The 254,222-nt window shown below is 43.9% G+C and overlaps 1 protein-coding gene across 1 annotated transcript; it reads right to left on the bottom strand.

Annotated features, from left to right (window-relative positions):
• Positions 1-11,804: 11,804 nt before the first annotated feature.
• Positions 11,805-214,420, bottom strand: HEXB (hexosaminidase subunit beta). The gene is given in 15 exon segments (XM_033929284.1): positions 11,805-12,096; positions 50,062-50,166; positions 50,439-50,529; positions 80,817-80,991; positions 87,764-87,836; positions 95,072-95,158; positions 95,327-95,507; positions 109,440-109,572; positions 139,286-139,387; positions 163,488-163,598; positions 166,778-166,824; positions 178,717-178,782; positions 197,015-197,163; positions 214,049-214,062; positions 214,064-214,420. Coding segments are annotated over 15 exon segments (1,644 nt in total). The 5' UTR covers positions 214,313-214,420; the 3' UTR covers positions 11,805-12,035.
• Positions 214,421-254,222: the final 39,802 nt, after the last annotated feature.

Raw genomic sequence — 254,222 nt, 5'->3', positions numbered from 1 at the left:
TTGGGGCACAAGGATCTCACATATGAAGAAAGATTTAAAAAATTGCGGCTGTACTCACTTGAGGAAAGAAGAGAACGGGGAGATATGATTGAAACATATAAGTACATCACGGGACGCATTGAGTCAGAAGATGATATCTTCTGGCTCATGGGACCCTTGACCACCAGAGGGCATCTGCTGAAAATCAGGGGAGGAAAGTTTCATAGCGACTCCAGGAAGTACTTCTTTACCGAAAGAGTAGTGGATCATTGGAACAGACTCCCACTCCAGGTGATAAAGGCCAGCAGCGTGACGGATTTTAAGAGAAAATGGGATACTCACATGGGATCTTTAAGGGAGTAAATTCAGGGGAGGGGATACTTGGAATGAGCAGACTTGGTGGGCTATAGCCCTTTTCTGCTGTTTTTTACTATGTTTCTATGGATCGAGATCAGCATATTGGACCAAAAGTCTGCAGCATTGTCATGTTCACTTTTGCGAGGACAACATACTTTCGACCTGATTGCATCCACACTCAAAGATCCACTCTAAATTGTTATCACTGATAAGGTTTTCTGCACAGTTACTGACAACAGGTCAAACTTTATTAAGGCATTCAAGGTGTTCTTGGAGACAGAAACAACTGTCGTAGAAACAACACAAGTTGTGCCCTCACAAATCGACAACAGAGAGGTGACCTTCACAAACATTGCTGACATCCTAGACAACCAAACATGCAGAAGCAACAGAGTATGAACTTCCATCTCACCATCATTGTAGTACCCACACAATAAACTTGATTGCTGTGTCTGATTCAGAAGGGGCCAATGAAGATGCAAATTACAAGAAGTTAAACTGTAGAACCTTGGCAAAATGCAGTCCCTCTGGAATAAGTGCATTAAAAGTCCACAGGCAGCTGAAATAGTATACAAAACTTCAGAAACCACACTTGCTGTACCAAATATTACTAAATAGAATTCATTCTATTATGTTGTTGGCAAAGTGCATTCTATTGTAAAGAAGAAGTCTGAAACTGTTTTTAATGACATCTGTGTGAAGCTTTCCTTAACAGCTTTCCACTCAAATGAAATTGCTTTCATGGCAGAGTATGTATATTAAGGTGATGAAACCAATTGCTATGGCACTGGACACACTATAGGCTGAAGACCAGTGTTTCATGAGAGTTCTGCCAATAATTTCTTCCTTGTGTGCACATCTTACCTCCATCAGGCCTTTGCTCAAATTTGACAGTCCATTTGTTGATGCTCTAATTGGAATCACTAAGCGCTTTGGTCCACTTGAAGCTAAGGATGATTTAATAGTAGCAAGTGTTTCACATCCACAATTCAAGCTGTGCTGAATCCAGTTAGATGCTGCTAGAGCTCGTGCCAAATACTTGCTGATGCAAGCAATGCAGGTTCAGGCTGACACTGCAAACACAACTTGTATTTCAGCATCAACTTCCAGTGAAGACACCAGCTTCTTCTGCTTCTATGAATCAAATAAAGGGGACAGCGTTGTGCAGTTGGAACTAGACCTCTTCTTGAATGATGCTGCATGTGATATATCCAGTTTCTAGTGCTATCCAACTGTGAAAGAAGTGTTTATTCTGAAGAATATGAGCCTTCCATCAAGCGCACCAGTGGAGAGACTTTTTAGCATCAGTGGACAGATTCTTACACCACATAGAAATATTTTAACCGACGAGCATTTTGAAATACTTTTAATGCTCAGAGCCAATAAGAAACTCATTTGAAAATAAAGTACATTACATTACATTAGTGATTTCTATTCCACCATTACTTTGTGGTTCAAGGCAGATTACATAAGATTTATCAGAAGGTTACAAGAATTGTAACTTTACATAATAATTATAAAAATTACATAGGAATTATATAAGAATTGTCGGGAACTTGAGGTGATACATGTTGGGTAATTAGAAACATTTTAGATTTGAAAGGGGTAGAGAGTGTGGTGGGTGGAGATTGGGAAGGAACTGGTCATGTTAAATAGGTTTTTTAAGTACCTGTACTTGTAATGTTCATATAGTTATAATTAATAAAGTAACTATTAACTACCTAGTTAATTTTTTAGTAACTAGTAAAGTAGTTATTTACATTTAGTGAAGAGTAACTGAAATCAGTAACTAGTTACTTTTTATCTCATGTAACTAGTAACTAACTTTTTTTTACAGTAACTAGCACAGCACTGATTTAGGCCATCTGCTGCAATGGATCAAGGCTTAACGGGGTGAGGTGAGGCTCGTGGTGCCCAACTGGCCGAGGCAGCTGAGGTAGAAGTATGCCGACCTTGTTCATTTACAGCAGAATCAGGAGCTCAAGCTTCCTTGTCATTGTCTCCTTATGCAGGGCCCAATTGCGCTCCAGGATCTGGACCGCTTTGGTCTTATGGCCTGGCTCTTGAGCATGTAGCCTTAGTCTGCAGAGGCTACTCTTTGGGTGTGATAGCTACTCTCTTGCAAAGGAAAAAAAAAAAAGTCAACTGTGGCAGCTTATGCAAAGTTTTGGAGATGTTATCAATCTTGGTGCATCCAGAAGAATGAGGATCAAACCTTGAAGTTAGTACCACTGATTCTCACCTTCCTTCATGATGGGCTGGAAAAAGGACTGGCCATCAGCTCTCTGAGGGTTCAGATTGCTGGTCTTTCTTGCCTCGGTCCTAAACCTCTGAGAAGCTCTCTGGCCACTCATCCAGACATTGTCAGGTTTCTCAGGGGCACATTGTGTCTTCATCCTCTGCTGCATCAACACTGTCCGACTTGGAATCTCAGTTTGGTTCTCCAGTCCATTGCTCATCCGCCCTATGAGCTTTAGGACCAGGCATCCTTTGTGGATCTCGCCATCAAGATGGTTTTCCTGGTGGCCATTTCATCAGCCCACATAGTATCTGAACTTCAGGCTTCATCCTGCAGAGATCCTTTTTTTTGGATTATGGACTCCAAAGTGATTCTGCACACTGGGGTATAACTTTGGATGTTTTGGTGGCCTGGACGCCCAAGTAAAGATTTTCAAAAAATATCTATTTTTGGACTTTGAGCGGTCCCACTTTTGAAAATGGCCCTCCACATATTTCATAGTGTCCAAGAAGGACTCATATGACTGGAATCCAACTCTGGATCTGAAGTTGGTAAATGTGGCATTGAGAGTACCTTGCTTCTGCATGGAAACTGCGGCATTGGCACTGGGAGAAGTTCTAGCTTCCCTGAATTTGACAGAGGCCTGTCTTCACATCCCTATATTTCCAGAACATAGGAAGTACGAGATTCCATGTTTTAGAGAGGCATTTCCAATTCTCCATCCTGCCCTTTGGGCTGGCAACAGCTCCATGCACCTTCATCAAGGTGATCATTGTGGTAGCAGAGCATCTTTGCAAGGCTCGGATACAGGTGCATCCATATTTGGACAATTTGCTGTTCAGAGCCAATCCAAATTGGAGGGGATCAAGTAGTGACACAGGTGACAGACCTCTTGCAAGACCTGGGTTGGATAGTCAACCTCCAGAAAAATTGTTTGGAACCGGCTCAGTGCCTGGAGCATCTGGGGGTTAGTTTCAACATGGCAAAGAGCCATGTCTTCCATCCCAAGCCATGTAAGCAGATACTTGGGAAACAAATTTCGGACCTCTTGACAATGCCAGCTCCTACAGCTGGGCACTACCTCCAGGTTTTTGGGTCAATGGCAGCAACCAATAGAGGTGGTTCCTTGGGCAATGACACATATGCACCCCTTCCAGGATTCCCTATTTCCACCCTTTGGAAACTCTGTTCTATCAAACACTACTTTGATTTCTCCACCTTCAGTTTGCTGGTCCAATCCCTAATCTTAAGCACCTTGGATTATTACAACATCATCTATTTGGGTTCCTACAAAAAACCATTAAACATCTTAGACTTATTCAGAACACCGCCGTCCGCCTCATCTATGGCCTCAAAAAGTCTGACCATGTTAGCCCCTTCTACAGAAAACTTCATTGGCTTCCAATTGAAGCAAGGGTCATCTTCAAATTCGCTTGCCTCTGCTTTAAAATCTTGACTGGATCATCCCTGATATACCTGTCACGTCACTTTGTGTTCCCAGGCTCTAACCGAACACGCAATGCCCACCTGTTTGCCTTCCCCTCACCAAAGGGATGTATTTACAAAAGATTCCTGGATAAAACCCTCTCTTTTCAAGCTGGCAAATGGAATGATTGCCTTACCACCCTCATCTCTCTTGCCCCATCCTACCTATCCTTCAGAAAATCTCTCAAAGCTTACCTCTTTGATAAATTTCTCTAACCCCATCCTTCCTTCCTTTCCTCTCCTTCCTCACCTATATACCTCTTCTTCCCCGGATCTTACTATCCTCATCCTGCACTCCCTTGTAACTGTATATATTCCTTTCTCTCCTCTCTTCAACCTTCCAAAGTATTTTAGATCAATGTAGTCTTGTTAGAATGTTTATTTCTTATTTTTCTTCTATCTCTATTTTTCACTTCTTTGTTATTCTCCAGGTACTTTAGTTAGATTGTGAGCCTTCGGGACAGTAAGGGAATTTCTAAGTACCTATCTTACTTTTTAATTTTAATTGTTACTGTTACTGGTTACTTTACCCTGGTTAATCTTCGCTGTAAATGTACAGTCTCTTCTCCTGTAAACCGCTCTGAACTGTTTTATGGTATTGCGGTATACAAAAATAAAGTTATTATTATTATTATTAAACTTTTATATAAGGCAAGGAAATACGGTCAAGTTACCCCTTTACTCCACGAAGCCCACTGGCTCCCCATATCGCACCAGCAACTTATAAAATACTTTTACTTGCCTTTAAAATCAAACTTTAGTTAGATTATGAGCCTTCGGGACAGTAAGGGAATTTCTAAGTACCTATCTTACTTTTTAATTTTAATTGTTACATATTACTGGTTACTTTACCCTGGTTAATCTGACTCTGCACTCTTCCGCTGTAAATGTACAGTCTCTTCTCCTTTTAACTGCTCTGAACTGTTTTGTGGTATTGTGGTATACAAAAATAAAGTTATTATTATTATTATCATCCTACTGGTCTCACCAGGCGGACTCACTTCGTGTCCACTTTCCATAGTCGTCACAGAATTGCTTGCATTTGTGGCTCCGCCCAAAACTCTTTGGTCGAAGGTTGCACCTCTGCACATATCCTCCTGGGTGATATTGATGATAAGGTGCCAGCCTTTATGGCTGGGCAAGCCCATTGCCAATGGGCATCTGGTTCAGGGGCTGGTGGACTCTCGCTCAGAGAAATGGTCCATCAATCGTCTGGAGCTGGGGTGTCAAATATTAGTCACTAGCTGATGCCCCGGCGTTGCACGGGTATTTAATTATAGCAATAACACTGTAAATGGATTCAAATAAAGATACTTTATAGTGATGAATGAAATTATTTTTTTACAGCTTTATAAAAAGTACAATATTCAAAATTATAATGTGAAATATTTGACAAAATGAATACAATACAACTAACACAAAACTTGATTATAAACAACATTTTTTAGTTTTCACCTCCAGGAGCAAGAACATATAAATTCTTGGGTTGAAGAGACCCCCAGAACATATCACCCCAGTTAGTGAGGGATCTGCATACCAAGTTTCGTTCAAATCAGTCAAGCCGTTTTTAGATTTACTGTGAGAATGGCAGCTGTTTTACATTTTTTCCATTGACATGAATGGGTGAAATCTGATGTTCTGTTTGTAGCTCCACCCACGTGTGCAGGTGGGCCGCGAGACCCCCAGGACATATCACCCCAGGTAGTTGGAATTACTGTGAGAATGGCAGCTTTTTACATTTTTTCCATTGACATGAATGGGTGAAATCTGATTTTCTGTTTGTAGCTCCGCCCACATGTGCAGGTGGGCCGCGAGACCCCCAGAACATATCACCCCAGGTAGTGAGGGATCTGCATACCAAGTTTCGTTCAAATCGGTCAAGCCGTTTTTGAATTACTGTGAGAATGGCAGCGTTTTACTTTTTTTCCATTGACATGAATGGGTGAAATCTGATGTTCTGTTTGTAGCTCCGCCCATGTGTGCAGGTGGGCCGCGAGACCCCCAGAACATATCACCCCAGGTAGTTGGAATTACTGTGAGAATGGCAGCTTTTTACATTTTTTCCATTGACATGAATGGGTTAAATCTGATTTTCTGTCTGTATCTCCGCCCACATGTGCAGGTGGGCCGCGAGACCCCCAGAACATATCACCCCAGGTAGTGAGGGATCTGCATACCAAGTTTCGGTCAAATCGGTCAAGCAGTTTTTGAATTACTGTGAGAATGGCAGCTCTTTACATTTTTTCCATTGACATGAATGGGTGAAATCTGATTTTCTGTTTGTAGCTCCGCCCACGTGTGCAGGTGGGCCGCGAGACCCCCAGAACATATCACCCCAGGTAGTGAGGGATCTGCATATCAAGTTTCGTTCAAATCGGTCCCACAGCTTTTTACATTTTTCCCATTGACTTGAATGGGTGAAATCAGATTTTCTGTTTGCAGCTCCGCCCATGTGTGCAGGTGGGCCGCGAGACCCCCAGAACATATCACCCCAGGTAGTGAGGGATCTGCATACCAAGTTTCGTTCAAATCGGTCCCACAGCTTTTTACATTTTTCCCATTGACTTGAATGGGTGAAATCAGATTTTCTGTTTGCAGCTCCGCCCATGTGTGCAGGTGGGCCGCGAGACCCCCAGAACATATCACCCCAGGTAGTGAGGGATCTGCATACCAAGTTTCGTTCAAATCGGTCCCACAGCTTTTTACATTTTTTCCATTGACTTGAATGGGTGAAATCTGATTTTCTGTTTGTAGCTCCGCCCACGTGTGCAGGTGGGCCACGAGACCCCCAGAACATATCACCCCAGGTAGTGAGGGATCTGCATACCAAGTTTCGTTCAAATCGGTCCCACAGCTTTTTACATTTTTTCCATTGACTTGAATGGGTGAAATCAGATTTTCTGTTTGTAGCTCCGCCCACGTGTGCAGGTGGGCCGCGAGACCCCCAGAACATATCATCCCAGGTAGTGAGGGATCTGCATACCAAGTTTCGTTCAAATCGGTCAAGCCGTTTTTGCGTGATCGCGGCACATACACACATACACACCTCCGATTTTATATATATATAGATTAAGGGCCGCAATCCAGTCAGGATTTCCCCAATGAATATGCATGAGATCTATTTACATGCACTTCTTTCATTGTATGCTAATAGATCTCATGCATATTCATTGGGGAAATACTGAAAACCCGACTGGCTTGTGGCCCTCAAGGACCAACATTTGACACCCCTGGTCTAGAGTTACGAGCTAGAGAATGACACGGTAAGTGTTTCCTGCGGCTGGTCACGGGTAACCTGCAGAAATGGGGGAGAAATCGATTGGTTGCCGTGGGTAAGGGGACAAGGCCATTCACCACCCCATAGAGCGGTGAATGGCTTTGTCCGTGCAATAAAGGATCTGCCGTGAGTTGCCTCCCTTCCTACACCTCCTGGTCAGCAGCCCCCCTCCCTATAGCGGATCCAACAGCCCTTGCACCCACTCTCCCTGGCTCCCCGAACACTGGCAACAAAAAACCCCCAACACAAACCCATGATTTTTGTGTCAGCCCCTTCCACCTCCCAGGGCGGCATACCAGCCATTTGGAAGCTTCCTGCACACAGCGCTGCTCTGGGAACCTTCTTGCTGCCGAGTCTCTCCTGATGTAACTTCCGGTGAAAGGTGGTCTACCCTTCATATCTTTGCAAAGTTTTACAGAGTGGAGACCACTTTGGGTCCTCGGTTTTAAAGGCAGGCTCATCTATCCCCCCTTACAATACAAGAGACTGCTTTGGTGCTTCACCTATCATCCGGAATCCTTTGCCCTTTGCACTGCAAGGGAAAATTAGGATCTTCAATAGACAACTTCAAAACATTCAGAAAAGAAATCAAAACCCTGCTTTTCAAAAAATTCATCCAAATATCTTAACCCCTCCTTTTTTACCTCCAGAAGATTCACCTACCTTCAGATAACCTTCCCCCAAATTACCCACCTTAACACCTTCCAATTAAACAAATACCATAAATAGATTGTAACCTACCCTCTCTATTTTTCATACAGTTCTTCACTGTCAGTTTAATTTCCATCCTATAAGTTCACATATAATTTTTCTTTTTTCAACCATCTTTATTTTCTCTTCTTTATTAATTTCCAGGTACAGTGGTGCCTCACACAACGAACTTAATTGGTTCCAGGAGCAAGTTTGTTATGCGAAAAGTTCGTTATGTGAAACGCGTTTTCCCATAACAATACATGTTAAAAAAAATAATTCGTTCTGTAGCATAAAATATGCTAAGATGACATAAAAAAAGATAAATTTTTTGTTATTTTTATTTAGATACATCTAAAAACATAATTGTTTTTTAAAACAACACACATTTTTTAAATTTAAAGACAGACTAAGTAGAGTCTAATTTTACAGTGAGAGAGGGCAGAGTCTCAGCGGCAAATAACTGGGACTTAACTGTTCATTTTTTTTTTCTCTAGCATCGGGTGGGAAGCGGCGAGAGTAGTCCGCCCCCACCCCAATGCATCAGCAGTAGGCGCCGGGCCCCTGCGAGCCGACGGTCCGCTCACTGCAACAGGGAGCCAGGCGGAGAGAGGGGCAGTTAAGCGCAGTGCCTGCGCGGAAGGATGCAGCTCGGGCCGCAACTTCGTTGTGTGAAACAACATGAAATTCGTGCGACAGCGTTCGCCTGTGCGAGGCGTTCGTTATGCGACGGCCCCACTGTACTTTAGTTAGATTGTGAGCCTTCGGGACAGTAAGGGAATTTTTTAAGTACCTTCTTATCTTCCTCATTTATAATCTTAATGTATATTTTCTACAAACCGCTTAGAACCTAACGGATGTAGCGGTATATAAGAAATAAATTACATTACATTATCTCGATAATTTTCTAAAACAGGGGTGTGGGAGGGTCCAGCTACATTCACAATTTATTCACAGGGCAGAGAATAGTATTCATGTTAACAGATAAAATCTTAGGGGACATCTATTAAGCTGTCCAAAACTCCCCCAAAACCTATGCCCTTGTCTAGCACCCCCAATAGCCCTTATGTCTGCAGGTGTCACCTATATGGCAGTACTGTAGGTATGGGTGAGTTTTGGCAGCCTCATGCTTTCCACCATAAATGTAGTGGGTAGGGTGGGATATGGGCTTGGATCCCCCACTCTATGGTTTACTACATGCCCACTAGGCTACTCCAGGCACCTGCTTGCTGCTCTGCTTGAATTTCCAATATCTTCAGCTGTCAGAGGCTAGTATGTACTGTTTCTTTCACATCTTTGGAGGGGGTGGGAGGGGAATCAGTGACCACTAGGAAAGGGTATGTGTGTGTGGGGAACTTCATGCATCCAGTGGTCATCTGGTCAGTTTGGGTACCTTTTTTTAGCCCTTATGCTCTTTTAAAACAGGTCTAACATGAAACATCTAAATGATGCCCTGGATGTATTCAGAAAGGTTTCATTTTCCTTGCAAGACATCCAAGATGTAAGGCTTGCCCAATAACATACCCCCTTAAGATTTTAGACATAATGGAGGGAAAAACATCTAAAAAGTCAGTTTAAAAAATCGGCACTTGGATGTTTTGGTGATTAACAGTTTATGCCGTTTCTAGACTTCTTTCTGTTTTGAAAATGAATGCCTGAATAGACTGATAGCCCTACACAGGGAAAGTAGATGACAATTGAGAGACATTCTGAAACTGAAAAGACAGAGGGATCATATAAATATACAATATAACGATGGCAGAAAGTTTTATAGAAGTCCAGCTTTCTCATAAGGATACCTCCTGGATGAAACTAATGTATGTGTGTGGGAAGGGAGAGGGAAAACAAAGGTAATTTTAAAACTGTAGAGTGAAACTGCCTCTAGAAAATAAGTTGAGAGGAAACATTTTCTTGGATTTTGAGTAAAAGGTTAAAAGTGAAACAAAAAAATACTACTATTGAAAGACATTGTAAAGGGGCACGTGTCTTTGGAAACTGATTTTATTCAAATATACAGTAGAGCAGTGGTTCCCAACCCTGTCCTGGAGGAACACCAGGCCAATCGGGTTTTCAGGCTAGCCCTAATGAATATGCATGAGAGAGATTTGCATATGATGGAAGTGATAGGCATGCAAATTTGCTTCATGCATATTCATTAGGGCTAGCCTGAAAACCCAATTGGCCTGGTGTTCCTCCAGGACAGGGTTGGGAATCACTGCAGTAGAGTACCCTACACATAAATAAAGGCATTGTTTACATGTGCAGAAATAATCTTTTCCCAGCAATGAGTAAAGCCACGCAACTTACAAGTTGGAGTGAAATGTATGCGTTTATGTTTCAGCTGGTCCTTTTCAGGAGACCCTGAACAGATCTTATTTTATGCAATGGACCAGCAGTAAACACAAATTAGTGCACAGTATAGCAGAAACTTTTAGTAAATCCAATCCTATGAGGCTGATATTCATTGCTATTTAGCTAGCTGGGAACGGCTCCCGGTTCACTAAATAGCACATAGGTATCCCACAAAGAGAGCCATTTTATTTCCTGGTGCTGCTGAATATGGTTATGGTTATCTTCTACTGAATATCCAGCTTAGAGATTGGTTGGTGAACGGCTATGTCATGTGACATAATCACTGCCAAATTCAGCAGCTTGCTGGCTATGTTTGCCAGCCAACCAGAAGGGTGGTCTATCTTTGGCTATTGAGGCTTAACCAGCTAGCTGCTGAATATTAGCCTAGCCTGTTATGTCTTGGCCAGCTAAAACTAGAACAGAAATTCAATGTCAGTTGCCGGATATAGCATCCTGAGGTTATGGGTTGAAATCCCAGACGGCGCCTTGTGACCCTGGGCAAGTCCCTTAATCCCCCATTGCCCCAGATAGAGTGTGAGCCCACCGGGACAGATAAGGGAAATGCTTGAATTCCTGAATATAAACCACTTAGGCCATAAGTGATATATTATATTTTGGACAGTGGAAGATTTGTTGATGGTATGAATATCAGGGAGTATGTCTTTACTAGACTTGATGGGGTTAACTGCAGGAAACCATCCTAGTGTCATTCTTTAAGGAGCAAGGGAAGAATCAGAGTATGAATGGGCACAGCCACTGACCCCTCAAGCCTTGCATTAAATAATGCTGGTGTAGAGTGACTGAGATTGAGATAGACACGATGGTTTCCCACAGTTATCTTTGAGGACAAATTCTGTCCCCGTGTCATTGTCTATGTAACTAAAGTGATCTAATAGTTTTGTAAGATATACTAAAGATAGCACTGTAGGCATTCACCATTGCCAAGGCCTTGCCACATCTCTCCATGTTCTACTCTCACAATTCTTCACTTGTCTACTGGTTTTTAGGCCAGTGAGCTATTGTCTGAAAACTTCTGGGAACACTGAGCTCTCACCACAGGCTGATGTCATTATGGAACAAAATTCCACCAACTATTAGATCACTGGCAGGTTTATTAAACTTCAGGAAAGTAAAACCCCCACTTTTTTTTTTTTTTTTACCATAGGAGAGTTTGGTACAGTGGATAAAGCTACAGCCTCAGCACCCTGAGGTTGTGGGTTCAAATCCATGCCATTCCTTGTGACCCTGGGCAAGTCACTTAATCTCCCCACTGCCCCAGGTACATTAGATAGACTGATTGTGAGCCCACTAGGACAGACAAGGCAAAATGCTTGAGTACCTGAATAAATTCATGTAAACTACTGAGCTATGGAAATTCATGTAAACTACTGAGCTATAGCAAAGTGAATAAATAAATAAATTCAATACATTAAAATTATATTTATCATTTATTCCAATTACACATATCAAATCTTAAAAAATAAAAGAATATTTTCAAATAATTTCACAACTTTTTATTCCACAATTTCAAAGTACAATATGTATTTTTCTTTGATTCTTTTACTGCAAGTTTTGACTTCTTAGAAGATACTACTACTTTGATCCCCTTCATTTTCTACAAAGGCACTTTGCTTCATTTGTTCAAGTTTTATGTAGTTAGTAGCCACTCTCTTGTTCACAATAGCCAACGTACAAAGGCTCAGCTGGTATTCCTCGCCTGTTGTAAAATAAATTAAGCATTAAGCATCACAGGTCCCACAAAGCCAGATTCTAAACCTGTTAGTAGTACAGTATGCATTGGTGGAAAAAGAGAAAAGTATAAAAAAAAAAAAGGTCAGATTACTTAAAAATTGATTTACTTAACACAGAAAATGCATTGTATCCTCTTGTATCCTAAGGAAAAGGTCATTCTAGAAATGATTGGAGTAAACCAGGGATACACTTCAACTGGTGTAATTCATCATCTGCTCAGTTGGGTCCTTTTACAAAGGACTTGCTTCAATAATGCCACCCTATCCCTCACGTTCTATCCCTTCCCCACCTCCCCCTTCTTTACTAAATTATGTAATTTCTCCCCTCCTTCCCTTACTTTCCTCACCTTCCAGTTTGTCTAGTCTATGTCATTTATGTTCACTTTATTTTATAACATTTTTAGCCTCTACAAAACATTGTTAACCGGCCAGACATTTGCTTGATGGTCGGGATATTAAAAACTAATAAACTTGGAGCGTTAGTGAGCAACACATACTAAATGCTGAGCCCCCCATTCTATGGGCAGCTCTGCATTTAGCATGCACTGCACTCTAGCACACCATTGTGAAAGCCCACCAATATGTGCAACAGCCAATAAAGCAAAGAATGTTAGGAAATAAAGAATGTTATAATGCTTCTATTCCTATTAATTTCTATCACTCCATGAGGAGGCCATACAAGGAGTACTATGTTCAATTCTGTTTGCCACATCTCAAAAAAAGATATAGCAGAATTAGAAAAACTACCATACCATAAATTTTACTTCTATACCGCAAGTTTTGACTAGGATTCAATGTGATTCACAATAAGATACAATGCAATTCGCAATAAGAGTCAATGTGGTTCACAATAGGATTCTTGATCAGAAGACATGAACACTGGCTGAAAATTAAGTGGGTAGAGTGTAGTTAAGATAGTAATATAGTAACATAGTAGATGACGGCAGATAAAGACCTGAATGGTCCATCCAGTCTGCCCAACCTGATTCAATTTAAATTAAAAAAAAAAATTTTTTTAATTTTTTCTTCTTAACTATTTCTGGGCAAGAATCCAAAGCTTTACCCGGTACTGTGCTTGGGTTCCAACTGCCGAAATCTCTGTTAAGACTTACTCCAGCCCATCTACACCCTCCCAGCCATCGAAGCCCTCCCCTGCCCATCTTCCACCAAACGGCCATACACAGACACAGACCGTGCAAGTCTGCCCAGTAACTGGCCTAGTTCAATATTTAATATTATTTTCTGATTCTAAATCTTCTGTGTTCATCCCACGCTTCTTTGAACTCAGTCACAGTTTTACTCTCCACCACCTCTCTCGGGAGCGCATTCCGGGCATCCACTACCCTCTCTGTAAAGTAGAATTTCCTAACATTGCCCCTGAATCTACCACCCCTCAACCTCAAATTATGTCCTCTGGTTTTACCATTTTCCTTTCTCTGGAAAAGATTTTGTTCTACGTTAATACCCTTCAAGTATTTGAACTTCTGAATCATATCTCCCCTGTCTCTCCTTTCCTCTAGGGCAGTGTTTTTCAACCTTTTTTGGGCAAAGGCACACTTGTTTCATGAAAAAAATCACGAGGCACACCACCATTAGAAAATGTTAAAAAATTTAACTCTGTGCCTATATTGACTATATATAAAGTAATTCTCTTGAATAGGAATCAAATAAACAAAAAGAAAGTATTTTATAATTACTTTATTATGAAATATTAAGTAAACAGAATAGTGAAAAATTATAAAATACTTTATTCAGTGCGAAACCTGGGCCTGTTTGGCTGAACACAAAGCTGATATTCTGGCTGGAATCGAAGAAAGACACACACGTAGCTCTTCGTCAACAGCCGTTCCCTTCACCGCCCCGTCACCGTCACCGCCATCCCTTTCATCGCCCCTGCCATCCCCGTCACCGTCCCTGCTGCATCCATATAAGCCTTAGTACTGTAATATTTAGCTTATTCCTTTCTTATAAATCAAAGTTCCTGCTGCTGAACTAGAGAAAGAGATGTTCAGCTGGCAGGGCTTTGTTTATAAATTTTTATCAACACAACTAATATACTATTTTATCCTAAAGCAAAAAATAAATAAATAAATATAATTTTTTTTTCTACCTTTGTTGTCTGGTTTCTGCTTTCCACATCTTCTCATTCAATTCCTTCCATCCACTGTGTGTCTTCTCTCTACGTCTTCCATTTGCTGTTACTGTGCCTCTCCCTTCACCCCCCCCAATTGGTCTAGAACCCATCTTCTTCCCTCCGCTCCCCCATAGTCTGGCATCTGTCTTCTTCCCACTCTGTCTTCCACATTTCCCTTCGGGGTCTGTTCCTCTCCACCCTCCTTCAATGTCTGTTCCTATTCCTTTCCACCACCACCCTTCCCTCCCTCCTTTACCATCTGTTCCTTTCTACTACCCTTCAGCTCCTCTCACGTGGCTTATCTATCTACCTTCCTCCCTCTTATTTTCATGGCACGTTACAATGTAATTTGTGCAAGCCACTGGAGCCTGCGAGCTCGGTCCCTGTCCCATCCCCACAAACCATCTCGCTTCTGTGCTCCTATTTTCTCCATTTCTAATATCTCCCCTATGTATCTGTCATTGCCCCCCCCCCCTGTGTCCATATACCATCCCCATGGCATGTCCCTTTTATGTCTCTGTCCCTATGCCCCATGCACATAATTTCCCCTCTTTCTGTTACCTTCCTGTGTCCAGATTTACCCTATCTTCCTCTTCCATACCAGTGTGTCTCTTCTTTTCAACCCCATCTACCTTTTTTCCCTCTTTCTTCCCCCCCCTGCTTCTAGCATCTGGCTCACCTGCCTGTCCTTCCCTTTCTTTCCTGCTGTGGGTTTTTCTTTCCGTCTTCATCCCCTTGGCCCAGAATCCTTTTCCCTTTCACTCCCTCCTTCCAATTTGAGCCGGGAACACGAGCGATCGCACGGTCCCCGCAGCCACCACTCGCCTGCCCAATCGATCCTACTGTTTAGCCAGCTCTCTCCCTTCGCCTCACCTTAGTTTGTAGGTTTTGTTTTTCAGCGACATGCACGCGCGGCTGCTCAGTGTTCAATCTTCTGCTCTGCTGCAACTTCCTGTTTCCGGTTGCGTCAGAGCAGAAGATCGAAACTGAACAGCAGCTGGGACCGGGGGAGTCTCATGGGAGCGCGTGCGGGACCTGGCCTGAGGCCTAATCAGTGTCTGCACTGTACGGCACACCAGGCAACATCTCGCGGCACACTAGTGTGCTGCGGAACAGCGTTTGAAAAACACTGCTCTAGGGTATACATATTCAGGGCTTCCAGTCTCTCCTCATACGTTTTCTGGCGCAAGCCTCCTATCATTTTTGTCGCCCTCCTCTGGACCGCCTCATACGTCTTTCGCCAGATATGGTCTCCAAAACTGAACACAATACTCTAAGTGGGGCCTCACCAATGACCTGTACAGGGGCATCAACACATAAGAACATAAGAAGTTGCCACCACTGGGTCAGACCATTGGTCCATCGCACCCAGCGGTCCGCTCTCGCGGCGGCCCGTCAGGTCCATGACCTGTAATGTGGTTCCTGTCCGTTTCTGTAACCTACCTCTTCTTTTTTATCTGTAACCCTCAATCCCCTTTTCTTTTAGTAACTTGTCTAAACCTTCCTTGAAACCCTGCAATGTGCTCTGGGCTATCACAACCTCCGGAAGCGCGTTCCATGTGTCCACCACCCTCTGGGTAAAAAAGAACCTCCTAGCATTTGTTCTAAACCTGTCCCCTCTCAATTTTTCCGAGTGACCCCTTGTGTTAGTAGTTCCTCAGTCTGAAAAATCTGTCCCTGTCCACTTTCTCTATGCCCCTCAGGATTTTGAAGGTTTCTATCATGTCTCCTCTAAGTCTCCGCTTTTCTAGGGAGAAGAGCCCCAGCATCTTCAACCTGTCAGCATACGAATAGTTTTCCATACCTTTTATCAATTTAGTTGCTCTCCTCTGGACCCCCTCAAGTACTGCCATGTCCTTCTTGAGGTACGGCGACCAGTATTGGACACAGTACTCCAGATGTGGGCGCACCATTGCACGATACAGCGGCATGATGACTTCCTTCGTCCTGGTCGAGATACCCTTTTTAATGATGCCCAACATTCTGTTCGCTTTCTTTGAGGCCGTTGCGCACTGAGTTGATGCTTTCAATGTTGTGTCCACCATCACCCTCGGGTCTCTTTCAAGGTTCCTTACCCTTAGCAGTGATCCCCCCATTTTGTAGCTGAACATCGGGTTCTTCTTCCCTACATGCATGACCTTACATTTCTCTATATTAAAACTCATTTGCCATTTTTTTGCCCACTCTTCCAGTCTTGTTAGGTCTCTTTGCAGGACCTCACAGTCTTCCGCGTTTCTAACCCTGCTGCAAAGCTTGGTGTCATCAGCAAATTTGATAACCTCACATGTCGTCCCCGTCTCCAGGTCGTTGATGAATATATTGAACAGGATTGGTCCCAGCACCGACCCCTGTGGAACTCCACTCATGACCCATTGCCAGTCTGAGTAATGGCCCTTTACTCCAACCCTCTGCTTCCTGCCTGCCAGACAGTGTTTGATCCATCGGTGGATATCCCCCTGCACCCCGTGGCTCCACAGCTTCTTAAGTAGTCTTTCGTGAGGTACCTTATCGAAGGCTTTTTTGGAAGTCAAGGTAAATGATGTCTATGGATTCCCCTTTATCCACCTGGTTGTTTATTCCCTCAAAGAAATACAGTAAGTTCGTGAGACACGATCTTCCCTTGCAGAAGCCGTGCTGGCTCGCCTTCAGTTGTCCATTGCCTTCTATGTATTCGCAGATTGCGTCCTTGATTAGTGCTTCCATCATCTTTCCCGGAACCGAGGTCAAGCTTCTTCCTTCTACTGACTATGCCTCTCTTTATACAGCCCAGCATCCTTCTGGCAGCAGCCACTGCCTTGTCACACTGTTTTTTCGCCTTTAGATCTTCGGACACTATAACCCCAAGGTCCCTCTCCCCATCCGTGCATATCAGCTTCTCTCCTCCCAGCATATACGGTTCCTTCCTATTATTAATCCCCAAATGCATTACTCTGCATTTCTTTGCATTGAATTTTAGTTGCCAGGCATTAGACCATTCCTCTAACTTTTGCAGATCCTTTTTCATATTTTCCACTCCCTCTTCGGTGTCTACTCTGTTACAAATCTTGGTATCATCTGCAAAAAGGCACACTTTTCCTTCTAACCCTTCAGCGATGTCACTCACAAACATATTGAACAGGATTGGCCCCAGCACCGAACCCTGAGGGACTCCACTAGTCACCTTTCCTTCCTTAGAGCGACTTCCATTAACCTCCATCCTCAGGCGTCTGTCCGACAGCCAGTTTCTGACCCAGTTCACCACTTTGGGTCCTAACTTCAGCCCTTCAAGTTTGTTCAACAGCCTCCTATGAGGAACTGTATCAAAGGCTTTGCTGAAATCCAAGTAAATAAATGTTATTGGTTCGAGAAGAAAAGGTAAGTCTTTAACCTTTTACTGAAGGTATGGTACATGTATGTTTGCCGCAGGTGAAGAAGGAAGTCATTCTATATCTTGGGATTCCATACGTGAATTCATGTATCTTCTAAAGTAACATAGAAACATAGAAAATGACGGCAGAAAAGGGCTATAGCCCATCAAGTCTGCCCACTCCAACAACCCTCCCCTAATCTACACTCTATCACTCGTCCCCAATCTGCCCTCCTCTATGCTACCCTCGTAGGGATCCGACGTGGGCGTCCCATTTATTCTTAAAATCTTGTATGCTGCTGGCCATGATCACCTGCTCCGGGAGCTCGTTCCAATGGTCCACCACTCTTTCAGTGAAGAAGTACTTCCTGGTATCCCCATGAAATTTCCCCCCCCTGATTTTCAACGGATGTCCCCTTGTGGACGAGGGCCCTTTTAGAAGGAAAAATGTTGTCTTCCACCTCTATTCGACCAGTGATGTACTTAAACGTCTCTATCATATCTCCCCTCTCCCTACGTTCCTCGAGAGAGTATAGCCGCAACTTGTGCAGCCTGTCTTCATACGAGACATCCTTGAGCCCCAGGATCATCCTGGTGGCCATTCGCTGAACCGACTCAACTCTCAGCACATCCTTACGGTAGTGCGGTCTCCAGAATTGCACACAGTATTCCAGATGAGGTCTCACCATGCTTCTGTACAGCGGCATAATGACCTCTGGCTTCCGGCTAACAAAGCCTCTACGGATACATCCCAGCATCTGTCTAGCCTTAGATGAAGCCTTCTCTACTTGATTGGCTGATTTCATGTCTCCACTAATGATTACCCCCAAATCCCGCTCTGCTGTAGTCCTGGACAAGGTTTCACCATTCAGTGTGTATGTCTTACACGGATTATTGTTACCAAGGTGCATGACCTTGCATTTTTTCGCATTAAAGCCCAGCTGCCAGGTTGTGGACCAATGTTCCAGTAAAAGCAGGTCCTGCCTCATGCTGTCAGACAAATCATTTTTACTTGCGGTGTCACTCACAGTGTTACATAATTTAGCATCGTCGGCGAATAATGCTATTTTACCTTGAAGCCCCTCAGTCATGTCTCCTATAAATATGTTGAAAAGGATCGGGCCCAAGACTGATCCCTGCGGCACTCCACTGGTCACCCTCGACTCGTGAAGGAAGGAGAAAGTCTAGTTTGAACCACTGGTGTGGTCTGGCGGTGAGAAAGAAGCATGTGACTGTGATGTCTATGCTTAGTCCTGTGGAGTTATAACCATAGATGGCTTTGTGGACCATGCAAGCTATTTAGAGCCAGTATAAATTTTTCAAGAGTGGAGAAGCACTCTCGAATTTGCTTCGTCGGAAAATTAATCTGGCCGTTGTTTTTTGAAGGTGCTGCAATCTTTTCCTGCAATACCACTGTAAAAGGAGTTGAAGTAATCCAGGTAAAAGGGGGGGAGGGGAGGATCACTTATGCGATTTGTTCTGAAGTTCAACTGCCTTAATACAGGTTTGATTGTTCTTGGTTGCCCGAGTCAGAAGAATTTCCTGACTAGTGTGTTAATTTGGTCCATGTAGATGAGATTCGAATTTAGGATTACCCCCAATACTTTTGAGGAACCCTCTAGTTTGAGCTTTTCTCCAGTTGTCCACACCAGGTCTGTGTAAGTACTGCGTTGTAATTTCCGAACCATAAGATTTTAGTTTGTTGAGTTTGAGAAAGTTTGTTGTGGCTCATACACAGAGGTCATTGATCAATCTTCGCAGCTGTTCTGTGGTGTCATCGAAAGTGTCTTTAGCTGGGCTCAGTAGGGAAATGGCTTCTGCTAAAGAGAACACGTAGACATGAATCAGAAGGAAGATGTCATCTGCTAAGGAGAACATGTGGACATGAGGATTCAAGAGTTTCCTACCTAGGGCACTGAGGTATATATTGAACAGGGCAGGGGACAGAGGTGAGCCTTGCAGTACTCCACAGGAGGCCTTCCAGGTCTGAGATATGTCTATACCTTTACTCACTTCATAAATTCTGGTTGAGAGGAATTCTGTGAACCATTTTATTATAGTGCCTCATATGCCTAGTTCGCTGAGTCTGAATATTAGGAGTCCATGGCATCAAATGCTGCCAAGATGTTGAATTGTAGGAGGACTGATTGCGTGCTCTTGCTGAGGTAATTTTTGGCCTTTGAGGTCAGCTCCAGTAGTAGTGACTCAGTGTTATGCATGGATCTGAAGCCATGTTACGGGTTGTATAGCGCTTCTACATTGCGTAGATAATCTGTTAGCTGACGCAAAACTCAGTTTCAAGGGCCACAGAATTCCCACCACTGGCCTAAAGTGTTCTGGTTGTGTTAAATCCTTCCCTGCTGCTTTCAGGATGGGGGTCAGGGTAATAGAAAATAGGGATTTGGGGTATTGACCTTGTTCTAAGCCAATATTGATGAGGCTGGTTAGCCACTTTACAAATGCGTTGGGTGCATGTGCTAGCAGATGAGATTGGCAGACATCCAGGCAGCATTGTTTCTTTGCTAGTCTGCTCATTAAGTCTGAGATAATGTCTGAGTTGGTAGGATGGAATTTGTCCCAGCCTCTGTCTGCTGGAATGTCAGCTTCGCCGCCTTCCACTGGATGATCTAGTTCAATGCTATGCTCCAGAATGTGTTTAAAAGAGTCCCTGACTGTTGGCATTGGGGTCAGTTTTATTTCTTTTGTGGATATGAGTGACGTGAAAGTCTTAAAGAGGTGTTTAGAGGCGTTCTCTGGTTAATTAGTTTTTGGTTAATCATAGCTACTGCTATAGCTGTCTTGTATTGATTTACTTCTCTCCAATGGATGTAGTTTTCCTGGACCTGGGATTTCCTCCAAGTTCTTTCCAGCTGCCTTACTTCTGTTCTCAACATTAAAAGGGATAGCGAGAACCATAGCTTTCTTTTTTGGCTGAATAGGTCTTTCTGGTGCGATGTTGAGAACAGATGATTGCCATGCCACTATGAACTTATCTAAATCTGTATCAATGGTAGCCAGCTGGGCTGAGGTCCATTCCCAGAAGAGGTCCAATGCTATCTTGCCACACATTACTCGTAGGAGTTTGGCTTTATAGCAGGGATCTCAAAATCCCTCCTTGAGGGCCGCAATCCAGTCGGGTTTTCAGGATTTCCCCAATGAATATGCATGAGATCTATGTGCATGCACTGCTTTCAATGCATATTCATTGGGAAAATCCTGAAAACCTGACTGGATTGTGGCCCTCAAGGAGGGACTTTGAGATCCCTGCTTTATAGTGAATTCAGATGGCAGGTGAGCAAGTAGTGGTTTGACCAGATGGCTGGTTCCCATCTACCTAGTTCTTTCTATCAGGCGGTGTGTTGGGTTATCTGAGCTGAATGCAATAAAGTCTAGGCAGTGTCCACTTGTGTGGGCCTTTTCATAAGGGAAGGTCCAGGCCTTGGGGTCTGCATGATCTTCTAATCTAGATGAAGGCTTACATCTCGGAGTAGCACCAGGTTTGGTAATGAGGTCGAGACATGTAAAATCAGATTACATAAGTTTTCTTCCACTGTGGCCCAGTTACCCGGTGGGCTGTAGCTTAATAATGTATCTAGATTTTTTCCTCCCTTGTAATTTGTGATGCTGTAGAGCAGGGATGTCAAAGTCCCTCCTCGAGGGCTGCAATCCAGTCGGGTTTTCAGGATTTCCCCAATGAATATGCATGAGATCTATTAGCATACAATGAAAGCAGTGCATGCAAATAGATCTCATGCATATACACTGGGGACATCCTGAAAACCCGACTGGATTGCGGCCCTCAGACCAAAATCTAGAATATATGCTCTACAGTAGGAGGGGGGGTCTATTTAAAATAAAAAGTCTGCCTCCTTTCTTCTGTAATCTGGGGGCAGTGGATTAGCTTATAGTCTGGTGGGCAGAGATCTGTTAAAATGGGGGAGTTTGTATCCGGGATCCGTGATACATACCCTAGCTGCTGCCTGTTCATTGTCTCTCAGGCCATGTGACTTTTTACATACAGATCAAGCATTTGAAATAGAGGTATGTGATGGGTGTGATGCACTTTTTAACAGTGAGGTGTGTTACTTGGCTAGACTGCTTTATGATTGTTTGTCTGTAAAATAACCAAGAGATGGGAATACAATAACAGAGCTCCCTCGTCCCTTTCCAATGATAAGTACTGGGTGTCTCATATATCATTTTGACATATTCAACCGGTGGTTCTAGAGTGCGAGTGTGGGGGCTTTGGTTCAAGTATAGACTCATGTCTGGAGGGGTCACATGATGTCGAGCTGCTGAGCAGACGTCGGTGGGGTAAGCTCCCGATCCCGTTCCCACCATCAGCTTTTTATTGACCCCGGAGAGCCGCGATTTCGCCCCTGCATTTCGGCGATTACATCGCTGCTGCGTTTCAGCGGTGTCTAGCAGAGTTCGGGGCTTTATGACAAGCAGGCTGCCCCGCCGGGAGAGGGATCGCGGCCGCGTGGGTGAATCCAATATGGCCGACCGCGAGTCTCCACCGCCGCTCCCGGCGCCGACCGCGTGGGTGTCCGAGATTGTGGCAGAGGTGAAGTTGTTGCTGGAGGGATCCCTGACCTCGAAACTACAGCCTATCGTGGATAAATTGGACTCTGTGGACACTCGTCTGGAAACGTTGCAGGGAGAGTTTTCCTCTTACCAGCAGCGTCTCACCACTCTGGAAGATAGAGTGCAGCAACGTGAAGGGGACCACCAGCAAATGAGGGCTCAGCTTATCGCCATGGAAGCTAAACTCGAGGACCTTGAGAACCGGTCTCGCCGGGGGAACCTGCGATTGATTGGCCTGCCTGAATCTGTGAAGGATGGTGAGCTCCATTCCTTTCTGGAAACTTGGCTGCAGCGTTCTTTAACACTATCAACAGCGCATGGTCCCCTGAGAATTGAACGCGCGCATCGCTTGGGCCCGCTGGGTGAGCCTGGCTCGAGAGCTCGCACTGTCATACTCAAGTTATTGAACTCAGCCCATAAACAAGAAATTCTGCGAGCTATTCGTACTTCGGGGCCCCTGATGTATGACAACTCCAGGGTGCTGTGTTTCCAAGATTATTCTCCTGCTTTGCAAGCCAGACGGAAGGAATTCACCCCCATTTGCTCCCAGCTGTATCGGATGAAAGTTCCTTTTGCTCTGCTGTATCCTGCCCGCTTGCGGATCAGACATGCTGGTCAGACCCGCTTCTTTACTGTGGCGGCTGAAGCTCTTCGATTCCTACATTCCATGCAGGCACCAGACCCGGCTCCTTGACTGCTTTGGAGTTCGTTCTTTTGTTGTAGGTTGAAATAGTTTGATGCACAGAGCTCTATGTACTGCCTCAGCTTGATATCTCCTGGGGGCCTTCGTACCTGCTGGCCTGCTCATGCGGGGGCCTGATCGTTGCAGTGCCTGCTTTTTGCTGGCTTGAAGGCCTTGTTATGGAGCCTGGGGCGCTGGAATGCTATGGACTTCTGTGGGACATTTCTTTTCCTTCTTTCGGGGACTGTATGGATGGTGGGGGGGGGAGAGCCTGTTTGTGTTGAAGGGGATGCTATGTTCATTATTGGAGGGGGGGGTACTTCCTTCTTGCAGTTGCTGACCGGTTGAGGGAGTGGTGTGTATGAATAGGATACGGGTGGGAATGTTTGCATGTGGGGTGGGTGGTTTGGGTGGCACATATGGAGGCTCTTTAAGCCACTATATAATGTTTTAGAGCATTACATTGTTATGACTTGTGGTTGTCTATTTTGCTGCTCAACCTGCTATTGGACATCCCACGTGTTATAGGACTTGTTTATGTCTGGGTTGGGTAGGACTCAAGGGTGCTTTCATTTGGGTGTGTGTCGGGGGGATTGCTGTGAGTGGCTGGGGGTGGTTCTTATTGGTATGGTTTGTTGGGAGGGGGAGTTGGGAGCTGCTCCACAGGACCCTTGGACCACTAGTGGGTCGTATGAGGGATGGGGAAGGGGCGGCGGGGGGAGGGGTGGGGGGGGGGTGGATATGCTGGGGGTTTCTTCTGTTCTCTCTCTATCCTTTCCTCTTTCTCTTTCTTTTCTTTTTCTCCTTCCGTATTCCTGGTGCCCTGTGGTTGGCCTTTATCCTTTGGTGGATGCTCGGGTCTAGATTGAGGTTCTGGGAGCTGGTCGCGGGCTGGGACGGCCTTGCTCTCGGTTTTCTTTCTGGATTTTTGCCTGATTTTTGTCTATATCCTTTTTCTTATGAAGCCTCTTAGATGTATTTCCTGGAATATAAATGGTGTCACTTCGCCTATTAAACGACATAAGATTTTGAGAGCCCTGAACCGTCAGAGAGCTGATTTGGTCTTCCTGCAGGAGACGCATCTGTCAGCGGCGGAGCATGCTAAACTTCAGACCTGGTGGGTTGGTCAGCATTTGGGGGCACCTGCGAACAATCGTAAGGCCGGGGTTTTGATTTTGATTCGGAAGGGGCTACCCTTTGTTATTCAACAGCAGTGGACGGATCCTGGAGGTAGGTATATCATTGCCAAGGCACTATTTAACCGTCGGCCCCTGATTCTTTGTAATGTTTATGCTCCTAACAACTATGACTCTCGATTTTTCTCCTCACTTATTCGCCTTCTTGGCCAACAGTCGGATGTGCCCTTGCTCGTGGGGGGAGATTTTAATTGTGTTCATGATCCCTTGCTGGATAAATCAATTCCTGCTCCCCAGGATCGGATGCAGCCTACTAAAGGTATTTCTTTACTCTGTTCATCCTTGGACGTTATTGATGTTTGGCGGACGCTTCACCCAGGAGAGCGTGACTACACTCATATATCTAGAGCCCATGCGTCCTTATCCCGGATTGATTACTGGCTGACCTCTAGCGCTTTGTTTTCTCAGATTGAATCGGCCACGATTGGTTCCTTTGACGTTTCCGATCATGCCATGCTATTGTTAATCTTGCATTTGGATGTCTCTCCACCGGGATCTTTCCGTTGGCGATTTCCGCTCCGTTTGTATCAGGACTCGAAATTTCAGGAATTCCTGCTTCAAAAATGGTCTGACTATCAACTACATAATATTGACCATCGGGCTGATTCTACGCTTTTCTGGGAGGCTGCGAAAGCGGTCCTCCGCGGTGAGATTATGGCCTATTCCAGCCATCAACGTCGTGCTCGGGATAGGGAGCTTTTACAGTTGGAACGTAGGATTGGTAACCTCCGTCGGCTTTATAGTCTATCTCACGCTTCCTCTTTGCGTTCCCAGCTCTTAGCCTCCCAGTGTAAGCTTCAGGAATTGTTGCATGCTAGAACAGTCAAGTCGCTCGCTTATTATAGATATCAATTTTTTCGCCATGGGAATCAACGAGGGGCGCTTCTGGCAAAGGTGGTCCGTCGTTCGGCGGGACGTACACATATCTTGCAACTTCGATCGGCAGGGGGGGTTTGGTCAGGACGGATGCCGAGATTAATGCAGTGTTTTTTGACTATTATAGGAAGCTTTATTCACAGCAATCTGATTTAATGGACGGCACGGCATATTTGGATGGCCTCTCCCTTCCATGCCTGTCTGATAGGGCGGTAGCTAAACTTAACGCCCCTATAACGGCTGAGGAGGTGGCAGGCGTCATACAGAAGGGGTCCTTGTTAAAGGACCCCGGACCAGATGGTTTCCGGATGGAATTCTATAAACTCCTACTTCCTACGGTGGCTCCAGTCTTAGCTGATACCTTCACAGCAGCTATTCAACGGGGGGCCCTTCCGGAGTCTCTCACTTCGGCTCAAATAGTTGTGCTATTGAAACCCCATAAGGATGCAGCCCTCTCTTCTTCTTATCGCCCCATTTCGCTGCTGAATGTGGAGGCCAAGCTGTTCGCCAAGGTTTTGGCTAATCGATTGGCTTGTGTTCTTCCTGAGTTGATTGCTTCCCCTCAGGTGGGATTTGTGCAGGGGCGTACTAGTGTGAAAAACATTAGATCTATATTGGCGTCTTTGGAATTCGTGGAGAGAACTCAACTTTCTTCGCTATTGGTCAGCTTCGATGCTGAAAAGGCCTTCGATCGGGTCTCTTGGAATTTTTTATTTGAGGTTTTAACTCGGTATGGCGTTACGGGCTTTTTCCAGGATGCGATTCGGGTGCTCTATCACTCTCCTACAGCTTTTGTATGGGCCAATGGTCTTTGTTCTCCTTCCTTCCCCATATGTCGTGGCACGCGTCAGGGCTGTCCCCTTTCCCCATTGCTTTTTGCTCTGTCGTTAGACCCTTTGATCCGTGATATTCAGCTTAATGGAGCTATTCCGGGTATTCGAATTGGTTCTTCCGAATTTAAAATCTCGGCATTTGCGGACGATCTCCTGGTCCATATCTCGGAACCCGCAATGTCTCTTTCCAATCTGATGGCCACTTTTCAAGAATATGGAGACTATTCGGGTTTTAAGCTTAACCTTGATAAATCTCTGGCGTTGGCTACATCCTCGGTTTTGCGGGACTCTTGGCCGGGACCCTTTCCCCTTCAGTGGGCTTCTTCTTCGTTTCGTTATTTAGGGATTCTACTGACGCCTCGTACTTCCGAGTTATATCGCGTTAACATTGATTCTTTGTTCAGTTCTTCGGCTGAGTGTTTTGCTCGTTGGTCTCCTCTTCCTCTGTCCTTGTCGGGTAGGATCAATTTGTTTAATATGGTCCTTTTTCCAAAATGGCTTTATACTTTGCAGTTGCTCCCTTTATGGCTCTTGAAACGGGATGTTACTAAGTTACATTCTATGCTTTCTCGATTCTGTTGGGGGGGACGGCGACCACGGGTGGCGCTGCGTTATCTGCTCGGCACGTGGGGAGGAGGGGGACTGGGGTTACCACATTTTCGGTTGTATAATGCTGCCTGTTTGATGCGTTTTTTGGGGGAGTGGCTTTCGGATCGTTAGGATTTTACTCCAAAATGTTATGAGAAAGAATTTTTCGCACCTTGGCATATTTTGTCTTTGGTGCACACGCCCCATTCTGCCTTGCCGGCGGCTCTTCGGGGGAGTTTGTTGTTGCACTCGCTACGCGTCATATGGTCTTATGTGTTGGACTCCTGGAATGGTACTCCCTCGACTACTAGATACTTACCTATTCAGGGGAATCTGCAATTCAGCCCGGGCATGGAGACTGCTAGTTTTCGTAAATTGGCATCCCGGGACTTCACGTTACTTACCCATGTTCTTCAGGCAGATGGTTCTTTACTGTCCTGGGATGCTTTGGTCCGGTCGGGTGTTTTCTCTGTGGGAGACTTTCTTGCGTTTCGGCAACTTCATCATTATGTTCGATCCCTCCCCCGAGCCGCTTTGGCTTTTCCTATTGAGGACAGATTTGCGGCGCTGCTGGATCCCTACTTGGAAGATGGGTTTACAGTTTCGGGTCTTTATAAGGACTTCCATCGATTATTGGGTCCGGCTGACCGAGCTGTCCTACACGCCCGTTGGTGCCAGGATCTGGGGATTGCACGAGATGCTTTAGATCTCCCTTCCTTGATTGCAAGACTCCCGGGAGTTTCCGTTAATGCAGATCTACGGGAGTGTCAGTTTAGGGTTCTTCATCGGGGCTATTTTACGAAAAGTCAGTTATATTATTCGGGTTACACGGACTCTCCTTTATGCCCTAAGTGTCTCCAGCAACCCCATTCGTTTATCCATGCCTTCTGGTCTTGTGTGAAAATCAAACGTTTTTGGCGGCAGGTTGTAACTTATGTGGAGAGCGTCTTCGGCAATGCATTACCTTTTTCCGCCGCTGGTCTCTTGCTGGATAAGTATGAGGCCTTCCGCTTGTCTGATTCGGGTCAGCGGCAGTTTATGAGACGGGTGGGGGTCTTGGGGAAGAAAGTAATTCTATCTGTTTGGATTGGGGAACCTTCTCCATCCTTTTGGGACTGGAGGAATCGTTTGCATGCTCTGCTGCTGCTGGAGTGTAAAGATGCGTCTTATAGCTTACGACGAAGGCGACTCTTTCTTCGAATCTGGGATTCTTACCTTTTTTCATTATCTCCTCGGGCTAGAAGTGACATTCTAAATTCCTTGTGATTTTTTCTGAGACCTGGGCTTGTGTTCCATCCTTGAGGGGCGCCAGGTATACTTCTTTCTCTTTCTTTCTTCTTCTTCTTTACTCTCTTCCTTCTTTCTTTCAGTGTTGGTGTTCCTCATTGTCTTGGGCAGTGGGCTATCTGAGTCCAAGCCTACTGCGCTCACTTTTTCTTGTTTCAGACTAGGGGGTTTGGGGAGGGGGGGTGGGGTGGGTGGGATTGTTGGATCTCCTATTTTGTTTCTGCTGTTTTCTTCTGTTACTGTGGTTCTGACCTATTGGTCTGTTCTGTGTTATTTGATAATAATAAAAATCGATTCAACATAGACTCATGTCTGGTAGTATCTCATGTCATGGCTTAGATATGTGTTAGGCAGTGTTACCTTTTGTTGGATGAACAGTATCTCCTCCTGGTCCTCACAAAGGGCCTTTTGGCAGCACTTGGCAGAAGGAGAGACCTGCCTAGTAGTCAGCCTTTCTACAGGGCTGAAGAGGAGCTGGTGAAAAAGTGGGTAGGGCTCTAGACAGGTCACAACAGTGATTGGGTGGGGGAAATCCATATTACTTATATCACTAAACCTTTCACCTCCATGTGATACATCGACTAAAAGCTATTGGGATTACTGATCTAGTATTTGACTGGTTTTCCTCGTATTTTTCAGAGCACTCCTCAAAAATCACTATTGACATGGTTTGATCAAGCTCATTCACCGAAGATCACAGAATATCTCAAGGGTCAATCCTTTCTCCTCTTTTAGTTAATATTTTTCTAGCCCCACCTTTTGACTTTGGGCCAATCAATTAGATTCACCATGTATGCCTATGCTGATGATATACAACTACTCCATTTTATTGATCCCAAGAATCAAAATGCCAGATATTAATCACAAATTAGAAAAGATCAGCCAGTGGCTAAATAACATATTAGCTCTAAATATGTCCAAAACAAAAACAACGCTGTTTCACTGCAATGAAACCCACTCTGGGTCCTTTGGTTTGATTCAAAGTGGTAACATTAACCACATTCATGATTTTAGTTTAATAAATTTAGCCTGCATCTTTGTACATCTGTCTGCAGTTTTCTTTGTTTTGGTTTGTGTTCTATTCACTGCAGATTGTGTTGGATTTTTTTCCCTTTGTTGTTAAATCTGACATAGAATGTGTTTAATGGTATTCTGTAAGTTAAGTACACCCATTTACTCCTGTCATTGACCTGGTGAGGAAATGGGTGCACCTAACTTGGGCACACCTACCGCACCTTTACACCAGTATTCTATAATGAAATCTGGGTGCCCAGATGCTGTTTCAGAATAGGCACTCCCCAAGCAGCATTAAGACACCTAAAATAGCATAGATTTTGCAAAATTACTACTAAACAAATCAGCCCAAAGAATATTTCATTCAGCACTTAAATTAGGGTCTAGTCAGGTTAAATTACAATAAAAAAATGATTAGGTTCTTAACTTGATAATCTTTCCGCTAACAGGGCATACAAGTCCTGACATGTGGGTTAACTCCCCCAAATTGCAAGCTGCTGTAGATAGAATTAATACTTTTTCTTCAGCTCCATCTCCTTCCTCAGTGGGCATTACTGCATTTCTTCAGTTTGTACCAAAGCAGTCGATAACTACTACAATAGGAGACATAAGGCGGAGGGGTACGGGAAACATCACCAAGAAATTTCTGTTCTGCTCTGCACTTTATTTTGTATATGTTAATCAAAACATATCATATAAAACAGATAGGTTGATTGGTTGTTCCACTTTGAGTGCAAATGGCACTAACATTTATGGAGCTTGTATACTCTTAATTATATTTGTAATGATAATATGGCATTATACTCATAATACTTCACTGGCATGAGAAGATCTCAAAATCTGAGAGAGTACGCAGGTGAATAATTACACTGACAGGGCGAGGCATCAAGATTCTTATGTCCTGTTACTAAGAATGAAGATATCAAGGTAAGAACCTAATCCTCTTCTGGTGCAGAAGGCATACGAGTTCTAACAAGTGGGACGTATCAAAGCAGTAACCTTGAATCTAAGTTGGGACAGATGAGCCTGCCCTTAGCACTGAGGACCCAAAAGTGGTGTCCTTTTACGCTATGTCCACTCTATAAAACTGTAAAGAGCCTATAGTGTAGTCCACATAGCTACTCTCAATGCATTGTGCGTTATCACCTGAGATTTTACAGGACAATGACCACACCCCTGGATCCATTGTCTGCCGGCTGAGAGAGATAGCTTGTACATTCTTCACACCTGCTACATGAACTGTAGAGATCACCTGTGGGTGGGTCTCTGCCCAACAGAATAACTGGGCCTCCCATCTTAATGGAGCACTTCTGGTGCCTCCTGGTTGACATAAGCCACCGCTGTCATGGTTTTTCCAATTGAATGTTATTTGTTGTATTGCTATTCCAGTTAAAATAAATAGAAGTTTGTTATTACTTGATGAAATTTGACTTCTTGCTCTCATAGTTGTTCCAAATAATATAGTATCATATGTCAAGGCTACCGGATTTTCTAACATCCTATTTATTTGAGGCCAAATTGATTTCCAGAATGATAAGATAAATGGACAAAAGAATAAAAGATGGTCTAATGTCCCAACTTCGACATGACAGTGCCAGCATCTATTAGATCTATTGCTATCTATTTTTTGTAATTGGAAAAACCATGACAGGTTAAACTACACTTTCTGGTGGAATTCTGTATGTCATATATACAAAATGGAACTCACCATTGCAACACAAAAAGGCTATTTGAGTAAATTTCAAAAAATCTGGAGACCGTTAACAGATTTCTGTAATGAATGATTAACTTTTCCCATGATAAGATATTTGAATAGAGGGGAATGGGGTGGGATTTTATTTCTGATTATTATATACTATATCAATATTTGAATGAATTCACAATAAAGTTGATTTTATGTATTATTGATTGGGAGGGAGGGAGGGGTAGGGGATTATTATATTCAATAAGAATTATATAAATTTAGATTTCTTGCATAATACTAGAACTTTATATAATATTAATTTTTTTAAAGAAATGTTAAATTTGATGTTAATATATGAGTTAATCAAGTGTATATATTCAAGTTTCTAATGAATTTATTTGGAACACTTGTTGTAACATAAGAAAATGAATAAAGATTTATAAAACATAAGCCACCGCTGTGGCAATATCTGAGAAAACTCCAACCGCTTTGCCTTAAAGGGTTTTCCCCAATGTCTGTAATGCTAGCTGTATGGCTCTCAACTCCAGCCTGTTTATCGACCATTTCCTCTGAAAGGGCATCCATCAACATTGACCTGGATGGCCACTGCAATGACCCCTCCAGCCATAAAGGCTGGCATCTGTCATATCACCCATGAGGTTGTCTGGAGGGGCTATCAATGCAGGCTGTGCTGTGCTTCTTCTATCCAGTCCAGCTGAATCTGATGGGGATCTGTCTGCGGGAACCAGCGAGACAATATAGTGTCCTGGAGTGGGTGCATTTGAGCCTTTGCCCAAGGAACAACCTCTATAGTTGCTGCCATTGACCCCAGCACCTGGACACAGCACCATGCTGTAGGCGCTGGTATTGTTAAGAGGTCTGAAATTTTGTCTCCAAATCTTCTGTGTGCTTGACTTGGGAAGAAAGACATAGAACATAAGAACATAAGAAGTTGCCTCCGCTGAGGCAGACCATAGGTCCATCCTGCCCAGCGGTCCGCTCCCGCGGCAGCCCATCAGGCCCATTGCCTGAGTAGTGGTCTATACCTATCTATACCCTTCAATCCCTTTTTCTTCTAGGAATCTATCCAAACCTTCTTTGAAACCATTTAATGTTTTCTTGTCTACAACAGCCTCTGGAAGCGCGTTCCATGTATCCACCACCCTCTGAGTGAAAAAAAACTTCCTAGCGTTTGTTCTAAACCTGTCCCCTTTCAATTTCTCCGAGTGCCCCCTTGTACTTGTGGTGCCCCACAATTTGAAAAATCTGTCCCTGTCTACTTTTTCTATGCCCTTCAGGATCTTGAAGGTTTCTATCATGTCTATCATTTTTTTCGGTGTGTTCACACATGCTGTCTTTAATCAGTGTCTCCATCATATTTCCCGGGACCGAGGTCGGGCTCACCGGCCTGTAGTTTCCTGGGTCGCCCCTTGAGCCCTTCTTGAAGATGGGCATAACATTTGCTATTTTCCAATCCTCTGGGATCTCTCCGGTTTTTAAGGATAGGTTGTATATCTGTCACACTGAAACAAATTCCCAAATACTTCAGGGATTGGGATGGTACCAAGTAACTTTTCCAGAAGTTGATAATCCAGCCCAGATTCTTCAACAGCTTTCTCCACTACTTTTTTTCCCTCCGACCAAGTATGGATGCACCTGTATTTCCACATTGCAGAGATACACTGCTACCAGAACCATCACTTTGGTGAACGTGCATGGTGAAGAGAACTGGAAATGTCTCCCCAGTACACAAAATCTTATATATCTCCTATGCTCCAGAAATATGGCCTCCGTTAAATCTAGTGAGGCTAAGAATTTCCCTGGCACTACTGCTGCAATGACTGACTGGAGACCATTCCTGAATCTGAAATCCGTCAATGCAGCACTGAAAGTGCTGCTGTTCCGCATTGAGACTAGTCATCTGAGTCTTTCTTGGGTACTATGACAGATATAGATATATATTGTCACCTCTACTATAGCCCAGGACTGGACTCTATAGCAATCCCAGTGGTTAACATAAGCACTGCACCAGCGTGTAACCCGGCATGGAGTCACCCTGCAGGACTGGATTCTCAGCAGTAATCCAAAATTAAAGCTAAGAAAAATAAAGTTCCAACAATGGCAGTAGATTATAGAAATAGTTCTTTTTACTTAATCTTTCATGCAGGTAATTCATTAAACTTTCTCCACATTAGTCAGGATTTCACACAGCAGTAAGGAAATACTGTCAAAAATGGCAAGAAAAATAAAACAGTCCAAAAATAAAGCTCAAAACTTTCTTTCACTCCTAACTAAGGTCCCAATTGCTTCTTGAGACCTCAGCTCTCCACAGAGCTAGTACTGCCTGCTCCAAAGCAGAAAATTCAGGAAATCAAAACTGTAGTTCAGGATAATAGTTTCCCCAATTCTCAGTCCTTAAGGAAAAAATGAGGAAAGCCTCTGGCAACATTTATGACTGCCAGGAAAGGAGAGTGTACAGGTTTTGTTAAAATACAGCCACAAAACTGGCTTTCAAAATCCCACCCAGAGTAGAAACAAAACCTCTCCCCACACACTCCTAGCTTTCCCAAAACCAACATAAAAAAAAACCCACAGCATACAAACAGTTCCCAAAAATTAAAACTCACTGTTTGTAGCTTGAAGCCCAGTCCACCTGCATAGGCTCAGGGTAATTAGCTTCACAACCTGCACCGGCTTCATGACAGTCCATAGGCTCTCCATTCAAAAGTGGCAAGTCCTCATCTTGCCCGGCCTCTGTCAGCTCCATAGGCATAGGGTTATTGCTCCTGTTTGGCCCAGGTGGATCTTTAGGGAGGCAAGGCCTGAACTTCCTCCCTAACCGGCCTGCTGGTTTGAATGCCACTGCTGGCTTACATACCCTAGGGGTGTGGCCTGATCTGAGTGAGTCAGCAGAAGTCCAGGGGCCTCTTGAGCTCCCCCGGTGGTGACTCAAATAAAGCTCACCTACTTCCTCCTCAGACGAATCCAGCTCCCTCTGGTGGTCAATGGCATTATCTCCTGAAACATAATCTTGGGAGATCTTGGAATTTCCCTTCCGGGTTTTTACTTTTACATTTTTCCCTGGCTTAACTGGGACCTTGGCAGGCCCCGGATCTGACTGGTCACAATATCTATAGATATATAGATATATATCTATATCTGTCATAGTACCCAAGAAAGACTCAGATGACTAGAATGATGTCCAGCACCCAGCGGTCCAAGCATATCTGCTCCCAGGCTGCACCAAAAGATGACAACCTCACACTTGTTTGTGGAGGCACGGCTATGGATCTGGCATCATTAGATTTCTTGGAGGCTGCTGTGGTGCAAGAACCAGAGAACTGAAGTTGCCTAGCGCTTCTGTATTTCTATTGAGATCCTTGATACAATCTCTGGGCAGAGGCTCTTCCTGAGTACTGACTAAATAGGTGAAACTTGAAAATTAGAATCCTTAGAATCCTAGAGAGTCCTTGACCTGACTCTCTAGGACAGACATGTCAAACTCTGGCCCGCAGGCCAAATCTGGGCCGTGGTGTAGTAAAATTTGTCCCGCCATACAATTTCAACTTTCCACTTAAGCTGGCCTGCCGGTACAAGTGCTGCATCAGCAGCCTGCAGAGGATCACTGGTCGGTCTTAGCGATCCTTGCAGGCTGCCGTAGCCTCAGAAGCATGATCAATCTGCCGCAGTCCCATATGTCAGAGGATGGGCAGGACCATGGCAGAGGGAACGTGCTATGGAGGCCAACTCTAGAGCCTTTGCTGGGCACTCTCTCCCCCAGCGCTGCGATCATCTCACGTCGGCCCAGCCTGAGCTTAAAGACATGCGCATACAAGAGAGAAGGGGGAGGGGGTTGAAACAAGAGAAACCTCCTGAGCTGTCAATCACAGGGAGGGGCAGGATTTGGCTCGGTGCCAAGGGTTTCATCTTGTCAGTTTCTTAAAGAAGGCTCAATACCGAATCCTGTGTTCCCCCCCCTAGCATTTGTCTTAACGCTGCTGCTTCAGATTGCACCCAGAGCTCTTAATGAAAACAAGCTATCCCGGCATGAATAACTTAAATATGCAAATAAGTCAAGATAGTTTCATCTGTGCTCCTAAATATGCAAATAAGTCAAGATAGTTTTATCTGTGCTCCTAGCTGACACAAACTATTGTGCTTATGGGACCATCTTTGATACCTTCTATTCAAGCCAATAAATAAGATATCCTCTTAAAAAGCAATGGCTTTCCTTTAGCACCAGAAACTCAAACTATAGCCATTTTAATAGCCATTGAGCTGGTGTTAGACAACAAGTGTGAACTAGGACCTAAAAGAGAGAGGAAAAGTCCCTTTTTATTTATTTTGTTTACATCACAGAGCCGGCGTGGGGTTCGAGAGGTGGTAACCTTATACTTCTACTAAGACTAAGGGATCCTTTTATTAAGGTGCGCAATTAGCATGCGCTAAATTGGTTAGCATACCTTAATAAAAGGACCCCTAAGTATCTTAATAAAAAATTTGGCCCGCGACAATCTATGTTTTAGATTTTGGCCCCTTATGTGATTGAGTTTGACACCTCTGCTCTAGGGCTTGTGGTCCGCTATCTAGCAAAGCTTTAGGGTGACAATCTACCACACTGGCCATAAGATCATCCAATCCCTTACCAAACAGCTGTGTCTACAACTAGATTATCAACCTGAACAGTGAGCTGTGTTCAAAAGTAGACTGTTACTGATTACTTTGTCTTTGAAAGGAGATAGATTCCGTACGAACGTAAGGAAGTTCTTTTTCACCCAGAGAGTGGTAGAAAACTAGAATGCTCTTCCAGAGTCTGTCATAAGGGAAAACACCCTCCAGGGATTTAAGACAAAGTTAGGCAAGTTTATGCTGAATCAAAACATACACAGGTAGGGCTAGTCTCAGTTAGGGCGCTGGTCTTTGACCAGAGGGCCACCACGTGAGCGGACTGCTGGGCACGATGGCAATTCTTATGTTTTTATGTTCTCAGCCCCAGAGAGGATAAAACATTACATTACATTACATTAGTGATTTCTATTCCACTTGTACCTTGCGGTTCAAAGCGGATTACATAAGAAGAAGCTGGACATTTCCAGGAGGGTACGTGACATTTAGGGTAAGACATAGTAACAGAATGACTTGGTAACATTGGATGAAAGCAGTTATATTACATTACATATCAAATCTTTTTCCAGGCGTTGGTAGGTAATATGAATCGGTAGGATGAATGAGGTTTTTTTTTTTTTTGGTCGGTTGAGGATATGGTGTCAGGGAGTGAGTAACCTGATCGGTGTATGGAAGAGGAGATTAGGTGTTTTGAATATGCTTTTTGAAAAGTTGCGTTTTGATTTCTTTGCGGAATGCTTTGAAGTCAGATGTTGAGGTTAACAATCTGGTTATGGAGGGTTCGAGTTTTGCTGCATGCGTTGCTATGAGGTTATCGTAAAGCTTTTTACGATGAGTGCCGTTGAGTGGTGGGTATGAGAATGGTGTCAGTGTTCTTCTTATTCTGGGTGGAAGGTTACGGTGTAGGCGATCGATTAGATAGGCAGGTGCTGTACCGTTGAGTACTTTGAAGATTAGACAGTATAGTTTGAATTGGATTCTGGCTCTAATCGGTAGCCAATGTGAGTCTAGGTAGGCATTAGTTATGTGGTCATATTTTCCGAGGGAATAGATTAGTCTGAGAGCCGTGTTCTGAATGGTCTGTAGTTTTTTGATCATTTTTGTAGGACATGGTAGATATAGGATATTGCAGTAGTCCACAAGTCCTAGTACCAGGGATTGAACAATGATCCTGTAGTGTTCTTTGTCGAAGAATTTCCTTATTTTTCGTAAGTTGCGCATTGTGAAGAATGCTTGGGTATTTGGTAGTTTTAATTTCCAGGTCTGTTATGGATGGGATTTTGTCCGTTTCAAGCATTAAGAATTTGGTTTTGTCCGAGTTTAGTTTTAATTTGTGGTTTGTCATCCATTTTTCTACTTCGTCCAGTATTGTTTCCAAGTGTCCAGTTGCGGAGTTGTCTTGGGTTTCGAAGGGGAGGAGGATAGTTATGTCGTCTGCGTAACTGAAGGATGTTACATTTAAGTTGTCTAGAGTGGTACCAAGGGAAGAGATGTAGAGGTTGAATAGAATGGGTGAAAGTGGGGAACCCTGAGGGACTCCACATGGATTAGACCATGTGTTGGATTTCGTATCGTTTATCTTAACTCTGTAAGTTCTTGTTTTAAGGTATCCTTGGAACCAGTTGTACACCACCCCTGAGATCCCTATTGCATCAAGTATCTGGAGTAGTATGGTATGATCAACTAGATCAAAGGCTGCGGAAAGATCTAGTTGGATAATTAGGATCCTGTGACCTTTACTGAGGTGTTGTCGGGCTATGTCCAGTAGTGTTGCTAGTAGAGTTTCCGTGCTGTGGTAAGATCTAAATCCTGATTGGGATGAGTGAAGTATATTGTGGTCAGCTAGGTAGTTAGAGAGGTATTGAGCCACAAGTCCTTCAATCAGCTTGACATAGAGTGGGATCGAAGCGATCGGTCTGTAGTTGGTAGGTGTGTCTACAGGACCTTTTTGGTCTTTCAGTATGGGTGTGATTATGATCTCTCCTAGATCTTGTGGGAATTGGCCTTCTATGAGAGTGCTTTGTATCCACTGCATGAGGCTGGTTTTGAATTTAGGGGAGGCATTTGTGAGTAGATACGATGGGCAGTTGTTCAAGTCGCATGAGGTGTGGCTGTATTTTTTATATAGTCGGTTCAGTTCAGGCCATTGTAGAGTTGGGAAGGTGGTCCGTGTTCTGTCTGCTGTTATGGCTTCTTCTGTTGTGGGGGTAGTTATTAACTCGTTGAGTATGGTAGTTGAGTTGTTGAAGGTAGTTCTGATTTTGAGTTTGAAATGGTCAGCTAGTTGGGAAGCTGTTGGAGTTTTGTTGCCTTGAGTGGTAAGGTATGGGTTTGTGTCTGTAAGTTTTTTTACTAAGTTGAAGAGTGTTTTTGTGTCGGGGTTGTTTGTGCCAATTAGTTTAGTGTAGTATGTTTTGCGCTTTTCCTTAAGTTTGTTGTTATATAGTTTGATTTGGGTTTTCCAAGCGGATTTGGTTTGGTCATTTCTCTTTTTTCTCCAAGATCTTTCAAGTTGTCTGCAATGCCTTTTTAGTAGGTGGAGTTCTGAGTCGAACCACTTGTCTGATGGTCTGCAGGTTCTGTGTTTGGTTTTTTCTGGGGCTAGCTCATTCAAGGTTGTTTCGCTTAGGGAGCGCCAGTGTTTTGTGAAGTCTGAAGGGTCTATGGGGTCAAGTGCTGGGTCCACTTTGTCCCAGAATGTGGCTGGTTCAATTTTCTGTCTAGATTTGAAGGTTGTTTTTGGGGGCATAGATTTTGTGTTATTTTGAGGCCAGTTGATGGTGAAGGTGTATTTATGGTGGTCTGACCAAAGAGAGGGTTGCCATGTACCATTGGTGATGTGAATATTTGGGGAGTGTAGGTTATGAGGTGTGAATGCTGCTATGTCAAGTTGGTGGCCTTTATTGTGCGTGGGTTCCGGATTGAGGACCTGGAAGGATAGGGCGTCGAGGTATGAGAGTATTTCGTTTGCTTGTTTGGATGTGTGGTCTTCGAGGTGGAGATTAATGTCTCCTAGGAGCAAGTTGTATGAGGAGGATAGAGTTCTGGAATAAGAATTCTTCAAGGTCATGTTTTGAGGTGTTCCATTTTCCTGGAGTGATGTAGCATAGTAGACAGTTCAAGGTGCCTGTGAGTGTGTTGTCGGATAGTTGGCATGCAAGAAGGTCTAAGTGAGGGGTTGATTGTTTGTGTAGCACTTTTAGGTTGAGATTGTTTTTTACTAGAATCGCTAGGCCACCCCCTCGTTTGTTTTCTCGACATACCATTTCTACTTTGTAACCTGTGGGGCAGAATTCGGTTATGCATGGGTCCGTGTTGGATGTTAGCCAGGTTTCGGCTAGGAAGAGACAGTTTAGTTGTTCTTTGATTATCCAGTCTTTGATTAGATTTGCTTTTGGGTTTATTGACCTTATATTCATGTAGGCACAGGTTAGCGAGGTGTATTTTGTGTTGGAGTTAAGGTTGCGGTTGAGGCAGTGTCGGGCAATTGAGAATTTTTGGTGTTCGTTGTAAAAAATCAATTTATTTGTATAATTTTATGCTTTGTCTGCTGGTTTTATTTTGGACTGGATCTTACAGATTGCTTGCCTATTTCTTTTTTTGGGACCTTATAAGGAAGCTCTGCTCAATGTTGCTTTAGAAGTTGAATCTTCTACCCCATGGTCGATCCAGAGCATTCTATGAGAAAAAATAGCATAAGTAGAAACTTTGTTCATGACTACGATATGTCATATAGAGCAGTGTTCTTCAACCTTTTTACACCTATGGACCGGCAGAAATGAAAGAATTATTTTGTGGGCCAGCAAACTACTAAGACTGAAATAAAAAATCCTGTCTCTGTGAGCTTGGTCCCCACATAACATCTGATCCCATCCGCACAAGCCTCAAATAGTTATGATTTTATATTGAACGTATTTTATTAAAGTATAAGAAGAAACAATATTCTGTACAATTGTCATTTTATAAATACAAATACAGAGCAAGGATCAACAAAACCCCTGTCTACCTAACCCTTCACATATATCCCCTCTACTATCAAGAAAACTGAATAAACCAAATTATTACAGAATGGTACACAGAAATATTATGCTAACAGAATACCGCAGTCACACATGACAGGAATAGTGTTAGGGGAGTGCAACTAGGGCAACTGCCCCCTGGTCAGAGAGAGCCCTAAGCTAGCTGGAAGCTAAAGAAGCACTTCCTGGGCTTTGCAGTCCCCAGTTATGTCTAATACCAGTTCTAGCATGATACATATTTTAATTCTGATATATTCTAATCACAAAATAGAAATAAAATTATTTTTTTCTACCTTTTGTTATTGCTGGTTTCAGCTTTCATCTTCTTTTCACTCTCCAGCCATGTACGGCATCCAGCACTGGTCGCCGTATATGAAGGAGGACACGGTACTACTTGAAAGGGTCCAGAGAAGAGTGACTAAGATGGTTAAGGGGTTGGAGGAGTTGCCGTACAGTGAGAAATTAGGGAAGCTGGGCCTATTCTCCCTTGAAACGAGGAGACATGATTGAAACATTCAAGATAATGAAGGGAACAGACTTAGTAGATAAAGACAGGTTGTTCACCCTCTCTAAGGTAGAGAGAACGAGAGGGTACTCTCTGAAGTTAAAAGGGGATAGATTTCATACAAATGTAAGGAAGTTCTTCATCATCCAGAGAGTGGTAGAGAACTGGAATGCTCTTCCGGAGTCTGTTATAAGGGAAAACACCCTCCAGGGATTCAAGCCAAGGTTGGACAAGTTCCTGCTGACAGGAATGAACGCAGGTAGGGCTGGTCTCAGTTAGGGCACAGGTCTTTGAACTGGGGGCCTCCGCGTGAGCAGACTGCTGGGCACGATGGACCACTGGTCTGACCCAGCAGTGGCAATTCTTATGTTCTTATTTCCAGCGTCTGCCCTCTCTGTCTTCAATCCAGCATCTGCCCCTTCCATCCACTGTCTGCCCTCTCCCCCTTCCATATAGTATCTACCCTCCTTTCTATGCTCCTCTCCCTTTTCCATCCAGCCTGTGCCCCCTCTCTCCTTTTTACATGATTCATTCCAGCTTCACTGCTCTCTTCATTTTTATCTCTCCTGCACCACATTTAGCATCTTTGTCCCTATCTCCTTATTTCTCTGCTGACCCCCTTTCCAACATCAATCTCTCTCTACTTTCTCATTACTCTGTCCCCTTTCCCTCATCTGATTTCTCCATTCCACCCTGACCCCTTCTCCTCTAATCTCCCTGCCAGCTGTTTCCTTTCTTTTTTCCTCCTCTCCTATCCAGCAGTAACTCTCTTCCCTTCCCTTTCCCTCCTACTCCCCCCCAGCAGCATATCTCCTTCTCCCTCCCTCCAGGTCCAGTAGCAGCTCTCCCTTTATTTTCCCTTGTCCAGCAGCTTCCCAGCCTCCAACAGTGGCTTCCTCCCTTTCCCTCCGCTCCCCTCCCAGCAGTGATTCACTTAGGCAGCCTTGGGTCTTTTGATGGGTCGCGCCAGCCTCTGAGGAAAGAGGAAGTTGCATCATCAGAGGCAGGATGTGACTCAGCAAAAGCCCAAGGCTGCTGAAGCGAATCACTGCGCTGCTGCAGGCAAGAACTGAATTGGGCCCCCTGATCTCGACGGCCCTGCACAGACCGGAAGGAAATTTCTGCGGACCGACATCAGTCCGCGGACCAGCGGTTGAAGAACACTGATATTGAGCATCTGCTACATAGTCATCCCCCACCATTACCAACTGTCAATCACTGTGGGAGTCTGCCACAATTTGGTATGGAAAGCATGTGTCATGAACGAGGCCGTTGCTGCTGCCTTAATTACCAAAGCCAAGGCCTCAAATTGCCTTTTGAGGACAACGAGTACTCCTGTGATAGTGCACATCCTTTAAAATGACACCTCTTTTACTAGGCAAGGAAGTACAATTGTTAACCTATACTACCAACGAATACACTTTAGGCTGGATAAACAGATGCTGAAATTCAGAAGCCATGGAACAGAGCTTTAACATCATCCTAGTAACCTGTAAGGAGCCCTCCTGGATATTCCAATGCTCCATCACTAGCATAGTAATGTCAGGATGCAAGGGGAAAAAGTAGTCAGAGTCTTGGAGCTGCTCATAAGAGCATTGTGTAGCCAAGGTCTGTGGGACTTCTAGATTTAATTCCTACAGTAAATCTGTAATAATCTCCAGCAAGGCTGTCGGCTTGAAATAGCAGCGTATCATTGGGTCCTCTCCTTGGTCAAGGCCACCACCGCCTTTTGACTAACTGCCTTTGCCTGAGACCTGAATCTTCTAAGAGCGAAGATTCACTCTGGAGCAGTAAAGGCATGGGACTCGGACTCCCAGTCTCACCACTCCTTCTCTGATTGATCCTTTGGTTCCTGATCAGAAATCCTCACTGGGGGCAGTGCGCTTTGGAAGGGCAAAACCCCTAGTGCAGCCACAGGTACACCTTCAGAGAGCACAGGAGGATCATGACAATTTGCAATTCCCCAGCTCTAGAGGTACCAATGGAGGCTAAGCTCAAGGCCCTCGCCCCTTCTCATGTGTGCCATGGCACATGGACGCGCCTCAGCTGACAATCCAGCACAAACCTGGCATGATATAGGGGTAGAAGGGTCTGAGGAGTCCACTATAATTGATTTTAAGCCAAATTGAGGGATTTTGAGGCAGATAAATACTTTTTAATCAAAATCGGGAAATCCAAGATTGCTGCTGTAGTAGAGTTCTGGTGCCAAAAAACAGCCCAGAAAAGCTGCACTGAAGTGCAAAAAATTCTGGGAAGGTGTTTTTGGAGGTAGAGGACCCTAAAGCTAGCCCCAGAAACTACTAAAACAGGAATCCTGGTGACCCTTCCCCCCCCCCCCCCACTTCCCGGGATTTTCCCATAGGCTATAATAGCCTGTAATCACTGAGCTATGCTGCACTGGTACTATTACCTGGTTCAGCTCACACTGCAGCCGAAAATGAAGACCACTGCCTCAAACAAGCAGGACACTGTGAACATCGGGCTGCCAGTCAGGCTGAAGCTGGACTGAGACCTCAGACCTCCACAGACCCACATGTGACAACAGGTGAAGGAGAATGAAGCTGGCACCCACTAAAGCCCTCCCAGACTGCTGTTTGACCAAACAGCCTGTGCTCAAACACTTAATAAATCAGGGGCAAGCTTAGCTCCTAGCGGAATGGTCACCGAACTCCTTGATTATTAATGCAGGCCAGCTAGGCAGGATCCTTGAAAGGATAGGCCTGTTAGCTGCAGACTGCTACTGAGAGTCTGCATCGTCTCCCAGGCAGAGATGCCACAGGACTACTGGGGACCTCTTGAGTACCACAAAGCCCCAGAATTCGGATAAACACCCGAAAATAAAACTTCTCAGAGCAGATCAGAAAGACACCTTCTAGCTCGCACGCAGAAGGCAAAACTGAAGAGATGCAGTACAGCCCATTGAGGAAGGAGACGGAGCCGACAAAATTATAGAGGATTCCTTCTGCACAGATCACGGTTAGGATGAGTTAATCCACTTGTCAGGACTAGTATGCGCTGTGCATCAGAAAAAAAAAAGAGATTAGGTTCTTACCTTGATAATATATTTTCCAGTAGATAGGGATGGTATGCCGAACCAAAGGGTACTCTATCCATTCTCACGAGCGTACTGCAGAAAACTGTCACTCACGAGCGTACTGCAGAAAACTGTCAATCACAGCTTTTGAGTGTCTCCATCTCCCTGGTCTCTGCTGCTCCCTTCAGTTCATACCAAAGCATGCAAGAGCTCTCAAGTAAAAGATAGGAGAAGGAGGGACATGGGGAACTCCCCGAAACGAAGGTTCTGATCTGCTCATAATATGGTATAACAGTCAATAATGAAACTAAGTTATAAATGAATGAACATTGAATAGTAAAACACATCAAATAAAAGCAACTGATTCAATATTAGTAGAAGCTGGTGGGCCTGCCCTGGGAGGCAGAAAGGGGACGACGGGGGAGTCGCAGGTTTGCTTGAGTTTTTTTTTTTTTTTTTTTGCTAGTAGCCACAATCACAAGGGAAGGGGGCTGTTGGACCTGCGATAGGGAGGGAGGGTGGCTGCTGCTGCACCCATGAAGGAGGGAGAGGGTTGCTTGGGCTGCTGGACTGGCTGGAGCTGAAGGGAGACAGTTGCTGGATCTGGTCTGGGGATTGGGGGGAGAAGGGAAACAGGTGCTGGGCCCATGTGGTGGGTGGAGTGGAGAGTCTGGGTGCTGAAGGGAGGGGATAGAGGTGTTGGACCCATGGGCTAGAGGGAAGGGAGAGAGGTGCAGGACCTGCAGGGAGGAAGAGAGAGAAGGAAAGGGAAAGAGAAAAGCTGAACCAAGAGGATGAAGGAAGAGTGAGTGAAAATTAAATATAGAAGGGAAGGGAAGGGATCTCGGATTGGCAGACAGCATCAGGGCTCCTTTGAAAAATCTAATAATATCTGGGTGAGCCACTAGTGAGCTTGTCTTCTTCTTGGCCTCTAAAGCAAAGGCCTGCCATCTGCACCTTAAGGGACGCCACTTCCAATCCCTTGTCCAGGCCCTCTGGAAGGAAGGCCAGTACTGATTATACTGGAACTTTGTCAGGCTCCAGATTCTCCTTAATGCACCAGTGCTGAAAAGTATCCCAAGCCTTGGCATATGAGGAAAGAGTATATGGCTTCTTGGATTTCAGTAGGGTGGTAATAACCACTTTCTTCGCTATTGCCATGCCGTAAGACTGAAGCATCTCAGATCTTCTAGTGTAATCAGCCCCTTTGAAATCAAGTCTACATAACACCTGGAGTCTGAGACATTCGTCCTCTTGTAGACATACTAGGTCCGCATACCAGGGATGCCTGGGCCAATCCAGGGCCATGAGAATTACCCTTTCTGGGTGATGTGCTATGAAACAACCCATTCACCTATCAGGGGTCATGAAAGAAACACATAGTAGTCCAGAATTTCGGCCATGGTTGGACCAGGGTGTCCAGTCCTGCACTTCCAATTTCGTACCTTCGGCTGAAGAAACGTGGCACTTTGTTGCATGCTATTGCCGTTCGTTCGAATATCAGACACTCCCCAATGTCCAACAATGTTCTAGAACGCTCTCGGGGACAATAACCACTCTCCTGGGTCCATTGTCTGCTGAGGTAGTATGCTTGCACAGTGTCCACATGTGCTGCAGGTGTTTTTCTGCCCAACTGTACAGGACTTTTGCACTTCTGGTGCCTCCCTGCCAGTTGATATAGGCTATTGCCGTGGCATTATCTGAAAATATTCTTATGGCTCTGCCTTCCAGCAGCAACTGTAGTTTTCATAGTGCCAGTCGTACCGCTCTCAGTTCCAGCCTGTTGATCGATAACTTCCTTTGGGATGTTGTCCATTTCCCTTGCACTGGGCAACTGCTACAGTGAGCCCCCCAGCCAAACAGGCTAGCAATCATCAACATAACCTAGCAATCGATTTGAAGTGGAATTCCCTTCACTAGAGACTGCAGTTGGAGCCACCAGTGAATGCTGCATTGGGCTGCCTATGTCCACAGCAAAGAAGCTTGCAGAGAGTCCATCTGAGGAGATTGAGACAATAGCACATCCTTGAGTGGACGCATATGTGCCCTCGCCCAGGGCACTACTTCTATGGCAGCCACTATTGACCTCAGCTCCTGGAAGTAGTGCCATACTGTAGGTGCTAGCTCTGATAGGAGGTTCGCGATTTTCCCCTGAAGCTTCTGTGTGCCTTTGGAAGAAAAATTCATTCTTCCAGTGTGTTGAATAGAACTTCCACATATTCCAAAAACTGAGTCGGGACTAACAGGCTTTTCTGAAAGTTTACAATCTAGCCCAGACTCTGCAAAGTTTTCACAATTGCCACCACTGCTCTTTCTCCCTCCTCTCAAGAGGGGGCTCTGATGAGCCAGTTGTCTAACTAAGAATGCACCAGCCAGCCTGCTCTGCGAAGATGAGCTGCTACCACTACCATCACCTTGGTGAACGCCCAGGGTGCCGCTGCCAGCCCAAAAGGTAGTGCTGAGAATTGGTAGCGAGTTCCCATTTCCCCACTTCGCTCAGTGTTGTACAAGGATGCTCTTTAGCCACCCATCCTTCACAAACAAGGCATGATATAGAGGTATTAGAGTTGGAGGATTACATCCCTGGCACTTTGGAAGCAAAATGAGGTGTTTTGGAGAACTTTGAGAACATAAAATAAATAAATAAATAAATAGATAAGAGACATGAAATCTCAGGAACTTTGTGTGCCAGGAAAACTGGAATGTGGAGATAAGCTTCCTTCAAATCCAGGGTGATCAGAAGCTCTTCCAGCTAGACCGCTGCAATGGCAGATCACACTGTGTCTATCCGGAATTGCAGAACCCTCAGGGCCACATTGATGTATTTGAGTTCCAGAATGGGCCTCCAGTCATCAGAGCTTTTCTTGGGCACAGAAAATTACATGGAGTATCTGCCCAAGCTCGTGTTCTTCCAAAACCGGTTCTATGGCCTGAATATCCAGCAGCCTGTTTAGCATTGGGTTGCTCAGTCCGGTCGGCCTACCAGAGAATCCACGAACCAGTTGGACAGAGCGTATGCAAACTCTTTATCTTGTAACCCTGTCTGATAATATCCAATACCCAAAAATCTGTTATGTGTTCCCAGGCCTCCAGAAATTCTGAAAGCTAACCTCTGATTTTCTGTGAGGCGGCTAGGGAACTGGTGTCTTTGTGGCTTCTTGGCCCGGGGATCTGTAGTCTGGATTTTCTGGCTTATGGAATCTCTCTGTTTAGAACCTTGGTAGGTTCTCTGTGACAAGCCTCCCGAGGCATACTGGCAAAAACATTGTGAATCCTGAAAGGAGCTCCGAATTTAGCTCCTAGCCGCTCAAGGTTTGCTGTAAGGACTTAGGATGACAAGCTTGCACACTGGCCATAAGATCTTCCAGACCTTTGTCAAAAAGCATTGGGCCCTTAAAAGGGAGCCTGCTAAGCATAGCCTTGGAGGTCAAATTTCCTGCCCATTGCCTGATCCAAAGCATGCATCAGGCGGAGACTCTTGCCATGACTTTGATTATATCAGAGTGCATCTGCCATGTAGTCTACCCTGCCAGCACAAGCTGAGGTAGCGGGTCAGCCAATGTCACATTCAGGGCTTGCAGCCATGAATGGCATGCACGTGCTATGAAGGAAGCTGCTGACACCACCTTATTTCCTAGGGCCAAGGCCTCAAACTGCCTCCCGAGGACCATATCCACTCTGTGGTCCTGTGTATCCTAAAGCACAACTCCTCCCTCACTGAACAGTGAAGTGCATTTAGTCGCCTGGGCTACCCGGGAGTCTACTTTTGGCATAGCAAACATTTGCGGAAACCCTTGATCCATAGGATACAGCCTAGTCACGGCTTTTGCCCCTTTGAGAGAGCCTTCAAGGACCTCCCAAGAGTTTCATGTCTGGGAAAGATGCCATGGAAAAGATGTGGGCCTAGACCAGACCCTGCTCAGCAGAAGACACCAAGATGACTGGGGCTGAAACAAAGAGTCTCAGTAATACTGTCCATTAGTGCCGAAGACTTAACTGCCGCCTTATGAGGGATCTTTTCCCTGGTGTGTGGCCAGGACCTCATCCTGATCCTCTACATAGGAGGCTGAATCTCCCTTCAGGGAGGCCTCAATTTGCAACAGTAATGGGATCAAAACTGAACTGTTGTCCCCTGAATCTCTATCTGATTGGCAATCTGAGTCAGGAAGGAGCTCCACTGTCATGGATCTGAGGATCCCGAGAGGAGTGTGCAGGTCACTCATCAGCGGACCTGCAAGGCATAGTTTGGCCATGTGCATATTACATTACATTACATTACATTACAGATTTCTATTCCGCCATTACCTTTCAGTTCAAAGCGGATTACAAAAAGAGTTATGGAAGAAGGGTTACAACGTTAGATCAGAGAAGGTTTCCAAGAGAGGGAAAAGTCTGCCTGCAAGAGCAGATTAATAAACTCCAGGATAAAAGTCTTAGTGGACAATTCCCCTACCCCTTTAGAAGGGAGGAAATACCTCTTCTTGGACTACAGAACTTCTTTGCCCATTCGACGTGCCGTGCCTCTGTTCCGGAGCTCCTAGGGGAATTTCCTCCAACAAGCTCAATAGCAGTGTGCCATGCCTTGGAGGCTGCTTTGGAGCTATACCCAAATTTCCCACCTCCATGCTTCGCTCGGCACGGCACAAGGATGCTCTTCAGCCATCCATCCTTCATAAACAAGTATGATATACAGGTATTAGAGTCAAGGGATTCCATCCCTATCACTTTAGAAGCAAAACAAGGTACTTTGGAAGCAAAACAAGGTGTTTTGGAGAAGTTTGAGAACTTAGAAAAAAAAAAAAAATTGGGAAAATCCAAGATGACTGCCATGGGTGAATTTTAGTGCTTAAAACCAGCTTAAATTCATTTCAGGGCTGACCAAAAACTTCAAACAATAGAAGTTTAGGCATTTTGAATTAGCAAACCCTGCCAAGCAGACACACCCAAACCTCTTTGCAATTGTTAAAGATAATTGAAAAAAAAAAAAAAAAAAAAGGAATTTTAAGAGAGGAGGGACCAAAACCCTAACTGCAAAAACAGTTAAATACAGGTTTTGAAGACAAACCTTCCCCCCCTGTGTTTTCACAGCCTTACTCAGACACCATTTGCTGAGGAAATGCTGCTGCTGCCTGCTTCAGCTCATCTCAGGTGTAGCTGTTCTAGGAGAAGCCCTCTGCTTCTAGTCACTCAGCCGCTTCGGTGGGAAATTTGGGCTGCCAGTCAGTCCTCCACAGACCAACTCTCAACCCCCCCCTCCTCAAGACCTCACAAAAAGGGAGGAACGACGAAACACAGCTGGCACCATGAGCGCCTCCAGAGGAACACTATTAGCACCTAAACAGCCTGTGATACAGCCCCTAACCAAGTCAAAGGGGCAAGCAAACACCAGGGGAACGGACCAGGAGCTCCACAAATCTTCAGCAGGCTGGCTGAAACAGGTCCTCAAAGGATACACCTGCCAATTGCAGACTTAAAATCTGCTCCTGTCCACACAGGCAGAGTAGACCCTTAACAAAAGGGATCTCAGACTTCACAAAAATCTGCAACTACAGCGAAAAGCCACAAGACTATTGCAAAATAAAAAAAAGAAATAAACCGAGCAGATCATAAGACACCTTTCATGCTCTCCTGCAGAAAGAGAAACTGAAGGGAGCAGTAGAGACTGGGGAGAAGGAGGAGGTGTTCAAAAGCTGTGATTGACATCTTTCTGCAGTATGCTCGTGAGAATAGATCTGAGTACCTTAAGGTTCAGCATACCATCCCTATTGAACTGGAAATTGTGTTAAGCTACAGACCATTCTAAGTGGTTCACAGTCTGTCTCCATCCTGGTTTTATCTACTTAGAGCTTGCAAGCTGGTAATCTGGGTAGCACTGCTTTCTGATTTGTGTGGACGTTTGGGACTTTTTCAATTAAAATCTCCCTTGTTACTGCACATTCTAAATCTCTATTTTCCATTACCTATTTCATTTTACTTGAGTGTTTACTTAATAGATTGAAATGGTGATTACCAACCCTGCGATATTTGGCGATACTGTGTACAACATTGGTCTCCCAACCTAAAGAAGGATATAAAACTGCTGGAGAGGGTGCAGAGACGAGCAACGAAACTAATAAGAGGTATGGAGAAATTGGAATATGAGGAACGACTCAAGAAACTAGGATTGTTCTCCCTTGAGAAGAGGAGGCTGCGAGGGGACATGATAGAGACGTTCAAAATACTGAAAGACATCGATAAAATAGAGCAGAAAAACAAATTATTTACATTGTCCAATGTGACACGGACAAGAGGACATGGTTTGAAGCTAAGGGGTGACAAGTCCAGGACAAATGTCAGGAAGTTCTGCTTTACGCAGCGAGTGGTGGACGCATGGAATGCTCTTCCACAGGAGGTTATTAAGGAATCCACTGTGCTAGGATTCAAAGGCAAATTAGATGCACATCTCCTTATGAGAGGCATAGAAGGATATGGGTGATTAGAACAATCAGGTGTATACCTGACTGGGCCTCCGCGTGTGCGGATCGCCGGACTCGATGGACCATGGGTCTGATCCGGAGATGGCAATTCTTATGTTCTTATGTTCTTATGGTTAAAAGTGACGTTTCCTTATCTTACTAAGTATAAATATTGGGTCCTTGTAACCCACCTAAAAGTATGAAACTAATATTTCAGGTGGTGTGCTGTCTTATTGGGAACTAGACCACACTGGACAAGAAGGTTCTGAAACTATTTTATCTTAAAAAGGTAAAAAGAATCAGCTATTAAATTACACCCTAATAGGAATGTAAGAAACTATGAGCTACATTTATTAGCCTATTAATTTGTGTTCAATGCTTATTGAACACACACAAATTATTAGTAAACAGACCACATTGAAAATTCATGGGCCCTGCATTAAATGCCATGCATTAAAAAACAGTAGTGCATGATGATAAAATCTAGCCCTATATTTTCTGAGGTGGTCCCCCCCTCACTTGGCTGTAAATATATCCATAAGAATGCTACACTAGTTTTGGCTACAAATCTGAAAACATTCAGGTTAAAATACAAACACTCTTTTCTAACAAAGGTACAAAGCAAATTAGTAAGTGCATATCCTTATTTAGCTGCTTAAATCCCAGTGGTGGTACCATAGAACTACCACAAGGGGGATTGCTCCTACTCCTCAAGAGACCGTTAGTAGGACCTGAGGGTGTATTGGACTATTGGTTTGGATACTGAGGATGTCAGCAGGAGGAGGAGGTGATTGACTTGGACTTGAGGGAGGGAAGCCCGGTATTTACTGTTAGGATTGGTGGGGAAAATATAGAAGGGCACAAGCAATATGGAACCTGTTTACTTGTGTCATGCTCCCTCCCCCCACCTAAAAGTTAAGTATCACACAGACTTTCCATACATTAACTTATGCTGTTAACATGCAGTAAGTGAACACACATTAATAAAAAGGGCCCCAAAATCAAGATGTTTCCTTTAAAAAGTGAGTCAAGTAATTAAGAATACTGTTTTTCTGAAACTCTTACCTAAGCATGCGGCAACGATGCTTATCAAGTCTGATATATGCATCACTAATGCTGGTCACTTCTTTACTGCTCCAGAGCCTTTCCGCTACTGCACTTGCACGAGGCCTGTAAGAAAAAAGGGAAAACCCTTATATAAATTATCATTGTAGAACAAGTCAAATCGCCTGGTTTGTAGTATGGAATTGCAGGTCAAGTGTATGGCAAGTTTACAAAGCTCAAAAATAAAAAACAAAAGTAAAACTAACCATGTTGTGCTTTATATTCACAATTTTCTACTATTTCTCAAATTTGCTTTTTATAGAAAAATTCACCACTAAAAATGCTAAAACTGCTCTGAGTCTTGCAAAACTAGAATAGCAAACAAAAGATCGATATACCATAGCCTTGGAGTGAGGTTGGTTGCATCCACAAACTCTCCCCAAAGGCAGGCTTCTCCACCAATCACCAGCTTCTTCTGCTCCTCCGTCCCTACATTTAGGGCAACAGAATAATTTGTAAATTGAAGAAAAGCAGCAATACAGTCAAATTATTTCTATTAGTGATTTTTGATATATGCCAAGCAGCTATCTAGATGCTCTGCCATAACTGAGGCCACATCTCATGTAAATATTACATTTTCTTAAATTCATATGCTGCAACAGAAATTTATACTTATTGAACGCATAATTGTAACATTACCCCCCCACCTTTTACAAAACCACAAAAACATTTTTGTGCCGGATTGTACAAAAATGAAATTTACCCCCCCTCCTTTTATAAAACCACGGAAGCGATTTTTAGTGCAGACTGGTGCACTGAATGCTCTGCGCTGCTCCCAATGTTCATAGGAACTCTATGAGCGTCGGAAGCTGTGCAGAGCATTCAGTACACCAGTCTGCACTAAAAATCGCTTCCGTGGTTTTATAAAAGGAGGGGGGGGGGGGTAAATTTCATTTTTGTACAATCCTCTTTAGTCTGGATTGATGGGTTATTTACCCTGGGAAGCCAGAGGTTGTAGGATCTTCACTTAACAAAGATCTGCCCCTCCCTCTGGATACATCTCCTGGAGCATGCTCCCTAGAATCCAGTTTTGTAATCTACAAGCCAAGCTCATCTCTTCTGCTCATGTTTCTTTTCTTAAATTTAGTGTAGTAAAGTAATTATTTTTTCGTGGGTTTTGCCCTTGTGCTGTGGAAATACACTGTGAGGACATCCTTTCGGCAGGAAATCACAGACTTTGGGAGAAAGTCTGCATCTGGGAGGGGGGGGGGGGGGTTACTTGCCACTGCAGTAAGCCCCCTGGAGCCTGCAAGTCAGATCAGGGCTCCAGGATCGGGAGCTAGCTCACCCCGGATTCGTCCACTAAGGGGTGGAGCTCAGGCTACGTAGTTCCGTGGAGGCGTGACCGGGATCTGGACCGGACTGCGTACCTTCCCTGAGTAATCCGGAGGTCTTGGAAGTCACTGACTGGGGTGATAGGGCAGGTGAGGCAGTTAGAAGAAGTAAAATCCAGTTATTCCAGGACAAGCAGGCAGCATATTCTCTACATGTGGGTGACGTCATCTACGGAGCCCCGTCGCGGACAGCTTTTCAAGCAAACTTGATTGAAGATCTTAAAGTTTGCTAGTGCTGCACCGCGCATGCGCATGTGCCTTCCCGCTCAGCTAAGGGCCGCGTCTCCTCAGCATGGCCTCAGTTCTTAGTTTTCCGGGGAGCCAGTAAGCCCTGTCTTTCTTCTCTGCGTTCGTTTCTAAGTGCCTTCTTGCAATGCGGCTTCTTTTGTTGGTTTTTACTTCGATCGGAGTCGCTGTGCAACGCGTCTATAGTCTGTTAATTTTTACTTTCGGATTCTTTTTGGCTGAGGGACCCCAGTTTTCATCTGGCCGCCTGGCCTCGTGCGGCTACGGTCACTTTTTCTCCCCATGTCCCGGCCTGTTACTGGGTTTAAAAAGTGCATGCAGTGCAATCGGGTGATTTCACTTACTGACCCGCACTGTTGGTGCATCCTCTGCTTGAGTTTTGACCACACTACCAACTCTTGCCCGCGTTGTGCCACTCTCCAGCTTCGGGCTCTTCGACGTCGGTGGGCCACGATTGCTGAACTATTCGGTGTCATGGATCAGCAGGCTGCCAAGGCCTCGACTCCGGTCTCGCCCTCGGCCCCGAGCAAATCCCCGTCGGCCTCGAAGACCTCAGCTGCTCCGGCTGCTAAGGCATCGGCCTTGGGTAAGTCTTCTCTTCCTCCTTCAGGTTCAGCTACGCTACCTAAGAAGCCTTCCACGGAGTGTCTGGCATCCCAGGCAGTGAGTGCAGTCCTGCCAGCCTCTTTGAGACCTCCTCCGAAGCGTGCCTCCAAATTATGGAAATACTCTACCTCGAGGTCGCCCTCCTTGAAGCGCACTGCTGCACCAGTCCGACCAGCTCCATTGGTCTCGGTGCCGATGTTTGAGGACATGCTTAAGGCAATCCTGACCATGCAGCTCTCCTCAGTTCTGACCCAACTTGCCCCGGCCTCGACCCTGCTCCCTGCACACCAGCCTGAGCATCACAGTGAGGTTCCCTGAGGCAAGCACCAACGGTCACGCCAGTTGTCCTCGAGTAATTCTTCACCTCTACACTCGAGACAGGCATCTCCAGCCGCCCGACTTCGCTCGAGGCACCGCTCCAAGCGTGCCTCGCCCTCGAGGCGCCGGTCTGCCAAACGTCCTCGTGACTCCCCTCCTAAGCGGGGTAGGTTTCTGGGGCCTCAGGCCTATCGAAGCATCGGCTCTTGCCATGCCTAAGTCTCGGCCCCCGGCTGTCTTCCATGCCTCCTCGGTCTCCGCGTCGAGGTGGATCGGGTCGAGGACTCTGAAAGTTTCTTCCTCCCTGGGCTCTCCGGGGCTTGTCCCCTGGTCTTCCGTCCCTCGGACCCCAGGGTCCTCACCCTCCGGGCAGATTGCACGTAAGCATTCGTCGACGCCTCCCCGGTCTTTTAGCAGAGCTTCCTCGGTGTCCATGCTTGTTGACACTGATGTGCCTGCGCAGTATTCGAGGGAGGCCTCTTCCCTCTTTTTCAGCTGCCCCGAAGTCCAGATCCTCTTCTCCTCTGGAAGGGCACTCCTCGACAAAACTTCCTCCTTCACCAGGTTCGTGGTGGACATGGGAAAGGCCCTTCAGCTGGACTTCCAATCTGAGACCAGGTATACCCAGGAGTATTTGGAGGAGATGGAACTTCCTCATCCGCCGAGGGAGTCCCTGCGTCTCCCCTTGAATCCCGTCTTGAAGCAGACTTTCTTCCGCAATTTGGAGACACCTTAACACCATTCCTGCCATACCGTCCAAGATGGAATCCCGCTATCGGACGGTCCCATGCAAAGGATTTGAAAGGGCTCAGCTCTCCCACCAATCCTTGGTGGTGGAGTCTTCCTTGAAGAAATCTAATCCTTCTAGGGTCTACGCCGCTGTCCCGCCAGGCAGGGAGGGGCGTACTATGGATAAGTTCGGCCGGCGCCTATACCAGAATTCCATGATGGCGAACCGGGTCCTGAATTACAATTTTAATTTTACATCCTATCTCAAGCACTGCATCAAATCCATGCCTTCTTTCCAGGAGGATTTGGCTGCCCATCGCTGGTCCGACTTTCGCTGGCTTCAGGATATGCTGTCGCAGATTCGCCTCTTTATGCTCCAGGCTACTTATGATGCCTTTGAACTGTCCTCGCGGGTAATGGCTTTTGCAATAGCCAAGTGTCGTTGACTTGGACCCGAATCTGCAGGACCGTTTGGCGAATCTCCCGTGCTTGGGCAACGAGCTCTTCGACGACTCCATCGAGGCGGCTACCAAACGCCTTTCAGAACATGAACGTTCCTTCGCCTCCTTGGTGAGACCGAAGCCAAAGGCTCCTCCTCCTAAATCATACAAATTGCCACCTCGGCATTATCTTCAGAAGTCCACGCCGGCGTTTTCACACTCGCCGCCCCCGCATTAGCAGCAGCAGCAGCAGAGGGCCTCCCAAAAGCCGCAAGCCCCTGTGGTGACTAAGCTTAGTCCGTCTTTTTGACTATCCTGGTTTGAGCATGCCGCCCCCGTTCGTCCACGAGCCTTCTCCTCTTCCCATCGGAGGTCGTCTCAGCCTTTTCTGTCACCAGTGGGAGCTGATTACTTCGGACCATTGGGTTCTCTCCATCATCTGAGACGGTTACTCCCTTCGGTTCCTGAGGGTTCCTCCGGACCTGCCTCCAAGAGAGTGTCTTTCCAACAGGACGCAATTTTCCCTTCTTCTGCAAGAGGCTCAAGCCCTCCTTGGCCTCCGGGCGGTGGAGGAGGTCACTGTGTGTCAACAGGACACCGAGTTCTACCCCCGGTACTTTCTAGTCCCCAAAAAGACCGGGGACCATCACCCTATCTTGGACCTCAGAGTGTTGAACAAATTCCTGGTCAGGGAGAAGTTCCGCATGCTCTCTCTTCCCACTTTGTATCCCCTGATGGATGAGGGGGATTGGCTATGCTCACTGGATCTCAAAGAAGCCTTCACTCACATTCCGATTCATCCGGCCTTTCGCAAATTTCTAAGATTCCGGGTGGGAATCTCCATCTACAGTATTGGGTTTTCCCTTTCGGCCTCGCATCCTCCTCGAGGGTCTTCACGAAATGCCTTGTGGTGGTGGTGGCAGCCCTGCGGATGCAGGGTCTTCAAGTGTTCCTGTACCTCGACGACTGGCTCAAACCGCCAGTCAGGCCAGAGGTAATTGCAGCGACCCAACGGACTATTTTACTCCTCCAGCGTCTGGGTTTCGAGGTAAACTTCCCCAAGTCCCAGTTGTGTCCCTCTCAGTCTCTGCAATTCATTGGAGCGGTGTTGGACACGGATCACCTCCGCTCTTTTCTGCCTTGGCCTCGACAGGATACCCTTGTTCGCCTATGCCAGAGGATCTCCCTTCTGTCGACAGATGATCCTACTGGGGCACATGGCCTCCACCGTTCATGTGACTCCTTTTACCAGGCTTCATCTCTGAGTTCCTCAGTGGACCCTGGCGTCCCAGTGGAGAGAGGACCGGGATCCCGCCTTTCAACACATTGCGGTGACTCCTGGTGGATGTTCTCTTCAAATCTGTCCAGAGGTTTTCTCTTTCACGCGCCTCCCGCGCAGAAAGTCCTTACGACGTACTCTTCCGCATATGCCTGGGGGGCACACCTCGACGGTCTGCGTACTCAAGGTCTTTGGTCCAGCTCCGATCGTCGCTGTCACATCAATCTGCTGGAGCTTCGGGCCATTTTCAACGCGCTGAGGACCTTTCATCATTTGCTTCAGGATCGCGTGATTCTGGTTTGGACAGACAACCAGGTGGCGATGCCAAGAAGCTCTATGACTCTGGGGTTGGGCCATACGACACAACATCTTCCTCTGAGCGGTCTACATCCAGGGCCAACGGAACTGCCTGGCAGACAAATTGAGCCGCCTCCTCCAGCCGCACAAATGGACGCTATACTCCTCCACTCTGCGGCAGGTGTTTGCTCGATGGGAGACTCCACAGATAGATCTGTTTGCCTCCCCCCCTCAACCACAAGTTGCCTCGTTTTTGCTCCAGGATTTTCTCCCCGGACGTCTTGAGGCGGATGCTTTCCTTCTCGATTGGACGGACCTGTTCCTCTATGTATTCCCTCCATTACCTCTGATTGTGAGGACTCTCGTCCAGCTCAAGTCTGTCCACGCTACCATGATTTTGAGAGCGGCTCGGTGGCCCAGGCCAGTCTTGGTTCTCCCTTCTGCTTTGACTCAGTGTCAGGGAGCTACTGCTTCTGCCTGTGTTTCCTTCTCTGCTGTCTCAGGGTCAGGGTTCGTTGCTGCATCCCAATTTGCAGTCTCTGCACTTAACGGCTTGGTTCCTCTCGACATGATTCCTTCCTTCCGTTTCTCTCAGTCTGTTCGAGGCCTCTCAGAAGCGTTACACTCGCCAGTGCTACTCTCAGAAATGTACTAGATTTGCTGCGTGGTGTGCTACGCATCGCATGGAGCCTTTGTCCGCCTCCTTGTCTTCCATGCTGGATTATCTGCTGCACTTATCTCGGTCTGGTCTCAAATCGACATCTATTCAAGTCCACCTCAGTGCTATTGCTGCTTTTCATCAGCTGCTTGATGGGAAACCGCTCTCACTGCATCCGGTGGTTTCCCAGTTTATGAAAGGTCTTTTCAATGTCCATCCTCCCCTCAAGCCTCCTCTGGTGGTTTGGGATCTGAATGTGGTTCTGGCTCAGTTGATGAAACCTCCCTTTGAGCCCATCGATAAGTCTCTTTTGAAGTATCTCACTTGGATAGTGGTGTTCCTGATTGCCCTCACGTCTGCTCGCAGAGTTAGTGACTGCAGGCTCTGGTTGCGGACCCACCTTTTACTGTTTTTCATCATGGCAAGGTGGTCCTTCGTACTCATCCTAAGTTCTTGCCTAAGGTGGTTTCGGATTTCCACCTCAACCAATCCATTGTTCTTCCTGTGTTTTTTCCTAAGCCTCATTCTCATCCTGGAGAAGTGACGCTACACACTCTTGACTGTAAGAGGGCGTTGGCTTTCTACCTGCAACGCACTCAAGCTCATCAGACGGCTCAACTCTTCATATCATTTGATCTGAATCGGTTGGGGCGTCCTGTCTCCAAGCGCACCTTGTCCAACTGGTTAGCTGCTTGTATTTCTTTATGCTACGCTCACTTGGTCTCCCGCTGCAGGGTTGAGTCACGGGGCATAAGGTCAGAGCGATGGCGGCATCTGTCACTTTCCTCAGGTCTATGCCTATTGAGGAGATCTGCAAGGCCACCACTTGGTCCTTGATTCATACCTTCACCTCGCACTACTGTCTGGATACTTTCTCGACGTGATGGCCAGTTCGGCCAGTTAGTTTTGCGTAATCTTGTCTCCTAAATTGCCAACTCTCCCACCGTCCCTTTTTGGTCAGCTTGGAGGTCACCCACATGTAGAGAATATGCTGCCTGCTTGTACTGGGATAAAGCACAGTTACTTACTGTAACAGGTGTTATCCAGGGCTTCTTTGCTAGCTTTCTGAACTGAGGCCACGCTGAGACGCGCCCCCTAGCTGAGTGGGAAGGCACAAATGCATGCGCGGTGCAGCACTAGCAAACTTTAAGATCTTCAATCAAGTTTGCTTGAAAAGCTGTGCACGACGGGGCTCCGTGGATGACGTCACCCACATGTAAAGAATATCTGCCTGCTGTCCCTGGATAATACCTGTTACAGTAAGTAACTGTGCTTTTTCCAGGTCCTGAGGTTAGAGATCTCCATGCTTGCTGTGTTCAGCTTGCCTGCCATTTTTCTCTTACAGCACAGACACAGTGAGTGCCTGCATGCCTGATTTGGCGATTTTAGGGGGTCCTAAGAAGGGGTTTTTGGGTGGTTTCCCTGCATGCCCTACTCCCCCCCTCTAAAAACATAAAATCACTATTTTCCAGGGTTCCCTGTGTTTTTCTGGGGTTTTAAAGGGCAAAATTGGCATCCGTGGCGGCCCTCTTGGATTTTCTTCAAACTTTTTAAAAGTGTATTTTTGGCACTTAGGAGCTTTGTTTTCGCTCCAAACTTCTCATATGGCCTTCTCAGGGCTAGATGGCATGGATTCATGCCTCGTTTGTGGCAGATGGTATGCGCAACGACCCGTGAGGTGGGGAGGGCAGGTGTGTACAGATTCTGTGCTTTCCACCTGCCATGAAATTTGCATCTGGTGACCCTAAAAAGGGTGTGGATGATGCTCCAGAGAAACGTAAGCGCAGTTCTGGGAAAAAGTCTCAAATCTTCTAAGCCCTCTAGATCAGATGCACATAGAGAAGCCCTTGCCACAGAGGATTTTTTCCCCCTGGATTTTGTCGATGTATCAGACATATTTGTTTTTTAAAAAATGCCTGCGACTCAGAAGCCAGCCCAACAGGTGGGCTCTCCTCCTTCACTGGATTCCAGCATGTCGCCGACGGGGACCTCAGAGAATAGGCAAGCGATGCCTGCCATTGCGTCCGCATCTCAGCAACATCAGCTGACGTGGCTAACCTAGCTGACCTTCATGATCAAGATACGTGTGGGACCCGAGACCTAGTGGAGAACCTGTCTGTACGCAGACTGTTCAAGTCAAGCCGTTTTGCGGATATCATTTCAGAATCCATGCAGGAATTGAACCTGCAGTCAGATCAACCTGCCCATGCGGAATGTTCAATAATGAGTAACCAAAGTCCGCTCTCCGCCTCCTTTCCTGATAATCTTGACCTGGTCTGGGTCTTTACAGAGGTCTGGAATAACCCGGAGGGTCCCCTGAAATGTGCTAGAGCCATAGTGAGGTTGTACCCCATAGCACCAGCTTTTTCTACACGTTTCACTTCACCGAAGGTAGATTCGGCCGTGGCTCAGGCTACTATGTGCACTTCTCTACCCTCAGATGGAAGTGTGGTCCTGAAGGATGTTCAGGACAGGTGAGTGGATTTATCCTTACCGTCTTTTTGATTCAGCGGCAGCCAACGTCAGGGCGACAGTAGTCGCGTCCTTCGTTGCCCGAGCTTATCATTCTAAGCTGCGCCATGATCCTGATGATGTAGTCCTCCAGTATCTTGATTTTCAGATTTCCAGAGTGGATTATCTGGCGGACGCCTTATATGACATAATGAAGGTCTTTACAAAGGTGGGAGCTTATTCTGTATCCGTCAGAAGAATACTGTGGATACGTCAGTGGTCAAGAGATTCTTCCTCCAAGGCCACTGTGAATAGACTGCCTTTTATAGGTCTTCTTCTGTTCGGTCAGGGGCTGGATGAACTTATGGCCAGTGTGCAGAACCGTAAGCCTAAAGGTCCTGCCGAGCAACAAGCCTCGCACCACTAGGGGTGCAGGGTGACTTAATTTTCATCGCTTCAGATGCCCTCACCAGTACTCTGGTACCCAGACTTTGGGTCAAAGATTCAATTCTTCATCCAGCCCTTGCTTTGGGGGCTCTGCTCATCAGTAGTCCTCTAACAGATGGCCTCCCGCTCCCACATAAAAACAGCTTCGACGCCAGGCCTTTGGTCCCGCACCCCCATATTGAAGGGCGTTTCTTGGGTTTCCTAGAGGAGTGGGAGATGGTGACCTTGGACCGTTGGGTCCTAGAGGTCCTACGCGACGACCTCAATCTAAAGATTTACCGGCATCCTCCGGACTTCTTTCCAGATTTGCCCGAGGGGCCCCCGAGAAAGCTCTACGGATGCAGTCCATGGTTCGCAGGCTGCTGGATATTGTGGCTATTGAACCCGTGCCAAAGGAAGTCTTCGGCTCAGGGAGATACTTGATAATACTTCATTGTTCCAAAGAGACTCCGAAGCTTGGAGGCCGATCATGGACCTGAAAGCAGGCAATGCAGTCCTGAAAGTTCAGCATTTCAGAATGGAAACTGAGATCAGTTATTGAGGCAGTGGCGCCAGGGGAGTTTTGGCATCCCTGGATCTCACAGAAGCGTATCTTCAGATCCCCATTTTTACGGGACACAGGAAGTTCCTGTGGTTCCATGTTCTGGACCAGCACTTCCAGTTTGCGGCCCTCCCGTTTAACCTGGCATCAGCGCCCAGGACCTTCACCAAGATCATGGTGGTGATTGCTGCTGTCCCTGGATAACACCTGTGTAACTGTGCTTTATCCCACGACAAGCAGGCAGGATATTCTCAACATATGGGTGACCTCCAAGCTAACCAGAATGGGATGGTGGGAGTGCTGGCAATTCAGGAGAATAAATTTTGTAATACTGCCTGGCCAAAGTGGCCATCCCGTCTGAAAAAAAGAATCCAGACAATGAGAGGTAAATGTATGAACCGAGGACCAAGTGGCAGCCTTACAGATTTCCTCAATAGGAGTAGATTTAAGGATAGCTACAGATGCTGCCATGGCTCTAACTTTATGGGCTGTGACTTGACCCTCTAAATGCAGTTCAGCCTGAGCAAGCAGAATGAGATGGAAACAGCCAACCAGTTGGAGATGGTTCTTTGAGACACTGGGTGTCCCAACCTGTTTGGATCGACAGAGACAAAAAGTTGAGGAGAAGATCTATGTGGCTTAGTCCATTGTAAGTAGAATATAAAGAGCTGTTTCTCCCGGGTTAGAAAGAGGGTTTGGAAAAAACACTGGAAGTACAATGGATTGATTTAGATGAAATTTTTAAACAACTTTTGGTAAGAATTTAGGATGAGTACGGAGGATCACCTTGTCATGATGGAATACTGTGAAAGGAGGGTCCGCTACTAAAGCTTGTAGCTCACTGACTGCAAGTAGACTTGAGAGCAATGAGAAAAACTACTTTCCAAGTGAGATATTTCAGATGAGCTGTAGACATTGGTTCAAATGGAGGCTTCATCAATTTGGCAAGAACCACGTTGAGATCCCAAACTACAGGAGGTGGTTTGAGAGGTCGATTAACAGTGAAAAGTCCTTTCATAAATCTGGATACCACAGGATGAGCAGAGAGGGGTTTCCCTTCTAGTGGCTGATGGAATGCAGCAATTGCGCTAAGATGGACTCTAATGGATGTTGATTTGAGGCCTGATTGAGATAAATGAAACAGGTAATCCAGAACTAAAGACGAGGAGGGTAGACTGAGGCTCCTTGTGATGAAGGTTGCAGAACGCAGAAAACTAATCCATTTCTGGTTGTAACATTGCCTGGTGGTAGGTTTTCTGGAAGCTTCTAAAATGTTTGCAACAGATGGAGAAAACTGGAGGTTGGCAGTTATGCTGAAAGGATAACCAAGCTGTCAGGTGCAGAGACTGCAGATTGGGATGAAGTAGAGAGCCCTGACTCTGTGTAAGCAGAGGCTGAAAAACTGGTAGAAATAGTGGCTCTCTACTGCTGAGTTGAAGTAGAAGGGAGAACCAAGGTTGTATGTGCCAACGAGGAGCTATCAAAATCATGGTGGCATGGTCGTGTTTGAGTTTGATGAGTGTTTTGAGAATTAGAGGGAATGGAGGAAACACATACAGAAATTTGTTTCATCTAGTCCAGAAGAAAAGCATCTGCCTCCTGGTGGTGAGGAGAGTATATCCTGGAGCAAAACTGAGGCAACTTGTTGTTGTGGGGAGACGCAAAAAGATCTATTTGAGGGGTTCCCCACCAAGAAAAAATGCGATGGAGAGGCAACGAATTGAGTGTCCTTTCGAGAGGTTGTAGAAGACGACTCAATTTGTCTGCCAGAAAATTTTTCTCTCCTTGAATATAGACCGCTTTAAGGAAGGTTTGTGAAGAATTGCCCAATTCCAAATTTTCTGAGCTTCTTTGCAAAGGGGGAGGGATCCTGTTCCTTCCTGCTTGTTGACATAGTACATGGCTACTTGATTGTCTGTATGAATGAGGACTACTTGATCGAGAAGATGTTGAAAAGCTTTGAGAAAATTGAAAATTGCTCTGAGTTCCAACAGATTTATGTGACTCCAACAATCTGTGCTGAACCAATGCTCTTGAATACGGAGACCATCGAGATGAGTCCCCCACAAGCATAGGGAAGGAATCTTTAATGAGGACCTTCTGATGAGGGGGTGTTTGAAACAGTAAACCTCTGGAGAGATTGGAAGAGAACATCTACCAGTGAAGAGACTGTCTCAACGAAGGAGTCACTGTAATGTGCTGAGAGGAGTGGATTGGAAGCCTGCGCCCACTGAGAAATCAGGGTCCACTGAGGAATTCTGAGGTGAAGTCTGGCAAAAGGAGTCATGTGAACTGTAGAGGCCTAGGAGAACCATCATGTGTCTCACAGAGTGAAGTGAGGGTCAACACTTTGTGACAAAGTAGTATGAGAGTATCCTGACGTTGTTGAGGAAGGAATGCTCCAAGTTGCACAGTGTCCAGTACTGCTCCAATGAACTGTAGAGTCTGAGAGGGCTGTAGCTGGGATTTTGGAAAGTTTATTTCGACCCCCAAACTTTGGAAAAAACAAATAGTCCATTGGGACATTACAATATCCCACTGAGTTGTTAAATCTTTGAGCCAGTCGTTCAGGTACAGGAAAACCTGAAGACCATGGCTACACAGAGCTGCTGCTACTACCACCAGGCACTTGGTGAAACCTCTGGGAAATGATGCCAGGCCGAAAGGTAGCACTCTGTATTGAAAATGATGATATCCCACCCAAAATCTGAGAAACTTGCAATAGGCTGGATGAATGGGATTGTGAGTGTTAGCCTCGTTGAGATCCAGAGCATAACCAATCGTTGTGATCCTGAAGGGGATACAAGGATGCTAAAGACAGCATCGGAAATTTTTCTTTGACAAGAAATTTGCTGAGAGCTCCGAGATCCAATATATGTCTTAGATCTCCTGTCTTCTTCGGGACAAGGAAGTAACGGGAGTAAAACCCCATGCTCTGTTGTTCCAGAGGAACATCCTTGATGACACGGAGATGAAGCAAAGCTTGAGCTTCCTGAAGAAGGGTGGTGTGCGACAAATTGTAAGGACACTCTCTTGGGGGGAGATCTGATGGAACCTGAAGAAATTGAAGAGAGTAACCCTCCCTGATTATTGTGAGGACCTAGAGGTCGGATGTAATTAGTTCCCATCGTTGATAAAAATGATGGAGATGACCTCTGATGGGAAAAGGGGAGGACAGAGGCAGAAAGATTGATGTTATGCTCTGTGTTAGATGGTCAAAAGGCTGAGTGGACGCAGCAGGAGCCTGAGGTTTACATTGCCGTTGTTGCTTAGGAGGCAGCCTTGAATAAGGTGTTGACTTCTGAGGATAATGCCTCTGATAAAATGAAGTAGGCCTATAACTCTTAGCAGTGGAAAGCTTCGGCTTAGGCCTAACTATAGAAGCAAATGGTTTCTCATGATCAGACAAGCGCTTTGTTGCTGCCTCAATGGAGTCATCAAACAGCTCATTTCTTTGACACGGAATGTTGGCCAGCCGATCTTGCAGGTTTGGATCCATGTCCATGGTATATAACCAGGCTAGACGATGCATGGCCACTGAAAACGCAGTGACCCTGGAACCATATGCATGCGAAGTTGACCTAGAGTAGAATGCATATGCTAGAACTCTGGTAGCCAATGTTTTGGGAGATACTTGAAGAAAGTAGGCATAGCGTTGACCCAATGCTTGAGATAGGATGTAAAGACAAAATTATAGTTTAAAATCTGATTCGTCATCATAGAAGTTTGATATAGATGAAGACCAAACTTGTCCATGGTCCTTCCCTCTCGACTAGGAGGGACTGTAGCATAAACTTTAGCAGGATTGGATCGTTTTAAAGAAGACTCCACAAGAAGAAATTGATGGGACAGTTGAGACTTCTCAAATCCTTTACAATGAACCATCTTATAACAAGATTCTAGCTTTGCTGGCACTGCAGGAATTGAGTATGGGGTATCTAGATTTCTCTTGAAAGTTTGACAAAGAATGCCATTCATGGGTAATTTGAGAGAATCCCTAGGAGGATTAGGCATACCCAGCTCTTCCAAATACTATTTAGAGTATTTTGAATCAGACGCCAAGGCAATGTTGAGATCTTTACTCATTTGGCATAGGAACTTAGAAAAGGACACCGGATCAGAAGAGGAATGATCCTGTTGAGGTGAAGATGAACGAGAGCCCCTTGAAGTACCCCTTACAGCAGAGAAACAAGGTGAAGCATCTCTGGAATATTGGTACCGAAGATCTGAATCCATAGGCAAAGATGAAGACGAAAGTCCACTTCTGAAATGAGTAGGAGAAGTAGAATGTTTTCTTTTTGAGGAACAAGCTGGTGAAGAAAACCTTGCAGGAGAAGAACTCGACTGGTGAGAATCCTGTAGCTTCAAAATGTGAGGTTTCACAATAGATTTCCTCGACAAGGGAGTTGGTGGCCTCGACGAGTCTCGATGAATGAGGTCTGCCTCAAGAAGACCTGGGTCTCAACAAATGCCTCAACAAATGGTGTGGAAATGAACTGTGCCTCGAAGAACGGGGCATTGATTGAGTCAAATCCAGCCTCGATGAGGAATGTCGAGGAGTCTGTGCCCTGTGCTTCGAAGAAGGCAATGCCTTATGTTGTGAGGTAGGACTGGAAGTTAGTGATCGAGGTCGAGACACTGGCAAGGACTCGGCTTCTTGTAAAGAGTGTTCAGACTGACCTCCAGGTACTCTCAAGAACTCGACTCCTTGTAATACTGCTGAGTGCTCAGGCTGGACTGCAGAGAGCAGGGTCAAGGCAGGAGTCAATTTGGCAAGCTTGTTACCAAACTCCTGATGCAGAACAGTCTCCAACATATTCTGCAAAGCCAGCATCAAGACCACTGGAGCTGGTACAATTGGTGTGGTTATAGACTCCGAGGAAGATGACCTTAAAGAAGAGTGGTTTTTTCGATTTTGAGACACGCTTCTTTGGAAGTCTCGAAGCAACCGGTCCCACTAAGCTCGTTTTTGGAATGGGTTGTGACTCCTGAAGGTCTGACTTAGATAGCTTACCTAATGGAGACACTGAGGATAACGGCCCCTCCGGAGACGATTTTGCGGATTTCCCTGAAGATGAGAACTTCCCCATCGAGGAAGGCTTTAACGAGGTTGAGGTCGAAGATTTGAGCCCCACAGAAGACTTCGATGAGGTCAAGGTTGCAATCGGGGGTCAAGGGTTTGGCTGAAGAAGATCCATGGCTCCGAAAATTTTTTCAATTTGAACACAACGGCGTTTGAGGGCCCGGTTTTGAAGTGTAGCACAGAAGGCGCACAACTCCGGACGATGATCTGGTCCTAAACACTGAACACATCATTTATGTGGGTCATTGATAGAGATCACGTATTGACACCAGCTATGCTTTTTGAACCCCCGTGACCAGCTGGGACATGGAATGAAAGACGGCTGTGACCAAATCAAAACCTGAAAGCTGAGACCGCGGAGTAGACCCTGCCATAATATGATGAAGAATAAATAAAATCTTTTTTTTTTTTACGCACGTTACACAACAACCTGTAAAAAAAGAAGAGAATGTACAAGCTGTGGTGTAGAGAAGGCACGAGTTAGAACTAACTCTCACACAAAGCCTTGAAATGAGGGCTTCTCAGCTCCTCAGAAAACTTAGAACTGAGGAGACGCGCGTCCTACGTTGGGCGGGAAGGCACTCGCGCATGCGCAGTGCAGCAGTCACAAACTTTCCAAAAGTTCTTCAAGCAAGTCTGCTTGTGAAGCTGTCCGCATTGGGGCTCCATGGTTGGCGTCACCCATATGTTGAGAATATCCTACCTGCTTGTCCTGGGATAAAAAAGGCATCCTAGATATGCCGCTCTTATGTTTAATTACAATATCTAGGGTTAAAGGATATTTCATAGTTCACTGTATGTTATATAAATTAAGCAAAAATATAGCTTTGGACTATCTTTCTTTTTATTTAATGATATTTCTCAACCTTTTTATCTTTTATACATCCAGTTACTAAACCCTCAAATAATAAACTAGGAGGATGGTATATCATTCAATGTAAACAGTTTTCAGTGCATAGGACCTCACATAACATATGTTATCCCAAGTCCCCATTCTGTCTAATTTTAAAATAATCATTTATACCATTACTTCCATCCCTTATTCGATTATTATAATATTTTTGTTAGTGATGTGTGCCTATATTTCATTAGTGTTCAATTTCATCAATCTGATTGCCCCATAAATACTAATTTGTAATTATATAGCTTTAACCTTTTAAATCAGCAACACTTATCTTAGACAGCAAGCTGCTGGTCCAACATTGGATCTTTGGACTTCCAACTACCCAATGCTCCACTTTTACACAAGCGTTTCAGTCAACTGACCTTCATCGGTGGAAGTTGTTGCTAAAATTTAGTCTTTATGTTGCGTCAAACGTGCAAACCTGAGAATTCTTGCAGCAATTTGCGCGGTTTGACGCAACATAAAGACTGTATATTTTAGCAAAAACCTAAAGGAACGGTACAGTTTAGGGGGTGAAGAACTTTTGTGATTGTATATGATGATTTTAAGGTGGCCAAACAGGTTAAAAGGTGACGGCGAAAACTAGAAGGATGCTAGGTTGTATAAGAAGAGGCATGGCCAATAGGATAAAGGAGGTATTGATTCCCTTGTATAAAACTTTGGTGAGACCTCATCTAGAATATTGTGTACAATTCTGGAGGCTGCACCTTCAAAAAGATATAAAAAGGATGGAGTCGGTCCAGAAGAAAGCTACTAAAATGGTATGTGGTCTTCATCATAAGGTGTATTGGGACAGACTTAAAAATCTCAACTTGTATACTTTTGGAGGAAAGGTGGGAGAGGGGAGATATGATAGAGATGTTTAAATACTTACATAATGTAAATGCACACGAGTCGAGTCTCTTTCATTTGAAAGGAAACTCTGCAATGAGAGGGCATAGGATGAAGTTAAGAGGTGATAGGCTCCGGAGTAATCTAAGGAAATACTTTTTTACAGAAAGGGTGGTAGATGCATGGAACACCACCTCCTCCCAGAAGAGGTGGTGGAGACAGAGACTGTCTGAATTCAAAAGGGCCTGGGATAGGCACATGGGATCTCTCAGAGAGAGAAAGATAACGGTTACTGCGGATGGGCAGGCTACATGGGCCATTTGGCCTTTATCAGCCATTATGTTTCTATTTATTCTACCCTGGAAGTGGAAGAGATGAGAGCATCCCAGGGAGAGGAAGAAACAAAGCTTGAAATCCCCAAAATTGCTGGATCCATGACCACTAGGAGGCATAAAGTAGTAGTGGTATAGAAGCGTCCATCTGCCAGCCACTGAGATGCGAGAGTCCATTGAGGTGTCCTGAGATGAAGTCTTGCAAATGGAGTAAAATGCACCATGGAAGCCATTTGACCCAGAAGTACCATCATTTGTCTGGCCAAGATTGATGGACGATAAGTTTGATTGCAAAGCTGAATCAAATTTTCATGTCTTTGCTGAGGGAGAAACGCTCCGAGATGAAGAGCTCTGATAAATCACAGATTCTGAGAGGCTTGAAGTTGGGATTTGGGAAAATTGATTTCGAACCCCAACCTCTGAAGGAAGAGAATTGTGAAGAGAGTCGCTGCCATCACCCTTTGCGAGGTTGATCTTTGATCAGTCAATCGTCCAGATAGGAAAACACCTGGAGACCTTGAGCTCGCAACGCTGCTGCCACTACAACTAGACACTTGGTGAATACTTTGGGAGAGGATGCATGGCCGAAGGATAGGACTCTATATTGATAATGGTGCTGTGCTGCCTGAAATCTGAGGAATTTTCTGGAGATTGGATGCATTAGAATATGAGTATAAGCTTCTTTCAAATCTAGAGAGCATAGCCAGTTGTTGCGATCTAAGAGGGAATATAAAGTTGCCAGGGACAACATACAAAACTTTTCCTTCACTAAAAAGTTGTTCAGGCTCTTGAGGTCTAAAATTGGACATAGACCTACCATCATCTTTGGAATGAGGAAATACGAACAGTAAAACCCCTGTTTCTATTGTTTTGAGGAGAAGAGATTCTATCTCCCGAAGAAGGGACGTCTGCTGAGGGTTGAAAGAAGACTCTTGAGACTTTTAGAACCCAGAGGTCTGTGGTTATCAATTTCCAACAGTGATAATACAATTGGAGAAAACCTCTGATTGGTTGAGGAAGAGGCTGGGGAAGAGAAACAGTGGCTACGCTCTCTAGAAGCTCATCAAAATGACTGAGCAGGCTTTGGAGGAGCTGCTGAATGAGATTTTTGAGGGCACTGTTCCTGTTTTTTTTCTGCTGCTGCCCAGGAGGAGCAGCTGGTTTAGAAGAAAAATGCCTTTGAAATGAAGAAGGTTTAAAACATTTAGAAGTTCAGGGCTTAGACTTGGATTTAACCAAAGCATCCCAATGTTTCTCATGGTCCGTGGGCTTTTGTGTAGCATTTTCAATAGAGTCACCAAAAACCTCCTCTCCCAAGCAGGGAATGTTAGCTAATTTGTCCTGAAGGTTGATATCCATATCCGAGACTCTTAGCCATGCGAGGCGTCTCATGGCCACTGACATAACATCATAAGCAGATCTCCAACTCCTTTCCTGCCTTGTTGTATCTTTGAAATGCTTTCGGATAAATTTTGAGTACTCTTGGCATGCTAATGTAATTTGAAAGTCTTTTTCTGTAACATTGCTGTCTGTATACAGTCTCTTCCTCTCTCAACTGCTTGTGGTATTGCGGTATACAAAAATAAAGTTATTATTATTATCTTGCCATATACCTTCAGACTAAGAAAAGGGTGCAAAATATATGATGAAATTCTTGCAGATGCTGAGATGGAATGTATCTATTAAAAGAAGTCATGAGGAAAAGATGTCAATAATTCAGCCACAGGTATAGTGTTTAAAGTGGAGAATATGAAAAAGGATCTGCAAAAGTTAGAGGAATGGTCTAATGCCTGGCAACTAAAATTCAATGCAAAGAAATGCAGAGTAATGCATTTGGGGATTAATAATAGGAAGGAACCGTATATGCTGGGAGGAGAGAAGCTGATATGCACGGACGGGGAGAGGGACCTTGGGGTGATAGTGTCCGAAGATCTAAAGGCGAAAAAACAGTGTGACAAGGCAGTGGCTGCTGCCAGAAGGATTCTGGGCTGTATAAAGAGAGGCGTAGTCAGTAGAAGGAAGAAGGTGTTGATGCCCCTGTACAGGTCATTGGTGAGGCCCCACTTGGAGTATTGTGTTCAGTTTTGGAGACCGTATCTGGCGAAAGACGTAAGAAGACTTGAGGCGGTCCAGAGGAGGGCGACGAAAATGATAGGAGGCTTGCGCCAGAAGACGTATGAGGAGAGACTGGAAGCCCTGAATATGTATACCCTAGAGCAGTGTTTTTCAACCTTTTTTGGGCAAAGGCACACTTGTTTCATGAAAAAAATCACGAGGCACACCACCATTAGAAAATGTTAAAAAATTTAACTCTCTGCCTATATTGACTATATATAAAGTAATTCTCTTGAATAGGAATCAAATAAACACAAAGAAAGTATTTTATAATTACTTTATTACGAAATAAAAATTATAAAAATTATAAAATACTTTATTCAGTGCGAAACCTGGGCCTGTTTGGCTGAACACAAAGCTGATATTCTGGCTGGAATCGAAGAAAGACACACACGTAGCTCTTCGTCAACAGCTCTCAGTCTCTCTCTGTATTTGGTTTTTATAGCATACAAAAATAGACAAATATACCCTCCATCCTTTTTATTAAACCACAATAGCAGTTTTTAGCGCAGGGAGCTGCGCTGAATGCCCAGCGCTGCTCTTGACGCTCATAGGCTCCCTGCACTAAAAACCACTATTGCGGTTTAGTAAAAGGTGACCATATTGTAAAATATAGACAGCAGATATAAATTCAGAACTGTGCATAGTAAGTGAAGGGAAGTTTTCATCTCTGGGAATTTACCCAGTTAACTATTAAGTTATTTGGGCAAATTCCTTTGAAAACTGTGGTAATACTGCCTCCACTTTGCTAAATTTAAAATAAAATCATTTTTCCTACCTTGTCTGGTGATTTCTGGTTGCACTTTCTTCTTCTGACTGTGCATCCAATCTTTCTTCCCTTCTATCAGCCTGTATGCTTTCTCTCCTCCACACCTCATTCCCTCCCCCAACTTTTTCTTCCTCTCTCCCTGACCTTTCTTTCTTTTTTTCTGTTTCTCTTCTTTCCTTCTGTTTCCCTGCCTGCCCCCTTTCTTTCTTTCTCCCTGCCGTTCCCCAAGCCACTGCCACTGCCGCTGCCATCGGGGAACAGGACCCACCAATGGATAACAGGCCCCAAAGCCGATGCCGACGCATGCTCTCCCTGACGTCAATTCTGCAATCGGAGAGGAAGTTCCACCCAGCCAGGCAGCGATTGGCTGGCCCGAACTTCCTCTCCGACTGCAGAATTGACGTCGGGGAGAAGAAGACTTATCGGCTCGATAGATTAGATCGCCAAGACAAAGTGAGTCCTGGGTGATCGACTCACTTTGCCTTGGCGAGCTACTGGCGCCCCTGCCTCGGGCCCCCTGTCAGCTCCGGGCCCGGCGGCCCTGCGGCACACCAGGCAACATCTCGTGGCACACTAGTGTGCCGCGGAACAGCGGTTGAAAAAACACTGCCCTAGAGGAAAGGAGAGACAGGGGAGATATGATTCAGACGTTCAAATACTTAAAGGGTATTAACGTAGAACAAAATCTTTTCCAGAGAAAGGAAAATGGTAAAACCAGAGGACATAATTTGAGATTGAGGGGTGGTAGATTCAGGGGCAATGTTAGGAAATTCTACTTTACGGAGAGGGTGGTGGATGCCTGGAATGCACTCCCGAGAGAGGTGGTGGAGAGTAAAACTGTGACTGAGTTCAAAGAAGCGTGGGATGAACACAGAAGATTTAGAATCAGAAAATAATATTAAAGATTGAACTAGGCCAGTTACTGGGCAGACTTGTACGGTCTGTGTCTGTGCATGGCCGTTTGGAGGAGGATGGGCAGGGGAGGGCTTCAATGGCTGGGAGGGTGTAGATGGGCTGGAGTAAGTCTTAACAGAGATTTCGGCAGTTGGAACCCAAGCACAGTACCGGGTAAAGCTTTGGATTCTCGCCCAGAAATAGCTAAGAAGAAAAAAAAAAAAAAATTTAAATTGAATCAGTTTGGGCAGACTGGATGGACCATTCAGGTCTTTATCTGCCGTCATCTACTATGTTACTATGTTTACACTATGTTTTTTATGTTTATGTTTTATTAACATTTGATATACCGCTTAAGCATATTACAGATCTAAGTGGTTTACAATAAAATACAGGTACTTAGAACTTTTCAGAATCAATACCTTTGTCAAGAGCATTGCTTTGGACACCTGTTTTGGCTCTGCTCATTTCAAACATTTTCCTGTGCTTAATGCACTATTCATGCGATAGAGAAATCATCCTTCAAGACTCAACAAAGGTATTGATTCTGAAACATTGTCAGTGTCGAGTCTTCGAAGTGCTACTACCAATAAGTGTACTTTGAACTATATATCCGTGGCTGAATTGACATCTTATCCTCATGACTCCTCTGTTGTGCCATGCTTCTGTCGTCGTTGAGGCCTTTATGGGCTCTCTCTTCAGTGTTATCAAAAGAAGGCAATTTCTGAACTAGATGCTTGATATAGAAGGAGATGTAGAAATTGTAATTTAGAACTCTATTCGCCAACAGGGAATTTTGGTACAGGCGAAAGCATATACTTTTGATGGAGTAGATTTTTTCAAAGTTGACTCCACTACTAATGACTGGTGCTGAAGCTGTGGTTTATCAAAACCCGGTGGAGAAATGATTTTATACAGAGAGTCCAATTTTCTGGGAGCTACTGTAATTGTGAAGAGGCGTTTCCCAATTCTTATGAATCATCTCTGAGAATACCACGTAACTGTAGTCTGAGAAGTTCTTAGGAGGCTCATCATAATCTAAAGCCTCCAAATATTTATGAATCAGTTTCTAGCTTAACTGGTAGCTCTTTTCCCAACTGCCTAATAAACTTTCAGTAGGAGATTTAGCCCTTGGTGGAGACTTTTGTGGGTACTTTTCCAAGGGAGTGTCATAAGCCTCCGTTGTAGACTGAATCAGACTGTAGCTGGATCAGACTGTAGGTCAGAGTTATAGTTCTCCACCTAGATATCATTTTAAATAAATAAAGGACTTCGGTGAGGGAGTGCATTGAGAAGATCGATGCTTACATTGAGTCTGGTGCCGATCTGATGACGACAATGACGTATGACGTGAAGCTCTTTTTCTCTTCGAAGAACGTGAGGGACAGCAATATTTTCTTTACAGAGCATGTGAGGAGGAATGATGCTTACTGGACTTCAAGCATCGAGAGGAGGAGGAGGTACAACGATGTCTCGATAGAGAACTAGACCTGTGATAAGATGAACACTGTCTAGGCATGGAGCGTCAATACCAACTCCACTTGAAAAAGCACATTGAGCTTTTTCATGAAAGGAAAACACTGGTATCTTTGGTTTATCTGCTGGTACCATCGGTGCTGTGGCTTGCCTTGGAGAGGGTGACATCGATGAGAATGCACACCTCTTTGATGAGGCAAGCCTTAAAAGTGGTTGTCACTGCTTGGTCAGCATCAAGGGACTCGATGCAAGATTTACCTATGATGCCAGTTGGAAAGCTGGTGGCTTCTTAGCTGACTTACTGGACAAAGCAAGGTCTCCCAATGCCTTAGACGTTGAAGGTTGTGATGTCTTTTCGGTGTCTTTGCTTGTCCCAAACAACTTCTCCTGTTGAATTTTCCAGCTCTCGATGGAACGCTTCTGCAGGGTAGAACACCGAGCGCACTGCAAGCACCAACTGTATGGGTCGGTGATAGAAACTAGCCTTTGGCACCTCCAGCATTTTTTTAAGCCTGTTAATGGCCTGGACATGGACGGAAAGACTGCGTCAGCCAAGTCAAACTCAATGGCTGAGAGAAAAAGCAAAGTCCTCGATGCTCTCTCTTTCTTTTGTTTTTGTAGGGGTTTTTGTTTTCTTAATAAAGAACGAAGAAAATTAAATGAGGAAAAAAAAACCCCACATGAGTGGGAAGGCAAAGGAAAAAAAAACTGAACAGCATTCAGAAACATGACTTCTTAGCTCTGCGGAAAAATAAGAACCGAGGTATCGCAAGCGTATGTCGGGCAGGAAGGCACTCTGTGACCTTACACAAGTTCTTAAAGTGGCGATGCATTTTTTAAAGCTGTCCGTACCGGGGCTCCTTGGATTATGTCACCCACTGAATATGCTGCCTGCTTGTCCTGGAATAAAGAGTGTTTCTAATCCTTGCTGCAAAATCTATTGCTGAACTGCTATAGGAATCAAGTTTCAAGTTCATTAAAAATTTGATGAAACGCTATTCAAATTCTAAGCGTTTTACAACAACAAAAAAATAGGGTGGGGGACACATACTTAAAATGACTGAAAACATGACATACGTGAAACAAGAGGAAAGTGAGAGAAATACAATTTAATACAAAAGAGATAAATAAGGTAAAAAAAAAAAAAAAAAAGAGGGGAGGTGGAGAAGATCATGTTTATAAAAGAAAGGAATCATTTGGTTATCAGCTAAGACAGACCCCGAGATCATTTAGCATTCAAATGAGTCTTTGAATAGGAAACATTTAAGGTTTCCCTTAAATTTATCTAAATTTTTTTCGGCCCTAATATATGGAGATAAAGAGTTCCAGATTGAAGGGGCTGTGATTGCAAATGAAGATGCCCTACGAATACTAATAATTTTTAAAGATGGTATATGAAGAAGATGCTGAGATGTAGATATTAAGATTCTTGAAGGATCTTGGGGGATGAGGAGCTTGTGAATGAAGGCAGGTTTGTTGGTATTTTGGGTTTTGAAGGAAAGTGGAGTTATTTTATATATGTTATTCGATGTGGAATGGGTAACCAATATGCACTCTTTAACAAGAAGGTAAAGTGATCAAATTTTTTCTTATTTGTGATGATTTTTTATGGCTGTGTTTTGTATTAATTATAGACAGATGTCTTTTTGACAGATCCCTTTGTACAATGAATTACAGTAATCAAGGGAGTGAATTAGGATATTGAGAGACTGAGAGTCAAGAATGTTTGCTAATGATCTGATCATTTTGAGCTTGAATCTGGGAATCTAGTGCTGTTCAGATGATTTGTTATAAAGTTTCAAATGACTGCTGTCAAGGCCAAGGTTTCACTGAGAAAATCAAAAGATAAGGGACACAATTTAAGGTTAACTGCAGTAGAACTGTACACAGCATATAAGGTAAGGGGGGCGTGGCTTGGACGCGAATTCTGATGGTTGGGTGAAGGAGAAGCTCCGTACAAACAAGCTCATTTTACAGAAATTACTACAAAATATTAATTTAAAAAAAAGAAAATCAGCAAAACAATAACAGAAGATGACATCTAACAAACAAAACAAGTGCGATTCAGGCGCTAGTGGATCCGGTATTGGCAGCAATAAAAGATCGAAACCAGAGCCAAATACTACGCCTTCAAAAGTTCCGTTGCCATCGGATGAAAGCCCTGACGTCATGGAAGAATTGAGACAAATTAAAGAAATAGTATTAGACAGCAACAAGAAACTACAAAAAACAATTGAAGATGCTGCACTTCTTACCAAAAGAGTGGATGTAGTTGAAAACAGAATAAATGACCTGGAAGACAATTCAGAACAACTGAATATGGACATGAGACAATCCAAAATAATATGGAAAGAAGTTGAAGAAATTAAAAGAGACCTTGAAGACAGCCGAAATCGAGAAAGAAGAAATAATTTAAGGATTATCGGGATCCCGGAAGGGGTAGAAAAAAATGACCCGATAACATTCCTGGAACAGTTTCTACCTAAAGTGTTACCTTTAAAATTCAAAGCTGCATTAGAGATTGAAAGAGCACACAGAATACCAACACAAAATAAAAACCTTCAATCAAGACCAAGAACTTTAATATTTAAACTTTTGAGACACCAACAAGCAGTAGAAATCTGCCAACTTGCAAAAGAAAACAAAAACCTCAAATGTCAGGATGCAAAAATCCACATTGTCCCTGACTTTGCAAAAGAAACTGCATCACGTAGAAAACAATTCCTGGACATGAGACCCCAACTACGAGCTCTAGGGGCTAGATATGGCCTTCTTTATCCAGCAATAATGAAAATTACTATTGCCAACAAAACTCAAAACTTTTCAGATCCTACAAAACTTCAAGATTTCCTCGACCAATATGAACAGCCAATGACCTCTTAAACAAGAATTTATTATCGAATATTATATCTGTGTTTATATTTATATTTATATTTAATTTAATAAAACATAAAGATTGAATATAAAATACAAATATAGAGTTTCGATACAGAAATAGAACTTTCAACTCCAACGGAAAAGAATTGGAAGAACAAGGAATTACGATTTGAACTACAAGAACATTCTAAACAACGAGAAAAGAGAAGAACAAAAATCTTCAGCACATATTTAAAGATATATAAAAAAACTTACATGTAAGACTCTGAGCCAAGAAACGTTCCGATAGTAAGACTGTAAGATTGCGCAGTATTAGGCTTTTATTTACTCACGACCTTACATTAAGAGAGTCGATGATTGGATATGAAAAGCTAGGGGCATCAAATTAAAAAAAAAAAACCACCAATCGCTTTGACAAATGTAAGATCTAGAGTAAAACAAATTTAGATTGGATAAAAAGGGTGATTTCCTTTTAATGAAAATACTTCCGGTTACTTTGCGTTTCAAAGCGCACATGATAGGAATCTATGCTGAATGAACCTATATCAGAAGGTTCCAGCATACTGTCCTGTCATACTGCCAGGTGACGAAATTCAAGCGTACTTGGGACAGACACAGAGGGTTGTGGCAATGACAGAGGAAGGAGATGGCTGCAGATTGAGTACTGTCTGAAGTAACAGTAAGCATGAGCAACCTAGGACACGGGATGGGCCAAGAGGTTTGTGAAAACTGAGAAATGCTTTGTTACTTTGCTACGTTTCTTTTGATTAGGCCCCTCCACATCTTTTGCCAATAAGAAATGCATAGATTTTCAATTAAATACTTTTATTGAATTCACATGAAATTCTACCTACAGCTTCCTTTTAGTAAAGTATAGCACTAATTTATCTCGACTGATACCACCAGATTGTTATTTATTTATTAAACCAACCCCCCTTTTTGCAGGGCCGTGGTGCGTTTTTTGTTGTTTTTTTTGCCGCCGGCCGTGGCGGTAACAGACGCTCATGAACATCAGAGCTGTTATCGCCGCGACTAGCGCTGGAAGCCGTGCTGCGGTTTTGTAGAAGGAGGAGTTACTCTTCTGGATATGACAGTTTCCTGTTCTGTTGATTTGATATTCTTAGTGTGCAGCTATTGACTATTTTGAGAGGAAAAGATTGAAGATAATCTCCTATATGTTAAACTAAGGAGATATCTGCTCATCCCTTTTGACTGCCTTCAGACCTGTACCTGAGCCTTAGAAATTTGAGTTTTAGGATTTTAGATTCAATTATTCATCTTTTGAAATATTCTGTATCCAACTGAACTTATAGTTTACATTGTTGACATATGTGATATTTTCCTTGAAGACCAGGGAAGAAAATGTAATTCATACATAATCTTTAAAAATGAAAACATTTCTTGACATCACTTAGAATTTAATGTTAGAAAACATTTACTTTATTTTACAATACAAACTAAAATATAAAAATAGACTCATAAAAAAAAATTATACATTGGGAATCTATAACCGAATAAAATAAATTAAAATATCTCTAAAGGGGGAAATATAGTTTAAAAGATAAAATAAAAATTAATGGTAGTAAATATAGTTATATATTGAAACAGCTTGTGGGAGTTATGTACACCTAACCTCAATATGCGTATCCAAGTGTTCATATTAAAATGGGGATGGAAGGGAGGGGAGGGGGGGGGGAAATATAATGGAGGGTGGGGTAAAGAAGAAAATGGGGATATTTTAAAATATTTTAAATACTGGGGGAAAAAATTAAGAAAAACTATTTACTATATAATTTTAAGGAAAATATATTATAAATATATAAATGGATCTTAAAATAATATCCTTAAACGTTAATGGTCTAAATCATATGATAAAAAGGAAAAAAGCACTATTATTTTTAAAAAGGCAAAATGCGGATTTATGCTTTATACAAGAAGAGACCCACCTCTCAAATATTGAATCTAGTAAACTACAAGGAGGTTGGGTCAAACATTGTTTTTTCTCACCAGCTACAAGGAAAAAAGCAGGTGTTGCTATTCTGGTAAATAAAAAATGTACTGCTACATTCAAATTAAAGGCAACAGATATTCATGGCAGATGGATAATTGTGGAAATGAATATGGGAAATACTACCATGACGTTGTTTAATATATACGCCCCTAATTCGAACCAAAATGAATTTTTTAAAACTCTTCAACAATTGATTTTGCCACTGGCTATTTCAAATCTAATAGTAGCTGGGGATTTTAATGCTGTTATGGATCCTCTATTGGACAAAAACCCAAGTAGATATATGAAATCAATGGGATTAGATAATTTAATACAAACTTGTGATTTGATAGATATTTGGCGAATACTTCATTTTGATGGACGGGAATTTTCATTCTGTTCTCATGTTCACAATTCTTTTTCAAGAATAGATTATATTTTTATATCAAAACATCTAGCACATCAAGTGACAAAAGCTGCCATTGATCCAATCATTTTATCTGATCATGGTGGGGTATGGATTGAAATTAAGATCACGGATCAAAATACAAATAGACCAATATGGAAGTTTGATAATACATTGCTTGCTGATCCAATATTTTGTGAAAATTTTCAAATAAAAATGAAAGATTTTTTTCAAATAAATGATAAAGATGAGATCTCTAGAGAAATATTATGGGATGCATTTAAAGCATCAATAAGAGGACAAATTATTTCTTATTCGGCTTATCTTAATAAACAAAATAGAAAACAATATTCTAACTTAGAAAAAGAAATTAAAAATTTAGAATTAAAACTTATAGGAAAATGGGAATATTCTATACAACAAGAACTGTTAAAACTTAAAGGTAAATACAATGAAATATCATCAAAGATGATAAGGAAAGATTTATTTTCTCAGCAAGCATTGTATTATGGAAACTCAAATAAGTCGGGAAGAATACTGGCAAATTATCTAAAGGTGAAAAAAAAGAAAACAAAAATAATTGCTATAAAAGATGAAAAAGGTGATACACTAACACAAATTGAACCAATCTTAAAACAATTCCTAAAATTCTATAAATCTCTTTATTCTTCCGAGACTTATTTAAATAAAGAAAAGGAAGGTTTAGAATTCTTGAAACTATTAGAGGGTCCAAAAGTTCCTGAACATATAAAACGAAGTTTGGAAGAGCCAATATCACTAAAAGAATTAGGAACAGCTTTGAAATCCCTTAGAGTTGGATCCGCTCCAGGTGGTGATGGTTATACAGTGGAATTTTATAAAACATTTCAAAACTTTTTATTACCCTATTTGTTAAATCTTTTTCAATATCAACTTAATAAAGGTTGTACAAATGGCACTATGGCAGAATCATTAACAATAGTTTTGCCAAAGCCAAATAAAGATCCCACTTTGGTATCAGACTATAGACCAATTTCTTTAATAAATGTAGATGGAAAATTATTAGCAAAAATACTTGCGTTAAGATTGGCTAAAGCTCTCCCCCATATTATAAGTATGTCTCAAACAGGATTTGTTGCTCAAAGACATTCATCTCATAACACTAGATTAGCATTCCATATGTTATACTTAACAAAGAAAATTAATGAGCCCACTTTTGCTGTTTCTTTAGATGCAGAAAAGGCTTTTGATAGAATAGAATGGACATTTATGTATCAGACAATGGAATGGTTTGGTATAGGTCCTGGATTCACACAAATGATACAAACATTATATAGCTCCCCTTCTGCTAGATTATACATTAATAATACGTTTTCAGAAAAATTTAATCTACAAAGAGGAGTTAGACAAGGTTGTCCTTTGTCTCCTTTACTGTTTGATATAGTTTTAGAACCCTTAATATTAGCAATCCAACAAGTAAAGGAGATACAAGGTATACCTCATTCAGATAAAGAATACAAAATATCAGCTTACGCTGATGATTTATTATTATATTTGAGGAATCCAGAATCTACCATTCCACATTTACTTGAACTGATTGAAAAATTCAGAAAATTTTCAGGATATAAGATAAACTGGAACAAATCAGAAATACTTCCATTAAATATACATTGTTCAAAAGGTTTATTTGATTCATTCTCTTTTGTTTGGAAAGAGGATGCTATTAAATATCTTGGAATTTGGATTACAAAAAATTTGGAAGACACAATGAAAATTAATGAAAAAAGTTTATTACAAAAAGTGACAGAGATGTGTGAGCAATGGAACCCTTTACACTTATCTTGGTGGGGAAGAGTACAAACTGTTAAAATGATGATATTACCTGTAGTCTGTTACCAAATGGGAATGATACCAGTTTTCTTCCAAAATTCTTTTTATAAAAAGTTAAATAAGATATTGACAAAATTTATTTGGCTTGGGAAAAATCCCAGAATTGCTTTAGTGTCATTGCAAAGACCAATTGCGGAGGGAGGGGTAAATTTTCCCAACTTTTATAGGTATCATCAAGCCTATATTTTACGTCAAGGTATGTATTGGATCCTCCCAGAGCTCACTGACAATATTCCAGATTGGTTCTGGCTAGAATGGAGACTTATGTTTCCTTTACGTCTTAGTCATGTAGTTAGTATCAAAATGCCAAGGCTATACAAAGAACATAAAATATTCATGGATACATGGAAAACTTTAAGATACATAAGTAATCTAACTTCTATTCCAATTAGTAAATCAACAACTCAAACGATTTGGTTAAACCCCAAGATCAAAATAGGCGGTTTCAAAATAATCTGGAAAAACTGGATGACAGCAGGTATTCGTATTTTAGATGATATAATAAAAAACGGTAAAATGCTGGAGTTTTCACAATTGCAACATAAATTTGATCTTAATAAAACACAATATTTTAGATGGTTGCAATTGAAGCAATCCATTCAGGTAGGGTTCCCTGAATGGAAAAATCTTACTAATTATCACAGTTTGGAATTCTTGTGTTTCCAGATAAATTCAATAGGACATGAAGCCGCACAGTGGTATAAATTAATATCCGGATATATAAATAAAAAACCAAAAAATGGACTTAGAGACATTTGGAGCATTGAGATAAAACATCATATTAATGCATCTCAATGGCCACGACTTTGGTCTTGGAGGTTAAAATGTACGGTGTCAGCATCTATGAGACAAACTTGGTTTTTTTTTTTACATAGAGCTTTATGGACCCCTACACGTTTACATAGAATTGATAGCTCTAAATCTAATAGATGCTGGCACTGTCATGTTGAAATTGGGACATTAGACCATCTTTTATTCTTTTGTCCATTCATCTTAACATTCTGGAAATCAATCTGGCCCCAAATTAATAGGATGTTAGAAAATCCAGTAGCCTTGACATATGATACTATATTATTTGGAACAACAATGAGAGCAAGAAGTCAAATCTCATCAAGTAATAACAAACTTCTATTTATTTTAACTGGAATAGCAATACAACAAATCACATTTAATTGGAAAAGGCATGACAGTTAAATTACACTTTCTGGTGGAATTCTGTTTGCCATATATACAAAATGGAACTCACCATAGCAACACAAAAAGGATATATTAATAAATTTCAAAAAATATGGAGACCATTAACAGAATTTTGTAAAGAACAATAATTTTCCCATGTTTAGAATTTGATTAGAAGGGAAAGGGGGGAACATATTTTTGAATAATATACAATATATAAAAATTTAAATGTATAATATAACTAATGGAATTTTGATTGAAAGGGAGGGGGAGGGATGGGATATTATTATAATAATTAATAAGAAATATGTAACTTTAAAATTCTGATATATTAATTGCATCTATTTTAAAAAGTTTTAAATAATTTATCAATATGTAAGCTTATCAAGTGTGTATATATAAGTTTATATAAAGAATATGCAATTCACTTGTTGTAACATAAGAAAATGAATAAAAAATTTCAAATGCTTTCACTTTCCTAAAAAAAAAAAAAAAAAAAGCATATAAGGTAAGACAGCCCTTCAACTAACCTATGAATTTTCCATAGCAAACTATCAGCATTATTGTTTCACTATCTATTTGCCCTTCCTCCAGGGCATACTAGAATAATGTACTAATAAAATACTTAAAGCAAATTAATAAACAAACCATTGAAATTCAGCAGCTCAGCTTTGTAGTATTTCTGCCAGTCCTGGGCATAACTAATGAGATCTAGGTACCAAGGTGCAGCCACAATAGTTGTGAACCCAGCTGCTGTTACGTTGTATATCTCTTCATTAAGATTTGCTTCCTTCCATACTTCAACTATGGTGTCTTGTTTAATCTAGAAAGATGATAATATAAAGAATTTCAAATGAAATTACAGCATGTAAGACAAAACTATCAATATCCAAGTGTTTCATTTAGAATAAATCCATCCACCACAATTTATGATCATTAAAATGTGTATTGTGCAAAGGGATGCTTTAGGCATAGCAGTCATGAGAGGTAACTCGGGAACACGTTCCAGAGCTTTAAATCCTCTATGAAAAAATAGTTTTAATACTTTGCAAGCCTCAAAAACCATATAGGACATTTTAGAACCTAAATGAGATATTTTAGAAAAAAATGCTTTTTATTTTCAGTTTATACCTTTTTTCCACAGTGATCAACCCAGGTCACAAGGTACTTGGCAAAAACCCAAATAGTAGCAACATTCCATACAACCGATCCCGGGGTAAGTACTGGCTTTCAACACTCGAAACACCCCTGGCATACATTAACTTATTCCCCACTCCAAAGGAAATTACATTTATATTAGGATTATTTACAGCTCCAGGAATATCAAAAGAAAGGGAGGAAAGAGCCTCAGACTCCTGCCTGCTGTTGCTCATTAGCTTTCAAGCAGGCTATATTCATGAGTCATCAAAAGATACCTTAATCCTAAGCATGCTCAGTGTAGCCCTTTGATGTTATTGGAGGCCATGACAATTCCCACAAGTCACAAAACATGCAGAAGGATAAAAAGCTAGAAAAAACATGGTCCAAAAAGCACAGTTACTTACCGTAACAGGTGTTATCCAGGGACAGCAGGCATATATTCTCACATGTGGGTGACGTCATCTACAGAGCCCCAGCGCGGACAGCTTTTCAAGCAAACTTGATTGAAGTTTCAAGTTTGCTACACTGCACACGCATGTGCATGCCTTCTTGCCCACTAGAGGGCGCATCCCCACCTCGTGGTCCTCAGTTCCATAACCAGCAAAGAAGCCATCCCCGGGGAGGAGGGCGGGTTGTGAGAATATATGCCTGCTGTCCCTGGATAACACCTGTTATGGTTAGTAACTGTGCTTTATCCCAGGACAAGCAGGCATGATATTCTCACATGTGGGTGACCTCCAAGCCAACCAAAAAAGGGCAGGTGGGAGGATGGCAATTTAGGAAAACAGGTTACGTAACACCGACTGGCCAAACCGGCCGTCGCTTCTGGACAAAGTGTCCAGACAGTAGTGGGAGGTGAACGTATGAACCGAAGGCCAAGTGGCAGCTTTACATATGTCCTCCACAGGAGTAGACCGGAGGAAAGCAACAGAAGCTGCCATCGCCCGGACCTTATGCCCCGTGACTCGACCATGGAGCGTGAGACCAGCCTGAGCGTAGCAAAAAGAAATACAAGCAGCTAGCCAATTGGACAAGGTGCGCTTGGAAATAGGATGTCCCAGCCTATTAGGATCAAAGGACAAAAATAATTGAGGAACCTTCCGATAAGACTTGGTACGTTGGAGATAAAAAGCCAACGCCCTCTTACAGTCCAGCGTGTGAAGTGCCGCCTCACCAGGATGGGAGTGGGGCTTCGGGAAGAACACCGGAAGGACAATAGACTGATTGAGGTGGAAATCAGACACAACCTTAGGTAGAAATTTGGGATGGGTGCGAAGAACCACCTTGTCATGATGGAACACAGTAAAGGGCGGGTCCGCAACCAAAGCCTGAAGCTCACTAATTCGACGAGCAGACGTGAGCGCAAGTAAAAAGATCACTTTCCAAGTGAGAAACTTAGGAAGAGACTTGTCAATTGGCTTAAAGGGAGGTTTCATCAGCTGAGCCAAGACCACATTCAGATCCCAAACTACAGGAGGAGGTTTCAGCGGAGGATTAACATTAACCAAACCCCTCATGAAACGAACCACCAGAGGATGAAGAGAGAGAGAACGACCCTCTAGATGCCGATGGAAAGCAGCAATAGCACTGAGATGCACCCGGATGGAAGTTGTCTTCAGCCCAGACTTGGATAAATGTAGCAAATATTCCAGAACCGAGGACACCGGAACCAAACTCGGGTCCAGATGGTGCGAGGCACACCAGGATGAAAATCTGGTCCACTTCTGGGAATAACAAAGCCGAGTCGAGGTCTTGCGCGAAGCTTCCAATACCTCTCTGACCTCCGAAGTCAGGGGGAAAGGAACCAAGCCGTCAGATGTAAAGACTGAAGATTGGGATGCAACAGCGAACCCCGACTCTGAGACAGCAGAGAGGGAAAAACTGGCAGAAGTAGAGGCTCCCTGGCACTGAGTTGAAGGAGCAGGGAAAACCAGTGCTGACGAGGCCAACGCGGCGCTATGACTTGAGATGAACCAACGTCCTCATTATTAGAGGAAAAGGAGGAAACGCATAAAGGAATCTCCCTCCCCAGTCGAGAAGGAAGGCATCTGCCTCGAGACGGTCCTGGGAGAATATCCGGGAACAATAGAGGGGCAGTTTGCGAGTCTCCGGGGAAGCAAAGAGATCCACCTGAGGGGTCCCCCAGCGGTCGAAGACCTCGCGCAGGACTCTGGAGTTTAGCGACCCCTCGTGCGGCTGGAGAAGACGACTGAGTTTGTCTGCGAGACAATTCTTTTCTCCCTGGATGTAAACCGCACGTAGGAAGATGTTCTGGGAGACCGCCCATTGCCAAAGGCGCAGGGCTTCCTGGCACAAGGCCCAAGAACCCGTTCCCCCTTGTTTGTTTACATAATACATCGCCACCTGGTTGTCCGTGCGTACGAGGACCACCTGGTCTTGGAGTAGGTGGCCGAACGCTCGAGCCGCCAGAAAAATGGCACGAAGCTCCAACACATTGATGTGACAAAGACAGTCCTCCGCCGACCATAGACCCTGGGTCCGCAGACCGTCGAGATGAGCCCCCCACGTGTACTCCGAAGAATCCGTGGTCAGGACCTTGCGATGCGGCGGAACGAGAAAGAGCAAACCCCCTGAAAGATTGGAAGAGTTTGTCCACCAACGGAGCGAGCGTCTCAAAGAGGGAGTCACCCTTATCGGGCAAGAGAGTGGATCGCACTCCTGACGCCATTGGGAGGCCAAGGTCCACTGAGGAAGCCTCATGTGCAATCGGGCGAACGGAGTGACATGGACCGTCGACGCCATGTGGCCCAGGAGCACCAACATGTGATGAGCAGAAACTGCGGGCATCAGCGAAACCTGGCGACTCAATCGAAGCAGTGCCTGCATCCGAGGAGGAGGGAGGAAGGAACGGAGGCGAACCGTGTCCAGCACGGCTCCGATAAACTGAATGGATTGAGTCGGGCTCAACAGAGACTTGGGGAAGTTCACCTCGAACCCCAGACGTTGAAGGAAGATGATAGTCTGTCGGGTCGCTGAGATAACCCCCTCCCTGGTGGAGGCCTTGATCAGCCAATCGTCCAGGTAGGGGAAGACCTGCAGCCCCTGCGACCTCAGGGCTGCCGCAACCACCACCATACACTTCGTGAAGACTCGAGGGGACGAAGCCAGGCCAAATGGGAGGACCCGATATTGAAGGTGCAAATCCCCCACCTGGAACCGTAAATACTTGCGGAAAGCGGGATGCACCGGAACATGAGTGTAGGCTTCCTTCAAGTCTAGGGAGCACATCCAATCCCCTTCCTCCAACAGAGGGTATAAAACCGGAAGTGACAACATCCGGAACTTCTCCCGGACCAGGAATTTGTTGAGCTTCCGGAGGTCCAAAATGGGGCGTAAGTCCCCTGTCTTCTTTGGAACCAAAAAGTAACGGGAGTAAAACCCCGTTCCCCGTTGGTCTGGGGGCACTGGTTCCACCGCCCATAAGCTCAACAAGGCCCTGGCCTCCAGAAGGGGAAGGGGAAGTTGGCTGCGGTTGCACGGACACATTCCGGGGGGATGGTCCGGCGGCGTGGCTGAGAAATTTAGCGAGTAGCCCTCGGAGATGATCCGGAGCACCCATGCGTCGGATGTTATCTCTGTCCAAGCCACAGAGAAGGACCTGAGACGGCCTCCGATTGGGAGGGGGTCCCGTGATATTGCGGAGGGGGCCCGCCCCCACCCGCACAGCCCGTCAAAAGGACGGAGCCGGCTTGGACGCTCCCTGCGCCGGAGGTTTCGGCTGTCTCCCTCTACCCTGTTGGGGAGGGCGCCGGGCCGGAGGTCTAGAAAAAGCAGGAGTAGACTTCTGCGGGTATCTCCTCGGGGGCGGCCGGAAAGGTTTTTGCGGCGGGGCACGCGGTTTAGCACGGACCAAGGAGGCTAAGGAGCGCTCCTGTTCCGACAAACGTTTGGTCGCCGCCTCCAAGGATTCATCAAATAATTCTGAGCCCACGCATGGTAAATTTGCCAGGCGTTCCTGTAGGTTAGAATCCATATCGAGGGTACGGAGCCAGGCCAGCCGGCGCATAGCCACCGCAAAGGCCGAGACCCTCGAAGCAAGCTCAAACGCGTCGTACACAGCGTGGAACAGGTACAGCCGCAATTGAGACAAGTTGGACATGAATGTGGCAAACCCCTCTCGATGGGAAGCAGGCATGACCTCCCGATACTGAGGTAGGTCCTTCACCATGCTACGCAAATAGGAAGAAAACGTAAATGCATAGTTGAGGACCCTGATGGCCATAAGGGAATTAGAGTAGAGGCGATGACCAAACTTGTCTAGGGTCCTCCCCTCCCTTCCGGGCGGGACCGCTGCCGAGACTCTGGATGGCTGAGTCTTTTTAAGCGCCGACTCCACAATCAACGACTGGTGTGAGAGTTGAGGCTTATCGAACCCCTTAGATGGAATGGTCCGGTATTTGGACTCCATCTTCGATGGCACCGCAGTGATTGTAAGAGGGGAGTCCAAGTTCTTAAGGAAGGTTTGATGTAGGACTTTATTCAGGGGAAGGCGAGGAGTTTCCCTCGGGGGAGTAGGAAGGTCCTGCTCCTCTAGGAACTCTTTGGTATATTGAGAACCCGCCATTAAGTCAAGCCCCAAGGCTCGTGCCATATCCTGCACGAACCTGGAGAAGGAGGAGGTTCTGGCGGGCGGCGAGGGGGTTCGAGATCTCCCCGCCGAACAGAAGGGGGAAGCCTCGCGGGAATACCGCAGTTCCCTGCCAGACCCCGATCCCCAGGAGGCCACATCGAGCGACCTCGAAGGGGTTGGGGAACGCCTGCGCCCCGAAGAACCCTTGGGGGAAACCCCGGGGGTACGAGGCACCGAGGCGCGCCCCCTCCGTCTCGGGGAAGAGTCTCTCGAACCCCCTCTCGCGGGGGAACGAAACAGGCTTGGGTTGTCGAGGCGGAGCTCCGAGACACGCAAGGTCTCGCCCTCGAGCGGCGAAGAGCGACCACGTCTCCGAGGAGAACCCCGAGAACGTTTGGGTTTCCTCGGATGACGCCTCGCCCGAGGCTGGCCCGAGGGCGAGGAGCCCCGGGAAGATCTCGAGGAAGAGGACGAGGATATCCTCCTGACCCGACGCACCTTGTCCTTAGGCCTAACGGTCCTCTCAGGCTGGGCCTCCGAGGTCGAAGTCAAGGGCAAGGTCGGGGTCGAGGTCGGGGCAGGACCGGCACCCGAAGTCGGGGGCAGGACCGGCACCCGAAGTCGAGGGCACAGAGACCGAGGCCGCCGAGGCCTGGGCCGTCGAGACCGGCGCAGTCGAGGCCGAAGCCTGCTGCAGCTGCTCGATGGCTCCTGACAGCTCCGAGGTAATCAACACTTGGAGCAAGTCTTGAAAGGCCGGGATCCCCATCATGGCCGGTAGGTCCGAGGCCGGAGGGTGCTCCCTGGAGGGCGACCTCGGTCTCGAGTATTCCCTCGGGGCACTAGATTTGCCAACCCTGGGCTGGGCCGAAGCTGACCCACCCGCTGACGAGGAGCCCGAGGATGGCTTCCTCGCCGAGCCTGGAGTTGAGGAGGGAAGCGGGGACTTACCCGAGGTAGGCTTTGTCGGAGCAGCAGGCTTCGATGAAGTCGAGGGACGTGGCTGGGGCGAGGATCCCGAGGTCGAGGCCGGGGCCGAAGCCGAGGCCGACGTCGAGGCCTTCCCCGCCGCGGGGTCCACAGAGAAGAGCTCCACCATCCGGGCAAGATGTCGGCGGAGCGCTCTGGACTTAAAAGTGGAGCACCTCTCACAGGAGTCAGTGGGGTGCTCCGGACCCAAGCAAATCAAGCACCACCGGTGCGGATCGGTAATTGACAGCAACCGATCACACCGGTTGCATTTCTTAAAGCCCGTCAAGGGACGGGACATGAAAAAGAAAAGGGACCGGGAACGAACGACATCCCGCGGCCGCGGCTCTCGGGAGCCCCCGGAGCCGAACGGAAGAAATAAACTTTTTTTTTTTTTTTAACGATAAACGACGGTACTAGTAGAAAAAAACAACAAATAAAGCACAGCGACCGAGCTAACTAACCCAGACGCGGTGTCAGAAGGCAGAAAAACAGGAGCTCAATTTCCACAGGGCTTCTGGCTCCGCGGAAAAAACTGAACTGAGGACCACGAGGTGGTGATGCGCCCTCTAGTGGGCAAGAAGGCATGCACATGCGTGGTGCAGTGTAGCAAACTTGAAACTTCAATCAAGTTTGCTTGAAAAGCTGTCCGTGCTGGGGCTCCGTAGATGACGTCACCCACATGTGAGAATATCATGCCTGCTTGTCCTGGGATAATGTTAGTTCTGCAGTAAAAAGATTTTGGTGAACATATCCCTATTTAAAATGTATTAAAATAACCTGACAAATGAAACATGATATTTAAGTGTATTAAGAAGCATTTATACTTGCTATCACAGCGATATGTTAATAGCTTCTCAGAATAGACATATTTAATTCATGCAGATCATTCTACCTTGACTCCATTGTCAAAGACTTCTTGCCAGACAATATATCCTTTGTTGAAAGATGAAACAATATCCAAGATGCTACAAAGGAACAAAAGGGTGAGGTTCATTACTATCATTAATATATCTGAAAAAAAATCTGTTTCCCTTTTTTACATTTCTGCCCATTTGACTTAGCAGAGGACAGTTGTTGTTGATATATTAGCAAGAAGCAGTATAGGGAGAAGAGGATCTAGGTAGGTATAAAATCAGTGTAAGAGCAGAAATAAGATCTATGCAGGTATATACCATATTTTCCGCACTATAAGACACACATAAGACACACCTAGGTTTAGAGGAGGAAAACAAGAAAAAAAATACTCTGAACCATATGGTGTACTAATATATTTAGTAAAATATAGCATAATAATATTTCAACCATGTAAAGTCAACAGCAGAATTAAGAACCATCATCACTGTCATTAACAAATGAGGAGAAACTTTAAGATTCAAGTACTCTTCTAGTTTTCTAGGTTCTGCACTCAGCCCCCCCTCCCTGCCAATCTCTGCACTCAGCCCCCTCACTCCCTGCCAGGCTCTGCACCTAACCTCACACTCATTGCCAGGCTCTGTACCCTGTCTCCCCCTCTGGTGGTTTAGTGGTAAGCCGGGACAGGAGGGATCTGTCCCACCCAACTAACAATTTTTTAACCCTCCCCTCCCCCCCCGGTACTTTTTTCATTCTGGTGGTCCAGCGGTGTATCAGTAGGAGTGAACTTTCCGTGCTCCTGCCCCATGCTGAGCTCCTCCCTCTCTGGACGGCTGCCTCAAATCTCGCAGCCAGCAGCGCACAAGGCAGGAGTGAGCTTTTTGCACTCCAGCCTGGGCCCACGCCACTCCCTGAATAGCTGCCATCAGTTCTCGCGGGACTCGATATCTGCGGCAGCCATCCAGCGAGGGAGGGGCACAGCTTGGGGCAGGAGTGCAGAAAGCTCGCTCCTGCCAATATACCGCTGAACCACCAGGATTTAAAAAGGTAAAAAAAGGTACCATATACTGTAAGTTTTCCTGGCAGACAGCCAGGCGCTCACCTAAATAAGCTGGGCAGAGCGCCCGACTAAAAGACGCTAGGGAGAACACTGCACATCATGGTCTGTGACACAATATTTGCTCCATAAGACACAGACATTTCCACCCATTTTTGAGGAAAAAAATACAGTAATCAGTATAAAAGCAGAAATTTGAAATTCTGAATAACTTAGATTATAGACGTTTACAAGGCAGTCTTTCTCCCACAGCACTATCCCAGGAAATGTATGTAGTTGTTTTGGGTTTTATCCTTCCTGTGGGGTAAAGTATGTATTCTTTTGTTTAAAGTTGTATTTCTTTCTTTTGGGAGTCTCTTTATTGTAGAAATGTACTTTTAAAAAGAAAGTTTCCTGAAGAATTCTTCAAGATCTGAGTATAGTTGGATTTTATCTATTTTGCTGGTAGGTCAGAAAGAGTCCTTTCAAAAGTACAGAAATCTCCTGCTGTGATTTATGATTCTACACATTTGTAAATCTATTTTTGTTATTTAATTCATTTTCTTTCCCATCCTCCCCAAAGAGCTCAGGACGGGTTAGACTTGACGTCAGAATGACAGCTAAAGTATCTGGAAAGTTTTCACATTTAGCCCTCTATAGCTCTCCAATCCTCCCCCTTCCAGTGCAGAGACTGTGGTAAGATCCAGCCAATGGGGAGAGAGCCGTGGAAAGGTAAAGAGGATGGACTTGATACCCACTTTGTGATTACAATCAAAGCAGTTTACATATTTTAGACAGGTACTTATTTTGTACCTGGGGCAATGAAGTGTTAGGTGACTTGCCCAGAGTCACAAAGAGCTGCAGTGGGACTCAAACTCACAATCTCAGGGTGTTGAGGCACCTGCTCTAACCACTAGGCCACAGCTCCACTCCAGTGAGTATGCTGGGGGAATGAGATTGTTAAGGTTGTGCACTAGATGCAATTTACTTAGATTTCAGCAAAGCCTTTGACACGGTTCTGCATAGGAGGCCCTTGAATAAACTTGATAGGCAGAATTTAGGACCCAAAGTGGTGAACTGGATTAGAAACTAGTTGACAGAAGCCAGAGGGTGGTGGTTAATGGAATTTGCTCGGAGGAAGGAAAGGTGAGTAGTGCTGTGCCACAAGGATCAGTGTTTGGACTGATTTTGTTCAATATATTTGTAAGCGACATTGCTGAAGGGTTAGAAGGTAAGGGTTGCATTTTTGCAGATGATAGCAAAATGTGAAGAAGTGCAGAGTGATGCACTTGGGGAGTAGAAATTTGAGAGAACCGGATGTGGTGAGAGGCAGATATGCACAGACAGGGAGAGGGACCTTGGGATTATGGTTTCTGAGGATCTGAAAGCAACAAATCTGTGTGACAAGGCAGTGGCTGCAGCTAGAAATCTGTATAGAAAAACGCATAACTAGCAGAAGAAAGGTATTGTTCATGCCCCTGTACAGGTCATTGGTGAGGCCCCACCTAGAATACTGTGTTCAGTTTTGGAGGCCGTATCTGGTTAAAGACTTGAAACGGTCCAGAGAAAAGCGACCAAAATGGTATGGGGCTTGCACCAAAAGATGTACAAGAAGAGATTGGAAGACCTGAATGTATACTCTAGAGCAGTGGTCCCCAACCACTGAGTCATGGCCGGTGCCAAATAGGGCTGCACAGTTGACGTCAGCTTTTCCAGTGCCGACAAAAAACAGCCGATTCATTGCAATGAAAAAAGCGCTTTCCCCTGTGGCTCAGCGCCTGCAAAAAACATCTGATTTGGCTTTTCCAGTGCCAGCAAAAACAGCTGATTCATCACAGCGAAAGAGGGCTTTCCCCTGTGGCCTCATGTCTGAACTCCAGAAACGAAAGAGAAGTGCATCAGTGGCGTACCTAGCATATGTGACACCCGGGGCCCATCATTTTGGACACCCCCCATCTGTATGAAAAACATGATTTTTAGTAACAATCCACACGTCACACAAAAGTGTACCTAGGAAAAGGCAGCATCTTACATACTGCAATGAGCAGTACAACATCAATACACCCAATGTAAAACTAAACAAGCCAGACTAGTACAGATCAATCCTACAGTCAATCCTAACAGAAAACCATGTCTTTTCAAACACACAGAAAAACACCTTCGCCTAGTATGTAATCACAAACTAACCGCTCCCCCTTTTACAAAACTGTAGTGTGGTTTTTAGTCATGGTGATAACAGCTCAGATGCCAACGCTAAAAAATGCTCTACAGTTTTGTAAATGGGGAGATAGAATAAAAATACATAGACAAAAGTTAAACTGAAGTACCAAGAAGCTGGACTCTGCATACAATGCAACACCACAGAAACAACGATGCATCTCCCCTAAAGCAAAAAAAAAAAAAAAAATATATATATATATATATATATATAATTTTTATAATTTTTTTCTACCTTGTCTTCTCTGGTTTCTGCTTTCCTCATCTTCTTGTCACTCTCTTCCTTTCATCCACTGTCTACCCTCCCTCTGCCCCTTCTATATGGCATCTTCTCTCCTTCTATTCCCCTTCCAGAAACTTTATGCCTCCCCCTTCCATCTCTCCCTTCACCCCCATTGGTCTGGCATCCATCTTCTTCCCTTCCCTCCTCCAATGGTCTGGCATCTCTCTCCTCTCCTTCCCTCTTCCACACCCCCATGGTCTGGCGTTTCACTCTCTCCTCTCCCTTCCCCCCACTTCCATCAGCATCAGCCCCCTTTCTTTCTCTCCAACCCAATTCTATCCAGTATCCTTCCCCCTTTCCCTGCAATTCCATCAGCATCTGCCCCTTCCTCTCCCTCCACCACCCTTCCATACCACCCTGACCCCTTTCTCACCCTTCACCATGCTTCCATACCACCCTAACCCCCTTTTTCTCCTTCCATCACCCTGATATGCTCCTTTCCATCCAAATCAGCAAGGTCCCACGATGACTACTTCTGCTGCCTCTGCTCCGGAAGAGGTAAGTGACGTCAGAGGGGGGCTGGGCTGGCAGACACAGGGATTTGTGGCAAGGTCATGCGATGACTGCAGCTGCTGTCCCCCCCCCCCCCCCCCAACGTCACTTACCCCTTCTGGAGCAGAGGCAGCAGAAGTAGTCATCGCAGGACCTTGCTACACTTCAGTGCGGCTGCCATACATATTTCAGAGCAGAGTCGGCAGCCGCGCTGAGGTGCCGTTTTCAGCAGCGCAGGAGCTTCCAGACCTGGCCAGCTGTGCATCCCCTTGAAGCATGCACCCGGGGCAGACCGCCCCCCCCCCCCACCACCCCTTGGTATGCCACTGAAGTGCATGCTGGGGTCAGGTCTGAAGCCACGCAGTATGGAGGCACAGAGTAATGGAGGAGGAGAAAAAAGGCCTTTTGCTGGTGTGAAGGTGCAGTGGAGAAAAAGAAAGGCCTGATCATGTTCTGCAAATTCAACTTAAGAACACAGTTTTAAAAACAGAACCCGAGGACTTCCTGTACATTAGATGGCAAGGTGACCACTTCCGTCCGTGCCTCTTTCCTGAGATCGCCACAAAAGCGCTGAAAACCCTGCTTCCATCCTATCTTTGTGAAGCAGGGTTTTCTGCAGTGATAGCAACCAAAACAAGATTACAGAGTAGACTAGACATAAGGAACACAGTTCAAGTGTCACCGTCTCTCATCACTCCCAGATAGGATAGGCTAGTTGCAGGGAAACAAGCTCAGGTGATCCCAATGATTCTGCATTATGGTTGAGCTGTATTTTATTTTATATATTACAATGTAATAATAATAGAAATAAAGTGCATAATATAATGCCTTTGAATCTCCCCACACCCCCACCAGTCCCTGAAAAAATTTGTCTTGCATGAAACCGGTCCTTGGTGCATAAAAGGTTGGGGACCACTGCTCTAGAGGAGAAGAGGGACAAGGGAGATATGACACAAATGTTTAAATACTTGAAAGGTATTAATATAGAAACAAATCTTTTCCAGAGAAAGGAAAATGGTAAAACTAGAGGGCATGAATTGAGGTTAGGGTGGCAGACTTTGGAGTAATGTTAGGAAAATCTTATTCACAGAGAGGGTGGTGGATGCCTGGAATGCCCTTCCGAGGGCGTGGGATGAACACAGAGGATCTTTAATTAAAAAATGAAAGGTATAAAACAAACTCAGGCCAGTACTGGGCAATCCTGCATGGTCTGTGTCCTGTATATAGCGATTTGGTTTAGGATGAGCCAGGGAGGGATTTGATAGAAGCTCCATTGACAGGATGATTAGGATAGGCTGGAGTGAGCTTCAATAGCAACTTCATCAGTGGGAATCTAAAGACAATACCGGACGGACTTCTATGGTCTATTGCCCAGAAATAATAAAGAACATAAAAATAGCCTTATTGGGTCAGACCAATGGTCCATCAAGCCCAGTAGCCCGTTCTCATGGTGGCCATTCCAGGTCAAAACCCAAGGAGTAGCAACATTCCATGCTACCAATACAGGGCAAGCAGTGGCTTCCCCCATGTCTTCTCAATAACAGACTATGAATTTTTCCTCCAGGAACTTGTCCAAACCTTTCTTTAAATCAGCCACACTATCCGCGTTCCAGAGCTTAACTATTCTAGGTGAAAAAATGTTTCCGCCTGTTGGTTTTAAAAGTATTTCCCTGTAACTTCATTGAGTGTCCCTAGTCTTTGTAATTTTTAATGGAGTGAAAAATCGATCCACTTGTACCCGTTCTACTCTACTCAGGATTTTGTAGACTTAAATCATATCTCCCCTCAGCAGTCTCTTTTCCAAGCTGAAGAGTCCTAACCGTTTGAGTCTTTCCTCATAAGAGAGGAGTTCCATCCCCTTTACCATCTTGGTTGCTCTTCTTTGAACTTTTTCTAGTGCCACTATATTTTTCTTGAGACAAGGAGACCAGAATTGAGCGCAATACTCCAGATGAGGTCGCACCATGGAGCAATAAAGGGGCATTATAATATTCTTAGTCTTGTTAACCATCCCTTTTTTAAATAATTCCTAGCATCCCGTTTGCTTTTTTTAGCCGCTGCCGCACATTGTGCAGAAGGTTTCATCGTATTATCTGCAATGATACCAAGATCCTTTTCTTGGGCGCTAATCCCCAAGGTGGACCCTAATATCCGGTAACTGTGATTCAGGTATTTCTTCCCAATGTGCATTACTTTGCATTTGTCCACATTAAATTTAACCATGAATGTATAATGAGTGTGACTAATGGGCACACTGAATGGACAGTTCACATCTTTATCTACTGTCATTTACTATGTTGCTAGGAGAAGGAGTAGGGATTTAAGAAGAATGGGAGAAAATGTGAAGGGTCTGCTGCAAGCCGAGTTAAAGAACTGGCAGCAATGATGGTTTAGAGGTGGGAACACTGCCTGAAAGAGTGCATACACTTGTGTATGTTTCTCTGTCATAAATAGAGCTTCCCTTTGAAAGTTCACTGCTACAAATGTACCTGTGTACATACTAAAGGAAAGGAAATGTTCAGCCTGGAGAATTTACCCAGCTAGTTATTAAGTTTTCTGGACAATTTCCTTTGAACACTGTCCTAATACTGCCTTCTCTCTGAGTATATCCTATTAGAAACACCAAAGAAAGTGACAATTTTTATTTTGCTGTTTCCATTTATGATGCTTTTCTCACATGTAACACTTTGTAAATATATACTTAATTACACTGTCCTTTGGCACCTCTAGTTTGTACCAGAGGCAATGAAAGGTGAAAATGGCTTGCAGAACTTCTCTGGTTCTTGGCCCACTGCTGCAGAAATGCCAAGTTACTCATCTCTATGGGGGGAGACTTTTTGGACAATTTATTGGTTGAACTTGCCTCCCAATTCAGTGTGCATAGTCCGATACTACGAAGTGAAATCAGCACTTCATGTCCCATAATGTACCAGGATAAGGTTGCAGAGATTCAGGACTAGTTCAGACTCTCCGTTCTGGAACTGGGTAATTTGGTAGTTCTTCAGCTCTAACCATTAAGCCTTTCCATTTGAGGCATGTGCTTACCCACCGAGTATTACTACCACCATGCCCATAGATAAGCTCTACACTTTCCCTGCTACTTCTGGAGAAATGAAATGTTGAGGGGAGGGAGCAAGGTTGAGAAAACACATAAATCAGTGAGAGGGGGAAGGGGAAATCCTGATAAGGGAGCCAACAAATGTATGTTTGCCTAGGGCCCAATATAGTGTTAATACAGCCCTGGACATAGATCCTACATTTACTGTATCATCAGACAATAGTGGAAACTGAATAGAATAAAACATTACAACCGCACTTACTTTTGAATGTAATAAGATTCTAATTTTCTGAAATCGTCACCAAAGTGATGTTCCAACATGAACTTCTTCACATCAGGATTTGATTTCCTATCAAGGAAAGAAGGGGGGAAAAAAACCCACCAAACAATAACTAAACTTTTATAGACATTTAGCAATATAAAATTCATAAAGTCAAGCAAAAAACAAAATTTCTATTCAAACTTGTAGTCCGAGATATAAAATCATTTTTATAGCTTTGCAAACCCCATTACATACCAACATGAAAAGTCTACTTCATCTCCTCCTAGGTGGATGTAGCCATCAGGAAACACATTACCAATTTCTTTAAAAAAATTAATCATGAAGTCATATGTTGTATTTAAGACAGGATTGATTGGTCCATAAGCACCATTTTGGTGCCCTCCACTGTAACATGGAGTAAGGAGATTTTCTTGACCTAGAATGAAAAAATAATCTTAAAAATATGTATTTTATTATAGTCAATCATTCAGCTCACCTTCCTTTACTCGGTCCCAGCTGCTGGATTGGAATGCATGCCATCTGCTGGCCTCCCATAGCATGCTTCTAGTATACATTCCAAATCAGACATCTCTCATGAGATGCTGGTTTGCTTACTAACTTGAGAGATGAAAATTGACAGGGACCAGCTATGTTGCATGACACAGCGGTCACCAGCCAATCTATAAAATTGGATATTCAGCAGGAGATGGATTATCTCCCTCAGAATATCAGCAGTTAGCTAGCTTGGCAGTACCTGTACATGTTTAGCAAATAAAATAATCACATCCTATGCTAAAAGTACAGTTACATATCTGTAACAGGTATTATCTAAAGACAGCTGTCAGATATTCTCACACATGGGGTGATGTCATCCACACAGCCTAGTACGAACAGTGCAAAAAGTGTACAGTCACTTAACATCTTTTCAAAGTCTCGAGACTGCCCATACTACATATGAGCCAATGCCTTCCCGCCAGACGGCTCACAGGACCATCAGTTCAGTACAAAAGCTAAGAAGCTAACTAGGGCAGGTGGGAGGGTTGTGAGAACATCTGCCTGCTGTCCTCTGCTAATACCTGTTACAGGTAACTGTGCTTTATCCAAGCAGGTAGTATATTCTCACATGTTGGACACCCTAGCTGTGCTGAAAAATGGGATGGAGGGAATTTGGCTGTCATGTAGAGAATAAACTCTAAAGAAGTGCTTGGCCAAACTGGTCATCCTGTCTGGAATGATTCTCCAAACAGAAGTGGGATGTGAAGAGTTTAAGAAATGACGCCAGTGGTTCAAAGGGGGCTTTCATGAGGGTTGAAAGTATAAGATTAAGATCCCAAGCAATTGGAGGAGGTTTGATTGGTGATTTAGTATGAAAAAAGACTTTCATGAATCTAGAGACAATGTTTTTTTATCCAGAGGTATATGATAAGCACTTATAGCACTGGGCTGTACTAGAGTTGGAAAGACCAGAGTTGGAAAGGTGGAGGAGATAGTCCAGAACTGACGACAGAAGACAGTGTCTGAACGTATTGAGTGCTGACTTTTTTATATGCATTTGACAATAATTGTTAGAATGTCAAGTAATTTGTACGAATTATCTGATTGAATTTTGTACACTTGTTGCAAGAGTTAAAACTGAGAGGATTCTAGAACTTTGCAGCGCACGAAGATGGCTGGGTAGAGGATTAGCTCTGTTGTGACAGGCAAATTTTATTAAGATTTTGGCAGTTAAAATTAAAGAAAAGTGAAGGAAAAGAGAGAATTGAAGTAAGAAATGGCTTCGGGTAAAACTAGTAAAAGTAATCCGGTGAATTCAGGAGCAGGAAGTAAAAAAAGAACAAAAATTGATTCGGTATCCCCGACAGCGGCCCCTTTGCCTCAGGAAGAAATTGATAACAGTGATTTGATGAATGAACTTCAGAAAATTAAAGAAATAGTAAGTGATAACGCTAAAAATATAAAAGATGTGAAGAAGGAAATAGAGTCTGACAAATAGAATGCAGGCAGTTGACTTCAAAATTGAGCAGTTAGAAAAGCATGCTGAGAAATCTGAGGCAGAGATGCTGGTGTGTAAAAAAGATCACAGAGAAATAGAGGCGTTGAAAAAGGATTTTGAAGACTTATCAAATCGTGAAAGAAGGAATAATTTGCGTCTGATTGGGATACCTGAGGGGATTGAGCAGAATGATCCTATTCAATTTGTGACTAATTTTATCCCAAAGATCTTGCCATTTAAAAGTTCTTTTCCTTTGGAGATAGAAAGAGCACATCGGATACCGATGAAAAGATCAAATAGTCAGAAGGGTCCCCGTCCAATAATCTTTAAGCTGCTAAGACATCAGCAGGTGGTAGAGATTATAAAGCTGGCTAAAACAAACAAGGATCTTAAATGCCAGGATTCTAAGATCTTTATAGTACCTGACTTTGCAAAAGCTACAGCCTACAAAAGAAAACAGCTTTTGGATTTAAGACCTAAACTGAGAGCAATGGGAGCAAGATATGGATTGATATACCCTGCTATTATGAGGGTAACTTATGAGAATAAAACTTATAATTTTGAAGAAGCAGGCAAATTACAGGAATTTCTAGATCAATATAATTTGCCTATGGTTTCATGAAATTATTTAGAAAATGTAATAAATAATATACTTAGATTATTTTTGGTTTATATTTTTGAGTGAAAATTGAAAGATATTTTATAAAGAAGGAAAAAGTGGAAAAAAAATAGAAAAGGAGAAAATATTTTCTAGAAAATTGTTGCAGTTAGGTTTAAGGGGGATCAACATTTCAAACAAGATTTAAAGAAAAGAAATGAAAAATTTTAAAGAGACAATAAGAAAAGAAGAAAAGAAGATTTTGACAAGGTAAGAAGAGGGATGGAGCATATAGGAAGTGAAGAAAATATGAGGAACAATTATAAGATTTGGATGGTTTCTTAATGTGAATTTATAATTTGCATTTGAGCGTGACTGAGATAATATGAGGACACATAAATGCTGCATTGGAGAAATGTGGGAACTTAGAATATAATAAGATGAAAAATACAAAAGACTATTGATGTAAAGAGAAGAAGATGTGAAGATGGACTGATGGAAATGACTTGAGCATTATTTAGATTTACAATTTGCATCTGAAATTGACTGAGATATAAGGATGATGTTGCAAAAATACTTTATTGGAGAAAGATGAAATAGCAATCTGCAAGAAGATGGAATAAGAGACTGAAACAGCAGGATGAAGATGTACAAGTGTTACAGTTGTGCAGAATGGAGAATAGACTGTAATAGATTGAAGATGCAATGAAAATTAATGAGAGTTTTAAAAAATATGAGGTCTGCTTGGTTGAAATGTTTGATCCTTCTTTTGATGTAAGGTTAAAAAAAAAAAAAAAAAAATGAATATTATAGGATGGAGTGATGTATGTTCCATTGAAGTTGTGAGAAACTTAGGTTAAAAAAAAAAAAATAAAATAAAATAATAATATTAATCTTGGGGGGGTATATATTGTAAGAAATGGTTTCCGAAATATTGGGTATATACTTTTATATTAGAGGTATAGGATGGAAGAATGTTTGGAAATTTGAATGAGAGGGGAAGTATATAATAAAGAATTATAGTAAATATAGGTATTTAGGGTATTGAAGAATGGATTGACTGCAGGATAATTTAGTGTTGGTTGTTTGAAAGATTAGAGAAAGAAAAATGAGTATGTTATTGCCTGTGGGGAGTTTATTTTTGCTCAGTAATATGTGCGTTTCGAAGTTTGCATTTGTGTTAGGGGAGGGGAGGGTGGGAGACTCATATATTGGTTTAAGGAAAAAGAAAAAAATGTATATTTTATGTTTGAGTGGATTATATATGTATTTTATATTTTATTTGTAAAATGGGTTTTAAAATTTTTTCTTTGAATGTAAATGGCCTTAATCACCCTATAAAAAGGAAAAAGGTATTGGAATATATTAAACAACAAAATATAGATATATGTTTCTTGCAAGAGACACATTTGTCTGGAACAGAGTCTATGAAGCTGACAGATAAGTGGATAAAACAATGTTTGTTTGCACCAGCGGTAAAAAAGAAGGCAGGAGTAGCAATATTGATTAATAAAAAATGTTCAGCAACATTTAATATGGTAAAGGCAGATCCTCAAGGAAGGTGGGTACTTGTTGACATGAGCATGGGCAGTAATACAATGGCGTTACTAAATATATATGCACCTAATTCGAATCATAGTGAATTCTTTAAATCTCTACAACAATTAGTTTTACCACTGGCTACTACTAATTTAGTGGTGGCTGGGGATTTCAATGCTGTTATAGATCCAATAATGGATAAAAAGCCTAGTAGAATTATGAAATCAATGGGATTAGAAAATTTGATACAAGCATGTAATTTGAAAGATATATGGCGTATTCTTCATTTTAATGATCGGGAATTTACATTTTGTTCACATGTTCATCAATCGTTTTCAAGAATTGATTATATATTTGTTTCAGATCAGATTGTACAGCAAGTTGTAAAAGCTGACATAGAACCAATAGTAATATCTGATCATGGTGGTGTGTGGATAGAAGTTAACTTATTAGATCAAGATAATTCCAAACCTGTATGGAGGTTTGATAATACTTTGCTTGCTGATTCTAAATTTTGCACTGAATTTCAGATAAAAATGAATGAATATTTCAGACTTAATGACCTAGAGGAAATGTCGATTGGAATATTATGGGATGCTTTCAAAGCAACTATGAGAGGACAAATTATATCATATTCTGCGTATAAAAAGAAACAGATAAGAAAGCAATTTGCAAATTTGGAAAAAGAAATTAAAAATTTGGAATTAAAATTGGTTAATAAATGGGAACAAGAGACATTTCAATTATTGTTAAAAAAAAATGTGAATATAATGAAATTTCCTCTGGATTAGTAAGGAAAGATATTTTTGCTCAGCAAACGATGTATTATGGTAGTGCAAATAAGGCTGGAAGATTATTGGCAAATTATTTAAAAGCAAAGAAAAGAAAGGAGAAAATAAGCATAATTAAGGATGAATTAGGACATTCTCATTCTCAAATTGGAAATATATTAAAACAATTTTTAAAATATTATAAGTCACTGTATTCTTCTGAGTCTTATTTAGATAAAGAGAAAGATGGGTTGGATTTTTTGAGTTTAGTTAAAGGACCTAAGGTTCCTGATCATATAAAAGGAAGTTTAGATAAACCTATATCATTAAAAGAGTTACAAATGGCATTGAAATCCCTTAGAGTTGGGACCGCTCCAGGTGGAGATGGATTTACAGTGGAGTTTTATAAAGAATTTCAAATTTCCCTTTTACCATATTTATTAAAACTATATCAGGACCAACTGAATAAAGGTTGTATATCAGGCACTATGGCAGAATCTTTAACTATTGTTTTGCCAAAGCCAAATAAAGATCCAACATTGGTGTCAAATTACAGGCCTATATCTTTAATAAATGTAGATGGTAAAATATTAGCTAAGATTTTAGCATTAAGATTGGCTAAAGCTCTTCCGCATATAATAGGAATAAATCAAACTGGATTTGTTGCTCAAAGACACTCTTCAAATAATACTAGACTGGCATTTCAGATGTATTATTTAACAAGACAAATTAATGATCCGGCTTTTTCAGTATCACTAGATGCTGAGAAGGCTTTTGATCGTGTAGAATGGAATTTCATGTATCAAGCTATGGAATGGTTTGGTATTGGATCCGGATTTATACAAATGATTCAAGCACTGTATAGCTCCCCAACTGCTCGTTTATACATAAATAATAATTTTCAGATGCTTTTAAATTGCAGAGGGGAGTTAGACAGGGTTGTCCATTATCTCCTTTGCTCTTTGATATAGTTCTTGAACCCTTGTTGTTAGCTATTCAACAGGCAAAGGACATAGAGGGTATTCCATGTGCTGGAGTGGAATATAAAGTATCCGCTTATGCAGATGATATATTGCTTCATTTGAGGAATCCGGAAACAACAATTCCATGTCTACTGGAGATAATAGATACATTTGGAAAATTCTCAGGATACAAAATAAATTGGAATAAATCAGAAATTTTACCTTTAAATGTGCATTGTACAAAAGGTATACTTGATTCTTTCCCTTTTATTTGGAAAGAGGATGGTATAAAATACTTAGGTATTTGGTTGAATAAAACACTTGAAGAGACAATGAGAATAAACGAAAAATTTTTATTACAAAAAGTAACAGAGTTATGTGAGCAATGGAATCCTTTACATTTGTCATGGTGGGGAAGAGTTCAAACTGTTAAAATGATGATTTTGCCTGTAGTTTGCTATCAATTGGGAATGATACCAGTGTTTTTTCAGGGGTCTTTTTATAAAAAATTAAATAGTATTCTGGTTAAATTTATTTGGCTGGGTAAAATTGCAAGAGTGGCTCTAGTGTCTTTGCAAAGACCAATTGAGGAGGGTGGGGTAAATTTTCCCAATTTTTATAGGTATCATCAGGCCTATATCATGTGCCAAGGAATGTATTGGGTCCTCCCAGAGCTTTTGGAACAATTACCAGAGTGGTTAAGGGTGGAGAGATCACTTATTTTTCCACTTAGGCTTGATCTTCTGCTTGGTATAAAAGTGCCTAGAATACGTAAAGACAATAGAGTATTAATGGATACTTGGAAAACATTACGATTTGTAGATAAATTAACTAGTGATTCTATTTTAAAATCGAAACAGCAGACTATTTGGGTAAACTCCAAGATACAAATAGGCGGGTTTAAGATTGTCTGGAAGGATTGGATTAAAGCAGGTATAAGATCCTTAACGGAAGTAATTGATAATGGTAAGCTGCTTGATTTTTCACAATTGCAACATAAATATGGTCTGAATAAAAAAACAAAGTTATAAGTGGTTGCAATTGAAGCAGGCTATTCAGGTGGGGTTCCCTGAATGGAAATCTTTAAATGATCATTACAGCTTAGAATTCTTATGTTTCCAGGCAGATTTTCTGGGACACCAGGCCGCAAAGTGGTATAAAATGATATCTAATTATTTGAATAAGAAACCAAAAAATGGATTAAGAGATATTTGGAGCATTGAGATTAAGCATCAAATTAATGCATCTCAATGGCCACGTATTTGGTCTTGGAGAATTAAAGGTACGATGTCGGCATCTATTAGGCAAACATGGTTCTTTTTGTTGCATAGAGCATTCTGGACCCCTACTAGATTACAAAAATTAGATTGCTCTAAGTCTAATAGATGCTGGCATTGTAAAATTGAAATTGGAACTTTAGACCATCTTTTATTTTATTGTCCATGTATTCAGGCATTTTGGATATCAATATGGGATCAAGTTAATATATTGATGGAAAATCATGTAGCATTATCCTACGACACAGTGATTTTTGGAATGTGTATGAGGGCCAAAAGTCAAATATCTGCAGCAAACAACAAATTATTGATGATTCTTACTGGAGTGGGAATTCAACAAATAACGACTAATTGGAAAGACTGTTCTGGATTGAATTGTAGTTTTTGGTGGAACTCAGTTTGTCATTTATATAAGATGGAAAGATTTCTTGCCGTACAGAGGGGATATTTTAAAAGGTTTAAGGAGGTGTGGAGGCCATTAATTGAATATTGTAATGATTAAGGGTTATTCTTTTTCCTTAGGGGATAATTTGTAAAAATGGGGGGGAGGGAGAGTCTAAATATGTATATGTTTGGATAAAATATTTTGTTGATAGGGGAGGGGATGGGAGGTGGGTGGAGGGAATTAAAACATGTGTAATAATATTGCTTAAGAATGTCAAGTGAGTGATGTGAATTACTTGTAATAATATTGTACACTTGTTGAAAGAAATAAAAAGGAATAAAGATGAAAAAAAAAAAAAAAAGAGTTAAAAACAGAAAAAAGAATTAAAAAAAAAAAAAAAAAAGAATAGAGAAGCAGGAGTCCAGGCCTCAAAATGCCACAAACAGGCCAGGTTTCACGATGTCCTTAATGAATATGCATAGGATAGATCTACATGCATATCACCTCTATTATATGTATGATCTTTCAGACATACTCATTAGGATATCCTGAAAACCTGACCTGCTTGCTGAACTAAGGCCTGACTCCCGGCATTATCTGCAACAGAACAAACTCAAAAAAAAGTGGCATGGGTTAACACAGCAAAAGCATACAGTCTGAAAACATGCATGAGGAAGAGGAGGTCCAGTATACAAAATTAATTACACTTATCTAATGTATGCTAACTGCTGGGCATGACGAATTCCTGGCAAACAAGGTCATCAGGTGCTAAAATGGAAAGCCATCACAAAAACTGTTCCCATCTGTAGAATTTTTCTGCATCTTTCACTCAGAGCCATCTTCTTCAAGATGGGACAGCAACTCACAAACTCACACGACACAGGCCACATAAAGCACAGTTACTTACCGTAACAGGTGTTATCCAGGGACAGCAGGCAGATATTCTTGACTGATGGGTGACGGCACCGACGGAGCCCCGGTACGGACAATTTTAGAGTGATTGCACTCTAAGAACTTGGAAAGTTCTGGTAGGCCGCACCGCGCACGCGCGAGTGCCTTCCCGCCCGACATAGGCGCGCGGTCCCCAGTTAGGATAAGCCAGCTAAGAAGCCAACCCGGGGAGGTGGGAGGGACGCAAGAATATCTGCCTGCTGTCCCTGGATAACACCTGTTACGGTAAGTAACTGTGCTTTATCCCAGGACAAGCAGGCAGCATATTCTTGACTGATGGGTGACCTCCAAGCTAACAAAAAGAGGGATGGAGGGAAGGTTGGCCATTAGGAAAACAAATTTTGCAAAACAGATTGGCCGAAGTGTCCATCCCGTCTGGAGAATGCATCCAGACAATAATGAGATGTAAAAGTATGAACTGAGGACCAAGTAGCAGCCTTGCAGATTTCCTCAATAGGAGTGGAACGGAGGAAAGCTACAGATGCTGCCATCGCTCGGACTCTATGGGCCGTGACAGAACCTTCCAGTGTCAGTCCGGTCTGAGCATAACAGAATGAAATGCACGCTGCCAGCCAATTAGACAACGTACGTTTAGAAACAGGACGTCCCAATTTATTCGGATCAAAGGACAGAAAGAGTTGGGGAACTGATCTGTGGGGTTTCGTACGCTCTAGATAGTAAGCTAGAGCCCTTTTACAATCCAAAGTATGCAGAGCCTGTTCCCCAGAATGAGAGTGAGGTTTCGGAAAGAAGACAGGCAGAACAATGGATTGGTTGAGATGGAATTCAGAGACAACCTTAGGGAGAAACTTTGGATGTGTACGCAGAACCACCTTGTCTTGATGAAAGACCGTAAAAGGTGGATCTGCAACTAGTGCATGTAGCTCACTGACCCTCCTGGCAGAGGTAAGAGCAATAAGGAAAAGTACCTTCCAAGTGAGAAACTTGAAAGGAGTGGTAGCCAAAGGTTCAAATGGAGGCTTCATTAAGGCGGAAAGAACCACATTGAGATCCCAGATAACAGGAGGGGCTTTAAGAGGTGGTTTCACATTGAAAAGACCTCGAATGAACCTGGACACCAGGGAATGAGCTGAGAGAGGTTTTCCATGAACCGGCTCATGGAAGGCAGCAATGGCACTGAGATGGACTCTGATGGAAGAAGACTTAAGGCCAGAGTCAGACAAAGAAAGCAAATAATCCAACAATGTCTCCACTGCCAGGGAAGTGGGATCAAGATGGTGAAGAAGACACCAGGAAGAAAATCTTGTCCACTTCTGATGGTAACATTGCAGAGTGGCTGGTTTCCTGGAGGCATCTAGAATGGAACGAACGGGCTGAGACAAAAGAGTATCATGAGAAGTCAGCCCGAGAGATACCAAGCTGTCAGGTGCAGAGACTGGAGGTTGGGATGTAGAAGGGTCTCCTGATGCTGTGTAAGCAGAGAAGGAAACAGCGGAAGAAGAAAAGGTTCCCTGGAACTGAGTTGAAGTAGAAGGGAGAACCAATGTTGCCTGGGCCACCTCGGAGCAATCAGAATCATGGTGGCTCGTTCCCTCTTGAGCTTGAACAAGGTTCTCAACATGAGAGGCAGAGGAGGGAAAGCGTACAGGAACAGATTGGACCAGTCGAGGAGAAATGCATCCGGTGCCAGACGGTGAGGAGAGTAGAGTCTGGAGCAGAATAGGGGCAGCTGGTGATTGTGAGGAGCTGCAAAGAGGTCTATCTGAGGAGTGCCCCATTGAGCGAAGATGGACTGTAGAGTGAAAGGATCGAGTGTCCACTCGTGAGGCTGGAGAATTCTGCTGAGCTTGTCCGCTAAGGAATTCTTTTCTCCCTGAATGTAGATAGCTTTCAGGAATAGATGGTGATTTATGGCCCAAGCCCAGATCTTCTGGGCTTCCTGGCACAAGAGGCGAGAGCCCGTCCCACCCTGCTTGTTGATGTAGTACATCGCAACTTGATTGTCTGTGCACAGCAGGAGAACTTGAGGGAAGAGAAGATGTTGGAAGGCCTTGAGGGCATAAAACATCGCTCTGAGTTCCAGGAAATTGATGTGATGCTTCTTTTCCTGGGCTGTCCAAAGGCCTTGAGTTTGGAACTCGTTCAAATGAGCTCCCCAGGCATAAGGGGAGGCGTCAGTGGTGATGACTAGTTGATGAGGAGGTAGATGGAGCAGAAGACCTCTGGATAGATTTGAGGATATCAACCACCATTGTAGAGACTGACGAAGAGATGATGTGACAGATATGTGACGTGAGCAAGGATCCATCGCTTGGGACCACTGGGTAGCTAGGGTCCATTGAGGAGTGCGCAGGTGAAGACGTGCGAAGGGTGTGACATGAACTGTGGAGGCCATGTGACCCAAGAGTATCATCATTTGCTTGGCAGAGATGGAAAGTTGTAGAAGCACCTGCTGACACAGGGATTGAAGCGTTTGAAGACGGTTGGATGGCAGGAACGCTCTCATGAGGACTGTGTCCAAGACAGCTCCGATGAATTGAAGTCTCTGAGTGGGGATGAGATGAGATTTGGGTAGATTGATCTCGAACCCCAGAAGTTGAAGAAACATGATGGTTTGGTTGGTGGCCAGGAGAACAGTCTGAGATGAATTGGCCTTGATTAACCAGTCGTCCAGGTAAGGAAAGACCTGAAGGTGGTGAGATCGTAGAAAGGCAGCCGCCACCACAATCAGACATTTGGTGAACACTCTTGGAGAGGAGGCAAGACCGAAGGGCAGCACCTTGTATTGGTAATGACAACGATTGATCATGAAGCGTAGGTACTGTCTGGAGGCCAGATTGACCGGTATATGAGTGTATGCTTCTTTGAGATCGAGGGAACATAGCCAGTCGCCTTGATTGAGAAGAGGGTAAAGAGTGGCCAGAGAAAGCATTTTGAATTTCTCTTTGACCAAGCATTTGTTCAGATCGCGAAGATCTAGAATGGGTCTTAGATCTCCTGTCTTTTTGGGGACTAGAAAAATAACGGGAGTAGAATCCCTGCCCTCTCTGATCTAGAGGAACTTCCTCTATAGCATTCAGAAGGAGGAGGATTGAACCTCTTGAAGAAGGAGGGAAGACCGAGGAGTGTTGAAAGCAGACTCTCTTGGCAGACTTTGGGCAGGAGGTGTCTGAAAGTTGAGAGAGTAGCCGTGGCGGATGATGTTGAGGACACACAGGTCCGAGGTGATGATTTCCCAACGGCTTATGAAATGTATAAGGCGTCCTCCTATGGGCTGTGGAAGATGAGTAGAAGGAGGAAGATTGGCTATGTCCAGGAGAACCAAGTCAAAAGGGCTGAGTTGACTTTTGAGAAGGAGGAGGTTTCACTTGCTGTTGCTGCTGGGCAGGTCGAGCAGGTTGCCTCTGTTGCTGCCTCTGACTCCTGGGTTGTTGCTGTGTTTGAGGTAAGGGACGAGCCACAAACCTTCGTTGGTAGGCCGATTGTTGACGAAAAGGCCTAGAAGGTGGGGTCTTCTTCTTTGTCTTAAGGAGAGTATCCCATCGAGTCTCATGAGCTGAAAGTTTCTGAGTAGTAGAGTCCATGGATTCTCCGAACAGCTCATCCCCTAAGCAAGGTCCATTGGCCAGTCGATCTTGGTGATTGACATCGAGTTCGTACACTCTGAGCCAGGCCAGTCGTCGCATAGCTACTGACATAGCCGTGGCTCTAGAGGTCAGCTCAAAAGTGTCATAGATTGATCTGACCATGAACTTGCGCAGTTGCAAGAGCGATGAAGAAGTTTGGCGAAAGGCTGATTTCTTACGGTCAGGGAGATATTTCTCAAAAGATGACAAACTTTGAATAAGATGCTTAAGATAAAAGGAAAAATGGAAAGCATAGTTTCCTGACCTGTTCGCTAGCATTGCATTTTGATACAGCCTTTTGCCAAACTTATCTATGGCCTTACCTTCCCTGCCAGGAGGGACAGAAGCATACACACTAGCCCCCGTGGATTTCTTTAAAGTAGACTCTACTAATAAAGACTCATGGGGGAGTTGAGGCTTGTCAAAGCCTGGAATTGGTATGACCTTATATAAGGAGTCCAGTTTACGGGGAGCTCCTGGAATGGTCAAGGGTGTCTCTAGATTTTTGTAAAATGTCTCTCTTAAAATGTCATGGAGAGGCAGCTTGAGAAATTCCCTTGGAGGCTGGTCAAAGTCAAGAGCATCTAAAAATGCCTTGGGTTTTTTGGATTCAGCCTCCAAGGGAATAAAGAGTCACACATTTCTTTAAGAAAAGAGGTGAAAGAAGTTGCATCAGGTTTGGAAGATGGATCAAAACCAGAAGGATCCTCGTCCCCTGATGAACACTCTCCCTCAGAGAGGAAAGGCTCTTCTGAATCACCCCACAGATCAGGGTCCCTCACCTGAAAACTGCGGTCTTGTGACTCCGGTGTGGAGGGTTCTAGGTGTCGAGTTTTATGAGTCGACTTACCAGACCTCTGTGAACCGGTACCGGGAGACGTTAAGGGTTGTGCCGGTGCCGATGTTTGAACAGCCTGGTGTCTCGGTTCCGGTGCCAAGATTGGCATTGATACCGAAAAAGTGATGTGCCCCAGTACATGACAAAGTGGATGCCGATAAAGGGGGCTGCTGCACCGTCGGTACCGGCGGCTCAGACCGGACCGGGACTGGAAGGCTCGGAGTCAAAAGAGCAGGGAGTAGCTGTTGGAGTTGTTCCTTTAGCTGGACCTGCAGGACTGCGGCAATGCGCTCGTCCAATGAAGGCACCGGTACCCCGCTTTTTTCTTCTGCGGTACCTTGAGTGCCGCTCTACACTCCGAAGAGGAACCCGATGTCGAGGGGCTCACCTCAATCGGGGCAGAGCACTTCCGTGGACGCCTCGTGGTCGGCAGGATTGGACTCGCTGCAACTGAGACCGGAGGACGCTCCAACGGGGAAGGCTTCTTAGCCGGCTTACCTGCGGGGTGCGACGCCGGCGCGGTGTCGAAGAAGTAGGAGCCGACGTCGGTGCCGGTGGTGCGGAATCAGACATCTCGGCGCCGAACAATAACTGCTGCTGTATCTGCCGGTTTTTAAGTGTTCTCTTCTTTAAAGTCGCACAGCGGGAGCAGGTAGACGCTCGATGGTCAGGACCAAGACACTGCAGACACCAGTTGTGTGGGTCTGTCAGTGAAATTGGTCGAGCGCACCGCTGGCACTTTTTAAACCCGGGTTGAGGGGGCATGAAAGTAAATACGGCTTCTGCCAAATCGAAGGCCGAGGCCTCGATGATGGCAATAGGCCCCGCCGGGGCTAACCAAAAACTGAAGAAAAAAATTAAGTTTTTTTTTTTTTTTTTTAAGAAAAGAAAAGAAACAACGGAAATAAAATTTCCAAAAGGGTTTACGTGAGCGGGAAGGCGATATAAAGTAGAAAAAATAACTTTCAACAGCCGTTGAAAGAAACGCGTCTTCTTAGCTCCGCGGAAACTAAGAAACTGGGGACCGCGCGCCTCTGTCGGGCAGGAAGGCACGTGCGCGGTGCGGCCTACCAGAACTTTCCAAGTTCTTAGAGTGCAATCACTCTAAAATTGTCCGTACCGGGGTTCCGTCGGTGCCGTCACCCATCAGTCAAGAATATGCTGCCTGCTTGTCCTGGGATAAAGCCCATACAATCCTCAACCCTTGTAGTTTTGGAATGTGGTCATTAATTCTCACAACCCTTTTCCATAGAGGACAGAAAGTACAGATACACTGGCACTGGAGCCTCATCTGTCATAACACAAACCTCTTCTTGACCCTTTGTGCTTCTAGTTCAAATCAGAGCCTCTATTCTATTGCAGCTACAGAGTCTGTGACTATTGGCAAGCTTGCATTTTAAAATTACTCTATACTGCATGCCTAATTCAAGAGAACAGTATTTATGCAACTTGTGCAACTCCAACTCACCTTTGCCCCATGAATCAGTGTGGCCTGGGGAATCAAACTCTGGGATTACTCTAATCCCTCGTGTGCGAGCATAGTCAATCACCATACGGACATCAGTAGGGGTATAAATGTGAGTGTATGGCTGATACGATCCCTATGATGCATACACATTACAGATAAAAAAACAAACAAACATACACTTAGTGCAAACTTCATTTGCCATTATGTGGATAGCACATGCACAGATCCTACAGTTAACAAAAAAAAAAAAAAAAAAAAAAGTTGCAACAATTGTTTTGAGCAATATAAACCCCCAAAGTTATAGGTTATAGAGCAAACAGGGTTGGGAAAGAAGTCCACTAAGTAGAACGCAGACCTCACAGATAATCATAGACAGAAGCCAGATGGATGCTGACTGGCTCTGAGGCAGTGGTATGCAGTCAGGGCCTTCAGAGGATTCACCCCCACCCTCTAAAGGCCCTGAGGGCACTGCTCTGAATTTGACTGGTTGAGCAGGCAACAGGCAGAAGCTGTTAAGCCTATCAAATTCAAATCAGTACTGTCAGGGACTTCAGGGGGTTTGGAGAATCCCCAGCCCCAAAGCCCTGCTTTTTGCTCTTCATAATTACCACCCTCCCACCCTAACATGACCTGATAGATAACTCTCCACTTTAGATCAGCAATTTTATATTTCTTATCATGCCAATGTTGGATCAGCGGAGCATCCATATTACCTCTATTAATCCTAGACTTATGCTCTGTAAGCCTTACAGAAATTTTTCTACTTGTCCGCCCTACATATAGGAGGTCACATGGACATTTTATAAGGTAGACTACAGATAACATGATATATTTGCAATTGCATAAAGCACAGTTACTTACCGTAACAAGTGTTATCCAGGGACAGCATGCAGATATTCTCACATATGGGTGACGTCAACCACGGAGCCCAGATGCAGACAGCTTCACAAGCAGACTTGCTTGAAGAACTTTTATAAAGTTCATGACTGCTGCACCGCGCATGCGCAAGTGCCTTCCCGCCCGACGTAGGGCGACGCGTCTCCTCAGTTCAGATAGCTAGCTAAAAAGCCAACCAGGGAAGGAAGGTGGGTTTGTGAGAATATCTGCCTGCTGTCCCTGGATAACACCTGTTACGGTAAGTAACTGTGCTTTATCCCAAGACAAACAGGCAGCATATTCTCACATATAGATGACCTCCATGCTAACCAGAATGGGATGGTGGGAATATTAGCGATTCAGGAAAATAAAATTTTGTAATACTGCCTGGCCAAATTGGCCATCCCTTCTGGACCACAAATCCAGACAATAATGAGAGGTGAATGTATGAACCAAGGACCAAGTGGCAGCTTTGCAGATTTCTTCATAGGAGTAGATCTAAGGAAAGCTAACAGATGCCACATGCTAACTTTGTGGGCTATGACTCGACCCTCTAGATCAGGGGGTGCCCAATACGTCGATCGCGATCGACCAGTAACTCAGGAAGGGCAACGTGAGTCGATCGTGGAGCCCATCCCGGTCTCCGTGATAGACTCGTTTTGCCATCCTGATCTACGGGCCGATCAGCCTTCCTCTCCAGTGTTTCTCCGTAGAGCCTTTTAGCTGGGCGGGTCCGCCCAGCTGTCAATCTGCCGCTGCTGAACATTAAAAAAAAACAAAAAACCGGCTTGGAGATTTCAGCCCGTAGCGAACTTATGCGTACCGGCTTCTCTTCTCTTCCCTCCGAAACTGGAAGTTATGTCCGGGGGGGGAGAAGGGAAGCCGGCACGCACATGTTGAACACAATATCCATGGTGAGACCTCATCTAGAGTATTGTGTTACAATTCTGGAGACCACACTACCGGAAAGATATGTTGAGAATTGAGTCAGTTCAGCGAATGGCTACCAGGATGGTCTTGGGGCTCAGGGATCTCACGTATGAAGAAAGGTTAAAAAAACTGCAGATGTACCCACTGGAGGAGCGAAGAGAGAGGGGGGACATGATTGAGACCTTTAAAATATATCACGGGGCGTATAGAGGTGAAAGATGATATCTTCAGTCTTACAGGGCCCTCGGTAAACCAGAGGACACTCGCTGAAAATCAGGGGAGGGAAATTTCAAGGTGATACTAGGAAGTACTTCTTCACCGAAAGGGTGGTGCGATCATTGGTACCTAGCTGCCTCAGCAGGTGATTGAGGCCAACAGCGTGTCAGATTTTAAGAGAAAATGGGATATTCAAGTGGGATCTATAGGGGAATAAAAGTCAGGGAGTGGGTCATTGGTATGGGCAGACTCTATGGGCTATGGCCCTTTTCTGCCATCAATTTCTATGTTTCTATGTTGAGAGCCCTGAAGCAAGCGTTCGCTACGGGCTAATGCGGGAGACAGGTTAGTGAAGCATTTGTTCTTCTTCCTGCCTGGTCCTGCCTACTTTCTGTTTCCGCGAAGGCAGGACCCGGCAGCATTTCCCCCAATAGGTTGATCACGATCTTGGGCTGATCAGCCTTCCTCTTCCCGACAGCAGAATTGACGTCGGGGAGAGGAATGCTGGTTGGCCGAAGCAGGGAGAGCTTGGGGCCTGTTATTGGTGGCGTTTGGGTCCTGATCCACGATGGGAATGGCAGTGGCTTGGGGGAGGGCAGGGAGAAAGAAAGAAAAAGGGCAGGCAGGGAGACAGAAGGAAAGAAGAGAAACAGAAAAAAAAAGAAAGGGGAGGCAGAGAGAAAGAAAGGGCAGGGAAGAAGAAGGAAAAGTTGGGGGAAGGAATGAGGTCTGGAGGAGAGGAAGCATACAGGCTAAAAGAAGGGAAGAAAGATTGTATGCACAGTCAGAAGAAGAAACCAGAGACTCATGAAATCACCAGACATGCAACCAGAGACTCATGAAAATCACCAGACAAGGTAGGAAAAATGATTTTATTTAAATTTAGTGAATCAAAATGTGTCTGAATTTATATCTGCTGTCTATATTTTACACTAAAGTCCCCTTTTACTAAACCGCAATAGAGGTTTTTAGTGCAGGGAGCCTTTGAGTGTCGAGAGCAGCGCTGGGCATTCAGCGCAGCTCCCTGCGCTAAAAACTGCTATCGTGGTTTAGTAAAAAGGGAGGGGGGTATATTTGTCTATTTTTGTATGGTTGTTACTGAGGTGATAGTGCATAGAGTCATCTGCTTCGACCTCTTTGAAAAACCCTGGAATAGGAATGATAATTAACATTTTCTATGCGTACAGTGTGCTTTGTGTTTTTTTTTTAATTTTATTGTTGGTAGATCATTTTGATTTGGTCATTTAAAAAGTGTGGGCACCCCTGCTCTAGATGCAGTCCAGCCTGAGCATAGCAAAACGAGATGCAAGCAGCCAACCAGTTGAAGATTGTTCTCTTAGAAACAGGATATCCCAACTTATTTGGATCAAGTGGCTTAGTCCTTTGTAAGTAGAAGGCCAAAGCACACTTGCAGTCCAAAGTATGAAGAGCTTTTTCTCCAGGGTGAGAATGAGGCTTTGGAAAGAACACTGGAAGTACAATAGATTGATTTAGGTGAAAATCTATAACAACCTTAGGTAAGAATTTAGGATGAGTGCGAAGTACCACCTTGTTATGATGAAAAATTGTGAAAGGTGGATCCGCTACTAAAGCTTGTAACACGCTGACTCTGCGAGCAGACACGAGATAAATAAGGAAGACCACTTTCCAAATGAGACGAGACATTGAGATGAGCCGAACACATTGGTTCAAATGGAGGCTTCATCAATGTGGCAAGAACCACATTGAGATCCTAAACTACTGGAGATGTTTTAAGAGGTGGCTTGACCTTGAAAAGTCCTTTAATAAATCTGGAAACCACAGGATGAGCAGAAAGAGGTTTCCCTTCTAGAGGGTTGATGAAAAGCAGTAATCACACTGAGATGGACTCTAATGGATGTTGATTTGAGGCCTGATTGAGATAAATGAAACAGGTAATCCAGAACTAAAGACGAGGAGGGTAGACTGAGGCCCCTTGTGATGAAGGTTGCAGAACGCAGAAAAACCTAGTCCATTTCTGGTTGTAACATTGTCTGGTGGAAGGTTTTCTGGAAGCCTCTAAAATGTCTATTGAGAAAACTGTAGGTTGGAAAGTTACATTGAGAGGTACCAAGATGCCAGATTTAGAAGATTGCAGGTTGGGATGAAGAAGAGAACCCTGACTCTGTGTAAGTAGAGACGGAAAAACTGGTAGAAGTAGTGGCTCCCTGCTGCTGAGTTGAAGTAGAAAGGGAGAACCAAAGTTGTCTGGGCCATCGAAGAGCTATCAAAATCATGGTGGCGTGTTCTTGTTTGAGTTTGACAAGTTTCCTGAGAATTAGATGAAATGGAGGAAAACGTATATAGAAATTTTGTTTGTCTATTCCAGGAGAAAGGCATCTGCCTCCAGCCAGTGAGGAGAGTAGATCCTGGAGCAAAACTGGGGCAGTTTGTAATTGTGGGGAGATGCAAACAGGTCTATCTGAGGAGTCCCCCACTGAGAATTAAAGGTGGCGGAGAGAGAAAGAATTGATTGTCTATTCGTGAGGTTGCAGAAGGTGGCTCAATTTGTCCACTAGAGCAGTGTTCTTCAACCTTTTTACACCTAAGGACCGGCGGAAATAAAATAATTATTTCGTGGACCGGCAAACTACTAAGACTGAAATTTTTTTTTAAAAACCATCGCCGCCCCATCCCCGCGAGCTCGGTCCCACAAACCATCTAATCCCATCCGCACAAGCCTCAAATAGTTATAATTTTATATTGAACATATTTTATTAAAGTATAAAAAGAAACAAATATTCTATACAATTGTCATTTTATAAATACAAATAATACAGGGCAAAGATCAACAAAACCCCTGTCTCCCCTCTCCTTCACATATATCCCTCTATCAAGAAAACTGAATAAGCCAAATTATTACAGAATGCTACACAAATATCAAGTAACAGAATACCACAGTCACACATAACAGGAATGGTGTTAGGGAAGTGGAACTAGGGCTGCCCCCTGGTCAGAGAGAGCCCTAAGCCAGCTGGAAGCTAAAGAAGCACTGCCTGGGCTTTGCACTCCCCAATTATGTCTAGCAAGATACATATTTCAAATCTGATATATTTGAATCACAAGATAGAAATAAAATTAATTTTTTTCTACCTTTTGTCGTCTCTGGTTTCTGCTTTCATTGCCTTTTCACTCTCTTCCAGCCAGTGTCTGTCCTAAAGAAACATAAGAATTGCCACTGCTGGGTCAGACCAGAGGTCCATCATGACCAGCAGTCCGCTCAAAACGGCAGCCCCTCTGGTCTATAGACCAGCACCCTAACGGAGACTAGCCCTAACAGCGCACGTTCTTGTTCAAGCAGGAACTTGTCTAACTTTGTCTAGAATCCTTGGAGGGTGTTTTCCCCTATAACAGCCTCTGGAAGATGCGTTCCAGCTTTCTACCACAGAACTTCCTTACGTTTGTATGGAATCTATCCCTTTCAACTTTAGAGGAGTGCCCTCTCGTTCTCCCTGCCTTGCAGAGGGTGAACAACCTGTCCTTAGCTACTAAGTCTATTCCCTTCAGTACCTTGAATGTTTCTATCATGTCCCCTCTCAATCTCCTCTGCTCAAGGGAGAAGAGGCCCAGTTCTCTAATCTTTCGCTGTACGGCAACTCTTCCAGCCCCTTAACCATTTTAGTCGCTCTTCTCTGGACCCTTTCGAGTAAGTACCGTGTCCTTCTTCATGTACGGTGACCAGTGCTGGACGCAGTACTCCAGGTGAGGGCATACCATGGCCCGGTACAGCAGCATGATAACCCTCTCTGTCTCTTCAGTCCAGCATTTTGCCCCTTCCATTCACTGTCTGTCTTTCCTGCCATCTCTCCTCCTGCCCCCCCCCCCCCAATTTGGTCTGGCATCCATCATCTCTCCTTCTGTTCCCCTCATGGTCTGGCATCTCTATCCTTCCCTCCCCCCTGTGGTTTTTAGCATATCTCTCTTCTCATTTCCTCCACTCAGATCTGATATCATTCTCTGCTCTCTCTTCCCTTTTCTTCTCTGGTCTTCCTTCTCTATTTTCTGCCTCCATCTAAATTAAATTCTTTCTTACTATTTAGTCCCGTTTCCCTCTTTTCACTGTGTCTACGCACAGCTTGTCACCCCTTTCCCTCACCCCTCCATTATCTTACTATTTTCTTCCCCCTTTATTTATCTCCTCCTTCCATCCAGTATGTGTTCTTTCCCCACTTCCATTCAGCATCTGCTCTCCCCTCTCAACTGACATCCATCTGCCTTCTGCTCTCTCTCCTTCTTCTCACTTCCATCATCTGTCCCCTTCTCTCTCTCTCATCTCCTCCATTCCATCATCTGCCCCCGTCTCTCTCTCCCCCCCCCCAACTTCCATCATCTGCCCCCCCTTCCCCTCACCTTTTGCAGGTCACTTTCTTTCCCCTGAGGGTGGCTCATGTCAGAAGGGAAGCTTTGGCCGAGCAGAACCGCTTGCAAGGAACAGTGGAACTTACTTGATATGATGTAGATGCTGGGGCCCGTTGTCCGTTTGAAGGAAAACAAAAGGTGAAAAAAGGGACCTGCAAAGGCGAGAGGAAAGGAAACCTCCAGGACAGCTGCTCTTTGCCCTCCTTCAGCGGCCCAATGAGTCCAGACCAACAGCGGCAGCTCTGTGTAACTTCTAACTTCGGCACAGAGCTGCCCCTAATCAATAGTTTAGCGCGGTTTCATGAGGCAGCCTTCGGGCCTTTGATAGCCGGCCCGCCTTCGATGATGCGATGTGGGCCGGCCTAGCAAAGGCCCCGAGGCCTGCCTTATGAAAACCGCGCTAAACTATTGATTAGGGGCAGCTCTGTGCCGAAGTTAAAAAGCATACAGAGCTGCCGCGCTGGTCTGGAGGTGCGGAGACAAGGCAGGAGGCAAACGCGGTGGAAGACAGGAAGTCCCGGCACAGCAACTGCAACAGGAAGTTTGCAAGTCAGCTGACGCCGGCCTTTCGTTGCGGCGGGGACCCGAATCACTTCGCAGACCGGCAAGATTTTGTTTGCGGACCGGCGGTTGAAGAACTGTGCACTAGAGCATTCTGCTCTCTTTGAATATAGACCGCTTTCAGAAAAGTGTTGTGAAGAATTGCCCAATTCCAAACCTTCTTCGCTTCTTCGCCACAGGGGAAGAAATCCTGTTCCTCCCTGCTTGTTGAATGTAGTACATGGCAACTTGATTGTCCTGTACGGAATGAGCACTACCCGATCGTGAAGAAGATGCTGAAAAGCTTTGAGAGCACTGAAATTGCTCTAAGTTCCAACAGATTTATGCGGACTCTGACGATCTGTGCTGGACCAATGCCCTTGAATACAGAGACCATCGAGATGAGCCCCTCCAAGCATAGGTCGAGGAATCTGTCGTGAGGACCCTTCTGATGAGGGGACGTTTTTGAAACAGTAACCTCAGGAGAGATTGGAAGAGAGCATCCACCAGAGGAGAGACTGTCTCAACGAAGGAGTCACTGTAATGTGCACACACTGAGAAGTCAGGAGTCCACTGAGGAATTCAGAGGTGAAGTCTTGACAAAGAGTCACGTGAACTGTAGAGGCCATGTGACCTAGGAGAACCATCATGTGTTTTGCTGAGAGTGAAGTGAGGGTCGACACTTTGTTGACAAAGTTGTATGAGAGTATCCTGATGTTGTTGAGGAAGGGAATGACTCCGAGTTGCATGAACTGAGTTGGAATGCACTGAGTTGGATGCCTCTGAGTTGCAATGAACTGAGTTGGAATGCACGAGTTGGAATGCTCTGTAGAGTCTGAGAGGGCTGTAGCTGGATTTTTGGAAATGTTATTGCGTACCCCCAAACTTTGGAAGAACCAAATAGTCCCATTGGGTCACTACAATAACCGCCTGAGATGTTGAATCTTTGATAAGCCAGTCGTCCAGGTTCAGGAAAACCCTGAAGACCATGGCTGCACAGAGCTGCTGCTTCTACCACCAGGAACTTGGTGAAAACTCTGGAGATGAATGCCATGCCAAAAGGTAGCACTCTGCATTGAAAATGATTTCCCACCCGAAATCATGAGAAACTTGCAAGAGGTTGGATGAATAGGAATGCGAGTGTAAGCCTCGTTGAGATCCAGAGAGCATAACCAATCGTTGTGATCCAGGAAGGGGATACAAGGATGCTAGAGACAGCATCGGAAATTTTTCTTTTACGAGAAATTAGTTGAGAGCTCTGAGACCTAATATAGGTCATAGACCTCCCTTCTTTTTCGGGACAAGGAAATAATGGGAGTAAAACCCCGTGCTCTACTGTTCCAGAGGAGCTTCCTCGATGGCACAGAGAAGAAGCAGAGCTTGAGCTTCCTGAAGAAGGGTAGTCTGCGATGAATTGGAAGCATACTCTCTTTGGGGGAGATCTAAACTAAACTAAACTAAACCTTAAGTTTATATATCGCATCATCTCCACGGATATGGAGCTCAGCACGGTTTACAAGAACTTAAAATATAGGAAGAGAAGGAAAAAAAAGGTTTACATGAACTTATATATAGAAGAGAAGAGTAAGGAGGGATAGAATTACATTTTAGTGAAAAGCCAGGTTTTCAGTTGCTTGTGGAATAATTGGAGGGAGCCCAGGTTCCGCAGCGGGGTAGTAAGGTCATTCCAAAGACCTGTGATTCTGAAGAGAAGGATTTTCCCAGTTTGCCTGCATAGCGAATACCGTGTAGAGAGGGGAAGGACAGTTTATACCTTTAGCCGGGTCTGATAGAGTCAGGACTCGAGGAGTTATAAGATAGTGGGATTAAGGGAGGAAGGATGCCGTGAATGATCTTAAAAGCCAGGCAGGAGCATTTGAAATGGATTCTGGAAATCACTGGGAGCCAGTGAAGTTTGGCTAGGAGTGGGGAGACATGGTCAGGCTTGCATTTGCAAAGATCAACTTGGCTGCAGTATTCTGGATTAGCTGGAATCTTTGAAGACTATTTTTTGATAGGCTTAAGTAGATGGCATTGCAGTAGTCTAGTTTGGAGAGGATGATGGATTGGACAAGGACGGCAAAATGTTGTTGGCGAAAAAAGGATCTTACTTTCCTCAACATGTGGAGGCTGAAAAAGCATGATTTACCCAAGGATCTGATGGAACCTGAAGAGAATAACCCTCCTGGATTATTGTGAGCACCCAAAGGTCGGATGTGATTACTTCCCATCATTAATAAAAATGATGGAGACAGCCTCTGATAGAAAGAGGGGAGGATCAGCGGCAGAAAGAATGATGTTATGCTCTGTATTAAATGGTAAAAAAGGCTGAGTGGATTTGGTCGCAGCGGGAGTTTGAGGTTTACGCTGACGTTGCTGTGGTTTCTTAGGAGGCAGCCTTGAATAAGGTGTTGACTTCTGAGGATAATGAGCCTCTGATAAGATGAGGAGGCCGATAACTCTTAGCAGTGGAAGGCTTTGGCTGTGGCCTAACTGTAGAGTCAAACGATTTCTCATGCTCAGACAAGCGCTTTGTAGTTGCCTCAATAGAGTCATCAAACAGTTCATTTCCTCGACATGGAATGTTGGCCAGTCGATCTTGCAGGTTTGGATCCATGTCCATGGTGCGTAAACCAGTCTAGACGGCGCATGGCCACCAAGAACGCATTGACTCTGGAGGACATTTCAAAAGCATAACACCTGCGGTCTGTGCCAATGGTGCATACAAGTAATGACAGGCTCATCCTGGGCTGATCTGGGTATGATACTTATCCTGCTCCCTTTATTTTTATTTCAAATTTATTCAGAGATAATATTACGTGTGGATAAAGGTGGAGCCATTAATATACAGAATCAAGACAAATACCACACTGAAGTTCATCAGTTGAATAATGAAATGGCTTATTTTAAAGGTAGAGGAAGACCCGGTTGAACAAATAAAAAGAGAGATTAAAAGTCTGGTGGAAGAAGGGATAAAGAAGAAATTAATTACAAAAAAGAAGCAATCATTTTTGCAAGAACTATGGGCTAGATTCACAAACCTGCGCGATCAAGCCCGATCTGGGCAGGTCTGATGAATTCAGGAAACCCTAATATGCAGATGAGGGTGATCGGAGGAATGACCCATCTGCCTGCCCAGATTGCTCGATAGCAATCCCAGCGCATGCGCAGACCATCTGTAGATGGTCTACACATGCCCTGGACATCCGGGCCCAGCATAGATTTTTTTTTTTCCTTTTTTTAAGGATCTCGTGCACTGCGGGGATGGGTGGGAGAGTCGGGGCAGGCAGGCATATTTGGGGCCGCGACAATTTTTTTTTTAAACTTTTTTTTTTTTTTTTAAACTTTTGTAGACCAGGCGGGTTAAAACCACGGTTAAAAACCAGCGGGTTAAAACCACGGGCTCGCAGTGCGGGGAAGAGTAGGAGCAGGCAGGAGACATCGGGGCAGAGCATGGCGACATTCAGGGAGGAGCAGGCAAGAGAAGATCGGGCAGAGCAGGGCTTCTATGGAGCTGGAGAGTTGGAAAGACGTTTTCGACTGGTCTCCAGCAATCGCTTCTTAGGTTGATCGGCCAGCCCAGTCGGTTTTTAAATTTTTGGTTGATGAATCGCGTCGATGTCCAATTTGCATGCGTTTCTCCTCATTTGCATGCATGGATTTGAAGCAGATCGCTGGAGAGGTTAGTGAATAGTGCAGGAGGGAAATCTGGTCACAAATCAATCAGTACACGATCAGTTTGCTTTGTGAATCTAGCCCTATGTCATTCCACTCCTAAGATCTATCTACTCCCTAAAATTCACAAGTATCTTCAATCCCCCCCAGGGCGCCCCATTGTTTCTACAAGAAACTCAGTACTTGAACCCCTCTCTAAATTTTGGGAATATTTTCTAAGAACAGAAGTAAAAAAAATTCCATCTTATTTAAAAGACTCTTCTCATCTGTTAAGAATATTAGATGATATAGGAGTAATATCCAGTGCATCATTTTTGGTGACACTGGATATTACATCCCTATATATACCCAAATACCACAAGTAGCGGCACAGGAAATTACAGAGGAGATTCTTACAGCTAAAGATCTAGGAAGCTTTAATGTGGGGTGGCTGATGGAACTTGCTAAACTAGTAATTAATCAGAATTATTTCTGGTACAAGGGGGAGTTTTACAAACAAATCCAGGGGATTGCCATGGGAGTATCCCTAGCCTCATCAGTGGCTAGCCTCTATGTTCCAAAATTTGAGAAGGAAAAAATATCCATCTCCTCTGTTTCATAAGTGATAATATGGAACAGAAGATAGATGATATTCTATTTTTTGGGATCCCAATAGAGTCTCTTTTGGGTTGGATTAATACCCTTAACCCCCACCTGAAATTTACAATGTAACAAGGATTGCGTATTTAGATCCCATGCTAATAAAAGATGGGGACCAAAGATAGTTATTACCTTATATAGAAAGGAAGTTGAACACAATAATGTTTCACACTTTCAAAGTTTTCACCCATATTTTTTGAAATTCAACATACCAGTGAGTCAATTCCTACGTTTACATAGACTGTGTACCCACATAGATGAATATGAGTAGGCTAAATTACTTGCCCTGTGGTTTAAAGAATGTGGGTACCCACAGAGAGCATTTAGAAAAGTTTACATACAGGCAAAATTTGCCCAGAGACCTCTGTTGATACAAGAAAAAAACAATACTGAAAGAGGATGAATCTTTTATTTATGTTTTCTCTATCTCGGATTTAAGCAGTAGATTTTTTACTATCTTAAAGCGGCATTGGTCAGTGTTACAACTTAGCCTATTATTTCAAGATTTTCCAATAGTGTCCTATAAAAGAGGGAGAACTATGGGAGAAATATCTCTGAATAAATTAGAAATAAAAATAAAGGAGCAGAATAAGAATTTTACGCATTACACCTGCGGTCTGTGCCAATGGTGCATGCAAGCAATGATAGGCTCGTCCTTGACCGATCTGGGTTTGAAGAAAATATATTATGCGACTGCAAATACATTATGTTATCTGTAATCTACCTGATAAAATGTCCATGCAACCTCCTATATGTAGGGCGGACAAGTAAAAAAATTTCTATAAGGCTTACAGAGCATAAGTCTAGAATTACTACAGGGAATATGGATGCTCCGCTGGTCCAACATTGGCATGATAAGAAACATAAAATTGCCGATCTAAAGTGGAGAGTTATAGATAAGGTCATGTTAGGATGGGAGGGTGGTAATTATGAAGAGCGACTCAATTTTAAAGAGCAGAAATGAATTTTCAACCTGAACTGTGTTAAACCTAATGGGTTGAATTCTGAGATCGAATGGATGACATTAGTGTGAACGGTCTAATTAAGAATATCCACGTCATTCGTTGGGTTTTCCCAGTTGATTCAATACATATCTGAAGTTATGACGTTTGTTCTTTTGAGCTGATACAGGGAGTAACGTCTCAAAAGAAATCCACTGTAGGGGTGTTTAATTTTCGAAAGGGCGACTATGATAAAATGAGGAAAATGGTTAAAATGATCAGTTGCAAAGGTTAGGACTGTAAACAAGGCGTGGATGTTATTTAAAAATACCGTCGTGGAAGCCCAGACCAGATGTATTCCACGTATCAGCAAAGGTGGAAAGAAGAGGAAACGAGAGCCGGCATTGTTAAAAGATGAAGTGAAAGAAGCTATTGGAGCCAAAAAACATCCTTTAAAGAATGGAAAATAAGAAGAAATACAAACAATGGTAAGTTAGATGCAAAGCATTGATAAAGACAGCTTAGAAAGAATATGAAGAGAAACTTGCAAAAGAGGCAAAAACTCATAGCATTTTTTTAGGTACATCAGAAGCAGAAAACCTGTGAGGGAATGTGTGGGACTGTTGGATGATCAAGGAGCGAAAGGGGCACTCAGGGAGGATAAGGCCATAGCGGAAAGACTGAATGAATTCTTTGCTTCGGTCCTTTATGGAAGAAGATGAAAGAGATCTACCTGAACCGGAAATGGTTTTCAAGGATGATGATGTGGAGGAACTGAAATAAATCTCAGTGAATCTGGAAGATGTACTAAGCCAAATCGACAAGTTAAAAAGTGATAAATTGCCAGGACCAGATGGTATACATCCCAGGGTATTAAAGAAGTCAAAAATGATGATTTTATGTATTATTGAATTGGGAGGGAGGGAGGGATGGATGGGGGATTATTATATTTAATAAGAATGATATAAATTTAGATTTCTTACATAATATTTAACATTATAGAATACTAATTTCCTAATGAAATGTTAAATTTGATGCTAATATGTGAGTTAATCAAGTGTGTATCTTTAAGTTTTATATGAGTTTAATTGATACACTTGTAACATACAAAAATGAATAAAGAATTAATAAATAAATAAATAAAAAAGAAGTCAAAAATGAAATTGCTGACCTGCTGTTAGTGATCTGTACCTCTCGCTAAAATTGTCTGTAGTACCTGAAGGACTAGAGTGTGGCCAATGTTACGCCGATTTTTAAAAAGGGCTCCAGGGGGAAGAACTGGGAAATTACAGACCGGTAAGCCTCACTTCGGTGCCGGGCAAAATGGAAGAAACAATTATAAAAAATAAAATTGTGGAACACGTACACAAACATGATTTAATGAGACGGAGTCAGCATAGGTTCAGCCGAGGGAGATCTTGCCTCACATATTTGCTTGACTTCTTTTGATAAAGTTACTCATAAGAGGCTCCTGAGAAAATTAAAGTGTCATGGGATAGGTGGCAAAGTTCAGTTGTGGATTAGGAATTGGTTATCGGATAGAAAACAGAGGGTAGGGTTAAATGGTCATTTTTCTCAATGGAGGAGAGTTAACAGTGGAATGCCGCATGGGGTCTGTACTGGGACCGGTGCTATTTAACTTATTTATAAATGATCTGAAAATTGGAACGACAAGTGAGGTGATTAAATTTTAACAACTGTTCAAAAGTTGTTAAAACGCATGCGGATTGTGAAAAATTGCAGGTGGACCTTAGGAAATTGGAAGACTGGGCATCCAAATGGAAGATGAAATTTAATGTGGACAAATATAAAGTGATGCACATTGGGAAGAATAATCTGAATCAAAGTTACCGGATGCTAGGGTCCACCTTGGGGATTAGCACCCAAGAAAAAGATCTGGGTGTCATCATAGACAATACGATGAAATCTTCAGCCAAATGTGTGGCGGCAGCCAAAAAAGCAAATAGGATGCTAGGAATTATTAAAAAAGGGATGGTTAACAAGACTAAGAATGTTATAATACCCCTGTATCGCTCCATGGTGCGACCTCATCTGGAATACTGCATTCAATTCTGGTCTCCTTATCTGAAGAAAACTATAGCAGTGCTAGAAAAGGTTCAAAGAAGAGCAACCAAGATGGTAAAGTGGATGGAACTCTTCTTGTATGAGGAAAGACTAAAACAGTTAGGGTCCTTCAGATGACGGGCGGAAGGGGAGATATGATTTAAGTCTACAAAATCCTGAGTGGAGCAGAATGGGTACAAGTAGATTGATTTTTCACTCTGTCAAAAATTACAAAGACTAGGAGACACTCGAAGTGACAGGGAAATACTTTTAAAACCAATTGGAGGAAATTTTTTTCACTCAGAGAATAGTTAAGCTCTGGAACGCATTGCCAGAGGATGTGGTAAGAGCGGTGATAGCGTAGGCTGGTTTTAAGAAAGGTTTGGACAAGTGTCCCTGGAGGAAAAGTCCATAGTCTGTTATTGAGAAAGACACAGAAGAAGCCACTGCTTGCCCTGTTTTGGTAGCATGGAATATTGCTACACCTTGGGTTTTGGCCAAGTACTAATGACCTGGATTGGCCACCATGAGAATGAGCTACTGGGCTTGATGGACCATTGGTCTGACCCAGTAAGGCTATTCTTATGTCTTATGAACTTTGTATATAAATAAAAAAGCAGTGGCCATTGTTTCCTGGTAGAAATTTACAATGCAAGATAACATGGAACCGGCAACTAAAGGTAATGCCTTTAAAAATTTTGTTATTGCCAAGTGAGGGAGTGAGAAAGCTGGCTTTTTGCTGAAAAATCACTAGAATATACCATTGACTGCATTTTTTTTTTTTCTTCATAGGGGGAATTCCTTGAAACAGCCTGTGGCGAAACATAGTCCTATGTCGGAATATGTACCCCTAGCTGCATTTGCAAAAAAGAGCTAAGAGATGAATATTTGTTTAAAATATATTTATTGAATCTAAAGCACTAATAAGCACTTTTTAAGTATATGATAAATAGACAGGTGACAAAGTTGGTGTTAGCCATCTGACAGCCAGAAGAACAACTCCCGTTCTGGAATTTAGAAATATCTGAGGCAGAAAGCAGGCGAATCAGGATATACTGAGGGCAGGCCTTACGGAAGCCTGTGAAAATTAATAGAAAAGTTTAACCAGGTAAGAACCTATTCTTTCATTCTGTTACATCTACACAGGATTCCATACGTTAGGTGACATACCAAAGCAATGGCTGATGTCTAAGGTGGGACAGAAGATTCTGCCTGTAAGACTGAGACCCAAAGGTGGTGTCCTCTCAAGCCACCACATCCACTCTGTAAAACCTTGTAAAGGTATGCAAAGTAGACCAAGTAGCTGCTCTACAAATCTCTAAGGGAGGAACTGCCTGAGACTCCTGGTCAAGTGTGCCTTAAGAGAAACCTGTGGCTGCTTGCCACAGGTGATGTATGCCAACGAAAGGGTCAAGCGAATCTATCTGGCTATAAAGGCTGGTTAACAGAAACAAATGGTCTGAAAGACAAAATTCATTGGTTCTTTCCAGGTAGTGAACTAAAACTCTTTGCACATCTAGTTTCTCTAAAACTCCTATCCTGTTTTACCCAAACCTGTGGGTTGAAAAGCAGGTAGAACCTCCTGGTTGATGTGGGAAATCTGATACAACCTTCAGAAGGAAGAACAGTACGGAAAGCTACTCCAGCCTCCATGATCCTGAGAAAGGGCTTTCTACAGGAGAGAGCTTACAATTCTGATATTTATCTTGCCGAGATGATCACCACCAGGAACACCATTTTCACCATGAGATCCAAGATGGATGCTTCCTGCATGTGGCTCATACGGAGCCTTAGTGAGATCTTTTAGAATGATGTTAATTTTCCAGAATGGAAAAAGGTTGACGGTAGCAGAGGCCGTAACTGGAGTGCACCTCTTAGGAGTCTGGTTACATCTAAAATGAGCTGCCAGGGAAACTTTACCTCCTTGTGCCCAGAAGCATGAGAAGTTTGCCACTTGAACCTTGAGGAAGCCACTGTGCCACTGCAATGTCCCTTTTTCTAGATCTGGCCTGCAGAAAGGCAATGGATAACCAGAACGGGAGCCTGTATGCTATAGTGAGCTCCACCCAATACCTTTCACACCAATGTTGTAAAGCCTTCCAAGTTTAACATAGGCCGCCATTGTGGAAGGTAGTCAGCATAGCTATTGCTAACAATCAGCATTTTCAGTTGGCATAATTAATGTCAGCAAAGGCCTATGGGATAATTATTATATCAATCTGACTCTGGGATGTTGATGCAGATAGATCACATACAGTATGCATCCAGACTGTTTCATACAGACCCTAAAGACAGTTTCAAATAGCACTAATTAAATCATGATTACAAACCAATTTACAGCTAAGAGGGGCGAAGAGGTGCTAAGATGTGTAAATGTCTGATGCTTAGGATGTACAGCTTAGGATATACAATGGGTCCAGGTGCACAGATAACTAAGATTAATCAGAAACTATTGTCAGAGGCATACTGGAAATTACATTTGACTTCAGCCTATTCTTCTTCTGTCTAGCACAAGTTTACTATGGATGGGGATGTTTAACTTCTATTGAAGCTCAATAGATTCTATATTTAGAATAAGTTTCCAAACTATAAAAGCCCCCTCGCAACATAACCCCTTCTTGTTCGTCTTGCTCGCTACCTGAAGCTTGGGACATCACCCTCTCCACCCCCCTTTTCTCTCTCTCTTTGTGTGCTCTTTCTCTCATTCACAAGAACACAGAAGCAGTCTCTGTAATTGTAATTGTAATTTTTATGAATCCTACTTTTCTGTAAGCCTATTTCTATAATATATTCTTTATGCAATCACCTCTGGCCGTGCTTCTTATTTGAGTCTACTTCCTGGTGAATCTTCGGTGACAGTATTGAACCCGGGACCTGGCGTTTTGTAAGGGCGCCTAACATAACCCCTACAACCTAACATTGTGGGGCCACTACAAACCTACCTTACAGAAGGCTTTTTAGCCAGGAGTACAGTGGCAATAACCACGTCCAAATAGCCCTTGTGAACTAGGGCTATGCGCTCAAGAACCATGCCATAAGATCAAAGCACTCTGGATGCTCCATGGGAACTGGACACTGACTGAGAAGTGCCAGATGAACAGAGAGATTGAGGCTCCTGTTCTTTTCAAGATGTACTAGGTCCGCATACCACAGTTGGCAGGGCCAGTCCGGGGTAATCAAAATCATGAGTCCTGGATGAGTGACGATCTTGTGGATGACCTGGGTCACCATCGAAGAAGGCGGGAAGATCTAAAGGACTGAAAAACAAGTTCAACCCCATGCTTTTCAGTTCGTCTCTTCAACTGAAGAAGCACCTCACTTTTGAGTTTTGAGAAGCCATCAAATCCAATACTGATCTGCCCCAGCACTGCACAATGGTGTTCGAATGCCCTTTGTGAGAGATCATTCCCCTGGGTCTAGAGACTGCCAGCTGAGAAAAATGGCCTGCACATTTTCCACTCTGGCTATGTGAGCAGTGAAAAGGGCTTGTATATGGGTTTCCACCCACTGGAACAGCATCTGAGCCTCCAGACATAAGGGAGCACTTCTGGTACCTTCCTGTTTGTTCGCATATCAGAAAATGCTCTTACTGCTTTTCCCTCCAGGACCGATTCCAGTGTTCTCAACGCTAACCGAATTGCTCAGAGCTCCAGACCACCCCTTCTAATGGCGAGTCCACTGGCCCTGACAGAGTGACCCCACAATGGGTTCCCCATCTGAACAGGCTTGCATTGGTCATGAAAGTCATCCACAATATGATTTGGAGAGGCATTCCCTTCAATGAGGAGTCTCCCTGGAGCCACCTGTGTAAGCTGTTCCTAACGGTCCCTGTCCAGGGAAGCTGTATCTGAAAAGAGTGATGCTGAGGGGACCACCAAGATAGAAGAGCATTCTGGAGAGGCTGCATATGCCTCCTGGCCCAGGAAACAACTTCCATTAAGGCTGCCATCGAGCCCAGCACCTGAAGATAATACTAGGCAGTAGGAATCGGCATCACTAAGAGCTCTAAGATTTGTTTCCTGAGTTTCTGTTTGCATGGCTCAGGAAGACAGACATGGCCCTTTGCCATGTGAAAAGTGAATCCCCAGATATTCCAACCTCTGGGTCAATTCCAGATGGCTCTTTTTGAAGTTGACTATCCAGCCCAACCACTGTAGCAGATCACACTGCTGTCTCGCACTCCAGCTTGGAAGTGCCAATCTTCAGATGGGGGTGCACCCGGATCCCTATTCTCCGGAGATAAGCTGCAACCACCATTACCTTGGTAAAAGTATGGGGGGTTGTTGCTAGTCTGAAGGGGAGAGCGGCCAACTGGAAATGTTTCCTGAAGGATATGAAATCTCAGATATTTCCTATGGTCCGGAAAAATGGGAATATGCAGGTATGCCTCAGTCAGATAGAGAGGCTAGAAACTCCCCCAGAGCCACCACTGCAATGACCAAACAGGCCATTTCCATGTGGAAACATGGGATCCTTAGCAATGCATTGATGGCCTTGAGATCCAGCATTAGTCTCTTGTCTTCTGTGCCTTTCTTGGGAACAATGAAGTATGTGAAGTATCTGCCAAAGCCCAATTCTTCTTTGGGTACTGATTCTATGGCGTGAATATCCAAGAGCCTTTGAACTGTTGAACGGACCATGGCCTCTTTTTTTCAGCCATCCGGCTGGAGATCTAGGAACAAATCTACTGGAGGACGATAAAACTCAATCCTGTGGCCCTCTCGAATGATACCAAACACCCCTCAATTTGAGAAAATCTATTCCTATTCTCACAAAAATGCAGACAGCCTCCCTGAGCCAACCTGGCATCATTGGGACTTTTGGGAGATCGAGTTAACGCAAGACCCTGAGGGTTGCTGATGTCTAGAATTGCCAAATTGTTGTCTGGAAACATGGAAAGACCTCCGAGTGGAGGAACTCACGTTATACTGGAGAAAATGGCTAGAGGAACAAAAATTACCTCTACTCTCTCCAGGGGGTGGCAAGGTCTGCTGTCTGGCAGATGCTTAGGGCAGTAATCCACCATGCTGGCCATAAGGTCATCTAGGCCTTTACCAAAAGCATTTGCCCCTTGAAAGGCAGTCTGCTTAAAGTTGCTTTGAAGGCAAGAATCAAGAGTTTACCATTGGCAAGGAGGCAGAGTCTGAACTCCCAACAGGACAGAAAGTCAAGAGGACAGTCCAAAAGGAAGGCAACACAACAAGCTGGTTGCGAATCTGCAAGAAATCGACAACGTTACCATAATAGGAGACATACTCACTAGTAAAATATCATATGGAGGCATCACCTGCACGAGGGTCAACATGAGAGTCAAGAAGGAAAATTAGACCGTTTGTGTACTTCTGTATCTTTTACTGTGTAAAATTGAGTGAAATAAATTACAATTCATAGAAAAAAAAGTTGCTTTGAAGGCAGAATCACCCACCACTGTCTGATCCAGAGCATTCTGCAGGTAGAGACCACATATGCTGACACCTTGCTCATGACCCTGATAATGTCATATAGGGTATTCACCACATAGTCCACCCTTTCAAGCACCAGCTGGGGGCAAATATCCTCCTTAGAAGGGGTGCATCTCAAACTGGTATAACAGGTCCACACCACAAACGATGCTACCACTGAAGCTTTGATTCCCAAAGCTAGCGCTTCAACTCTCTTCATAACCATGTCCACCTTGCAATCTTGAGTATCCTTTAATGTAATTCCTCATAATATACTGGAGAATTGGATGAAGGGTTACAAGATACATTTACAACTAAACTGGAGACATTAGACTAATGAGACCATGGTAGGTGTTGGAAACAGCCACCACTCCCCCAGTCGCAATAAACCCCAGAGAAACCACCAGACCCCCACCCATCTGAACCTAGGAAATCTCCCAACAAGACCACCCCTCCTCCTCCCCACACTCCCCCTTCCCCCCATCCATCTAATCCATTCCCTGTACCACACCCCAATGGGTGTCACTTCCAGAAAAGCAGGATACGCCTTCTGCAGGCCTGTGACTTTCTTATGTTGTCGTATCTCCCCTGGCCTGTGATCACTGGGATTACCAATGTTTGTGCTGGCAAAACACTATGGTGGAGTTAATGATCTGAAGATGGCAGTGGTTTTAGCAGTATAGGGTAGGGAGATAGGTGGGGAGGGCTTGGGGGGGTCCTTCTATTTCCTGAGGGGAATGCTGTTTTATGGCCTCCTCATTGGCCCATGGGAGGAAGAGGTGGTTGGCTTGAGGTTAAGGCAGGGTGTGAGCCTGTAGTCTTGATGGGCCAGGGTGAGGTGATGAATCCATCCTACTTGTTTTTAAGCAAAATGAGGTGTTTTGAAGCAGATAGATACTTTTAATTTTAATAATCAGGAAATCCAAGATGGATCATGGCAGCAGTGATTTTAGCACCAGAAACTGCCTGGGGGAGCTACACTGAAAAATAAAAAATAGCACTTTTGGAATTTTTAGCACCAGAAACTGCCCTGGGGGAGCTACACCCAAAAACAAACAAAAAAAAATAGCAATTTGGGATTTTAGAGTAGGTTGGAAACCTATCTCTAACTTCAGAATCTCCCTAAATATCAATTTTAAAGGACCACCCCCTGATATGGTTTGTCAGGCTGGGGGCTGGAAACTGCCTCAACAAGTCTGGAATCTGGACTGCCTGTATCTTTCGACTGCCTCTCAGCCCCAATCCAGCAAAAAGGCACCACAAAGCCACATAGCCTGCACTCAAACCCACTGTGGATGAAACTGGGAGTAAGCCTTGCTCCCAAGGAAGCGAACCCCGAGCTCCCAAACTGTTAGTGCAGGCTGTCCAAGTAGGTGCACTGCAAAACAGTCTGCTCCTTGAAAGCAGACTCTCTACCTCAGAGTCCGTGCTCTCCTGCATCCAGATCTGTCCCACAAAAGGGGATCTACAGCACCAAAAGCCTCGCAAACGGTTTAGTGGAAAAAAAAATTAAATGAAAAGATATATGAGGAGAAAAGGCAAACTGAGGTAGTTTAAGAACAGTTGTAGTATTCACTTATAGACCTGCCAAGCAGTATTCCATTGGTTTGAGGTCAATGTACAAACCCTTTACTGATCTTCCTTCATTGATATGAACATGAGTGAGAGGTTCATGTCATCTAGCGGGTAAGCAATATTTCTAAACATAGTGCAGCAACTTTACTCAAACACTAAACTCTGTGGCCTCAGTGGCTCTAGATTTCTATGAGTGAAAAAATTCCACAACTGTTTCAGAGATGTTAACTACATCCTTCACTCATGAGTGTAAACTAGAGAATGACACGGGGACCATTTACCGTGGTAAACTGGTGGTCACTGCAGTAAATCCGCAGCGATGGAGACATTTTACAACTGTTTTACTGCAGGGAATGGGGCAAGACCCTTCACTGCCCCGCGGAAAACGGTGAAAAGTCTTGCTCCTATGGTTAAAAAAAAAAAATTGCACCCATGTCCAGACTCGGCATCTCCTCCCTAGCTCCTCTTGCGCCTATTTTACCTTTAGGAGCCAGCCATGCCACAATGAAGACAGAAGGAACCCAAAAACCAAGCCTGAGGACCAATGTGATTTGAAGAATAAATTACCAGACAACAAAAAGGTAGAAAAAATAAATTTTTATATTTTGTGATTAGAATATTTCAGATTTGAAATAATGTATCCTGCTAGAGCTGGTAATTAGACATAACTGGGGACCACAAAGCCCTGGCTGTGCCTTCTTTAGCTTAGGGACTCTTCTGACCAGGGGGTAGTTCCCCTAGTTGCACCTCCCTATCACTATTCTTGCATGTGTGACTGAAGTATTCTGTTAGCTTGATTATTTTCTATGTAGCATTCTGTAGTAATTTGGTTTGTTCAGTTTTCTCACAATTAGTGGAGGGGATATTTGTGAAATGGGAGGGGCGGACAAGGGGTTTTTGTTGATCCTTGCTCTGTATTATTTGTGTTTCTAAAATGACATATTATACAGAATATTATCTCTTTTTTATACTTTAATAAAAGAGTTCAGTATAAAATCCTAACTATTCAAGGCTTATGCGGATGGGATCTGACAGTTTGCAAGGTGGGACAGGGGACGGGCAAGGAACCGAGCCGAGCTCACAGGGACAGGGCAGGACTGGTGATAAATTTTTTCCCCATGTCATTTCTCCTCAGTAAAGCAGCTCTAAAAATACAACAGTGTAGTAACAAATAGCAAGTTCACAGATAATAAACCGCATGGCAGACAGCATTTACAAAAGAAGGCTTCATCTGGCCCAAACAGACAAAAAGTGATAAATTAACACCTACTTGGACCTGAATTGCAAGGCTGATATTATGGGAAATGCAAGCAGGACCCTCGAGTCTACTGAAAGACAGCACCACCAGACAAATTTCTTGCCCAAGCACAAGCCTGTCTCCAACACCAAACCCTCCTGAATTGCACAGAAAGATGATTCCTTAACTTTATTCATTTCATCATTATTCTATATGGGCACTTCTAAGTCTGCATAGTTTTTTACATGTTTATCTTAATTAGTTTGACTGAAGAGTACTTATTGATACATTGTGTACACTGACGTACAGTATTTCCAGTTAACAAAAAATATAAATCAGGCAAATCAATTAATCTATGTAACTAGATTTTGATTATTTTAATGAGTTTATTTCATATGTCTAGTCTACCTAAAAAACTAGCTGGTCAATTATCACAGGGAGAACCCTGTCCCTAAAAAGCTAAATAAGCCCAGCAAACCTGTTGCCAGCACCAGAAGAATTCAGGGAGTGTCACTACAGAAGGATCATGCAGGGAGGAAACTAGGATTCTTACAAGCATTCCCTATTAACACTTTTATGAGAAGGCTACTAATTTAAACTCAGACCACTAGCCAGAGCTGGCCAACACAGAAAGGGTCTGTGGTGTAAACAAAACAAAAGACTTTTCCTCTCTGTTAAATCCATAGCTCACGTTCGCGGAGCTCTGGCAGGATACATATTTCAAATCTGACATATTGTAATCACAAAACAGAAAATAAATTTTTTTTCTACCTTTTGTTGTCTGATCATTAATCAAATCATGTTGGTCCCTAGGCTCTGCGACAAAATGTCTTCCGATAACTTGCTTGCCTGGGTCTCCTGCCAATTTGTCGTTTTTCTTCTTTCTCTGTGCTAACCATCCATTCTTCCAATCTCTGTCCTCCCTTTCCATCCCCCAGAGGTCTGGCATCTTTCCTTTTTTGTCATCTCTCCATCCATAGCTGCAGTGATGGACCCCACCATGTCTCCTTTTCTCAACTACCCTTTCATTCAGCATTTCTCCCTCCCTTCCCCACTACCCCAGGGTCCACTAGCTCTCCATTTCTCTTCCCAGCTACCCTCCTATCCAGTATCTCTATTCTCCCCACTCTACACCATCCCTTGTGCCCAACTTCTCCCTTTCTGTTCCTTCCCTCCCTAAATCCCATTGTCCACCATCTCTCTCCCTCGCCTCTGTTTTTAGACCCATTATTTCTTCCCCCTCTACCTCCCAGTCTGGCATATGCACATCTCTTTGGACCCCCTTCCCTCTCTCCATGTACTGCTATACCAGGGCCCTCCCCCCTCCCGAAGGCCTGCATGTTCCCACCTTTCTTTGTGGCATCCTCCAGCTTCCCCCCTGGCCTCCCAATCTCACCTTTAGCAAATTAGGGCATCCTGCAGAGGATTGCTGGTGCTGTAGCGATCCTAGCAGGATGCCGTTGGCCTCTGCAGCACGTTCCCTCTGCCACGGTCCTGCCCCTCTTCTGACGTCAGGGGCGGGATCGTGGCAGAGGGAACGTGCTGCAGAGGACAATGGCAGCCTGCTGGGATCGCTACAGACATTTTCTTTGTAGTCACTCCAGGGAGCACTGATCTTTACACCTGTGGCAGAAGTTGGGTCCTCTGTCAAGCTGGCGGACCCCAGCCCCGCCCACACAATATTCAGCCAGCAGTGATAAGCATTTTTTTTTTAAAAATGCATTGGATATCTGAACCTTCCTGGCCTGTTGCTAGCTGCTGGAACTTATGTGGGTCCCAGCCGATATTCAGCCAGAATCTGCACAAGATACTAATAGGGTCCCAGCTGAATATCAACAGGACCCACAAAAGTGGAGTCCAACATATGTCCCTTCCCCTCCTCCCAAGCACCATGTTCCAATCCCCCGAGTACACCCAATCCCCCCTCCTGAGCCCCAGAAGGCCACCCAATCTGGGCCTACCCATTGTTATGTTTGTTTCTACTACTACAGCGCTACCAAACATACACAGCGCTGTTTACCACAAACATGTAAGAGCTTACAATATAGTTAAGACAAACTGGACAAAAAGGTATATCTATACACAGTGCTCAGGTGAGGGAATTACAGAGGGAATGATAAGACAGATACTGGTGCTGGGTCACAGGGGCGGGAACCAGGTAGACATGAGTATATCTGTTCCAGTTTGAGAGTAATTCAGGGAGGTCCCTGGAAGAGGAAAGAACTCCTTAGCATTCCCCTAGATGTGGCTGAGGCAGGAGCCCTGGGAAGCTAATTCCACTTGAGCTGAGAAAGAAAGATGGTACAAGGTGAAACAGTTACTGGCAGCTTGGCTGAGGGCATCTGGGCTGTATGTGTGGACCAGCTTTGTCACCTATGGAGGCCCAGAGGGAACACAGGAGCTAGGGAAGCTGAATGGAAGAGCTGATCTGTTTTGCTGATAGAATCTGCTGGAGGTAAGATTCTCATAGGTGGACAAGTCTGCCTTTATTCTAATGCCTGATAACAGATGTGATTGAATGCTGCATAAAAAACTGTTTCTATGATAAGACTGTTTGGGGCGTGGCAAGCCCTACTAAGAATATAAACTGAAAGTTGTGGGAAACTTGAAAAGCATAGCTGTTTTTTTGGAAAACAAATATACACAAATCAGAGTGGAATTGTCCAGAAGAAAATGATGTGCACTAAGGAAGTGTCCTCCAATATGTCTGGTGATTTGAAGATCTTTATTGTTCAAACATCAATAAAACACATTCATCGACTCGACATGTACATTTTTCGGCCATCAAGGCTTGCCTCAGAAGTCTTAAAAGTACGAATGATGATGTAAGAAGTATGCTGGTACTCAAGAAGATATACGATCAAAAATCAATCAAAGAAGAATGTCATCCCGTGCGTAATATGGGAGATGTTAAGTAAGGTGGAAATTGACATCTCCCGTATTACAGCGGGATGACATTCTTCTTTGATTGATTTTTAATCGTATATCTTCTTGAGTACCAGCATACTTCTTACATCATCATTCGTACTTTTAAGACTCCTGAGGCAGGCCCTTGAGGACCGAAACATGTATATGTCGAGTCGATGAATGTGTTTTATTGATGTTTGAACAATAAAGATCTTCAAATCACCAGACATATTGGAGGACACTTCCTTAGTGCACATCATTTTCTTCTGGACAATTCCACTCTGATTTGTGTATATTTGTGGTTGTGGTGTTGTTTTCCCCCTGTTTTTTCTGTATCATATCTTTGGAAAGCAAACCATTAAGGGGCACTTGTGAAGAAACAGGCTCAAAAAGTTATTTTTGTTCTGAACACTACATAGTGTAAATCCTCTCCTGAGCACTATGCTCTGCTCTGTCACAAGCTCATAATTGCACCTCAGGTATAGTAACATCACCGAAACTTAGGTATCGTAACACAATTATAAAAGCTTATGTAGAACACTCTGAGTTGACTATCCAGTCATTAGTAGCAGCATAAACAATATGGGAGGAAAAAGACCTCAGTTGCAGCGCTATAGAAATTAGTAGTAGTAGTAATCATCCAGAAACTAGAGATAAAGCACACCTTACCAAAAAAAAAAAGAAAAATTACACACTTTTTTTTTGTTAATTTAGCATCATTTTTACTTCATTCTTAAGTGATAACTTAAATTGTCCTGCAAGTGCTGCATTGTCACAAGTCTGGCACTAATACCAGCCTTGTGCCAGTCAGAACTTCCAAACATACCCATTTAAAGACAACAAGAGCTGATCAGTGTAGTTCTGAAGCCCCTTTATCTGAATTAGTACCCTGAGCTGGAGAGGAAGTCAGGGACTGAGTAAGATGCTGTGCCATTTAAGAGCAGATTGGTAAACAGCCATGGAATGCCTATAAAAATTCACTTAGAAAACAGGATCTCCTTTAAGCTCCAACCTAATGAGATTGCTGGCTAAGCATGGGAAGAGCTCAGCAAAAGCCGAGTTGCAGCCCTCTCTCCATGCAGAGCTGGATGGGGCACCTGCACACGTAGGCAGGTTCAAGACTGGAAGCTTCAGTCAGAGAGTGAGCAGGCTGAGGGAACAGACTCTCTTAGGGAAGCTCCTGAGACAGCACAGCCAGAGGACATTGTGATGTTGGAACCTGAGGAGTCTGGGTTGCCAGAGCAAGAGAATCTAACTGAGCCTATGGAGGTTGTAAACAATCCTGAGCAGCATGATTGGGAGTCCATGGAAGCGAGTTAATCTTTTTGGTTTAAAAGTTTTTCTTTTACTGCTGTGCTGAGTGACTTGGAGCTGCATTCATGGTACAAGAACTGTGTGAATTGTATAAGCTAGTGAGGCAAACTAGCTGGGTGTGCCTCAGAAGGACTGAGGTTTGTTTGCTGTGAAAGTTTTGTTTTTCCTTCTTTTTTTTTTTTTTTTTTGAGGATTATTTTTCCTCTGTGCGGTGGCAGTGCAAGAAGGGTCTGCAAGTCTGGGAATTTGGCAGAATGAAAGACTGAACCAGGACAAGTAAATAACTGAAGGTTTTTGCATTCTTCTTCTTTCATGTTATACCCAGGAGGCAATAGAAAAATTTGGGGAGAATTCACTAGCCATCTTAGGTGTGGGAATACAGTGAGCATTTGTAAACTGCTAACTTTAAGTTGGATTTGCCAATTCTCCCTCCACCAGCTCCCAGTTGGCCGGGTTGGGCCCATGTGCCTCAGGCCCCACCCCCAGGAGGGGCCTAAGGCTTCTGGTCCTATTCTGATTGGCCCAGGCGCCTTAGGCCCCACCTGTGGGCAGGGCTTTGGGACGGCTGGGCCAATCCGGCCCCATTCTTCTGTTGGCTGCCTGCCGGACAGGTGGGTTTGACACCCATCTGTCCGGCCAACTTGAACAAAGGTACGGGGAAGGGGAGGTGGGGGGTCGTGGGTCGGCTGGGGGGGGGCGATCTGGGGTTCTGGGGGGGCTGTCATTGGGGGGAGGGGGGGTTGCGTCGAGGGCAAGAGGGCCTGGGATCACTCCTGCCCGTAATGTAGTGCAGGGTGGGGGTAGGGGGTTGCCGGGGCCAAGAGGGTTGGGGCTCCCTCCTGGCCCATTCAAGTAGCGGCGGGGGGGGGGGGGGGGTCGCCGGGGCCAGGCGAGTTTGGGCTCCCTCCTGGCTTATTCAAGTAGCGGCGGGGGGGGGGGGGGGGGGGTCGCCGGGGCCAGGAGGGTTTGGGCTCCCTCCTGGCCCATTCAAGTAGCAGCGGGGGGTGTCGCCGGGGCCAGGAGGGATTGGGCTCCCTCCTGGCCCGAATGAGTCGTGGGGGTGGTGGTTGCTGGGGCCAGGAGAGCTTGGGCTCTCTCCTGGCCCGATGTTAATCGGCGGGACAAGAAGGCTTGGACTCCCTCTTGCCTCGATATCGTCGGGGGTGCCACGGTTGGCCAGGGCAAGAGGGCTTGAGCTCCCTCTTGCCCCGATGTTGTCGGGGGGGGGGGGGGGGGGGGGGGGAGTGGTTCGACATGGCAGGAGGGCTTGGGCACCCTCCTGCCTGGATCGTTGTGTGTGTGTGTGTGTGGGAGGGGGGTTTCTGTAACCGGTGTTGTTTTTGACAGACACCAGTTACAGAATCCAGCTTTTTAGGCGAAGGACTGGCTCCTCCTTCGCCTAAAAGCCCTTCTGTTGGACGTTTGTGGCTTAGGCATTTTTTTGTTTCTTTATGGCTGAAAAGTGTAGACATGGTGTGGGTGTACTTTTAGACGTAGTGGTGATTGGACGTTTAGGCAAAGGAAGGCCATAATCAAAACAAGGACGTTTGGTTTGGTTATGGACACTTTCCCTGCTTCTGCGTTGAACGTTTAAGGACTTAGGCCAAAAGGGGACTTAGATGCTTTTTTTGATTATGCCCCTCCACGTGTTTGGGGAATGTTAAAGCCCTGAATTTTTTATTTCTTTTTGTTGAACTGTTTAATGCTTCCTTCTTAAAGGAGTAGGATTATAAACTTTGTTTTGAGAGCTTGTTAAATAAGGGCCTTACTGCACTAACAGTTCGAGACTTTAAGCAGCACTGAGAAACAAGCCTTTAAGGCCCTGCTGTGCCAGGGTTCTGGAACTGTATGCTATAAATCTGTTTTGATTATATCTTTTTGACCACAGTATTAAACACCTTTTCCTTTTTGAGATAAATACTTACTGTGCACTTCTATTTATTATGTTAAAGAACTCTAGAAATTCACCTGAGCAGGGTCTTCCTTCCTCTTGGGAAAGCACGTAGGCCTTGGAGTAGGGCACCAGCCATGCCCTGCCAATGCCCAAGGGACATGTGCACTACAACATTAATTGATAACTTATCTTAATGGGCTCAAAGGAGCCATCTATTCCACTCTAAAAAGCTTTTTTATGAGCAATAAAAAAAAAAAAAAGAACCTGCTGCCAGTATTGCCCAGACCTGAAGCATTCTCACACATTTGACATTCTTGCATCAGTTCTTGAAACGGACAGGTTGCCAAATGAAAAGTTGTTAGAACAGACAATTCCTTTCAAACTTTGTGAAAGCCTACTCTGTAATTAGCCCACATGATGATAAAGATGAAGATGCAAGTAATGAATTAGACCACAGTGCTGCTAATGTAAATAATGACAATAATGATATAGTATTTTTTGCTATATGGAAATCAAGTATTTCAGACAGAGATTCCATTGATCGATACATGCAGACCTAGTCAAAAGACATCAGTAATATTGCAGTCTGGCTAACTTGAAGAAACCTTTTACTCTGCACAATCCACTTTCTTTCAATGCAGTTCTTGAACACCTTTGTAGCTGTGCTTGTTTTAATAAAGACTCACAAGCACATTTGCATGAGTGACAGTCATTTTCAAAATTTAGTTTTACCGAAAGCAAAGTGGATTGAATTGTAGAGCAATAAAATTGTTGGGATATAAACATTAGCAATAGTTGAATTCATTGGTGTTACAATACTTTTACTTTTTACTCAAAATACATTAAGTTAAAAAAAAAAAAAAAAAGGTTATTGTCTAAGTAATTTTTAATGTGTTCTTCACTGTACTCTTAAGTATTAAAGATACTTGCATTTTTACTTTTACTTAAGTACTTTGAACACCACTGTATAAATAGAGGTTTCAGAGTATCCACAGATGAGCTCAAGTATGGTCTAAGGCTAATATATGCAGACTAAGGTTCTTGGGCCACACACAGTTACAATTTTAGGGTAACCAGAGTTGAGAATGACTGGATTAGCTCATGTTCACCTTTACTAGTCTCCCAGTCCAAACTCTGAAACAGCTTGTAGTACTGATCTTATTCCAGGTCCTCCTTTTCCCTCCTTAGTGAGTGGTCACTCACAGGATTATTTTCCTCACCTTGAAACTTAAATTGGGGAAAGTGATGCTCTGATAAGGGAAGGATTGGTCATCTACAATGTGCCAGTGCAACACATTAAATTTGTTGAAAGCCATTGCCTCCTGCAACAAAAAAGGCAAAGACTATTGTAAATTTTAAGTTTATTTTTATCTTACCATCATAACGAAGAACAAAAACAGAAACTGCAGTGATGATGTACAGGATGCCAAGTCTTTAATAAACAATCATAAAAAAATGAACATAGAAACAGTTTGTTTCCAAAGGACTGATAAGACCGGATCCTACATGGTCTGTGTTTCAAAGAAACACTCCTTCCTCAGGGGTCCTAATGTGAGCAAATTAAAATTAGTATGAACATATTTATGTCTGAGTGACATTAGTGACAGCAGAAGGGTATAGGTGCTATATGTGTTTTGAGTGAAACATTCAAGTGCTTAATGTGAAGCGATCAAGTGCAAAGCTTGAAATGTGGTAGTGTGAGTTTAATGGTGATCATTACTTGAGAATGGCGATTATATAAACTTAGCAGGAATAAACCCGTATGTGTATGTATCACATTTCAATCTTTGCACTTGATTGCTTCACAGAAAACCATTAAAAAAATTATTGAAGACTCTTAATGTGAAGCAATCAAGTGCAGAGATTGAAATGTGGTAATCTGGTAACTTACACAGATGGATCAAACACTGGTTAGCAGGCAGGAGACAGAGGGTTGGAGTGAAGGGTTACTACTCGGGCTGGAGGAAAGTCACGAGCGGAGTTCTGCAGGGGTCTGTACTTGGACCGCTGCTGTTCAATGTGTTTATTAATGACCTGGAAACGGGGATGAAATGTGAAGTTATAAAATTTGCGGACGACACTAAACTCTGTAGAAGGGTTAGAACTACAGAAGAGTGTGAGGACCTACAAAGGGACCTAAACAAACTGGAGGAGTGGGCGAATAAATGGCAGATGAAATTCAATGTAGGGAAATGCAAGGTCATGCATATAGGGAGAAAGAACCTGATGTTCAGCTACCAAATGGGGGGATTAGTATTAGAGGGAAGTAACCTTGAAAGAGATTTGGGTGTACTGGTGGATACAACAATGAAGTCAACGGCGCAATGCGCAGCAGCCGCGAAGAAGGCAAACAGAATGTTTGGTATTATTAAAAATGGTATTACGACCAGAACAAAAGAAGTCATCCTGCCGTTGTACTGGGCAATGGTGCGCCCGCACCTGGAATACTGTGTTCAGTATTGGTCACCGTACCTTAAGAAGGATATGGCAATACTTGAGAGGGTCCAGAGGAGAGCGACACGAATGATTAAGGGCATGGAAAACCTTTCATACACTGAAAGATTGGAGAGGCTGGAGCTCTTCTCCCTGGAAAAGCAGAGACTCAGAGGAGACATGATAGAGACCTACAAGATCATGAAGGGCATAGAGAAAGAGAGAGAGATAGATTCTTCAAATTCTTCAAAACATAAAAGAACAAGAGGGCATTCGGAAAAATTGAAGAGGGATAGACTTCAAAACAAATGCTAGGAAGTTTTTTCTTTACTCAGCGGGTGGGTGGACACCTGGAATGTGCTTCCAGAGGACGTAATAGGGCAGAGTACGGTACTGGGTTTAAGAAAGGATTGGACAAATTTCCTGTATGGAAAAGGGGATCTAGAGATTACTGCACAGGTCCTGGACCTGTTGGGCCGCCGCGTTGAGCGGACTGCTGGGCACGATGGACCCTCAGGTCTGACCCGGCGGAGGCATTGCTTATGTTCTTATGATAACATCTATATAGTTAACTGTAGTGCACGAATGCGCCTCCAAAGAAAAGTATGTTATAAAATTGTATCTGGGTTAGAGGTCAAGGGTTTATGAAGTTAAGATGAGGGATGAAAAAATAAAGAAAACATGAAAGCTGGGTTAAGGAGCTTTAGGTGTTATATGATGAAAAAGGACATCAAATTAATACGAAGTGGAGTATTTAGAATAGGTGTTTTTGACATCCCTATTATATAAGTAGCAGTTCTTGCATGTTTCTGAGGCTAGTCCGGTATAATAATAAAATGGTATTGGTAGGGTGGGATTGGGATATATGATGTCTGTTAATTGGTTTACTTACTTAATGGATGGGGTGGGTGGGAGGGATTCTTTTATACTTTAAATGATTATAAGTAAGAATATCAAGTAATTTGTAAAAGGGTTTTTTTTGACTGAATATTATACACTTGTTGTAACGATGTGAAAATGAATAAAGATTTTTTTTAAAAAAGGTAAATTAAGTGCTGTGCATTAATAAAGTGATACATCGAGTGTGCATATAAATAAGGAATTATGACAAGAAAAAGAAACAGCAGAGTGAGGACTGTTGTGCACTTGGCAATTTATTGATTGTGTGTTAAACCTCAAATGTGGAGATCTAACTGATAAACGCCATGTCGCCATGTCAATTTGATGTAATAATGAACAATGAACTTGATAGATTGGATTGAAACCAGGGTAAATCTTTTAGAGTGTGTGAATATTGAATTATGGCAAAACAAAAGGACAAAGTGGGTTATTATACACTCGGGTAGTTTATGGATTGTGTGTTGATCCTCGGTTGTTAAGATTTAATGAGGAATCATATGGCCATTGTCAATCTGACATAATTCAAATGGACAATGAACCTTGATTGATTGATTAAAACAGAGTAAATCTTTTAACTGTGTTAATGTTTTGGATGTACAATGTAAAAGAAACATGTTTGGAATGTGTATATATCAGTAATGGAGCACTTTTTCTTTTAAAATTCTTTATTCATTTTTAAACTTTCATCAAGTGTACAGAATTCATAATAAACATTATTAATTAGACCACTTGAACATCTTATCATTATATCTTATAAATATAAATGCAACCCTCCCTACATCCTCCTTCTAATCACATTATTCATTATAAGATCAAAAACCCTCCCATTAAACCCTTCCCTTCTTTCAACACTAAATGGTGTAAAATTAATAGAAAAATGGCATTAATCATGACAAAAAGATGTTAATGGCTCCCATATTTTTATAAAACTATTATATTTTCCATTCTGTACCACCAATGATCTTTCCATTCTATAGGTGACACAACGAATTCCACCAGAAATTGAAATGAAGTAATGGAGCACTGAACAAAAGAGACAGTGTAAAAGAATCATGATTAAGACAGTATGTGTATGAATCTTGGAGCACAATGTGTGAGAAACATGATTGAAATTGTGTATATTTGAGAGGTGTATAAATTATGGGCTCCTTTTAGGAAGGTGCGTTAGTTTTTTAACGCGCGGAATAGCGTGTGCTAAAATGCCCCGCGCACTAATCCGGTGCGTGCACTAAAAACACTAGCGCACCTTCATAAAAGAAGCCCTATGTGTGTGAATCTTGGAGCACAATATGTGAGAGACATGACAGAAATTGTGTGTGTTTGAATCCTTCAAAGAATTTTGCATAATCATTTGTGGATAAAGACAGTATCTTAGGAAACATAGATAGCGTGAATAGTGTTATAAATAAATTAAATTAAAACATAAAAGTATCATAAATAAGACATTGCGTAAGTATAAATACATGAATACAACATGCCATGGATATAAATAAATAGTATAAGTTACAATGCATAGGTAAAAAGACACCATATCTAGAGGTGTATAAAAATAATAGTATAAATAGAATGTAAATGAAAAACATTACATCATCATCAAATTCATGGGTTTTCAGGATTTCCCCAATGAATATGCATGAGATCTATTAGCATACAATGAAAGCACTGCTTGCAAATAGATCTCATGCATATTCATTGGGGAAATCCTGAAAACCCAACTGGATTGAAGCCCTTGAGGAGGGACTTTGACACCCCTGATGTACAGGATCTCCCGCTTTCAGTAGCTCTTCCCTTGATACTCAGGTGTTTTTTTTTCTTAGCCACTCCTAACAAGTCACAATTCTCTCCTCTCTCTCATACAAAACACACACACACAAGACTCAATATAGACAAGGATTCCTGATTATTTTTCTTTTTCAAACCTCTGACAGTTTAAATATCAGATTAAATTCTCTTCAGGAAAAACCATCCTTAAAGGAAAACAGACTTTAAAAAAAAAAACCCACATAGAATCAATGAGGGACACATTTTCTAAAACTGGGACAACTTTCAACCAGCAATAGAGAAGCATTAGGACCCAGCGGCTCTCACAAAGCAGCACCCTGACACAAAGCACAGCTTCTGTCTCTTACCGACATGTCTTCAATGCAAGCTCCCACAACCACTCCATGAACTTCCTTCCCCGAGGGCCCTGTTTCAACACCAACGGGGGAAGTGAACTTCCGATCTCCATTCTCAACTTATGAGGGACAGATGGAGCCTGACCACAGAGGCAGTTTTCAGGGACATCCCGAAGCTGTGCGTGGGGACAATGGGACAGGCAATCGCTTCCTGTCCCTCCCTGCCGCGCAAAAATAAATAAATAAATAAATAAAAAGCCTCCCTCAGAAATGGTCAGGGTGGGCCCACCGTTAGGGTTGTTTGGGCCCTCGCATTTCCCCCCACCTTCGCTGGATTTGACGTCAGCAGCATCGTGTTAATCGCTCCCCCCGGTGCAGCCGAACCCCCGTTGACCCTCCCATCACTCCCTCCCATCCGACTCTCCCATCGCAAGACAACCACAAGCCACCCGGCTCCAGCAGCATCGGTAGCCACAGCACTCTAAATACGCTGCTTCGCGGCCTTCTACTGCCTTGATTTCCTCTGCTGCATCAATGACGACATCATCAGTGACACGGCAGAGGGAATCACAGGCAGCAGAACTCCGTGAAGCAGCGTGTTTAGAGTGCTGCGGCTGCTGATGCTGCTGGAGCCGGGAGGTTTGTCGGTCGTCTCGCAGTGGGAGGGTCAGATGGGAGGGTCAGTGGGGTTCACCTGCACGGTGGCAGTAGTGGCGGCGGCAGGGGTGAATGGAAAGATGCTGTTCAAGGGTTCTACTGCATGGGGGATGGAGGGAGGGAGGGATAGAAAAATGCCATGCAAAGGTTCTGCTTCAATGGGGGTTGGGGGGGGGAAGAAATATGCTGCTTGAGTTCTGCTTCAGGGGGCCATGGGAGGGATAGACAGATACTGCTCAAGAGTTCTGCTTTGCAGGGTGGGGGACAAAGTTATGGAAGGCAGTGAGGGGCACATAGGAATGAGGCACTGGGGGCATTAAGGACACAGGAAGGAGGTACTGAGGGCATTAAGGACACAGGAAGGGGCACTAAGGACATAAGGAAAGAGGCACTGAGGGCACTAAGGACATAAGGCCTGGATTCACTAACCTGCCCGATCTGGGTCCGATGCGAGCAGGTCTGATGAATTCAGGAATGAAAAATAATGCAGATTCTGCCTGCACGGATCGCTCTATAGCGATCCCCGCACATGTGCAGACCATCTCCAAAACCTCCTGGGGGGCTGCTGCGGGAGCGGTACTGCTGGGCGCGATTGGACCCTGGTCTGACCCAGAAGAGGCAATGCTTATGTTCTTATCTCCCTCTATTCCATGGCTTTGTAGTTTCCCGAGGAGGTCTTTCATGTGGAACCTTGTCGAACGCTTTCTTGAAGTCCAAGTATATTATGTCCACCAGTTCTCCACTATCAATTTGTTTGTTCACGGTCTCAAAAAATTGAAGTAAATTCGTTCAAACATGATTTCCCTTTCCTGAAGCCATGTTGACTGGCTCTCATCAGGTCGATGTGCATCCAAGTGCCGGACTATGCTATCTTTAATCAGTGCTTCAACCCATCTTTCCAGGGACAGACCTAAGACTCACAGGTCTGTAGTTGCCTGGTTCTCCTCTTGATCCTTTTTTGAAATTGGCGTGACGTTCACTATCTTCCAATCGTCCGGTATCTATCCAGTTCTAATTGACAGGTTGGCATTTTTTTGCAAAAGCTCTCTAATTTCAACCTTCAGTTCTTTTAAGACTCTCGGGTGAATTCCATCAGGTCCAGGGGATTTGTCGCTTTTAAGATTGTCGATCTGGTAGTATATCTGGTCCAAGTCCATTTCTACTATGGTGAGGCTGTCCTCTATTACTCCTTTGAACATTTTCACTGCTTCTGGTATTGTTGCAGTGTCCTCCTTCGTAAAGACAGACGCAAATAAGGAATTTAGTCTGTCTGCAATTTGTTTGTCTTCCTTGAAGTATCCTTTTCTTCCCTGGTCATCCAGCGGTCCCACCGCCTCTTTTGCAGGTTTTTTTCCTTTTACGTATAAGAAGCATGGCAGCATTCGGGGCAAGCAGGCAGGAGAGATTGCAGGGCAGAGAGCAGGGCTTCCAGTCAGAAAGACGTTTTCAACTAGTCCCCAGCAGTCGCTTCTTCAGGTAATTGGCCAGCCCAGTTGGATCGAAAATTTGGTGTTGTAAATCGCGTCCCAGACTACTTTGCATGCATGGATTTGAAGCGGATTGCAGGAGAGGTAAGTGAATCAGGCCGGATTGAAATTTGATAGTAAAAGGGTCGCTACACGATCGGTTTGTTTTGTGAATCTAGCCCATAGGATGGGACACTAACGACATAGGAAGAAGGCACTGAGGGCACTAAGGACATAGGAAGGAAGGAGGGAGGGAATAGAAAGAGTCAATTGTTGGGCCTGAGTACAGAAAGGAAGAAATAAAAGAAAGGATACACAGTCAGAAGAGACTCATGAAATCACCCAGACAGCAAAGGTAGGATTAGTATGTCGAGAAAACAGAAGAGGAGGAGGTCTAGCAATCATAACAAAAAACAATCTCAACATCGACGTACTAACCAAGCACTCCACCCCTTATCTAGATCTGCTAGCCTGCCAAATATCTGACAAATCACTCAATGGAAACCTGAACTGTCTTATTTGCTACATTACACCAGGTAAATGGAACACCTCAAAACAAGAACTTGAAGAATTCATCTTCCAGAACTCACTCTCCTCCACACATAACTTGATCCTCGGAGACTTAAATCTCCACTTAGAAGATCAATCATCCAAACAAACAACAGATATACTCTCATACCTCAACACTTTATCCTATCAAATTCTCAACCCAGAACCCACACACGAAAAAGGTCATCAACTCGATATAGCAGCTTATTCATCTCCAAATCAAACGAACAAAACATCTACATCTCAAACGGGTCCTGGCACCCTACTCTATGGTCAGATCACTACAAATATTCATTCACCATCAATTGGGCTCAAAATAACAACAAGCCCCATCCCAAAGAAATCACTCATCAAGATCAGACCGAAAATCGAACCTCACACATTCTGGAACACAGTCGACCCCGAAATCGACCCCAATAACCCCAAAGAATTCATAAACAGTTGGCGGAACCCTCAGTGAATCTACATTAACGAACTAGCTCCAATAAAAAACAAAAACAAAATAGACAGACCATCTAATAAATGTTCGACGACGAACTTCTACAACTAAAAAGAAAATGCAGACAATTAGAAAGGACATGGAAAAAAACAAAAACACAATCACATCAAAGATGAATGGAAAATCCTAATCAAACAATACAATACCAAACTGAAGGAAAAACGAAAAAACTACTACTCCAAACTCATCAGCACCGAAAAACCAGACACAAGAATACTTTTTAACATCGTAAGAAACCTCACTGATACCAAACCATTTCTCGCCACCCAAGGAAACCAAACTCCCACAGCCACCCAATTAGCAGATCATTTCAAACACAAAATCATCACAACCAGAGCCACATTCAACAACTCAAGAACCAACATAGAAGAAATACGAATCAATCCCAAAACAGATGAAGCAATCCCAGCAGACAGGATATGGACAAACTTCCCAAAGATACAATGGTCAGACTTGGACAGGCTTTACAAAAAATACAGCAAATCCTCATGTGACTTAAACAACTGTCCCTCATACTTACTAGCAACAGCTTCCACCAAATTTAAAGCTAGCCTCACACTATGGCTTCAAACAACATTAAGTGAAGGTCATTTCCCACCGGAATTAGGAGAAATCATAATTACACCTATCCTAAAAGATCCCAAAGGTCCTATAGATAATCCTGCAAACTATAGACCAATCGCTTCAATCCCACTGTACATTAAAATAACAGAAGGCCTTGTCGCACAACACCTCTCCAACTACCTTGAAGACCATCACATACTACATCCATCACAATCCGGATTCAGATCCAACCATAGCACAGAAACTCTACTGGTATCATTATTAGACATCGTCCGACAACACCTCAGCAAAGGAAACAAGCTGCTTCTCATTCAACTCGATCTTTCTGCGGCATTCGACCTAGTTGACCATCACACGCTACTCCAGACATTAGACGCAATAGGAATCTCAGGTAATGTTCACAAATGGTTCCGAAGCGTCCTCAAAACACGAACATACAAAGTCAAATCAAAAGAGCACATATCCGACCCATGGTCAAACCCATGTGGAGTACCACAAGGATCACCATTATCACCCATATTATTTAACCTCTTCATAGCATCCCTAGGCATAACCCTAGACGCCCTAAACACAGTATCATTCAGACTACGCGGATGACATAACTATCCTCCTCCCCTTTAACATTCAAGACCCATTATCCACAAACCACCTGAAAATAATAATGGAAACGGTAGAAAAATGGATGTCAAGTCATAAACTAAAACTGAACTCGGAAAAAAACTAAATTCCTACTACTAGAGAAGGAAAAAAAACCATCTCTCACAGAACTAGTACTAAATACAATCAAGTACCCAATGCAAAGTACACTCAAGATCCTGGGAATACAACTAGACAGAAACTGCACAATGCAGTCTCAAATCCACAAAATCATCCAAAGAGCTTTCTTCACAATACGTAACCTAAGAAAAATAAGAAAATTCTTCAACAAAGATCAATACAAGATAGTAGTACAATCCCTAGTACTAAGTATTGTAGATTACTGTAACAGCCTATACCTATCATGCCCAAACTACATGATAAAACAATTACAGACAGTTCAGAACACAGCCCTCAGAATCATCTACTCACTCGGCAAATATGACCACATCACCAAAGCATACCTAGACTCACACTGGCTACCAATAAAAGCAAGATCCCAGTTCAAATTCTATTGTCTACTATACAAAGTAATACATGGAACAGCCCCCAGCTACCTAAATAACAGACTATACCGTAACCTCTCACACAGACTAAGGAGAACTCAGAGCCTATTCACTCACCCCCCTCTCAAAGGAACACGACGAAAGAAACTATACGACAGCCTTTTAGCGACACAGGCAGCAAAGATCGATACTACCATCACCAATCTACTGACCAAATCTACAGACATTAAAGTATTCCGAAAAGAAATCAAAACTCATCTCTTCAAAAAACACTTCCATCATCATAACCTCACAAAAGTATTAGAAAATGTTCTCACGACCACCTCCATCACCACCACCAGCAACACCCTGAATCCGAACAGTATTATCTCTATTCGTCTAAAACAACCTATCACTATCTACTACCTGCTATCAATTTCTCCTGGAAAAGTCCAGACTAACAATTGTAACTGGACTCACTCTTGATTACATGTACTGCAATGCTACTGGAAATGTCCAGTAGAGGTCTGCACGGGAACGGGGATCGCGGGGATCCCGCGGGTCCCGCGGGGATCCCGCGGGTTCTCCCCCCCCGGCCCACGGGACTCCCACGGGACGCCCCCTGGCCCACGGGACTCCCACGGGGATGCCCCCCCTGACCCACGGGACTCCCACGGGGACGCCCTCCTTGCCCACGGGACTCCCACGGGGATGAAAACAACCTACCTAAATTCTGGCGATGCAAGCATGCAGATTACAAGTCTGGCGTCGCGTCGGGAAATAGCCATGTTGAGCAGTGAGCTCAGCATCGTACACCAGATGAAAGCCCTTGCTTGCTGATTGGTCCGGCGGCCCCGCCCCACCGTGCCGCCGGACCAATCAGCAAGCAAGGCTTTCATCTGTGTACGTGCTGAGCTCACTGCTCAGCATGGCTATTTCCCGACGCGGGCATTAGGCTGTTTTTTGTCATTTCGGGTGGGGGATGGCAGCGGCAGCAGCAGCCTGAAAAAGAAATCATCCTGGCCGGGTTCGGTGTCATGCTCCGGAGATTCTACAGCCTTCCTATCTCCCTCTCCCTTCTACCTGCGGCTCTCTTCGGCAACTCAGCAGCAGCTTCTGAGGTCGGGGCCTACCCTCTGCGAGTCCCGCTTGTTTCAACTTCCTTTTTCCACAAAGGCGGGACTCGTAGAGGGAAGGCCTCGATGTTGGCAGCTTGTCTTGATCACCGCTGCTGACGAGTTGCTTAAGAGAGCCACGGAGCAGGGGGGTTTTGCCAGGTGCAGGTAGAAGGGAGAGGGCCAGATGCAGGACTCGTGGGTGAGGGAGCAGAAGAGAGAGAGAGAAAGAGAGAGGGGAGGGAAACAAAAGGAAATATTTCATACTGGGCTGGGCCGGAGTGGAGGGAGGGTGGAAAGATTCTGGCTACCGGGTGCATTAACAAAGGAAAAGGGGGGAAAGCTGAAAATGGAGATAGTGACACAAAGAAGAGAAAGAGTAAGCAGGACCTACTGAATAAGGATAGAGATACAGAGGGGACATGAAGAGGAGGTGAAATAGAGACATAGAAGTAATGCTGAAAAAGTGTGTGTGGGGGGGGGGGGAGATAAAGACATTGAAAGGGCAAATGGTGAATATGGGGTAAAGACAAGGACAGAGACAAATGAAGATTCTGAAAAAGTGGTGAGATAGGGATATAGGTGAGATGGACACAAAGAAGGGTGATGCTGGAAAATAGGTGGAATGGTAATTCTGACAGACACAGAAGGGAAATGCTGGATCAAGGAGAGATGGGGCTCAGGCTGGATGGAATGAGGAGAAATGCCTTGTTGGCCCGGAACTTCCTCTCCTACGTCAGAATTGACGTCAGGGAGCGGAATGCTGGTCAGCGCGACGCTTCTGCAGGGAAAGCTTGGGACAGCGGTGGCTTGGGGACTATTCCCCGATGGCGGTGGCAGCAAACCGAGTGGCTTGGGGGAGGGCACGGAGAAAGAAAGAAAGGGGGCAGACAGAGAGACAGAAAGAAGGGGGAACAGGGAGACAGAAAGAAAAAGTTGGGGAGGAGAGAATGAGGTCTGGAGGAGAGGAAACATACAGGAGGCTGAAAGAAAGGAAGAAAGATTGGATGCACAGTCAGAAGAAGAAAGTGCAACCAGAGACTCATGAAATCACCAAACAGCAAAGATAGGAAAAATGATTTTATTTTCAATTTAGTGATCAAAATGTGTCTGTTTTGAGAATTTATATCTGCTGTCTATATTTTGCACTATGGCTCCCTTTTACTAAACCGCAATATTGTTTTTTAGCGCAGGGAGCCTATGAGCATTGAGAGCAGCGCGAGGCATTCAGCGTAACTCCCTGCGCTAAAACCTACTATTGTGGTTTAGTAAAAAGGGAGGGGGTGTATTTGTCTATTTTTGTATTTTGTTACCGAGGTGACATTGCATAGAGTCATCTGCCTTGGGAAATGTATATGGCAGATATCTTTGTTTTGTGTTCAAAAGAAAAGGAAATGCATTTCTGGTTTTATTTCTACAGTGTTGAAGTACTTGTTGGCCCTTGCTGTGACTGGTGGGGATCCCCAAGCACCGCCAGCAGAGGACCTCCTCTAGAGATGGTCAGAACTCCCCTCCACCAAGCGCAGCAGTCGCTGGCAGCATCCATGAGCCACTGAGGTGCCAGCATCTGTGACTCAGGGACGCTACTGCTGCCTGCCAAGCTTGGCAAAAGGGACCCCAGGCCAACTGCAAAGGAAGTCCTCAGCTGACAGTTTGTGGGTTCTCATCAGCTGAGTATTTATATTTTATATTTACATTAGAGGTTCTGGTAGAAACCCATTTACAAAGTATGTATTCTTCCCAATTAATATTTCCAAATTAATAGTCTCTTTGCTTATTTGTAAATGGGTCTCTACCAGAGCCTTTAATTCAGTAGCATAATTAAATAAAATAACTATTTCTGAAGTTTATAGGGAAGGATGGTGACGGAGGGGATTCCTCGCGGGGACGGGTGGGGACGGAGGGGATTCCTCGCGGGGACGGGTGGGGACAGAGGGATTCCTCACGGGGACGGGTGGGGACGGAGGGATTCCTCACGGGGACGGGTGGGGATGGGTGGGATTTTGGCGGGGACGGGTGGGGACGGGTGGGATTTCTGTCCCCGCGCAACTCTCTAGTCCGAAGATCTAAAGGCGAAAAAACAGTGTGACAAGGCAGTGGCTGCTGCCAGAAGGATGCTGGGCTGTATAAAGAGAGGCGTAGCCAGTAGAAGGAAGAAGGTGTTGATGCCCCTGTACAGGTCATTGGTAAGGCCCCACTTGGAGTATTGTGTTCAGTTTTGGAGACCGTATCTGGTGAAGGACATAAAAAGACTTGAAGCGGTCCAGAGGAGGGCGACGAAAATGATAGGAGGCTTGCGCCAGAAGACGTATGAGGAGAGACTGGAAGCCCTGAATATGTATACCCTAGAGGAAAGGAGAGACAGGGGAGATATGATTCAGACGTTCAAATACTTGAAGGATATTAACGTAGAACAAAATCTTTTCCAGAGAAAGGAAAATGGAAAATTTGAGGTTGAGGGGTGGTAGATTCAAAGGCAATGTTAGGAAGTTCTACTTTACGGAGAGGGTGGTGGATGCCTGGAATGCGCTCTCAAGAGAGGTGGTGGAGAGTAAAACGGTGACTGAGTTCAAAGAAGCGTGGGATGAACACAGAGGATCTAGAATCAGAAAATAATATTAAATATTGAACTAAGGCCAGTACTGGGCAGACTTGCATGGTGTGTGTCTGTGTATGGCCATTTGGTGGGGGATGGGCTGGGGAGGGCTTCAGTGGCTTGGAGGGTGTAGATGGGCTGGAGTAGGTTTTAACAGAGATTTCAGCAGTTGGAACCCAAGCACAGTACTGAGTAGAACTTTGGATTCTTGCCCAGAAATAGCTAAGAAAAAAAATTTAAAAATTTAAATTGAATCAGGTTGGGCAGACTGGATGGACCATTCGGGTTTTTATCTGCTGTCATCTACTATGTTACTATGTAAATGTACAGTGCTGCATACACCTTTCAGCTTTATAGAAATGTCTCATGCATATTCATTACGGATATCCTTGAAGCATGGAGTGTGTACCAGAAGCTGGGGAAGGTCTGAAGTTTTTAGTACAGATTAGAGAGCTGCACGGGAACGGGGATGACGGGAATCCCGCGGGACCCGCGAGGATCCCGCGGGTTCCCCCTTTGGGTCACGGGGATCCCGTGGGGACGCCCCCTAGGGTCGCGGGGATCCCGTGGGGACGCCCCCTAGGGTCGCGGGGTTCCTGCGGGGTTGGATCGCAGCGGGGTTGGTCGAGCCGCGAGGGTAGTCTCCTTCTCCTTACCTGCCCTGTCGCAGCACACATCCGAACGGAAATCTTCCCGATGTCAGCGCTGACGTCGGAGGGAGGGCTTAAGCAAAGCCCTTTCTTTTTCAACCTTCTATTGGAGTCTCCAGAACAGGAAGTGGAAACCGATTGGCCGCTGAGTCAGAAGACCAGAGGGAGGTGGGGGAGGGGGAGAACCTCTTACCCGGGCAGAAGCTCCTTCAGGCATTTTCCTCTGCTTTTAAGGGCCTTTTCTCTGGCTGGGGGAGTGAAGAGACTTCCGGTTGATCCGCCAACCAATAGGAAACAGACAGACGACACCACAAAGGGGAGGTGGAAGCGCTCTTCACTGCCGATTGGTCACAACGCGCTACAGGGCGGGAAGACTACGAAAACGGCCCGCCCCGCGAGCGCTGATTGGGGGCTTAAGCAAAGCCCTCCCTTCCTCCGACGTCAGCGCTGACATCAGGAAGACTTCCGGTCGGCTGTGTGCGGCAGGGCAGGTAGGAAGAAGGCAATGGCGTACGAAAGAGGGGGGAGGGGGGCGGACCGCCCCGGAGAATGTGCACAGCCGGTCAGATCCCCCGATCGACCGACAACAGGCCCGGCCGACAAATCTCCCTGCCCTGTAGCCGCGAATCTAAATTACCTCTTACAGCAGCTTCACTACTCCAGCTGCTGTAAGAAGGTAATTTAGATTCGCGGCTACAGGACAGGGAGATTTGTCCGACCGGGCCTGTTCTGTTGTCGGTCCGGTGCAAAAGCGCCACAAAGGTGGAGGCAGGGAGGGAGGAAAGGTGGAGTGGAGAAGAAAAGACGCTTAAGGGGGGAGAAGGCCGCTGAAAGTACTGGGGAAGACAAAGGGGTGGAAAAGAACGCTGAAAGGACATGGGGTAAACGGGAGAAAGGGGGGGAAGGACCCTGAAAGCACTGGGGAAGACAAAGGGGTGGAGAATGCCACTGAAAGGACATGGGGAAGGCAGAGAGGGGAGAAGGATGCTGCCTGACAGGACATGGGAAAGATGGTGGGGGAGAAGGACACTGAAAGGAAATGGGGAAGAGGGAATGGGAAGAAGACGCTGGCAGGGAAGAAGACAGAGGTGCCAGACTATGGGGGGAGCGGAGGGAAAAAGATGGGTGCCAGACCAATTTGGGAGGGGGGAGAAAGGGAGAGGCACAGTAACAGAGCAAATGGAAGACACAGAGAGAAGAGAGGCAGTGGATGGAAGGAATTGAATGAGAACATGAAGCAGAAACCAGGCAATAAAGGTAGGAAAAAAATTATTATTATTTTTTTTTTTTTTGCTTAAGGATAAAGTAGTATATTAGTTGTGTTGATAAAAATTTATAAACATTAGAGGCTCTGGTAGAAACCCGTTTACAAAGTATGTATTCTTCCCAATTAATATTTCCAAATTAATAAAGTTTTTTTGCTTATTTTTAAATGGGTTTCTACCAGAGCCTTTAATTCAGTAGCATAATTAAATGAAATAACTATTTCTGTAGTTTATAGGGACAGGCGGGGACGTAGGGGATTCCTCGCGGGGACGGGTGGGGACGGAGGGGATTCCTCGCGGGGACGGGTAGGGACGGAGGGATTCCTCGCGGGGACGGGTGGGGACGGGTGGGAGTCCTCACGGGGACGGGTGGGGACGGGTGGGACTTTGGCGGGGACGGGTGGGGACGGGTGGGATTTCTGTCCCCGCGCAACTCTCTAATGTCCAGTCCTCTAACTTGTAATCCGCTTAGAACCGCAAGGCACAAGCGGAATAGAAATCACTAATGTAATGTAATGTAATGTAAAAATGATTTTATTTTCAATTTAGTGATCAAAATATGTCAGTTTTGAGAATTTATATCTACTGTCTACATTTTGCACTATATTTGTCTATTTTTTTTTTATAGTTACTGGAGGTGACATTGCATATTTTAAAGTCATCTGCCTAGACATCTTTGAAACCCCCCAAATATGATAAATTAACATTTTCTCAGCGTAGTGTGCTTTGTAGTTTTTTAAAAATGTTATGGTTATTATAAATAAGATATTATGTGTACATGAAAAATGAATGGAAGAAATTGGGGGCAGAGATTGGGGGTGGGACTGACAATAGATATCCCCTTTTGATGAAAAAAGAAATGGTCACATTAAGCATGCATCGTTGGAGAAGCAGCAAGTATTAACTGGTGCATTTCCCACACCTCTTGCTCCCTCCCCTCCAGTGTCCTGTTACGGCCTACTGAGGGAGATGAATTGCTGCTTCTACCCCCCCCCCCCCCACACACACACACACAGGGTCCTGTTTTGGCCCACTGGGAGAGATGAATCACCCCGATAGCCTTCAGCTCAGAGGAAAAGGCATTGGCAGCTGCAGGATAAACCCAAAGATCATTAGAGTTACAAGGAGTGCATCTTTTTGCCTTAAGCCACTGCAGCTGTACTCCAGGACAACAACTCACAACCTGCTTCTGTGAACCACCCAGAATAGATAGTGAAGGCTCCTACAGGCCTAGTCTAAGCCTCGTGGTCCTCTCCCATGTCAAAGAGTTAGAACCTAAATACAGACTCTCAGTCTGGGAAGACTCCTATAGGCCAGGTATCGGTCTCACAGTTTTCTTCCACTTCACAGCAAGACGCATTCACCAAGGAAGGGTAAACAACCTAATCACTAGCAATCCCTTCCCCCCCCAGGGCTCAAGTAAGGCATTTCAGGGGGAGGTGAAATCAGCAGACCATTCAGCCTCAGGTCCTACCATCCTTTAGTTTACAGGGCTGGGGGGACAGTATCTATTTTTCCTACGCACATTACATTCAATCTATGACTTCAGTAACTCATCTTTGTTCCATTCCCTTTGACAACTGTAAGCAGCCACCTAGTCCTCAATCTATACCTTCATATTCCACTATTGTCTGATGTAAATCTATGTTAAACCACCAGACTTCATACCCCTCCAAGGAGTCATCATAAAATCTAAAACTAGAAAGACACCAATAAGTGATCAAATGATCCGCTCATTAAGAAAGCTACAGCAAAATTAATTCATATACAACAGTGGTCTCAAACTCAAACCCTTAGTGGGGCCACATTTTGGATTTGTAGGTACTTGGAGGGCCGCAGAAAATATAGTTAATGTCTTATTAAAGAAATGACAACTTTGCATGAGGTAAAACTCTTTATAGTTTATAAATCTTTCCTTTAACAGTTAAAGGAAAGATTTATAAAGAGTTTTACCTTATGCAAAATTGTCATTAACTATTTTTTCTGCAGCCCTCACATTTAAAGTTTAATATCTTTCCTTTCTCAAAACTGACACATTTCAATCACTATATTGAAAATAAAATCATTTTCCCTACCTTTGTTGTCTGGTGACATTATTTTTCTGTGCATTTAACTATGTTTCCAGGGACTTCTTGTCCTTTGACTGTTTTTCTCTCCGTCTTCACTTTCTGCCTTGCATCCATCTTTGGCATTAACTTAATATTCAATTTTTCTGCTTTCTTTTCAAAATCTATGTTTCCATATCTTACCTTTCCTTCTATCTCTCTCTTCTTCTGTCCCTATTTCCATGGTCTGACATCTCTTTCTTTCCTTTCTCTCCATCCCTCCTTCCTTCTTTTCCCCTGGTCTGGCATCTGTCTCCTTCCCTCCCCCAACTTTTTATTTCTTTCACTCTGCCCCCTTCTTTCTTTCTCTCTCTATTCATGCCCCCATTCTTTCTATATGTCTGTCTTTCTCTCTCTCTCTCTCCATGCCCCTTTCTTTCTTTTTTTCTTTCTCCATGCCCGCCCTTCCTCTCTCCATGCCCCTTTCTGTCTGTGTCCCGTTTCCCTTCTTTCTTTGTCTCTCTGTCCCCCCTTTCTTTCTTTACTTCTCCCTGCCCTCCCCCAAGCCACCATCATTGGGGAACAGGCCGCCACCGCCGCAATCGGGGAACAAGCTGCCGCCGCCACAATCGGGGAACAGGCCGCCACTGCCGCAATCGGGGAACAGACCAGTGCCGAGGTCTTAACTCTCCCTGCTTATCTTCCCTAGCACGGGGCCAACCAATTCACGCCACCCGATGTCAATTCTAACGTCGGGGAGGAACTTCCGGGCCAGCCAAGCAGCGATTGGCTGGCCCAGAACTTCCTCCCTGACATTAGAATTGAATGTCGGGTGGCGAAAATTGGTCGGCTCCGAGCTGGGGAAGATATGCAGAGAGAGCTAAGACCTCGGGCGCTAGCCTGTTCCCCGATTGCGGTGGCTTGGGGGATGGCAGTGGGAAGGGAAGCAGATTGGGGACCCCTGCTTTAGGCAAGAACAGATTGCGGGCCGCAAAATAGTCCCTGGGGGGCTGCATGCGGCCCATGGGCCGCATGTTTGAGACCACTGCTATACAAGTACCAGCACTAAATATATCATCTTGAATCAGAATGAGGCTGAAGAATATTCAGACAAAATTGTTAGAACTATGCACCAGTACCTGCTACCACAGGCCTAATAAGGGCTGCTGAATTAGCATCTTAGCAGCAAGCTAAGAGATCCTGTAGGGATGCAATGGAACCAAACCAGCTTAATGGTGATTAGCTGGTAACACAATATCACATCATTCCTTGACTTTTCCTTGCTAGGCAGAAGGAATAGACCATGCCTTCATTTACTATGTACTAATTTTATGGGTATTAATAAGGGTATTACAACAGGTAAAGTATGCAGCCAACAGTTTTACTCAAACCCAAAACATACAATGAACATAGAGAGGTCACAGCGGTAAAAGCAGTTCCAAGAAAGGTACATACAAACAACCAATTCTGCAAATAAACAGATTGGTTAGAGAGTTCTATAAGTATATAGTAAAACACATTAAAAAATAACCCCGGTATGAGACATCTGCAGCTGCTATCTATTGCCACATATGTACACACCATCACTATTACCACACTGACAGTCATTACATGCAAGTCACACCTGTGTATGCCATTTCTAAGACTACAGTAGAACTGTTAAAACAGAGAGACATATGCCTTTTGTTCCAAGAGGACACTAGATCTGTGTAGAAGCCAGATGTCAGCCTGGGAGCTGATCATTAAATCACACTGCAGCCATATTGAAGAGCAGCAAACAAAACTGTTGCAAAAAGGAGAAAGGGAAATCCTCTACATACCCATTAAGACATGGGGGAAGCCTCTGCTTGCCCTGGATCAGCAGCATAGAATGTTGCTATTCTGGGTTTTGGCCAGGTACTAGTGACCTGGATTGGCCACTGTGAGAATGGGCTACTGGGCTTGAAGGACCATTGGTCTGACCCAGAAAGGCTATTCTTATGTTCTAGAACATGCCATGGACAAGACATAACTATGCATACAGCAGTAGTGAAGGTCCTGATCCATTGAACTCTCACATGGAGCATCTTAGTGCTCAGTCCCTAGTTAGATGTACCTTTCTGGCTTAGCCCAAGCCATGTCATCAGTCAAGAATTTTCAACATTCTGTCATCAAAACTCTATTTTTTCCTAGATCTATTATCACCACACTTTTTCACAAGTAGCTAAGGAATTACCAACAAGTGTTACTATATCTTCCCTGCTTGTCTCTGGAATAGGCACCTAGGATCTCTTAAAGAGAGTAAGAGAAAATGGTTACTGCAGATGGGCAGACTGTATGGGGCATCAGGCCTTCATGTTTCTATGCTTACCTGTAACAGGTTCTCCACAGACAGCAGGAGAATGTAGTCACACTTACCCTCCCACTTTCTCCTCTAACATTATATTATATACATATATTTTTTTTTTTCCAGCTAAAGAGAAAACTGAGTATCAAGGGGAGGAGCCACTGAAGACGGGAGTCCCTGCACATGCTTAGAAAGCCAAAAGCATACTTTTGCTAGAGGAGCGCACCAACACACAGGATCAGTCTAAGGACTTCGCCTACAAGTGTGACTACATTCCCCCGCTGTCTACAGAGAAGTCCCATAACAGGTAAGCAACTTCTCTTTCTCTACCACAAACGTCATAATGCAGAGAAAGCACAGTTACTTACCGTTAACAGGTGTTATCCAGGGATAGCAGGCAGATAATTCTCAACCTATGGGTGATATCAACCACAGAGCCCTGATGCAGACAGCTTCACAAACAGATTTGCTTAAAGAACTTTCAGAAAGTTTGTGACTGCTGCACCGCACCTGCGCGAGTGCTTTCCCGCCTGACATAATGCACGCATCTCCTCAGTTCAGGTAACTAGCTAAGAAGTCAACCAGGGGAGGTGGGTTGTGAGAATATCTGCCTGCTGTCCCTGGATAACACCTGTTAAGGTAAGTAACTGTGCTTTATCCCAGGACAAGCAGGCAGCATATTCAACATATGGGTGATCTCCAAGCTAACCAGAATGGGATGGTGGGAGAGTTGGCGATTCAGGAGAAAAAATTTTGTAAAACTGCCTGACCAAAGTGGCCATCCTGTCTGGATAAAGAATCCAGACAATAATGAGAGGTGAATGTATGAACTGAGGACCAAGTGGCAACCTTGCAGATTTCCTCAATAGGAGTAGATCTAAGGAAAGCTACAGAAGCTACTTTGTAGGCTGTGACTCGATCTGTGAGGTGCAGTCCAGCAAAACGAGATGCAAGCAGCCAACCAATTGGAGATTGTTCTTTTGGAAACAGGATGTCCCAACTTATTTGGATCAAAGGAGACCAATAGTTGTGGAGAAGATCTATGTGGCTTGGTCCTTTGCAAGTAGAAGGCCAAAGCACGTTTGCAGTCCAAAGTATGAAGAGCTGTTTCTCCAGGGTGAGATTGAGGCTTTGGAAAAACACTGGAAGTATAAAAGATTGGTTGAGATGAAAAAGCTGTAACAACTCTTGGTAAGAACTTTGGATGAGTACCACCTTGTCCTGATGGAAAACTGTGAAAGGTGGATCTGCTACTAAAGCTTGTGGCTCACTGACTCTGCGAGCAGACGTGAGAGCTATGAGAAAGACTACTTTCCAAGTGAGATATTTGAGATGAGCCATAGACATTGGTTCAAAAGGAGGCTTCATCAATTTAGCAAGAACGATATTGAGATCCCATACCACTGGAGGTGGTCTGAGAGGTGGTTTGACATTGAAAAGTCCTTTCATAAATCTGGAAACCACAGGGTGAGCTGATAAGGGTTTCCCTTTCAATGGTTGATGAAATGTAGCAATTGCATTAAGATGGACTCTAATAGAGGTTGATTAGAGACCAGATTGAGATAAATGAAGGAAGTAATCTAGAACAAAAGACAAGGTGGTGAACTGAGGCTCCTTGTGATGGAGACTACATCAAGCAGAAAACCCAATCCACTTCTGGTGGTAGGTTTTCTGGAAGCATCTAAAATGCCCTTGGCCAGTTGAGAAAACTGAAGGTGTGAAGTCATGTCGAGATATACCAAGCTGTGAGATGTAGCGATTGCAGATTGGGATGAAGAAGAGAACCCTGACTCTGTGTAAGCAGAGACAGAAAAATTGGCAGAAATAGTGGCTCCCTGCTGCTGAGATGAAGGAGAAGGAAGAACCAAGGTTGTCTGGGCTACCACATTGCTATGAGAATCATGGTGGCATGTTCGTGTTTGAGTTTGATGAGTGTTTTGAGAATCTGAGGAAATGGGGGAAACTCAGAGCAATTTGTTCATCCAGTCCAGGAGAAAAGCATCTGCCTCCAGCCGGTGAGGAGAGTAGATCCTGGAGCAAAACTGTGGCAGTTTGTAGTTGTGGGGAGAAGGAAACAGGTCTATTTGAGGCGTCCCCCACTGAGAAAAAAATGAGTCAGAGAGATGGAGAATTGAGTGTCCATTCATGAGGTTGCAGGAGACTCAATTTGTCCGCCAGAACATTTTTCTCTCCCTGAATGTAGACAGCTTTTAGAAAGATGTGAAGAATTACCCAATTGATATAAATTGGTCCTCTTTTTAACATCTCTTGGTAATACACTTGTCTTGATATTCCTTTTATGAGATTTTTCTTCTTTTTAACTTTTTTTTTATTTATGTTCACGTGTGTTATTAAAATTGGTTGGTTTTAATGTATGTATTTATGTTTGTAGACTCCTGAAGCAGGCCATTTGGGCCGAAACATGCGCATGTCGAGTCCATGTTTGTTGAATTAAAGAAAAAAGAATTTTGTGAAATACTCGGAGTTCACCAGTCTTTGTTTGGACATATCCACTCCATCATGTTTGAGTTCTTTTAGTACTCTAATTGTTTACACATTCATTCTAGGTCTTGCCAAGTTACATTTGAATATGTATATAAACACACCAACAGAAAGACTAAGGCCTGGATGCACTAAACTCGCCAGTCTAACGATCGTCGCTAAACCAGTTTGAACTGATTTAGCTTCAACCTAATTTGCTGACCAATGTACACAATGGCTCACTGAATAGCTTTTCTGTGTGTTCGTACATTCTATGACTCTCCTATGCAAATAACTTCATTAGTATTAAGCACTCCGATCAATGGCCTATCATCAATAAGGCATGCACTAAACCTAGCTATTAAGGACCAGTAATTACTGTACAGATCTAGACAGGTTTGCCATATTTTCTTTTTTTTTTAATGGGAACAGATGTTGTATGTGTAATAAACAGTTTATATATCGCAATACCCTGAAGTTCTATGTGGTTTACAAAAGATTAGAGAAGGTACAGAATAATTGGACTTGAGAGCGGAAAGAGTGAGTGAGTAAGGGGGAGAACAGGTCAATTGTCTAGGTATTTCAGGAACAGGTATGTTTTTAGACGCTTCCTAAATTCTTCGTAAGTAGTGGGCGAGAGCAATTGCTCTAGGTCTTTACCCCATAGGGCCGCCCAGTGTGAGAGAAGGTGTTCGTGGTGTTTTTTCAGTTTGCAACCTCTAACTGGAGGGGAAACGAAGTTTGAATGTGTGCTTCTCTTGCATTTGTTGGTAGAGAAGCAGAAAAGGTCCGATATGTATTTGGGGGCTAGTCCATATAGTACTTTAAAACAGAGGCAGGCAAATTTAAACTTTACGCGTGCTTCCATCGGCAGTCAGTGCAACTGCCGGTAGTAGGGTGTTACATGATCGAATTTCTTTAGCCTGAAGATAAGTCTGACCGCTGCATTTTGCATTATTTGAAGACGTTGCATGTTCTTTTGGGAGATTGCTAAGTAGGCGATGTTGCAGTAGTCAAGCTGACTTAGTACGAGGGATTGCACTAGGATTCTGAATGCTGACGTATCGAAATATGATTTGACGGATCTAAGTTTCCAGAGAGTGAAGAAACCCTTTCTGATTAAGGAGTCTACCTGGTCTTTCATGGACAGGGTCTAGAGTTACACCCAATATCTTCATGGTGGACTGAATAGGGTAACTAAGTTCATTGATGCATAGTGGGGTTTTGGTGTCAAGCGGGTGAGGAGAGGCAACAAAGAATTTTTTTTTTCTGGGTTGAGTTTGAGCTTGAAATCTGTCATCCATTGTTCCATCACATTTATGGCTTCTGATGCCTTGGGAATGGTTTCCGAGATAGAGTTAGCAAATGGGATGATAATCGTGAAATCATCTGCATAACTGAATAGTTTTTTTCCCAGTTGTGTCAATTGCACATCCAGTGAGGACACGTAGACATTGAAAAGCAGTGGGGATAGCGGTGACCCTTGTGGTACACCGGATGAGTTCCTCCAGATATCGGAAAGATCGTAATTGAAACGTACCTGATAGGTGCGGGAGGTAAGGAAGCTTTGAAATCAGTTCAACACCTCATCCCTGATACCAATAGCGTCTAGGCATTGTAGCAATTTCCCATGGTCTACCAGATCAAAAGCAGAGTTCATATTGAATTGCATGAACACATGCACAATATCTGTCCCCCATCAAAAAATAAAAATAAAGCTTGTGATGCCCTCTCCCCCTTTAACAACAACAAAAAAATATATTAGAGGCAAGAGGTATGCACCCTCCCTCCTGCCTCGGCTACCTGGAACCCAACACACTCCTGACACCCCCCTCTCCTATAAAAATCATGTGACCCAGACTCCCCCACACTTCTGAACCCTTCCCCCCCCACAAAGATCCTTAGCAGGAGAGATACCCACTCCCTCCTGCTTTTGCCACTCGGCTCCCCCCCCCGCCTCACCCCCATACCTTATAAAGAAGACGACAGCAGGAGGGATGCCCAGTCCCTCCTGCCTGCAGGCCCGCCTCTTCAAAATGGCGGGCCTTTCCCTTTTTGGTGCTTCCTGGGATGCACTGGGAGGGGCCTAAGGACCTAATTGGCTCAGGCGCCTGAGCCAATCAAGGCCTTAGGCCCCTCCCCGGGTTGCACCCGCTCTCCTTGCTTTCCATAGATGCTATGGACATGCTACATTGAGAGTTAAAGCTAAAATAAACTTGGTTTTTAGTGCAGGTATTAAAAAAAAAAAAAAAAAGTTATACTCAAAAAAACAAAACAGCTTTTGAATAACTTTCAGATTGACCAAAGCAAAACCACTAATATTTGAATGCAAAACCGATTACAGCAACACTACTGATGCTAGACAGAAGAGACCCAGACTTTTTAGTCTTGTTCCCTTGAGTTCCAGTGTAGTTAAGTCATTTTTCATTCTTTCATACTTCTTACAAAGAAATTCAACAACAAACAATATGAAATTATACTTTTCATGGAGGCAGAGGCAAGATGGCTCATCCAACACACACATACAAGGCATGTAATCACATAGCACTACATCTTCTCACCAACATACAAAGCAGCAAACAGGATCTTTTCAAAGCTCCAGGTCAGAAAGGGATCAGCCACAACCAGGCTTACTTACCAGGTTCATAAAAATGGTTTTCAGTGGAATGTAGTGTCTAGATGTATCCAGTAAGATTCCTCTGTAGGAAAATCTGGGGAAGTCTATGATCTCAGTCTTGTTGATGAAGAGCTAGTGTTTAATCAAAGAATTATGCAAATTAAATGGATTAGTGACAGACCATTCACTTCAGATCCTATATATTGGAGACTTGTGCTGGAGTAATTAAGTTTATTTATTTTACCCATTTATAGCCTCCCTACCACTTAGATATATTACAAAATAAAAACACAATCAAACCCACAAAAGTCTATCTCCTAGGCATACCACTAGTAAGACAATGATCCTCGCACTGCAAGAGGAATCAAGTATTGGGGCTTATTTTTAAGTCTTTACATGTTAATCTAGAATCTGAGAGCTGTGTCCAAATAGTGCATGAACTAGAAATGAACTTCATGACATCACAATACAGATTTCTACAATGGAGAATGGTATTGGCATAGTTCTAACAGATTCCCTCTATGTCTACTTGCATGCTCCTGCCTTCTGATACATATAATCATGTTACACGCCTGTTTGTTTACTCCTACTTCATGCTCTTGATGCAACTTCGCTGCATTCCTGCAGCCTCTCTTGTTGTAAACCGTCTTGAACTGAAAGGTATGACGGGATATAAATAAAGCTATTATTATTATTATCATCTCAATGTGCACCTCTAGATTGAGGTACACAGGGCATAACTCGCATGCAATATAGTAGCCAGCTGAAATTTGTCAACATAAGGGTTAAGTGCACAAGATTAACAAGTGTCAAGAGAGCGAAAAGGCTGGACAAACTTTCAGAGTTTGCTTTAAATATAAGGCAAGAACCAGGACAATTTCTTTTGCACAGCTCTTTCAGCTCCATCTTTCCATGCTGACAACAAGGAATTTTATGCCTCTAAGTCATGGCTCCTCCTACCAGTGCTCTTGGAGGTAGGTACACTGTAAGGGGACCCATGATGCTCCCAGACTGAATACAAGCCTCGCCAATCTGTTTGGGGGTTTCAGGGTCAGGCCCCGTCACCCTTGAGAACTTTAACATGCTTTAACATGCAGCAAGAACACAATTTGGGCCAACAGGAATGTTAAATGGAAACACAAGGAGGCAATGAAAGGCAATTTGGACCTCAAGCCTTTCCCATAAGAAATATGCAGGAACAAAGTTTATTTTGTTCCTGTGTGTCAAAAAAAAAATAAATAAATAAAATAAATGTACACAGGGGGAATATTTCAAGGTATGGAGCAAGGGGCAGGAAACCATATCAGTCGGTTTACTGCATTTATATTTTGTTTAGCCAGATTCGGAAGGTAGGAGGAAAATGAAAATCAAGGAGGCATACCATTAAATACCATTACGCTAAACAGAATCTCCCCTATTTCCAAAAAATAAGCAAGGAGAAACAGAAAAATTTAAATATCTGCAAATAAAAGCATAATCGATTTTTTAATTATTTTGTGTGAATATTGCCATTCATGTCAAAATATGACCATTTATCAGAGAAGGAACCAAGATGGCGTCGGAGTGAGTCGAGCTATCAAGTGGCTCCTGCTCCGTTTGGCAATTTTCTCAACCTTTTTTCCTCAGAGATTTACCTGATATGCCTAAGCGCAGGGGTAAGCAGAGGAGTGTACTTCCTGCCTCCTCTTCCACTTCACTGACTCGGCAAGCAGCTATAACATCATATGCTGTCCCAGTTGGAGTGGGCGCATCCGTTGACCGAGGAGGGCAGACCTCGGTCTTGGAAGGCAATGTTTTGCTTAGCCCATTCGGGCCTGGAGTTCCCCCACGTCCCGGGTTGATGTTGGGGACGCCCTCAGACGCACAGGAAGCGCCGGAATTGATTCTCCGGCGACGCTGCAGGTCTCACCCCTGACTCCGGATGGAAACCACAGCTTGCTGACTTCCTTACAATCAGCATTGGAAACCAGAGGACCTGAAAGTCAGCGGGAAGCGGGGAAGGTGGAGATGGATCCCATGGAGGAGTCCCCCGGAATAGCTACCCCTGCTCCCCTGATAAACCAGCGGTGATTGACATGGAGGCATTATGGAGCGCTATGGAGACTTTACATAAGGTATGCTCCCAGATTGTTCTTTCTACACAAAATTCTAATAGTAAATTTAAAACTTTTGAAGAGAAACTCCAGTAACAGTCTCTTAGAATGGACAAATTGGAGAAATCTGTGGCAGATGAGAAGATTATTACTAATTTACAACTTAAGGATAAAGCTTTACTTGCTAGGAAAATTGAAAATTTGGAAAACGCTAATAGGAATTTGAACTTGAGACTTTTAAACTTTCCTGTTTCCAAATTTCAATCTCGTAGGGAATTATTTCAGTCTTTTCTAAATACAGTTTTGAAATTTCCTGAAAATAATATGCCACCATTACAAAAGATATATTATCTAAATTTACCAAAGGAGGATAAAGACAAAGAGAACGCAGTACCAGGAGAATTGGATCTCACTGGTATGCTGGAGATATCTCAAGAAGAAATAATGACTAGAGCTACTTTATTGGTAACTTTTGTTTTTCTTCAAGATAAAGAAGCAATCCTTCGTCTATTCTATAGGACTGACAAGGTGGAATTTCATGGATTCAAAATTTCTATATTTCCTGATGTATCTAAGTGGACACAAGCCAGACGTAAGAAGTTTTTGGCTTGTCGTCAGTCTGTTTTGAGTCTAGGGGCAACCTTTCAATTACGTTTCCCCTGTAAATGCTGCATTACCTACCAGAGTAATCTTTTATGAACCCGATCAATTGCAGTTTTTTCTTGAAGGTAAAGTAACCACAAGAATTCCAGACACCTCCATGGAATCAGCCAAGCAGGCCATTAGTTAAATAACTCCAACTGTACTCTGTTATTTGATTAATTTAGTTTTTTTTTTTTATTTCTTATATCCAACTACCCTTGGAAGTGATTGATTCCTTCTCCCTTCAAATTGTGGACTTTAGCCATAGTCAATATGTGTTATTATTATATTATTATATAATTAGTACTTGTTTTCCCTATTGGATTGTTATATTTCCTTTCAAGTATTGATTTATTTGTAAATTGTAAAAGCATAAATTAAAAAAAAAAAAAAAATGACCATTTATGTTCTCTGCAAGTTAATATGGCAATAACTCAGAAGCCCTCCGAAGAGGAGCATCAAAATGAAGGAAATCTGTACTGTGTCTTCCTATAGCATGAAGTCTATTTCAAAGTGGACTAAGATCACCAATGATACGCAGGTTTATTAATCAAAAGCTAGCTCAGAAATACGTACTGTTCCACAATCACCCTCATAGACCAGCTGGCTGAAAGTCTCCAATCCTATAAAAGAAATGCAAATAAAAATCTTAATTGCTGGTAAATTTGTAAAGCTTGAATGAGATAATAAAATGGATTAGATATAATCCAAAAGCAGTTAACACAAGCAACAGGCTAGATAGCTCATTACACTTCTCCCTCCCTATTGGCGGGGATTACGGGCAAAGCCGGCCTGCGAATAGGGAAAAATTGTGAATACGTTTTGGACAGCTCTGACCCACCCCCGGACCTTACCTGGTGGTCTAGTGGTGATGTGGGGCAGGAGCGATCTTCCTACACTCCTGCCCCGTGCAGAGCCGTGCTGCTGAGTTCCCGTGGTCTCACGAGACTACAACAGGGAAGACCACGGGAACTCAGCAGCACGGCTCTGCACGGGGCAGGAGTGTAGGAAGATTGTTCCTGTCCCGCGTCACCGCTAGACCACCAGGTAAGGTCCATGCTCTGATCGTCTCCCCTCCCCCCCACCCCCTGCCGCCGCCTCTGAACACCTCCCTCCAAATCCTGGGGTTTTTTCAATGAGTGATTTTCGGGGGGGGGGGGCTGGGGGGAAAACCGCAGATAATTGAAATCACGAACATCGAAACCGCGAATAGGGAAGGGGAAGTGTACTATATTTACAGAAGTCTTTTTAGGAAGGACTCAAAAACACTCACTTCTGTCTAGTTTCTGGTAAAGACTCCTTTAACTTCTATGGGGAATTCTCTTGCAATGACTCTATTCTGACATGACATTAGAGAAAAGCCGTTTGAGACCTGTAGTTCTGAAGTACTTTCAGCTCTAATCACAATCTGATCACTCTGTGAACTTGGAACCAACTAGGGATAGCTCCACGTAGCATAAAGGCCAAAACTAATAGAAGGGAACTAAGAGGGTAAAAGGAGTCTAGGTGGGGGTTCTCACCCAGTCTGGTTTCAATTCGTCCTCAACATATATGTATAAAAAGATTAGATTCTTACTTTGATAATATCTTTTCCAGTAGATAAGCATGATATACTGAACCATAGTGTTGTCCATGCCTGCAGTTTGGTTGCTTTTGCTATAAGGATATGTATGGTACCGCTCTGTCTTATATGGTTAATAGATTCTCTCTAGCATCGTATAAAAATAGTAGAAAGTCTCATGCCCTATTGATCTTCCCGTCAGTACAGGGCTGTATAAGTAAGAAATTTCTGGACCATACTTTAGCATTCCAAGTAGCTTCACATGACAGAATTTCGATTGTTATTGTTTGAAGCTTGCTCTTATAAATATTTCAGAGCTCAACTGAAAACTTTATCTTTTTTTCAAAATACTTTGTCAAATAATTTTTTTGTCATACTTAAATTGTTTTTAGTTTATAATCTTTTATAAACTGCGTAGAACTCATGGTTACGTGGTTAAGAAGTATGATGTTATGTTATGTCAATCACAGCTTTTCAGCTCTTCCTCCTAACGATATTGCTGTAGTGTTGTTGGGTAAGAATTGCCTCTTTGCGGATGATACCAAAATCTACACTAGAGTAGACAATCAGGATGGTGTGAATAACATGAAGAAAGATCTGGCGAAGCTTTAAGAATGGTTTGAAATTTGGCAGCTAAAATTTAATGCTAAGAAATGCAAGGCCATGCATTTGGGCTGCAAAAACCCAAGGGAACGGTACAGTTTAGGGGGTGAAGAACTTATGTGTACGACTTGGGTGTGATTATATGTGATGAAGAAAGACCTGGCGAAGCCTTAAATGGAAATAGACCAAACTATCTGAACAACCGCCTAATCAGGAACACCACATCCAGACCAAGGAGAACTCAAGCACACTTTACCCACCCCAATCAAAGGCATGCAAAGCAAAAAAATTATATAACGGTCTACTAGCCATCAGAGCAGCAAGACTAGACCGCCAACTCTCAAACCTGCTGACCATGATGCCCAGCTACAAAACATTCAGGAAAGAACTGAAAACTATACTATTCAAGAAATTTGTCAAATATCTAACCAAACCGTATCAACCCTTCTCAGATTCTGACGCATACTATATAAATCAACCTTGTAATCTCCCTGGGAATGCCCAGGCCAATTCTTGTTGTAAACTGCCTGGAACTGAAAGGTATTGGCGAGATAGAAGACACTAATGTAATGTAATATAATGATCTTAAGGTGGCCAAACAGGTTGAAAAGGTGACAGCGAAAGCTAGGATGCTAGGGTACATACGGAGAGGTATTGATACCCCTGTATAAAACTCTGGTGAGACCTCATTTAGAATATTGTGTACAATTCTGGAGGCCGCACTTTCAAACGATATAAAAAGGATGGAGTCGGTCCAGAGAAAGGCTACTAAAATGGTGCATGGTCTTTGTCATAAGGCATATAGGGACAGACTTAAAGATCTCACTATATATACTTTGGCAGAAAGGGCAGATATGATAAAGACGTTTAAATACTTACGTGATGTAAATGTGCACGAGTCGAGTCTCTTATTTGAAAGGAAGCTCTGGAATGAAAGGGCATAGGATGAAGTTAAGAGGTGATAGGTTCAGAAGTAATCTAAGGAAATACTTTTTTACAGAAAGGGTGGTAGATGTGTGGAACAGTCTCCCGGTAGAGGTAGTGGAGACAGAGACTGTCTAATTTCAAGAAAGTGTGGGATAGGCACGTGGGATCTCAGAGAGAGGAAGAGAGAATGGTTACTGTGGATGGGCAGACTGGATGGGCTATTTGGCCTTTATCTACCATCATGTTTCTATGTTTCTCTGGTGCTCCCTTCAGTTCATATCAAAGCTGGCAACAGCCCTATAGAAGAAGGTAGAAGGAGTGATATGGGGAATCCTCCGACACCAAGTGTCTGATCTGCTCAAAATTTTAAAACAATCACTGCCCACACAGTAATGTAGTAAAAACATTAACAAGCATTACAATGAATGTAAAAAATACACTCTCACCAGCAGTCTTCAAAATTTTTATGAGCACCCTGGATAACCTCACATTCACCAAGGGGGAATACCTACTATCCTACGCCGATGATATATTCCTCTATCTCACTTAGTGACAACACTAAGAAATCCATCAATAAAGTATCCAAAGGTATTGAAAAAAATATACTCTGATCAAAATACAACTGCGCTCCCTTGAGCGAAAATGGAGGCATAATAAAACATTCACTAATCTCAATAAGTTTAAGGAACATGCCGCATACTATAAGTCCGAAATTTAACAGAACAAAACAAACAAACTCCAAACAAATTAACAAGGCCAAAAATACCTCTACATTATATGCAATAGTTAAGTCTCTTACAGCAAAGAAAAAAGAAACAACTAGGAGCAACCAAATTCCATCAGCCCAGTCTCTTGCTACCCATTTCATCTACAAAGTGCAAAAAATTAGAGATTCTTTTATGCAGACAGGTCTTAATGACAATAAACTTACCGTATTTTCACGCATATAACGCGCGCGTTATACGCGTTTTTACCTACCGCGCATACCCCTCGCGCGTTATATGCGTGAGCGCGGTATACGAAAGTTTTAAAACATAGTTCCCACCCCGCCCGACGCCCGATTCACCCCCCCAGCAGGACCACTCGCACCCCCACCCCGAACGACCACTCGCACGCGCTCCCACCCGCACCCGCATCCACGATCGGAGCAAGAGGGAGCCCAAGCCCTCTTGCCCGGCCGACTCCCCGACGTCCGATACATCCCCCCCCCCGGCAGGACCACTCGCACCCCCACCCCGAAGGACCGCCGACTTCCCGACAATATCGGGCCAGAAGGGAGCCCAAACCCTCCTGGCCACGGCGACCCCCTAACCCCACCCCGCACTACATTACGGGCAGGAGGGATCCCAGGCCCTCCTGCCCTCGACGCAAACCCCCCTCCCCCCCAACGACCGTCCCCCCCCCAAGAACCTCCGACCGCCCCCCCAGCCGAACCGCGACCCCCCTGGCAGACCCCCACGACCCCCCCACCCCCCTTCCCCGTACCTTTGGAAGTTGGCCGGACAGACGGGAGCCAAACCCGCCTGTCCGGCAAGCAGCCAACGAAGGAATGAGGCCGGATTGACCCATCCGTCCTAAAGCTCCGCCTACTGGTGGGGCCTAAGGCGCGTGGGCCAATCAGAATAGGCCCTGGAGCCTTAGGTCCCACCTGGGGGCGCGGCCTGAGGCACATGGTCGGGTTGGGCCCATGTGCCTCAGGCCGCGCCCCCAGGTGGGACCTAAGGCTCCAGGGCCTATTCTGATTGGCCCACGCGCCTTAGGCCCCACCAGTAGGCGGAGCTTTAGGACGGATGGGCCAATCCGGCCTCATTCCTTCGTTGGCTGCCTGCCGGACAGGCGGGTTTGGCTCCCGTCTGTCCGGCCAACTACCAAAGGTACGGGGAAGGGGGGTGGGGGGTCGTGGGGGTCGCCAGGGGGGTCGCGGGTCGGCTGGGGGGGCGGTCGGAGGTTCTTGGGGGGGGCGGTCGTTGGGGGGGAGGGGGGTTTGCGTCGAGGGCAGGAGGGCCTGGGATCCCTCCTGCCCGTAATGTAGTGCGAGGTGGGGGTAGGGGGTCGCCCTGGCCAGGAGGGTTTGGGCTCCCTCCTGGCCCGATATTGTCGGGGAGTCGGCGGTCCTTCGGGGTGGGGGTGCGAATGGTCCTGCCGGGGGGGGGGGGGAGATGAATCGGACGTCGGGGGGGGGGGGTGAACGGAGAGTCGGGACAGCGCACGGAGAGGCGGGGCAGGGCACGGAAGGCAGGGGGGTGAACGGAGAGTCGGGACAGCGCACGGAAAGTCAGGGCAGTGCACGGAAGTCAGGGGGGGTGAAGGGAGAGTCGGGACAGCGCACGGAAAGTCAGGGCAGTGCATGGAAGTCAGGGGGGGGTGAACGGAGAGTCGGGACAGCGCACGGAGAGGCGGGGCAGTGCACGGAAGTCAGGGGGGGGTGAACGGAGAGTCGGGACAGCGCACGGAAAGGCGGGGCAGTGCACGGAAGTCAGGGGGGGTGAACGGAGAGTCGGGACAGCGCACGGAAAGTCAGGGCAGTGCACGGAAGTCAGGGGGGGGTGAACGGAGAGTCGGGACAGCGCACGGAGAGGCGGGGCAGTGCACGGAAGTCAGGGGGGGTGAACGGAGAGTCGGGACAGCGCACGGAGAGGCGGGGCAGTGCACGGAAGTCAGGGGGGTGAACGGAGAGTCGGGCAGCATGCGCGGTATAATCGTGAGCGCGTTATACCAAAGTTTTTGTGCTTATCATCGTGATTTCTGCGCGCTATACACGTGTGCGCGTTTTATACGGGTGCGTGTTATTTGCGTGAAAATACGGTATTCCTCTCAGTCCTAAAGATCTTACTGATACAAATGCTTCAACAAATCTATCTTACTCTAAATGCTCTCGGTTTACTCTTCCGACCTTGCAGGATATTCAAAGATGCCTTAACACAATAACGACTCCTTTTACGAAGGTGCGCTAGCGTTTTTAGCGCACGCACATTTTTAGCGCATGCTATAGCATTCACTAGCTGAAAAACTACCGCCTGCTTAAAAGGAGGCGGTAGCGGCTAGTGTGCGCTAAAACCGCTAGCGCACCTTTGTAAAAGGAGCCCTAAATATAAAAGGGACCCATACAGAAATTATTTCACCTTTCTTCTTGAAACAATTCTTTTCTATTTTTGGTCCATACATCACTGACTTGGTTAGATCTAGTTTAACCATAGGATCCCTACCCAAAACCTGGAAACAAGCAATCATTTACCCAATTATCAAGGACCATAAAACTAGTATCCAAGAAATTTCAAATTACGGCCTATAGCTAATTTACCTTTTCTGGCTAAACTCACTGAAACAATTGTCTTTTACCAAGTTTCAGACTTCATCGAAAACACAAAGGCTTTACATCCAAATCAAACCGGCTTTCGCCAACACCACACTACTGAACTCTCACTTATAGGCCTAACTACAAAAACACTTTACCATCTCGACCACAACCAGTCAGTTCTTCTTATCTCCTTAGATTTCTCTTCTGCATTTGGCACCATTGACCATAACCTGCTATTTAACACGTCTTCATGAAGTTGGAATAACGGGACAGGTTATGGACTGGTTCATTTCTTTTTTCTCAGAAAGATCATCAAAGGTAATCTTTAACGGAACATCATCTGAGTCTTTCACACTTAAGCATGGTATACCACAAGGTTCTATTCTATCACCATTGCTTTTTAATATATTCATGTCCCCCCTTTTAACTCTGGGTCATTCTATTGGCTTCACTACGTTTGCTTATGCAGACGGTGTGCAGTTAATTCATTCAATCAATCTTAATGACCCAGAGGAAGTAGCATCCATTAACCAGAAATTGGAAAAAATTAAACCATAGTTAGTCCCTTAATATCAACAAATCGAAATTAATGATCTTTCGCTGCAAAGATGGACTAACTTTACAGGCCCCCTTAAAACTTGAGTCTTTACCAATTAAAACTGTGGCCACTTTGATGTTGCTAGGAGTCACCTTTGACAATAAATTTTTATACAACAATCGTATTAGTACAGTCGTGCAGAAATGTTTTCATCGTTTAAGAATGATCCATTCTCTTTTAAAACTACTTGAACCTGCTTCCTTAAACACCTTGATCCACTCTTGTGATCTCGTGTATAGATTACTGTAATGCCCTTTATAAGGGTATAACAAAAAAGGAAATACAACGCCTTCAAATTGTATAGAATACCGCTATTAAATGCAAAAAAATATGATCGTGTTTCACCTCTTTTATTCAAAGCACACTGGTTACCTGTTGAACACAGAATCAGATACAAAATCTTACTTTTAACCTTTAAAATCCGTTTCAATAACCAGCCAGAGTTCATTGACAGACTTTTAATCCCTTATAGTCCATCTAAATTTCTTCGTTTCATGTCTCAGAATCTTCTTACCATACCATCTTTAAAGTTAATCAACACATTGAGATCTAATAATTTCGCTGTCACCACACCCTCCCTTTAGAACTCGTTACCCAATTTCTTACGCAAAGAGTCTGCACTAAACCAATTTAAATCCAAGTTAAAAACCTTCTTGTTCCAGGAGGCATTTGGACAATAATTGTCCTTTTAAGGACTACATAATGCTTGCCTATTTTTTACCCCCACCTATTGTTTTTTTCCCTCCTCTGTGTTCTTTTCTCCAAAGATTGTAGTTCTTGCCCATTTTCCCATTTGTTTGAAGTAAGTCTGTATGTCATGTTTTTGTTGAACTAATATACCCTGGTATTGTTTAGTATTACTAATTTTTAGCTTGATTTTATGGCACTTTTATTGTACACCGCCTAGAAGTCTGATTAGGCGGTATAAGAAATTATAAATAAACTTGAAACCTCCAATCTTTAAAGAAGCGGCTTGAGGGCTGCCTTTGCTTGGTAGGGAAGTGTATTTGGTCACCTGGGTTACCAGGACTACACTTTTGACATAACAAATGTATGCTGGAATTCCTGATCCATGGGATACAGTTTAGCCATGGCTTTAGCTACTCTCAGGGAGCCTTTAGGGGTATCCCAGGACACTGACTTTGCTTCTCATGTCCAGGTGTCACAGAAAAGTGGGTTGAGCCCAGACCCCACTCAGAATAGAACACTGAGTGGATGGGGTTTGTAGAGGGTCTATCTTAAGTTCTCGAAAGGACTCTATAATGATCCCCAGTAAAGCAGAGGATTTAAAGTCGGTGAATAGAGGGATTCTCTCCTCATCTGTAGCCGATACCTTCAGTCCTCGGAACAGGAGGCTGTTTCTTCCATCAGGGATCAAATCCGACCCTTTATCCCCGAGTCCCTGTCCAATGGACCATCATAGTCCAGCATAGCCTCCACCTTCAGGGAGGAAGCACTCAGTCTCCAGCAAGGACTGCACACTGATCCACTTGCCTGCAGATCTGACTGGCAGATTTCTGCCTTGTGCATAAGCCTGCCAGAGGAAATTAATGAACTCTGGGGTAAAGGCCCGAGAGGGCAAGTCTCCTTGCCCCTTAGGGTGGAGTAAATGCCTTTTCTTGGGCTGCGAAGCATCTAAGCCCTTATGGCGAGCAAAGCTGTTGTCCCAGGGTTCTAGAAGGTGTTTCAATCCCCCTGAAGGAATAGTCTATCATTCTCCATCCCTAGAGGCCTGTGAAGGGGCTAAGCCCAAAGCTCCAGCCCCTCCATTCCATGTCACATGACATGTGGTACATCACATCACAACTCTTCAGCAGCTCATCCAGCACAAAAAATGTATGATATAGGGATTTATGTCTGAGAACTCCATCCCTACCATTTTTGAGGCAAAAACAAATTTTGGGGGTATATGTTGACAAAAAGTTATCTGTCGTCGCAAGTTAACCACGTTGTACAAAAAGGGTTTCTTATGTTGTGGAAACCGAGATCAATTAGATTGTATTTTGAAAGAATCCCTTTTCAATTGCTTGTTCAATCATTAGTTCTGGGTCTTTTAGATTATTATAATATTATTTATCTGGCAGGACAGAAATCCCTTCTTCAAAAAGTATGTATTTAGAACACAGCTGTCTGACTGATTTTTAACTTGAAGAAATCTGACCGTGTTTTCCCCTATATCAAAAACTGCACTGGAATCCAGTAGAGGGTAGAGCTTTATTTAGGTTTGGATGCTTCATTTATAAAGCATTGTATGGTTTATTATCAAGATATCTGATGAATCATTTTGCATAACTTATCATTTTTTAAGTTTCCTGCAATTAAAAATTGTTCACAAACAAGATTCATAAACCGACAACTATTGTACCAAGCTGCTCACTGGGATTCTGAATTTGGGCCACTGATTACATGGTCTATGATTTCTATGCATTTTAGAAAAAAGTTATTTATCAAGTATTTGTAGATTATGCTGTGTTACTGCAATTGATCTAAATATAATTCACTGTTATTGTTTAGTTTTATTCTTTTGTACACCGTAAACCACAAGGTATCTGCGATACAGAAATAAATATTTTATGTTATGCTATCTTAGAAAAAAATTGGGAAATCTAAGATGGCCACTACAGTAGCATTTTGCCACAAAAAAATGGCTTAAATATGCTTCAGGGCTGACCAAAAACAGCAAAATAATAGGATTTTAGAGGGGGTGGGGGACAAAGCCCTAGCAGCAGAAAACAGTGAAAATACAGTTTTTCAGACACTCCCCTCCCCATCCTGATTTTCCCATAGGCTAATACAGCCTATACTCCAGATCATGTGCTGGGGAAAAGGTGTTGCAGCCTGCTTCGGCTCTATGAAAAAGTAGCTGGATCTGAAGGAATTTTCTGTCTCAAGCTGCCAGTCAGCTGCCACACTGAAATCTTTGGGCTGTCAGTCAGACCTTAGTTGACTAGCAACCTCTACCCCCCAGGCCATGACGAAAGGAGGAGAGGAGGCGAAACCACAGCTGGCAACGGGAGCACCCTAAAGTATGCTACTGATGCCCAGCAGCCTGTGCTCAAGCTCCTGACAAGTCAAAGAAGTGAGCAAATGCCGAGGGCCCGTAATCCTAAACTCCACAAATCTTCAGCAGGCTGGCTGAACAGGTCCCCCAAGGAATTCATCTGCCAGCTGCAGACTACAAAGTCTGCTCCTCTCCAAAAAGGCACAGCAGTTCCTTGAGTCACATAAAAACTGCAAACAACCAAAATATGATAAACACTGCAAAATAAAGAAAGGGAACATATCAGCACAACACCTTCATGCTCACCTGCAGAAGGAAGAACTGAAGGGGGCAGCAGAAACCGGGGAGAAGGCGGAACAGCTGAAAAGCTGTGATTGACATCTTCTGCAGAATGCTCATGAGAAAGGTATGGACAACCCTGTGGTTCAGCAAACCATCTCTATTGCACTGGAAGATCAATTTGCAACCAGACAATGAAGGAAATAACATTTTTCGCCCCATAAGTCACACCTGACCATAAGACGCAGCCTAGATTTAGGAGGAAAACAAGGAAAAAAAAACACCATTCTGAACCAAAGTCTCTCTGCCAGGCTCTGCACCCTGTCCCCCCTTCTGGTAGTCTAGTGGTAGGCAAGGACAGGGCACAGGGCAGGCAGGCCTAGTGGCCTAGTGACAGGCAGGGCCCCCCACCACGAGGCAAGCAAGCAGGCAGGCAGGGCCCCCCAAAGTGCATAATTTTTTTTAATCTTCTTCATTATCCATGAGTACCATTTCCTCCCCTTCCATTAAGTATCACATCTCTGTATCTTTATTCCTCCCCTTTCCAGCATTATTCCATGTCCCTGTCCCTATGCTCCCTCCTTCTTCAGCATTTCTTTGCTGTCTCTTTCCCTCCCCTGATTGCCCTGGTTCTTATGCTGGGATTGTCATTTCCTTCCTCCTGTACTCCTCATCTCCACCCCGAGGCAGGCAGGCCCTCCCCCATATCCCCTCTGACCTCTCCCCCATACCTTTAGTTCCTCCGGCGCAGCTTGACGGGCCCGTTCCTCAATGTCCCACCCGAACACGAAAGGAGTCAAGAGAAGCGGTGGTGGAGGCAGCTGAGACCCGGATGTGCCACCCAGCACTGCCATGGGGGATAGGAGGGAGGAAAATGGGTGACCGGAACTAGCCGCCACTGCTGTTATTTCTGTAGCCACTCGCTCTCTTCAGGGCTGTGCCGCCATGCCAGGACTCCCAGCGGCTTCCGGATCCGATGTCTTTTGCTTGTGCCCATCCTGCGGGGAGTGTGTGGGTAGCAAGACTTGCTGTCTCCAGCTGCCTTTACAGCGGGAGAGCGGTGTGCAAGTCTGCCTGCCTGGTTGGCTGACTCAGCTACCTCCTCTTTCCTTCTGTAGCAGCAGAGCGCACAAGGCTGCCTGCCTGGTCCCGTGCCATTTCCCGTGAGAACGGAAGCAACGCGGGACCAGGCAGGCAGCCTTGTGCGCCGCTCTGCCGCTAGAGAGGCGGCCGCATCCAGCGAGGGAGGGCACCAACATTAAAAAAAAAGTAACTGGGGGGTGGGGGGGAGTGGTTTGAGTATACGCTCCATAAAACGCACCCTTATTTCCACTAAATTTTTTGGGGAAAAAAGTGTCTCTTATGGAGCAAAAAATACAGAATTTAATGTCCCAGTTCCAAACCAGTAATAGCACTCATCCTTTGTACTTTCTTGTTTGCTTTTGTAAACAAGGGCACTCAACTATGGAGAAGCTGACAGAGAATCTTACCAGCATGTCTTAACTAATTCCTGGGAGGGTGAGATCTTGGATAATCCTAACACTATAAGCAGGGGTTCTCAAACCTTTCTACAATAAACCTACATATACCGTATTTTTCACTCCATAAGATGCACTTTTTTCCACCCCAGAGTGGGTGGAAATCTCAGTGCGTCTTATGAAGCGAAGGGGCAATATTTTAATCCCCCGCGCACCAGCTTTTTAAACATTGCCCACTGCTCCCCCCCCCCTGTACAAATGCAAAACACACATCACAACCCCTGCAGCTGCACCACCTTTCAGCCGCACCACCTTTAAACACTGCCTCGCCTTCTCCCCATACAATTGCAACCCCCTGCGCCGCAGCAACTTTCAGCCGCACCACCTTTTTAAAACAAATCCCCCAACGCTGCTGTTGTTGTTCCCCGCCATACCTTTTTCTAGCCTGGTGGTCCAGCGTATATCCCTCCCTCGATGACTCTGTATCATTTCCCGGCAGCTAGCACACGAGTCAGGAGCACAGCGGTCAGGCCCAAGCTTTACACGCTCCCACTTGGGCCCATGCCACATTCCCAGAACACCAACATACATGCCAGGAGCAGGGCTAGTGGCTACTAAATACTGTCATATACCAGATCTGAGCTTTAATCCTTTGCACAATGCTTCCTACAGAAAAATCTATAACCACAGCATTTCTATTTATGATGCAGCAGCAACATATTAGTTCATAAATGGCTGCATTATTCATATATAGCACATAGAGTTTTTACCTCTCAATACACCCCACACCTTGTTGGCTTTCAGCACAGACACTGGCGCTGCAACTTTTAATTCATCTTAGAAAGGAAAAACAAAAAATTAAATACATTTGAATTGATCTTTAAGAGGTTGAAAGAATAGCATTTAACAGTGATTTAAAATAGTTTCTCAACTTCTTCAAGCCAAGTACCCCCTAAATCTAATAAATATCAACCAAGTACTCCAGGCCCAAGCTCCGCTCCTGACTCCACCCCTATAATAATAGTGCTAATTGTAATACCATTGCTTCCCTCCATTTTTCATATACACACAATATAATCTTATTAATACATAATGGTAACCACAAAATTAAAGAAAGAGCACGAGAGAGAGAGAGCTGGATATATATCCAGGGTGCATCTCTCCCACACCCTCTACAGTCACATCCAACTTTTCTCCCTCCTTTCCACCAGTCCAACATTTCTATCTCTGCACGCTTCCTCTACTCCAGTCCTCATTCCCTCCCCCAACCAACATCTCTCTCTCCCTCCAAGAGTTCAACTTTTTACTCTATGCCCTCTCCTCCTTCCCCTGAGGGTGACATTTCTCCTTCCCTTCTTTCTTCCCTCCCCATCTCTCTCTCTGAATCCAACACTTTCTTCCTCCTGCACGCTTCCTTTCCTTCGGACCTTATTCCCTTCCCCAACCAACATCTCTCTCTGTCCCTCCATGAGCCCAACTTTTCTTCCTCTCTCCTCCACCCCTATTGTCAACAAGATTCCTTCACTCTCTCTCTGTCCATTTGTCTTGAGAGATCCAGGCATCTCTCCCATCCCCACTACTGCCACATCCAACATTTCTCCCTCTCTCATCCCCCAGATCACAAGCAGCATTTTTCACCACTGCCCACCAGCCCCATGCCTACTTCTCCTTCTATTACTCCTCTCCAATACCATGCCACATCTCTCCCTCAATCACTATGTCCAACATTCCTCCCCTTTGAAATCCCCTTCAATCTGTCCCTCTGGTCTTTCATCACTATATCAAACATTTCTCCTTCTCATCCTTCTATTACCCATGCATCTCTACCTCATTCCTCTCTCTCTCTCCAAGCCCAGAAGGCAGAGCCAGAAGGCCTTGAGTATGTGCAGATGCTCAAGGCCCAGCCCAGGCAAGAAGCGGGATCTTTCCTTAAAAGGCACCGGCACACAGCAGATGGGATAAGGAGCTTGTTTGGGTGGGCTAGTGGATGCCGCTTCCAGCACGGGGGTGCGATGCGGTTCTCACTGGGGGGGGGGGGGGGTGATGGAGCAGCGCCTGTAGCCTCGGGGGGGGGAAGGAGGAGGAGGAGGTGGAAAGAATCAAAGCGAGTTTCCCTTACTTTCTATGGAGAAACTCGCTTTGATATATGAGAAATTTGGTTTACTAGCATGCTTCTGGAACGAATTATGCTCATAAACCAAGGTTCCACTCTATTTGTATGGCTATTGTTCTACAAGTATTTTGTGAACAGATTTTCTACCATTCATTTGTACTTCTGCAAAAGGTGTATGCATTTTTATTTGATACTTTACGAGAACAAGAGCAAAATAAATATCAATATTCTACCTCAAAATTGGGAATCATGTTTTAACAATTCCTGTAATTTCACTGACCTTTACCTGACAAGAGGGCAGGCAGGCAGTTCACTCAAATTGCACCACGGATCATAGCCATTCCTTTTATCTGCCATCATGTTTCTATTTTTATGTTTCTATGAAGCCAAATCAGCTTGTGAATAGGTTAATGTCACTATGCAGGACATGAGACAGAAGTTGTGTTACTATATGGTTCCAGAAAAAGGGGAGTAGGTTTTGACAGAGATTTCGGCAGTTGGAACCCAAGCACAGTACCAGGTAGAGCTTTGGATTTTTGGCCAGAAATAGCTAAGAAGAAAAAATTTAAAAAATTTAAATTGAATCAGATTGGGCAGACTGGATGGACCATTTGGGTCTTTATCTGCCGTCATCTACTATGTTACTATGTGAGATTGTGACTTCCATAACTTGCAAAGCAAAAAAGAAAAGGGAAACTGCAGACTGTGTACAAGATGCAGGCAATGTTTATTATACCAAAAGAGGATTGCAGTGATTATACAACTTATTACCAACCTAGGGGCCTAACACGGTCCATGTTTCGGACAACACGCCTTCCTAAGGGGTCCATGGTAAATAAGGAATAGAACAACTGCAATAAAAATTATCAAACAATTGCCTTCCTGAACCAAAGTCTCAGAGTGAAAGTACGTAACAGTGATATAATACATGGCGACTTGGTTGTCCATCCGAATGAGACTACCTGATCTTGAAGAAGATGTTGAAAAGCTTTGAGAGTTTTGAAAATCACTCTAAGTTCCAACAGATTGATGTGACACTGACGATCCGTACTGGTCCAGTGGCCTTGAGTACGGAGACCATCGTGTAGGTTGAGGAATCTGTTGAAGACCTTCTGATGAGGGGGCGTTTAAAGCCTCTGGAGAGATTGGCGTTTAAAGCCTCTGGAGAGCGTCCACCAGCGGAGAGACTGTCTCAATGAAGGAATGACTACAATGTGTCGAGAAAGTGGGTCACAAACCTGCATCCACTGAGATGCCAGGGTCCACTGAGGAATTCTGAGGTGAAGTCTGGCAAAAGGAGTCACATGTACTGTGGAGGCCATGTGACCCAGAAGTACCATCATCTGTCTCGCTGAAATGGAGGAGCGGGAAGACACTGTATGACAGAGTTGAAGGAGGACTTCCAGACGTTGTTGTGGAAGGAATGCTCCGAGTTGGATAGTATCCAGAACAGCTCCGATGAATTGTAGATTCTGAGAGGGTTGAAGTTGGAATTTGGGAAAGTTGATTTCGAATCCCAAACTCTGTAGGAACCACGTAATCCGTTGGGTTGCTACAATAACCCCTTGAGATGTTGAGCCAGTCGTCCAGATAGGGAAATACCTGAAGACCATGGTTTCTGAGAGCTGCGGCTACCACTACCAGGCACTTGGTGAACACTCTGGAAGATGAAGACAGGCCAAAGGGCAGCACTCTGTATTGATAATGCAAATTCCCCACTCTAAATCTGAGATATTGGCAGGAGGCCAGATGAATGGGAATACGAGTATAAGCCTCCTTGAGATCGATGGAGGGGCGTGGCTTAACGCGAGCACGGATGGAGGTGTGATCGTGAAGCTCCTCACCATCCAGGCAATGAAATAAAAAAAAAAATTATTTTTCCTTCAAAATAATTATATAGAAAATATATATTTAAAAAGCTAAACAAAAGATACAAGATAAAATCCTAAATTGCGGCATTTGAAGTGAGGTATGTGCTGACAAGAGTCGGGAAAGCAGAGAGCCGTTTGTGTTGGCGGTTTCGTAAAGTTTGAATGCAGCGCTAAAGCCGCGAAGTATATGTGAATGATCAAACAGTTTGGCGAATTTGTGAAAAAAGTTTATGCTCCGACCAGATATAACTGAAACAGAAAAAAAGCTGATAAGAGTCGGGAAAGCAGAGAACTGTCTGTGTTTTCGGCGGTTTCAAGAGGCTTGAAAGCAGTGCTGAGACTGCGAGATGCATGTGAATGACCAGATAATTTGATTGAGAAAATATAAAGAAAGGTTGTGTTCTGACAAGATATAACTGAAGGAAAAAAAAAAAAAGCTGAATTGCTACAGTTAAAGTGAGATATGTGCTGATAAGAGTCGGGAAGGCAGAGAACCGTTAGTGTTGGCGGTTTTCATGAAGTCTGAATGCAGCGCTGAAGCCGCGAAGTATATGTTAGTGATCAAACAGTTTGGCGAAATTGAAAAAAAAGAAGTTTATGTTCCGACCAGATATAACTGAAACAGAAAAAAGCTGATAAAAGTCAGGAAAGCAGAGAGATATCTGTGTTTTCGGCGGTTTCAAGAGGCTTGAAAGCAGTGCTGAGACTGCGAGATGAATGTGAATGACCAGATAATTTGATTAGGAAATTGTGAAAAAAGGTTGTGTTCCGATCAGATATAACTGGAAAAAAGAAAAAAAAAACCTGAATTACTACAGTTGAAGTGAGATATGTGCTGACAAGAGACGGGAAGGCAGAGAACCGTTTGTATTTTCGGCGGTTTCATTAAACTTGAATGCAGCGCTGAAACCGCGAAGTACATGTGAGTGATCAAACAGTTCGATTGGGGAAATTGTGAAAGAAATTTGTAATCTGACCAGATATATTGAAACCAAAAGAAGGTAAAAGATTATCCTTTGATAAAAAGGGGATTGAATAAAGAAAATTGAGAGAGAAGAATACTGGCATTTTCTCTCAACAATTAAGAGCCGAAGCGCTGAAGACAAATAAATATCAGCTTACTAAGGGAAAAAAAAAGAAAATAAAAATACTGAATTGAATATTACTTTCCTCTGACAAAGCTGCGATTGGGCTTGTGAGAGAGGAGACAGAGAAAAGGTTCAACGGAACTTTAAAAAAAAACTGAAACAGCAAGACATTGAGGCAATTGAAAGACGCTGAGAAAAAACAGAAGACAATTGCTTCAAGTAGGTCAAAATAAAGAAAAATAACTCTATAAAGTGTTGCTCTCCTCAATCAGGGCTGCGATTGGGCTTGTGAGAGGAGAAAAAAAAAAAGATTTTTTTTTTTATTTTTTTTTTTTTCAGCGCTGAAACGGTGTCTCATTGAGAGAGAGAGTGAATGTCAGAGATAGTGAATTAAAACTTGTGAAAGGAATTGACTAATCTGAAAAGAAAAGAGCTTAAAAAGAAAATTTCTACTTCAAAAGATAGAACAAAATCTTGGAAGAAAAGAGATTAAAAACCTAAGAATACCAAATCTAAGAGACTAAATACAAGAAATAAGAATAACCAAAAAAAAAAAGAAAACAATAACATGGCAAGTACCAGACAAAACAAAAATGAGGCTGGTACATCTGCAAAAAGACAGAAACAAGAACAAATAACACCAAGCAAGATACCACTTCCTATCGAAGAATCAGACACATTAAGCAAAGCAGAAGTTATGGAAGAACTAAAACAAATCAAACAAATGCTCAAAGAAACTATAACTAATATGTCGGAAATGAAAGAAGAAATTTTAAATATTCATAGACAAATGGAAGTTAACAACAAAAGAACAACTGAACTAGAATCAAAAATGGAAACTATAGAATGTGAATCAAAAAGATGTAAAAACGACAGCCTGGAATTAAATAAATTAAAAGATCAACTAGAAGACTACGAGAATAGAGGAAGAAGGAAAAACATCAAACTTTTTGGAATACAAGAAAATTTAGAGGGAAAAAATACTATCCTTTTCCTTGAAAATTTAATTCCAAAAATACTACAGTTAGACTTGAAACAACCAATTGAAATTGAAAGGGCGCATAGAATCCCAATTAAAAATTTAGAAAACAAAAACAGACCAAGACCAATAATTTTCAAAATGCTGAGATATCAACAAGCACTAGAGATACTAAATGCTGCAAAAAAAGATAAAAACCTAAATTATAAAGGATCAAGATTATGGTTTTTACCAGACTTCGCCAAAAACACAGCAACTAAAAGAAAAAGACTACTAGACATGAGACCTCTACTAAAAGAAAAAGGATTTAAATATGGTCTATACTACCCGGCGAAAATGAGAGTGTCATCTGGAGACAAGTCCTTATATTTTGAGGATCCCGAAAAACTAAAAGATTTTCTCTCTAAACCAGAACCTATGATATTTTAACATAATACATTAAGATGGTTTTGAAGACTCTATGAAAAATTAGAAAATATAACATATCGAAATATCTGAAGAAATGGAGGAAAACAATACAAAGAAAAGATAATAATAATTATATGAAAGAAAGAACAGAATATAGGAAAATTATTAAATAATACACTACATATATGTTTAAAATAATTATATGTTGAAATTATAATACTAAAGAAATACAAATTAACATATTGTTAAATGGATAATGATACATTAATAAAATGTTATGGAAAATGATTAAAGATATAAAAGATCAATATAGATAGATAGAAGGGAAATTTGTTTAAACATTGAATATTGATTGCCTGGAATGGGGAGAATGTTAGGATTACAGTTCCAATGTGTATCCTTAAGCAGCCAATGTATTGGGTGGGAAAGGGAGGGACAAGGAGAATATTTATTAGAATAATTAAGGGAGATACATTAGGGTTAAATATGTGTGTCGTGAAGAAAATTTTTTGGATATTAAATATGAAAGAGGAGAGGAAGAATAAGATAATGAAAAGTATTAAAATATATAATGTCTTTTAAAATATATTCTATTAATGTCAATGGCCTGAATCACGTAATTAAAAGGAAAAAAATATTAACATTTTTAAAAAAGCAAAATGCAGATATTTACTGTCTGCAAGAGACCCATCTTAATATGAAGGAATCACAGAAATTATCAGGTGGATGGATAAAGGAATGTTTTTTTGCTCCAGCAGTGGATAAAAAAGCAGGGGTTGCAATTCTTATAAATAAAAAATGTATAGCCAATATAAAGGTAAAAAGTTCAGATCCACATGGAAGATGGATACATATCGATATAGGTATGGGAAATGATACCCTGACGTTATTTAATATATATGCCCCTAATTCGAATCAATCAGAATTTTTCAAAAAGCTACAAAACATGTTATTACCACTGGCTGCCTCTAATTTAGTGGTGGCTGGAGATTTTAATGCTGTAATGGATCCATTATTGGATAAAAAACCAGGTAAAAATATTAAATCTTTAGGTCTAGATAATTTAGTTAGATCATGCGATTTGAAGGATATATGGCGTATTCTTCATTTTAATGATCAGGAATATTCATTTTGTTCACAAGTTCATAAATCATTTTCAAGAATAGATTATATTTTTGTTTCAACAAATAAAGTGCAACAGGTGATTAAAGCCTCCATTGATCCTATTATCATTTCGGATCATGCGGGAATATGGATAGAAATACAATTAGATCAATTAGAAAATAATAGACCTCTTTGGAGATTTGATAATGCATTGCTTGTGGATGACAAATTTTTGGAAAATTTTAAAACACAAATTAATGAATTTTTTCAAACAAATTTAGTGGAAGATACATCTATAGAGAATGTATGGGATGCATTTAAAGCAACTATGAGGGGTAATATTATATCATATTCAGCTTTTATTAGGAAACAAATTAAAAAACAATATATAGAATTAGAAAAAGAAATAAAAATATTAGAAGCTAAATTGATAAGTAAATGGGAATATGAAGTTTTGCAAGCTCTTTTGAAAGTAAAAGGTAAATATAATGAATTAACTTCAAAAATGATAAGAAAAGATTTGTTTACCAAGCAAACAGTGTATTATGGAAATTCTAATAAGGCGGGAAAATTATTAGCAAATTATCTTAAGGCAAAAAAAAGGAGAACTAATATTAATGGAATAAAAGATGATAATGGTATAATAACAAATCAAACAAATATAATATTAAAACAATTTTTAAATTTTTATAAGGATCTATATTCTTCCGAACCTTATTTGGAGAAACAAAAAGATGGAAAAAAATTTTTAGATTTAATTAATGGACCTAAAATTCCTGATCATATAAAACGAAGTTTAGAAGAACCTATATCATTAAAAGAATTAGAAACAGCATTGAGATCTCTTAGAGTTGGATCCGCTCCAGGTGGTGATGGTTACACAGTAGAATTTTATAAAACATTTCAAAATATCCTCTCCACACATTTATTAAAATTATATCAGACACAACTTATAAAAGGTAATATAAAAGGTACTATGGCTGAATCAATAATAATTGTTTTGCCTAAGCCAAATAAAGATCCTACTTTGGTTTCGAACTACAGGCCTATATCTTTGATAAATGTTGATAATAAACTCTTGGCGAAAATTTTGGCTCTGAGATTAGCCAAAGCTCTCCCACATATTATAGATATGCATCAAACGGGTTTCGTTGCTAAAAGACATTCCTCCAATAACTCTAGACTATTATTTCACATGCTAAACTTATCAAAAAAAATGGATGAACCGGCTTTTACAGTTTCATTAGATGCTGAAAAAGCATTTGATAGAGTAGAATGGAATTTTATGTATCAGGCTTTAGAATGGTTTGGTATAGGTTCTGGATTTATACAAATGGTAAAAACTTTGTATAGCTTCCCAATGGCAAGACTAAATATTAATAATAAGATATCTGATGGTTTTCAATTGCAGAGGGGAGTTAGACAAGGCTGTCCGTTATCTCCTTTGCTATTTGATGTTGTATTAGAACCCTTATTGTTAGCAATACAGCAAACGAGGGAGATACAAGGTATTCCATATTCAGATATGGAATATAAAATTTCGGCTTATGCGGATGATATTTTGCTTTATTTGAGAAACCCAGAGTCTACCTTATCTTCTTTATTGGAATTAATTGATAAGTTTGGCAAATTTTCAGGTTATAAAATTAATTGGAATAAATCTGAAATTATACCCTTGAATGTTTACTGTGTAAAAGGATTATTTGATACTTTTCCATTCATATGGAAAGAAGAAGGATTTAAATATCTAGGCATTCAAGTTAAAAAAACAATTGAAGATACTATAAAAGAAAATGAAAAATATGTATTAAAAAAAGTAACGGAGTTATGTGAGCAATGGAACCCATTACATATTTCTTGGTGGGGAAGAGTTCAAACTATTAAAATGATGATGTTACCTGTGGTTTGCTACCAAATGAGTATGATACCTATTTATTTTCAGGGGTCCTTTTATAAAAAGCTTAATAGAATTTTAACAAAATTTCTTTGGCTTGGTAAAACACCTAGAATAGCTTTAGTAACCTTACAAAAATCAATTAAGGAGGGAGGGGTAAATTTTCCAAATTTCTATAGGTACCATCAAGCCTATATTCTACGTCAGGGTATGTATTGGATCCTCCCAGAACTTATAGATAATGCACCAGATTGGTTATATTTGGAATGGCGCCTTATGTTTCCCCTAAATTTAGTTCATCTACCAAGTATTAATATACCTAAAAGATACAAAGAAAATAAAATAATAATGGATACTTGGAAAACATTGAGATTTATTGATAAATTAACACCCATCCCAATATACAAATCAACTAATCAATCCATATGGATAAACTCCAAGATCAAAATTGGCGGAACTCAAATCCTTTGGAAGAACTGGATTATTGCAGGCATTAGATCTCTAGACGATGTTATTTCAGAAGGTAAACTGCTGGATTTTTCACAATTGCAACATAGATTTGGTCTTAATAAAACACAAAGTTTTAAATGGTTGCAATTGAAGCAGGCCATTCAGGTTGGGTTCCCTGAATGGAAATCATTAAACAATCAATATAGTTTAAAGTTCTTATGCTTTAAAGCAGACTTCCTAGGACATCAAGCCGCATTGTGGTATAAATTAATATCTGGATATCTAAATAAAAAACCAAAAAATGGTCTAAGAGACATTTGGAGCATTGAGATTGGACATCAAATTAATGCATCTCAATGGCCACTAATTTGGTCTTGGAGAATGGGATGTACAGTGTCAGCGTCTATGAGACAAACATGGTTCTTTTTATTACATAGAGCTTTTTGGACCCCTACTCGTTTGCAAAAATTAGACAGTTCTAAGTCTAATAGATGCTGGCACTGTAATCTAGAACCAGGGACATTAGATCATTTATTATATCATTGTCCTTATATTAAAATTTTTTGGAATTCAATTTGGCCACAAATTAATAAATTAATGGAAAATCATATTGCAATATCATATGATACAATTTTATTTGGAACAATGATGAGAAAAAAAAGTCAAATTTCACCAGAAAATAATAAGCTTCTATTAATTATGACAGGGGTTGCCATTCAACATATAACTAATAATTGGAAAAATTACAACAACCTAAATTACACATTTTGGTGGAATACAATATGCCATATTTTTAAAATGGAAAGAATAATAGCAATACAAAAGGGGACATATAATAAATTTATAAAAATATGGGGGCCATTGACAGAATACTGTAATGAATAAATAATATGATGTTTTCTTCTTCTTTTCTTCTTTTAAAGATTTTTTTTTTTTATGACACACATAAAGGGGGGGTAAGAAAAATCAATTTATACAAAGTATGTTATAATATATTATACAAAATGTAACGTATGAATAAAAGGTAATAAAAGGGTAAGGGGAGGGAAATGGGACAAAAATTGTTTTGATTATATTGTATTAGATAGAAAAAAGTTATTGAATATATATCAATTGTATTCTAATATGTTGTATATTTTTTATAAAAATTTGAAAATTAAAATATTATATTAAAGAAATGAAAGGGAGGGGGGAGGGTGAGGGGGAAAATCAAATTCAGAAATATAATGTATTAGATATAAAAGTGATAATATGCATTTATCAATTGTAATTTATTATTATGTACACTTTATGAAAAATAAGAAAATAAAAAATAATGGAAAAAAAAAAAAAAAAAAAAAAAGCCTCCTTGAGATCCAGAGAGCATAACCAATCGTTCTGATCTAGGAGGGGATAAAGGGATGCCAGGGATAACATGCAAAATTTTTCTTTGACTAAAATTTGTTGAGAGCCCTAAGATCCAGAATGGGCTGCAGATCGCCCGTTCGGAACAAGGAATTAATGGGAGTAAAACCTCCTGTTCTACTGTTCCAAAGAAACTGATTCGATGGCATGGAGACGAAGCAGAGCTTGAGCTTCCTGAAGAAGAAGGGCGGTCTGGGATGGACTGGAAGGATACTCTCCTGGAGGAAGCTCTGGTGGAACCTGAGTGAAATGAAGAGAGTATCCTCCCCTGATGATTGACAGCACCTAGGTCGGATGATATTGTCTCCCATCGGTGGTAAAATAGGACAGAGACAGAACGGTGGAGGTTATGCTCTATTTTAAACTGTCAAAAAGGCTGCGTAGCCTTAGGTGCAGCAGAAGGTTGAGGTTTCTGTTGCTTCTGAGTCTGCTGTTTCTTAAGAGGTGGGCGAGTGTAAGGAGTCGCTCGTGGAGCAAAACGCCTCTGATAAATAGGAGGAGGGCGTGCAGGCTTGGCAGGAGCTGGCTTTGACTTAGTGAGAGAGAATAAAGCATGGAGGCTCTGGTCCCTGTAAGTCCTGACATTAGCAAGCCAGGTGAAGTAGGATATATCCCGGAAAGTCCTGACATTAGCAAGACAGGTGAAGGGGGATATAAGGAAGACAAAGATCACTTTTCTCTTTACAGAAAAATCTGCTCTCACCCCCTGCAACTGACATCTACCTTATCTATCTCTGCAGATGATAGAAACAGTAGATTAACTATGGAAAGATATTTCACCATTAACTGAAGAGCATGCAAAGATGGAGAAATACGCTGTATTATGAGTTCAATTAGCTACTGTAGAGGTAAAACTAAAGAAAAAGCAACAGGTCCTGAGGCTGTGGGCTAGCTGTGGTTTTACACCAAGGCCCACCCAGCCAGATACCATGAAGAGATAAACAGACTGTGGTCAGAAGACAGAATTCTCAGAAGAAAGAATTCATAAGAAATATCATCTAATGGAAAGTATCAGAAATGTTTAAAGTTGGGAGGGAGGCTTGTGCTCGGAAATACTAATATGGTGGGGAAACAGGCATTTCGGGGAAAAGGTAGGTTTTACGGAAAACAGAGTAAAGCATATAACATGACGTAGATAAGAATAGCCAATAAATGAATGTAGTTAGGCAGTAATGCATAAGTAAATAACCAATAAGGATGTATCATGTGATGTAAACCAACTAAGTTGGCCACTAAGAAATGTATAAAAACCAGGCCTTTAGGAGGGAGAAGGGAGAACAGACATCAGAGGACCTCTAGGCCTAGAGGTCACCTTCTGTATCACCTTCTGTTACACTATATACTATATGATCTATTCTTGTAAGCTGTTATTGATTGACTAAATAAATATATACTTATTGAAACCAGTATATAGTGTTCGAGGTCTCATTACCGAGGTAAGCCTGGACAGCGGCCTACATCATTAGGTCTGACAATAGAAGCAAAGGATTTTTCATGCTCAAGACAATTTCTTGGTGGCTGCCTCAATAGATTCATCTGAAGTGAAAGGCTGCTACTTTACCTCAGGCCCAATGTGATAATAAAAAACCCAAAAATAAAAACTCCAAAAAGATTACATTGTATATCCCAAAACAAATAATTTTTTTTATTCTAGTAATTAGTATTATAGCTGCATTTGTCAAATCAGAAATAAATCAGTTTGGACATATACAATGGAGAGAAAATACCTCATACCAACAGTGCCAGCATCTTTCTGTAAACATGGCGCAGTTTCTCTAAAGAGACTGCCAGAGCACGGGAATTTTATACAAAAAGTATCTCTTTTCTCAGATTCTTCCCCTGGCTGGGAATATGTATCACCCTATTGGATAAACTAAATGCCTACCTAACTCCCTCTCCTAGTCCACACCTCCATTCTTCCCTGGGGGGCCCTGGATAGGCATAGCATCTAGAACTTTCTTCTTCTTGAAGTTTCCATTCTTCACACGGGTACCGCATGACATTATCAGTTCCTAGGTTCCCGGATGGAGTGTTTTTGCTGACTTGCATTTTCCTTTCAGCACTGTTCATTGTCTTTTCCAGCACTGGTTAGTGTCCTTGGGAGATTTCACAGCAAGAATCTACACACTCACATACACCACATTAGCATCTGAACTGAAACTAGTTTACACAAGCCCTTGACTAACAACTTCAGCAAAATGTAAGAATAGGTCTCACAACCTGTAAAAGTCTCCCATAGGCTCCTGTCATCCATCTCACATCGAAGAGGTCATTGCCTGCACAAGGAATATTAGCCAAGCGGTCCTGAAGATTAGGATCCATGTCAATGGTACAAGCCAAGCAAGGCGGCGCATTGCTACAGAACAAGCAACCGCCCTGGCAGACTACTCAAACGCATCGTAAGAAGACTGAAGTAGATGTAATCTGAGTTGTGATAGAGAAGCTATAATTTCTTGAAATTCAAAGTGCTTTTGAGTATCTAAATAACAGATAAATTTAGGCAAAAGAGCAATGAGGAACTCAAAATAAGTTATAAAATGAAAATTGTAATTAAAGGACTTTAGAGGATATCATGGCATTTTGATAGATGCGACGTCTGAATTTGTCCATAGTTTTCCCTTCTCTTCCAAGTTTCAAGTTTATTTACAATTTGATTAATCGCCTATTCCAAATTCTAAGCGATGTACAAATCAGCAAAATACATAGTTAAAATATACATAAAATAAACATACATAGCTAACAAAGGGACTAAGTTTGCAAAACATAATTAAAAAACTCATTTACGAACACAATGAAACTCATTACGAACACAATGAAACAATAGGTAAGGCAAGGAAAGAAATACAATCTAAGTAATGTAGGAGTCAACAATTAGAGGTAGCATAAACCTTGGAAGGATGGGACCTCTTCAAGGATGACTCCACAAGTAGGGATTGGTGAGATAATTGTGAATTCTCAAATCCTTTGCAATGGAGAGTTTTATATCTGGAGTCCAATTTGTCTGGAACCACTGGAATTGCATAAGGAGTCTCCAGGCATCTGGTAAAAGTCTGAGACAAAAGCTTGTGAAGAGGAAGCTTAAGTGACTCTGCCGGAGGTTAAGGAAAATGCATGACTTCGAGATACTCCTTAGAGCAGTGATTCCCAACCCTGTCCTGGAGGAACACCAGGCCAATCGGGTTTTCAGGCTAGCCCTAATGAATATGCATGAGAGAGATTTGCATATGATGGAAGTGATAGGCATGCAAATTTGCTTCATGCATATTCATTAGGGCTAGCCTGAAAACCCAATTGGCCTGGTGTTCCTCCAGGACAGGGTTGGGAACCACTGCCTTAGAGTATTTGGAATCAGCATCCAATTGAAGGTCCAAGTCTATAGCTATCTGACGAAGAAAAGAGGAGAAAGAGAGCTGATCTGCCCATGCCTTGCCTCGAGAAGGACTCGAGGTCGTCGAGGCAGCCTGGGTCGAAGATGAAGCTTCGGCCGGAAAAAAGGCATCAAAAGAATAGGGAGACTTGGATGAAGCAATCGAAGCCGCTGAGTCCTCGAGGTTTGGAAGTGGAGACCTCGATCGAGGAGTCAGTTTTCTAGTAGAACTGGAAGGTATAGATCGAGGCTTAGTTGAAGGACGCTCTTTGGAAGAAGAGCTATGCCAGGAAGTATGCCTCGATGAAGGCCTCGAACGTCTGTGAGAACAGTGTTTGGAAGCAGATCTTGAAGTTCGAGGAGACTTCGCTCCGGAGATGGAAGCGGTCGATGGCACCAAGGAATGGATGGGGCTGGAAGCTGTGGATCGAAGCTCTAGAGGCTTGATGAAGGAACCTCGATGCACCCCCAAAGACTCTGCTCCTTGTATGGAGTGTGAGGATTCCTGTCGAGGCACTTGCAAAGCATCTGCTCCTTGATTTACGTGTATAGATGCCAGACCAGATACTCGCAAAGACTCTGCTCCCTGCATAGTATGTAGTCTCCGTCTGAGGCACAGGAAGAGGCTCAACCTCACGGGAGTCTGCAGAATGCCCAGGCTGGATTAGAGTAACAAGCTTCGGTCCCATATTGCTGCTTTAACATGGTCTGGAATTAAGCAGGCAAGGATGGATCCGCGTCTGAAACCAGACCACCTGCTTTGGCTGGAGGTTCCACAGAGGCAGTGGAAATGTGCTTCGACTTGGAAGTCTTAGGTACCTTAAGTACCACCACTGGAACTTTCTGCTGAGCTATCTGACCTGAGGAAACAGGGGAAGATACAGCAGACGTCGTTGAGGAAAGAGCCGCTGCAAACGAAGAAGGTCTTATGAGACTCGAGGTCGAAGCAGTGGAGGTAGGAGGAACCTCAGTCAAAGGTGAGGCCGAAGTTGGCTTCGGAGTCGAGGAAGTGGTCGAATCCATCCCGAAGAGCTTCTCCACTGAAAGTAGATGACGTTTAAGGGCTCGAGGTTGAAGAATAGCACAGCGCTCGCATGACTTCAGGTGATGATCTGGCCCAAGGCACTTGAGGCACTTACTGTGTGGGTCCGTAAGAGAAATCACACGCTGACACTGGCTACTCTTCTTGAAGCCTGTTGTTGGCCAGGACATAAGAGGAAAAACAGCTGCTGCAAGGTCGAAGCCCCGGGCTGCGGCCAAGCAACCTGCCCCGGCAGCCAAACAGAAGAAATGAAATTTTTTTTTTTTAATGAGATATAAAAGAAAAACTAAATACAGTGATTCGTGAAGAAAAATAACACAAAACGCGGTGAGAGAAGGCACGAAGTAAGTAAGTTTAACACAGAGTCAAAGATGGACTTCTCGGCACCGCAGAAAACTGAGGAGACACGCCCTGTGCTGGGCGGGAAGGCACTCGCGCATGCGCGGTGCGGCTGACTCAAAACTTCTAGTTTCTACAAGCAAGTCTGCTTGCGAGGCTTCCGCATTGGGGCTCCATCACCCATATGTGAGAAGCTGCTTGCTTGTCCTGGGATAAACACCAAAGATGAAATACAAGGCTAACATGACAGACCTAAATAGACTGGAATGAAAGGAAGAGGAAGAACTACAATTATTTGAAAGGACAGAACGAAAAGGGAAAAAAACCTCAAAAGGATGGGGGAACAACGGATCATCCTGAACGGTTGGACTAGCCAGGGGGGCTGGACTAGTATTAGAGTAAAACATCCTTAGAAGGACGGTCATACTGCAAAAGCATCTTTAAAAATAATAGTTTTTAAGCTAGACTTAAAATCATCTAACATATTAATCTCTCGTAAATGAGCCAGTGCTGAGTTCCAGAGCAAGGGGGCGGTAACTGAGAAAATATTATTTCTCATAATGTTGATATGCCTTAATGATAGTACTGTAAGCAAATTATGGTTAGATGATCGAAGAGCAAATTGAGAGGAGTGGGGTTTTAACAGTTTATTGATGACTTTGGGCTGCCCAGTTTGTCTGGTTTTGAATGACCCCCATGAAAAACTGGCACCGAGACACCCCCCTCCATTGAAAATTGACAGGAGGGATGCCCACTCCCTCATGCCACAGTGAACTACCTTCTGCACCAGCAAAATTTGGCAGGAGGGATACCCACTCCTTCCTGCTACTGGATGCCCTCCCCCCAAACCATCCTCTCCCACCCTCTTCTGCAAGAACTGACAGCAGCCATTCAGGGAGTGGGGTGGGACCAGGCAGGAGCACGAAAAGCTCATGCCTGCCTTGTATGCTACTCTGCCACAAGAGATGAGGAGACAGCCGTCCAGCGTGGGAGGGGCAGGAGCACAGAAAGCTTCTGCCAATATAGCGCTGGACCACCAGAAGTAAAAAAGGGTACCGAGGGGGGGGGGGGAAGGAGGGTGTTTAAAAATTTGTTATATTCGCTCCATAAGATGTACCTACTTTTCCACCCAGTTTTTTGGGGGAAAAAAAGTGCGTCTTAGAATAACACAAGTGGATACATTCTAATAATTTATGAATGTACCTAGCATGTACATTAATGCCTACTTTATAGAATTACCCCTAAAGCTTCTAGAAGGTAGCTGAAAAGTAAGGAAACCTTCCCCCCTCCCCCCATAGGGTTCCATCAAATGATATCAATCGTACTTGCCTTTGTGGAAATCCAGATAAATTTATTATTTTTAGATAGTCAAACACTTAATGGGTTAAATCTAAAGCTGGAAATTGCTGGTTAAAAAAATTAAAAATCAACTATGTTATCCAGTAAACTTTAAGACAGCGATTTTTCTGACCAGACTTTACCACAACTGACATGGTTCAAATTTCCTTTTAAACCAACCAGTTAACTTTTCACTGGATAGAATTGTCGGAAAAAAAGACTGCTGGGGGAGAAAGTTTAAAAGTGGAAAATGTGTCACTTAACTGCACAAAATCTTTTGAATATCTGTCTTGTAACTAGCTCCCTCACCTCCATGATTGGGGAAAACACCCTCCAGGGATTCAAGACAAAGTTAGACAAGTTTCTGCTGAACCAGAATGTACACAGGTAGGGCTAGTCTCAGTTAGGGGTTCTGGTCTCTGACCAGAGGGCCGCCGCGTGAGTGGACTGCTGGGCACGATGGACCACTGGTCTGACCCAACAGTGGCAATTCTTATGTTCTTATGAACAGGTGATGTCTGTAGGGCTCAAGAAGCATATGCATACTAGTGCTACCCGATTCACTGATTCACTTCAGTGAATCGATTCAAATCAATTCATTAATTTAAACAAACAAACAAACAAAAAAAAAAGACTCCTCAATTGAGCAAATCGTGACATACCTCCGGGTCTCCTAAAGCAGTAGCAGCAGCAACGGCAACTGCCAGCCAGCAGAGGCATTTCTCTGAACAGGTTGCTCCTGGCCTGCCCCACCAGGGCCTTCCCTCTGCATGTCACTGAAGATGCAACAGAGGGAAGCCCTGGTGGGGCAGGCCAGAAGCAGCCTGTTCACTGCGCTGCCTCTGCCCGCCAGCTACAGCCACCATTACTGCTGCATTGTGAGGCCCAAAGGTATGTCAGATCTCACAGTGGGAGGATTGAAAGCTGCTACACAGGGGGATAGGAGGTAGGAAAGCCGATGCACATGGGGGAGGGGGAGAGAGCAAGAATTGTTGAACATGGGGTGAAGAAGAGGAAGGGAGAGATGCAACAGAGGTAGAAAGAGGTGAGGGAGAAATCCTGCATTTGGTGGAGGGGAGGGAGACATGCATGGAGAGGAGATAGGGAGAAATATTGGACATAGGGTGGAGGGCATGGAGAGAGCACGAGACCCTGGTGAGAGAGTTAACAGAAGACAAACAGAAACCAGAGCCTGGGACCGACATGATTTGAATAATAAAATGACCAGACAACAAAAGGCAAAACAAAATAATTTTATTTTCTAATTTTGTGATTACAATATGTCACATTTGAAATGTGTATCTTGCAGAACTGATATTAGAAACATAGAAACATAGGTTTCTATGGTCCTAGTTTGTGCTAGCTGTCTATCAGAGAGAGGAAAAGTATTTTTTGTTTACACCACAGCACTGGTGTGGTGTTGGAGAGGACAGGAGGTGAGGGTGGGTGAAGAGGCTACAAATTAGACCCACCAAGATGTTTTGGAAAAAAAAATGCTCAATTGGGCAGGAAAAAGTGAAATTGAATCATCAATTCAATAGGTCAAATTGAAAAAAAATTTTCACTGAATCAGGCAGCACTAATGCATACTAGTGGACAGCTCAAATGGACAATGACTTGGGAAGCAACAATCTCCCCTATCTCTCTTTGTCCTCATTACCACATACTCACAAGACTCATCTGAATCAACGGAAGGGTAGTTATCACATTCAGGATCGTATGAGATGATTATGACCTGAAGTTGTGATGTCTGTTCTCCATCATAAGTTGTTCTTGAAGAATCCTGCCCTTTGGGATATCTCAAAATGTATTCAAAATATCTGTCAAGACAAATCAAAAGACATAAAATGAGAATCCAGGGATCTGTAGTAGATATATAGAGAGTCTAAGTTGCCTACTTGTATCTAGATTGATCATGTGTATTTTTGACAGCTTAGAAAAATTTGTTGACAATTCTAAGTCACTCAGTGAGATATGCACATTAGTTTTACTTAAGAGTATGTTTAGGATTGGGTTTGAATTCCCACTCACTAGCAGAAAGGCCTAGGACTGATACCCCATGATCTGCTACTGCCTGGTCTTCATGTACTAAAGAAGTGGGGTGGGGGGAGGGGAGAGGAGAGGAGCACAGCAATCTTTCCTTTCATTGAAGAAGGACCACCACAGAACTACCAGCTATATGTTTATGGCTGTATAATTTCAAAACTATTTTTTCTATGAAAGACAGAGAATACATATCTACAGATTTAGTGTTCTCCCTAGCACGTTTTAGCCAGGTGCTCCGCCCAGCTAATTTAGGTGAGCGCCCGGCTGTCATCTCAGGTCACGAATCGTAAAACCCCTCTCACCGGCTTGGGGATTCCCTATGCTGACTCGGCACAGCCTGAAGAGCCGCCAGAAGCTCAGTGTTTGACTTCCGCCTCAGTCTGACTTTTTTTTTTTTAAAGCTAAGGCGGGAGATAGGGCAGCAAATCGAAGGGAGGGAAGGAGGGAAGCAAGCATACAACTTGCTGCTCTTACTTGCTTCGGGCCTTCCTCGCTGCCGGGTCCTGCCTACTTTCTGTTTCTGCCGCTTCTACGTGTCCTGCTGGTACCGAGAGAGAGAAAAACAAACAAACAAACAAAAAAAGCAAAAAGGGTTTTGACAACTGTAGCAGCCGCAAACTAGGACAATCGTGGCCATGGAGACAGCAGGCATGAAGTCTTCCTGTGGGATGTGTGAGCTTGTCGCCCACACTGAGGCTGAAGTCCCCCTGACTTCAGCGATCCTATGTATCACATGCGAGTTGGCTAGACTGGGAAAGGAAAATGAGAACCTGAGGGCACAGCTGAAGGCTTTAATGAGTCTAAAGCCAACGAGCGGTTCATTGGACAGCTGCCTGAAGGGAATCGGCATGGCATTTAAAAGCCCGGTAGAAGGGCTGAACAGTCTCACCAAGGGCCGGGGGCTAGCCAAGAGCTGCTGCGATGAGGCGAGCGGGCAGGCATTACCCACTGCTGAGCGAAAGGGATCTCTTCAAACAGCAGGATGGCACTTGGAAGGGGCGATTGAAAAGGGGAAAGGAGCCGCGAGCACTCTAAGCTCAAAAGCAGAAGAAATCCCCGTTTCAAATAATTTTGCAGTAGTGGTTGTTGAGGGACTATCTGCATCTGGGCAAAAGCTGCATGGAGACCAGTCCTCTGAAGAAGCAGTAAAGTCGGTTGCGAACATAAGAATTGCCACTGCTGGGTTAGACCAATGGTCCATTATGCCCAGCAGTCCGTTCCTGCGGCGGCCCTTAGGTCAAAGGCCAGTGCCCTAACTGAGTCTAGCCTCACCTGCGAACGTTCTGGTTTAGCAGGAACTTGTCTAACTTTGTCTTGAATCCGAGGGTGTTTTCCCCTATAACAGCTTCCGGAAGAGCGTTCCAGTTTTCCACTCCATGGGTGAAGAAGAACTTCCTTGTGTTTGTACAGAATCTATCCCCTTTTAACTTTAGAGAGTGCCCTCTCGTTCTCCCCTACCTTGTCTTTATCTACTAAGTCTATTCCCTTCATTATCTTGAATGTTTCGATCATGTCCCCTCTCAGTCTCCTTTTTTCAAGGGAGAAGTGGTCCAGTTTCTCTAATCTCTCACTGTATGACAACTCCTCCAGCCCCTTAACCATTTTGGTTGCTCTTCTCTGGACCCTTTCGATAGTACTGTGTCCTTCTCAAGTATGGCGACCAGTGCTGGACACAGTATTCCAGGTGGGGGCGTACCATGGCCCGGTACAGCAGCATAATAACCTTCTCTGATCTGTTTATGATCCCCTTCTTAATCATTCCTAGCATTCTGTTTGCCCTTTTCACCGCCGCGCATTGCTTGGACGGCTTCATCGACTTATCGACCAGTACTCCCAAGTCTTTTTCCTGGGGTTCTATCCGAGTACTGCACCAGACATCCTGTATTTGGGTATAATATTTTTGTTACCGACATGAATCACCTTACACTTATCCACGTTAAACCTCATTTGCCATGTCGCAGCCCATTTCAAGCGTTTCTTTGAAGAAATGCTAAAAGCTGGAAAATATTCATCGCCAATCAATGATTCTGTCCCTCATAAAGTAGTTACCTTGGTCAAAATGGATGGGGCACAGGAATCTTTTACAAATGTAGTAGACAAGATAACAGAAGTGGAAGTCATAGTTCCACTGGGAACGAGTGATCACAATGTAATCAACTTTAAACTTGACATCGGGAAAGGGAAACATGCCAAAACCTTAACCACCACCTTGAACTTTAAAAAGGGTAAATACGATAGCATGAGAGCCATGGTAGAAAAACGACTCGAGAAGATGGTGGACAAACTTGAAACGGTTGATCAGGCATGGACCCTACTGAAAAATACTATCACAGAAGCACAAGATCTCTACATTCCGAGGATTTCCAAAGATCGGAGAACAAAGAGCAAAAGAGAACCGGCATGGCTTACCATACAGGTGAAGGAAGCCATAAAAGAAAAGAAGGACTCTTTCAAAAAATGGAAATGCATAAAGACAACCGAAGCCTGGAACAAACATAAAGATGATCAGAAGAAATGTCACAAGGCGGTGAGGGATGCAAAACAGGAATATGAGGAAAAAATAGCCCAGGAGGCCAAAAACTTCAAGCCCTTCTTTAGATACGTGAAAGGGAAAAAACCTGCAAAAGAGGCAGTGGGACCCCTGGACGACCAGGGAAGAAAAGGGTACATCAAGGAAGATAAACAAATCGCAGACAAACTAAATTCCTTCTTTGCGTCCGTCTTTACGAAGGAGGACACCTCAACAATACCTGAAGCGGAGAAAGTGTTTGCAGGAGAAATAGAAGACAGCCTCACCACAGTTGAAGTGGACTTAGACCAGATATACTATCAGATCGACAAACTTAAAAGTGACAAATCCCCTGGACCGGATGGGATTCATCCGAGAGTCTTAAAAGAATTGAAGTTTGAAATCGGAGAGTTATTGCAAAAACTTGCAAACCTGACAATCAGAACTGGACAGATACCGGACGACTGGAGGATAGCGAACGTCACCCCAATTTTCAAAAAAGGATCGAGAGGGGAACCGGGCAACTATAGACCTGTTAGTCTTACGTCTGTCCCTGGCAAGATGGTTGAAGCACTGATCAAGGATAGCATAGTCCGGCACTTGGACGCATACGACTTGATGAAACCCAGTCAACATGGATTCAGGAAAGGGAAATCATGTTTGACTAATTTACTCCAATTTTTCGAGACCGTGAACGAGCAAATTGATAGTGGGAAGCCGGTGGACATAATATACTTGGACTTCCAGAAAGCGTTCGACAAAGTTCCACATGAAAGACTTCTCAGGAAACTACAAAGCCATGGCATAGAGGGGGATATACAAAGATGGATAGGCAAATGGCTGGAAAACCGAAAGCAGAGAGTGGGCATAAATGGGAAGTTCTCCGACTGGGAGAAAGTGACTAGTGGTGTACCCCAGGGCTCGGTACTTGGGCCGATCCTTTTTAATATTTATATCAATGACCTGGAGGAAGGAACATCCAGTGAGATCATCAAGTTTGCAGACGATACAAAACTATGCCGGGCAATCAGATCGCAGGAGGATCGAGAGAAACTCCAGAGCGACTTGTGTCGGTTAGAAACATGGGCGGAGAAATGGCAGATGAAGTTCAATGTGGAGAAATGCAAGGTAATGCATTTAGGCAATAAAAATAAGGAATACGAGTATACAATGTCAGGTGCAACTCTGGGGAAGAGTGAACAAGAAAAGGACCTGGGTGTACTGATAGATAGGACCCTGAAGCCGTCGGCACAATGCGCGGCAGCGGCAAAGAAGGCAAATAGAATGTTGGGCATGATAAAGAAAGGAATCTCGAGTAGATCGGAGAAAGTTATAATGCCGCTTTATAGGGCAATGGTCAGACCACACTTGGAATACTGTGTCCAACATTGGTCCCCCTACCTAAAGAAGGATATAAAGCTGCTGGAGAGGGTGCAGAGACGAGCAACAAAACTGGTGAAGGGTATGGAGAAACTGGAATACGAGGACAGACTTATAACACTAGGATTGTTCTCCCTTGAGAAAAGGAGACTGCGTGGGGATATGATCGAGACCTTCAAAATACTGAAAGGAATCGACAAAATAGAGCAGAGAAGATTATTTACATTGTCCAATTTGACACGGACTAGAGGACATGTAATGAAGCTGAGGGGGGACAGGTTCAGGACTAATGTCAGGAAGTTCTGCTTTACTCAGAGAGTGGTTGACACCTGGAATGCTCTCCCAGAGGAGATTATGACAGAATCGACCATCCTAGGCTTCAAGAGCAAACTAGATGCATATCTCCTTAAGAGAGGCATATAAGGATTTGATGGACTATAAATTACGCCAGGTGTACACCTGGCAGGGCCTCCGCGTGTGCGGATCGCCGGACTTGATGGACCGAAGGTCTGATCCGGAGAAGGCAGTTCTTATGTTCTTATGTTCTTATGGAGAACATCATGGGGAGTGTAAATGATTTTATTCCAACTTCTGGATTGAATTCGATAGCAGGTCTTGCAAAGATTGGTAGTTTGTCACAAAAAGATGAAACGGTAATCAAAGACTTTAAAATTTAACTCTAACCTAGAAACAAGATCGGAAATGGGTTCAGAGATTAATTCAGTGCAAAGATGCAACTGGAACACTGTAAAGACAGCACAGAGGGTCACCAACTTGTTGAGTAACTGGGGTTATTGGAGGGATTTATGTTTACAGAAGAACAATGTAATTACACAAAAATATCCAAAAGGTGAATTTTTTTGTCACCAAAAAGATTTATTATATAGTATCACACCTATGACAAAATTTTTTTAAAAACACTATGTTGAAACGAGCCTTAGAACAAGCAGGATAACTTAATCCATGCCAGACAATCAAGCTAACCGGCTAGAGTCCAATAATCACAGGCTCCTCTTGTATCCGGGTACAACTGCAGCAAAACAAACAAAAAAATAGCCTAACAACTCAGAACTCTGAGGGAAAAAACTGCAATTCACCTGAGCACAGAGGTATACAATCTATAGCACCATGCTACAGAACAAAAATGTTTAATATTTAATGTGGTAAAAAAAAAAAAAAATCAAAACTACAAAATTACCAAAAAACACAAAACAAGCCAAGTACTTAGCTGCTGGCAAGAGGATTTCACTTGAAGAGCTGGAAATAGGAGAAGCTTCCCTTAAAGCACCAATCTTCTAGCAGTTCACACAATTAGTCCACTGCTGTCTTCATCACACACCCCCACTCCCTTTTTATGTTGTATTACCAATCCCATCAATTTCTCTAAATTTTTTTCATTATTTCTCAGATCTTTTTTTATGGGAGGCCATAGTGATTAACTCTCCCCTTAGAACAGTTTTTAAGGGATTCCCAAATCGTAATAGGAGAATATTGATTGATATTATCAAAAAAAATTCTAATAATCTGCTCTATCTTCTGAACTATTTTAGGATCTTATAACAGATTATTTAATATCCAGTACCGTATTCATAGCTTAAAGTGTTAAATCTACCCATATTGGTGTATGATCCGTCCAACTGGTTTCCTCTTATTTTAGCATCTATTAATTTACTTCCCAATACTTTGTCCAAATATATCATATAAATACATCGATATACTTTATGGTGGGGGAAGAATAATAATATATGTAAAGACCACCACCCATCTGATAGGAAACAATTTAAAAAACTTCTAGAAATATTAAACCTATCTTTTTTAGTTCTATCATCTTTATTACTCGTAGAATCCCAGCGAGGATCCAGAACCAGATTGAAATCCCCTCCCACCAACAGTAGTCCTTCTTGATTTTTCAAAATTATACTCAAAATTTCTTCAAAAAATTTCCCTTGGTTAATATTAGGTGCATACAAATTTACCAAGGTCACCTTTTCCCCCATTCAACTCCCCCACCCATATGATCCATCTCCTTCCGTCATCCTTCCATTCAGCCTTTGTAAGAACTTTGGGCTCCTTTTATTAAGCGGGGTTAACGCACGCGACTTTTCATCACGTACTAATCCCCATGCTGGCCTAAAAACTGCCGCCTGCTCAAGAGGAGGCAGTAGTGGCTGGCGGTTTAGCACGTGTTAAACCGCTAGCGTGCCTTTGTAAAAGGAGCTCTTTGTTTTTTTTATCAAATATTCCCATTCCCTTTCCTTCTTTCTTTTTCTCCTTCTTATTAGAAGCCCAAATTCACACCAGATAATCTTTAAATTGAATCATCCTTTCTCCTTTTTTTTGTAAATGTGTTTCTTGTACATAACAAATATAGTTCAATCTTTTCATCCCTTTTAAAAAGAAATGGCGTTTTTGAGATATATTAAGTCCATTCACATTCAAACTTCCCAATCTTATCTTACTTCCATTCATTCTTTCAATAACTTTTTCATTTTATTCTCTTCAACCTTCCTATCCATACAGATCTTACACTTTTCCTTTCCAGGTCCTCCTTAATTCCCCAACCCCTCTCCTCCACCAAATCCCATCCCCACTCCCCCTTTTCTTCCCTTCCAGGAAGACTTCATGCAATTCTCTCATCCACCTCAATATAACTTATCAAATTTTAAACTTCTCCCCCCTCCCTCTCAACATTCACACATCCCAATCACTCTTCTCCACAATTATTCCTAATTATATTCAGTGCTTCATCTGACTTATTTAAATGAAGAACTTATCATTTACTCAGTTCCAGTTAACTACTTTATATCATAGTCATTAATCTTGCATCAGTCTATCCATCCGACAGGGACCAACACGCCCTTAGATTCCTGCCCCAGCCTCAATTGTTGTTCCTCCTGTTGCCTTTTCTTAGATCTAACAGTAGACTCCTGCCAGCGATACTTTTCCAATTTTTGTAGTGCTGTTGAACCAGTAGCCAGCCCAGTCGATTCCATCAAGCCCTCCTTACATAAATAATCCTCCGCTTAAATCACAGATATAACTTTCTTATGAGTACCATTTATTGTTATCAAAAGGCCAAATGAAAACAGCCATTTATAAACGCAAATTCTTCTGTTTCAGGACTGTAAGAATTGGGTGAAATTCCCTCCTCTTCTGTAGTGTAATAGCACAGTGTTCTTCAACCAACGGTCCGCAGAAATTTCCTGCCGGTCTACAGGGCCGGCACGTGCATCGGGCCTGAGACAGTATTCTTCAGCCGCCGGTCTATGGTACGATCGATGCGGCGTTGTCTTTGTGCCGGCTCCCTCTTCCTCAGTGCTGCAGTGCACAAAGCCATGGGCAGAGATTCCTACGCATGTCCTGTGTCTGAACTGGAAGCCTTCTCTCTGATGTCACAATGTCAGAGGGAAGGCTTCCAGATGAGGCACGGGATGGACGAGGAGCCGCTGCCCACGGCTTTGTGCACTGAGGAAGAGGGAGCTGGCCCAAAGATAACACCGGGGTGGAGGGCAGAAGGCAAGGCACAGCATGGAAGGAGGGGACAACAATGGTAGGGGGAATGATTTTATTTTTTAATTTAGTGATTGAATTGTGTCAATTTTGAGAATTTACATCTGCTGTCTGTATTTTGCACTGTTCAGGAAAAAATGCATTTGTTTCTATTTCTCTGGGGTTGTACTGCATGCAGAGTCTTGCATCTTAAGGTTTTTTTTGTAAATATTAGTACAGTACTTTTAGTTTTTGGTCCTGCATTTGCATGGGGTTATCTGTATTCTGGTAGGAATGAATATTGAGAAGCATACAGTGTGCTTCGTGTAGTTTTAATTTTGTGATTAACCATTATGTGTTGTTAATACAATTATATTGTGTATGTGTATATATATATGGAAAAAATGGTGTTACAATTAGTATTATTATGGGGTGAGGTCTGGGGCGGAGATGGGCATGGTCTGGTCCAAGACTTAGCCCAGTGTTCTTCAACTGCCGGTCCACAAAATAATTATTTTATTTCCACCGGTCCATAGGTGTCAAAAGGTTGAAGAACACTGTAATAGCAGATAAATCCTGAAATATCTCAAAATTATAAGTCTGCCAGGTTACCATACCCAATTCTCTGGCTTTACGGATCAATCGCTCTTTATCTACAAAATTATGCAGGCATACAAGTATGTACCGAGGGTTCTCAGACAATCTGGAACCGGCCATCCTGTGAGCCCTGTCTATTTTCACTGTGGCTAGGGGAGTCTCTTCTGAACTCTCAGATGTTAGCATAAAGGCAAATATTTCCTACGCCACTTTCACAAATTTTGCTGCCGAGATCTATTCTCCAAATCTTCTATACGATTCACACAGTCTTTCATCTTGCTCACCAACTCGCCACTGCTTCTCCCACTCGTTCCAACAAGTCCGCCAAATCCTGCCTTATTTCTTTTACAGCATCTTTTATCTTCCCTTTCACCGCAGCTACTTCACTCTTTATTTCTAGGGCCCACTGCTGAATTTCTTCCTTTATGGCCAAAACTGCCGGGTCTCCATGTCTCCTCCGAGGCAGAACCGTTCGCTCCGTTTCCTCCTCCGATGCACTCTCTCCCGACTCACATGGCGTCTCTTGGGCAGTTCTTGGTCCACACCGAAGGCCACCTTTCTCCTGCCCTCTTTCCTGAGAGCGACTCTCCTCAAGCTTTTTGTTCGCCGGCATCTTATCTTACAATTCTCCAAAGGCTCTTCAGATACTGTTTTCCTTTTTTTCCGCTTGCACTTCACATGGAAGGGGGTACGGAGCCACCTGAGGTCAGTGCTCCATCCTCAACCCACCATCAAGATTAGTGACATCACCGGAAGTCCCATTTCCAATTGTGAGCATTCCTAATGTAACTATAGAGGTGGTAAGAGACAAACAGCAAAGTAATTGAAAAGGAAAGGTCATGGAATACTCAAAGGATCCCACAAATGACAAAGGATGGAAACCATACAGCCATGTCAGTTCACAGCACCAAGAAAACAACTTTTTGGATTTCTAAGGGACATGGGGAATTGGTTGGGGGGGAGGGGTTGAAGCAGTTGTTCACTGATCCGATCCGTGGGCGATCCGAGTACAGGCGACCGATTCAGAACGTGCCTGCATGCAAAGCAGGCTGACCGGAGGTATGACCACACGGATTGCTGAAGAGCGATCCCAGCGCATGCTGTGGCCCACTGTAGCCCAGGTCAGGGCTTCAATGGTACTCTCAGTGGTAAGCCACCCAAAATAACACCCAGTCGTGTGGCCCGGACTGGAGCCACCCTGCAGGACCGAACTCCACACAGGAATAAAAAGGAAAAGAAAATCAATCAACAAAAGTCACTACAATTTTCCTTTCGTAGAAAAATAATATTAAATTTATTTCCTTATTGTCTCAAGGTGAGTAGTCTTTCAAAATAATCGCCAAACTTGTCAGAATGTTCTTAATGAAAGCAACACAAAAAGTAGCAAACAAGGAAAGCAAATAACAGCACCAAAATAAAGTCTTTAACTTGCTCTCAGCAGTGCTTCAACTTCAGCTGTGGCAGAGAGTTTAATTCCCCTCAGTCGCAGCCCTGTCTGCTCCCACGCAGGCAGTTTCAAAATACAAACATAATACAGTTCATGGCACTCACTCCACACTGGTGCCCAAAGTCCACACAAGCCTCTGGCCAGTTCCACTCACTGCCAAGTCAGGAGAGTGATAGGTTTTGCAAAATGAAGTCTTTAACTTGACTTGCCAATTCATCTCCCCAAGAAAAATCACTCTCTAGCTTGCAATCAAAAATAGTTCCTCAAGCAGTACAAAACAAACAAATTTCACTCACTGCTTGTGGGTGGAAGCCAAATCCACCTGCATAGTTTCCACAAATTCAGGGTCATATTCTGTCAGGCTTTCCTCAACTTCCATGGACTGATCTTCTGGCAACTGTGGCTCCTCTGCCTGACCAGCCTCAACCAGCTCCATTGGAATAGGCTTGTTGCACCTGTTTGGCTCCAGAGACTCTCTAGGGAGAAAGGGCTTCAATCTCCTCCCTAGTTGGCTTCCCTTCCTGTTCTCAGTTACAGGTTTAAGTACCTTGGGGCAACGCCCTGCTGTGTCAGCCCTGGCAGTGTTCCAAGGACCTCTTGGGCTCCCCCGGTGGACAGAGTTATTATCATTGTCAGGAACTGCCTGTACCTTCCCGATTCCTCCCCAGGATTTCTTTCTTTCTGCTTTTTCCTCTGTCCTAACTGGGACCTGAGCAGGGAGAATACCTGGCTGGTCACAATGCGCAGACCATCTACTTTGCCTGTAGATGATCTGCGCATGCGTTTGAAGTCCGTGCTTTTTTATTTTACTCATTAGCCCGTGGTTTTAACCCACGGGTTTAAAGCGGGTTAAAACCATGGGCTCACACTGCAGGAAAGGGAGGCAGAGCATTAGAGTACAGAGGCGGCAAAAGGCAGGAGAATCGGGGCTGAGCTGGGTGGCTAAAGGAAGGAAAATCGGGGCAGAGAGCAGGGTTTTAGCACAAGCAACTGGTCCTTACCAGTTGCTAGTTCTTTAGAGTAATGAAACTGGATTGGTTATTTTTTTTTTTCACTCTAAAAAAAAAGAGCATGGGACATGAAGGCAAGGCCAACCGCCCCCAAGAGCGCTGCACCACCACCCTCACATCTCTCACCCCTACCCATACATACAACCACCACACAGGTCCACAGTCAAACACCAGCTACTCTCCCACAACCCCACCCAACATCCCCCCTCCCCTCCAACCTCAACCCTCCCCCCTGAGAAAGACTTCCCCAGAGCCGTCCCCAAAAATCCCCAATACAAAAGAAAAAACTGAAAACAAAAAGTTCCACTCCCAAAAAGCGGAGCAACCTATAAGTCCTGAACTGAGCTCTCAGGGACCCACAGTCTCCCAAAAAGACAGTAACTACCCATAGGAAAAGAAAATGCAACCATCGGTGAAACAAATCGGCGGAGCAGCCCAATCCAAACAAACCCCAGCAAGTATGGAACAGCAGAGATTCCAAACAAAATGTATTGCTGGCGGCCCCAAAACAGTCCTAAGCAGGAGACCAAACCAGAGCAAAAGGTCGCCAGGCAGCTCACTTCCACACCAGCCAGCCGAGTCTAATCATCACTCCCCTCCATAGCTTAGGTGTTCAATGCCACTCAGAGAGAGGAAGGCCACAGATAGAAGAAAGCTGATGACAAACTGCCTCATAGGGCCGGATCAACCTCCTGGGCTCCCCCGTCAGCTACCGCCGGCATGGAATACAGATATTTCTGCGCCGCTGCTCGATCAACAAAGGTGTGAGGCTTCCTCTCTCTCCAAATGTGCAGCAATGCTGGGTATACCAGTGCAAACCTCACCCCTCTTCTATGTAGCGCGGTGCACAGGGGAGCCATTTCTTTACGCATGGAGGCCACATGAAGGGAGTAGTCGTTAAACAGCAACAGTTTCTTGCCATCATAGTCCAACTGACCCACTTTCCGGTAAGCTTGTAGAATAAGTTCTTTTTCTTTCCAGTTAAGATAGCCAGCAATCGCAGCCCTAGGACGGTTATTATTCCCCGAGCGAGAGCCCAGGCGATGCGCTCGCTCACAGATAAAGCCAGTCGGCGGTACCTCCAGGCCCAACTTAGTCGGTAGCCAGAGTTGAAAAAAGTGGTACAGATCCTGATCAGCCCAGAGCTCTGGGAGACCCACCACGCGAAGGTTGTTACGGCGTTGGCGATTCTCCTGCTCATCAAGGCGGTCAGTCAGCGCTGTCACCTGGGCCTGCAGTGCGACCAAACTCGAGCGCTCTGAACGTACGTGTGCCCTTGAGCTCTCCGGTCCCCGGTCTCCTAAACCCAGCTAAACTCCCGCTAAATCACTGCCCGATCGGCAAAATTCTCTCCGGAGACCTTCTTTAAGTGCTGTGCGCGAGTGCAGCCCCGGGAGCGGTGCTTTGTGTCCGGCATGCTGGTGTGTTCTGCGAGGCCGCCGAAAACCAAGTCTGCTCTCTCTGATAACAAAATGGCGGCGGCGCTGACTCCGACTTCGGCCCCAGCACAGTGGGGAGAGTGGGCGCAGGAAATTTCCCGCCTGGTGTCGGCAGCCTTAGAAGATCGGCTCCATAAGCTTCAGTCTGCAGTGGAGTGCATAAATGAGCATTTTGAGATGCAGGCAGGCTGCATTGCGGCGGTGGAGCAGCAGGTCTCTGGATTGGTTATAAAATAAGACCATGATAAATCATAGGTTTCCAGCAGAGTTTGTTTGGGTGGATCATATAAATAAAGTGACTCGTACAACCCTAGCTATCTTACTAGGGGCTAGATCAGGGGTCTCAAAGTTCCTCCTCGAGGGCCGCAATCCAGTCGGGTTTTCAGGATTTCCCCAATGAATATGCATTGAAAGCAGTGCATGCACATAGATCTCCTGCATATTCATTGGGGAAATCCTGAAAACCCGACTGGATTGCGGCAAGGAGGGACTTTGAGGTCCCTGGGCTAGATTCACTAAGCAAACCAATCGTGTACTGATCGGTTTGCGAGCCCTTTGCGACCCGATTCAATAACCTGTGTTCTAATCCCGATCCATGCATGCAAATGAGGGGAATCGGCATGCAAAGCAAGAAGGATGTGATTCATTAAACTTTCTTCTGGAACACCGACTGGCTGGCCAATCAAAAAACAAAGGTATTACCACATTTGCTGTAAAGCCTTTACTTCCTTCTGACAATATGAAAAATTTTCAGCTATGGCTCTGCCTTATCTCACTGACAAGAGACTGAAGCACTTCAGCAGAATTGTCAACATTATTTCAAAATCAAAATACATCTTTGTCATAAAATGCCTGTTTCTTTGTGTTTAATATTTCCAGAATTGCTAGATCACCTTTCCTGTAGAATTTATACAGCCAAGAAACTTTACAGGCAGAGACAGCAGCAGCTGAACAGCCTGTTACTATGCAACAGATCATGAGATCAGATCTGCTCAGTTTACTTCTGTCAGCCTTCAGTTCTGCTTATGTTTGGATTTCTTATCACTTTTGAGCAACCAGAGATTCTCTGTCTGTTCTATGAATTCTGTTACCTTTTGAACCTTCACCACCTCAGTGCATTTGAAAGGTCACTTTGGTCATCCACAAAACTTAGGGCTCCTTTTACTAAGCCACGCTAGCAGGGTTAACACGTGCGACTTTTCATTACTCGCTAACCCCTGCGCTGGCCAAAAACTATCGCCTGCTGAAGAGGAGGCGGTAGCGGCTAGCGCGCGCTATTACGCTCGTTAAACCACTAGTGTGTCTTAGTAAAAGGAGCCCTTAGAGACTTGAAGAAAGCACAGGTGTTTTATTTAGCATATGCTGACTCCTGAGTAGAGAGCTGCACGGAAACGGGGATGACGGGGATCCCGCGGGTTCGTCTTCTCCCTACCTGCCCTGCCGCAGCACACAGCCGATCGGAAGTCTTTCACGACGTCAGCGCTGACATCGTGGAAGTCTTCCGATCGGCTATGTGCTGCGGCAGGGCAGGTAGGGAAAGGCAGTGGCGTACCAAGGGGGGGGGGTGTGCACAGCCGGCCAGGTCTCCTTACCTTTGTGGCGATACCCCCAACCGACCAACAACAGGCCCAGTCCGACAAACCTCCCTGCTCTGTAGCTGCAAATTTAAATTACCTTCTTACAACAGCTTCAATACTCCAGCTGCTCTAAGAAGGTAATTTAGATTCGCAGCTACAGGGCAGGGAGGTTTGTCGGACCGGGCCTGTTCTGTTGTCGGGGGGAGGGGCGGAGAAACGTCACGAAGGTAAGGGGCAGGGAGAGAGAAAGGGAGGAAATGTGAAGTGGAGAGGAAAAGACGCTGAAAGGACATGGGGAAGACGGACGCTGAAAGGACATGGGGAAGACGGGGGAGGGGGGGAGACGGATGCTGAAAAGACATGGGAAAGACGAAGGGGGGGAAGGAGGACGCTGAAAGGACATGGGGAAGACGGGGGGGGAAAGAAGGACCCTGAAAGGACATGGGGAAGACGGACGCTGAAAGGACATGGGGAAGATGGTGGGGGGGAAGGAGGACCCTGAAAGGACATGGGGAAGACAGGGGTGGGGGAAGGAGGACGCTGAAAGGACATGGGGAAGACAGGGGGGGAAAGAAGGACGCTGAAAGAAAATGGGGAAGAGAGAGTGGGGAGAAGACGCTGGCAGGGAAGAAGACAGAGATGCCAGACTATGGGGAGAGCGGAGGGAAGAAGATAGGTGCCAGACCAATTTTGAAGGGGGGAGAAAGGGAGAGGCACAGTAACAGAGCAAATGGAAGACGCAGAGAGAAGAGAGATAGTGGATGGAAGGAATTGAATGAGAACACGAGGAAAGCAGAAACCAGGCAACAAAGGTAAGAAAAAAATTATATTTCTTTTTGCTTCAGGATAAAGTAGTATATTATTAGTTGTGTTGATAAAAATTTATAAACATTAGATGTTCTGATAGAAACCCGTTTACAAAGTATGTATTCTTCCCAATTAATATTTCCAAATTAATAAAGTCTTTTTGCTTATTTGTAAATGGGCTTCTACCAGAGCCTTTAATTCAGTAGCATAATTAAATGAAATAACATTTCTGAAGTTTATAGGGACGGGCGGGGATGGAAGGGATTCCTCGTGGGGACGGGTGGGATTTCTGTCCCCGTGCAACTCTCTACTCCTGAGCCCCAAGCTGGCAGCTTCAGAAGTGCCCAACCAGGAAATTACAGTGATATTTATGCATTTTCTGGCTAAACAACTGGATACAACTTCTCATTTGTTATTTTTGCTACATTTTCTTAACAATCATTGGTCCTAAGCTTGCACTTATTATTGGTTCAGAGGTTAACCTTATAGTCCTATAGGGAGCAGGACACTTATCTAAGCCCTGCAGTATTTCTATCACATGTCCAGAAGGGCAAAATACAATATGGTTTTCTCAGCATACACAGTAAGAAGCTAACACCCAAGCTACAACACCCAATGTAGGCAGGCTAGATCATGAGATAAGTCAGGTCTGGAATTAAACATAATTCAGCATTTTATTAAGGGGAAACTTAGTTCAAGACTCAGGAAAACCAGTCCGACTCCTTCATATTCATTGTCCTTGCTATAAAATTATTTTCTAATATAACTGCAGATTCTCCCTCTTCAAACTTGACAACATAATCTCTCAATCTAAATTAAATTTTTCACTGAAAAAGTGCTTTGTTTGAGGTACATGGAACAAGGAAGAATAAGATACAGCAATAGACAACTTCCATCCTTCAATGCCACACACTAGTTATGTTTTCAGGATAGTCCCAAAGAACGTGTATGAAATGCATGTGCATAGCTTGAAAACCTGATCATCTTACTGCACATAAGGACCAGTGCTGCCTTATCCTGCTCCAAATATATTCAGTTCATTTAGTCTTACTTCGTAGGCTTTAATACAGATTGTACAAAATTTTGGTAGTACTTTTCTAGTCTATCAATACTCAATATATTTTTTGGTGTCATAGCCTCCAGAATGGAACAAAATGCTCCATATTAGGTCACACTGACTGGTGCAGAGGCATTATCACCTCATTTTTCTTGTGCAACCTAGCAGAGCAAACTGTTTCATCGTCTTAAATGAAATCTTGAAAATCTTAGAATTAACTCCACACTTTCAAACTGCTGTGTACCACCCCTGCTCCCATCACTCCTCCTACTCCCCTCCCACCCCAACATGTGTACATACACTACTTGACAAACATTAAACAGTGCAGGAGACTGAGCCAACATGCATTTAGAACTCCTACAGCACCCATAAAGGCTGGAAGAACACACCTTCAGTTGTAACTCCACCCTGCAAGCAGTATTACAGTTCTCTGTTTTTATTATCACTTTCTTGATGGTTTTTAAACCGCAGACACAACTTAAAGGCAAAATGTGGTAACAGGTTTGATTTTAATAAATTATTCTCATAATGACTTCCTTGGTGGTAATACTTGTTATATCAAGTGCTGGATAGGCAGGCAGTATATTATAGTTAAATTTTGTAAACTGCGTTTTCCCTGGAGAAAAGTTTTATTCATGGAATGCAATGGGGTTCTGGATCTGCTTTGCAGTAAGTTATGTTGACATTGTAGAGAGGTTAGCAGAAAATCTAGGTCAAAATATATTCTGTAAGGAAAAAAATAAAACGAGGACCAATCTAAGAAAACTTGAGCAAGTGCTCAGCTAGGCAGTTGAAGTCAGTGTCAAACATTTTTTCATTAGAGTGCAAAAATGCAAGACGAGCAGTATACAACAGCATGAGATGCTATCACCCCCTCTGCTTAGACACTGTCAGCATCTGACCTAAAGAATAGAAGCACATCATGGATGTCAATCAATATTTCACTTTGTTGTGTAACTTCCTACAACATCTATTATTTTTGTTTATAGCACTAAATATTATGAACAAGATAAGTTTTAATAGAAGCAGCACCCTGTGCTTGTACCAGAATCAAACCCCCCCCCCCCGGAGGACGGTTAGAGGTCCCCGCAAAGCACTGCAGTCTACAATGCCCTTTCCAAACCAGGAACTAGTGCCTTCTGCAACCTCACAAGTCATGAACACCCCAGTATAAAATCACTAGCCAAACTGCTGCTATATAAAGAAAGAACCACCCAAACAATAATTTGCACCTAGTGTCTGGATAGAAAAGCAATTTTCTGGCAACGAGTTATATCCGCAATTCTTCCAGAATCCACCCCCCATTAAGGTGATGTTCATCCCTCCCATGAATTCCCAAGCACAGACCTACGGAAGGCGTTCCTGCAGAATGGAACAGGAGGCTCCGGCGTAGGAGCCCGGCCCGTGCTCAATCGTGAAAGCAGAAGTCAAAGCGAAAGAATCCCCAGAAAGCTTCACCAAGCGAGGAAGGGGCCACAGAGAACCCCAGGAGGACTCTTCCGATGTCAACCGCTGCCGCTCCTCTTCCTCCTCCTCCCTCCGCATTTGTGCCCCAAATAGGACCTCACAGGCAGAAAGGAGCAAAAGGAACGAGCAGCGGAAGCTCCGCATGGTCACGAGAACTTAAGAACCGAGAAAAACTCGCTGCCTTCCACAACTACTGACTGTTACTAAGAAGATCAAAGCTTGTCGGTGAAATAAGGAAACAACTGTCAGCTGATCTTTCACGTCACATGACGCGCAGCGGATGGGCGCCAGAGTAGGCTGGACCCTAGGAATTAAAAAAAAGGAGGCGCGAGAGCTGGCGCAACGGCTTTTCGTTCATGAGCGCGAGCGCAGGGTGGCCATTTGGTCAACCTGAGCAGATGCTAGGACGGAGCCGTGGCAGCGGTGACACCAACAGGCAGACTCTCTTATTACACTCCACTACTTTCTGTTTAGGACCAGTAATCTTCTCCAATTTAAATTGGGGGCCAGTTTGGATCCATATGATGTCTGGGTATTGCTGATCAGTGAGTGTCAAATGATATTTTCCCCACTAGCCTTGTCTTCAAACTTTTCAGTGGATATATCCCCAAGGAGGTCTGCATTTCCAAATGCTTTTTCTTCAGCTATTTTACTTGAAGCAGATGGTTCTCCTCCCCCCCATCTACTCTCTTTCTGCAGTGATCTTGGATAGAAAGGTAGAACATAGCAGAAAAAAAGCCAGAATGATTATAAGGGATGTTCCACTGGCTTTCTTATTTTTCCTTTGGGGTGCTTTTCTTCATGAATTACTTTCACTGGTATCCAGTTCCAACTCAATTCTTTCCTGAGTACTGCAATGCTTTAATGGAGCAAAAGAATAATGTAGGTGCAATTGTGAGGGTGGATGTTTGTGGCACCTGTCCTTACCCTTCTCTTCTGCCATCCAACCCAGCCTGCTGATTAACCTTTCCCCTTAACTGTATCCATGACATCCTGTTTGTTTGTCTTATCTATTTAGATTGTAAGCTCTTTTAGTGCTGCGTGCATTGGGTAGCACTATAGAAATAATTAGTAGTACCTGACCATACTGCGATCCATTTATTCCTGGATTGCTTTGCTCTTTGAGGCAGTTGGTGGTAAATTGATATGATTCTGTGGAGTGATGGAAACTGCTTTGATTGCATCCAATTCCTGTTTAAATTTACAGAGCTCCTCCTTAATACTAGGGGCAATCTGCTACTTATCCAAGCTCTGGAAATGGAAAATAGACCTTACAGAGTTAATCTACAGTTCAAGAAACCAAATTAGGAAAGTTTAGAAAAATTAGCAGCATGAAAGACTAGAGTCAGTTTGAAAAAGCTATCCCCTCTTGTATCAGAGTTAGCCAGAAAGGAAGAGAAAGCTTTTTTGTTTTTTAAAAATTTTTTCAGAGGAGAGAGGTCTAGGTTTGAAAACAGCAGTACACCACAATACAGATATAGAGTCAGCACAGTTTAAATAAGTAATTAAAGTTTAGAGGATAGATAGCAGGCAGCAAACCCTCTAACCAGACAGATTAAATTTAAGAATAGAATCAAAGAGCACTTAGTAGTGTTGTGGCTCAGATCTTTCAAGGAGAGCACATATTTATAGTGGTCAAAGATAGGACTGCTATTTACACAATCTGATTTGACCACTAACCTTATAGTTGCTTTGAAAATTTCCAGTTTTTTGTGCAATATAGCCGGTTAAATTTTAGTCAGTGACTGTGGATATTCAGCAGAGATTTTCTTATGCTGAATATTCTCATTTACCACCCCTACCCCCCCTTTTATGAAGTTACATTAGGGTTTGTTTGTTTTTTATTGCCAGCCGCAGCGGTAAAAGCTCCTACGCTCATAATTTTTTTAAAGAATTGCGAGATAAATACAAAATTTCACTTAGGCTTTCAGAGGCCGATATTCACTATTTAGCCAGTTGGAAATGGCTCCCAGACGGCTAATAGCATATAGCCAGCTAAATAGCATATAGCCAACTATCCAGGTTGCCAGCCAGATAGTCGTCTAAAAAGGTGGTCTGCCTTTGGCCATTGAGACATAGCTGGCTATCCACTGAATATTGGCCTAGTTGATTATGTCTAGGCCAGTCAAAAATACCGTATATACTCGAATATAAGCTGAGATTTTGGGCCAAGAAAATGGGGGTCTCTACTTAAATTTGGGTTAGTGCCTACCCGCCCTCCTCCTAGACCTGTTGCAGGCCTCTGCTGAGCCGCTAGTGATTGACTGCCATGAATTCTCGCAGGCCTCAGGGCAGCAAATCACTAGCGGCTCTCCATGGGGCAGGAGCATGGGAAGGCCATTCCTGGACCACTGAGGATTGTAAAAGGTATATGAAGACGGTGGGAGGGAGGTAAAGGAAGGCACCGCTGGCTGGGACAGGAGGCGGGAGGGATCCCTCCTGTTCTGTACCACTTCTGGATCACCAGGGATTTTAAAGGTATGCGGGGAAGGCAGAAGGGTGAGTAAAAGCTTTTTTTAAGTTGGAAGGGACAGGAGATGGGAGGGATACCTTCTGTCCTGGCCCACCAGGTTTTACAGCAGGCCCAGCAGAGGCCTGCAAACAGGTCTAGGAGGAGGGCGGGCTGGCTGGGACAAGACGTGGGAGGGATCGCTCCTGTCCTGGACCACCAGAGATTTTAGAGGACAGTACAGAGCCTGCCAGGGTAGGAATGGAGGGGGGGGACAGGGACAGAGCCTGGCAAGGAGGGAGGGGGGATGGGTGCAGAGCCAGGTAGTTGAGGGAGGGGGGCTCAGGGCAGGGTAGGGTACTGGTTTATTTTCAAGTCAACCTTTTTTTTTTTTTTGGGGGGGGGAAGGTTACCTTGATTTTATATTTGGGTCCGCTTATATTTGAGTATATACGGTAGACCAGAAACTCAATGCCAGTCACCGGATATTGCACCACCATTGAATATTGGCCAGGCAGAATTTAAACCATTGTATTTAAAGCTTGCCTCTTGCACTGGATCCAAACAACACTCATGGAAGGCCAATTCCCACAAGACCTAGGAGAAATCATAATTACCCCAATACTGAAAGATCACAAAGGACCAATAGACACCCCCTCCAACTACTGACCCATCGCCCTCAATTCCATTATATATTAAACTAATAGAAGGTCTGGTTGCCCAATACCTCACCAACTACCTTGAAGACCATCAACCTATTCCACCCAACTCAATCAGGGTTCAGATCCAACCACAGCACCGAGACACTGCTAGTTTCCCTTATAAATATAGCCCGACAGCACCTTAGCAAAGGAAGAAGGATGCTGATAATTCAACTCGACCTCTCTGCCGCATTTGACCTGGTTGACCACACCATACTTCTTCAGATATTAGAAGCTATAGGGATCTCAGGCGGAGTATACAACTGGTTCCAAGGATTCCTCAAATAAGAACATACAGAGTAAAAACAAAGGATCTCATATCGGAGTCCTGGACAAATCCCTGCGGAGTACCTCAAGGCTCCCCACTATCACCCATACTCTTCAATCTTTTCATTTCCTCCCTCGGCACCCTGTTAGACAAACTCGAAATAACCTCATTCAGCTATGCAGACGATATTACCATACTCCTCCCTTTTGACTCACAAAACCCCACTACAACAGATAACCTGGTAAAAACTCTAGAAGCAGTGGAAAAATGGATGTCAGAACACAAACTGAAGCTCAACCCAGATAAGACTAATTCCTACTGCTTGAACAGGACAAAACCCCTTCTACAACCGAACTAGAAATAAAAACCACCAAATACCCCATACAGCCTGCTCTCAAACTCCTTGGAGTATCATTAGATAGACGTTGCACTCTTCAATTGCAAATCAACAAATTACACAAAAAGCATTCTTCACCATGCGCAACCTTCGCAAAATCAGAAAATTCTTCGACAGAGAACATTACAGACTCGTAGTCCAATCCCTAGTCCTAAGTCTAATGGACTATTGCAATATTCTCTACCTTCCTTGTCCCACCTACTTAATAAAACAACTACAGACCGTGCAAAACACTGCCCTCAGACTGATCTATTCCCTTGGAAAATTTGACCACATCACCAACGCCTTCCTAGATTCACACTGGCTTCCAATACAAGCCCGCATCCAATTCAAACTCTACTGCATATTATTCAAAACATTAAACGGAACGGCACCCACCTACCTAAAAAACCGCCTAAACAGGAACCCTCTCATCCAGACAGAGGAGAACCCCAATCCCCTTCTCCCACCCCCCTTTTAAAGGAACCAAGCGCAAAAAGATGTACGACAACTTACTAGCAACACATGCAGCTAATTGGACCCCTCAATCACCAACTTACTGACAGCATCAACTGACATCAAAGCTTTCCGAAAAGAAATCAAAACACTGCTATTTAAGAAATTCAACCAATGTACTAACCCCTTTTTCTTTTCCTCTCTCTCCCCTCCCAGTATCTTCCCTTCAAAATTGTTTCAGACCTAACGCTTTTAATTGTATTCATCTTCCTGGAAACGTCTAGCTATCTTCTTGTTGTATTAGGCCCAATGTCTTTAACTGTATCCCTCATCCTGGAAATGTCCAGTTATCTTTTGATGTAATCCGCTTAGAACTGCAAGGTACAGGCGGAATAGAAGTCATTAATGTAATGTAATGTATATGATTTATAAACCAAATATACAAAAATTCAACTCTCATATTAACTAGAAGCCAATGCAATGTGACCAGCAGTAGAGAGGCCTTGATGAACTTGCCCAAAGAAAATATTAACCTGGCAGTGATATTCTGTAAAAGTTGGAGCATTCCCTGCAATTTAGAAATTATGCTTTTATATAGTGAATTACAGTAGTCCAACTATAGAAGAAGTATAGATTAAGTAATAATTCTAAAACTATATTTGGTTAGTGAGCCTCTAATTTCCCTTAGGGGTCCTTTTATTAAGGCGTGCTAGCCGATTTAGTGCACGCTAAATGCTAATAGTGTCCATTATATTCTATGGACACGTTAGCGTTTAATGCGCACTAAGATTCACACGCTAAATCAGCTAGCGCGCCTTAGTAAAGAGGGAGTTAGTTGATGTAACCTATAAAATAATTTTTTCACCAAATTAGATTAACTTTAAAGCCACAGATCAATGAAGTATAAAAGAACACTCAAGACTCGTGTTTCTTTTTCAGCATTAAGTTTCACATGATATAAATGTTAATTCTCTAACAGGTACAGATTTATAATCCCCAAACCATAAAATCATTGTCTTGGATTTATTCAACTTACCGTAAATAAGTCGGTTGTTTTGGCTAGACTGTTGTGTTGTATAGGCAATGGATCTGATGGATTAAGGATGCATAATATCTGAATGTCATCAGCATATACATAAGAAGTAAAGTATAGAAACATGACAGCAGATAAAGGCCAAGTGGCCATCCATAGTAACCATTATCTCTTTCTCACAGATCCCACATGCCTAGGCCCTCTTGAATTCTCTGTTTCCACCACCTCTTCCGGGAGACTGTTCCACGCATCTATCCACCCTTTCCATATAAAGTATTTCCTCAGATACTCCGGAGCCTATCACCTTAACTTCATCCTGTGCCCTCTCAATGCATGAGTTTCCTTTCAAATGAAAGAGATTCGACTCATGTACATTTATATTACGTAGGTATTTAAATGACTTATCATATCTCCCCTCTCCCGCCTTTCCTCCAAAGTATACAGATTGAGATCTTTAAGTCTATCCCCATACACCTTATCACAAAGGCCACACATCATTTTAGTAGCCTTCCTCTGGACCGACTCCATCCTTTTTATATCTTTTCAAAGGTGTGGCCTCCAGAATTGTACACAATATTCTAAATGAGATCTCACCAGAGTCTTATACAAAGGCATCAAAACCTCCTTTTTCCTACTGGCTGTACCTCTCCCCTATGCAATCTAGCATCCTTCTAGCTTTTCACCGTTACCTTTTTCAACCTGTTTGGCCACCTTAAGATCATTGCATACTAATCACGCCCAAGTCCCGCTCTTCCATCGTGCACATAAGTTCTTCACCTCCTAAACTGTACCGTTCCCTGGGTTTTTGCAGCCCAAATGCATGACCTTGCTTTTTTTTTTTTTTCTTATATACCGCTATACCAGAAGTTCAAAGCGATTTACAACAAAAATACCTAGTCAATTTAAAATACAAACTGAAAAGAAGTTTAAAATCTTAAGAGTATGAAGTCTATAAAAAGGCATCTTTTAAAATCAAAAGCTAAGATAATAACAGTGTAAATAAAACAGTGGTAATTAAGGAAGGGCCACTGATAAAATTGTAGTAAATTAAGGCCGTAGAAATTCAAGTAAGTTATGGCTATAAACATGATTTAGGATTGAAACTTGTCAAACAGATGTGTCTTCAATTGTTTTCTGAAATCAGCATAAGAGGCCACTTCAACTATGAGTTTACCAAGCCATAGATTCAGTTTAGCTGCTGGAATGTTACAGTTCTATCAAGAAACTTCTTATATTGGCATGATTTCAGGGAGGGATAGTTAAATAAAGTTTTTCTACGAGTGCTTGTGGATGGAACAGTTCAAGAGGAACTGGGAGGTGAGGTAGACTGGTAAAATCCCGAAGACTGTTTATAACTAATACCCCCAAGTCCCTTTCTTGGGTACTCTCACTCATTGACAGCCCTCCCATCATGTAGCTGTACCTCGGGTTTCTGTTTCCTACGTGGAAGACTTTACATTTTTCTACATTAAATTTCATCTGCCATCGTCGTCGCCCACAGTCCCCTAGTTTGTTCAGATCCCTTTGTAAATCTTCGCAGTCTTCTATAGTCCTAGCCCCATGTAAATAGTTTGGTGTCGTCTGCAAATATTTATTACTTCGCACTTCATACCTGTTTCTAGATCATTTATAAAATACATTGAATAGCAGTGGTCCAAGCACCGACCCCTGCGGAACAACCGACTCGTGACCCTCCTCCAGTCCAAGTAGCGACCCATTCACTCCTACCCTCTGCTTCCTACCCGCCAACAAATTCCTGATCCATCTTATGTACGTCTCCTTCCACCCCATGGTTCTTCAGTTTCCGAAGTAGGCGTTCATGGGGTACCTTGCCATTAACATAATTAAGATATGGATCCCAAAGTAATTAATACACAATCAAATCAAATAAACCAATTAAGGTAGATAGCCAATCTAGCCCATAACATCTGGAAGAAGACTACTCAGTAGTTCAGACATCAAACAGACCTTGCATTTCTTAGCATTAAATTTTAGCTGCCAAATTTCAGACTATTCTTCAAGTTTTGCCAGGTCTTTCTTCATGTTATTCACACTATCCAGCGTATCTACTCTATTGCAGATTTTGGTATCATCCGCAAGAGGCAAATCTTACCCGACAAACCCTTCAGCAATATCATTTATAAAAATGTTAAAAAGAACAGGCCCAAGAACAGAACCTTGAGGCAACCTCTGGTAACATCCCTTTCCTCAGAGCAATCTCCATTGATTACTACCCTCTGTCGCCTTCCACTCAACCAGTTCCTGACCTAGCCCGTCACTCTGGGACCCATCCCAAGGGCACTCAGTTTATTTATTAGACGTCTCTGTGGAACATTGTCAAAGGCTTTGCTAAAATTTAAATACACCACATTTAGCGCACATCCTGTATCCAGTTCTCTGGTCACCCAGTCAAAGAAATTGATCAGATTTGTCTGACAAGACCTACCTCTAGTGAATCCATGTTGCCTCCAGTCCTGTAATCCACAGGATTACAGAAACTTGACCATTCTCTGTTTTAAAAGTGTTTCCATTAATTGCTTACCACAGAAGTCAGATTTACCGGCCTGTAATTTCCTACTTCTTACTTCCACTTTTGTGGAGAGGAACCACATCCTGGTACCTCTCCCGACTGTAGAGACTCATTGAAAAGATCAGTAAGTGGAGCTATCAGAACTTCCCTAAGTTCCTTCCAGCATCCTCGTATGTACACCATCCAACCCCATCACTTGGTCTACCTTTATTTTAGCTAGCTCACTAACACAACCCTCTTAAATTGATCAGGGTTTATTACTCCTACCATCCCTTTTCACATCTTCTGTGGTCCCAACTTCCCGGCGCTTCAGCCATGAACACAGAACATTAATATTTGTTAAGTAATTCGGCCTTTTCTTTATCAGCTTCTACATATTCCTCCCCTTCACCTTTGAGTCTCACAATGCTACTTTTGCACTTCTTCCTATCACTAATATATCTAAAAAATGCCTTGGTCTCCCCGTTTTACCGTGTCAACTACTTTTTCTTCCATTTGCATCTTTGCTTATCCTGAGTACACGACCAGCCATTCTTAACTTTTCCAGATATTTTTGCCTGTCTTCCTCTTTTTGTGATCTTTTGTAGTTTATGAAAGCTAACCTCAGATTCCTTACCTTCTTCAGCTAATACTTTTGAGAACCAAAGCGGCCTTTTCCTCTTACTTTTACTTACTTGACTCACAAAAAGGTTTGCCGCCCTTATAATCGTTCCTTTCAGTTTTTGCCCACCGCATTTCCACTCTATAGAAACATAGAAACATAGAAATAGACGGCAGATAAGGGCCAAGGCCCATCTAGTCTGCCCACCTTAATGTCCCTCCCCTACCTTCGCCCTATGAATAGATCCCTCCCCTACCTTCGCCCTGTGAATAGATCCCATGTGACGATCCCATTTGGCCTTAAAATCAGGCACGCTGCTGGCCTCGATCACATGCATTGGAAGACTATTCCAGCGATCAACCACCTTTTCTGTGAAAAAGAATTTCCTATTGTCAGCTCGTAGTTTCCCTCCCCTAATTTTCCACGGATGCCCTCTTGTTGTCGTGGGACCCTTGAAAAGGAAGATATCTTCCTCCGTCTCTATGCGGCCCGAGAGATACTTGAACGTCTCGATCATGTCCCCCCTCTCTCTGCGCTCCTCGAGTGAGTATAGCTGCAATTTGTTTAGCCGTTCCTCGTATGGGAGATCCTTGAGTCCCGAGACCATCCGGGTGGCCATTCTCTGAACCGACTCCAGTCTCAGCACATCCTTGCGATAATGCGGCCTACCGCAGAAATTGCACACAGTATTCCAGATGGGGCCTCACCATGGATCTATACAGTGGCATAATGACTTCCGGCTTTCGGCTGACGAAACCCCTGCGTATGCAACCTATGACTTGTCTTGCTTTGGATGAAGCTTGCTCCACTTGATTGGCAGCCTTCATGTCCTCACTCTTTCCAGACTTTCCCACCCAGACAATTCTTTGATGTAAAACCCCCATCCGAACAAAGTTAGTTTTTTATAAAGTCTAGAAACCTTTGCTTTTGAATGAGCCCTCTCTATACCCATCTTAATATTAAAACCGTACCATGCAGTAATCACTGGTATGCCAGATGATCACCCACTGTAACATCAGAAACACTTCCCCCGTTTGGTAAGCACCCTGTCCTGTATGACCCCATCCCGCGTGGCTGCAGGAGTCACTTATATGCCAGTACTAAAAGGGTTTTGGGGGGTGTATAGGGATAGTGCACATATATAAGTATCAATGCAGTGATTACAGGGACTTAAGGGCATGGGTCGTCCTCTCTATGGGTCCCTAACCCACCCCAAGATGACTTAAGCCACCTCTGTGCTGGATGACTAGGCTTTCCTATGCCAGGTGGCCAGGTGATGATGGTCTGGAGGCTAAATTTTAAAGTTAGTGATTAAAATTTTTATGGGGTAGGAGGGTCGGTGATCACTGGGTGTAGTGTGTGGGGGTCTGTTTTATGTGTTTGCAGTGCTTATCTGGTGACTTTAGGTGGTTTTTTTGTGACTTAGACCATGCTTTACATGGTCTAAGTCACAACATCCAAGTTCGTCGATCGTGGGCTGTATTATACATGCTGTACAACTAAGTCTAAGCCAGCCAACCTCCCGTAGTCCCCGCCCAACTCCCGCCCTCAACACGCCTCCCGAAACGCCCCGTTTAGCTTTGGTCGTTCAGCGGCACTACGAAGGCCTAGGTGTGTTACAAATACATCCAAAACCCGTTTTTATTATCGGCACTTGGACGTTTTTGAGAAATGTTCGTCCAAGTGCCGACTTATGCCGGTTTTTGGACATTTTTTCTCTTTCGATTATGAGCCCCTTAGTGGTCCTCGGTGCCTCCTTCCTATATCCCCTTCACTGCCTTCCTGCCTTTGTCTCCACCCCCTCACCTATGCTCTGGCATCTCTTTTCTCCTTTCTTTCCTTCCCCACTCCACCCCATGATCTGGTATCTCTATCTCCCCCTCCATTATCTAGCATCTCTTCTTCCTTTCTCTCCTTCCTTCCTCTGGTCTGGCATCTGTCTCCTTCCCCCTCCCCTCTGACATCTATCCCCCCCCCCCTCCATGGTCTGGTAGCTCCTTTCCTTTTCCTCCCTCCCATGGTCTTGGCATCTCTTTCCTCTCTTCTCCCTTCCCTGGTCTTCCTTTTCCCCTCTCTCTCCCCAATTGGGTGCAACAGCAGCACTTCTCTTTCCCTATCCCCCCTTGGGTGCAGCAGCAGCAGCACTTCTCTTCCACTCTCCTCCCCTCCCCAATTGGGTGCAGTAGCAGCTTTTCTCTTCTCCTCTCCCCTCCCCCTTGGGTGCAGCAGCAGCAGCTTTTCTATTCCCCCCTAGGGTGCAGCAGCATTTCCTCTTCCCATCGCAGAGTCACAAGCTTCCCTCCATCGCTGACTTATTTTCCATAGGTCAGTGACGGAGGGAAGCTTACAACTTTGCTTCAGGCCTTCCTCATTGCGGGTCCTGCCTTTGCGGAAACAGAAAGTAGGCAGGAGTTTGGAACCTAGCACCGAGGAAGCCTGAAGCAAGTTTTAAGCTTCCCTCCGTGTCTCCCTTAGCTTCCCTATGTCGCTCGAATGTGTGCGTGCTGGCTTCCCCTTCTCTTCTCCTCCCCCCCCCGGGACGTAACTTCCGGTTTCGGAGGGGAAGAGAAGGGAAGCCGGCACGCACACTTTAGAGCCCCAGAGCGTGGGTTTCAATTTGAATGCTGAGTCAGCCCAGGAAGAAGCATTGGCGGCAGCAGCAGGAATAGCCGGTCACAGAGAACACTGTGGTGGTTTGGCGCTGGAGGGACCGTCCCCTTGTCCCCACGCACAGCTTTGGGATGCTGTCCCTGAAAGCAAAGACATTTCAGCCGTCCCGAAGCGGTGGCTCGAGACAACGGGACGGTTGGTTCCAATAATGGGTCTGGTCCGGTTGGAAAACGGGACATATGGTCACCTTAGTTAAGCACTAAGCCAGCATTCCTCCCTCGTGGATTCTGATCTCTTAAGAAAGTTCTCAAAGTTCATAGGGATTGTATGAGTGTCAACAGAGGGGCAGGAAAAGATTGAAGAGTGTGGGTGCAAGACTAGAGCCTTGGTGGAACCCCGGATGGGAGTGAAAGGTCTTTGATGAGGAACTGATGGTTTGTACGATACAAGAATGATCGGACAAATAAGAATGTAAACCATTGAAGCAAGTGCTAAAGTAACTGGGACTGGTATGAATATCAGCCTGTATCCGATTAAACATCCAGGTGACCACTGATACCCTGGCATTGAATATCTGGGGGTTCAGCTGGGAGCGGTTCTGACACCACATATTGCCATGGGCTGAAATATTGGGCTATATGCCATTTACATGTTCCCTTTTAGAATAGCACTCAGCCCAATTTCACACCACTTATATGCGTAAATAGTCAGTTTTCTGTGCATTTGTGTATGCAATTGGCATGTAATTGTAAGAGCTCTGATATAGAATTGCCTTACTTGTATCACCCTTGATGTGAAGACCATGACTTCTGTCCTCCCTTCTGGGGACGGTAAACATTGCCTCCCCAGCCAGCATGTGGGTGAAAGACCTAATCTGGAGATCTTCTGCATGACAATTTGCAGCTGGCAATTGAGTTCATCCTAGTTAGTTGTTTTGATTTTAACAAATTCTGCTCTAACAACATTCATTTTTTGGCTTCCAGTCAACAATACCATGTAAGAAGACTACTGTCATTAATTAGGAAGTACATCTGCCGATGTTATTAATTATACCATAAACTACTGAGTTGCTCCAGTCTTCTTCATTTGAAAAATTGTATGAGACCTAATATCTCAAAATGATTTAAAAGGCCAAGAGAAGCCTCTGAAAGATTATATCACCTGCCTGAGGCTAACCAGGCACTTTCAGTGGCACTTAACCAGATAGTTAAACAAAGGAGCTTAGAAGTAGAGAATTACACGGTGACAAAATTCATCACCATTCCCCGTCCCCGCGGATAACCGCAGGAAATAATCCCATGTCATTTTCTAGTGTCTATTTCAACCTCAGTCCTTCTACACCAGCATTCTCAAAGCAAAGCTTGCGGGTCAATGATTTCCCACGGTTATCCGCGGGGACTGGAACGGTGATGAATTTTGTCACCGTATCATTCTCTACTTAGAAGTCCAGACCTTCGAACTGAAGCTTTTAATATCTCCAATAGGAAGTGGAACAAGAAAAGCGGACCCGACATAAACCGTGTTTCGGCTACAAAACCTGCATCAGGAGTCCTCAGGTTGCCACTCAACAATTAGACAATAAAAATGAGCTGAGTTTCTGAGTTTTTGTTGAATTTGATTGATACATTAGCTCATTTTTATTGTCTAATTGTTGAGTGGACAGTTTGGACTTCTGATGCAGGCTTTGTAACCAAAACAGTACATGTTGGGCCTATTTTTCTTGTTCCACTTCCTATTGGTGATATTAAAAACTTCAGTCTGAAGGTCTGGTCTTCTCTGCTCCTTTGTTTATCTATTTAGTTTTGTGCAGAGTTCTGACCACTTCTTTTTTGCTTTACTTAACCAGATAGTGCCACTGAAAATGCCTGGTTAGCACCTGGAGTGTTCTGGGGGTGGAGTGAACACTTAGTCAGTTAAGAAATCACATAAGCAGATCTGCATAAAACTGCACTTAACTGGATATGTTTTTTGCAACTTCGTATACCCACAAATTCAGTACTAGAACCAGGATATGATCCAGCATTAAATTTGCAGGTATAATGGCCAGTGGTGGTTAGCAAAACACTGTTTGCTTCCAACTGAATATTGGGCACATGGTTCTTTGAGATCACTAGTATTAAACTACTACTCCTTTTTGGATCACAATGCAGCTTGACTCTCATTCTGTAGCACCTACTGTATTTTATAAACAAAGCATACATGCTCTGTTTCTTGTTTATCCTCAGTGATGTTTAAGAGCTGAGTGGGGTGATCAGTTAGCCAAGGCTATTGATAAACCAGCCAGCTGCTTCATGACTTAAATTTAGCCTTGGATTACTTGTTCTGGTTCAAAATGTTTTTCTGATTTCCAAGTCAGTTGTCACTTGGTTTTAAGGAAAAGGTATGAAAAATCTGAACATGAATCAAAGTTCTTTTGTCTCTGCACATCCCTATTTGCTACCAAGTACCGTGTTTCCACGAAAATAAGCCCTAGCATGATTTTTAAAGATGTTCCTAATATAAGCCCTACCCCAAAAATAAGCCCTAGTTAAGATCCACCCCCTAAGCCCCCCCCCTCCGAATGCCCCAACACTCCATCCCCGACACTAGAGCTGTCCGATTTGCAAAAAAAAAAAAAAAAAAATTATATATATATATATATATATATTGGATTCATGAATTCAGCAACCCCCTCCCCCCACACCCAGTGAGTCCTGACATACCTCTGCTCTGAGGTCTCCTAAGCAGCGGTGGCTTTGAACAGGCTGCTTCACGGTCTTCCCTGCCAGGGTCTTCCTTCTGCCACTTCACTTTTAAAAGGATAGGAAAAAGCCTCAGAAGTTGGAGTAACTGTACTGAACAACAATGTCAACTCTCCCTCTTTCAGTCATAGGCTTAAAATGCCTCCCTGATAATTTATATCTTGTCCATGAATACCCAGTTCTGTGCAATTCTCCTTTATCTAGAACTTAATAGTGATCTTAAATTCCATTCATACAACAGCTCTTTTGGTTCCTCTTATGTATGTCTTTCACAGCCACTCCAACATTACATTTACATTAGAGATTTCTATTCCGCATTACCTTGCGGTTCAAGGGTGGATTACAAAAGAATTATAACGGCGGGTTACAATGCAAGATCATTTGTCATTTCTAGAGAGGTAAAGAGTAGGTCAGGTAGTTTCAGTGTGGCGAGAAGAGGGAGGGAGGAAGGAAGGACAGTATATATGATGTTAGGACTGTTTCACGGAATTTCTTGAAGAGAATAGTTTTTATTTCTTTCCCGAACATCTTGTAGTCTGGGGTAATCAGCCATGAATTTGTGGTTTCTGTACCACTGCATCAGAGGATTCACTCATTCACTGCAGAGATGTATTCCACCTGAAAAATAGCTCTAAAATTTATATCTAAATTTCTTATAAACAAAAATATAACACTTCTTTGTTCATACTAGGATATTAAAGTTTAAAATGGTTTATGAGTTGTGACAGGGGTGAAGATCCTGTCACTGGGCCAGCAGAGGGAAGCCTCAGTAGTGGAATGGAGCTCATTTACATATGAGATCCTACAAAGGCCACCTGGGAGTTGTCTCCACTCACCCTGAGAGGAAAAGGAGTGTGCTAAAAAGAACCGTACCAAAGCAAGAGCTCTTTATGGAACTTGGGTGACCCTTGAGGAGAGGAATGCTGCTTCAGGCCTAACCCTCAGGTAAGGCCTGATTTAGACTGGCCTGTCCGGTAGAGCTGGAAATGACCAGAGTGAGGTCAAGTTTGATGACCGGCAGAGGCACTGGCAGAGAGAAGGAGTCTCTGCAACAGGTCCCCAGGGAAAATGAGCAACTGGGAAAGTCCTCATGGAGAGCATCTGAGGGACCAGAAGGCATGTGTCCGGAAGAAGATGAACTGAATGACTGGGAGAACTCTCATGGAATGTGAAGAAAGAGCGACTGGGTGACTCCTCAGAGAGTTGGTACCATTAGAGCTTGGAGTGACCAGAGAGTACTCAGGCCTGACGACTGGTCATGATCAGTGGAGTCTGAGGTCCTAAGCTGATGGGGACTGGTGAGTGACCGTTGGGCCCATTGGAGAGTCTGGTAATGGTTCCGGAAGCTGCCCCAAAACCCAGAAATCCAAGGGAGGGTTTGGAGAACCAGGTAGTGACTAGGTAAGAGCTTGGAAGAGTTTAGTCAGGTTTTAGAAGTGTGCGAGTGAGAAAGAAGACCAGAAGTACCTGGAGGTGATGACCGCTCAGCCCGATCATGAGTCTTATGTTAAATATAATCTTATATCCCACCAAATTCTCACAAAGTGGAGTTCACAGCAAGTTACAAAGAGCATTATCATTACACAGACATAAGCATACAGTGTGAAACAAACTCAGACTGGGCTCCTAGTAGATTATAACAATACAGATATGCCTGTTTATGTGCGTAAACTATCTTTTTACTTGTGTAAGTGGCACCTACTCTTTCTAAAATCAGTTACCTTAACTCTCCCAAGTGGTCCCTTCTCAATGCCCCTATCATATTCCTTGCAACTGAAATTTAGGATCTATATAAATGTTCTACACCATATACATCTATCAGGTTTGCTGTATTTTCTTATGGCACCCCAGGCTAACATTAGAAAATCCAAATAAAAGCTTAGATTTCCTTTGTGTTTTTTTTTAAGTCTCAGCTCTTACACTATTGTTTCAAGAGCAACTCAGAGAGCTAGAACGATTTTAATATGGCTCACTGAAAGTATATCCCAGGAGTGTCCTACAGCAAAAATATGCACCAAATAACAAGAATCCATTGACAAGTAGCAAAACATATGTTAAATTACATTAAATGGATAAAACAGTTCTGTGTAATAAGTACTTACAATCTCTGTGAACATGTTTTCATGAGCCAGCTGTGGTATGGTAGTCATATTTATGAACAGAAGGGTTATGTTTAAGCATGGTTCCTTTTTATTAGCTCTGGGATGGAAAATATGTTTCAACAATGCAAAAGAAAATATTATAATCCATAAATTGAAATCTCTCATTATATAGTAAATGAAATGAATGGTCCATCCAGTCTGCCCTGTAACTACATGCATTACAATTTCATGACTGAATTGTCTTTTTATTTCTTTGTTTCTTCTGGGCCACAAACCTTGGAAGACCACCCTATACTGTCCTTAGGTTGCAACTGGAGTTGCCGTTGAAGCTTACTTCAGCCTATCCAAACCATCTCCTTTGCAGGATTCAAACCGTGAAAGTTTGCCCATTCATATTCTAGTTAGAGATCTTCTGTGTTCATTCCATGCTTTTTTGAATTCTGTCACTGTTTTCCTCTCCACCACCTCCCCCGGGAGGGCATTCCAGGCATCTACCACCCTCTCTGTGAAAAAGAATTTCCTAACATTACTCCTGTCTACCATCCTTCAACCTCAAATTATGCCCTCCAGTTTTACCAATTTCCTTTCTCTGGAAAAATTTGGTCCTATATTAATACCTTTCAAATATTTAAATGTCTGTATCATATCACATCTTTATCCCAGGACAAGCAGGCAGGTATTCTCACTAGTGGGTGATGTCATCCGACAGAGCCCCGATACGGACATCTTGAAAGCATGTCTTGCTTGAAGAAACTTAGGAGTTTCGAGATGCTCGCACCGCGCATGCGCCAGTGCCTTCCCGCCCGATGTACCGGGCGTGTCTCCTCAGTTCTTTTCTTTCCGCGGAGCTGAGAAGTTATCTTCAATCTGCGCTGACTGAATTTCAGTTTTTCTTTGCCTTCTATTACCCGCGTTTTGATTTATTTCTTTGAATTTCTTTCAATTTACTTTCTTTAAAAAAAAAAAAAAAAAAAAAGTTAAAAATTATTTCTTCCGGCGGTTCGGCCGGCCCGGCCTCGTGGCTGCGGCCTACCGCTTTCGACCTTGCAGCGTCGATTTTCCGGCCTATGTCACGGCCAATCACCGGTTTTAAAAAGTGCAGCAAGTGCCAACGTGCGATTTCGTTGACGGACCCGCATCGACGCTGCCTGCAGTGTCTTGGTCCGGACCACGTTCCGAAATCGTGCAGGCCTTGTTCCACGCTCACTGCGCGCTCGTTTAAGAGGCGTTGCTTGCTTTGGGAGTCGATGTTCAAGATGGAGACTGCCAAGGATTTGTCTGCTTCTACATCTGCTGAGGTTTCGCCGGTCCGCTCGAAACCTGCATCGACGACTCCCGCATCCAGCATCGTGAAGCCAGCATCGTTTACACCGACTACAGCTTCAAGTTCAGCTGCGGCGCCTGCCTCCGTCTCCTCGGTTCAGGTACCGCCTTCCACTGTCCCTCCCGTGGTCATCAAGGTGCCCAAAGCTACCAAGCAGAAGCACTTGGCCGCGAAGGAGCGCGAAGACCGTGCAGGAGGACCCCCTTTCGGTGCGGATCCCTCCATATCGGCTTCGCTTCGATCCCTGCTAGAAGCTCAGTTTGTCGAGCTTATGCACACTATGGGGCCCCGGCTTATCGCCAACATTCAGGGTGAGGTCCGGGCACCGGGTTTAGGGGGCGGTCCGCCCCCTCCCCCTCGCCATTCGATCTCGCTGCTCGACGAGGGGGATCGGCGGAGGGCGGCGGAAGCTTCCAGAAGGGCTTCCCTTCCTGATATGCCACCTTTAGAGCCCATCACACCTCCACGACAACAGGGCACTGGGACGGTCCCTGAGAATCGGAGTCCTGGGCATACTGCATCGCAGGAAGAGTTCTTCCGCACTCCATACCAGACTTGGGTGGCGCTGCGTGAGTCCGCGTCTTTACCACCTCTGCGATCCACCGCATCGAGCCCCATTCATTCCTTAGAGGCTTCGGGGGATCATGCGGTGCACGGAAGATCTCGCTCCCCATCCCGTCACCGGGAGGGGCATCGATCTCGACACTCATCTCGACACTCCTCACGTCATCCGGAAGTGTCTCCTCAGAAAAAGATGCAGCGTTTGGGATACTCATCGTCGGATGTTTCCCAACCGGAGGGACCAGAGTATGAGGAACCATCTACCTCCTATTCTCCATGCCGGTCTCAGCTCTCCCTGGACCCGGAGGCTTCCACTTCATCTAGTCCTTCTCGGCGGCCGGCCTTGGCAGACCAATTGTCTTTCTCATCCTTTCTCCGACAAATGGCGGATGACTTGGATGTGACTTTGGATACTGGGTCTAAATATTCTAAAGAGTATTTGGATACGATGCATTTGCCTCACCCTCCGGCAGAGACTCTGCGACTTCCCTTGCATAAATTACTGGACCAGACTTTCATGCGCTGTTTTGAGACACCGTATTCCATCCCTGCGGTTCCCAGTAAGCTGGATGCTCGATACCGCATCGTTCATCACAAGGGGTTTGAGGGGGCTCAACTCTCTCATCAGTCTCTTCTGGTCGAGTCTTCTCTCAAGCGTTCTCACCCTTCCCAGGTCTACGCTTCTGTGCCTCCGGGCAGGGAGGGGAGAACGATGGACAAGTTTGGTAGACGAGTTTACCAAAACTCCATGATGGCGACTCGAGTGCTCAATTACAATTTTTTCTTCTCTTCCTATTTGGATTTCTTCTTGCCGGTCCTCCGCAAGTTCATCCCTTTCATCGATGCTGAGGCTCGTTTCCAGTTTGAGGAGGTGGTGGCAACCCTGTCCCAGTTGCGGCTGCAGCTGATGCAATCCTCCTACGATGCCTTCGAGCTCTCGGCACGTGCTGCGGCCTGCTCAGTCGCCATGCGTCGCCTGGCCTGGCTTCGCACTATTGATATGGATCCGAACCTCCAAGACAGATTGGCTAATGTGCCTTGTGCGGGAGCGGATCTGTTCGATGAGTCTATCGAGACTGTTACTAAAAAGCTTTCGGACCACGAGAAGTCTTTTCAGTCTATTCTGCGTCCCAAGCCCAAGCCTCAGCAGTCTCGTCCCTCTAGACCGCCTCAAATCTACCAGAGGCGTTATCAACCAAGACAGGCTCCCCTAGCGAGACAGCCTGCGAAGAGGCAGCCCCCACAGAAGGCCCAGCAGAAGCCTCAGATGCCGGCTGCACCCAAGGCTACTCAGCCTTTTTGACTCTCTTCCAGGGAGCATAACCGACGTTCTGTCTTCCCCTGTTTTTCCCATCGGGGGTCGACTCCACCATTTTTATCATCGATGGGAGTCGATCACCTCGGACCTTTGGGTCCTTACCATCGTAAGAGAGGGATACTCTCTTCATTTCCAACGGGTCCCCCCGGACCACCCGCCAAGAGAGTATCCTTCCAACTTGACGCAGACCGCTCTTCTTCTACAGGAGGCGCAGGCTCTGCTTCGGCTTCGAGCCGTCGAGCCGGTGCCAGTAGATCAGCAAAACCAGGGGTTCTACTCCCGGTACTTCTTGGTTCCGAAGAAGACGGGCGATCTGCGTCCCATTTTGGACCTTCGAGTCCTCAACAAGTTTTTGGTCAAGGAGCGGTTCCGCATGCTGACCCTTGCTTCTCTTTACCCCCTACTCGAGCAGAACGATTGGTTATGCTCTCTGGATCTCAAGGAGGCCTACACTCACATCCCGATACATCCGGCCTCCCGCAAGTTTCTCAGATTTCGGGTGGGACATCTACATCTGCAGTATCGAGTGCTTCCATTCGGCCTTTCCTCGTCTCCCAGAGTCTTCACGAAGTGTCTGGTGGTGGTGGCTGCGGCACTCCGGAACATGGGTCTCCAGGTGTTTCCATACCTTGACGACTGGCTCATCAAGGCACCGTCGGCTCCAGAGGTCATTTCGGCGACCTTGACTACAATTTCTTTACTGCAGAGTCTGGGCTTCGAGATCAACTTCCCCAAATCACATCTTCAGCCCACCCAGTCTCTCCCCTTTATCGGGGCTGTTCTGGATACCATTCAACTTCGAGCATTCCTTCCTCCTCAACGCATGGATGCTCTCCTTCTACTCTGCCAGTCGGTGTCTTCTCGCCAGTCCATCTCGGCGAGACACATGATGGTCCTCTTGGGCCACATGGCATCTACAGTTCATGTGATGCCTTTTGCCAGACTTCATCTCAGGATTCCTCAATGGACCCTGGCATCTCAGTGGACTCAGGTGTCCGACCCGTTGTCCCGTCACATTATCGTCACTCCTGCTCTACGGCAGTCTCTTCTCTGGTGGATGACCTCTTCGAATCTATCCAGAGGTTTGCTGTTTCACTCTCCTCCCCACCGGAAGGTTCTCACGACCGATTCATCGAACTATGCATGGGGGGCCCATCTGGATGGTCTTCGCACTCAGGGGTTCTGGACCAGTGCGGAACGACTCCATCAAATCAATCTTCTGGAGCTCAGAGCCATCTTCAATGCTCTCCAAGCCTTTCAGCATCTGCTTCACAACATGGTGGTCCTTATTCGCACAGACAATCAGGTCGCCATGTATTATGTCAACAAACAAGGGGGCACGGGCTCGGCCCCTCTTTGTCAGGAAGCTCTTCGAGTCTGGGATTGGGCGGTTCGCCACAACACCTTCCTCAGAGCTGTCTACATTCAGGGGAAAGACAACGTCTTGGCAGACAAATTGAGTCGTCTTCTCCAGCCTCACGAATGGACGCTCCATTCCAAACCCCTTCATCAGATCTTCGCTCAGTGGGGAACGCCTCAGATAGACCTCTTTGCAGCCCCCCACAACTTCAAACTGCCTCAGTTTTGCTCCAGGATCTACACTCCTCTCCGCCTCGAGGCAGATGCCTTTCTACTGGAGTGGGGGAATCGCTTCCTATATGCGTTTCCTCCCTTTCCTCTCATTCAGAAGACTCTGGTCAAGTTGAGATCAGACCATGCCACCATGATTCTGATTGCTCCTCGGTGGCCCAGACAACCTTGGTACTCCCTTCTACTTCAACTCAGCAGCAGGGAGCCAGTACTTCTTCCAGTGTTTCCTTCACTACTTACTCAACATCAAGGTTCACTACTTCATCCCAACCTGCAGTCTCTTCACCTGACAGCTTGGTTCCTTTCAACATAACTCCTCACCAGTTCTCTCAAGCAGTGAGGGAGGTCTTGGAGGCTTCCAGGAAGCCTGCTACTCGACAATGCTATTCCCAAAAATGGACTAGATTCTCTTCCTGGTGTTTTTCCAATGCTACGGAACCTCAGAAAGCTTCCCTATCTTCTGTATTGGACTATCTTCTACACCTGTCCCAGTCTGGTCTCAAGTCTACCTCTATACGAGTTCACCTGAGTGCTATTGCGGCTTTCCATCAGCCTCTACAGGGGAAACCTTTGTCTGCTCATCCTGTGGTTTCCAAATTTATGAAAGGACTTTTTCATGTCAACCCTCCTATCAAACCTCCTCCTGTGGTTTGGGATCTCAATGTTGTCCTGTCTCATCTTATGAAGCCTCCGTTTGAGCCTCTCAACACGGCTCCTCTTAAGTATCTCACCTGGAAGGTGGTTTTTCTGGTGGCCCTCACGTCAGCTCGCCGAGTCAGTGAGCTTCAGGCCTTAGTGGCAGATCCACCCTTCACTGTATTCCATCATGACAAGGTGGTTCTCCGTACTCATCCAAAATTCTTACCTAAAGTGGTCTCTGAATTTCACATCAACCAATCCATCGTGTTTCCAGTATTTTTTCCAAAGCCTCATTCTCATCCTGGGGAATCTGCTTTGCACACTCTGGACTGTAAACGTGCTCTGGCTTTCTACTTGGATCGTACCAAGCCTCACAGAGCTGCTCCTCAACTTTTCGTCTCCTTTGATCCAAACAAGTTGGGACGACCTGTATCGAAGCGCACCATCTCTAACTGGATGGCGGCTTGTATCTCTTCCTGCTATGCCCAGGCTGGATTATCCCTTCCCTGTAAGGTCACAGCCCATAAGGTCAGAGCAATGGCAGCCTCTGTAGCCTTCCTCAGATCGACACCGATTGAGGAGATTTGTAAGGCTGCCACTTGGTCCTCGGTTCATACATTCACCTCTCATTATTGTCTGGATACTTTCTCCAGACGGGATGGACAGTTTGGCCAAACAGTGTTACAAAATTTGTTCTCTTAAAATTGCCAACTCTCCCACCATCCCTTTGGGGTTAGCTTGGAGGTCACCCACTAGTGAGAATACCTGCCTGCTTGTCCTGGGATAAAGCAATGTTACTTACCGTAACAGTTGTTATCCAGGGACAGCAGGCAGCTATTCTCACGTCCCACCCACCTCCCCTGGGTTGGCTTCTCAGGCTAGCTACCTGAACTGAGGAGACACGCCCGGTACATCGGGCGGGAAGGCACTGGCGCATGCGCGGTGCGGGCATCTCGAAACTCCTAAGTTTCTTCAAGCAAGACATGCTTTCAAGATGTCCGTATCGGGGCTCTGTCGGATGACATCACCCACTAGTGAGAATAGCTGCCTGCTGTCCCTGGATAACAACTGTTACGGTAAGTAACATTGCTGTCTCTCCTCCAGAATATGCATGTTGAGGTCCTCCAGTCTCTTCCCATACTTCTTTTGGTGCAGACCCCTTACCATTTTCATCATGTTGCTCTGGACTGCTTCAAGTCTTATATCCTTGGCTAGATGTGGCCTCCAAAACTGAACACAATACTCCAAGTGGGGCCTCACCAACCACCTGTACAGGGGCATCAACATCTCCTTTATACTACTGGTTATGCCTCTATATAGCCTAGCATCCTTCTGGTGACAACTACCACCTTATCACACTGCTTTGTTGCCTTCAGATCCTCAGACACCATCATTCCAAGGTCCCTCTCGCCGTCTGTGCATATCAGCTTCTCGCCTCCCAGCACATACAACCCCTTCAGATTTCTACTCCCCAAATGCATCACTTTGCACTTTTTTGCATTGAATTTTAGTTGCCAGACATTAGACCATTCTTCCAACTTTTTCAGATTCTTTTTTCACGTTTTCTACTCCCTCCGGGGTGTCGACTCAATTACAAATCTTGATATCATTTGCAAAAAGTCAAACCTTTCCTTCTATAACCCTTCAGCAATATCGCTCAAGCACATTTAGAACAGAATCAGCCCCATCATCAATCCTTGAGGGCACTCCATTACTCACCTTTCCTTCCTCTGAGCAAATTCTATTAACCACCACCCTCTGACATCTATCCGTCAACCAGATTCTAATCCAGTGAACCACTTTAGGTCCTAACTTCAGCCAGTCAAGTTTACCCAAGAGCCTCCTATTATGAGTGAATTTCCTAGAAAACTTCATGTTGGAGCGTCTATTACTGAGGTGCTGCTGGGGAAGAATATGGGTGGCAGAAATTACCTCCAGACACTTGTGCCTTGGTGGCTTTTTTTTTCCAATGGCTGCTTCACCCCCTAGTGATAGTCATGTGGTACTACCATTCAGGAGATTGTCAAAAAGGGGGGGGGGGTCATTATTCAGTAGTGCAGTTTCCATCCAGTTGTAAAATTATAATTCCACATATCTGTATTTTGAGCCATCCATCTTTCTTTCAATCTTCACAAGCCTCCCAGTCAATAATGAAACAAAACATCTATACAACATAATATCTATGCAACTACCTTCATGCTTTACTGTAGAGATGGAGTTGCAAATGAGAAACCTTGTCCCTTATATTTACTGCTCCCACGCTCAGGAATTCAGCACCAGCATACTTACGAGAGATCTGTACATTAGATAATTTTAAGATCAGCTTAAAAACAATGCTTTTTAAAGATGCATTTGCAGTATGACTGTTCTTTTAAGGACATTTAAACTGATTTCCATGCAAAGCTTCTGTGGAAAATTATAGCAATACAGTGTCCTTCGGTGCAGTTAAAATGAAAGTATGCGCATGCACTTTGCTGACAGCACATATGAGAATAATGAGGTTCTGTGATAGAATATTGATGTGAGCTATGGAAGTCTGATGGTGCTCCTGGAGATAGAGTATACTGGTTGGCCAGGAGGCTGTGTAATCCAAGATATACCCAGGATAAATCAAGTGCTCTCTATCTTCACCTGCTGGTTGATGGATGTAATCCCACTAATCTCTGGATTCATCTGCTGTTGATGACAGGGAAATTAAATATCTCATCCTGGTTCTTGTGACCAGGCGCAGCCAAGCTGGACATAGCAAGTGGCCTGGGCCACAGTGCACACAAACCTCAGCCGAGCATGAGCGAGATTGTATTGGTGGTTTGGTATGCTTTAATAAAGAGTTCCAATAAACACTGGTGCAATTCTTTCATACAGTTTATTGTTCAAAACACCACAAACAAAAACTTCAACAGTGGTTCTTCAGGTTTGTATCACCAATCCCCTTATGTTTCACCACACATAAGCTTCAAAACTTCAATCAAAAAGACACAAAAAGCCTTATACACAATGAAAGCTTTTCTTTATAGGCAAAACTCCTTGGGGTCACAGCATTAATACCCCCAAGGGTGGGATCTACTCTAATTTCCCCAATGGAACAGTGTGTACGATCCCCTCCCAAAATCCAACAAGATGATGCCTTGAAGTTAGCTTCCTTTGGGCTCCTGTTTGTGCTTCTCACTGACTTGGTAGTGTGGGGGTATTCATTCCAGCAGTAACTACCCTACAGTACATAAACCATACAAGAATAGCCAAAAGGCAAGAAAATAAAATAAGAAACAAATGTTCTTTCTTGGCTTTGTAGGCTTGCCACTTGCCCTGGTTCCACTCCAGCTTAAACATTTCATTCAATGGGACATATCTTAAAGTTCAAAAACAAACTTCCTTCTGCTTTATAATAAACCTGAGCAGACCATTTACTTCAATCCAGTCCCTTATCTTCAATAGCTCTCAGCTCATTTCCATAACCCCTATACTGGGTAATCCAGCCACTTCTGAGTCCATGGCACAGGAACTCACATCATCGTCTATTTCAATTTCATTTACAGGTGATAAATCAAAACTATCCATAGCCTCTTTATTAAGAGATTTTACCTGGGTTTCTCTGCAGCCTATTCTCACATATGGGTGACGTCATCGACGGAGCCCTGATGCGGAAGCCTCGCAAGCAGATTTGCTTGTAGAAACTAGAAGTTTCGAGTCAGCCACACACGCATGCGCGAGTGCCCTCCCGCCAGCACAGGGCGCGTCTCCTCAGTTCTCAATTTTCCACAGAGCCGAGAAAGTCCCTCTTTGACTCTCTGTATTCAACTTTACTTCGTGCCTTCTCTCACTGCGGTTTGTGTTATTTTTCTTCACGAACGCTGTATTTAGTTTATTTCTTTTATTTCTCGTTAAAAAATATATATATATTTCTTCCATTCAGCTGCCGGGCAGGCACGCTCAGCCGCCAGCGGACATGGGCTTCGACCTGCAGCGGCTGTTTTTCTCCTATGTCCCAGCCAACAACAGGCCTTCAAGAAGTGTAGCCAGTGTCAACCGTGCGATTTCTCTTACGGACCCACACAGTAAGTGCCTCAAGTGCCTTGGGCCAGACACATCATCTGAAGTCGTGCGAGCGCTGTGCTATTCTTCAACCTCGAGCCCTTAAACCGTCATCTGCTTTCAGTGGAGAAACTCTTTGGGATGGATTCGACCACTTCCTTGACTCCGAAACCGACCTCGGTCTCACCTTCGACCGAGGGTCCTCCCGCCTCCACTGCTTCGACCTTGAGCCTCATCAGACCTTCTGAAGTATCTCACTTGGAAAGTGGTGTTTCTCATTGCCCTTACTTCTGCTCGAAGAGTCAGTGAGCTGCAAGCTTTAGTTGCTGATCTACCTTTCACTGTGTTCCATTATGACAAGGTGGTTCTTCGTACTCATCCTAAATTCCTACCTAAAGTGGTTTCGGAATTTCATCTCAACCAATCCATTGTTCTTCCAGTGTTCTTTCCAAAGCCTCATTCTCATTCTGGAGAATCAGCTCGTCATACTCTGGACTGTAAACGTGCTTTGGCCTTCTATTTGGAACGCACCAAACCACAAAGAACTGCTCCACAACTTTTTGTCTCTTTCGATCCAAATAAGTTGGGACATCCTATCTCTAAGCGTACCATCTCCAACTGGACGGCTGCTTGTATCTCCTTCTGCTATTCCCAGGCTGGATTACCCCTACAGAGTAGAGTCACAGCCCATAAGGTCATAGCAATGGCAGCTTCAGTAGCTTTCCTCAGATCTACACCTATTGAGGAAATTTGCAAGGCTGCTACTTGGTCCTCGGTTCATACTTTCACTTCTCACTATTGTCTGGATGTTTTCTCCAGACGGGATGGCCATTTTGGCCAGACAGTATTATAAAATTTATTCTCCTAAACTGCCAACACTCCCACCATCCCATTCTGGTTAGCTTGGAGGTCACCCATATGTGAAAATAGGCTGCCTGCTTGTCCTGTTACCGTAACAGGTGTTATCCAGGGACAGCAGGCAGCTATTCTCACAACCCACCCACCTCCCCTGGTTGGCTTCTCTGCTAGCTATCTGAACTGAGGAGACACTGGGCAGGCGGGAGGGCTGGGCGGGAGGGCACTCGCCAGGGCAGGATTAACCAATAGGTCAAGTAGGCACATGCCTAGGGCCCCAAATTGTCATGGGGGCCCGATGAAGCATGGCATCAACATTGTTTTTTCCAAATGGAGATGGGCCCCTCTAGCATCGATCGGCAATGCGGGCCCCCCAATCGTCAATGCAGGCCCCACCCCAATCGGCAATGCAGCCCCCCTATCGAAATAAAGTAAGACAGGCAAGCAATGCGGGTAAGAAAGGCAACGGGAACTGTAATTGTGTAATTGAGAAAAGCAGATCCATTGTTAGTACACTTGAAAAACAAAAACATGCAGATTTATCTATTTTGAAAGATAAATCAACTTTTGATGAATATGACAAACAACAAAAATATCTGGAAGATAATATTGGAAAATTTAAAGAACAGCTCAAAAGAAACAAGTTAAGAAAATTCCAAAGAGATGAAAGGGATTATAAAGAAAACAAGGTCTATTGGTGGACAAACCTTCCTGATAATGAAACTACTCCAACTAACACATCAGTTACACAAAGAGGGTCCCCAAGCACTAGTAGTGCAGGATCAAACAGCAGATCATCCTCTAACAGCAGTGGAAATGGTTCTAAGCGTTTTTTATCCAAAGGTGCCACTCAAAAAAGACGAGGGAGAGGAGGACAGAGATGGAACCAAAGAGGTCGACCAATAACAAGATCACAACACCAGTAGACTCTATGGCTATTATTAATCTTTCTGACAGAAGTCTTTCGAAATCTGAGGAACAAGTTCTTAATTGTGGACTTTCTTTTGTTCCTTCTAAACATTTTGACCTGTTTCAATTTAATATTGACCTGGAGAGGTTCATTAGGAAATTGAACCTGCGACTATTTTTTCAAGGTAGGAATGATTTTGGTAGTAAATCGATTATGAGACCTCATTCTAGTTGGTCTCCACCGGGCCCTATGGATCAAACTTTGTTAATCTTCAAACAAAAAATTTTGAAAGAGGTTGAAGAATTGCATTTAGAAGAACAAAACATCTTCAATAATTTGAATAAACATCAAAGAAAGGCATTAAGTGATTTAATGGAAGATAAAAACATTGTTATAAGAAAAGCCGATAAAGGTGGAGCTGTGGTCATTCTTAAAAAAGAAGACTATTTAATTGAGGCATTTAAACAATTAAAGGATACTAATACTTATAAAATCATTAAATTAGATCCTACCAAACGTCTGCAAAACAATATCAAAAGGTTTATTAAAGAAGGAACAGATGCTGGTTTTTTATCTTCTAGAGATGCGAGATTTTTATTTACAGCTAATCCTATAACTCCAGTCATTTACTTTTTACCAAAAGTACATAAAAGTTTAGATCATCCACCTGGACGACCCATCATTTCTTCTCGGAATTCTGTACTTGAACCTTTAAGCAAATTTGTGGATTTCTTTTTAAAAGATCTTGTTAGTGCAAGTGATACCTATATAAAAGATACTGTTCATTTTTTGAACATTTTGTCCACAGTTCCTCATGATGATTTTCCTTTTTTAATGGTAACCCTCGACGTTACTTCCCTTTACACAGTCATCCCCCAGGATGCAGCCATTCAAATTGTTAAAGAAGCACTTTTTTCATCAGCTAGGCCTTTTCGTATTCCACCAGAATTTTTAATTCAACTTACTAGGCTAGCTTTAAAAGAAAATTTCTTTATATTTGAGAATGAACTTTATTTGCAATTGACCGGGGTAGCAATGGGAGCCACGTTCGCGCCATCCATCGCTAATCTTTACATGATTGATTTTGAAAGGGTCTGGATTAAGAACTCCCCATTTGAAACTTTAATCTATTCCATGGCATAGATATATCGACGACGTATTCCTCCTTTGGAAAGGATCTCAGGATGAACTTAATTCTTTTGTTACTTGGTTAAATTCTTGTGACAATAACATTAAATTTTCTGTGGAATGCTCCAATAATAATTACAGTGGTGCCTCACACAACGAACTTAATTCGTTCCAGGAGCCAAGTTTGTTATGCGGAAAAGTTCGTTATGTGAAACGCGTTTTCCCATAACAATACATGTTAAAAAAAATAATTCGTTCTGTAGCATAAAATATGCTAAGATGACATAAAAAAAGATAAATTTTTGGTTATTATTTTTATTTAGATACATCTAAAAACATAATTGTTTTTTAAAACAACACACATTTTTTAAATTTAAAGACAGACTAAGTAGAGTCTAATTTTACAGTGAGAGGGCAGAGTCTCAGCGGCAAAAACTGGGACTTAACTGTTCATTTTTTATTTTTTTTCTACCGTGTTTCCCCGATGATAAGGCAGGGCCATCAAATAAGACAGCCCCCCCTTTTTAGAAAAAAATGTAAAATAAGGCACCCCCCCCGCAAATAAGTCACCCACCGAATCGGGTGGTACGGTGGGTGACTCCGTGTGGTCCCTGGCACCCCCGACACGATCGGGGCAAGAGGGAGCTCAAGCCCTCTTGCCCCCCCCCGACTCCCCGACACGATCGGGGCAAGAGGGAGCTCAAGCCCTCTTGCCCCCCCGACTCCCCGACACGATCGGGGCAAGAGGGAGCTCAAGCCCTCTTGCCCCCCCCGACTCCCCGACACGATCGGGGCAAAAGGGAGCCCAAGCCCTCTTGCCCCGCCGATTCCCCAACTCCCCGACAATATCGGGCCAGGAGGGAGCCCAAGTCCTCCTGGCCACGGCGACCCCCTAACCCCACCCTGCACTACATTACGGGCAGGAGGGATCCCAGGCCCTCCTGCCCTCGACGCAAACCCCCCCTCCCCCCAACGACCGCCCCCCCCCAAGAACCTCCGACCGCCCCCCCAGCCGACCCGCGACCCCCCTGGCCGACCCCCACGACACCCCCAACCCCCTTCCCCGTACCTTTCTGTAGTTGGCCGGACAGACGGGAGCCAAACCCGCCTGTCCGGCAGGCAGCCATCGACGGAATGAGGCCGGATTGGCCCATCCGTCCCAAAGCTCCGCCTACTGGTGGGGCCTAAGGCGCCTGGGCCAATCAGAATAGGCCCGGGAGCCTTAGGTCCCTCCTGGGGGCAGGGCCTGAGGCACATGGTCGGGTTGGGCCCATGTGCCTCAGGCCCCGCCCCCAGGAGGGACCTAAGGCTCCCGGGCCTATTCTGATTGGCCCAGGCGCCTTAGGCCCCACAGTAGGCGGAGCTTTGGGACGGATGGGCCAATCCAGCCTCATTCCGTCGTTGGCTGCCTGCCGGACAGGCGGGTTTGGCTCCCGTCTGTCCGGCCAACTACAGAAAGGTACGGGGAAGGGGGTTGGGGGGGTCGTGGGGGTCGGCCAGGGGGGTCGCGGGTCGGCTGGGGGGGCGGTCGGAGGTTCTTGGGGGGGGCGGGCGTTGGGGGGAGGGGGGGGTTGCGTCGAGGGCAGGAGGGCCTGGGATCCCTCCTGCCCGTAATGTAGTGCAGGGTGGGGTTAGGGGGTCGCCGTGGCCAGGAGGACTTGGGCTCCCTCCTGGCCCGATATTGTATGGGGAGTTGGGGAATCGGCGGGGCAAGAGGGCTTGGGCTCCTTTTTGCCCCGATCGTGTCGGGGAGTCGGGGGGGCAAGGGGGAACCAGGCGGAGAGAGGGCAGTTAAGCGCAGTGCCTGCGCGGAAGGATGCAGCTCGGGCGACTTCGTTGTGTGAAACGAAGTTCGTTGTACGGATCAAGACATAAAGTTCGTTGTGCGCAGCGTTCGCTGTGCGAGGCGTCCGTTATGCGAGGCACCACTGTATACATTTTTTGGACGTCGATATACATCAGGTCAAAAACACTTTTGTGACTAAGGTTTTTACAAAAAACACCGATAGGAATACTTTCCTTCAGTTCAATAGTTGCCATCCGTTAAAATTGAAGGAAAGTTTACCTTTTTCACAAATGTTGAGAGTTAGAAGAAATTGCACTGATATGAATGAATATCAAAAACAATCAAAGAATTTGCAAGAAAAATTGATAATACGTGGCTATCCCCAGCATGTACTGAGTAAAGCAAGACGTAGAGCAAAATATATTAACAGAGATCATCTTTTGGACATGGAAAGAAAGAACACATTTGAGGAAGATGTAGAGACTTTTGTAATGAGATATTTTCCGAATTCAAATCAGATAACACAGATTATGAGAAATAATTGGAACATCATGAAACTTCATTCTATTTTTGAAAACAAAGATCTTCGTATTGCTTTTTCAAGGAATTCCAATTTAAAGGAGATTCTATGTCCATTCAACCATGAAATCTTCTAACAACAATCCAGCAGATTAAAGGCCATCTACAAATGTTTATCATGTAGTATATGTGCAATTACTTTGCAAACGAAAGGTTTTCATTAATCCAAATAATAACTAACAATATTTTTTGAACTATTTTACCAACTGCAGATCCACCTTTATAATTTACGTTATTCTCTGTCCATGCAAGAAGCTATATGTGGGAATGACCACACGGGACTTAAAAACGAGAATCTGTGAACACAAGTCCATATTTAAAACCGAAATCGATGTTCTGAGGTTATTGTAGAACATTGCACAATACATAAACACAATTTCTCTATGATCTGAGAGTCCTAGCTATCGACCATGAACCAAAGAATCAGCGTGGAGGAGGATAGAGTAAAAAGATTACAAAGAAGAGAAGTGAGGTGGATCTTTGCTCTTAAAAGTTTGCATCCTCATGGTTTTAAACACAACAGTAGACTGGTCTGTATTCCTTTAATTTTGTTGCTCAATCATTTTTGTGATTTACTGTGCGTAATGTCATGGTTCTTGAACCATCTGATTGGCTATTACATTGCGTATGTGCCGGCGTCTTTTCTTTTTAAGCGCCATTTTTTTGAGTGGGTGTGTGTAATAACAGCCCGGATCACTATATGACAACAGTAAGTAAGCTGTGTTTCAAGTTTGCTTGAAAAATTTTTATATATATTGAGCCCTTCAGGGCATTTGTTAATTCAATGTCTTGTCTCTATAATTGTATCCTTAGCCCGTTTGCCTTACATTACCCTGAGGGAAGCCGCATGGTAGAGCGGCGAAACGGGTTACCGTTGGTTGGATACACGGGTTCGATACGGCTTAAGAAATCTGCCGTTTAATTTACATCATGAAAAAAAGATAAGTGCCAGTTTAAGGCTTATTCATGTTGTTATATCTTTGATATCGTTGCTATTTTGCACAGCCTATTTAAGAGTGGTATTTACTTTTTGCCACTCTGCTACTTTGCACAGCATATTCATATCGATAAGCTGGATTTGCATTAGTCACTTTAAAAAATGTTTGCACTTTAGGCAATTTTTTGTGACTTACATCATGTTAAATAGATAAATGCCAGTTTTAGGCTTATTCATGATGTTCCATCTTTGCACAGCATATTCAAAAATGGTAACTATTTTTGCCATTCTGCTATTTTGATTAGCATTTGTATATCGATAAGCTGAAGTAGCACAAGTCACCTTAAGATACGTTTGCACTTTAGGCATTTTTTGCACAGTATAAGATAAAGAAATAAAAAAGTCTATATAAAAATAAGACTGTTTGCACTTTAGGCATTTTTTGCACAGTATAAGATAAAGAAATAAAAAAGTCTATATAAAAATAAGATTAGATAATATTAGAAAAATACTCTTCTACTATAAATGAGTTTTGAGTGGTAATATTTACAACAACTTTTTAGAAAAATGAGTGGTAATATTTACAATAATATTTTAGAATAAGTTTATATAAAAAATCAGTATGAGTATTTAATATACAATTAATAATTAGTGATGAAGGTTTGATCAATGAAAGAAACCACATGCCACAATTCCCTTTTGGACAATAACAATATTATCCTGGGAGTGGAAACTCTGAGATCTTTACCTTCACCAAAATTAATAAAAATTAATAAAAATAAAAAATAAAAAATAAATAATTACCATTAGAATAAGTAGTTGTTTTTCAATAGGTTAACCTTTTTTGCGGATCTTATTGATAGTGGTTAATCTGTTCTCCTGTTTTGTATTATTTCTGATTCAGCAGTGTGTATGGGGCCTGTATTTTGTGTCTGCATTGCTTATCTGGTCACTTTGGATACCTTCTTGTGACTTAGACCTGGTTTTAGATGGCCTAAGTCACAACATCCAGGTTCCATCTAGGCAGTGTTGTATAACTTTCGGTTATACATGCAGTACGATTAAGTCTAGGACTTCCCATGTCCTGCCAAAATCCTGCCCTCGACACTCCTCCTGACGCCCCTTTTAGTTCTGGTCATATCAGCAGCACTGTGAAGGCCTAGGTCATTTTTAAATATGTCTAAAACCCGGTTCGATTATCGGGCACTTGGACGACCTGGTCTCACTGATCGTCTAAAGTGCCGATATTAGGCCAGTTTTTTAGACATTATTTCCATTTCGAATATGAGCCCCCTACTGTCTACATGGAAAGTAAGCATTGTTTAGCGGCCAGAGTTTGGGCATGGATTGTGTTAGGTACTGGTAGGTATCTGTTAGGCACTGATATATTAGGCCAGGAAAAACCTGTCCTAATATGCTGACACCTATCAGTTGTTTAATTTGATTTAGGTGTTCCTAGGCACGATTCTACAAATGGCACCTAACTTTGATTTGACATGCAATAGGTGCCATTTTCCTTTGCATCTACTGAGTTTATAGAATCAGGCCCTTATTGTCTTGGTCAAGATTATTTTTATTGTACACTACTTTGGGTGGAATTTCTCAAAAAAGGTGGTAAATAAAATACCTAATCAAGCAATGAATCTATACTCTAAATCACATATGGCATTCCCTAGTTTCATATACAGTACTAGTATTTATGTATGCATTTTGGTATGTGGCTATCGGGGCTTCTAGAGGAAGAATGATGTACATAAAATAAACAACCAAGATGATTATGTGAAGAATCTACTTACTGCATCTGCACTACAGTTTAAAATGAGAATCACAAGAGGGCACTCTTGCTTCAACTCAACACTACCATTAATCTGCTCAGGAGAAATGCGGGTGTATCACAGTGTCATTGCCAGGTTGGGTCATGTAGATGTGACAAAATAAAGTTCAGCAAGCAAATTGCAGGTGATGTCTACTGAATATTTGTGCTGACTTTTGAGAATTCCTTATATGTTTTTTCTTTATTCTTTCTAGCTGATCAGCACATCATAATTTTTCAAAGCCTATTTAAAAAATGGCATCACTTAAATCTTGTTCATTAATATTTGCTTCACATAAGTTACAGAGATGCCAAGGATGAGCCCATCCCAAAGAGTGAGATTTACCATGCCAAGGGGTGAGATTGAAATGATAAATCTAGAATGATTTAATGCAGTGTTGCTTTGCAAATGAATCAGGGCAACATTAAATAATATTGGCTTTTCTTTGAAGTCTCTGAAAGAATTCATAGTGGGGAGCAATTTGGATAAATTTTTTGAACTGAAAATTGTCTTTCCACCCAGTAGTTAAAAGTATGTAAATAGGTTTCAGCTCACATGTACTTGAAGTAAAAGGAAAGAGGAGAAGTTAAGGGAAAGCAGAAAGGTGTGCTCAGACTCTTCCTACTGGTTGGCTTACTTCTCTAAGGCTTCCCTCTCATGAAAGCAGTGATCAGGATCAGTGCACTGGTACTGAAGCTTTGATGAGTGAGAAATAGGGCTCAAGAAGTGTGAGAGTAAGAGAGATTTAAAATGAGTGTGACAAACTCCTAATGAATGAGATTTGGCATTTCTGCAGTTAGAAGCCTTTGTGAGGCCCAGCAGAATTTTGCTCTGGGGTTTCCTGAAAGGGATGCAGCATTAGCTAATAGAATCAAAATGAATTGCCAGAGCAGTGATACTAACAGGGCAGGATTAATTTGTTAAGGGTCCCTAGGCACACAAGTACACTGGGCCCCCTGCCCTGCCCCACCCCATCATGCGCCCAGGCGGAAACAGGAAGCTAAATCAGAGAGGAAGCTTTGGGCAAGCAGCACGCTTGCAAAATTACAGTTCCGTTGCTTGCTTGCAAAACTTATAGTTCTTACCTGCGTTGCTTGCTCTGTCTTTACTTTCCGTCAATGGAGGGGGGGCGCGTTGCCGGATCTGGGGGCCCCTGTTGCCGATTGGGAGGGCTGCGTTGCGCATCAATGCTGGAGGGGCCATCGCCGTTTGGTAAAATGTTTAGATGCTCTCCTTCATCGGGCCCCCTGACCATTTTTGGACCCTAGGCACATGCCCTACTTGGGCTATTGGTTAATCCTGCACCTGGATACTAAACTCATGTTTTGGTCTCTAGAAATAGTGCATTCTGTTTCTGAAACACTATAAATCAAAATGACATGAAAGTAATGAAGCTAAAAACTGTGGCCAAGCTTACTGTGATTCTTACCAAGTCCTCTAGGGGTCTTTTACTAAAGTGCGATAATTTTTGCACTTATTACATGGTTAATGCCAAAATTCAAGTACAGTAAGTGCAGTGGATGTGCCCTGTATCTGGCCTGCATTTACAGCACAGGGGAGATGGCTAGCACAGGAGCACAGTGTTACATTACAGGGCTGATTGCATGGGAAATTTGCATTATTGGGCCTACCATTTGAAACTGCTCCTGCTCTAACTCTGACACTGATAGCTGGCTGGGGAGGCACTAGTTCCCAATCCTTTCCCAGCCTCCGATCCCCCTTCCATGGAACATAGCACCCTCCTATTCCCTTCCTCTTGCACCTTCTGATCAACCCCCAGCCTCCAATATCCCTCCCCTGTACAATTTGCCACCTATTGACCACAAGCCAGCCTGCAATCCTCTCCATCCCACTAACACAAATAAACCAAGCGGGTGATTGATCAATGGAATGGTCTTCCACGCCAGGTGGTCGAGGCCAGTAGCGTGATCGACTTCAAGAATCAATGGGACAAACAGGTAGGGGTACCACAGAGTTATGCTTAAAAAATGGATACCCCAGGGAGGGAGGGCTAGACTTGAGTGGGCAAACTTGTTGGGCCACTGGCCCTTATCTGCCGTCATACTCTATGTTTCTTCCAAAATGGCAATGAGGACCCAGAGTGGTACCTCACCATATTGCTGTGTAACACTGCCCCTGCACTGTGACACTGACAACTGGCTGGGGTGGCTCAAACATACATAATCCATCACAAACTACCATTACTCTTTTGGTTAGAGCCTGACTGAAACCAAGATCTTCAGTTTGAACTGAAACATGATGGCAAATAAAAGCCAATCCAGTCTGCCCATTTGCAAACCATTTTTCCATTCTCTAAGATATACCACATGTCTATCCCACACTTTCTTCAATTCAGACACAGTCTCTGTCTCCACCACCTCTTCCGGGAAACTGTTCCATGCATCTACCACCCTTTTGGTAAAAAGTATTTCCTTAGATTACTCCTGAGTCTATCACCTCTTAAATTCATCCTATGCCCTCTCAATCCAGAGCTTCTTTTCAAATGAAAGAGACTCAACTCATGTGCATTTACGCAGTGGCGTACCAAGAGGGGGGCGGTGGTCCGCCCCGGGTGCAGCCTTAGGAAGGGTGCACAGCCGGCAGGTCCGGAAAATTCAGCAGTGAATGGTCTTTAAACAGCTCCCTTCCTCCCTGCCCCTTACCTTTGTGGCCGCAAGTCTAAATTGCCTTCTTACAGCAGCAGGAGCATTGAAGCTGCATGTGGCTACCGTAAAGGTCATCTCTGACACAACTGGAAGTTGCATCAGAGACGACCTTTGCGACAGCCATATGCAACTACAACGCTCCGGCTGCTGTAAGAAGGCAGTTTAGACATCGTCGGCCACAGGGCAGGGAGGTTTGTTGGACAGGGTCTGTTGGGGGGGGGGAGGGAAGTGCAATGAAGGTAAGGGGCAGGGAGGGAGAAAAAGAGGAAAGGTGGGGTGGAGAGGAAAAGATGCTGAAGGGAAATGGGTAAAACAGAGGGGGGAGAAGGACGCTGAAAACACATGTGGAAGACATAAGGGGGAGAAGGACGCTGAAAGCACATGGGGAAGAAGGATGCTGAAAGGACATGGGGAAGACAGAGGGGGGAGAAGGATGCTGAAAGGACATGGGGAAGACAGAGGAGGGAGAAGGATGCTGAAAGGACATGGGGAAGACAGAGGAGGGAGAAGGATGCTGAAAGGACATGGGGAAGACAGAGGGGGGAGAAGGACCCTGAAAGGAAATGGGGAAGAGAGAGTGGGGAGAAGACGCTGAAGGGAAATGGAGAAGAGAGTGGGGAGAAGACGCTGGCAGGGAAGAAGACAGAGATGCCAGACTATGTGGGGAGTGGAGGGAAAAAGAAGGGTGCCAGACCAATTTGGAAGGGGGGAGAAAGGGAGAGGCACAGTAACAGAGCAAATGGAAGATGCAGAGAGAAGAGAGACAGTGGATGAAGGAATTGAATGGGAAGATGAGGAAAGCAGAAACCAGACAACAAAGGTAGAAAAAAAATTATATATATATATATATATATATATAATTTTTTTTTTTGCTTCAGGATAAAGTAGTATATTAGTTATGTTGATAAAAATTTATAAACAAAGCCCTGCCAGCTGAACATCTCTTTCTCCAGTTCAGCAGCCAGAACTTTGATTTATAAGGAAGGAATAAGCTAAATATTGCAGTACTGAGGCTTGTATGGATGCTACGGGGACGGTGACGGGGCGCTGAATGGGATGACAGTGACGGGCTTTCTTCATGTTATACCATCTGGGATGTCAACTCTATTGCAGATATTGGTATCATCTGCAAAGAGGCAAATCTTACCTGACAGTCCTTCAGCAATATCACTTATAAAAAATGTTAAAAAGAGCAGAACCAAGAAAAGAACTTTATCCCAGGACAAGCACGCAGCCTATTCTCACCATATAGGTGACGTCATCAGCGGAGCCCGGATGCAGAAGCTCGCATAGCATACTTGCTTGAAGAAACTCAAAAGTTTCGAGTCAACCGAACAGCGCATGTGCGAGTGCCCCCTTCCCCCGCCCAACGTAGGGCGCGTTCTCCTCAGTTCTCCGCGAAGTCCGTCTTTGACTCTCTGCATTTAACTTCGTTACTTATGCCTTCTCTGAACTGAACTGCGGTTTGTATTTTTTTCTTCACGAATCGCTGTTCTTACTTTATTTCTTTTATTTCTAGTTAAAAAAAAAAAATTTTTTTTTTCCAATCTTCCGTCGGTCTGCTGGGGCAGGCTGCTTGGCCACAGCCCAAGGGCTTCGATCTTGCGGTGACTATTTTTCCTTCTATGTCCTGGCCTGTCACGGGCTTCAAGAAGTGTAGCCAGTGCCAGCGTGCGATTTCCTTTATGGACCCACACCGTTGCTGCCTCAAGTGCCTTGGGCCAGAACATCACCCGAAGTCGTGCAAGAGCGCTGTGCTGCTCTTCAACCTCTGAGGCCCCTTAAACATCATCATCTTTTGGTGGAGAAGCTGTTCGGGATGGATTCTTCCTCCGATCCCTCGACATCGATAGGAGCCCTCGGCCTCACCTTCGAACCGAAACTCCTCCTGCTTCTACTACTTCGAACTCGAGGCCTCAATCAGGACCTTCGACGACAACTGCTGTATCTTCCCTGTTTTCCTCTGGTCAGATAGCTCAGCAGAAAGTTCCAGCGGTGGTGCTTAAAGTACCTAGGACTTCCAAGTTGAAGCACATTTACACTGCCTCGGTGGAAACCTCCAGCCAAAGCAGTTGGTCCGGTTTCAGACGCGGATCCATCCTTGCCAGCTTCTTTCCAGACCATGTTGGAGAAGCAATTCATTCAGTTCCCTTACTTATATGGGCCCCTAAGCTTCTTCCTCTCATCCAGCCTGGGCATTTAGCAGACTTCCGCAAGGTCAAGCCGCTTCCTTTGCCTCAGTCTGAGCTTTACACACTCTTTGCAGGAGCAGAGTTTCTGCGAGTGACCTGGTCTGGCATCCAAGCACGGAAGCAAGGAGCAGAAGCTTTGCAAGTGCCTCAGCAGGATTCCTCACACTCTATTAAGGAACAGAGTCTTTGGGAGTGTATCGAGTTCCCTCCATCAAGCCTCTGGAGCTTCAGATCTACAGCCTCCAGTCCTATCATTCTTTGGTGGCAATCGGCGCTTCTGTTTCCGAGGTGAAGTCTCCTCGATCTTCGAGTTCTGCTTCCAAGCACCGTTTTCTCACCGACGATCGAGGCCTTCAATCGAGGCATAGTTCTTCTAAAGAATGTCCCTCTTCAACTAAGCCTCGCTCTACTTCTACTTGACTAGTCGCTGACATCCTCGCTCAAGGTCTCCACTATCTGAACCTCAAGGATGCAGCAGTTTCAATTGCTTCGTCCAAGTCTCCATATTCTTTTGATGCTTTTTTCTGCCGTAAGCTTCATCTTTGACCCAGGCTGCCTCGACGTCCTCGAGTCCTTCTCAGGCAAAGCATTGGCGGATCAGCTATCTTTCTCATCTTTTCATTCGTCAGATAGCTGTTGACATCGGATCTTCAATTAGATGCTGGTTCCAAATACTCTAAGGAGTACCTCAAAGTCATGCATCTCCCTCAACCTCTGGCAGAGTCACTTAAGCTTCCTCTTCACAAGCTTTTGTCTCAGACTTTTGGTCGATGCCTGGAGACACCTTATACCATACCGGCTGTTCAGGCAAATTGGACTCTAGGTATAAAACTGTACATCACAAATGGGTTGACAACTCACAGTATATCTCATCAGTCCCTGCTAGTCGAGTTTCTCCTTGAAGAGGTCCCATCTTCCAAGGTTTATGCCACCATTCCTCCTGGAAGGGAATGGAAACCTATGGACAAATTCGGACGTCACAATCTATCAAAATGCTATGATGTCCTCTAAAGTCCTCAATTATAATTTTCATTTTATTACTTATTTTGAGTTCTCTCATTTTTCTATTACCAAAATTCTTGACTTATTTGGATACTCAAAAGCACTTTGAATTTCAAGAAGTCCTTGCTTCTTTATCACAACTCCAATTACATCTCCTCCAGTCATCTTATGATGCCTTCGAGTTGTCTGCCCGGGCAGCTGCTTGTTCTGTAGCCATGTGTTGCCTTGCCTGGCTTCGTACCATTGACATGGACCCTAATCTTCAGGATCGCTTAGCTAATATTCCTTGTGAGGGCAATGACCTCTTTGATGAATCTATCGAGGCAGCCACCAAGAAATTGACCATGAAAAATCCTTTGCTTCTATTGTCAGACAAAGCCAAAGCCAGCTCTTGCAAACCTACACGCCCTGCTCCTATCTATCAACGGCGTTTAACTCCAAGGAAGGCTCCTTACAATCGTAAGGAAGGCTCCTTACAATCTTAAAAAATAGCAGCCTCAGAATCAACAAAAACCTCAACCATTCTGCTGCACCCAAGGCTACTCAGCCTTTTTGACTGTTTTAAAACAGAGCATAACCTCCACCGTTCTGTCTCTAACTTCTTTTCCCCCTATAGGAGGTCGTCTCCATCTTTTTTACCACCGATGGATGTCAATTACATCCAACCTCTGGGTACTGACCATCATCAGGGAAGGATACTCTCTTCATTTCACTCAGGTTCCACCAGAGCTTCCTCCAAGAGAGTATCCTTCCAATCCATCACAGACCGCCCTTCTTCTTCAGGAAACTCAAGCTCTGCTTCGTCTCCATGCCATCGAACCAGTTCCTCTGGACCAGCAGAACAGGGGGTTTTT

Source organism: Geotrypetes seraphini, chromosome 1, assembly GCF_902459505.1.
Source record: "Geotrypetes seraphini chromosome 1, aGeoSer1.1, whole genome shotgun sequence".
Taxonomy (NCBI): domain Eukaryota; kingdom Metazoa; phylum Chordata; class Amphibia; order Gymnophiona; family Dermophiidae; genus Geotrypetes; species Geotrypetes seraphini.
This window is presented reverse-complemented; position numbering and strand designations above follow the sequence as displayed.